Source organism: Chelonia mydas, chromosome 11, assembly GCF_015237465.2.
Source record: "Chelonia mydas isolate rCheMyd1 chromosome 11, rCheMyd1.pri.v2, whole genome shotgun sequence".
NCBI classification, from domain to species: Eukaryota; Metazoa; Chordata; order Testudines; family Cheloniidae; genus Chelonia; species Chelonia mydas.
The window spans coordinates 37,581,519-37,833,265 of NC_051251.2; the positions used below are offsets into that span (position 1 = coordinate 37,581,519).

The 251,747-nt window shown below is 42.9% G+C and overlaps 1 protein-coding gene across 2 annotated transcripts; it reads left to right on the forward strand.

The window, feature by feature from the left end:
* Positions 1-28,263: 28,263 nt before the first annotated feature.
* On the forward strand, positions 28,264-243,055 carry CERS6 (ceramide synthase 6). Of its 2 annotated transcripts, XM_037912354.2 has the most exons (11): positions 28,264-29,109; positions 101,767-101,872; positions 105,125-105,255; positions 138,022-138,079; positions 193,234-193,284; positions 197,812-197,904; positions 207,472-207,600; positions 214,663-214,769; positions 232,182-232,338; positions 233,358-233,381; positions 238,064-243,055. In XM_037912354.2, the coding sequence occupies exons 1-11, from the start codon at positions 28,940-28,942 to the stop codon at positions 238,223-238,225; spliced, it is 1,188 nt and encodes a 395-aa protein (XP_037768282.1). In that variant the 5' UTR covers positions 28,264-28,939; the 3' UTR covers positions 238,226-243,055. The 2 variants fall into 2 exon arrangements, with proteins under 2 accessions (XP_037768282.1, XP_007056665.1); XM_007056603.4 differs by lacking the exon at positions 233,358-233,381 and having other exon boundaries at positions 28,532-29,109.
* The last annotated feature ends 8,692 nt before the right edge of the window (positions 243,056-251,747 follow it).

Genomic DNA, 251,747 nt, shown 5'->3' on the forward strand with positions numbered 1-251,747 from the left:
TTGATGGAAGAATGGGAAAATAAATTCACAAGATGGCCAAGCTGTTTCCATTTTGCATGGTTTCAGATAGTCTCTTTTTTCATGAAAGCTTCTTCTGAGATGTTCCATGTCCCAAAAATAGCGTTTTCAGTAGGAAAAATGAATCTTTGGGGAAGTGAAAAGTCTTAAAATGTTATATCTAAAATGGTGATTAAAACTTACAGCATGTCAACAATCTTTCATGAAAAGCTTCATTTTCGGGAAAAGGACATTTTTGATGAAGAAAACTCCTTGTGCAATAAAATGTCAAGCAGTGCTCATTTGCTTTATTCAGCTACCCTCATTTTCTTGGTTTTAAAGTTCATTTCCTATTTATTTTTGCTCTTTAGGCTTATAGCTTGCCCACCGGGGAAATTTCCAAGCTCTTGCAGCTGTATTTTGTTATAGCTAGCAAGAAGTTGTTTTGGATTTATATAATTCATCCTTGCAAAGTTTCCAAATTATAGCCTTGCCTCTTCACTGTGTGGAAATCAAGCTTTTCTCAGAATTACAACAAAAATCAGTGCAAAGGAGGTAGTAAATGCCGTTCAGCAGCTCAAACAGAAAGTTCCTGTGCAGAGCAATTATCAGCATGTAGTTCGATACTTGAATTCAGTGGCTTCAGAGAGATGGAGACCACCAACCCCAGAAACACTGGTCATTAGCTCAGAAGCAACTGCAATAGCAAATACATTTTGATTCTCTCAGAATAATATTCCTTTCCAAAGAACTCCAATAAAGTTGATTCATTGGAACACCTGATGGGTAGCATCAAGAATATTCGTAGCAGGCCCCTGGCCAGATTGCTCTAACCACTCAACCAGCTCCTCCCAAATATAATTTTTTTCAAAGTGACTTAAATATGAAATGCTTACTATGGTGCATCTTTGGTCTGAGTTTGTGGCTAGAAGGAGCTTCTGTTCAAGATGGTGTATAAAGATGGAATAAAGGCATCACAGCTCCTGTTTGGTGCAGGGAGCTCTGTGCAGCACAGCACCACCCCCATGGCCACGATTCTGGGAGCCGCGATTCTGGGAGCTGCCCCCCTCTCCCGGGCAGACAGGGCCACCCAGAACGCAGGGGCTTTAGGGGCTTCAGGGCCCTGGGCTAAGAGGGCCCCGGGGCCCTGGCCTGCAGCTCTAAAGCCCCTTTCAGAATGCGGCCCTGCGAGCACAGGCCGGAGGACTCAGGAGGAGCAGGGGCAGCTGCGCTTTGAAGGGGAACGTGCCGCTTCTTTCCGGCGGGTGGCTGCGCGCCTGCCCCTGCTCCTCCACTGGCCGGAGGACTCAGGGCCGCCGCCCCCCACCCATACTTCCCCCCCCTCCGGCGGTGCTCCTCCTGATGTGCAGCCCTTTTGCTCCGGCGGCGTTCCTCCTGCTGCGCCCCCCCAACCGATCGTCTTGCGCACCCCACTTTGGAGACCACTGCCCTAAATGATATGAAACTTTCTGTATCTAGTGCTGTTGTTATCTCCGTACTTATATGCTTCTATTTCAAAAGAGATGAAGGTTTTACACGTTTGGGATCCTTTCCAAATAAACTCTCTGTACACTAGTCTAGGATGATTTTTTCTAGCACAACTTGTTTAAAATACCACTTGTTAGGAGCATTTGTAGAGTCCTTGGGTCTCTAGACCAGTGATGCACAACCTATGGCTTTTGAGCCATGTGGCCTTCACAGCCATCTCTTGTGGAATTAACAAGGCTGATCTATCAATATTGCATTCTTTTCATTGTGGTACTTTATGTGACTGTTTGCTTTTGCTCTAGACACCTCTCTCGCTCTCTCTCTGTGAAGCCAGGCAGAGCACGTCTATACTACACTGTACCTGAGTCGTGGCTCACAGTCATGTGCTAGTCAAGTTCCTCTCTGAGCATCTCCACCGTAGAGCTGGACACAACCGTACCCATATCCACGCTGGTGCTGCAGTTATATTGGTTTGGCAGTCAGATTTCTGGAGGAGTGTATCAGAGTTCGTAACACCTCACTAACTTGACACTCTTCACAAATTGTTTCTTGGTGTTTTCTGGGTTAACATGTCTCTCCTTCCCAACACCCCATGTGGAGGTGGTTTTAGCCTGCCAACACATTTAGCTGAGGCACTTCCACCTCTGCAAGTTTCTCGTTTCTGTCTGTTCTAGGTGGGGACAAGCCATGGATCCAGCACTGTTGGATGAGCTGCTCCTGCTTGTGGCTGAACCAGCAGCAGGCCACAGAGGAGTTCAGTCATGGCAGACTGGAGACACCTTTCACAAATGCAAAGAACCCCTCCTGCACATATAGTTCATATTGTGCATCAGGGCAGAGCCTCAGTTTGATACTTTTATCAACCTGTGATGCCTTTATTCCATCTTTATACACCATCTTGAACAGAAGCTCCTTCTAGCCACAAACTCAGACCAAAGATGCACCATAGTAAGCATTTCATATTTAAGCCACTTTGAAAAAAATTATATTTAGGAGGAGCTGGTTGAGCGGTTAGAGCAATCTTGCCAGGGGGCTGCTACGAATATGGGTTTCAACATTATTTCAGGTTGGGAAGTGTTTGGAGGATGTAACTGTTCTGAAGGTCCCACAGTGGAAGAGGGGTCAAACTTTCCAGGACACTGATGGAATTCCACCAATGCAAAGGAGATTTTTTTTTTTCATCTCCTGGTGACTGAACAGTACCTGCAGGAGTGGAGGGTTGGTAAACTACCAGCATGGCTGTTGGAAGAATCTTGCCAAACATCTTGAGTTTCTCCTGCATGAAAACTTTCAAGCATCATCTGCCAGGAGTGGGGAAGAATGTGCGTTAACATTAACAGAACATTGAAGTAGGATGCAGAGGCTTGTCAACAGCAGAGCTGTTTTGTTTTCACTCTTCTCCTCAGCCTGGACAGCCTGCTGCAAACAGACAGGACCAGGAGGCCAAGCGCTAAGCTGCACAGGGTATTTTGCCACTTAATACAGCCACTGAGATTTATAATCCATATTGTCTGGGACAATGCTTTAATGCGAAAACTATCATTATACTGCTGTGACCGCTACAGAAAGAATTGCATAGGCCAAGCGATGCACTCACACTTGCTAAGCCTATCATCCTGAACTTTAAAAAAAATAAGTGGAAAGACAGTAAAAATGAACCACTATTTAAGACTCCATCTTGGATCAAATGTAGTGTGTGAAGGAGGAGCTAAGGAAATGGGGTGACTTCTGCTCTCAATGAATCTAAACCCATTCACTTGCCTGTAATACCCTCCATAATATATTTGTCATAAACTGGAAATTCCTCCCACTTATGCTACAATTTCCCCCAAGATGACATTAATAAAGACAGTGGGTGTCGCTTGCCTGGCTGTGGATACAGTTCCTGGTCCTGCAACGCTCACTTTCCAGGCTCTTCCCAGGGCCTAGTCAACAGCAGTTCCTCAGAGAATGAATCCAGGATACCCGCTAGCCCATCCAGCCACATGGGCTGATCCTGGGCTTATAGCACCATGCTCTGGTCCTGAGACTCCACCCCATCTTCTGCCATGGTCCCCCATCTCCCTACAGCATAAGCATTAAACCTTCCCTGCTCAGAAGCCTGTCGTGCAGGATAGTCATCTCTGCATTTGGGGCAGTGGTAAGCACTTGGTTGAACTCTTAATAGGGGCATGTAGATGGGGATTTGCAGGACCTTCCATTACCATCCTTAAGCCCTGCGGTAGAGGATCTTGATGCACGCCCTCCACAGCACATCAGACTGGTGGTTGCCCACCACCACCAGCCTCTTTGAGATGGTCTCATAAATGCAGATCTCAGGTGCTTCTCCCAAAATCATGCTCCTTGCTGTGCTCACACCAGAGGTTAACCAGAACCCCAGAGTGCTCCTCTGGTCAGCCAGTAGCACGGTGCGTGATGAGCGTTTTGCTGTTAAACAGAGCTGGTCTGAGCTGTGCAGAAAATGGAGTATGCTGTGTGGAACTGAAGGATTAACTGCTGATCATGTGTATGTAATAGGTGGGCATCTTCCAGAGCATACGGGGCAAGTGGGAAGCAAGTAAGTAGAAGAGCTGGAAGATACAGGCATAGGAAATTGGGGGAATAGCATGTGCATAGTGTGACAGGGTCAGGCCAGATGGCTACAGGAGAGTGATCAAAGGTAGATATATTAGCCTGAGATTAAGCAGGTCCCTTTTCCCTGAGTAAGATAATGGGCTGTTCCAGAACAATCAGGAAGTTGCAGGAAACAATTAGGGCAGGATAATTAGGACACCTGGAGCCAATTAAGAAGCTACCAGAATCAATTAGGACAGGCAGGCTAATTAGGGCACCTAGTTTTAAAAAGGACCTCACTTCAGTTAGTGAGGCACGTGTGGGAAGCTGGGAGCAAGAGGCATGCAAGAAGCTGAGAGTGAGTAGGCGTACTGCTGGAGGACTGAAAAGTACAAGCGTTATCAGACATCAGGAAGAAGGGTGGGGAGGACAAAGAAGGTGTTGGAAGGAGGCCACGGGGAAGTAGCCCAGGGAGTTGTAGCTGTCATTCAGCTGTTACAGGAGACACTATAGACAGCTGCAATCCACAGGGCCCTGGGCTGGAACCCGGAGTAGAGGGTAGGCCCGGGTTCCCTCCATCCCCCCAACTCCCTATTTGATATAAGAGGAGTTGATCTGGACTGTGGGTCCCACCAGAGGGGAAGGTCTCTGGCCTGTCCCCTGACCCATTAGGTGGGCCAGCAGAGTCTGCGGGGATTGTTCGCCTTCTTTTTCCCATGCTGGCCAGTGAAGAGGTTAGCCGAGTGAACAGCAGGTTTGTGCTACTAACAAAAGGAGACAAACTGAGGACTGCTGTGAATCTCTGAGGCGAGCAAATCCACCAGAAAGCGTAGAACCCACCAAGGCAGAGGAGGAAATTTATCACAATAGGTGCTCAAGACTTTTACTGCCTCCCACTGCAGAGTAGATGGATAGAAGCATGAGTTGAAGTACGAAATATGCTTTACCCCCTACTTCCAGTGGAGTATGTGAACACAGGTTCAACGCACACAAACACATATTTAAGGGTTTTGAGTATGGATGGAAGGGGAATCTGGGCAACAATATATGCAGCAAGCCTGCAGTGTAGGTATACCCAGACTATGAAGAGTGTTATAACCTGGGCGTTCTCCCATATGCAAGATAGAAGTAAATAAGCAAAATGAAGTTGCCAGCATCAGTCTTCATCCTGGCATGAAACACAGCGACAAATCTATAAAACAATTACTAAAACAGTAGAGCTGTTCTGAAGGTTTTCCACATAAAGTTAGTTTTACTTTGAAGGGGAAAATGGTCTTTTTCAAAACACATAGGTTTTAATTAAAGATTGTTGTTGACTTTTCTGCAACTTTAAAAATGATTATTGAATCGCTTAGCCTATAGGAAAACCCAATTTTTGGTTTGAAAATGAAAATTTTCAATTACTAATTTAAAAATGAGAAAGTGGTCCATTTTGAACCCTGTGTAATGGAAACGGTTTCAATGTTTTTCACAACATTATTGGCCAGTACTGAAACTGGCTCTACTGAGCAATGTCCCAAAATTGCATTATATTGTTTTCATTGTGCTTTTGATACGTGATTAGCGTTGAGTTGTAATGATGCACAAACATTGTAACTTGTTTGTGATTCTTTGCAAGTCCGTGACAAACTGGCTTTCTAGCTCTTCAAGTTTGGGGATCATTGATATAGGCCATTAGTTACCATGTTTCCAGGTTGTTAATTTAATAGTGAAGTAGTAACTGTAGATGGGATTCTCAAGAATGTAGATTTGACAAAACGGTTTTCACTGAAGTCAATGAGAGTTCTACCCATTACTTCCATGGAAACAACATTAGGTCAATGATGAGCACTCTAAAAGTCCCATCTGCATTGTTTGGTTGAACTTGCAGGATTCAGGTTAGTAGTAGAGAAATCACAGCACTTCTACTATTTTATTTAGTACAAGTCCACTCGGATACCAGAAAATGTCTATTTCATAATGACCACACTCATTGGTTTACCATAAGAATTAGGATAGTCATTCCCATATTAATATTACTTTCATTGTACAGTCAGCTAAAAATAGATTTAACTCAAATATCCAGTGTGTGTGCGTATATGAGCAAAGGACAAATTTGGTGTGACACATACCTCTTTCAGTTTGTGCTAGCTCCTCTGTCAAACTCAAATTTATAAATCACTTATTTTTAATCCAAGACAATTGTTACATAAACTGCAGGATGTGGATGGATGCAGCTTCTTATGGGGGAGTGCATGAGAATGTATTAGAGGCATTGATAAATCACTGTGACAGAATTCATGGGTATGTTCATGCTGCTCTGGTGATACACAGGCTGCTTTGCATTCCTGGAATGGGGCAAAGGTGATGGAGATACAAATTAATTTGGTCCCTGATTTGGATTAGATTTGTGTACTAATCAACTGTATTCAGAATTGTTTTGCGGGAGAGGAGGAGCAATGCAGGGGGAGAGATATTGGATCATCGGACAGTAGTTAAGGGTTTCAATTTACATTGCTGATGTCATTGATTTTTTACCTGTTTGTTCCCTGACAGACAAAAGATGTAGATGTTGTTCAAGATCTGAACAGTTTGAGGGGGTGGGGCTTGTAGAAAAATCTCATCCCTTTTATGTACCCTTATCTGTGTTTCTCAGTGCACAGTCGGAAGAAAATCCAGTTATCTTCTGTCGCTTGGAGCCCCCCAGTGTCTATGTGTAGAAATGATTTGAGTTTTCCTGTCACCCTAGGAAGGAAGAATTCTCTTCTCAAAGCTCTAACAGAAACACAACATTATGGCCCCCATTCAGAAAGGTATTTAAGTATGTGCCCAACTTCAGGCATCTACTAAAGTAATTTAGGGCCTGTAATAGCTGTGCTCCAGTTACAGGGAGGTGGGTTGAGACTACACAACAATTCATAGATTCCAAGGCCAGAAGGGACTGCTGTGATCATCTAGTCTGACCTCCTGTGTAACACAGGTCATAGTACTTCCTCAAAATAATTCCTAGAGCTTATCTTTTAGAAAAACATCCAGTCTTGATTTAAAAATTGCTAGTGATGGAGAATCCATACCACAAACCTTGGTAAATTGTTCCAACGGTTAATTACTCTCACTGTTTAAAAATGTATGCCTTATTTCTAGTCTGAATTAGTCTAGCTTCAGCTTCCAGCCACTGGATCAGGTTACACCTTTCTCTGTTAGATTGAAGAGTGAAGAGCCTATTATTAAATATTTATTCTCCATGTAGGTACTTAGAGACTGTAATCGAGTCACCCCTTAACCTTCTATTTGTTAGGATGAATAGATAGACTCAAAGAGCTCAATCACTAGAAGTCAGGTTTTTAGTCCTTTAATCATTCTTGTGGCTCTTTTCTGAACCCTCTCCAATTTATCAATGTCCGTCTTAAATTGTGGGCACCAGAACTGGGCACAGCATTCCAGCAGTGGTCAAACCAGTGCCAAATACAGAGGGAAAATAACCTCTCTCTACTCCTACTCGAGATTCCCTGTTTATGCATCCCAGGACCGCATTAGCACTTTTGACCATAGAGTTGTACTGGGAGCTCGTGTTCAGTTGATTATCTGCCATGACCCCCAAATCTTTTTCAGAGTCACTGCTTTCCAGGATAGTATCCTATCCTGTAAGTGTGGCTGCATTCTTTGTTCCCAGATGTATCCATTTACACTTAGTCATATTCAAATACATATTGTTTGCTTGCACTCAGTTTACCAAATGATTCCCAGATCGCTCTGTATCCGTGACCAATCTTCTTCATTATTTACCATTCCCCCAATTTTTTTGTTATCTGCAAACATTTAAGTGATTATTTTGTTTTTTTCCAGGTCATTGACAAAAATGTTAAATAACATAAGGCCAAGAGTCCATTCATGTGGCACCCAACTAGAAATACACCCACTCAGTGATGATTCCCTGTTTACAATTACATTTTGAGAGTACCAGTTAGCCAGTTTTTAATCAACTTAAAGTGTGGTATGTTAATTTTATATTTCAAAAGTTTTATATTTTCAAAGTTAATTCAGATTAGGTTTTTACATTATTGAACAAGTTGTAAATGCAGCTTATTCAGTGTAAATGCAAACTGTGTTAGAGTTATGCCAGAAGAGAACTTGGGCCACTTCACTTCTGTTCTTGATACCTTTTAACTTAATTTACAAAAATACAAAAATAAAGCTTTCTGTAATCTGAGCTACATAAATACTGACTAAGTATTTATCTTTAAATTATACTGGATTATGCAGCTATTTATGAATTGGCCAATTTTTACCAGCGCTTTCGATTTAAATTCCATTAAACTGATCCAGTTTGCTTTGTTTTAATATATTATTTTGTCACCGAAGCATGAACTGTCAATGGAGTTATGCTGGCATAGAATTTGACCCAGTCTATACTGTACAGAGGGTATCAGAAATTAAGTATCTTGTGTGTTGGTGTCTTACAGTAAACAAAGTTGTTTTGACGCTTGAGAAATGCAGAGCTCTCAGACCTATCCATCCCTTCCCCTTTGCTTCCCTTTGGTGTGAGTGATACTTCTCTTCAGGTAAAAGAAGAGATTAAATTTCTAGTGACCTGTGAAACTGAGGAAGGAGGCAGAATTTCATTTCAGGTAACATTTCACTAAATGGCCTTGTTTCTCCTCTTTCACTGAATTTCATTTGCCTGAATTTCAGAGATCCAACTTGTCTTTAATGGACCTGACACGTATTTAATTAAAAAGAACAGGAGTACTTGTGGCACCTTAGAGACTAACAAATTTATTAGACCATAAGCTTTCATGGGCTACAGCCCACTTCATCAGAGTACTCCTGTTCTTTTTGCAGATACAGACTAACATGGCTGCTACTCTGAAACCTGTCATATTTAATTAAGGCTCAGATGCCCAGTGATAATGATTTAAATGTGACTGTTGTTGACCACATAGGCCAGAAAGGAGTGGAAGGGTCACGGACTTGCACAATTTACAATTCTCATTTTGGTGCTGCAAGCAGGTGGGGTCTTTGGGAAATATTATCACTTATTTCCATCCCACCCATTCTGCATCAAGAAAAAGCTCCAGGAGCCCAGTGGCGCTCAGAGAGGACATATGATCATATTTTGAACATCTGCACAGTACAGTGAGTCATCTCTTGTTGGTGCTACAGATGAGCGGACCTAATTTTGGGAGTGGAGCTTGGAGAAGTTACACCACTTTCCCTACACCCCCAAATGTGACCACAGCAGAAATGAGGGGGGAAGAGAACGTGCTCCAGGATTGGACAGAATCACTTGGAAGTTAAAAAGGGGGAATAAAGAAATAGAGGGCAAAAAAGCAAATAGAGACATCTTTTAGGACTGTCATTGTTTTAAGTGAATCTGTGCTCCTTTGCTTGTCATTTTGCTGCCGGTTGTCTCAGGTTCTGGCATGGCTGGGGAAAGGATGGAATGGCCACTCTGAGCACTTACATTAATTTTGATGGCAACTAGTTAAATAACTTGGGAGGCTGGGGTGGAGGGAATCTAAAATTGGCTACATGCAAAGCAACCCTCTAGAGGTCCCTAGCTCCTCGTTTTTGCAGATTCTACATTGACAACAACTTGCAAATGCTGGCAACGATTCATGGACCGCATCACAAACAGCTGGGCTCCATGCCTCCTGCAGCAGAGGAGGTGGCTGGTGATGGCGGTGTAAATTCTGTCCTTTCTGGGAGGCTTTCTTTGTAATCTAAACCAAGTCAGTTACATCTGGGGGTGGAGGGCTCCCCCAGAAATAATTTCACTAACTCTCCTGAAAATCCTGTGTGGCTATATGTGCTTAGAGGCCAGAAACAGAGGGACGCAGATAGAGTGGGGTAAAAGCAAATGAGTTTGATCTGAGTGGGAGTTGAGGGCAGAGCAAGTGAGTCATATGATCTTTTGGGATGAACAGGGGTAAGTAATTAATGAAGAGTTAAAAACCAAAACAAAATAAAGTTACCTCTGATGAGAATTAAAGGAGCATAAATGCTGAGTTTCACAACAGGTGGCGTTAGTGGAGACCAATGGAGGTATAAGGCCAGCTGCAGTTTAGTCAGGGTAAGAAGTATCTAATTTATAGCTCAGAGTGGAGGAAGGCAAGCAGTATGGTGGAAGCAATTAGAGGCTCTTAGCGCTCTAGTACAGACAAACCTGCACTAGAGATTTGAGTATGAAATAGAAGGCTAGTGCTAGGTAACTTCTTGTCAATCCTATTAAAACAAGGACAATGATTAATATTTACATAGGGTCTTTAATCCAGAAAGATCCCAAAGAACTTAATAAATTCTATGTAGAAATTGGTTCATCAACTCCTAAATGCAAAATGCTAACAGATTAACAGTGCAACTGCAACACAGTACAGTGTAGAAGAGGAAGTAAAGATAGCTACTGTATCTGGTTGGGGGAATTATTTATATGGGCAGAAGTTCTATGGCCTGTGTGATACTGGAGGTCAGGCTAGATGATCATACTGGTTCCTTCTGGAGTCAGAATCTATTAATATAGTGACCCAAGTTAGAATTTGGCCAGGAAACTGGAATTACCATTAAATAAATCCTGGGCCAAGTTACGGCAATACATCCGTAAGGGCAGATCTGCACTTAAAAGGCTGTACTGGCACAGCTGCAGTGCTTCAGTGAAGATGCTATTATGCCAGCAGGAGAGTTTTTCCCGTCGGCTTAGTTAATCCACTTCCACAAGAGGTGGTAGGTATGTCAATGGGAGAAGCCTTCCCTCTATGCAGCACTGTCTACACCAAGAGTTAGGTCGGTATAACTGTGTCACTCAGGGATGCGTATTTTCCACACCCCGAGCGATGCAGTTATACCTATGTAAGTTTGTAAAAAACTGACCTATGTGGACTACAATTCCTAGAAAGTCCATGCTGCAGCAAAGTGCCTCATAATCCACATGGAAATACTCAGAGTTCCCTTCCTGCACATTAGTATCCACAGCAATATAAACTGGCCAATATAAACTCGCCTCTCCCTAGGCCCCAGCTCCAGGGCTGCTGTAGCAGGGAGAGAGCTGGGGGGAGTCCTCTCTCCCTGGCGCAGCCCTGGCGCAGCCTCCACCCCAAACCCCTCATCTCCGGCCCGACCCTAGAGCCTGCACCCCCAGCCGGAGCCCTCACCCCCCCACACCCAACCCTATGCCCCAGCCCTCAGCTCCCTCCCACACTCCGAACTCCTAGGCCCCACCCCCGCCACTCATCACCTCCATACTGATGCACATAACAAAATTCATTCCACACATGGATGTAAAAAATTAGAGGGAACATTGATACTGGGATGTGAGCCATGAACTCTTGGGTTTAGAAGCAGTAGCTCCAGTGCCTGAGCCAGCCTGACTGATCTGAAGGGGAGACTGTAATAGCTGCCAGTCGTGATAGTCTTTCGTCACATGGGAACAAGCCCATCACAAGTCAATGCTGGGTCACAGTCTGAAAGTGTTAAGTTTTCCCCTCTTAAGTAAATCACAACATCATGCCATGACTTTCTTTTTTAATCCTTGTTGGGGATCATAGGTCAGCTAATCTGAATTAAGAACACACCTTTTATTTGCCACATTGTAAGGTCAGACAGGTTTAAAACCCAGTCTAGAGAGCTATTAGGAAGCTGGCATCTCCAGTCTGCCACTCACCAGTAGCTGTAATTAGCTTGTGCTACACTTCCCAGGACCCGCTGTGGACACAGATGAGGAAAGTTCTGTGTCAAGGGTTTGACAGACAGCAGTCTCATGGCTCGTTATTGGTTCCCTGCCCTATATAAACCCAAAGTGTGGTTTAGGATGCTTCTAGGCAACAGTGTGGCTTTCTGGTAGTTGTATGACTGTTCCTGCACGTGAATGCCTGGCTTGGCTTGATTTGGACTTTGCCTCCCGACTCAGACCCTGAAACCTGACTCAGGCTCTGACCCTTGGTGTTGACCTTGACCTGGAACCCAACTATGAGCTCCTCTGCTACTCCCAGTCTCAGGCTTGCCCTTGTTCTGACCCTTGGGGTGGTAAGAGAGGGGGCAAAAGTGGCAGTTTTCCCTTGGCCCCCTCTTTGAGAGGGCCCCCAAACTGAGGTAGTCTGACCTTGTGTGCTGGGTCACAATGCTACTCACTGAAACTTGGCCTGGTGGCCCCTCTGTCAGAATGCAGGGGCTGCTGGGCAAACCTGAGTCACTCCATGCTGAGCTGAAGTGAGAGTTCAGTTATGTATCCATGTGAAAACTTTCTGCCTAAAGCTTATCCTACACTAGAAAGGGCTTGCTGGTATAGCTATACTAGCAAACATCATCAGGAGATGGAGTTTTGTGCTTTTGCTGGTATAGTTTGTAGCCGTTCCCCAAATTAAATAAGCTAAACTGCAAAAAGACTTTACTAGTATTACTGTCTACACTAGGGTTTTTTGTCATTATAAAAATGTCATAAAGAATCATGCCCCTAACTGATCTTATTATACCAGCAAAAGTTTCTAATGTAGACCTGGCCTAAGCTAGTTGTAAGGCCTGGTCTAAACACAGATTTTTGTATTGCTTTAACTATATTGGTTTCTGAACAGATATAGGTAAAGTGACACAACCCCATAGTGTAGACATAGTTATACTGGTATGAAGGAGCTTAAATGCATCCACACTAGGGAGTTGCACCATTTTTAACTAATCTGTATGTAAATAGATGTAGTTGAAGTGGTATAAAAACCAAGTGTAGAGCAGCCCTAACTGAACTTGGCTTTTAGCTCTAGGGGTCCCTTTCTGTGGGTTCTTACCTCATGTACTGTGTTCAGGATTTGAAGTGATCCCAGAAGTGACAAATCTGTCATTGCTCAAGGAGGTATTTTCATTGGTTTATTAAACTTCTGAATTTTAGGGCTCAGGATGCTTATTTGAACACCTTCATAATGTTCCTGGGCCAGGAACTGACCTACCTCCGAAGTCTCTAGGTTTGTTTTGGGAGAGTCTGCGATTCAGTGCACTTTAAGCAGTTCCTGATCAGTCTGTCTCCTGAGGGGGGCCTGCTCGTAAGCAAGATATTCATTGCTGGTACACAAGTATAGCTGCTAAGCCAATTTGTGAGAGTTGTTATGCTTTCTCGTAGGTCAGTAGACACAGATGTGGGTCAGAGAGTGTTTTTACGGTTTCCTGGTGAGACGATGCAGTATGAGGCACGTGCACAGAGAGCCAGTAGTGAAGAAACTTTATTAACAGGCTGGAAGAACGATACACAGGAACTTACTTTCTCTGTATGTGTGTGTTACACACCCATATTTGTTGCCCCTTCTGACACCAGTATCACCCCACGGCTGAGCAGCAGCTGATTTCTGAGGCCTTTCAGGCTTGCTTCCCAGTGCTGTAGAAATCAGTGCCATAGGAGCCTGGTTGTATTCTAAGTGTTACTTGTTTTATTCACACACACACACCAGTCCTGAAATGAGATGGACATTGCAGCATGCAAGGCAATCCCTTTTTCCGGGAATCTCAACACCACCCCAGTTTCCCAGGGAGCAATTCTGCTTCAATCAGAGTTCTCTCTTGCTGCTTGTGCAAGTCCCTTCTCCTGCACAGAATCTTGCATAACCCCAGACTAACAACATAGCACACCTTCCCAACAGTCAAAACTTGGCTTTCATGCTAAGAAAAAAAACATAGCCACCTAGTCACACCTGCTAATATTATTAATTAAATATATTAATTATATATTAAAAGCACTATTAAGCAAAGCTCTAGTACTCATTGAGATACAGTACAAGTCACTTGCGAGTTATGGGAGGTGGCCAGTCTGTTCAGATTTGTGATAGCCCTGTGGAGTGGAGATGTCAGGACTGCTCTGCTGCAGCACCACTGAAGCTCTCAGTGCTGGAAAGGTTTCAGAGTAACAGCCGTGTTAGTCTGTATTCGCAAAAAGAAAAGGAGTACTTGGGGCACCTTAGAGACTAACCAATTTATTTGAGCATAAGCTTTCGTGAGCTACAGCTCACTTCATTGGATGCATACTGTGGAAACTGCAGAAGACATTATATACATAGAGATCATGAAACAATACCTCCTCCCACCCCACTCTCCTGCTGGTAATAGCTTATCTAAAGTGATCACTCTCCTTACAATGAAAAGGAGTACTTGTGGCACCTTAGAAACCTCTCCTTACAATGTGTATGATAATCAAGTTGGGCCATTTCCAGCACAAATCCAGGTTTTCTCACCCTCTGCGCCCCCCCCCCCCCCCACCCCAAACTCACTCTCCTGGTCTCTTTTGCTTGTGGGGGGATTTTTAACGCTAATTTGTTGTTTGTGAAAGGTGCCGAAACTGACAGTACCTGAAGCTTGCAATCCTACTTGTCTACAGCATGAGTACAGTGTAGGCAGCAGCCAGGCGAGCTTCCTTGCAGCTCGCTGCCAAGTGTAAATCGACTGGTGACCTCCTTTGGAGAGGAGTGAGGAAGTCAACAGCATCCATTCAACCCTGGAACTCTCTGCTCTGAAGGTTGTTAATTACTATGAATTGAGATGGTGTTTTGTTTGAACTGATAGCTGTCTTTTCGGAACTGGATTGACACCACCAATTTTACACAGGTCACCAACAGTAATGAGATGGCATCAACTTTCAGTCACTAGCTGCCTGGTTCAGATTCAAATAATCAAAAAAGTAAATCTCACAGTATCCTATTACCAATTCCTATATTATCCAGGACCTTAAATGGACTCACCCAGATTCTGATCACTGTTCCCTCTGTGTAAACGGGAGTGAGTAGCACTAGTCTGGATTTATACCATCACCAGTGAGTTTAGGTTTTGGCCCTTTTGTTTTCAATTTCTTTGTCATCCTATGAAGTCATTTGCAGCAGGGAAGCTGACGTGAGTTGGTTGCTGTCTGTGACTTTCAGGTAGCTGGCAGCATTGTACTTCCAAAATGTCTCCAGCATGCACCTCTCCAAGCTCACTCTAAGCTATTTAAAGACTCAGATATTCCAATTGGCTGTAGATGGACAACTAAACCACCACAGGAAACAAAGAATTAATTTTGTGGTCTTATTAACCACTGTTAATTAGTCTGCTTGCTTCTGAGCCCTGCCACTAGAAAAGATCTTTGTAAACTTGTCACAACAAAACTTCCAAAACATTGTTAGAAGCTTGCAGCTGAAGTCATTGTTGAACGTGAATGAGGTTCCCAGTATTCTGATGTCTTCTAAAATCTATTGGGGTGCCCATGTTCTCATTTAAAAAAATAATTTATGTAGCAACTGTTGGGAACACTGCTTTGGTCACCTAACAGTAAATGTATGCCAGTTCCTAAAGCACCCTCTGTTGGCCTGAACTCATGGCCAAATATTGGCAGCTTTTATTCCTATCTTTGCATGTTTTTTCATTTTTAAAAAACTTTGAGACCTAAGATTATGAACATCTGGGACCTACAGCAACTGGTGTGGCTGGGTGTTTCACCCATAGACTCTGGGTGAATGTCTGCACTGCAGAATTAGACAGGTCTCTAGCCTGTGTGTTGACCATAGTCCTGCCCTTGCCATCCACACAGGAAAAACTTCTAACCCAGGCTGGAGGGTGCTTTAAACTTGGTCTAGCAGGCACTGCTGAGGGTACAACCTTGAGTTCCAGTTCTGCTTCAGCCCAGGCTGGCAACCCACCTACTTTGCTGTGAGGACACAGGCTAATCAAGCACAGGTGCTATTTGGCCTCCAGTGCTAGCCCACAATTCCATCAGAACTGTATTTTTCTGTCTGCATTCTCTCTTCTGCACTGCAAGTCACCTACACTGGTTCAGCATGTTAACGGCACATTTGCCTGCTCTTCAACAGCATTTGTACAGAGATGCTATCCAAGAAATCCTCCTCCCATGCTGCCAGGTAGCCAGAAGCTGACACCAGCTTTCTGGCAACGCTGTAGTGTGATATCAGTAAGGCCCATAATTTGGGCAAATGTACCTGAAATATCTACCTTTTCATTTCTTTCCGCTCCTCTAAATGCAAGAGCAGTCAGTTGGGTGGGTGTGCTACAAATCACTTTGAATTTCTTAATGACATTCTCATTAAAGTTCTAAGTGCCAAAGGCTGTTTGTCACCTTGAGAGCTGTCTGCATCCATAATGAGTAATTCCATTTGTACATTCTTTACATAAAGTATTCTCCTAGCAGGGCTACAGACAGCAGCTCAATGCTAGGAGGGAGAGAGAAAGCACCCTGTGAATGAATTCCTAGAACAGCCCAGTTTATTACCCTGCTGAGAACCAAAGGATATTCCAGCATAGTGTCTAGTAGAGAACCTTTGTGGGCAGTTACCTGGGCCTGACTTGGGTAGGGCTTTTCAGTGGGATGCTCCACCCATGCTAGGCTAACGAGTTCTAATTCTAGGTATGTCTGTGCTGCAATCTAAGCCCAGGGCCAGTAGGACTTGAGCCCACAGGCTCGTGTTAGTAAGCCTGGGCTTGAGCATCCATATTGAATGTTAATCCTAGGTTTTCTGAACCTAGGTCTCACACCTGTGCTCAGGTGTCTGGAGTGTATTATGCAGACCCAAGTCAAATCCACCTATCCCAGGCTTCCTAACACCCTCCCCAGCTGCAGCCACTCTAGCCCTTTGGGGTACACTGAGGGGGTAAAACGTGACTGTCCACCCCACGTGTTACAGGAAGTTGTCACAACCCATCAATACATCCTGCTGAGCTCCCGTCAACCAAGCCAGCAATTTGGTGGAGTCACCATTTGAAGAACTCGTCTTGCTTGGGCTTTCACTACTATTTCAGGAAACAGGCAGAGGATCCAGGAGATGCTGGTTAACATTTCAGTGACATTTTCTGTCCCACTGAAGTGGGCTCTATTGGAAAAGTTGATGATGCCAAAGTTTTCCACTGATCAGGAGCCTACATTCATGGACAGGCTTGGACACTATTCCCACTACATGACATTATTATCAATGGAGTAACTGTCCCACTGTTCTAGGGGACCCCACACTCCCTCTTCTTCCTTGGCTTATGAAACTGTATCCTGATCTTGGGCGGGGGAAGGGTTTAATTGCACACTCAGTAGGTGTAGAATGGTGGTTGAATGTGCGTTTGGCACATTGAAATCCCTCTGGCACTGTTCACAGCCCTGTTTGGATTCCCATGTCCTCAGTGCTGTCTGTGAAGAGCACAGCAAGCCACAGAACATGATCTTTTGAAGCCAAAGACAAGCCACTGGCCCCTGAATGGCCCTGTGATTGCTGAACGGGTGCACGGTCATGAATGCTGAACTGGTACACTCAGCCAGACAGCATACCTGTGACAGCTGGCACAGAATACACACATGCAATAGAAATCAGGGATGCTCTATGCTCCCACATTATGGACTTGCATGAACCAATGGAAGAGGGAAAAGAGTAAGTTTATGAATGTGTTTTTACAGCAATGTTAACAATAGAGTACTGTCACTGTACCCAATGAATGAGGGAATTGCTTGTCATGAATTTTAATTATGAATGAGATGATTTTATGAAATGGGGTGGAGAGGTGCACCGTGTGGGAGGAATTGTGGATTTTCATTATGGATTAATGTAAATAGATGTATTGAAAATTTGTTTGGATACAACTTCTCAACTGTGTCTCATGTGTTTATCTTCATTATTTGAAATATACATTATACAATGTGATGTAGTGATAGAAATAAACTTTCTCAGTAAAATAGAAGCCTTTGTTTGTGAACATGGTTGTATTACAAACAAACAAACATTAAAGCATTGGCAGGCAGGCCAGCTGCCACTACAATACCAAACACCAGTAATTAACCAACACCAAACCCAGGGATGTTCACAAAATGACGTGCACTTAGGACTTACCCTTTTAAACTTATGAACTTAGGAAACAGGTACGCCACAACTTGGAACTTGGAAAGAACCGAAATAATCAATTAGGACAGAAATAACAAATGTGATACCTAATCATTAAAGGGCCATGGTAATGAATTGATGTATAAGATAAGTTGAGATCATTGATATACTAACCTATAGGAAAAAAGACACTCCAACATTAGTAAGGTGAGGAAATACAAATAAGGAAAAGGGGAAAAATCCCCTACTGAATATGCATCAAGCGTAGCGGTGTCAGTGTAACATATTATAAAAATGGCATCCCACCCTAGGAGCAATGGGAGAAAAAGATGTAGTCCATGGGAGATGCCAGAATGCTGGCCACTGGTGATGATGGGGAAGGTGATGAGGAAGATGATGGCTAACATTTCAGGTTGTTTCACAGGAGCTGGTGTGAGTATATGGATGTGCAGATGTACATTTCGTAATATCTCTAGCTACCTTACTGAGTTGGGTATTATGAGTTTGTGACTGTGCTAAATGTATTAATAAGCTATTTGTAAATATAAAAGAGTTCCTATATTGTGAGTGTTGCAACTGTGCACAGCAGGGTTCCCAGCTATATAATAATTTGAATAATACTGGGCCTGACTTTGGGGCAGTCAACCCTCTGGCAACCCTCAAAGTGATAACTGTGGATTCTTAAGTAAGCAATATAATTAATACATAATCTAAAGATCAGGCAACAGTGTCCCTGTGCCCCCTGTTCTCCTTTCCGTTTCTTGTGCATTTTGCACACACTTGCAGGGGCGTGGAAGCCTGGAGGGCTTGTCCTATCTAGCTAGTGTTAAATCCCAGCTGCATGGGCCACCCAACCAAACCCCGAGCTGTATTTCAGACATTGCACTATGTTTCAGCCTCTTTCCAGCACCCATACTGTTTATAGGCAGCTTGATACACTATGGCATGGTCGATTTGTATGGCATGGTGTACTAAACAGAAAGGCAATATACCTTTAACACCCCAGAGTATCTTTGTAAGTATGTGTGAGTAACAAGTAAAAATTAATTTTTAAATGCTTGTTTAACTGCTGTTTGTGCTTCCTGGCTTCTATTTTGAATTCCATGTTGGTGGAGGACGGGAGGTGATGCCAAGGTGCTGGCATGAAATTCCACCATTAGTGGATGCATTCTGCTACCTGGGGTTTGTAATAAATTTTGCATTGGGTCATAAACTGGAAGTTCTTCCCATTCCTATATTCATAACAACATGGAGTCAGAAACTTATCAGGCTCTAAGGCTACTTCTGCCTCTTCTGTTATTGTTGTTCCTCTTGGGTGGAGGTCATCAAACAGCTCCTTCAAGTATGGATCCAGACTGTGCTGTAGTACCAGAGCTTTCTCAGGGACAAGTGTGAGCACCAGAGTCACTTCACTAGCTTGATCTGACATCAGTTGGCTCCTCTCTTCTCCGGTCCCATACTAGATTCGGGGTCAGAGGGTTGCTATCCCAACTGATCAGGCTCTCTTGAATTGTTGTTGGCTCAGTGCTCAGCGTGGTACCCAGCACCCAGTCAAGGCCCCCATAAAAGGGGCAGGATGTCTGGGAGTTCCTGGAACTGTGGTTCTTACCCCTGGCTTTCCAATAGTCACTCTTAAGCTGTTTATTCCAGCTCTCAGCACTGGTTACCAGTCTGGTGAATCCCCAATGCCACAAGCTTGTTCACAATTTCCTGGTATGCATGGTCAATTCTGGCCTTCTTACTGAAATCAAACGTCTTGCTTGCCTCACACCAGACATTTACCAAAATCTGACTGTGGTCTTCTGAGCAGCTAGCAGCGTGTTTGGCAAATGACTTGTCAGCAGCCACAGCTCCCACAAGACCTCATTCAGTTTGCAGCTCAGAGGTTAGAATAAAAAGAAAGGGTTAAATGTTGAGTAGCTGTACTTGAACTGGGAAGCTGGTTCCATTTCCTGGGATTTCATTGGCTAGTCTTGGGAGAGAAAGGACAAGGAATACTGGCCCATCAGAGTGGGAGATAGTGTTGGTGGTCTCTCAGGACACCGGTCTGAGTGGAGCTGACTTGAGCTGTGTCCACACTGCAAAACAATGCACTGTGGACCCACCCCTCATCCTGGGTCGTAGGGCCCAGGCCCAGAGGGCTTACTGGCCCAAATAAGATAGCTTTGTGTGTAGCGGGAAGGGTGAGTTGGGCTTGAGCCTGACTCTGAGTTTGGGCTTACACTGCAGTGTAGACATACCCACAGTAGATCAACACAGATTGAAGTGATGCCTACAGTGTTGGAGGAACAGTAGAGATTGTATCAGTGCTCCTATTGTGGGAATATACCTGACATTTGTTATGGAAGTGTGCAAACTGGATCGTTGGATCCAGGTGCTGCTGGATGGGCAGGGAACGGCTGATGCTAAGAGGGTTTCTGTCACTTCTGGTCATTGTGATAATTTCTTTTGAAAGTAGACTTTGTCCTGATCATCCACGCTTTTCAAATGCTGAGGTAGGATTATCAATGTTAGGTATTTATATGGCCCCTGATTCCAGCACATGTGAGCGCCTCAGAATTTTGAATGTATTCATCTGCACCCCCACCAACCCAGCCCCCGTGAGGTAGAGAAGCGCTATTATCCCCATTTTACAGATGGGGGCACACAGAGACTAAGTGACTTATCATGGCCACACAGGAAGTCTTGGGCAGAGTAGGCAGGTCTCTAGCTAGCACTGTGACCACTGAACCACCCTTATTCTCTAAGTTGGAACTTACTGCAAAGAGCTTATTTGGGTTCAATGGGCCTACTTGAGGGGCAGGACCTAACCCCATCTCTAGGAAGCCAGCCTTTTACATTAATTAATGCTCCTTTCCCATTTGATGACTTACACAATGACAGAGGTGTACAATGCAAGCACTCAATATAACTTTCATAATGTGGGGTACAGATGTGATAAGTGAGATTATTACATGCAGCAGCCTACAAGCATTTCAGAAAGTCTAAACCCATTCTTATAAACTCAACAACATCTATTTTAACAATGCTAACGCACAGCTGAGCCAGACTGGTTTCCAGCTAGGTAGTTGTCATAAACATAAGCTACGGGTAGCATAAATTCCCTCCTCAGCAGCTGTAAGGAATAGGAAAGAAGGAAAGAAGATACTTTCAAATCTGGGGGCCGGGGGGCGGGAGAGTAGGTTTTGTTTGTGCTTTCTTTGGTTGTTTCCTCTCTGGACAGAGAGAGAGACCAGGCAGGAGAAACATCTCCTGAAAACATACCTGAAATGATCCATCCAAGATTACAAAAATTGTAAGTAAGGGTAAGAAAATGCATTAGATTATCTTTTGTTTTAGCTTGTGAATTTTCCCTATGTTAAGAGGTAATTTCATTCCTGTTTTGTAACTGGGAATCAGAATCAGAGGGGAATCCTCTGTTTTTTAAATCTTTTTATTTACCTTGTAAAGTTACCTTCCATCCTGATTTTGCAGGTGTGATTCTTTTACTTTTTCTATAAATAAAATTCTTCTTTTAAGAACCTGATTGATTTTCAGTGTCCTAAAAACCAAGGGGTTTGGTCTGTGCTCACATTGTAACCAGTTGGTTAGTATATTATTCTCAAGCCTCCCCAGGAAAGGGATTGAAGGGGCTTGGGGGAATATTTTGGGGGAATAGGGACTCCAAGTGGCCCTTTTCCTGAATTTTTGTCTAAATCACTTGGTGGTGGCAGCAATAGCGTCCAAGGACAAGGAAAGGATTTGTGCCTTGGGGAAGTTTTTAACCTAAGCTGGTAGAAAGAAGCTTAGGGAGGTCTTTCATGCAGGTCCCCACATCTGTACCCCAGAGTTCAGAGTGGGGAGGGAACCCTGACAGTCGTGGTCAGTGATCAATTGAGGCCTAGGGACCTGGCATGAGCTGGCACCTGGTCTGCCAGCATCATATCACCATTATGTGGTTCCATGGTACTTATCATCAATTAAGGAGTCTGAGCTATGGAAAATAGTATAATCCCTAAAGCTACGCTGTCTTTGCCCTTTTCACTGTATATTCCCCAGACATCTCCTGCCAGGCTTCTTGCTACCATTTTAAAGAAACAGTACACACATCCTCACGCCCTTGACCATGGAACTTGTTTCCCCTCCCGCTATATTGGTTGACCAAAGCCCAGAATTGATGACCTTCAAGTCATGCTGTAATGCTCATTTATTTTTCCTGGGTGGCTGCTGAGTAGGATTTGGGGGTAAAGAGTTAAGCATCTTCTGCTGTCATATGAATGACTGGTATTTTTGTTTAACTATTATTTTTAACTTTTGTATCTCCACAGAGGGTTGACACCAGTGTTTTTGGGAAACAGAGCCACTTTCATTACTCTAATCGTATGTCATCTGCTGTTGGACGTTACTAGTAACGTCCTGGCTATAAATTCCTTTAGGACATGAGATTACTACATTAGAAGACACTGTTTGAAGTGCACTGGGCTGCACTTCATGGGTACAACTAGTTTGGAGGACAAAGGGAAGATGTGGCCCGACCTTTAACTTTCCTGTTGATATCACTCTGTAAACCCTGCAAGACGCAGACATTCTCATTCCTTGTTTTTCCTTCGACTGATTTTTAAATATAGTTGCTCCAATTCAATTAGAAAGATTTAATTTATCTTCCTCCCAAATGTCCTTCCCATCCAAATACACTTATCTGTCTGCTGTCCTAAGGGTAATTTTATTTTGACACAAAAATAAATTATACTGATTTTATAAGAGAAATTAAAAACTCATTTATGATCATTGTTGTTACATAACATTGGAAGGCTCTTCTTTCATTTACATATATCTCCATGCCTCCCAATTATGTAAACTGGGGATAATTCTCAGCATTGATATGAGAGGCGTAATTGCATAGGGCTTGTCATGCATATTTCTGCACTGTGTAGACAGGGTGTAATTTCTAAAGCTCACTTACATGTGTGCTATTTGGTCCAGATAGACCCTACTGGGCACAGTAAAAGTTCCATAGTGCACATTAATGTAGTACTGTTTCACACACTGGGGATTGTTTAGTGTGCACCAGTAGGATCCATGTGGACCAATTAGTGTGCAACGCATTTGTGTGCTTTAGAAATCATACCCTGTTGTGCGCATTGCAGTGCTGTGTAGATAAGCTCTAAGCTTCAGAAGAGCTCTGCACCCACAATTCAGGCCTGATTTTCAAAAGAGCCCAGCTCCCATTTAGGCACCTCCATAAGACTGTTTTTGAGATGTTTGAGTGCAATGTTTTACAGTAGTATTATGAATTATTATTAATATGGCCACTGCAGTGACAGTTATTCCAGCTGTTTATGTGATAGCTTATAAAAAGTCAAGATGTGTTTCTTTCATCTCCTTCATTAAATCTAGTGGCATATTTTCCAACTACCAGTGGGAGTGAGATACTTCAGTACTAGCCCATCTTGAAGCAGATGTGCAGTGTGAGGCGGCCACTGGCATTTCCAGTCTCTTCCCTCACGTGGGCTAATTGTGGGAGGAAATGCTGGAGCCTAGAATGGGCAAAACCTGTTCAGTGTAGCAGGTAACTTCAGAAAGGTGTCTTTATATTGCTATGAGCTGGGTTAAACCTTGTTATGGGTTGAATTAAAGCATGGCTGCTGTTGTGATACAGGGGCCTGCAGATGTACCGTAATTGTGAGCTCAACTGTAAAAAGTAAGTAAATGGTCATAAAATGTCACAATAACCTAAAACAACAAATGCTGATGGGAAAATCAAAACAAACCAACTCAATTTCTTCCAACAGAAAGGCCTACTGTTGTAACTCAAGGACTGTGCTAAAATCATGCCAGGCAAACGAGAATAGTGTAAAATTGGAAATCAGTGAAACAAAACTGGGATGTCAAAAATTAGCCCTAATTGGTAAACAAAGTAATGAGGGGATGAGCTAATCCACCCATCCCTCTCTTTGTGGGGTCTTTAAAGAAAGAGACTTGGGAGAGAGAATGGCTACTGGAGTGAGATTCACCAGCACGGTGGCTGTGATGCTTCTCGGGGTACCCAGGCCTGTCAGTCACCTGGAGTACCACCCGCCTCCAGCAGTCTATGCCAGCTGGATGTCAGCTCCATGACACCACCAGCCTATCAGCCACTTGAGCACTCTCCTTCTCCTGCCAGCCCTGCCTTTCCCCGCATATTGACCATAGGTGCACCCTAGCCCTCCAGTCCCTTCAAAGTGTCCCCCTGCAATGGCTAGCCGCTGATCACTCGATCAGAAATCCCAGGTCCTCCATTCCCAAAGGAACAGTGCACCACAGTTTACCAGTTTTGTCTTATACTACCATTCCTGGATAACACACAGCCCTCGAGTTCAATTACAGTAAAAAAACGGGTAATTTATTTACAAAAGACTAGAGATTCCAATAGAAACAAGTGTGAGTGATGGAAACAAATGGTTAGGCTTTGTCTTCCCGTGCAGCGCGACAGCAGCACAGCTGCACTGGTGCTGCTGTAGCGCTTTAGTGAAGATGCTACTATGCATGACGGGAGAACTTCTCCCAGTGGTGTATTTAATCCACCTCCCTGAGAGACAGTAGCTAGTTTGACCGGACAAGTTCTCCAGTCAACATAGTGCTGCTTACATGGGGGGTTAAGTCAATATAACTACGTCGCTCAGGGGTGTGGATTTTTCACACCCCTGAGTGATGTAGTTATACAGATATAGGTCTGTAGTGTAGAGCTGGCCTTCCATACAAAACAAAATCATAAAATGTGAACTACAGCCTACACATATTAATAGTTACCTGAGTCAGTCTTTCATCGTTATTCACAGACAGGGTGATCCTTTCACTGTCTCATTGTTCCTTTTCACTTCCAAGTGGTTTTGATGTTTCTGTTGATATGTTGATCAATTTCCATTAACTTTTTTGGGTTGGTGCAAGGGTAGACAATTGAGCAATACCTTACATAATTAGCTAGCCATGGAGTGGAAAGTTACAAGCTTTCAGTAGAGACGTGACATGCTACCTTTGTGGATAAATACCATGAAAGAGGTGTATCAGGTGTAGTGTAGATACATCTCTCTGTCACAGGTGCCGCCTTCACTGTCCCCTTCATCCTAATCCTGAAAGATGTCCTGACCAGATCAAGCCAAAGAGAGGAAGACAAATGACATTGTTACCTCCTCCAGCTCCAGCTTCATCCCAAATATCAGTTGGAAAGCAAGACTTTGTCAGATTCCCACCCGCCCCCCCCGAACACACACACACCTGTTGTGTATTCTTTTCCTTCCCCATCTTATTTCTTCTCTTTCCTATCCCTCTCCTTTTTCTTTCTGTTTAATAAAAGTCTGGCTTAGCCAGCCACAACTGTAGATTTTGCAATACTGCTGTAAGTCTGTCACAAACACAAGGCAGCTAAATGCAATGCCCTAAACAGCCTAAACCTGATACAAGTTTGCCAGGTCATCAAAGTGGTGACTATCCCTGTATGCTGTGCTTGTGTTTCTCCAGTAATAGGGTTGCAAGTATCAGTATCTGTTAGTCTTGTTTTGTCTTCTAGGTCTAGGAAACAAAATCGGACTTTAGCAACAACAGCTTCAGCCCATTTCAACTTCCTTCCTGTCGTTCCCCCCAAAAGAACAGGTATTACTATCTTTAATAACATCTAAAAAACTGTCTGATGAGGGATTTCCTTCAAAAAGTTCTCTACAGCTAAAGGGAAAGGGAACAAGGGATGTTGTTACAATCAAAGCCTTACTTAATAGTTTACATTTCAAATGTTTTAACTGTTTTTCTTTCTCCTCTGTATCTTTAATAAAAGATTAAAATGGTGTTTAATAGTATGTTTGCCATGGTACTAAGCAAGCTAAGGTCTCTGTTTACCTTGTTTCGCATTGTTGACCGGTGACTGGGTCATGGTAACATGTTTAACTTGCTGGGCCACTTTATTCCATCTAAATTAATACAGTGTGAACTTGCCCTTCATTTAAGATTGATGTAAGAGGCAGCTAAGGGCCTCACCTAAAGCAAGGTATAATGGAGTCTGCCCAAAATAGGACCATGGGGGTGGAGGGTTCCAGCGGGTAAGGTTTTGGGGTGTGTATCTGTATGGGTATGTTTACACAACAGCAGGGAGGGTACTTCTGATGTTGGGTTTGTCTATTACTGAGACCACCAAGTGCTCATCAATGCTGAAAAACAGGCCCAGGGTCTGTATCCACAAAGTGACTTAGACATTGCAACGTGGAGCATCGTGGCATCTAAATTTAGGCACTTAGAAAATCACAGAAACAACTGCAGTCCACAAAGCCTGAGTTGGGTGCCTAGGTTCCCTCTACAATGAATGGGGAGAGATAGGCACCTTTGAATGAGATCCACAAAAGATAGCACAGTAGGTTGGGAGCCACCTAAGATAGTCAATGCGAAATGCTGAGGACAGGGGTGTGTCCTCCCCTTTCACAGAGAGCGGCACTGCCTCTCTCTGCTTTGTGATAAAGTTTGCAGATGACACAAAAATTGGGGTAGTGATAAATAATGAAGAGGACTGGTCACTGATTCAGAGTGATTTGGATTGCTTGGTAAAGTGGGTGCAAGCAAACAATATGCATTTTAAAATGGGTAAATGTATACATCTGGGAATAAAGAACAGTGACCGTATTTACAGGATGGGGGTCTCTATGTTGGGAAGCAGTGACTTTGAAAAAGTTTTGGGAATCATGGTGAATAATCAGCTGAACATGAGCTGCCAGTGCGACGTTGTGACCAAAAGAGCGAATGTGGTCTTCGGATGCATAAACAGGGGCATCTCGAGTAGGAGTACAGAGATTATTTTACCTCTGTATTTGGCACTGGTGCGACTGCTGCTGGAATACTGTGTCCAGTCCTGGTGCCCACAATTCAAGAAGGATGTTGATAAATTGAAGAGGGTTCAGAGAAGAGTCACAAGAATGGTGAAACATGCCTTCTAGTGAAAGAGTCAAGGAGCTCAATCTATTTAGTTTAACAAAGAGAAGGTTAAGGGGTGACTTGATTGCAGTCTATATGTGTCTATATGGGGAACAAACATTTAATAATGGGCTCATCAATCTAGCAGAGAAAGGTATAACACCATCAAAAGTCTGGAAGATGAAGCTAGACAAATTCAGACTGGAAATAAGACATAAATTCTTAAGGGTGAGAGTAATTAAGTACAGGAACAATTTGCCAAGCGTTGTGGCGAATTCTCCATCACTGACAATTTTTAAATCAAGATTGGATGTTTTTCTAAAAGAAATTCTCTAGGAATTATTTTGGGGAAGTTTTATGGCCTGTGTTATAGAGGAGTTCAAAATAGATGATCACAATGGTCCCTTGGGGCCTTGGAATTTATGACTCTATGATCCACAAACAAAAACCTGTCTCCTGGAGCCAGGCCGCTTAGGCACCTAAGATGTTTCTTGTGGGAATGAGTTAGGCACCTGCCTTATTACACCCAAAATGGCCCGAGAAGGTGCTGCCACTGCTGCCCACCTTGTAACTTTTAGCTCACTACAGCACTCACCTGGGAGGTGGGAGACACAAGTTCAATTCCCCCTCTCCCAGAACAAGGTATCCTAGATCTCCCAGGTGAGTGCTCTAACCAGGGAACTATGACCTGTTCTAATGTGGGGTTTCCTCAGTCTCTCCTGTTGAAGCTGTTCCACTGTGGCTAAATAATGAAAAAGATGATTGGAACAGGGGGACTGGACGTATGGTCCCCCATGTTCCAGCTGGGTGCCATTCTCACTCCCTCTCTTCCTGACTCAATCAGTGGGCCAGAGAGAGAGAGAGAGAGAGATTTTGATTGGGACAGACTTTGAAGGGGACCCAATCCTGCCAGTGGCCGCTGGGCATGCCCAGCGATGCCCCTGAAGTCATAGAATATCAGGGTTGAAAGGGACCTCAGGAGGTCATCTAGTCCAACCCCCTGCTGAAAATAGGGGCAATTCCCAATTTTTGCCCCAGATCCCTAGATGGCCCCCTCAAGGATTGAGCTCACAACCCTAGGTTTAGCAGGACAATGCTCAAACCACTGAGCTATCCCTCCTTTCCTGTCCTGCTCCTGTTTGCAAATCTCTCTGTGGCTTAAGCAGGAACTAGACACACAGACACCTAGAGGGAGGCAGCAGTGGGTATGTCCAGAGGCCTAAACTTAGTTGCTGAGGGAACTTTTATCCTGAAAACTTAGGCACCAAGCAAGTTTAGAGGCCTACAAGGTTTGGCGGGAGTTTTGTGGATTTCAGCAGAGCTAAAATTGGGACTTAACTGCCTACATGCAAGGCTCAGGTGTCTAAGTATTAGGCCAAGGGGCTCAAGTGGGGTACCTCAACTCAACGCTGACCCTGCTAGCTTTAACACTGTTGGCGTTGGGCAAGCACTAGCTAAGCGCCCCCGATGGACGCTGCTGAGGCCAGGATGTGCTGAGTCAGCATAATGTGGGGCTGAAAGGCAGCCTGGGCTCCCTCCAACCTGGATGGGGATTTGCTGGGAGGTTCGTGGCCCCTTCAGTGGACTCAGCTCGTGTATCCAGCCTGCACCCAAACCTACCACCGGAACGCCCCCGGTTTGGGTGCCGTGAGGAAAGTTTCGGCCGGCTCCAGCCGCGCCGTGGAAGGAAAGAGCCACGTTGCCTCTGCAATTTGCAGCCTGGAAACGAGTGAGCGGGAGGAGCAGCTGCATGGCTGCGGCGGCTGGACCCGGGCCAGCCTGTGCGCACTGGGGACGAGCCGAGGCGGGGAGATGCTGCCGAGCCCCCGCCACGCAGGAGCCCCGGCAGGGCGGAGCGGGAAGGGGGCTGCTCTGTCTCTCCCGCCGTGGGAGCAGCAGCACCACCTTGGCTGCCTCCAGCCGCTGGCTGACGTGGGCGGGAGCCAATCAGGGCGCGAGGCCCGAGCAGCCTTGTGACAGACGAGGCGGCCCAAGCCAGCGCCGCGCAGCCCGGGCTGGGGAGCTGGGCGTCGGGGCGCAGCTGCTGCGAGTAAGGCGAGGGGAGGCTCACGGCGGCTGCTCCGCAGCGGGACTCGCACACAGACGCGCATCCTCTTCCTGAGCAGCCGCGCCCCCTCCCCTCCCCGCCCCCCCGGCAGCAGCAGAGCGAGGGGGGCTCGGAGCGAGACAAAGCAAAGATGGCAGGGGTCCTAGCCTGGTTCTGGAACGAGCGGTTCTGGCTGCCGCACAATGTCACCTGGGCGGATCTGAAGAACACGGAGGAAGCCTCCTTCCCCCAGGCTGAGGATCTGTACCTCGCCTTCCCTCTGGCCTTCTGCATCTTCATGATCCGCCTGGTCTTCGAAAGGTAACGCTGGGCAAGCGGGGCCACCCCACCGCAGCCTGCTCCCCGCGCCGGGCAGCCGCCGGCTCTCGCCCCGCGCAGGGGGCTGCTGCTGGAGCGCGCGTGGGGCAGGAGGGGCTGCCGCTGGCCAGCCACGCAGCCTGGCGGGCATGGGGAGGGAAGAGAGGGGGTCCCGTCCAGCTTGCCGCGGGGAGATGCTTGGGCTCCTGCTGCTCTCTCCAGGCTCGCCCGGCCGGGGGAGACACCAGAGGTGGAGGCGCTTTGGAGTTGATTTCCTCTCCTTCCCTGCTCGTCTCACTGGCCCTCAAGCTCATGCCATCGATGCAGACTGTCTAGCTGGTGGGCAGCCCAGCAACATGCCTCCACGTTGGCACTAGGAGGCGAAATTTCATCGGGCATGTTCTTCAGCAGCCCTCCACTCGCTTGTGCGGGGCTCGCTGTGGGCATCGTTTGAGACTGAAGTGTGTTGAAAATGTAAACCACCCCTTACCCCCCTTTGCTGCCTAGTCCTGGCCGTAACCTGCTTCTAAACTGTCACGCGGACCGATCGCAGGTCTGATGGGAGACCGTCAGCTCTTCGGTGCATGTTGTGAAATGTGTCAAGTCCTGGAATTTGCTTGTAGAAAAGAATACATTAGGCAGGGATTAATGTAATAGATCTTGAGCAAGTTTAGTAAAAACTCAGTTTTAGCCTTTAACTTCTGAGCCCAAATGACAAGTTTTGTATATTCTCAATAAGCTCTTTGTAATTGCCTGTCTGTTAATTTGTGACATACTCTGAACCTCTGCCATTCTGGCATCTTAAGCCTTTGATATTAAATCTTTAAAAGTTCTTAGTATTATTGGGGGAAAAACTGAGGTTACATAGAGGTTTTCCCCCACGTGCCAGGAAACAAACTGCTCTAATGAGGAGTTTGTCAATCTTGAACTAAAATTCTGTGTAAACGTCACAGGGTTTTCTTAGTAGAAGAATTTGATTTTAAAAAAAAAGGCTAATGTAAATTACTCTATCTATGCTAACTATATAATTGTATATAGATTACACTGGGTGGCAGGATTGGTTCTTGTAATCAATTGCTGGGGACCTTGACTGTGCTGAAGCTTTGTATTTCATTGTACAATGCACCTTATGATAGCTGCATGTTATGGTTTTAAATGTGTATATTACATCTGAACACTAGTCAATATCAATTAGTACATGTTTGTAAAGGGGCTTAAAAATAAGGGGCTATAATTGCCACATTTTATTTTACTAATTTCTATTCTAATTTCATACACTCCTATTGATGTAGCAATGTATTCAATCATAAATATAAGCAATAATATTCAAAGTGTAATCTAAAATTAGGACTCAGGTGAAGAAAGTAATAAGAATAAAATTGAAACTCACTGTTTTCATCTAAGGCTGTGTCATGGATTGCATCAGTCCAAACAGATTTCTTTTAAAAAAGTTAATATGAAACATATATATCAAAGGGTCATGTTCTTCCAAAGTAAATATTTACTTGCTATGGACATTCAGTTACTTCTGTTTAACATAGCTGTCCTTGAGTGGATAAAGAGATCATTGAATAAAGCAGGTTGCTCATGTGTGCTCATTTCTGGGTAGATTAGTATGCCATGTCAAGAAAGATGATATTCACTTTATCTGTGAAGAACAAAAGAATGGTTCCATTTGCAAACACCTACATATTCTTGGCAGAATCTTCCTCTGTAATGATTACAAGATGTTCAAAAGGACACATGAAGAGTAGCAATTATTACATTCCACACAGGGAATATCTGTATGCTAAAGGTTAATAAAACATTTGGTCACCCTGGAAAGCTGGGACCTACAAAACTCATATCACCTCTCACAAGCATTTCATTTTCCCAGTCTGAGCTAAGGTGTTAGCATTTGCTGTCTGGATTTGTGGTTTGTGAAATGTTCAGCTGTTTTCATTACCTGGGAAGAAATGTTCATTTTGAAAAATGGCCACAGCCTTTGTTGAATTGTTGTCTTTAGAATCATTCTTTTGTGCTGCTTTATTGACTTGCGTGACAAGTGAAGGTGTATTTGGAAATCAAAGCCTTCCCAGTTTTGATTTAGATGTTGAACAAGAATATAATAAATTAAGTAAAACAAAGTACTCTTTACTCTCTCAGTAATGTACAAGAACTGGCCTCTGGTCTTGCCTCTCCATCCTTACAGTTACCCCGTTGTACTGAAGGGACTTGAGGTAAGAGCATGATGTTGTGTATGGTGCCATATGAGCTGCAATATGTAAGCACAGCAGGGCTAGTTCAGGCTGGAAGAAAAGTTAACTACGCAGAGAATTTAAGCCTGAGCTTTGAATTGCCTTATTTTTTTGTCGCTTATAATGCAACCTTGAATTAGCTTTTCATAGTTATTTTCCTTTCTCAAGTAGTTTAAAAATAATTTCAAAAAATCTATTTTATAAATACATAGTTACTCATCAAAAAAGCAACTAATTTTCATAATCCTTCATTGTAGGTAGGGCCAATAATCCACCTTCTGAAAGAAATGTATGCTGTTAGCCAGATGTAACATAACAGCTTCCTGCAGAGCTGTTAGCTAGCATTGGAAAATATATTTGTGTTTCAGTGCTTCTCTCTTTGAAGCCAATTGCAAAGCTCCCAGTGATATTCATGAGTGCAGGTTTAGGCCCTTAGTGTGGCATTAATCAATGTAGTATGGAGCACTTGTAATATTAAAATGGAGATACTCATTAAAACAAGCCAACACTCATCTTGGTCCTACTGTCATTGAACTAAGTGGGAAGTCTGTCATTTACTTCAGTGGGAGCAGGATCAAGACCTAATAATAATTAATAAATTATTATGTAGTAATTTATTTTTGTGAAAGGTATTATTTGGGAACGGCTACTTCTGAGGCGTGGCTTCTGTAAGAAACCAGGAAGTGGAGCCCCGAGGGTGAAGAAGTTGACCCCCAGAGGGTCATGGAGAAACCTAGAGAGGGGGTGCCCGTAAGACTCCTGGAATAAAAGTTTGTTCTTGTTTGCATTTAAACTTGAGCGATCTTCAAGATTTTGGAATATCACAGTAGTAATGAGGATGTTCGACCCAAGTGTGCCTCCAGCTACTGTGCAATTCCCTGTTTCTGTGACTGCACCAGCCCTGTACCTGATGCTACAAGGGGATTCACCCTTGCCATGTACCAAATGAATCGCAGCAGTCAATGTGTGCTTCATGGCAGCTGGTCTGGAAATGGCACCCGAATCTTGCTGGCGCACACTCCTACTCCACGTATTAGGTACCGGAGAGACTTTCAGATCTTTTGCACTCTGGAGATCAGCACTTCATATCAGGAAGTGGTACACTGTCACCCTGCACCCAGCGCTATGCTTGAATGCATTCAGTTTCATCAGAGAGCACAGCTCCCCAGGGCATCAGTCTAGAACTGGCAGTTATATGCAAGTTTGCGTCCCTAACTGATGAGATGATTCAGGATCAGTTTAAGGGCTGGATTTTATCCCTATGTTATGGAAGTGCCTCCTGATGGGACCAGATTCCCTGGCTCTCCACAGGGTGGTGGAGATTCGCTGTCAATTTTAACTTGCAGCCCAGACCCCAACCCCTCCAGGTTCTTCTTCTGGGGCATTATTCACACCATCCAGTGCTGCAGCCACCATGGTACAGTGAATTGATAGAGGTTCAGGTAACCATGTGGGAGTTATAGGGCAGTGCCCCGATCGTTGGTGGGACTCAGGAGCAGAGTGCCGGCATAGGTCCTTGCTGCAGCAACTCCTGGCACTGTTGGAGCTGTGGGAGTGTCCAGCCTCAGGGACAAATATGCCGCTGATGTGGAAAACGTAACCGTTTTGCCAGAAGGTGTTGCTCTTTCCCAGCCATCACCTATATGGATGACCAGGAGATGGAGGAAGATTTCATGCCTGAGGGGATCAACTTGGTGACACGGGACTGGGAGTATCTTAAAATCTGCCCCTGCCATTTAGCGACTGTGGACCTGCTGCTGCTGCTGGACACTGGAACTTGAGTCTTACTAATAAATGATACCACACACCATAGATATTTTGTCTATTTTACCTTGCGGCCAGTGTATTCCATGCTATCTGAATATGGCAATGCAAAAATCGCTTTGCTAGGGATGGTGAATCTCCCTGTGATGTAATATCAATGAGAAGTGGGAGTGTTCCCATTTTACATGGCCCATTCTGGGGCCAACCTTCTCAGGCTGGATTTTTTACAGGCACTGTGCTTTAAGGTGTTAGACTCACAGAACATAGACATCGATTTTGGGGGAATGATTGGAGGTCTCCTCTGGTCTTGGCTGTGGATCATCTATGAGTGGATCCACTGGCCAGCCCAATTATACAACCATTCTGCAGACCTCACCTGGTGTTAAAGGATGCTGAAGCCACAGGGATTTCTTGCTTGCTTAAGGAGGGCACTTCTCCATGGCTGTCAACATTTTTGGTTGTTTTTTTTTTTCTTCAACAAGAAGTGGGACTATGCTTATGTGTGGATTGGCACCAAGTGAACAAGGCAGTCAAACCTGACTGCTGTCCTCGACCAACTATGGAGGAATTGGCGGTGCAATGTCAGGGTTCAGCTATGTTCATTAAATTGGATCTATGCCAGAGATATCTCCAGATACCATTTTCTCCTTAGTCGTGGAACCTCAAAGCTTTTCTCACCCATATGGCCCACTTGCAGTTTAAAAGGATTCCTTTTGGTCTATCTTTAGGCCCCAGCTGTTTCCGAAGAGGCAGGCCTTCTTGGAGTGGTCGTGACGTCCTGGTTCATGGATCACCTTATTCTGACCGTGATGCTTCCCTTCATACAGTATTAACCCAGTTTAAGGACCATCATCTGACCCTGATTGGGGAGAAGTGTATTTTTCATAGAAATCCACTGGATTTTGTGAGCCATGATCTGTTGGTGAGTGGAATCACCCCGTTGTGGTCCAGTGTGGATGCTATTGTTTGACTGCCAGACCCCACGGACAAGTTGGAACGCCTAGCGTTTCTTGGGTTAGCTAACTGTTACCTTTGTTTTGTGCAAAATTATGCTCAGATGCACTGCATCCTTATGGGTCCTGTTACACAGTAATGCAGTCTGGAACTGGACTCCAGAGTGTTCACAGGCAGTGGGCCAGCTCAAACAGCGTATTACTCCAGTTCCAACACTGACAAACTTTGCCTTATGAGGCCCTACTTTTGTCATGTGTGTTGCCTCTGCTGTAGCTCTCGGTGCTGTGCTCTACCAGGTCTACGAAGGGGTGGAATACGCAGATGCAGTCACCTCCTGAGCACTTTCCTTAGCCGGGCAGAAATACTCAGCAGGGGAGCGGGAGGCCCTAGCTTGCATGTGGTCATGTGAAAGGTGGTATCGTTATTTGCATGGCTGAACTTTCACACTGCGCACTGACCACCGGGCGTTAACCACACTGTTAACATAGTCGAGGTCAGAGCCACGGATCCCTTCATGTTCATAGATGGGCTGATTTGCCTACGTCAGTACAACTTCTCAGTAAAGTACCATCTGGATAAACTCAATCAGTTGGCTGATTGCCTGTCCTGGGCTTTACCTGACAAATCTACAGTAAGGGGAGTTATGAGCCAGGAAGAGCATAATAACGCCCTGACTGACCCCTCTCTTGTCAGTCGCAAATCACTGTTGGAGGCACTGCCCCAGCATGTAGTGTTACAGGAAGTTCTCAGATGTGTTCGTCAGGGTTGGCCAAAAATTGTTCCAGATTATCTGGTGTCTTGTGATATATGAATTGTCACCATAGGTGATCATGTTCTACTCTGGGGCTCCCAGAGTACCAGAGGCCATGCTGGAGTGGTATGTATGAAGGTGTCACACAGCTTATGGTGGCCAGGATAGTCACATTAAAGAGTTGGTCCGAAATTGTGAACCATGTTTACTTAGTGGTGAATCCCATAAGCTAACCAGTGTACCTTTGATCTCAACCCAGCTGCTGCCTGGACCATGGCAGTCCATACAACTAGACATATGTGGAGAAATAATCCCTGCCAAACAGCATCAGTGGTTTCTGACAGTAGCCTACAATTTTTTCCAAATGGTCGGAGGAGGTAGCCGTTCGCAGCAGCAGCAGCACAAGTCGTCTGTGATTGGCTGGAGGAGTGATTCTCTAGATGGGGTTATCTCCGCACAGTAATTACTAATAATGGACCACACTTTGTTTCTGCTTGTTTCACCCAGTTCCTGGCAGATTAAGGGCTCTGGCATGTCTGTACTCCCAGATACCACCCTCAGGCTAACACAGGTGTAGAGAGATTTAATCTCACATTGAAGAACGGGCTTCGGTCTCATGATTTGCCCTTTCCACAAGCTTTTCATTCAGTATTACAGCACTACCGGGCTGTTCCCTAGGGAGCTACAGATCAGTCCCTGGCTTTGCTGGTATTGGGGTGAGAGTTGTCTTTATCGTTAGACTTATCATGCCCCTTTCTTAAGGATGCCAGGAATATAGGTCAGTGGGAGGTTCACAACTGTGTATAGACGTATCGGGCACACGATGACAAATGGAGGGCTGGGGTGACGACCCTGGCAGTGGGTCAATCGGTACATGTACGCAGACCATGCAGGGTTAAGTCATAGCTTTCAATTCCAGTGCAGGTTACACGGCCTCCAGGAGTGGTAACATGCAAATTGCGCGATGGGTCCCATTGGCATGTCAGTACTTGAATCCAAATATAGGAGCCCATCGCAGGTGAAGTGGGTCTGGAAATCCCCACTGCACCGTCAGCAGCTGAAGTGGTACTGCCTGCCTCAGTGGAGGTTTTGCCCTTTCTGGTAGAGGCTCTGATTTTGTTTCCCCCCCCCCGCCGCTGCTGGCGTCCCAAGGGTGATGCATAGACCTTTATGGTTGTGTGGGCCCCCACGCTGGCTGAAGGACTTTACAGTGTAACATCCAAAGGAATTACTGGAATTCTGAAGGTTTAAATTGTATAACTTATTATTGTATGGTTGTACCAAAAAAAGTGTTTGGAGGGGGAAAATATAGTATTTGGGAGTGGTTGCTTATGAGGTGTGGCTCCTTTAAGAAACCAGGAAGTGGAACCCAGAAGGGGAAGGGGAGGAGCCGTGGTGGGTTGTGGAGAAACCTAAAGAGGGGGTACTCGTAAGACCCCTGGTATAAAAGTTCATTTGCCTTTAAACCTGAGTGGTCTTGTGCCTCATTTGTTTTGAGCAACACAACTGCCTAATCCACGTTACAGATTAAGGGTTGCATAATTTAATTTCCGTTAGCAAAGTGATCTGAGAGCTGGAAGGGACAAGGAAAAAGGGCTGCCAAACGGATGATGATTTTCTTCTTTAACTTAAAATGGCTACATCTGCCGCTTAAAAATATATTAATTAGTTTATGGATGGCTGACAGTAGCCAAATTGCATTTCAGAGCAAATCTTTACAGATATATTATAGCCCCCTGGAAGGGAGGAGTTTATAATGGGAACACCGGGGGGGGGGGGGAGTTGCTGTTGTAATACGTAAGAAGTTATCGTCTTTTAAATGCATTGCTGTACTGTTACCTTGGGGCTAGGAACATATGAGCCGTACTGTCTTTCAAAATACTTGTGATGATGCTATCGTACTTCTTAATATTGGTAAATCAGCAAACCTGGAGTGCTGAACTTTAATTGATACAAACCATTTAATTAAATTTTCTATTTTATTAACAGTACAACAGGTTGATTGCTAGGCTGCTAAAACTGTATGGTCTTACCTTTAATAGAAAGTGTAACCAACTATGAGCATTCACAGTAGCAAGAAATATAGTTAAGGTTGATTTCCATTCTAACTAATTTTTTCATTTGCTTATAACTTCCTCAAAGCTCATTTGGGGTGAAACTTGCCATGCTTGGGTGTAAGGCCAAGAGTTGATTTTGTTTATACTTTTTGCTATAAAAAAGAATGGCCCAGCCATTTTAAGCTATGTGGGTAAACGGGTTGTAGTAATTAGGGATACTTTTATTTTTTCTTCCCACACCCCCTCACTGAACTTGAAATTGTTGGCCTACATGGATAAAATGGGGCTAATGCTAAGTGTGTCAGACTTAAATGTTTTACAGTTTCTAATGGAAATGACTAAACACACAAGTATCTCTGAGCTTGGAATGTTTAAAAATTACATATTTGCCCATACACGTTAAAACTCTTCAGGGTAAGCTAAAACAAAAGTAGTTTAGGACTAGATATGCAGTGAATCTCTTCAACACTTGGATGCTATGGTGGGGGTGCTAGAGGAAAAATGCAATGCAGTGACCCTAGGAGCTGTGGTCCTAGGCATGGGCCTGTTGTACCTATGCCTTCATCTGGCCCTGAGTGTAGAGACCATTCCCTGAAGGAAAAGGGAGCTTGGCTTCTTGTATTCATGGACAGTTTGGGTATAAGTGAGGCAGCCTTCAAGATGCTCTGACTGAAGCCCAGGGGCCAGCCGAGTTTAAGCTGAGCCTGACCTGAGTATCACCTGTTTAATTTACAGAATTTCATGAATTTTGTAAGCCTGACTTTTTTCTAACAATGCAATTGTAAGGTTGACGTTGTGTTTAATGTAATACACGGTCATGCCTAGTGGAACATGGATGGGGTTTATATTACAGTAGATATCTGATTTTTTACTAAATGTATATGTACATTCAGGGTGAAACTGGCTTAATGTGTATCTGTCTGTGTGTAGTCTCTGCATGTACCCATGCTCTTCCCTGTCCCCATGCACCATCCAGTGCAGCTCTATGCTGACACTATGTAGGCCACTGAAGAAGGAAAACTTGGGGGCAGGGGGAAAGTCTCTATCAGTGTGGATCTAGTGACCCAAAACTTCTGTAGAGGAAGGAGGTGAGATGAGGCAGCAGCCATTATGCCAGTCTGTGGTGAAATAGCAACTATATAGGGGCTTTTTTGTAGTCCTGTGGGCAGCTCATAGGTTGCAGTGTGTCCAAATTTCATTCCCTCTTTCCCTGCTTAATTCCATGCAAAATGCCTGATCACTTGGGCTTTTGTGGGGATAGCTGAATTGCCTCTAAATAGACATGAATATGGATTTAAAGATAACTTTCCAACTGTAAATAACTTTTCACTTTTATAAAACCTATTTGATCTCTTAACCACTTGAACAGGATTTCAAGCACACGTACCTAGTCCTACTGAAATTTAATCTGACATTTGTTTTCTTTTATATAGCATTCTTTCAAAGGGACACTATCAATGTAAAACTCCTATGTTGTAAAGAAACTTGTTTACAATTTTATAGGGTTGACATCCCTCCAGGATTGTCCTGGAGTCTCCAGGAATTAAAGATTAATCTTTAATTAAAGATTGTCATGTGATGAAACCTCCAGGAATAAGTCCAGCCAAAACTGGCAACTCTTCACAAACTGAACTAACAAAAAAAACAACCAAACAACCCCATCCCCCGCCCCCGAGTATTGATAGTGAATAGATGTAAAGACAAATCTAATTCATTTTTCATTGATTATACTGTTTATCTTTTCCATTTCTTTTGGACAGTGAAATAAATTGTTCATTTCCCTTTTGTTTATAATCAGTTTGGCTATAATGCTGCAGTATCGGAGCATCAGCCACTACAGTCTAATGTCTTGTTTAAAAACTACTGTTTTAACAGGAAAGGTTTGTGTGTTTGTTTGCTTTGAAGTGTGGAAGTATCTCTATTTGTCTTACATTTTATGCAATCTTATTTTTATTAAATTTAAATGCTTGGCCAAATTTAAGCCAGCAGTATCCCTTTGTCACATTCCAAGGTGCAGTCCAGACTGGTGAGGGGTTGTGTTACCACGTGCCCTGCAACTTTGGGTGCCACACAATGCTTTGCTATTGTAGCTCGCAATCTGGGCCTCTCACAAACATCCAGACTGCATGCAGGTCACACCCTGAGCGTCTGTTTATAGCTACAGCCTTGGCCCAGCAGCCAGTCAACACACTAGCCATGCTCTGGCTTCCAGCAGACTTGGTCACCATTTGCAGGGTGACTCCCACACTCCCAGTCCCAGATTTCCCCCAGAAATGTGCGTTGTGCACTTCCCAGCCCTTTCCTGGACAGTTCAGATATTAAAGGTCCGTTGCCCCGTAAGGGGTCAATGTACAACAGTTTGCTTTAATTGGCATTACCAAACAATTCAGTTGAAATACACAACACTAGATTAGCTTTGATTAAAGTATAAAACAAATTTATTTAACTACAAAGAGAGAGGTCTTAGGTGAATACAAGTATAAGGCATTAAAGTCAGAAATGGTTACAAGAGAAAAAAAGATAAGTTTTAAAATTACTAGAAAGCATTAACAAACTAGGCTTGGATCAAGAGAAAATTCTTACCACATGTTCCAAGCAACAGGGCTGACCCTGAGTTGAGAATTTGATCTGCCCTCAAATTCCAGAGGGCTGGTTGCTTAGTCATCTTAGGTGAATGAGTGAGAACTAGAAAGAGAGAGATAGAAAAAGAGAATACCTTGGGTGGTTTTGCCCTTCGTTTTCATAGTCCACCCTTTGAAATGCATGTTCCCGAGGGTTACCCCTAGGCTATGTCTACCCTTCAGCCTATGTCAGCAGAACTTATGTCGCTCAGGGATGTGAATATTCCACCCCCCGAGCAACATAAGTGACACTGATATAAGCGTTCGTGTGCACAGCGCTATGTCAGTGGGAGAGCTTCTCCCGCTGACATAGCTTCTGCTGCTTGTGGAGGGGCCCTCCCTTTTTTTGCTGATGGGAGAGTGCTCTCCTGTCAGCATAGAGTGTCTTCACCAGACGCGCTGCAGCGGCACAGCTGCATTGGTACAGCTGCAGCGCTATACCTATAGACGTACCCCTAGAAGAACTTCCTTCTAGCTGTGAGGATGGAGGCATGAAGTCTTGTGGTGAAAGAGGTTCCATGTTTGTTAAAATGCAAATCAATCTGTTCCTGCCCCCCTTTGCTGCTCTGCCAAAGAATGGCCACTTGACAAAGTTACCAATTAACTTTGACACCTGGATAGAGGTGTCAGCTTGTCCTTTGTCTTTGAGAAACTGGTTTACTCATTCCCCAGACTTGTCTGGTAAAAACATTTCAATCATAGTTTCAGCTTATGTTCATAATTTTAGATAGAATGTTGCTACACACATTTCATCATGATATTATTGACCAGCAAGTTATTAGTTTTCAAATGATACCACATGAGGCATATTTTATACAAAGATTATTACAGTGGTGTGAGGGTGTGATTACAGGGGTGCACTCAGTCACACCTTGTAAATAGGCTAAAAGAAAAGGAGTACTTGTGGCACCTTAGAGACTAACAAATTTATTTGAGCATAAGCTTTCATGAGCTACAGCTCACTTCATCGGCCAATGCTGGAAATGGCCCAACTTGATTATCATACACATTGTAAGGAGAGTGATCACTTTAGATAAGCTATTACCAGCAGGAGAGTGGGGTGGGGGGAGAGAAAACCTTTTGTAGTGGTAAACACCCATTTTTTCATGCTTTGTGTGTATAAAAAGATCTTCTATACTTTCCACAGTATGCATCCGATGAAGTGAGCTGTAGCTCACGAAAGCTTATGCTCAAATAAATTGGTTAGTCTCTAAGGTGCCACAAGTACTCTCATTCTCTGTGTTGGCCATTAATTAGGAAATGACCTCTACAGGAGCACAATGTGTCATTAAGGCTTGCCTTTAGACTGTTAAGGAATTGAAGTATGACAGTCAAGCCCACAGCTCAGATAAGGAAAAGGATTTCTGTGATCAGTTTCTACTAGTCACTGGAACCTTTATGGAGGTAGAACTCCCAATAAAGGAGTTTTGCCTGAGTAAACGCTCCAGTTACTAGTAGAAACTTCTCATTCACTTCTTTCACTGGTTTCTATAAGTGTAGGATTTGCCCCAAATTGCCTATGGCTATGTATACTGCTCCTACTTGTGCTGAATCTATCAGTGATGATACACTTGTATAGGAATATATTGGCTTCCATCCCTTCATTGTCTTGATTAATATTCCGTGGGGTTTCAGTGCTAAGGAGACATTTTCATGTTGTCTTCCTTAAGTATACCACAGATGAAGAGCTATCAAGTATTAGCTTTGCTCTAGAATGATGGTGCATAAAAGATGTGAAGATGATACAGCTGTTATCTATCAATGTCCAGTGTGTGAGCAAAAGCAGAAACAAACAGGCAAATATTTTTCTCTTTGATGGGGGAGGATGCACCTCACCTTACACTGCGGGGTTTCCTCCATCTCCTACAATGACAGTCTGGCTTCCCTTTGTGCCTTGTCCTCCACGAGTGTCTTTCTAGCTGCTTTGAAGTGGATTCAGACTTCCATTGTCTCTGGTTTTTGTCATGAAAAAGCAACTCTAACACAAAACTGTGACTTTTTGTGCTTCAGAAAGAAAATGTGTAAATATGATTCATATTGGAAAAAATTAGCACATTTCCACACCTAGGACATTTGCCCTTTGCACGGCCATAGAAATGTCAATTATATTACATCATTAAATTACACCTCTTCAGATAATTGCTATCTACACAGCAACTAATAATGTGGAAGATCTGAACAGAAGCAGATCATCCTCTAAATTTACTTTCAGATAGGAAGGAACAGAATGTTAAGAGATCTTCCAGACAACATCAAATCAGTTTAATTTCTTTCAGTTCGCTAGCCTAACCCCCATTTCTAATGTGACAAACGATACCTTTTAATATTCATTTTTAGGTGACTCTAAAGTCTTGTCTAGGCATAAAAGTTGTAACACTTTATTAATAGTAGTATAGTTAAAGCAGTACAACATCTCTTCGTGGGGATGTAGTTGTACCAGTATAAAAGTGCTTTTTGCTGATGTAGTTTTATTGACAGGAATGAGAATAATCTAATCTATAGTGATATAAAGCATCTCTATACTGGTATCCACGCTCGGCGTTAGACTGGTATAACTATTTTGGTGAAAAATCGCACTCCTTGCTAAAATAGTTCTACAGTCAACTTTTCAACTAGTATAGCCAAGAAATTGACCTTGTGCTTGACCTTGTGCTCCTCCTTGTCTATCCTCAGTAGCAAACTACTTGTGCATCCCTTCCAGTAGAAAGCAAGCTGCTAGTGAAGAAGTGGCTGCTTCAACGTGTTGCATATGGTTTGCTCTCCCTTGTGTGGCTTCAACATACTGTGGGATCTGTACTGCAGGCAGAAATGATGGAGGCCTGATTGAAATGGGGGTGAAAATCTCACCTTTGGACTCAGGATCTTTTCACCCCCTCTTTCATTCTGTTGATGACTCACTTTAATTTGTAAATAGCTGAGAAACTGTGTACACTTCACCTTGTATCCCAGGAAGGCTGTCCTGTAGCTGCAGTGTAAGAAGGTTGGGGAAAGTGATAGCAGAATCAGCTTCTGCCTGGCTGAACCTGCAGCAGTGCTCTAAACAGACGTGTGAAAAGGGGCTTTAAACTTGGATGCAAGCTAGACAGGAAGCTGTATTCAGGTTGACATCTTCAGCCAGGACAATTAACATGGCAAAGCCTTGGTTGTTAGGATAGGACAAAGAGTAGACAGCTTTAGGGATGTGCAGAGAGTGTATGTGTGTGTGTGGGGGGAGGGGGAGTGGGAGTGTGAGTGAGAGAGAGAATGAATGATCGTTTGGAAATAGCTGTAAAAGGAGTACAGGGGAAAAAAAACCTTACTCAAGAGCAGAGATTATGGTAGGCAATAAGTATGGAAAGAGTACAATGTCTAAGGCATGAGTGACGGACTGCAGTATCCCAAGTGGGAGACATCTGGATACCCACCTTTTTGTGTATCTGGTATGATGATGTAGCAGGCACATTAAAGTGATCTGAAGAGTGCTGAGAGGATAGGGGAAGGACACAGCCTGAATACAAAAGGCTCTGACATAGCTGCCGTGGAACTCTGACATGTTGCCTTGAAAGGGTGAGGGAGAAAAGGACAAGCTGAACTACCAGATGTGCTCTCAAGAAGTGTAAAATTTTTGCCTGTGACACTGTAACTGCAGGAGCTTCTCTAGACAGGAACCATCTGTGTGGTGTGCTAGGGTAGATTCCTTATTCAGACCACTTCTATTTTACATGGACTTTTCTCTCTGGGTTTTATCTACACTGGCAAGTGAAGGACAAAACTTTTGTCATTCAGAAGTGTTAAAAACACTCCTCCGCCCTCCCCAGAAGACACAAGTTTTGTCAAGGAAAAGCCCCGGCGTGAGGAGTGTTCTCCTTTCAACAAAGCTACCGCTGCTTGTTGGTAGACGTTTTTTGTCGGCGGGAGAGCTCTCTCCTGCCAACAAACAGCGGCTATACTGTGCGCCTTTTAGTGTAGCAGCACAGCCATGTCGCTAAAAGCTGCATAGTGTAGACAAAACCCTGGTCTTAGTTTACTACAATCCCTGTGGTTTTAGTTTGGGAATTTCATGCAAGCCAGCCCCCTTCCATTTCCACAGTTGTGGAATTGGCATCACTTACAATAGCCTTACTCAAAGTAACAGCAGCAGTACTATGGCTTATAGGTTCGTTCCAGGAACTGTGAACTGATAAAGTTCAAGGTCTGGCTATGTCCCCTTCCATTTCCAGCATGTGCTCTGTGTCCAGGGGCCTGGGAGCAGGTGGCATAGAACTGGTATTACCTCTACACCACAGGACTCCTCATCTGCCTTGTTAAGGCAGCTTTTATGGCTGTTTTTGCTCTCCAAAGGATTCAGCCCCTAATATGATGTTACCCCCACACTTTTGTATGTGTAGTCAGCCCTGCAACAATATCAGTATTTGCATTTTTGCAAACTTTGAGGTATTTGGGGGGGCGTGAAAATTCAGTATGCTTGGAACATAAGAAGTCACAAATGAATTTATCAAATATTGGAAATAGTAATTTTAAAAGAATCAGTTCTGTACTATTGCAAGTGGTGATGATTATGATGATGATGATGCTAGTCACCTCAGTTTGGAGGACAGCACTGACAATCATAGTTTGTACTAATGGGTATTCTCCCAACTCTGTAGACCAGTTCAGGAAGAACAACGATTACCATGCTGGCCACAGAAGCATTTGCCTACTTGTGTTGATTGAGTTGCACTGGTGCTACGCTTCCAGCTGCTCAACTTGATTCTTAAAGATATAGGACAGCTGGCAGCACACTCCAGTGCAAATTCCGCCAAATGTAAAATATATGGTTTGATCATAAAGCAGGTGAACTCCAGGCCATTGCTGATCAACATGATTCCAAAGGCTTCTGAGATGCAGTCAGAGCTGTTTATGGCCCCACCTGATTTGCTTTGATACTGCTAACAAGTGCTGATGGTGAATCTCTCACCACAGATCTCACTATCATCCACCATTGATAGCATGAACATTTCAGTGAACTATTGTTGGAATTATTAATAATATTTGAAATTATTGATACAGGAAACCGCCAAACACTAATTTAACCATAAATTCCTTTATTAAATCCAAAGGCCAAATTATATTTATATAATTGCTCTAAACGTGCCTAAAAAGCTTAAATAATAAGCAATTTACTACCTCCAATACAGTAACAAAACATTTATAAGCATTTGATCAAGATACTTACAAATGGGCTATACCCAGGGGTGCTTAGACTCATGTTGGTTGGCTCCATGTGATCAGATAGGTATTAGCAATGAACCCTTTAAGAGTTTACTTTTTATACCCTTGAGAAAACAAGTGATGTCATTGCCAATTACTGACTTCAGATAAAAACCAATCTGAGATAATTCACCCTTATTTCTAGTTTTAATCCAGATAACATTTATAACTTCGTTTCTTCCCAAGGCCTTTCCTCTCTGTCTCTTCCCATGCTTCTTGCTTACCAGCAGAACAGTGGGAAGGTTTGGGCTTGTTTCTTTTAGGACAATTTTTCTTTGTCTTGTTACTGCAGCTCTTTATTTTATTTGTTACTTTTTGGAACCAGTCATCTTTCCCGCACTAGTTACTATTCTCATGACCTTCTTTTATTTGCTGATTAGGGCCTTCTCTCTACTACCCACAAACTATAAAGCAAATATGTTATTTTCTTAACCAAACTTAAGCTAACTCTAATTCTTTATTTTTTTTTTATCCTACAACTATGTAATCATTTATCTACCTTTTCTGATGAGTCACTGGGTAAAGTCTGCAAATTGCCCACATCTAATGCACTTGCCGATCCACCTACAGGAGCCGAGGTACAGAAGGCTGTTAAAGTAATGAAAATAACAATTACAAATTTCCTGGGCCAGATGCCATTCCAGCGGAAGTTTTCAAACATGGAGGCAATCTCATTGACAGGCTTCTTCAATTTTTCTTACATGTCTGGCTTCAAGAAATCCTACCACAACAACTGAAAGATGTCAATATCATCACTATCTATAAGCATAAAGGCTCAAAGAGTGACTGTGGTAATTACTGTAGCATGTCTTTGCTCTCTCTGGCTTGAAGATTCTTGCACGGATCCTCCTGAACTGACTTCTTACTCAAAATCATTGACAGGGTTCTATTTGAATCATATACGGCTTTTGTGATCAGAGGAACACTGTTGACATGATTTTCATCATTCAGTAATTATAGGAAAATATATTGTGAACAGCGTCAACATTTGTATATCCTCTTTCTCAATCTAGCCAGGGCATTTGACAGTCAACTGCAGTTCTGTGGAAATTGCTTGCGAAATTTGGATGTCCAGGCAGATTTATTAACACTGTAGCAAATATACAAGGAATGTCCTAGAGATTCCTACGCTATCAAAAGGACTTTTATTTTAAAACTGTGGTTAGTCTTAGTCAGTGAACTGTTTGTACTGAAGGTACTTTATGTGTGCAAGTGTTTTCTGACACGGATCCTATATTAAAGTCTTCAGAGGTGGGATTTGTATCTGAATAAGGACTGCAGGATGCAGCAACAAGTGATTTCTTAATAACAGAGTTTTGTTTGAAAAGGAATTTTAGCCAGCGCTACAGAAAATAAGACAAAGCTATCTCTGCAAATGCAGTGGTGTGATGACAGTTGCAGTGAATGGTTTATCTCAAGTACAGCTCTTGAAACAGTTCACTCTTATTGTCTGTTTGCTTTCTATCATCAGAGGGTACTGTAATGTCCTTCTGGTTAAAGAGCACTTGTGTCTTCTCCTGCTCATTTTATTCCCCTGTAAATTGTTCTTCAACCTTTTCCCCCCACTTTGGATTATGTAGTTGTCTTTACTGCTTCACATTTTGTATAAAAAAATACACATATGCCCCTAGAGTGACACTTTCGGAATTCATTGTTTTGAAGTTATTGATTGTCCCCTCCCTTGGTTCAGGGGGAGGAGGAACCACAATGGAAGGAAGACAAATAATGGAAACCTCTCAAGATTCATCATGAGTTTCTTATGCATCCTCCTGTCTAGGGGGAAGGGCTCCTGGACTGGACTAGTGCAGAAAGAGGACGTGTAGTCTGGAAACTCCAGGCTTTGTGTGGAAACCAGGCTCTGTCCTCATGGATCCTGAGGCAGGAGCACAGGAAGCTGGCCCTTCCTACCAGGATTTGCAGGACTGTTCTCTTGGGAGCTGCATAGCTAAAAGTTGTAGTTTTCTTCCCCACGCCACTTCAAACCCCATCTTCTGTATCCTGTCCGCTCTCCAATGGAGATGGGAGAAAGAGTATGTTAATACTACAGTGTCATAGGATGGTTGGCTCTTTAAAGGGAGATGGATCTCAGACCCACCTGTGACACAGCTAACTTCTCCAGGTGGGAGAAATGAAGGTCATGGCACCCTATCAGGCCTCTGGGCTATTTAAGGAAGAGGGCTGGCCAGAGACTTAAGGCAGGCAGGCTTGGGAGTAGAAATGAGAGGACTGCAAGGTGCAAGAAGGCTCCTGCAGGGAGCTGTGAGACAGCAGGACAGAAAAGACTCCTGCTAGATGATCATAATGGTCCCTTCTGACCTTAATATCTATGAATCTAGATAGGGCTAGGAATGGCCTGCCAAGTCAGGAAGGACTCCAGGTAGGAAGGCCTGGGAGTGGCTTGATTAAGAGTGGGGAAAGATGAATATATCAAACTGTTGACTTGGATTTTGAGGAGATTATTTTGGAAGTGTTTATGATAATGAGCCATAGCAGTGTTGGCTATGAGAAAGCCTCTGCAAAATTACTGAGGAGCTCTGAGGGGAGAGAGACTGAAGCAGAGATGCTGCAATGCAATACCAGGTTATGAGGGGTCACTCGGGAGGTGGCTGCCCCATTACATACAGTATTTACTACTGTGCAGAATTCCTGTAGGACATCTCTGTTTTAGGAGGGGACAGTGTCACATGAGTGGCTTCTCCCAGCCCCTGACATCCCCTCCTGATATGCAGGGCCCTACCCATTAGGTATGCTTGTAGAGGGCATTCCTGAGGGAAGGGTAAGGGGCATATCCCATGGAGCCGCTGCTTCTGCTCTTCCACATGCCCTGATCTCCTAGGTATTTGATTTTATAATTTTTACCCCATTCAGAACCATGTTCTGTGTTGAGGGGACAGTAAAAGACTCCAGTTACAGTACATTGGTTATACATATAATATGTTTAAAAAATAGGGACTGAGGGAAAACTGTCAACCCCCTGCAGGCTTTTTAAGTCTCTCTAAGCCGTTTGATAGTGGAAGTGATTTCTGGCTGTTTTGATCTAAACAATCTGTCCACTCTAAAAAAAATTTTCAACAGAAAAAACAGCTGCTTTGTTGGTATAATCACAGTCTCTTAGGAGTCTTACGTGTGGAACTTCACTGTCTGCAGCATGGGCTCCCTTTTTGCCCAGCGAATAGGAAAAAAACACCATCCACAGCAGGTGTTGCTCCTCTGCATTTCCCACACAGAAGATGCTCCCAAAGGAGCTCTCTTGGATCTTTGGATTGTGTTATGTGCTAGGCTTTCTTGTCATTCACTGGTTTTCACGATGAGCAATTGACTGTCAGGAATGAAATCAACAGAAGTCCAGTATATTCTCTGATGGCTTGGGGAATCCTCCTCTGGGTAGGTAAACATATTTCTACCCATTCGATGTTGGTTGGTGTTTCTGCAGTGCACAAAAGTGTGTTCTACACAATACACAGAAAGTCGTGTCTCTGGTGCTGATGAGGGTACAGTCCAGATGTTGATGACTCAGGATGAATGTGGTATCAAAGATTAGAGAGCGGATGGAGTGACGAACAGCAAGAATAGAGCAATGGGATCATATGGTTGCTGAGTCTGGGCTTATGCATGTTTTTACGAGCTATAAGTGGTTTTTGTTTATTTAAGTCACTTCTTGTGGGCACCACATAGGAATCTTGCTGAGGGTTTTAAATGAATGAGTAGTAGGTTATTGGACCGTTTTTGGGAAGGCAGTCCATACATAGGGAAGCACCATGGAAAAAGGCATGGAGATGGGTGTGGGAAAAGCAGACAAATCGGGTATCTAAGCTGGCATCACTTGCAGAGGGAAGGGGTGAGGAAATGATGTGATAAGAGAATAGGTTTAGAATATTGACAGTCCCCAACTCCGAGCCAAATTCTGCCCTTGACTACAACACCTTTATCACCGCATTGACTTCACCAAGGACTGCGTGGATATAACAGAGGGCAGAAACTGGATCAGCCTGCTCCGGTGAGAAACTGCATTGCAAACACTGGGAATTCCATACAGCTTGTTTCGATGAGGCGGGGAATACAAACTCCTGGGCATTCTGCATTGATGTGAAGCTGGGAAATCTGAGTGGAATGCTATATGGCTGAAATCCCCCAGGCTGCTGATATTCCATGCAAATTGCTTACTTAAGTCCCTCCATGGGGCTGCATTTGTTGTCTGTTGGCACAATGGACTCATAGGCTCCCTTTGTGCCACAGAAAGGGTTTTCTAACTGCCCCTTTTATAGTCTGGCATGAGCGTAGAATGGATGTGAGCCCAGGGATAGATCTTAATAGTACATCCTCTTCCTCCTCCTCCTCTTCAATATTTTGTATAACATGAGCATTATGACTTGGTGGTCTCCAGAATGCAAGTGGCATGTAGCTTTAAATACTCACTGCTGCATTCTAAGCCAGGTCTCTTGTTTATTAATAAAAAGGAGTACTTGTGGCACCTTAGAGACTAACCAATTTATTTGAGCATAAGCTTTCGTGAGCTACAGCTCACTTCATCGGATGCATACTGTGGAAAATACAGAAGATGTTTTTATACACACAAACCATGAAAAAATGGGTGTTTATCACTACAAAAGGTTTTCTCTCCCCCCACCCTACTCTCCTGCTGGTAATAGCTTATCTAAAGTCATCACTCTCCTTACAATGTGTATGATAATCAAGGTGGGCCATTTCCAGCACAAATCCAGGTTTTCTCCCCACCCCCCTCACCCCCCCCCCAACAAACTCACTCTCCTGTTGGTAACAGCCCATCTAAAGAGATCACTCTCCCCACAACGTGCACGATAATCAAGGTGGGCCACTTCCAGCACAAATCCAGGGTTTAAGAAGAACGTCTGAGGGACGGGGGGGAGAAAGGTTACTTTTTATAATGACTCAACCATTCCCAGTCTCTATTCAAGCCTAAGTTAATTGTATCCAATTTGCAAATTAATTCCAATTCAGCAGTCTCTCGTTGGAGTCTGTTTTCGAAGTTTTTTTGTTGAAGGATAGTCACTTTGAGATCAGAAATCGAGTGACCAGAGAGACTGAAGTGTTCTCCGACTGGTTTTTGAATGTTATAATTCTTGACATCTGATTTGTGTCCATTTATTCTTTTACGTAAAGACTGTCTAGTTTGACCAATGTACATGGCAGAGGGGCATTGCTGGCACATGAGGGCATATATCACATTGGTGGATGTGAAGGTGAATGAGCCTCTGATAGTGTGGCTGATGTTATTAGGCCCTGTGATGGTGTCCCCTGAATAGATATGTGGGCAAAGTTGGCAACGGGCTTTGTTGCAAGGATTGGTTCCTGGGTTAGTGGTTCTGTTGTGTGGTATGTGGTTGCTGGTAAGTATTTGCTTCAGGTTGGGGGGCTGTCTGTAGGCAAGGACTGGCCTGTCTCCCAAGATTTGTGAGAGTGTTGGGTCATCCTTCAGGATAGGTTGTAGATCCTTGATAATGCGCTGGAGGGGTTTTAGTTGGGGGCTGAAGGTGACGGCTAGTGGCGTTCTGTTATTTTCTTTGTTAGGCCTGTCCTGTAGTAAGTGACTTCTGGGAACTCTTCTGACTCTGTCAATCTGTTTCTTCACTTCCGCAGATGGGTATTGCAAGTTGTAAGAATACTCGATAGAGATCTTGTAGGTGTTTGTCTCTGTCTGAGAGGTTGGAGCAAATGCGGTTGTATCGCAGAGCTTGGCTGTAGACAATGGATCGTGTGGTGTGGTCAGGGTGAAAGCTGGAGGCATGTAGGTAGGAATAGCGGTCAGTAGGTTTCTGGTATAGGGTGGTGTTTATGTGACCATCGTTTATTAGCACTATAGTGTCCAGGAAGTGGATCTCTTGTGTGGACTGGACCAGGCTGAGGTTGATGGTGGGATGGAAATTGTTGAAATCATGGTGGAATTCCTCAAGGGCTTCTTTTCCATGGGTCCAGATGATGAAGATGTCATCAATATAGCGCAAGTAGAGTAGGGGCGTTAGGGGACGAGAGCTGAGGAAGCGTTTCTGATCTCAAAGTGACTATCCTTCAACAAAAAAACTTCGAAAACAGACTCCAACGAGAGACTGCTGAATTGGAATTAATTTGCAAATTGGATACAATTATCTTAGGCTTGAATAGAGACTGGGAATGGTTGAGTCATTATAAAAAGTAACCTATTTCCCCATGTTTATTCCTTCCCCTCTTCCCCGCCCCCACTGTCCCTCAGACGTTCTTGTTAAACCCTGGATTTGTGCTGGAAGTGGCCCACCTTGATTATTGTGCACGTTGTAGGGAGAGTGATCTCTTTAGATGGGCTGTTACCAACAGGAGAGTAAAAAGAAAAGGAGTACTTGTGGCACCTTAGAGACTAACCAATTTATTTGAGCATAAGCTTTCGTGAGCTACAGTTCACTTCATCGGATGCATACTGTGGAAAATACAGAAGATGTTTTTATACACACAAACCATGAAAAAATGGGTGTTTATCACTACAAAAGGTTTTCTCTCCCCCCACCCTAAACACCCATTTTTTCATGGTTTGTGTGTATAAAAACATCTTCTGTATTTTCCACAGTATGCATCCGATGAAGTGAACTGTAGCTCACGAAAGCTTATGCTCAAATAAATTGGTTAGTCTCTAAGGTGCCACAAGTACTCCTTTTCTTTTTGCGAATACAGACTAACACGGCTGTTACTCTGAAACTTGTTTATTAATAGTATTTTGAGCTGACTGTCATGTGTCTCCCCAAATACAAGATGTAACTATAACATGTGATTTCTGGAGAGTTTTTTTTTTCTTATTATACAATGCCACCAACACTCACTTCTGTTTATCTCCTCAGAGGCTGAGTGCGGCTCCCTGAACTCCATCACATGCCCTTTTTTCCTCCTTTTTTTTTTTTTTTTTTAATGTCTCATTGATGAACCAAATTAAGCTATGTGAGCCCTTATCCCTTTACTCTCAAAGCTGTTAATGGTTAACATACTATGAGATTTATTTACAAATAGTAAGGACAGAAACAATATGTTAGAAATCCAAACCAATATCAGATACACGGAATGTAGACACTTTTATCATGGTCTGCACTCATGAAGATGTGGAGTTTTCTCCAGTATGTCAGGTGCCATTAGATTCTTGTTTCTATGTTCTTGCACCTTCTTCTTCCAGCAATCCACTTTTAGCCCCAAAAGCCACAAACTCTGCCTTCTCCAAAGTATGTTCATCCCACTGATGCTCTAGGGCTGCTATGGGAAATGCAAATTTCTAGCTTTGTTTTGTTAGAGCTGAAGAGCCAAGTCAGCCTTCCAAGTCCCATTAATTTTTCCCCTTTACTCTTGGTGGGGGTGTTGTGGAATGGACTAAATGGAAATGTAATCAGTCTTGGAAATTACATTCCAGAGGTGACAGCGGATTGCATATGGTATCAGGGTGAAAGACACCAGCTCCTATAACTGGAATAATGATAAAGTATATGTAATGCATTTGTCTTTAACAAAGTTAAAGATACAATGTTAGCATTCTTGCTGTTTGGTAGATGTTTCAATGTCAGTTTTATCCAAATGACTTTTGTTGTTGTTGTTGCCCATTTAGCACCTTCAAGAGGTGCCTTGAGACTAAAGGCCACTTTTCTGAAACAAAATAGTTTTACCATAGATAGCTACAAATACAATCAACTGAAGGATTAGCTCTGAGACTGTAACTCGGACTCCTTGCCCAGTCCATCGTTTGTCTCTCTGAGACTTTCAGCAAGAATGCCAGTTATGGTGACAGCATATGTTGCTTGGATATATGCTCATGAGGAACTGAGCTGAGATTACCAGTTCCTTCTGTCTAAGCCATCAGACAGCTTTCTGATGGTAATGACTTCTGTCCATCATTGGACAGGCCTGGTTACAAGATAATGCTGTAGAGATAGAAAGCTCTGTATTGCATTACCAATTCACCTGAGACATCTACTTATGCAACAGGTCCTCGATTTAGAGTGGTTCACTCTATTTCTGTATAGAGTCTTTAGTGCATAGAAAGTGTATTCTTTTAACAGGTCAATTCGTACAACACAAACTGATGTGTTATTGGAATCTGTGGCAAGAGCTCAAATCTCTAGTCGGGCATTTATGTTCTACAAGTGCACTTTTCAGCTGTGTCAGTGGAAGTGTAATAACACTAGTTCCCCTGCCCTAACCTTTCATTTACAGCTGGCTTCAGAAGCCAGGTGATTTAAAGAGAAACTAACACTTCAAATCCACCACTGTCAGGGTACCTCTTCTGCTTGGGACTACTCAGGAATAACATCAGCTTTTTGCCTCATAACTTCTAACAACAAATTCCTCACTCTAATAACAGGTGTTAAAAATATGAAAAGCTGAGAATCTTAGCTGAAAAGCTAAGAGTGATGGCATCTGCACTTGTATTTATCTTTTATTTCATCTCCTACTGTAGACAAATCTTTTGTTCTCTCTCTCTCTCTCCCCCCCCTTCTTGTAGGGAAGATTCAGTATTCTCACTCCTTTCAGTTATGCCATGAAATATGATGTCCAGTGCAGTGTTAAGACACAATTGGGTTCATTTAATTGATTTATAAATATACAACTGAGGGGCATTAGAAGCCCTGAATAGAGCTCGTTGAGAATTTTTCCACAATTTTTGGGGCGGGGGGGCAGGCAGGGTCAGAAAATGCTGATTCATCAAAACAAACTTCAGGGGCGCGTACAAGTTTTTATGAAACTTTAATCTGGAGAGGTTTCGTCCAGGATGAAATTTTGGGAAGGGAGAGAGAAATGTGGCACAGGAGCCTATACCCTGGTGGTTGGGGCACAAAATCAGGTCTCTTACATCCCAGATGAGTGCCCTTACCACCAGGCTATAGTCTGTTCTCATCTGGGTGTCTCAGTATTTTTGGATTTTTTTTTTCTTTGAAAATTTCTGAAGGTCTCTTTCATCCCGATACAGAATGGAAAAATTTGTTGAAACTCAATTTTTGTGGAATGGGAAAACCATTTCCTGCCCAGCTGTAGTCCAGAAACCAAGTCACTTCTTTGTGGAAGCCATGTATTAATGGACGAATAAAACCTGCAATAGGGTGTTATAATTATCTAACATTTTTTATTCTCTTCTCATTTGTTTAATCTCTCCATTCACAAGAGCAAAAACGTTTATAACTTTGATATTTTAAAATTCTGTTTTACTCCCATTTTTAATTTTGCAATTGTCTACTCTTTTTCTCTCCTTTTTTCCCCACCCCCATTCTTCTTTCCCCCTTCTCCATTTCCTTTAGAGCAACAGCAGCCAGCCATGCGGACAGCTGAACTTCAAAGGGAAAAAGAGGCTACTGTCCTAGCTTGTGTTGTGCTGTAGTGGCTAGCAGCCCTTCTTCATCTGGATTGCTTTCATATTGCACTTTTACTTAAGAAGCGGTGCTGGGAGCCTTACAAATCCCAATTTAGCTTCTTAAGTGACATTTAAATGTAAAAGCAGCCCAGCCCCATCTGAGGAGACTTGCTGAGTGCAGCAGACGTGAGAAGAGGGATTTGTGGCAGGGGACATACTACAGGCTTTGAGGCTTATCCTGCTTTCACTGAAATCTTCTTCAGTTCAGTGGAAGCAAGATCAGGTGCTTTTAGCTAGCTGTGCAGCAGAAGCCCTGAAGTATTGATTAAAAAAAAACAACAAAAAACTGGAGGAGATTTTCCTGCTTACCCCTCCCCCACATTTTGCACGCAGTGTCAATAAATTTCCCTTGAAAGAAAAGTTCAACAGAAACAAGGACACTTACTAGGAGAATGGCTCTGAGAGCTGGAAGAGGAGAGTGAATTTTAGAGCAGATAGACTGGAGCTCCGCAAGATGAGGAAGAAGGTCAGATGTGGTCAAAGCAAAGATATCCAAGGCTAAGTGACCTTGCTAGTGATTCACATAGCAAGGGAAAACTCAGCCCAGTTTCAGTTGTCAATGTTTAATACTTTGTATAGAATGTAAAAGAGAAACTTTTTCTCTCCAAGGACACCAGCTTCTCCTATTGAACTGGTCTTGCTGCTGGCAAAATTTAGCTATTAGAGCGACTCTACTTCCTCCATCACAGACTCTCTCTCCCTTCTAACCTTGCAGGCTTTAACATAACCCACAAACCGTATTGCCAATCTCAAGTGTGCAAAACCAAGCATGAAAACCCACTGCGGATGTCATGAGCAGGAGATCAAATGACAGCTCAGTAGGTCTGAAGAGACCATTGGCTCCCTGCATACCCTGTTTCCTCTCTGCCTCAGCACAGCTTTGATGGGAAAGAGAATCAAACCAATAGTCTCCAACAGCTTCCTCAATTTTCATTGTTCAGCCTGCTTTGGTTACTTCTAAAGACTAGCTCCAACCATGGCCCTGGACCTGATCACCCTTACATAGGAGGGAGAGCTTGGATTTGAATCCAAAGGTTGTAGCTTGGGTCTGTTCCCTTCTTTCAGATTCCTAATGACTTCCTCTGAGGCTCCTGATGAGCTTGTTCAGGTCAGATCCCCCCTCTCCCTTTTTTGGTCCAAGGGCCATACAGTAAAAAATTACAGACTATAGCGGCAGCCATGCCCTCCCTTGCTCCTCACCCAGTGATTTTCTGCAGGAAGGTTCTGGAAAACTTGTGAGGCACCCCCAGAGTTAATTAATCAGATTATCTGGTTCCCTTGGTAACTGGCATACTCATGATTGCAGCATTTCTGGATTTCTTTCCATTTAAAGAACATATTACTTCTGAGAAACCATGTAGTTACATGTACAAGGAGTACTTTATCACCTGGTCTTACTTCTCCTATTTACATACTGGACCAGATGATCCTCAGCTGGTATAAATCACAGCTCCATTGGAGTCATTGAGCGCTGCTGATTTACAGCAGCTGAGGATCTGTCATGCTGGATTTCTTCTGAGCATGGCTTGGTCATACATACAGGACATGAATCTGATTTCACATCAATATAAATCAAGAGTTACTCCCTGGAAGCTAATGGAGTTGTGTAAGAGAGAAGAATCAGACGCATCATATGTTCCCTGTATTGGTACATATAATCATCCTGTATATATATTATGCTATCTTTTTAAAAATTATTCTCAATGGCTTAACAGAAACAAGGAGATTCCTACCCTCTGCCTCCCTTAGTCAACCCTTTCCCCTCTTGTTTTTTTTTAAACATTACTAAATTGTGGCTCTTCATTGTACATGTGCACATTCATACAGAGAAGCACAGCCCTGTCAGGAGATCCCAGAAACACTGCACCTGATATCTGCCGGGGGTGGGAGGGAGAGCACCATGACAGCATAAGTCAGTCACCCTTCTATACTTTTTGAAGTGGTGAGATTGTCCTAGGTCATCAAGTGGCTGTCGGGAGTGAGGACTCTGGCTTCACCTTTCCCTCTCCTAGTTTTACTAGGTGCTAGCAAAGGGAAGTTCTTAGGCCTAGGTCTCTGCTTGTGACTTGCCACTGGGCAGTGGTACAAGGGTCTGGTGGGATGTGTGTGTGTGTCTGTGTGTGTGAAGCTTCTTTTACTTTATATTCAGGAGAACATTACTCATAATAGGCCTGTAAACAAGCCAAGAGGAAGAGAACAGTTAATGCTATGCTGTGTTAGTTCACGTGGGGCAATTATCTTGTTTGGAGAATATAATTGTCTGTGAGTATGTGTAAACTATGCTGGAATGATAACCTCTACCTAAGATAAGCTTAGTAGGACTCCCACTATGTCACAGCAAGGTGCTCTTTTGGCTTGCTTGATAGAGCTCTGAGCTATTTATATGTACTGAAAGACACAAAACATCCTCTGGGAATGATTATATAATGAAAACCCCAGACATATCAAAAGTCATCTACTGTCTACAACAGGAAGTGTCTGCCCCAAATCCTCTCTCAAAATTTCCTTCATATCCAAACCATCTTCAAAGAATGTTTGGGCAAACAAGTCAACAAACTCAGTCAACAGATGAGCAGCCATTGATTCTAATGAACTGCTAGGTGGACTGAGTTCCAGAGCTGAGTACATTCCCCAGAGAACCCCCAGAATTCAAAGCTAGAGATTGTCAGTAGAAATGTGTCAGCTGTCAGCACAGAAAAAAATGGAGGCTCTTAGGCTAGGAAGATCTAATTTGAGCGCTATTGCAATGCAGTGGTTAAAGCAGTGGACTGGAATCAGGAGGCTTAGGTTCTCTGATAATGAGTTGCTGGGCGAATTTAGGGAAGTCACTTAACCTCTGTACCTGAGTTTCTCATATATAAAATGGGTATAAGAAGAACAGGTGCCCATCTTTTGTAAAGTGCTTTGGGGTTCTTGGATTGAACCTATGAGTACAATGTGCTGGACTGGCTACAGGTTGAGCCACTCCAACTAAATCTTCTCTCAGCATTCCACAAGGTAGGGGTGTGTGTGTGTGTGTGTGTGTGTTCTGGTAGAACCTGTCCCTCCACGCGAGGTGCGTTGTGAGAGACACAAATAAAAAGTCATCTTCACACTTAAATTGCTTTTTCAACTTCAAAAATGGACTGATACTGATTACGTATTGTACAAAGAAAAATACTACTAATGAAACTACAACTCCTTTCCTTCTGCACCATCTGTCCTCTGAACACAGAATATCTGCATGAATAAAATAACCTAAAATGTACTGGAAGTGAAGGGTCCCCAGCAGGGCTCAATGTCAGAGAATCCAGACTTTGAGAAGTAGCACCATATCCACTCTGAGCAGAGAGATCTAGTTGGAAGCATGGCTTTTTACTACTGAAATAATTTTCAGCACCTTCTTAAATTCCAGCTCACCTTATGAGTTTTCATGATACTACTTAGAAGCAGTAAAGGGGAGGTTGCCCTTAAAGCACCAGCCTGGGACCTGGAATATCCCGAGTTCTAGAAATCGTCCTTTGTCACTAACTTTCTTTGTCCCTTGGTGAAGTCACACATGCTTTTTGTCTGCTTTCCCCATCTGTAAAATAGGGTTGGTAATGAATGCCTGCCTCAAAATCAAGGTGTGAGGATTAGTTAATTAATGTTTGTAGATTGCATTGAGTCACATAAATTACTATGAAGTGTTCTACATAGGGTTATTTTGTTGCTGCACCCATGCGTGGGAGAGAGGGCAGAGAGAACCTCCTGCCACTTTCCGCACTTCTGTGCAGAAGGCAGCTACAACTCAAATGCTTGTGCTCCTGATAATACAAAGAGGAGCGTCAATTAGAGTTGCCAGAGACATGCAGCTTACCAAAGGGGATGGGATCAGCTCAATCAGCACAAGCAGTTTGGCTATTTTCAGTAGTGCCACCTATTAAAAAGTGGTATCAAAATGATGGCGATTTAAATGCTCAGATGCTCTTTAGAATAGGGTTATACATAACAAAACTTTGGACAGTCTTGTGCAATATTTTGCAAATAATTAATCATGGGTTCAGTTATCTTCCTTTAGGCTTTCTGTGGTGTGATCAGGCCTAGTTAAAATGTAATGTAACTTGTTGCTCACTCATTCAGATCTAGGCCCTGAGTCTGCAAACAGATTCACAAGCATGCGGTGAAAGATGAGTTACAATAAACTTTAAGGTTTCAGAGTAGCAACTGTGTTAGTCTGTATTCGCAAAAAGAAAAGGAGTACTTGTGGCACCTTAGAGACTAAACATTTATTTGAGCATAAGCTTTCATGAGCTATAGCTCACTTCATCGGATGCTGAAGTGAGTGTAGCTCACGAAAGCTCATGCTCAAATAAATTGGTTAGTCTCTAAGGTGCCACAAGTACTCCTTTTCTTTTTGCGAATAAACTTTAACTAGTCCCAATCATATCGCAGGTCAGGCAGTGGGAAGATGGTTAATTAACACCTCTTCAGACAAATGGATGAGAGACAAAGAAAATGTAGAGTAAAAACAACTTGCACAAGTTCCTACAGATCTGTGGAATGTAGAACAACTGGGTATACAGACTTGTGTGAACGATTTATCTCTAGAACATATTACCAGTTCTCACTAAATCTACACCTTAAATTCAAGGGTAAATGATAAAACAGCACCTTTCACTATATGTGGGTTTGTTTAACTATGTGTTTTAGGAGATTTCTGTGGATAGAAGATTTTCTTGCATGTACAATGGCTGTTAGCATGCTTGCTGGACAGCTGAGACAATGCATATAAATCTGTTATGAAGGCAGGAGGGAAGTGTGTGTGTGTGAGAGAGAGAGAGAGAGAGTGTGAGTATGTTTACACTTTTGAGTCTGAGCCCAGGTCAGCTGACTGGTGCTCCTGGGGGCTTGGGCTACAAGACTAAAAATGGTAGGGTAGACATACAGGCTTGGGCTGGATTCCAGGCTCTGAGACCCTCCTCCCCTCAGGAGCCTGGATTCCAGTCTGAGCCCAAACGTCTACACTGCTATTTTTAGCCCCGCAGCTTGAGCCAGCTGACCCAGACCAGTTATGGCCATGCCACAGGTCTTTCATTGCAGTGTAGACACACCCAGGATGTACACAGAGTATCCACTTTTTGTGATTGTGCTCATCAAAACAGACTACTGGTAAGAAAGAAACAAATGCTGGCTGGACAGTTTTTTAATCCCCACTACTCCTTCCAAATCAATTAATTGGTGACCTCCAAAAGAATTAGGAAGGCAGACTTGGAGGAGAAATAAAGGTAAAATTACTAATTTTTACCTCCATTCACTACGTTGCCTCAATGCAGAATCAGCCACCAGGCAGAGGGCAGGGAGGAAATATTGCAAGGTGTATATAAATCTTCTTACAGAGTAGATTACTTCTATGTATAATGCTAGAAATGTTATGAAAACTGGCATGGAGATCTTCCAGGAAAGATTTTCTGAGGCTGATAGCTGGAATGGCGGCACAGAGGACAGAGAAATTGCAGCCCAAGATCACTTTTGAAGAAATCAATCTGCCATTGTAAAGAGCCAAGAAAAACGGGAAGACCTAGAAGATGGATTAAGTAGACAAAATGTGTGGCTTGTAGGCCCTCCTGACTGGGAAGGAGGAGGAGATAGCTTGTCATTTATATATAGCTTTCTAAAGGAAATCATTGCAATAGTGGACTCTGTGCCTGTGTTTGAACTAAAAAGAGCACATCGCAGCCCTTTACCACAAACCCCCGCTGACAAACCACCAAGAGCGGTGATAATAAAATGGTTGAAATTCCAAGATAAGGAGAGTATTTTAAAATTAGCCAGGGAAGTGGAATCTACAGCTAGTAAGAGGAAAGTGGAGGGGGTTGAGAGGGAAGAAATAATGGTCTTCCCTCTTAACTTTGCTTTTACCAACAGAAGAAGGAAGTGGTTTATTGTGCTCAGTGATGTGTCCTATTCAGATTGGTGCTAGGAGATGGCACAGAATGGTCCTGGGATGAGTTGTAAAAGAAAAGCTTTTGGAGAGTTCAAAAATAGTTGTCACTGAAGCATCTATGCAGAGAGATTTGGAGATTAACAAAGACTAAGTGTTCAGTTAAAGAAAACAAATGGTCAAGGGCTGTCCTTCTACCCAGTGACCATGGCTGGGAAACATTTTGTAAGGACCTAGAAGTCTGTTTCTCTCCCTGATGGGTTAAACAGCGTGTTGCATGTGGTGGAAATGGAATCATAGACACATTTATTTACATACATGAACATGAAGGGCTTTAAAGTCATCTATCCTCTTTTCTTAATTTAGGAAACTGAATATCCTCAAGCTTTTCTGAGCAGGATACATGAACAACTGAAACTGGGCTGACTAGAGCCCTGCCTTTGGGACGGAGCAGAGGCCTGGGGAGTGCCTTCATATGCAGATACGTGTGTCTGTGTTTAAAAGCACAGAGTCAGTGTTGGAGACCTAGGTGTGTGGCCGAATGTTTCAGTTATTTGCTTTTTGAAAGACCTATGAATGCTCAGGTCTTTCTAAAAGCATTCACTGAGGCTATGTCTACATTACCACTTATGTCGCTCAGGGGTGTAAAGAAACGCCCACTTAAGTGACATAAGTTACACCAACCTAAGCGTCGGTATGGACAGTGCTATGTCGGCGGGAGAGCTTCTCCCAGTGACATAGCTACTGCCACTCATTGGGGGTGGTCAGCATAGAGCAGACAAGAGATCTTACAGCAGCACAGCTGCATCTGTACAGTATGCCGCTGTAAGTCTCTAGTGTAGACATAGTCTGAGTTTTGTGTATGCAAGTCTTCACTAGAAGATATGTTTTTTTTTAAAAAACGATAGCAGATGCTACAATGTTGTGTCACTGCAAGAACAGCAAAGCAAAAAGCACAGCAATTACTGTATTTCTGCGCACTCCCTATCCCCATGAATGTTATTGCTTGTCTGCTAATGGATCTTTATGGCAGTGAGAGTGCATATGCTCTTAGATTACTGAACTGGAAACATCCTATCCATTTAGTTTTTCGCCTCTACTGTAGATGTGCAGGTGACCTATGTGACATGTAGCAGGCATAATTCAAGATATGACCTGAATGACTACTACTCTTGCACTGCTACAGAAGAAATAAATGAATAATTATTAAAAAGCTGAAGGGAGAATGAGGAATGATGAGATTGGCTACCAAAAGATATGACCTAATTCTGTCAATCTGTGCAGTTTTGCACACCGATTCAGTTGTAAATCTGTGTTTAACTGAAAATCATGCTTGTATTTCCTGCATAAGTAGCTGTTTTGATTCGAGTGTGCATGCTTGATGGGTCAAAATTTTAATTTTGTTATTGTGCCAGAGTATATAAAAACTTACGTGTACTGCAGAGGAAGTTACACAAATACTGTATCAGCTCATTTTGGCTATATCCTTGCTGGCTTGTTCTCCCTCCTCTGTGCGTGGTAGCAGTGTGAAATGCTTGATACCATGACACACTTGTTTCCTCACCCATCTGTGTCATTAGGAGGTGGCTCAAGCACCAATTTTCTCTCCCTTGCACAAGAGTCAGAGTGACTGGGCTTTGTGCAGAGAGCTAAACAAGGATGGGGAGGGATGTATTTTATGTTCTGCTTTTTGTGTGTGTATGTGTGTGTGTGTGAAAGCTCTCCCTGAGCTAGCGAGAAAAAAAAGTGAATTATTGGTTATTGCTAGTTAAGGGAGAGCTCTTCTAGCCATCTCAAGTGGCAGAGGCCTGTGAGGCGTGGGGTTTTTTTGGTTGTTATTTTTTTGGTGGGGTAGGGTGGGGAGATTTTTTGCTCTAGAGGACACGGCTCCTATGCATGTGCAAACATATCTAGTAACTGTCTCTTGTCTGCAGCATGAGAATTAAATACAGATTGGTGTCCAGTTATGTTGGATTTGACTCCAGGTGCTCAGGATAAGCTCTGTGTACAACATGGGGGGAGTATCCTGTGTGTATGTGTGCGTAATGTTTGCCTTTTTGTGCTTGCTCACAGAAGGATAAGAAACTTTCTACAACTATTTCCTACTGTCTCCTTTGACTCAGATGCCAGAGGCCTGTGTAGCAGCTGATTGAGGGGACTAGTCTCTCTGATGTGTCTAGTAACTGTTTGTTTGCACTGCATGGATTTGCTACAGGGAAATTCAACACAAAGTCAAGTTATGTGGCCGCTATTTATAGATTGAGATAATCTAATCTGACCTCCTCCATAACACAGCCATAGAATTTCCTGCAATAATTCCTGTTTGAACTAGACCAGTGGTCTCAACCGGGGTAGTGTACCCCGGGGGGTACGCAGAGGTCTTCCACAGGGTACATCAACTCATCTAGATATTTGCTTAGTTTTACAACAGGCTACCTAAAAAGCACTAGCGAAGTCAGTACAAACTAAAATTTCATACAATGACTTGTTTATACTGCTCTATATGCTATACACTGAAATGTAAGAACACTATATTCTAATTGATTTATTTTATAATTATATGGTAAAAATGAGAAAGTCAGCAGTTTTTTCAGTAATAGTGTGCTGGGACGCTTCTTGTATTTTTAGGTCTGATTTTGTAAACAAGTAGTTTTTAAGTGAGGTGAAACCTGGGAGTACGCAAGACAAATCAGACTCTTGAAAGGGGCCCAGTAGTCTGGAAATGTTGAGAGCCACTGAACTAGAGCACAGCTTTTAGAAAAACAGCCAGTGTTGTTTAAAAAAATTGCCACTGATGGAGAATCCACCAGAGCCCTTGATAAATTGTTCCAACGGTTAATTATCCTTACTGAGAAAAATGTGCACCTTTATTTCTAGTCTGAATTTGTCTAGCTTTGACTTCCAGACCCTGGGACGCTAGAGGGGCCATGTGTCCAATCGTCCACATAATTGTATGCTCAGTGTACACACCCTTGGCTTTCTCCTAGGCTGCCCCAAAATCTCCTCCACAGTGGCGTATGCAGTTCTGAGCTGGAGCCTAGCACTACACCAAGTTTAAGGAGTTTCCCTCTGTTTGCTCCAAGGGAGCTGTGGAATGTCATCTGTTCTGCTCCTTCTGGGATCTGTCTCTCTCACTCATGAGCAGTGCATGGACCACCGGCTGGGGGAGGCTAGCCCCCAGCCCCGCCCCTTCCAGCCAAGGCTCCCCTCCCCTCTCCCCCCCGCCAGCTACAGCCCAGAGTCCCCCACCATGGCTGCCGGTCCCTACCCCAGGCTAGGGCCCCCAGCCCCTGAGCGCCACGAGGGCGGGCGGCATAGCCCCAGCCTCCCCAGCCCCGGAGCACCAGGAGGGTAGGCGGCACGGCTCCAGCCCCAGAGAGTCGGTGGCATGGTTCCAACCCTCTCCCTGCAGCTCGGGAGGGCAGGCGGCACAGCCCCAGCCCCGGAGCGCTGGAAGGGCAGGTGGCGCGGCCTCCAGCCCCGGAGCGCCAGATGGGTGGGTGGGCAGCACGGCCCCAGCCCCGGAGCAATGGGCAGGCAGGTGGGCAGTGTGGCCGCAGCCCCAGCCCGAGCCGAGGCCACTGCACAGGGGAACTGGGAAGAACGGGCCAGAGCGGGAAGCAGGAGGGGTCTGGGGGTGGAGCATGGGTGGGGCCACGTCTGGTTGTTTGGGAAGGCACAGCCTTCCCCAGCCTGTGATACCCACCACCCATGCTCTTACTGATTAATTTGGTGCCATCAGAGAGGTTATTGCAGTGGATGTCAACTTTACCCATTCAAAACCTGTGGATTTGAGTGTGTGTGTGTGTGGAGGGGAGGGAGAGGGTCTCTGAGAGAATGGCCATGGCCTTCACTAGCCTGAACCACGTGGGGTCCAAGGGCTTGAGGGAAGCAGGCAGTGATGTAAACCTTTCAGAATTTGGTCCATCACTTCACCTGTCTATTACAAAAGTCTTGGTCAGCAATGTTTATCTGCTGTGGTGCTAAGTAGGGATAATTTCCACTTGTAGCCACATTGTCAATTCATTGAAGGGTGACAAGACTGTTTGTCTCTCTTCTGTTGCCATAAAAGGCTTGAAGTAAGCCTAACTTTTGCTCTTGTTTGTGCATTTTTGTTAGCTGATAGTTCTACATGTAAGTGTGAACGTAATAAATAATAAAGGAGCCTCTCATGAGTATTGTGAACTCGTTCCTTAGTTAAGGTAGGACTCGCAACATCACTGTCTACTTTGTATTTTCCTTGAGAGTCTTTCAGTGTCCTTCATGTTCTTGGCTCTCTAATAGAGACTTTGTTCGCACTGTTCGGAGATCAGGGATGTGTCAGTACAGCTAGTCTAAAGGATGTTGAGTGAAATGTGTGTTAAGGCAGTAATTGACATCTGTTATGGAATTCGAAGGAAATACGTGGTCATGTGTATTGATTGGACAGTACTTGACATCAATCCGTGTGTGCTTGTGAATAGTCTATTGATCTGTCACTTCCTCCCCAGTACCATGATATCCTAAAGAGCTACAGCCAATTGAAATCAGTCTTGGGCTTATGATGCTATTTTTTATATTCTGGAAATAGCAACAATTTATCTCTGTACCAATGAAAAAGGAAAAACAGAGTCTTGTGTGTAAATCTATGTTGACTCTAATAATTATAGCACAACCTCTCAACACTTACAAGACTTCATATGATCAAAGCACTGTACAATTATTAATTGATGAATACACAGAACACTCTTGTGAGATAGTGTGCTTGGGATGCTGCAGTCATTCTTTCCAGTCTGGGTAGTGGCCCGTATGGGGGTGTGTTCTCTGCAGAGATAGCCTGGGCTCTTACACAGGTGGTGTAAGAGCCCAGGCTATCTCTGCAGAGAAGGTGGTGGGATCGGTGTCCTCCCAGCTTTGCAGTGAGGACATAGGCTAAGAGTCAATTGAGTGTTGATAGTCCTGCAAGGCCTTCCCACAATCCCCCTGTGTGCCCAGAGGGACAGACAAGTTCTCCCACAACTCACTGGGAAAAGGTCAGAGTGGGTCTGCTTCCTGCAGCACAAAAAATCTTGGGATGTGCCTCCAGAAGCCCTAGAGACATACATGGAGGAGCACAGTACCAGTGAGGATGCAGTAGCTTGGCTTGGCAGTGTTGCTCCTTGCATATGGGCTAGACTAACGTAGGTGCAGGGCTAATGCTGCAGTGAAGATGCTTAACTTGCCTGGATTGAAGGGCCATTATTTTTAAGGACAGATTTTTTTCTTTGATATTTTTGAGTTATGACAATCTTAGGTGTTGAGGGTAACAAGAATTGGTGATGGACTGTAGAGGTGTGGCCGCATATTGAGTGCATTCTTGTGGCCAGGGGTTGCTTTAAAAGCATCCTGCCCATATCGGCTCACTCTTACCAATCCCCTTAAGCACTTTGTTGTGCCTACATAACCCTTTTTGGGGGGCTGATTTAATATCAAATTAAGTTCATGCAGACCTCAGAGCCATTACACACAAAATAATCTTCAATGAGCCCTGAAAATGGAGTCCCAAATCATAATTCATCTGTTCAAACTTAGCTTTAGTTCTTCAGCCACTTCCACATCTCTTTCTCTGGCAGTCTGCTCCACCCAAAACTGCCACTCCCCAGCCCTTTCTGGCAGGAACTCAGCTGACTGCTCTCTCTCTCAACCAGACACGCCCTGTAACTTCCCCCTGTCTTGTATATTAGATCACTTGATTCCCCTCAGATGAGGCCCATCTCGAAATCAGGACTGGCATACCCATGCAGGTCACCCTGTTATATGGACTATCACACAGAAGCATGGTGTTTCTCTCTTTAGTCAGTGGCATTACAGTAGCATTGTTTTGTTAAATAAATAAAAAAAAAGTTCTCATGAGTTTTACATAATGACAAAGTTATTGAAACAAATACCTGAATTAGGTGGGCACCTTGATTCTTGTAGGTTTTTTCCATATTTATATTGAAGTAGGGCCTGTTGGGATGAGGCTGTTGGATCATATTAAAGAAGTTCTGTATTAAAATCAAAAATGAGTTTGATTCCCCATAGTTTAAATTCCAGGGTATTACTAATTAAGAGGTCTCTTGGTTTTTGGTACTGTTTCTCTCCCTCTATGTGTGAAACTTGCAAGCTGCTAATTGTGTTAGTACATTCTAAGACAGAGTCTGTTCTCAAAGCAATTCACAGAGAGAGAGAGACTCAAAGCAATACTCTAACAACAGAAACAGCACCCAGAAACTCCCCGCCCTTTTGTTGTATTAACAATTGTGATTAAAATAGAGAGAGAGGATGTATGTGGATGGATGCTTGGTGTGGATAATAACTGAATGATCAGGGAGGTGCCAGCCTAAGAATCCAGTGTCCATCGGCTGAAGAAGGCGTCAAGTGGAAATAACCAGAGGACCCCCGGAGGGCAGACTGGAATCCACCCAACAGCCTCAAGAATGGGAGAACCAAAGAACAAGATAACATCTTGGAGCCGTCAGGAATGTGCTATCTGCTGATTGATTCAGCAACAGCATGATGAAGCAATTCCCATAGACTGGCATAAGGAGAAATTCCTATAAAAATAGACTCTAAAAAGTGAGAACTTTGGGGTCTGATTCTGCAAACCAACTTCCAGGAGCATCAGATGAGCATCTGACAAGGCCCTGCTCCCTCCTCATGTCCAGGCCACCTGGCCAGTGGCTTGGCATGAGCAACTCTAAGGCTGGTAACTATGATAACAACCTTGCAGAACCTGTGTGTGTGTGTGTGTGTGTGAATAAATGTGTGAATAAATATGAGATTGAATGGAATGTTATAGCTATAACTAACTGCTTACTATGATAACAACCTTGCAGAACCTGTGTGTGTGTGTGTGTATGAATGAATGTGTGAATAAAGATGAGATTGAATGGAATGTTACAGCTGTAACTAACTGCTTACTATGATTCTTTCTGTATTCACAATAAATGTGGTATTTTGCCTTTTTTCCCTTTAATAAGATCCTGCTGGTTTTTATTTTATTGGTACAACAAGGCCCCATTGTTCTAGGATTCTGATGTTCAAATACAGGTGAAAACGGTCCTTATCCCAAAGAAGACAAGTGATGTAGAAAGGGGAGAGGGATTCCACTAAGCAGATTTACAATTTGTACATACACTTGCATTTAAGACAGTTTATATGTGTTTTCATTACTTGACAGGGCAGTTAACTGCCCTGACTAGCTTTCTGGACCAATACATTGGTCCCCTGTGCTCAGCCACTCCATTGTCACACTCTATTTCTGAAGTAATAAGAAGAGAAAAATTGTCAGTCCTTGCGTCCCGTCAGCCTCACCTATTCACTTGCATCCAACCATCCCTGGTACTGCACCCACCACTGTTCCATTCAGAAAACCTACTGGCACATAGCACCGCCTCCTTAAGGGTGGAGGAGGGTGGTGGTTTGCTTGTGCTCTGTAGAAGACGTGTCCACGTATTGTGATGCAGCTATGCTGCTTTTGCGGGGTAACTTAAGTTGGAGAGTGCCTTGACCATGCAAGCCAGTGACTGAGCCATATCTTCTCTGTTCAGTCTGTAGGCAGTGTTACCTGTCTAACAGCATTAGAGGCATAACAAGATTTTTTTTTTCTCTTCCATATACTTATGGTAATCTCAGGGAGGGGACAAAAGTGCACTCACTTAGCAGTGAGTATAAGATGGCTTTGGTAGCACTTCCATCCGCTTGATGGTTGGCTGTCGGAAGTAATGGGTTAACTATGATACGGTTTGGGCTGTGAATATCCAGAAACCATAACATCCTTCTTTTCCCCTTCAGTCCAAGTTCTACACTCAGGGGCTAACGTTTCCCATCAAAATCTGTGATTTATCCTTGTTTTTTGTTGGGAGTTGCCTGCCTTGCCTAAGTCTTGACTATAGCTAATGCATGTAGTGCTCCCTGACCCATGTTATTGACTACAGCAATCAACAAAGCAATTTCCAAAGTAGCGTTTGGGAAATCCACACACACATCCTATTCGTTAATGGGATTTGTTCTTGCATAGCTTTGTTTAATCACTAGTTGTTTATCGCATATTAGGAGTATAATGTGGTGCCTGACAGCTGAGTATGTGCATTTTGTGTGGAAGAATTATTCCATGTCAGTGGATTGTGCCCTGGGAGAGACTCCAACTACTGGAGGACAGAAAATTAAGGCCAGATTTTCAGAAGTGGCCACAGATTTTTGAGAAGTCTTAACTCTGGCTTGATTATTCAGCGATGCTGAGCTTCTGCAGCTCCTGTTGCATTTAGTTGGGATTTTGGGTGCTCAGCGCTAGTGAAAATCAAGTTATAAATGGTTTTCTTGACTTCCTTTCCCCCTCTCCCTCAGCCCTGCTCTCACTTACCCTCCCTAACCCCAGCCTTAGGTTAGTTATCAGGCAGTAATGGCATACTTGTTTCTCCTCAGAAAACAAATGAAACAGGAAAGGAAGGTGAAGAACTAAAGCAAGATTTGGAAACTGATAACTGATTTTAAATCGTATTTTTCTCAGCGTGGCTAGCATTTAATAATCACATGGTGTAACTGGAAGAGACTCTGTGAAGTGGGTTTCTTAGGGCTTGTCTATTCCCAAATAACACCATTTGTGGACACTTTTATTCCAGGATAAGAAGTTGTCTGCACTTGGAAAATTCACCGTATTCTGGAATAACTTTCAGTATAAACCCCTGTGTGTGTATTTATTCTGGAACAAGAGTGCCTCTTTCGGTTTAACTTAATTCACTTTGGCACACAGTGAAATTGAAATGAAACATGTTGCAACACTTAGACCTCAAACAATTTTTTTTCCCCCAGAATTTTTCTTGGTGGTGAATTTTCAGACTTCTGAAATTTGGCTTCATTCCAAATCAGCGAAAACCAAAATGTTGCATCCTTAACGAAATGGAACTTCCACCCTCCGAACAGCTCTGCTGCTGAGCACAATAAACAACATAGGCCACAAAAGTCATCTGATGCTAATAACAGGTGTTTGGGAATGGTGCAACGGAACAGGTGCTGAACATGGTTTAGCTGCAAACATACACTGTGTGCAGCAGCAACTGGTTTGCAGAAGCAAAGGTTAAAACCTGGTGAGAGTTAAATACGGCTTTAAACAAAGGATTTTACCCAATTTAACTGAAACTCTCTCCTCTGGCATACACATAGCACCACCCTTTTCTATGGCTTTGCTACCACAATCTTGTGTTTTTTTATAATGTCAATAATGCTTCAGGGAGTCTTGCAAAGGAGACGAGTCCTGAATGAAAATGTGGAGAGGGAAAAACCCAAAACCTAAAAGCAAGAGCCCTCTCTTCTCTGCCCCATCCCCTACTGAGAACGACAGTGTTTCTTGTCAAAGGTGAGAGCCACATTACTTGTTTTGAAACAAGTTGTGTGAGATAGTACTGAGCCTGCATGCAGTCACTTTCAGAGAAATGATACAGTATACCTCATCTTCCACAAACAATACAGGCATCAGCAAACCCTTGAAAATAAGAACCTTCTCACTGGAGCCCCATAAAGCAGGTATTTTAGCAATACACCACACACAAATGGCAGCAATAATCAGTGTTCAAACTAAATTTGTGCAATAAAAATGGAAATAATCTGTTTTCACGGTGTCCATTTGAAGCTGTAGTTACAGGTTGACCACACGGGCACTTGGATAAAATACCAGTATAGAAAACTCAGTTCCAGCCAAGCAATTTTCGTGATTTATTGAAAGCAACCACTCATGATAATGCTTGACCCAGATAATTCACATTTAAAATAAATGAATAAATAAAGCTACACAGCAGAGAGCAGTTCATCCAAATATGTTCTATCTACAAAAAAGCCAAGTTAATAAATGTTTAGCTGCTTCAAAGTGTTTTAAAGATGGCGCATATAGAGCTAACTTGCAGCCCTATGACTCTGTAGTTGTTAAATTATCCATCAGAGGGTCGCCTGTATTGTCCCTGAATACAATAGAAACTTATCTCCTTTAAAATCTACCATTTAAAACAATCACTCTTCTTTTGTTATAATTAGGAAAAGAAGGGTTGAGGGGATTTTACTGAAGTGTTGTGCTCTCTTTCTCTTGTCTTATTTAGCCTGTGAGCCATCTGTTTAAGGATAGGTGCCTTTCTTTGTAAAGTATAAATGTATGGTCCTGTGTAAATGTTTTGTAATAGCAATATTGAAAATTACTAGGAAAAATAGAAAAACTACAGCGACAAAAGCTCAATTTATATGAAGACGTAACTGCATGTGATATTTCAAACAAAAGACTTAAATTTATTGTGGATTTTTTTGTAGTGGTAAAAATTAGAGAAGAGGTTCAGACAACCATGGATTTTGGAAGAATCCCATTCTCCTCAGCCCATGTCCATTTACGAAAAAATAAGCAAAAGAGTTTATCCTGTATTTTGAGTATATGTGTTTGTAAGTTTCTTTGAACGGGCACTTTGAGTATCTGACTGTAGCTGAAATAAAATGGGAGGTAGGATTGTGTCCCAGTTTTGTGAAAAACACTGAAAAGAATAAATTTCTAATGCCTGCTATTCACTAGTCAGGGCAATACTCTACTTTAGATTCCCCATCAAGTTTGGTCCTATACAGACAGAAGGTCAAGTATTTTTCTCTAATTTGGCTGAAATGACTAAAATTGCTCAGGTTTAGCTGCTTTTGGTTTGAGTCCTTTTAAAAAAAGTTTATTTAGGAAATATTTACAGGTTCACAGATCCTTGATATGTAAATAACAGAAACAAAACAATATTCATTACAACAGCGAGGTTTTGTTACGGAATATACCATCAGATCTCTCTATTCAGCACATGTTTCCATATTCCAATACCAGTGATGTTATTTCTGACTGAGTGAAATCACTGATTACACATTTAACAGATCAGGCATGTCTATCAAATGTTAATATTCAACAGAACTGGACCATTGTGCTGTATTTTTAAGCAGGTAAATGTACTTAGTCTGCATGTTGACTAACCAAATATCTAAAGTGTCTATCCTCTGTCTCTTTTGCTGGGTACATAATTGCTAATTTTCCCATAACAACCTCAGGTTTTTTTTTTTTTTTTTTTTGGAACCATTCCTCTATAGTTGGACTTTTTTTCTTTTCTCAGTGAGAGGTCTCAATAGCCAAGCAGCAACTAGCAGATTAATTCTTTATTTCCTCTTGGGTGAGCTAAGCATTTTCGCTAGGAAACCATTTAAGTCCTTTTCAGTGCCTCTGAGATAATAGCTCTCCCTTTGATAACAGACACTGCAACCTTTTTCTAAACTGTGTGTTTCTGGGTAAAAATAGCTTTGTGATCACCTTGCATGCCTGAGTGCTATCCACTACTGTGACAGGGTGCACTCAAATCCTGTGAGCGCCTCCTGTCGGCTGGGTGCAAACCTGCGCACACTCTCTCTGCTCGCAGTGCCCCCGTCGGCTGTTGCCCTCATCAGCTGGGTCTTCAGTGGCTCAGCCCTCCAGTTAAGTCACCCAGTTAATAGGTGAATGGATGGATGAACTCCTTCCGGGATAAAAGATCCAACTGAGCCTTTCCCTGTGCCCTTGTCAATGTTTTTAGCCCTGTCTCTTGGCTCAGTTCTCAGCCTCTTCTGGGTTAGCTTTAAGTCTGTTCTTGCCCTAGTATAGAGCAGTGCCCTCAGGGCTTTCTCCCTGGAGACTCTTTGCCTTTACCGGTTCTTATTGCCCCAGCTCTCCAGCCAGGTCACTCCTTCACGTTCAGTCCCCTTCCAGAGTAACAAAGTCTAACAAATGGCGGGGCCTCTGCAGGGTCTTCAGCCCCATCCCTGAACCCTTTACATTCCAGTCCTGTGCTTGGGCTTCTAAACTAAACTTGTCCGCTTCTCAGGGCTTTGGCCAGTTTGCCAGTGGCTGGTGGGAGGGGGACCTGGGCCTGCTCACTACTCCGGGTCCCACCCACGGATCCTATGGACAGCAGTCACATACTGCTTCCTTTACTTGGTTGCTGCTGTTCTTCCCTGTGCTGCTTCCCACTCAGTCCCATTGCCTTCACCCATACCCTAGGTTACAGTCCTTGGGTTCTATTTGTCTTGTTCCCTTGTTTGCACAGGGTCTCTCCCAGCCCTCCTTGTCCAGAGAGTTTCTCCATCTTCCAGGACTTCCTCGCCCTTCTTGTCCCAGCCAAGAACTGACCTGCTCAGGCCCAGCAGCTTTTTATTTGAGCCTGCTAGACTCTGAATGAATGCTTTCCTGCAGCCTTTTTAGGCAGGCCTGGAGGACCCGCCTTCACTGCTTCTTTTCTGGGGTGTGGTGTCATAGGACCTCGAGGCCTCTAGTAGGGGGCTTCAAAGGGCTTGGTATACCCTGCCACAACCACAGAGTTACTTCTGAAAGTTGGCTGGCTTTGCATTCCTTCTCTTAGAATGAAAGTGAAATCTCTCTCCAAAGCACACGAACTGGGGCTCCTGGGGGAATACAGACCCCACCAATGTGAGGTAGCTGTGACCTGCTCTTTCCTCTTCAAGGGGAACAGTCTGCACCCAAAAGATGGTCTAATGTGAACGCTCCTCTCTGAACTGAGGCACAGCAGCTCAAATGATGTGGGACAGCACTGCCATCAGCACAGGCGTGAATGTGTAACTTTACATCATCTGGCCCAAACACTCCATTTGTCTTAGGTGGAAATTTGACTGGCCTTTCCTTGAATCATATGACTGAGAGGTTTCCAGTGTGCTGTATCCCTCCCTAGAACATAGAGAAACTTGTCTGTTCAGCCTTCAAAGAACTTGGACCACCCTTTCATTGCTTAATGAGTTTCTTTTCCAGTTGAATAATTTCATTTCTCAGCGCTTCACGCTTCTTAATATTCTCTGTGAGTATACTGCTGAGCAGACACAATTGTTCTCACTTGTGACTTGCTGCAATCTTTCAGAATAATATTGTACCATCTGATTGGTATTAGAGTGGCCTACAATCAATCTTTAGGGCTTTTAGCTATAGCCTTCCAAACTTCATTTTCACTCTGTTCTCGGATTTATTTTTATAAATAAAAAATAAATAACTCATTAGGACTTTGAAGTGATGAAACGTGATTTACTGTGGCCAGTTCAGGGAACTACAGTGAATGAGTCTGGCTGGGTTCCATTGGTTTTTTAATCAACAATTTTTGTTCTTGCATCACATTATTTATCAAAATGATTACAAGGGTCTAGTCTACACTAGAAAATTAGGTTGGTTTAACTACATCGGTCATGAGTGTGAAAAATCCACACCCCTGAACAGCATTTGTTAACCTGACCTAAGTCACTCTTCTTCAATCAACCTATCTACTGCCTCTCAAGGAGGTGGGTTACTTGCGCTGATGGGAGAACCCCTTCTGTTAGCATAGTGTCTACACTGAAGCGCTACAGTGGCTATAGCGTTTTAAGTGTAGACATACCCTAAAACTTTTACTTTCCTGCACGCTTGCTTTGAATGGCTCAGCTGCTTTTCATTCCCCCCAGTGTTTTAAAAGAGTAGATTGCAATAGCTTCTTTTGTACTTGGAGCCTGTCCCACTAGGCCACTGTGCAGTGATGCGTGTGAGGAGTATGCAACGTGCATGGTAAGGGCCCTGAAGATGGTGCAAATTGGTTACTAACTTTAATAAAGGTAACTGTTGATAGTACAAGTTATTTTCTGACATCAGTATTAAGAGAGAGTGACAGTTACAAAAGATAAAGGAATTCAGTAGACTTGTGGTGGTACAGATTGAGTTATAACTCTTCATCTCACTAGGCTGTCCTGTTGTATCAGTTTTTCCCCATTTCATTCCATGAGATCCATCTTTTCTCAAATAAATCAGTTGGATGGCTACTTCAGTTTACACCTTCACTTATCCACGTTACATACCTTCTCTCTTCTGGCTCCTTGGCCTGTAAGTTATTCACCTAGCCTGCCTTCAGCTCCCTGAGATGTACCTTCTACTACTGTACATATCAGTTCTGCATTTTACCTTAAGTCTTAAGGTAAAACATCTTAAATCAACATCTCCTGATTACAGCTCCCTCATCCTGAGAACCAGTCGCAGCCTTGGCAGCAGCTCCAGCTTGCAGCACTGTTGTAGCAAGGACTATGTGGAGGACAGAAATAGCGGAGCCGTGCCACACACTCTCCAATCCTTTTCTGCAACATGTTCCCTGTGATATGGGGGAGAGGGGACTGGTGCAGGGCCCAAATCCAGTACACTTGTACCAGCAGGGAATTCTCCTCTGACAGGGGACCTTTCTGCTGACCAATTTTTGCCAGTTTCCAGACTCTTTACACCACTGAGACAGTGCAAGGGGCTAGATCTCAAAAGAGAATCCTGCCAATTATCTTACCTTAACTTCATGTGATACTAAATGTGATATTCAGTGGCACTACTTTTATTGACCTCTGGACTGGGACTTGGGAGACCTGGAGTCTATTCTTGGCTCTGCCACTGACCTACTGGGTGACCTTGCCCAAGTTGCTTCACCTATCTGTACCTCAGTTTCCCTATCTGTAAAATGGGGTTAATGATGCTGACTTCTTTGGTAAAACACTTTGAGATCTACTTGACAAAAAGCACAATAAAAGAGTTAAGTATTATTACTTTTTTAAATTTTATTTATTATTCGCCTCTTCTTCATTTTCTCTATTCTCTGCCCTTCCTCTTTTCCAAGTAAAGGCTGGAGAAAGAGGAAAGTTTGCAGAATAAATAAGCTATTTATTTTTAGATATTACAAAAGATGCCAGACAGCTGGCTGCAAAGATATTTATTTTTGACGTTTCTGTACATCTGTACGTTTTTGTGCTACACTGGAGACGATTCTGTTATAATTATTGAGTGTGATTCCTCTCCAAAAATGTGTTCTTCAGTTACACAAAGATACAGAATATAATAAGCATTTATAGATCTATTTTTAAAAGCTTATAGATACATTTTTAAATAGCTATGTAAAACTTGGGGCCCAGGCAACTGTAGTTTATTTTCTATTTAATAGTATAGAGAAGGTTTATGTTCCCATTTACTAGGGAAACTCCTTGAATTAGACACAGAAGCAAGGCATGCAAACTCTGAGCTTCACTGGTAATGTCTGCAATGCATGAGTATTCATAAACTTAGAGCTGGACCCCCAAATTCCTGTGCCAAGATGAACTAGGCACAGGGTGAAACTTGAGATGGATTTGCTGGAAGGTTGTTTTTTCTGGTCTAAATCTGGAGTAAAATCACCATGAGGTTACAAAATTCTAATGATGAAATGACACCTGTCTGGGGCAGAAAAAAGCCCATCCGTGCTAAAAGGTTTGTTGTTTAAAACATATTTTTACCCGTGTTTGACTTTACCAGCTCTAATTCGATAGACTCCAAATCACACACTTTAGTTTCTCACCTTTGTGATTTGCTTTCTCTTGGCTCTGTTAAAGGGTGTAACTTTATAGATAAATCAGTTCCTATGCATAGCAGTAAATACAGTAGCCAAAAAGATACTGGATAGAAAAGAGGAGGCTAAACACTCAAAGAGAAGGAAGCATTTGTTGTGATTATGCATCAAATAGGGACAGGGATGGCAGTAGTACAAAGGAGGACTCCCTTAGCTGAGTATCGGGCAATATAGTGGAGCTGTTGGGTCTAGCCCCTAGAGAAAGATGTGATTGCATGTACTGGGCCAGCATATGGCTGTTAACGGCAAAGATGGGCGTCTTGCCCCATATCAGCTCTATCTTCTTAATACAGAACACGCTTTTCTTACACATTTAATAAAGCAATAAACAACACACTCTTTTATCGTGCCTCCCTTAGTAATCTCTGTGGGAAAATAATTCTCTCTCAGCTCCATTTGTGCCCAGCCAGTTGTTGGTTTAAGTTCGTGACCTCTATTTCTAGGTCTGTCTCAGTTCTTCATTTGCCTCAAACGCTTTAATGAGCTCCCTGTATCTACTTTTCCCACCTCCTAAAGAATACAGATACAGCTTTCCTAATATTTCTGGTGAGTGGCTGTCCCATGGATTTGCTCAGTTACCCTTTTGAGAGATGGGATGAGTGGCTGTCCTATGGATTCACTCAATTACCCTTCTGAGAGATGGAGATGGGGGGTGGGAGGGAGTCAGCGCACACAGGGCAATCTTGCCAGAGTTCTCTATATTGTGGGAGTAGTTGTCAGAGGCAAATAGGCTTTTTTGTGCGTCTGACTTCTTTGTTGTTGTTGTGCTCCCCTCTGCAGTGCGTGGAGGATAGGGTGGGGCGAGGGTATAGGGGTCTAAAGGTTTTCTGGTTCATTACCAAATAGTATGAAAAGTTTAGGTAAATTTTTTTAGGAGTCCCCATCCAGCTTGAACACTCCAGCATAGTTTTGAGCCTGCATTACTACACTGTGACCATTAATATTTACGAGTAAATCAGACTGACTCCTGCTTTTCCCAACACCTGCAAACAGTGCCCTTCCTCCTGTACTAGGAAAGAGAAAGATGTGCAAAAAAATAACAGCAGACATGACAAAAACGGGCACTCTTGAAGTAGATATAGGCCTACACTGCCTTCTTGTTTTTTCTTATATCTCTTTGCAAAGTTCCTGCAGTGATTTGCATTGATTTCTGTTGTGTCTTCTGCTCTTTACACAAGAAGCATAATATGAAGGAACTACATGGGCACAGTAGGGTCCAAATAGTTGTGTTAGCTAACTATATGACATATAAATACTGATGCGCAACTGGTGGCTTCTGAAACCTAGAAGACAGAGAAGCCCACTGCAGGACACACAGTATTTAAAGGGGTACCACCCAATTTCCTATACACTAACATTCCTCAAAACTGATGGTGACAGGAATCTGAAGCAACTCCATCTCGTAAACAGGTGTTTGATTCTGCAGGGAAAAGGTTACGTGGGCTCTGTTGACTCACTGAGGCAGTGGGCTTCCTATCACACATGGATATAAGGGAGGTGGGACTCAGTTCGTGGCTCTTTGAATAGAGAGGATCTTGGTTGGGGGTTGAGAAAAAAATCCTAGGAGCATCTCCGATGCCTGAGGAGAAAGTTGGAGCTAAACTTTTGTTACTGTTAATGTTTTTGCTTACAGAGAGAAATCTCAGGAAGGGAGTGAGATTTTTGACTCTACATGGTGTGGGACTTGGTTTTAGATAGTTGTGGGAGAATTTGATTTTTCTGTTTTTATTTTGGTGGATAATATTGATGTTTATTTTTAAGCATTTTTTTATTTTTATCAGTTTAAATTTTCTCAATTATGGGAAATTTATGGAGAGGTCAGACAGTAGGAGCATAAAGAAAACAGTTATTTAATGACAGATGTTAAGATTCAAAAAGTTAAAGCTTTATAATAATTAAAAACATAAATTGTCAACATCATGTCAGAATATAAAAAGTAAATACTATATCCTTAAATCAAACTCTGCTAGATTCTCAAGCACCATTTTTCTTTCTTTCCCCATCTGCACATTTCAGTTATTGTCAATGGAAATATTTTTTCAATGGTTTGAGTGTACCTTGAAAATTAGATTTTTCTCAGAATGTCATCTTTTTCAAACCTACTTTCAGAGGAAGACATGAAAGGCACCTATTCACACACATCTTAAATTTTCTTTTAAAAAATGCCAGCAGCCCAGTACTAACAACCAGACCTACAATAGTAAAGCAGCATAGGTCAGTCTTGTTGTATTAAACTGTTCACTGATCCTGAAAAATCGATGACTTCCCCAAAGCAAGAGCTTTGCAACATTGACAGTTTTTTCAACACCACAGCTGGGTGAGCAGCTCACAGAAAAACCTAATGTGATTGGTTGACTTAAAATTGCTTGCTTGTCTTTGTCACATAAACGGGTGAGGCTGCAAATGCTGTATCTATTGAATCTCCTCTTATTCTACTATCATTCAGACACTTTTAATAAAGGTAAAGACTTTTTTCCCCTCTGAAACTTATACTCCCGGACTGAGGAACTTGTAGGTCACATTTTACCCCTAAGAAAATTCTGTGACCAAGTTTTATTCCCTAAAAATTGATCTCTAATGAAAACATTTTTCACTTACCATATATAGCATCCAAAGTGTGAAAGGCACTTAACAGTGACAGTTTTGTCAGGACAAAACACCACATTTATAAAATGCTTTGCTTTTCATCCTAAAAGATCCCAAAGCCTTTTAAAAGCTGAGGGTTTGATCTTGCAAATGTAAACAGTGAATCTATATAAGTAACTTTATACATGTTAGTAGTCCCCCTCCATAAAGTTACTCAAAGCATAAGTGTTTGTAGGAAAAGGGTCTTGTGCTGTTACACAAGCTACTCAAGGGAATGGTTCATTCACAACTGAAATGCAGGCAGCTCAGGCACGAAACGGGACAACTGTTTCACAGTGCACATGAACACCACAACAGTTTAGGACTAGAAGTGAAGACTGTATCCAATATAAACTGCAGGGAGAAATTAGACAGGCTGAAGTAATTGTCCAGTTTGGAATTTGGCCACAACATGAGGCTGAGACCCATACACTTGGAGGGGAAAAAAATGGTGTCATGGGAATGTTCATGACCACAACTGGTGAGGCATTCTGTTTTAGAGCCAAATCCTGAGCTCTTGTGCAATTAACAGCTTTGTGCAGGGGACATGCACCAGCCTTGGAGAAAACAGAATGCTCCCTTCTCCAGGGTGCAGATCACCTCTGCTATAGGATTCCCCCTCCCCCCACTCCCCAAGATATGTGGTGAGATATTTGACCAGTTGATCTACACAGAAATGGACTCATTGGCCATAATGTGACTGCTCCCCAGCCCATCCTGGAATCCCCCTTTTGTTGTGCAGTCTTTCCGTGCCCTGCACTGTGCAGCAATGCACTGAGAACTTTCAAGTCCATTCTTGCAGAGTGAGGGGAAAGTCACAGAGGCTGCAAGCATGGACTATAAAATTCTCCGATGCAGCAGAGAGCAGGGCACAGGGAGACTGCACAATCCTTGGATGCTACAAAACACTGTTCCTTGGGGGCTCCCTCCAGGGCAGCACAGAGGGAGCATTCTGTTTTCCCTAAGCCTTGAGGATATCACCTACAGCAGGGGTTCTCAAACTTTTCCTTGCTGAGACCCCCCTCAACATGCTATAAAAATGCCAGCACACAGCGGGGGCAGGTAACTCGGGGCTCCGGACTGGGGGGGGACCCTTGGACATAGGTATAGTTTTACTTCTTTTTGGGGGGGGGCAAGAGCTGGTGGGGCTCAAGCCAGCTCCGTACAGAGGGGTCCAGGGAGGGAGCGCCACCTCCACCCCCTTACTCTCTGAGGAGGCCACCCAGCCTGTCTGGGCTAGGGTGACCAGGTGTCCGGGTTTTCAACTGTAACACCCGGTCGAAAAGGGACCCTGGCAGCTCCGGTCAGCACTGCAGTGTTGCAGCACTAAGGCAGGCTAGTCCCTACCTGTCCTGGGGCATTGCGCTACACCCTGGAAGCTGCCAGCAGGTCCTGTTCCTAGGCAGAGGGGCCACAGGGCTCCGTGCGCTGCCTCCACCCTGAGCACCGGCTCCGCACTCCCATTGGTTGGCTTCCGGCCAGTGGAAGCTGGGGGGGGGGGGGGGGCATTGCCTGCGGGCAAGAGCAGCACGTGCGGCGCCTCCTCCATTTCCCCCCTTCCCACCCGGCCTACTAACGCCAGACCTGCTGGCTGCTTTTGGCACGCATGTAACGCCGTGTCAGGACAGGACAGGAAGACAGCCTGGAGCCCTGCCCCAGCCCCAGCCCAGTGAAAGTGAGTGAGGGTGGGGGAGAGCGAGCCACCGAGGGAGGGAGAATGTAGTGAGCGGTGGGTGGGGCCTCAGGGAAGGGGCATGGCAGGGGGCGGGACTAGGGTGTTCGGTTTTATGCAGTTAGAAACTTGGCAACTCTAGTTTGGGCTGTTGGGGGGATGCAACCAAAAAATATAACTCAGTGGGGGCACTCGGTTCAAAAAGTTTGAAAACCGCTCAGGGTGCAGGCAGGGAGTAGCTAGGGGCTGTGTACAGGTGTATGGGGGTTCCCAGTGCTGCTCCCAGCTTCAGCTCCCCTGCTGCTCCTGGCAAGGGGGGGAGGAGTTTGCCAGCTTCAGCCCCACACCGCTGCCAGCTTTCGGGGTGCTGGTATCAGCCCTGCGCTGCTCTCGCCTGGGGTGTGGGGCCACTGCCTTTAGCCCCACGCCGCTCCCGGCTGGGGTGGGGGGGGCTGCCAGCGTTAGCCCCGCGCCGCTCCTGGCAAGGGGAGGGCGCGGCGCTGGCTTTAACCCTGCGCTGCTCCTGGCTTCGGGGCAAGGGGCCGCTGCCTTCAGCCCCACGCTGCTCCTGGCTTCGTTGAGAGTACTGTATAGCACAGAGGTCTCAAGCTCCCGGCCCACGGGCCATCTGTGGCTCACGAACCTCCCCAATGTGGCCTGCAGGGCTCCAGCAATTTTGGGGCCGGGTCTCTCCCTTGGCTCCACCTCCCACCCCCAGGCGTTCCCCTCCCACAGGCAATTTACAATGGCCCAGGGCCCCGGGAGAGCAGTGGAGCTGAGCGGCGTCTGCCTGCTCACTCCACGTGTCTGCTGACCCCACCCTGCAGCCCGGGGTAGGGCTGTGCCTCCGCACGCTGCCCCTGCCCCGAGCACCCCTGCGGCCAATGGGAAGCTGCAGGGCGGTGCCTGGGGGCAGCAGTGGTTGGAGGCTCCCCGGGCCACCCCACCGTGGAGCCCCAGGTAGGCGCCACACCCCCTGACCATAGGGTGACCAGACAGCAAGTGTGAAAAATTGGGATGGGGTAAGGGGTAATAGGAGCCTTTATAAGAAAAAGACCCAAAAATCAGGACTGTCCCTATAAAATCGGGACATCTGCTCACCCTACCCAACCCCCTCCTAGAGCCTGCACCCCTCTCCCCCTTCCCACACACCCGCTTCTGCCCCGAAACTCCCTCCCAGAACCTGCACCCCTCCTCCCTCCCAGAGCTGCAACCCCACCCGCTCCTCCTGCACCTCTACCCTCTACCCCAGCCCAGAGCCTGCACCCAGTACCCAAACTCCATCCCAGAGCCTGCACCCCAGACCTCCTCCCCCACCCAAACTCCCTCCCAGAGCGTTAGGCAGGTGGGGGGCGGAGTTTGGAGGGGCAGAGTTTTGGGCTGCATGAGTGACATTATTGGCCTGCTGGGAGGATTTGAGGACTGGCACTGGCCCTAAGGTAAATTGAGTTTGAGACCCCTGGTGTAGAATATCCAAGAGGAGGATTTCTGCTTTGAGGCCTGATCCAAGGCCTATTGAAATGGACAGGAGGCCAAATGAGCCACTTAGTGCACTAATCTGGAGATGCTTTCATTTATTTGTGCAGACACTGCACTCTGATAATTCTGCATTTGTTTACTGGGCTTCTGTAGAAAGCCTTTGTGATAGTGAGTCGTTATCTGTTAAAAGTTTGGATACAGATATATTTGATGATAATGCCATTTATTCCAGTAATTAGAACTATTCCAGGGCCTTCAGGCTAAGCCACCTCCAAAGCAAGGAAAATATTCTCCCTTTTAATGTGCTTGTGTAATTTCTTTAGCATTAGTGGGAGTTATTACCTGTGCAGTGAAAAGAAAGTAAATCACACTGCATATAATGAGGATGCAAATCTTCTTCAGTGCAAGTGTAAGGAAGTGATGTACAGGGAGGATGAATCATTGCTGCAGCAAATGCTGGCTTTGCATCTGGCATACCAGCAACTCCAATTCTAGCATGGCAAGCGCTGCAAAACTGGCAGTAGGCAAAAGACCATGATGGAAAGTTTGCTCCTGCAAGAAGATGGCTGATGCACAGATGCCACTATTAAAAAAACAAGCAAAATATTTTCCAGAGCTCTGCATCTGTCCGTGGCGTCTAAGTTCGCCTTTTGGAGGTAAAAGTAACTGGCTCAGTTGTACTGCAAAAGCAGGAAAAACAAAGAATTTTTGAAGCAAAAGTGCATTCCATGTCCTTACCATGAAGGAGTGACACTGGCAGAGAGTGGTGACAACAGATACAGAGATCAGTCCTGCTAAATATCTCCTGCTCCATGGTGAGTGTTCTATTGCTATTTTGGAAAGCTTTAAGTTCTGCCCAGAAAAATTTTCATCAGGACACACTGAACAGAAATGGTGCTTGCATTTTAACTGAAGTTTTCCTTAGAATCATAGAATATCAGGGTTGGTAGGGACCCCAGGAGGTCATCTAGTCCAACCCCCTGCTCAAAGCAAGACCAATCCCCAACTAAATCATCCCAGCCAGTGCTTTGTCAAGCCTGACCTTAAAAACTTCTAAGGAAGGAGATTCCACCACCTCCCTAGGTAACGCATTCCAGTATTTCACCACCCTCCTAGTGAAAAAGTTGTTCCTAATATCCAACCTAAACCTCCCCCACTGCAACTTGAGACCATTACTCCTCGTTCTGTCATCCGCTACCACTGAGAACAGTCTAGATCCATCCTCTTTGGAACCCCCTTTCAGGTAGTTGAAAGCAGCTATCAAATCCCCCCTCATTCTTCTCTTCCGCAGACTAAACAATCCCAGTTCCCTCAGCCGCTCCTCATAAGTCATGTGTTCCAGTCCCCTAATCATTTTTGTTGCCCTCCGCTGGACTCTTTCCAATTTTTCCACATCCTTCTTGTAGTGTGGGGCCCAAAACTGGACAGAGTACTCCAGATGAGGCCTCACCAATGTCGAATAGAGGGGAACGATCACGTCCCTCAGTCTGCTGGCAATGCCCCTACTTATACATCCCAAAATGCCGTTGGCCTTCTTGGCAACAAGGGCATACTGTTGACTCATATCCAGCTTCTCGTCCACTGTAACCCCTAGGTCCTTTTCTGCAGAACTGCTGCCTAGCTATTCGGTCCCTAGTCTGTAGCGGTACATGGGATTCTTCTGTCCTAAGTGCAGGACTCTGCACTTGTCCTTGTTGAACCTCATCAGATTTCTTTTGGCCCAATCCTCCAATTTGTCTAGGTCCCTCTGTATCCTATCCCTACCCTCCAGCGTATCTACCTCTCCTCCCAGTTTACTGTCATCTGCAAACTTTCTGAGGGTGCAATCCATACCATCCTCCAGATCATTAATGAAGATATTGAACAAAACTGGCCCGAGGACCGACTCTTGGCCACCAGTATGAAGTGGAGTGCCCCAACTAGACATGGAGCCATTGTTCACTACCCGTTGAGCCCGACAATCTAGCCAGCTTTCTATCTACCTTATAGTCCATTCATCCAGCCCATACTACTTTACCTTGCTGGCAAGAATACTGTGGGAGACCGTGTCAAAAGCTTTGCTAAAGTCAAGGAACAACACGTCCACTGCTTTCCCCTCATCCACAGAGCCAGTTATCTCGTCATAGAAGGCAATTAGATTAGTCAGGCATGACTTGCCCTTGGTGAAGCCATGCTGACAGTTCCTGATCACTTTCCTCTCCTCTAAGTGCTTCAGAATTGATTCCTTGAGGACCTGCTCCATGATTTTTCCAGGGACTGAGGTGAGGCTGACTGGCCTGTAGTTCCCAGGATCCTCCTCCTTCCCTTTTTTGAAGATGGGCACTACATGAGCCTTTTTCCAGTCATCCGGGACCTCCCCCGATCGCCATGAGTTTTCAAAGATAATGGCCAATGGCTCTGCAATCCCATCTGCCAACTCCTTTAGCACTCTCAGATGCAGCGCATCCTGCCCCATGGACTTGTGCTTGTCCAGCTTTTCTAAATAGTCCCGAACCACTTCTTTCTCCGCAGAGGGCTAGTCACCTCCTCCCCATGCTGTGCTGCCCAGTGCAGTAGTCTGGATGCTGACCTTGTTTGTGAAGGTTTCTATGAGTCTGAGCAGAACTTGTGGGAGAATTGCCAGTCTGTCATGGGATTTTCTCCCTTGTACCACCAAAACTATATCAAAATCAAATAAAGAACTCATCTCACTTGACTGGCTCCTCACCAAATCGAGCCCATCCACTGAAATCCAGCTGACACATCTCTTGATGGCATCTGCATGTGGAATTACAAAAATTACAGTACTGAAAACTTTATTGTGAAATGCAAAAAAGTGCCTGAGAGAAAACCATGACATCACAGATGAAGGTGAGAAACTACTGCAATGAGCTGCTGCTGTGGGTGGAGGTCTGGTGTTCTGAAGGGATTTTCTCTAGAATCTTTTAGAAGGGGGCTGTCTTTCTTATTAGAGTGGAAGTAGAATCAGACCATTATTTGCTAGCAAGTATCAGTGGACTCCATGCTTCTATCAATACAATGATCTGTACCCTGACAAGCTTCTGGGGCAATGTGTCCAATGATCGTTAGTTCCTTGTAAATTTTTGTCTTTAATTAATCATGCCAGTTTTGCATCAGAACTTTAGATGAGCATATTTTCCCTTCCTACAGCTTACAAAATTGAGCTTTTATTAACAACAGAAAAGAAACTAATGTTTGTGCGGCACACTGCCCCGGATCTCCTTGATAGTGCAAACCTTCATGTAGGGAATGAGCCTCTGAAATTCTAACAGTTCAGCTTTTTCGTTGCAGGTGCTAATTACTATGCATGTGGCTTATATTGAGCCTACTTCTACTTTCCTTCTTTTCAGGAGAAACTCCCATTGACTAACAAGGGTTTTTTTTCCTCCCTTGAGGGTCTCACCCTTAGGTGAAACACTTGTGTTTGCTAAATAAAAAGTGAAGTATCCTTTCAGGAATGTGCTGTGCTATCAATATTTTGAGAGGACTCCCACAAAATATATCCTCTCCCTCCTCCCCCCACCAGCCTTTATAAGCAGAGGCATAAGTTAGAGCTGGTCAGAAATTTTCTGATGGAACACTTTTCCACTGGAAAATCGCATTTAGTCAAAATTGAAATGTTCTGTGGAAATGCATCAATTTCAATGAAGTGTTGTCGGGAATGGTTTTGAGGTTCAGGATAGCATTTCTGGTGAGAACGGGAGAGAGAAATGAGTCTTGCTCTCATATTTCACATTTTGAAACACCTAGTTTTTGTTCCTATGTAGATTGAAAACAAATTTCAAAACCTGCAAATATTTTGTAAAATGGAATTGTTGTTTTTCCATCAGCCCTAGTGTAAGTGCTCGTGGAGAAGGACTCCGCTGTTCCCCGTTGAAGCACACATGCTTTATTATAACCGTGACCAAGGAGGGAGGAAACATCACTCCTCAAACAAAGGCACTAAGATGCATTTTGCTCAAGATGCTTATACATTGTCCCTGTACTTTATACAGTATATATGGAATAATAGCACAGTGTTCAGCTTGCATTTGAATGGAAGGATGTGCGGTGAAGACGTTGTTGGGGTGCAGTGGAGTAACTGGCTTGGGAAACTTATGTAAGATACCTGCCATTTGATGCAAGCTTGTCCATTCAAAGTCCAAACAAATTTTGCTCTCCAGAAGTCTTGGTAAGAACCTTAGGGACCTCCTCTGTGATGGAGATGGTTTAGAGACCAGAGAATGGAAAACTCAGTCAGAGGCAGAGGAATGAGCCCAAGCTTGCCTTCAGAGTGCTGGTGGAGAATTGTCCCCAGGGGTTCATGGGTGCCCCCTCCAGCGCACTGCCATGCTCCTCTCTCATTCTGTATGAAAGAGGCAGACTGCAGTCATGCAGCAGTGCACCGAACTGGTGACTAATTTCAGAGAAAAGGATGTACGTTTTCCAAATATTAAAACCTAAAACACAATATCTAAATTGTTAGTTCCAAATCCAAAGCCCAGTGCAGAACCTAAGTAACCAGGCTGTGTGCTGGGTACAACTGTAGATGGAAAGAGGAATCCTTTTCCCTGGCAGGGTGGCAGCTGAGCTTGGCCACTGCCACAGCTACATTCGCAGGATTGCAGTAGCCATTGGAGCTGCTGATTACCCCCACCCCCCAGAGTCCCCATCTCTAACCCCATGTCCTGCCCCTAAATGGGAGAGTGGTTGGCACTCACTGTGGGGAGTACATCTTTGTTCTGTTCATCTCTGGATTTTTCCCCCTCTGCGCAGCAGGACAGCCTTGGGTCTGCCACAGGTAGGGCCCTCAGAATCCATGGCGGTAGAGAAAGGATGTGCCCCTTAACTTCTTCATTCTGAAGGATCTCAAAGCCCTTCCCAAAATGTGTGTATGCAGGAATCACTTCATGCCTCACTGAACTAGTGCCATTCCTGGGGTGGGCAGGACGTCCCGCAAGTCAGCACCAGTCATGTGATGGACATACTGCATTCTGCATAAGAACATGGGGGCAATTGTGAATTGTGCTGTGTGAATTGTGTGCTGGGATCCTTATTGTTTGTTCCGAGTAGACAGACAGACCCATGGTTTCTAAATATCGCATGCAAAAGTTGCATCCTGCTCGCCAATACACATAGTAAACTGCAAGGAACGCAGCGTATCTCTCTGAGTGGTGAAGGTTGAGTTAACCAGGCTAGGGCTCGCACCTGAGCTACAGTGGGGTACAGGTACTACCTGATGTTTATACCAAAGTAGAGAGCATTAAAACATGCACCAGATTTAAAACTGGATAAGCAGGCACAACTCGAATGAAGTCAGTGGGCTTAGGTTACTGCTAAGTTTTTGTCTCATGAAGTGTCCTGATGAATGGGTCTGTTTCATTGTTCACATTTTAAAAAAAACAAACAAAACCACACGTTTTGAAACATTTTCAAGTTGGAACCTATTGAATTAAATGTGTCGGCTACAAAAAAAAAAATCGCTGTGTAGGTCGTAGGTATCTTTCATAGGTTCCAAGGCCAGAAGGGACCATTGTGATCATCTAGTCCAGTGGTCCCCAACCTTTCTTGTGGGAATAGCATATTGCTATTCCCAGAAGACTGTGGCGCGCACCTGACACCCCGCCGCCGAAAAGCGGCAGCGGGAAGAAGTGCCGCTGCCGAAATGCTGCCGAGAAACGGCAACGCTTCTCGGTGGCATTTTGGTGGCGGGGTGTCCTGCAGGTGCACAAAAATGGGCAACGCATTGGGGACCCCTGATCTTGTCTGACCCCCTGTGTAGCACAGGCCATAGAACTTCCTCAAAATAATTCCTAGAGCAGATCTTTCAGAAAAACTTCCAATCTTAAATATCTGTTCAGAAACAAGCCGCCTCTGCTCTTGGCTCATCTGGGAAGCTAGAGTAATTTAGATAGATGTGCCCTTGTTAGTTGCATGGAACAGATTGTTTTATAAAACAAAACATCCTGACAAGTCAGAATATCATCAATTACATATCCCTGAAAGCAGTCTGCCCTTTAAAGAGCTGAATACAAGTGAGGAGAGAAAATCTGTTCGATCCATCTCTGGAAAGGACAATATGTCTTTTCAAAATAGCAGTAGAGAGGGGTGCTGCTTTCCCATATGTACTTTTTTTCTCCTTACTCTTCAGGAAAACAAACCCTGTATAGAAAATAATCAGAGGTTTAACAAAGGGTCCATTTTACACAGGGTTGTTTAGTTGTAATACAGTGGCTTAATTTGTGTTAGGTCTTCCTTTATTGGTTGGCCTTAGCAACTTTTGCAGCCTTTTAACTTGCTAATCACCAGTAGAGTTACTCCCATAGTGCAGGGTGTTAAGGGCTTGTGACTTTGGTGTTTGTTTGGTCCTTGCTGGTCTTTGGTCCTTGTATTAGCCACCGTTCACTACACAGCGGAGGAGGTCGATGCATTTCGGGGAAGACTCAAACAAATTCTCCTAATGCATCTGCAGAATGCAAAATCCACTGGCCTTTTCAAAGGGTGTAAAAGGCCCAACGACCATGGAAATACCATGTTCTCAGTGTGCTTGGGGACTTAATAAGCAGTGCATGCTGCAAACCTGGGCCATGCCCCGTGTATTTATGCATAGCATGGATTCACTGGCCCCAAACTCTGCATTGGGGGAGCAGTAGGCTGGGTTCCTGTTCCTTCCTGAAGCCTGCAGTAGCAGCCTTGGAGTGATTCCATGCTGGCTACTTCACGTTGGGCTCAGGCATTTACCTGGCAGCACAAGCCTGTTTTTCAGGCTGTGGGCTCTGCTGAGAGGATTTGGCCCGTAACGAAGAGCAAGGAGTCCCTTATTAGTAGGAGTTAGTCAAGATGCAGTGGTTCCAACTGTGTTCAAAAAATGCATTGCATAAAAACCTCAGCAATGTACTGGTCTGATTGGTGTAACTGATGGGAGAATCAAGCCCTCTGTGTTTAACACATATGGGGTAAAAGAGGGTGTTACCCAGTATTGATATAGTAGGGCTGTGTTTTATGGGAAGATACTTTTATTAGAGGAATGAAGTGTTAGCCACTGAAATGCAGTATAGCTAGACAAAAAAAAGTGTCATTACTTTAGCAAGACAGGAAGGAGAGATGAAAAAAAGTTCATGTGAGACTAAGAAATCACACGAATAGGTCAGAAACTGAAAATAATTCACATCTCTGAGCTCCTGGGAGATGTCTCAAGGTCACAGAGCAGATAGGTCACTTGTCTCGGTCTAGTTAAATTGAAAGGTTTAAATTAAAAATTGAACAACATTCAGAAACCTTCCTGCCATACGGAGCAACACTCAAAGCATATTGTCTGTAAATGGAATTATGGTTTTATCATTTTTTAGGAGCAGTCTGTTTTAAAAAAAAATCCAAATGTATATGCTGCCAATTGCTGCTGTTTTCCTGGGTCTGTTTATCTCTCTCCGTTGAGACTTCTGCATTATGATTGTGACTCTTATGGTAGACTTACTAATGATAAACACAGGATTAACATTTTATATATTTAAGATGATTTTTCATGTGTTAAGAGTCTAATATGGGGTTAGATTTTTTACATGTATAATCTGGTACCAAACCCATTGTAACATTAATTGAACACTAATTCAGTGGATGGTTTTTGTTGCAGTCTGTGGCTGGAAATACAATAGAGCTAAACAATAGCTACTGTGTTGTCTTTGGGCACTGAAAAATAGTGCGCTAATTAATTTACAGTAGACTTTCCATCTCATATCTCAGGCTGAAAAAGAAGTTGGTTGCTCCTTCATTTTTGGGACTCTTTCTTAATGTCCTGCATGTCTTTGGTTTACTCCATAGTTAAAATGGAGAAAGGATGGTCACAACTTTCCTATGTAAAAATCTTGGGGTTGGTGTCTTGTGCCATAGAATAAAAACAATAGATTTCTGGTTAAATGGATGAGGGTATGAGCAGGACATGTACAGTGAAAAAGGTATAACCTTCCAGATGAGTCGAGTAATTAACAATAATTTTGGGTTGTTTAAAGAAAACCCCTTGCTGTAAACTGGATAACATGTACAGTTGGTCAACTAATATTGTCAAAAAGAAAAGGAGTACTTGTGGCACCTTACAGACTAACAAATTTATTTGAGCAAAAGCTTTTGTGAGCTACAGCTCACTTCATCGGATGCATGCAGTGGAAAATACAGTGGGGAGATTTTATATACACAGAGAACATGAAACAATGGGCGTTACCGTACACACTGTAACGAGAGTGATCAGGTAAGGTGAGCTATTACCAGCAGGAGAGAGAGAGGAAAGAAAAAAACAAAAAAACCAACAACCTTTTGTAGTGATTGATAATCAAGGTGGGCCATTTCCAGCAGTTGACAAGATCGTGTGAGGAACAGTGGGGAGGGGGGGGAATAACCATGGGGAAATAGTTTTACTTTGTGTCATGACACAGCAACTCCCAGTCTGTATTCAAGCCTAATGTAATGGTGTCCAGTTTGCAAATTAATTCCAATTCACCAGTCTCTCGTTGGAGTCTGTTTACTCCATAGTTAAACTGGAGAAAGGATGGTCGCAACTTTCCTATGTAAAAATCTTGGGGTTGGGGTCTTTGTAACAGACTCCAACGAGAGACTGCTGAATTGGAATTAATTTGCAAACTGGACACCATTACATTAGGCTTGAATAAAGACTGGGAGTGGATGTGTCATGACACAAAGTAAAACTATCCCCCCCCCCCCACACTGTTCCTCACACGTTCTTGTCAACTGCTGGAAATGGCCCACCTTGATTATCACTACAAAAGGTTTTGTCCTCCTCCCCCGCTGGTAATAGCTCACCTTACCTGATCACTCTCATTACAGTGTGTACCGTAACACCCATTGTTTCATGTTCTCTGTGTATATAAAATCTTCCCACTGTATTTTCCACTGCATGCATCCGATGAAGTGAGCTGTAGCTCACAAAAGCTTTTGCTCAAATAAATTTGTTAGTCTGTAAGGTGCCACAAGTCCTCCTTTTCTTTTTGCGGATACAGACTAACACGGCTGCTACTCTGAAACCTGTAATATTGTCAGTTTCTTTTAAAGTTGTTTTATTTTTCAAATTACTTCATTCCACATTTATATAAACTATGTGAATTTTTTGAATAAAATGTTTGTATAATGTACATTACATTAACAGAGCTGTGCAATATTGTACCATTGCCTTCTACTGGACAGAATGCAAACAGTATAATTGTCATAGACCCTATACTGCTAAAAAGTCCAAGATCATTTTTTAGTACCTTAGGAGTAGGAGGATCTAACCTCTGTCTTTACTGTTGCTGATAAACTCAAAAAAGGCCATGGTGTACAGAACAGTGACCACAGGTGGCTACGGATTTTTTTTTAATTGTAGAAGCACTATATCAAGCTGCTACAGGAGAGCTTTACAGTGTGCCACTCACATTTAAAGTGCATAAATTTGATAATGAAGGAATTCCTCATTTCCTTATTGTAACTAGAGAAACCCAAGAAATATGCCCAGCTCTTTGTCCTGGTTTTGAGCACTTTTTTTCTTCCTTCTCTTCTGTCGCATCCCTTTTTTTAAAGAAATACTAATCTTATGGAACTTGGATATGTTTTTCAACAAGAACAATATAGAACAATAAGTACAACAATAGGAAGCTTTACATTCAGTTTAATTAAAGAGACGCTTTGGTGTGTGAGTTTTGAATTGAAAGAAGCCAACCTGACGTGCTGTCTAACAATAGAGTTGGGTAGTTAGGCAGTACATTTGCCCTAAATGTGGTCTGGAAGAGTTGTACCTTGTACTATCTGGGAATCCACTAGTTGCAAGTACAGGGAAAAAACCATATATGGAGTCAAATGGAAGATCTGTAGGTGAAAACTGGCCATGTGTCCCGCCTACAGAAAGTTGGAGGAAAGTGTTACAGTACCTGAAAATCCCATTAAAATATATCTTTGTTGAATGAAATTACTGGCATAATTGGACCTCTCCTGGCAGCAGATGAATTGTATGTACTGCAGAGCAATTAACAATACATAGTATTTGTTTTATGCAGGGCTCCGACCGAGGTGAATTGCATAAACAGTCTAATCAATAACCCCATATTTGCTAAATTGTTTAAATATGAGTAGATTGTCAGGTGGTGAAATCATTTATAGCTCTTGGAAGGTCTGAAATGGAGGTTGTACTGCAAGATAGGATCTTAATTTTTGTGATCCCACAATAAAATATCTCTCTGCCACAAGTCACATTTTGTAACGGAAGTTTTATGGGTATTATGTACAGGCATTGGAAGAACAAGTGCTCCATAAAGTCAGATTCATTTTATTTGACAACCTTTAAGCCCCATCAACAGATGAATCTGTACTTTAATACGTTACAGAGAATCATACTGGCAGAGTCAGGATATTTCTTCCCCATGCCTTCCCTCATTTGATTATATAAAATTATTTGCTAAATATAGATTTCGCTACTGCTAATGAACATCAGTATCAAAGGATTATGAAGGTCAATATGAACATTTCTAGTTAACTCTGGGATTCAAATCATGTAATTTGTGGCGATTAGTGGCACTAAGATAAGAGGGGTTAGAGCAACTAATAAGGATCACTGTTACCCATAGAAGGAAATGAGAGAGATTCACATAAACCAATCATATCCTTATGGTGAGGCATACCTGTTTGCTTTTAAAAACAAAACCTTGTTCTTTGTGCAGTGACATTGGGTGAGATTCTCAGTGGTGTAGACAAGTTAGTGCAGCTATACCAGTTTACATCAGCAAAGGAACTGGTCCATTCATATTTCTGCAGAATAACTTTTTAGAGATATCTCTCCAGCTCACCAGGAGGGATGTTTATCATCGTGACATGCACTGTAATCATAAGAGTGTGGAAAAGCAGCTTTCAGAATACAAATGGTGGTTATGGCATCTGTTATTTAAGGGTCCAATTCTCCAATTTTTATTCAGGCAAAGCTTTCAGTGAATTCAGGGGGAGCTTTGCCAGAGTACAGACGGCAGGGTTGCTGTCTGTTGACAAGCATTGTGGCTGTTACAGTCTGTGAAGGGAAAGTGATATTTATTTAGCTCCTTCCAGAGCAGCAATGAACAAGGATAAAGAAGAGAGAGAAATCGCTTCCCTCCTTCCTTCTACTTCTTTCTCCCCTTCTCAAAACCAAAACTTCATTCCTCTAGCTCAGCAATTTTAAAGTGCAAGAAGGAGATCAAAAATGAGAGAGAGTTATTGAAAAATGAAGTTAATCAAATGCAATTCTGTTTATTTTCTTCTGGGGAAATATTTCCCCATGTTCACTATCTAGTGAAGAGCCTAATTTTGCTGCAGGTATTCCGGGTGTGTATAAGAACAGAACTGGGTTCAGTGTACAGTAGATACTAATGTTGCTGTTTCATTAGGAGTATGTGACCTATTCAGAGTCACTTTATGTACCTTCTATTTCCTGCATTCTGTAAAGCTTTTTTGGTACTATGGTAAATAGCTATGAGATGTCACCTACATAGGAGTCAAAGTGCAAGCTGGGGCCGCCTTTAGGCATTATACGGTATCTGTAAAATACTTGACATATTTAAACTGAGTGCAAAATAATTTTGGAATGCAGAGGCTGAGCGCTGCCCATTCAGACACTGTACACTGAGCTCAGGTCTGCATTATCCGAACTGATAGTAAAAACAGTTCGGCTGGCTACTGTGACTGAGCCAGACTGCTTTTTAAAACAAAGTTAGAATTTGTGGTCTGGACTTGGTTTAAACGTGGTTTCACCTCCATTCTCGTCTGAGGCTTAGTTTGGTACATAGTGGGCCAAATTCTTCTTTCATTTACCCTAGTGCAACTTCACTGACATTAATTGAATTGAGAATTTGGCTTGCAATTACCTTGGACTCACAGGATTAAAAGAAGGGAATGAGTGGGCTAGATTCTGATGTCTTATTCGCAATGCATTGTACCTGACTCTGAGTAGTCCCACTGACTTATTGGTATTATAGTAGAACCTCAGAGATACAAACACCTCGGGAATGGAGGTTGTTCGTAACTCTGAACAAAATGTTATGGTGGTTCTTTCAAAAGTTTACAACTTTTGAAATATTGACTTAATATAGCTTTGAAACTTTACTGTGCAGAAGAAAAATGCTGCTTTTAGCCATCTTAATTTAAATGAAAGAAGCATAGAAACCGTTTCCTTACCTTGTCAAATCTTTTTTAAAATTTTCCCATTTTTTTAGTAGTTTACGTTTAACACAGTATTGTACTGGACAGTATTTGGTTTTTTTGGTCTCTGCTGCCTGATTGCATACTTCTGGTTCCCAACGAGGTGTGTGGTTGAACGGTAGTTCATAACTCTGGTGTTCATAACTCTGAGGTTTTACTGTACTTGTGGAGGAAGGTGCCACACAGCAATTGTAAAGTGGCAGAATCGCCTTCACTGAATGGTGACATAGCAGAATACATTCATTTGGGAAAACACTGGCATTTCATACTGGCATTAGAATTTTTAAGCTTGAACTCTGAAGTTTGGTTTAGGCATACAGGTTAAAGTTTTATCACAAAGAACATAGTGATGACATGCAGATCACTGATAAAGTTTTTTTTTTTCTTTTTCCAAAGGTAGCTGACCACACAAATTTAGGACACCACTGATTAAACTTTATAAACATTTTAACCTTGGAAAACAGGGCATAATACTGCAATGGAGGCAAAAGTGAGAGAGGTACAGTGTGAATTCCTTGACTTTTTTTGCGTAGAAAAACACTGCAGTAAAAAAATCTCTTAAATTTCACTAGATGCTCCAAATGCACATGAGTTACATGTGCACACGCAGCTGGGTGAAAATTTTTGGATGAATAGTGTATTTGTTGAAAAACACAGTTTCGGTTGATTCAAAGCTATTCATGAATTTGCCAAATAGATTTCAACCAATTTTTTTTTGTATTGGTTAGAGTCACAACATGCCTGGAGAAGGAGGAGACAATACTGCCTACCTTGTGACATTTAGCCCGATAGTTCTGGCACTCACTTGGATGTATGAGACCTGTGTTCAGTTTCCCACTCCTCTTTGTGTTGTGCAGGGATTCGAACTTGGAGTGCCCCAACCACTAGGTTGTAGGTTATTCTCAGTTAGGGCTTTCTTAACAGCGGTGCTGGACCGCGGGGGAAGGGGGCCATGGCTCCATCATTTTAAAACGTGGGAGGGATATGCCCTCTTACTTTTTACCTGCCTTAAGGGTGAGCAACGAGTGGGGGGGAGAGGAGTGAGCGGGGGTGGGGCCTCAGCGGGAAGAGGCGGAGCGAGGGCAGGACCATGATTTGGGCGCTGGGGGCTCCCCCACTTCTAGGGGCTTATGGCACTCCTGTTTCTTAATCTCTCTATTGAGGCTGTTTTACTTTGTAATAATTTAAATACTCGTTGCTGTAGGAACTTAACCCTAACCACATGACCATAGAATGATTCTTTCTTTCACTCTGTGTCCCAAAGCCTATTCAAGTATTTTTATAAAAAATCAATTATTCACCCAGCTCTTCCTGCACACATGTGGATTGTTGTATGAAATATTTAAAAATGCAATGCAAAACACTACTGTTAGATTTGCACGAATCCCTTCATATTACCATTTTTAATACATGAATTTAGTCCCCAATTTTTGATTAATAATCTATTATTAAATTTCATAAACATGCTTTGACTTTCTCAAGAGCAGGGGAATAAAAACGAGGGCATGCCAGGATAGAGACAATCATGAAATTTTAAGCTTTAACAAACTCACTTTTCACCATACATGCTTTGGTAGCAGCCAAATAGCAAACTATGCCTTGAGTGATTTAGACAGCAACAAACTGTATACACTGTACAACTTCCCAGAATGTCTTGCTGTCCTTTGTGGAAACTTTCTATAGAATTTAAAAGGCATGAAACCAATAGTCTATAGAAATTACGTATTTGCTAAGGAAGTTATGAAAGTTTGTCAGGCACTCAGACGCTGCAGTAATGGGGGCTGAACACATTCCTAATTTAGTTCCTGTTTCTTTTGTGGCTATAATAAGCACAGTAGAAATGTATTTTTCCCCTTTACTTCAGTCCCTTATTTTTTAAAGATTAAAGAAAATTTCCTGATCTAGAGCATATATCTGTCTTGGACAGTGCGCGTAACTGAATTTTAGTCTCCTCTTTTTTTAATTTTAGGCTAATACTCTGTTTGCCCTTTACTATATTTTCCCCCAGCATATTAATTGGCAAGGCTGTCATCTTAAAATAGTATTTGCAAGTGGCTCACAGAGAGTTCAGTGAAGATCGTATCAGCATGACACTTGCTGCAGTTACACCTTGTAAAGTTTTACTCCCTCGGGCTATTTTAGCCAGCTTTTGACTCTTACAGATTGAACACATTTTGGGGTCATATAATCTCTGCAGTAATACTTTGCCATCTGATTTACATTATCTCAGTACAATGTCATTTCTTCACTCACCTGAGAGGTAGGTAGTCAAAAGCCAGCTTTGGCACGTATAATCAACCAAGAGACTTTAGTGAAGGGAAAAAATAACTTTTCAAATGTTTAGAAAATCTGCCTTTGAAATGATCTTATTTTTATTTGTACTTAGTTTCATGTCTCTAGATGCTGCCATCAGCAATTAAGGCTCAGAGTGTGTTCCTTTGTGAGCCTGACAAGTGAAAAAGTTGTCTGTCTTTTTATTTTTATTCCACCCACAGTCCTTCTCTATTTTGTCTCTGTTTATAAATGATGCCTCTTTTGAAGGTTTTATAAAATTAGCTTGGATGCTGATTGACTTTCCCTTTGGTTTTGGGCCTTCTCTTAGGGCAATCAAAAGAATTTCTTTAATTTTAAATGGTTTTTAGAATAATTTCTGAATTCAGATGCTAAGATTCCCAGCCTCTCAGAAAAGTAGCATCTTTAGCAAGAAGTAAGAGGATGTCTACAGAAGCTTTAAAAACATATATTAGAGGTGGGAAATGAAGTTTCTGAAATAAATATCCACATGTGTTTTGTTATATCCTCAACTGCATTTAGCTGATCAGACAAGTGGTAGTCAGCACTGGTGTTATTCCATCTGTGTCTGGCTAGAGAATGAAACCTTTTTTCCCCTTTCCTTTGTCACCTTGAGCTTGAATACTGCAAGACTCTCTACTTGGATTGCACCTTAAAACCATTTGGGAAATTAGGCTCATCCAGAATCTGGGTGCACATCTGCTAAGTGGGGTTTCTCGATGGAGTTTCTCTATTAGACAAGTGCTCTGTATTCTGCATTAGCTGTCTGTTGGTTTTAAGTAGGGCTGTCAAATGATTTAAAAAAATTAATCGTGATTAATTGCACTGTTAATAATAGAATACCATTTATTTAAATATTTTTGTATGTTTTCTACATTTTCAAATATATTCATTTTCAGTTGCAACACAGAATATGACGTTGTACGGTGCTCACTTTTAGGGGCTCTATTCCTTCACCCACTTACTTCCCTGGTCCTTCTCGCCATGAACAGAGAGCAACAATACCTGAAGTCCAAAGGTGCAAACAATTTGATGTTTATTGGGGTGAACTTCCAGCAAGCATGATTCCAGTTTCCTTCCTTAGTGTCCCCCTTCCCAGCTCTGACACCACAGAGCCTTACCTGTGGCCCTGTTCCCATTCCTGCCCTTAGCAGGACATGATTCCAATTTTCCCCACCCTCATTCCCTGTTCCCATTTTCCCCCCACCCCACACACACTTCCTGATTGACTGCAGACTATATAGTAAAACTTGAGTTCAGCTTAGATATACCTTAACCAATCATTTTACTGAAATTTAACTAACCAATCCTAACATATTGTAACATGATTATTTAACCAATTATATCCCACCACCTTAATTAGTTTACACCCAGCAAAATTAATTATACAGCAGACAGAAACAATCACAGAACCAGACAGAGATTATACAGACAAACAATAGGGAAATGGGGACTACAGTGATAGAACAACAAAGAAACGAGGAAAAAGAAAAGGAGTATTTGTGGCACCTTAGAGACTAACAAATTTATGTGAGCATAAGCTTTCATGAGCTATAGCTCACTTGATCGATGAAGTGAGCTGTAGCTCACGAAAGCTTATGCTCACATAAATTTGTTAGTCTCAAAGGTGCCACAAGTACTCCTTTTCTTTTTGCTAATACAGACTAACACGGCTGCTACTCTGAAACCTGCTACAAAAGTGCCATGCAAATGCCTGTTCTCACTTTCTGGTGACATTGTAAATAAGAAGAGGGCAGCGTTATCTCCTGTAAATGTAAACAAACTTGTTTGTCTTAGCGATTGGCTGAACAAGAAGTAGAACTGAGTGGACTGGAAGGCTCTGAAGTTGTACATTGTTTTGTTTTTGAGTGCAGTTATGTAACAAAAAAAAAATCTACATTTGTAAGTTGTATTTTCACCACAAAGAGAATGCACTACAGTACTTGTATGAGGTGAATTGAAAAATACTGTTTTTTGTTTACCATTTTTACAGTGCAAATATTTGTAATAAAAATATACTTTGATTTCAATTACAACACAGAATACAATATCATAGAATAATAGAATATCAGGGTTGGAAGGGACCTCAGGAGGTCATCTAGTCCAACCCCCTGCTCAAAGCAAGACCAATCCCCAACTAAATCATCCCAGCCAGGGCTTTGTCAAGCCTGACCTTAAAGACTTCTAAGGAAGGAGATTCCACCATCTCCCTAGGTAACGCATTCCAGTATTTCACCACCCTCCTAGTGAAAAACTTTTTCCTGATATCCAACCTAAACCTCCCCCACTACAACTTGAGACCATTACTCCTCGTTCTGTCATCTGCTACCATTGAGAACAGTCTAGATCCATCCTCTTTAGAACCCCCTTTCAGGTAGTTGAAAGCAGCTATCAAATCCCCCCTCATTCTTCTCTTCCGCAGACTAAACAATCTCAGTTCCCTCAGCCTCTCCTCATAAGTCATGTGTTCCAGTCCCCTAATCATTTTTGTTGCCCTCCACTGGACTTTTTCCAATTTTTCCACATCCTTCTTGTAGTGTGGGGCCCAAAACATATCTATGAACAGGTAGAAAAACATCCAAAATATTTAATAAATTTCAATTGGTATTCTATTGTTTTATAGTGCAGTTAAAACAGTGATTAATGGTGATTAATTTTTTAATCATGATTCATTTTTTGAGTTAATAGCAAGAGTTAACTGCGATTAATCAACAGCAGTAATTTTAACGTATAAAGCTCTAACTGACCTGATATCTGACCATCTAAATATTTGTCTAGATTAAGGATTTTAGTGCTGTGAGCACCTGCAAAACTTATAAAATGCCTTGGATCCACATACACAGCCTTTGTCCACACTAGGAAAAAAATTAGAACAGTCTACTGTTGGTGCAGCTCCCCTTGTGGTAGCCGTGAAAACTATAGTATAGATGAGGCCCAGGCATTTAAACACTGTCCTTTCTCGGAGCAGGGGCCCTGTCCACACTAAACTGCACTTCCATCACTGTTACACTGGTGAAACTATACTATTGGCAGAGGGTGTGTCCAAAATTTGCCAGTGAAGAGAGAACAAAAAGTGTTTGTAACCGTGCACAAGTATTACCAGCATGGCTGCAGCTGCATTTATTCCAAGCGGTTTACACCGTTGTTGCATTCTGCCCCAGGAATCTACACCATGGCAGTGCCCGTACAGATTGAAAGCCTGATGTTTCAGTGATACCCGTTGCTATTGACCCTCCAAGTGCAATCCAACAAGTCTATTGTTAAGACTTGAATGAGTTCTCTGGCAAAGGCTTTGGAGCCGTTCTAATATATCTCTTGTAAATGATAAATACTTCACTGTAGATATACAACTTATATTTTACAAGTAGAAAATGAGAAAGAGCAGAAAAAGCAGAAGAGCTACAGCTGCACTCTCCTCTCCCATTGAACTCAGTGGTGAAACTCCCATTGACTTTGCTGTTGAAGGATCAGATCCTAAGGCAACGTATTTAAACTACATGTAGCCTTGTTCTCCTGGTTGATGCTACAGTCACTGACAATGTGATTAGAACATGATTCCTACAACTGATGCAGATTTTATCCAAACTAATAAATATAAGAGAAAATGCAAGTCAAATGATAAAATATGGAAATTAAGTAATCACAGTGGGCGTTTCTTTTCAGTCCATGAATACCTACCAAAAATGACTTCAGGCTCTAGCATTTGCTTTCAGACGCAAATGTTGCAGGATGAAATATGAATTTTTTGTGACAGAACTGTTCCTCAGAGCACCATGAAACTGTAAATGTAAACAACCTATTTTGAATGCATATTTTTCTGACTCACTGTCTATTTACTTAAAAAAAAAAAATAAAGGAGGCACATGCTGTAAACTTGTGAACCTGTTAAAGGTTGAACTAGAATCTGAAACCAATCAGTTTTCTTTAACCAACATCATTGCTGTGATCAATGCAATGAGATTTATTTTGCATCATCTATGTTCTCTTTAGGAAAAACACAATTTTTGCTCAAAACAGTCTTAGCATGGTGTTTAAATATTGATAAGAATTCCACATTTGCTCATGAGAGGCTGCAATCATATTCAGGGGCATAAGCACAGAGCTATTTCTTATCTACTTAGTGTGCTGTTTTTTGTTACTCTGTTGAATTTTTAGGATATTATGAAAAGTCTTTAAAGGGAAACTGAGAATCATTCAGTATATTCAAGCACAAAGTACCTAGAAGCTTGGGGAACTGGATGGTTTTGATGAGGGGCCGTGGAATACAACTCTCACCTCAATTATTTATTATTTGTATCACTGTAATGAATAGGCGCCCCAGTCATGGACCAGGCCCCATGCGTGCTAGGTGCAGTACAAACGCAAAACAAACAAATGATCCCAGCTCCAAAAAGTTTACAATCTAAGGGAGAGTTTACAATCTAAGATCTGTGATTTACATTTGAACCATAGTTTTTTGCATGGGGATACATTTTTCATTGCCTGGATTGTAGCCAGATAACTTAAAACAGCCTTGTGTGAGCAATGGAAAAACTATAGGAATATTTTCCTCTTTATTTTCAAGAATGTTATTGGGTGAAATGCAGCACTCATCATGAAGTATATATAATTGTAGTCGTTCTGAGCATGTTAACAGTTGGACTTGAGCTTGTAGGAGGAGATGAACTTTGAGCCATGTAACATCACAAGGTATAGCTGATCTCCATACAATTCATGTATGGGCAAGCGAACAATGAGCTACATTGTATTTAGTGTACAAGGGGAAACTCCATTAATGGAACTCATTAATATGAACAATCTATCGTAAATACAAGGAATGTTCCTATTCCTTAGCTGTGGAGCTACATAGCTAATCTTTATATTATGCAAAATGGGTTTTATGTAAAAGTAACTATTTATAAGCTATGCAGAATTATTGATTGGTTTTACTGGTAGGCACATGATCAGGTGGGTGCCGTACGACTGCCACAAGCTGGTGGTCCTGGGCTGTCAACAGTTACATCAGGGGTGAGTGTGGGCAAGCCGGGACTGGAACACTGGCCAGCCGGGCGGGGTGTGGGGGGAGGGCAATGCCGCCCAGAGCTGCCAGCCTGGCAGGGAGGTCCAGGCAGCAGGGCTTGCCCCTGCGGAGATAGTGGGCCAGCCCCAGGGCCCCCCCATTCCCACGGGCACAGATGGTGGCTGTGCACCTTCTCTCCTGCTGGTAGGTGGTCAGAGGGCTCTATGTCCAGGGGAGCCCCCAGACTTCGAAACTCCTCCCTGTGCAGCCCAGCCAGGCTCCAGGCCAGGAGCTGGTCCTCATGCCCTGTGCCCCACACTGCTTTTCAAAAACTAAAAGAAAGGGTATCCAGGGTGCTGTTTTCCCTAAGGCCAGGCTGGGTTTTACCTTTTGTGGATTTGTGCCTAAGATCCATGCATTGGCAGAAGATTTTTTTAGGTTATACTTTTTCTATTGGAAACTGTCAAGGAAGTGGCCCCAAGCCATTTTGAGTTAGATTAAATCGTTTATGTTTGTAGATTATGTAGGTATTTACTGAGTTGTGTTGGTCAAGCAAGTCTGAGGCTGTCAGACGATAAAAGCTGTATCTGACTATCCAGGGCACAAAAGCAATTCTGTGTTCATAGCTAACCTGGGGTCTAGTTAATTAATGAGGCAATAAGGTGGGGGACAAAATATTATGTTTTGCATGCCTGTTGCACACCGTAGTCTCCTCATGGTGCTCTGCTCTTTCCGTGTGCTCTTCTTTTCCGATGATCCTTCTCCCACTCTTAGTTCTGGTCTTTTTTTTCATGCCTCCCGCTAGTGCTTTGAACAGCTCCCCATTTCACGTACTCGATGGTGTTACCCTTCCTTCTTCAAATCCCCCCCTTAAAACGTTCTTATTCTGTGATGTTTTCTTCTATTGATGCACACCTGTACATACTTGCATTTGAACTATTATTCTGTGTATTGCAGTTATGTGACACTATAGAAATTTCAGGACAGGGACCATGTCTTCTTTTTAATGTTTTAACATTTATGGCATGTCACTGATAACAGATCCAGCAATAAATAATCTCATTTGATTTTCTTTCCTCTTTGTTTTGTTGTAGGTTTATAGCTAAACCCTGTGCCTTAGGTCTTAAAGTCCAGGCCAATGGACCACAGAAAGCCCAACCTAATGCTATTCTGGAAAAAGTTTTCACTGCAATTACAAAGGTACTGTATTTACCTAACATGTTTGTTTTATAAAAGGTGATATGATGCTTTAACATTGATCCGCGTATAGTAAGATAATTTCAAGTCAAGCCAAAGAACTATTAAGATTTCACAGTTAAAAGCAGAAAATGCAAATGTAAAGATTCTATTACCCATGCTAGCTTTGCAACTTGGCCAAGCCCTTCTTGGCATACGTGTTAGAACATGACAGTAACATACCAAGCTGCACATTTAACCTGGGAAACTGTAATAGAAAATACTCCATAGGTATCATGTGGCTGCTTATATTAACATTCATTTTTGTATTTTAATTTTTTTTGTGGCAGGAGGGCAGAGGGGGTTGGACAAAGAGGGGAAAATGTTAGTCTTTATCAGTAATGTTAGCATGTCAATGTTCCAGATTTGGATTTGGGTTTCACACCTCTCAGGTGAATTGGGAAGGATGGGGTGCTATTGGTTGGCTGATGTTTATTTGTATTGTGATGGCTATTCTTCGCATCCGAAAAAACTAGGAAAATAATTTTTAACAATGAATTTTTGGAAGTTGTGGAATTCTGAAGGATACAGCAAAATGATAGGGAAGCCCTAAATTCATTTTTGCTCTTTGTACAGCTATTTTTTCTTGCCCTTCAGATAAGGCCTGTGGGTTTCCATGTTTGTGGATTTTGTTGGTAAAATGTTTACAGATTATCCCAGCAGTTCCTGGCACTGATTAGGCTAGGCAGTGAGAATGCGGTGATGATCAGGTGTCGTTATCCTCATATAAAGATCTTCGCATATGCCCACTTTGGACAGATATCACGAGAGGAAGCTTTCCTATGCTTTTAGTCATTCTTCCCATTTTACATTGACACCAACATGCAGCTGAACACAGCACTACATCTCAGCTGCCCTGTGGCTTTGCAGACGTCTTTCACAAAGAACAAAATCATGATTTCGTACAGGCCATTTTGTCAGGGTTAAAGTTACCAGAGGTGGTGTTGAAGAGGATGAAATATGACAGGAGAGCTCTAGGTGCTGGTCTCCTGCCTACGTGTCTTGCGTCAGGGGAACTGATCTTCTTGGTTTGGTAGTCTACCCTTCTAATAAGTGTAGGTGCCATGCTCACCATTGCATTGGTTCATTTTGGCAGCATACTTGCAGAGGCTAGATCAGATACACCTGCCTGTCTGAAAGGCCCACTACATCTACTGTCTCTTGGATTCAGGGGGGAAGGGAAGGTGTCTTAGAATAATAGACTCAGAGATCCTGTAGAAAAATACAGGACTTCTGTGTTAAGATTTAGTCTAATTCCTGCTGAGTTATGTTAGATGGTGCGTAGAACTAGCTCCAGCGAGAATATTTTGGAGAACGGGAAGCCCTCTTAGAGCTGCAAAGGAATGTAGATACTTACACTGTGGCAAGGAACAGGCTGATGAACCTCTGGCAGGTGCTGGAGCATCATTTTCTTGCTCACTAGTCCAGTGGTTGTGGTGTGAACCACAAGTTGTGTGATGTCTGGCTTAGTGCCATGACTGTACGGAGCAGGGGGCTGATTTCCAGGCCCTCCCCCCATCCTGGTAGTGCTGTTCGGCCAGCCACACTTATAAATCACCGCCAGCAAGTTGGTCATTTTTGCTACATGCCAGATGCTACAGTCGTACCCAGGCAAAACTCTCATTAGCTACAGTGAATGCTGTGCCTGAATAAGCCCTATGAGTCTCGACTCCAAATTACTTTTTAAAAAAGGAAAACAAATATCTGATCTGACTGGTTAAAATTAAGCTTTAGAGAAAAAATACCCTTTTCTCTCTTGTTCCCTTCTCTGGGGACTCAGATAACAAATTTCAACCTGGAGAGGATTTTGTTTCAGGTTTATTAATCCATGGAATTTTAGGAGTTTATATAGTGGAAACTTTCACACAGTCTTAACTATAGCAGCACTTGCATTTCATCCACTGTATCAAATTGGCTTATAGGAGCAAATCTTATCCCCAGGAAAACAGATGCACAGAGTGAATTCTCAGAATAATTTTTTTAAAATGTGATGGGGGATATTGGAATGTTCTTAGAGTGGAATATCGTACATGGAGCATCAACAGACAATTTGAAATGTATCCTCTTCCCTTGTTTCCCATGTAGTGAATTTCAATTTTCCCTTGCCTTATATGTGCTACAGTATGCAGAGTAACTTCTGCTCCAATGTAGTAACAGTCAGTTTGCTGCTGTTGAAAATGACTACTTAAAGCTAATTTTACTGAGCACGTCTGTCTCAGTTGCTAAGGTGACTTCCTTTGAAGTTGCCACTTTAAAAATAGAAAGTGTAGTTTTTGAATATTAACGTACAGGAAAATGTATTTCTCTGTGTCAGTTGAAGAGTCCCCTTGGTCATGTCAACAGTTACATCAGTTGCACATACACAGAGGGATGAAAGAGACAAGGTTCATGCTGTGAGAGGTTTTGCAGGCCCCATTGCTCAAGGAGTGTATAGCATTTGGTAGGCAGGGAGTGCTAGAGAGGAGGTTGCAGAAAAGGTTTCAGTTATAACTAGGCGTGGAAAGATTAGATTCTTCCTGTAAATGTCAGAAAATGTTGATTTCACCAAACACACGCTCTGCTGAAGAAATATATTTCCATTGATACTAATCAAACGTAAGGAAAATGCTGCCTGAGGACCTAATAGAGTTTGATTTAAGGATATTTATTTTGTATATTCTGATGTGGTGTTGACAATTTGTGTTTTTAATGATTATAAAACTTTTCGAATCTCAACATCTACTGTCATTAAATAATTGTCTGATCACTCCCTTGTCTGATTCACCTTTAATTTTGTGCAACTGTGAAAATGTAAAGAGACGAAAAATGAAAAAAAAGATTAAAAATAAATATTAATATTACTCATCAAACTGATATTTAGATATATATATAAAATTGAATTCTGCCAAGTCGATTTGAAACCTCCTCTTTTCCCCAATAACTTTTAAAACTTCTCTATGTAGCTGCATTGCCTTAGCCCCTTTTAGTAGAGTACTATATTTGATTATACATCCACCATCAGGTGTTTGTATGAAGACACTTTTCCTTACTTCCAGTTGTCAATGAGGCTGACAGAGAGCTAGGGTAGAGCCCGTAAGTCCTAGTCGTACAGTAGGATTGAGTTCTTTCTGACCAGACTTGGGGGGGTGTGGGGTCTAAATTTAAAACAATATTATGATATCGGTTATGAAGCTAAAATGCATCTGCAGTCATTTGATCACTTTTTTTGTTGTGTAGCATCCAGATGAGAAGAGACTGGAAGGCCTCTCCAAGCAGCTGGACTGGGATGTACGCAGTATTCAGCGTTGGTTTCGACAAAGACGCAACCAGGAAAAGCCCAGCACTCTTACAAAGTTCTGTGAGAGCATGTAAGGAGCTGTGTTCTTTCTTGCATATTTTACTGTGTGCTTCCTTTAAATGCCCTGGTTGCAATGTTTCTCCCCAAAATGAAGGAATTAATTTATCCTTGAACTGAGAGAATCTTCTTTTCTCAAAGGAAATCAGATAGATAGGCACCTGAAGAGCACAGGAGCAAGAATAGACTGAAAGGATCCTTTAGAACAGAGGTGGGCAAACTACGGCCCGTGGGACCATTCTGCCCGGCCCCGGGAGGCTTGCCCCTGGCCTGGGAGGCTCGCCCCGGCCTCTCTCCTGCTGTTCCCCCTCCCACGCAGCCTCAGCTCACTGCGCTTCTGGCGCAACGCTCTGGGCAGCAGGGCTGCGAGCTCCTGGGGCCACGCAGCTGCAGAGCCCAGCCTGACCCGGAGCTCTGTGCTGCGCGGTGCGTGGCACGGCTGCCCGTCCTGGTGCAGCCGCGCTGCCAGCCACTGGTGCTCCAGGCAGCGCGGGGACTGGGCAGGGAGCAGGGAAGGGGGCATTGGATAGGGGGCAGGAGAGTTCGGGGGTGTGGTAAGGAGCTGGGGGTGTGGATAGGGGTTGGGGCAGTCAGTGGGCGGGGAACAGGGGGATTGAATGTGGGCAGGCGTTCCGGGGGCGGTCAGGGAGAAGGGCTGGTTGGATGGGGCAGGGGTCCTGGGGGAGGGGGGGGCAGTCAGGAAGGAGAGGGGGGTTGGATGGGGCTGCGGGGGGCAGTTAGGGGTGGGAGGTCTGGGGACGGTCAGGGGATAGAGAGCGGGGTGGGTGATGGATAGGGCAGGGGTCCCGGGGGGGCCATCAGGGAACAGGGGGTTTGGATGGGGCAGGAGGCCCGGGGGGGGGCCATCGGGGGCGAGAAGCAGGGGAGGTCAGATAGGGTGCAGGGGCCAGGCCACGCCTGGCTGTTTGGGGAGGCACAGCCCCCCCAACCAGCCCTCCCTACAATTTCTGAAACCCGATGCGGCCCTCAGGCCAAAAAGTTTACCTGCCCCTGCTTTAGAATCTTGTTGAAACAATGCATGTAGATTAAACTGTGGGAAGTTTAGAGATACTAGAACACAGAAAGGGAAACGAGACTGATGATGCAAAGTTATGGGCATGGCAGGCTGGTTCTTTGGGGTGAAATCACTTGAAAAAATTATTTATAGCTATGAGATGAGATATTCATCTTTATATCACAGTTTTGAAGCAATATAATTTTGAAAGAAGCTAGAGATGGGGAGGCGGACATAAAGACCTATTGGGTCATCTAGCCCATCCCTGTTATCGGTGCAGGATGGTTTCCTGTTCTGTCATTTTGTAGCACTTTTTCTGATCCAGATTTAATAACTCTGAGCAATTTAAGCCCCCACCACTTCCTTTGGGAGGTTATTCCGCAATGTACTTGAGTTTACTTTCAGGAAATCTTTCCTGATGCCTGTTCACTTTAAAACCAGATCTTCTGATATTGAACCTTTGCTAGATAGAACCCCATTGTTTTTAGAATCTAAATTACATTTCCATTCTGTATTAAGCATTTTAATGCTTAATCTGTACTGAAAGAGCCTTGAAAATTAAATCTACTTAAAATATTAGAGCAATTTTTTCTTAAAAGGAACTAAGTGATAGATCGTTACCTTATAATGAATGTGAAGGGAGAATATTATTTTGTTGCTTTCTTCTGATTCATTCCAAGAACCAGTCCAGTGGTACCAAGGTAACATTTTGCTCTATAGACATGGAAGATCACACGTTTGAGGCAAGATTTACTCCCTCTGGGTCGGGAGATGTGAGAAGCACTGTGGCAGCAGGAAAGAAATATTGGGCATACAATTTCCAGGACACCTTTTCTGGTCCTCCAGTCAGATTATTGCTGGCTCAAGAATCCACTTGTGCATCCTGTTAGCCGGGGGAAAGCTGTTAGGTAGCAGATGTCAGCAGAAATAGAAAAACCTAGTCTGGAGTTGAGAATAAAATGTTAAAGAGGCTCCTGAGAATCCTTAGGTGATTTTAAAATATTACAGTGTCAGCAGGGTTTTGCTTGTTCAGCAGACCTTATGGTCGCTGCATGTTTCTCTTCTGTATTTTATATTCTTTCTCTATTTAGGGTTTCCTCAACTCTGCTTTATCATTCACTCCTCTGCAGGATGGGTCAGAATCTGGCTCTTAAAAATAATAGTTGATTCATCTGGACATTTATTCTGAAAACAAACACAAATGTGGTACACTAATAGCAGCCTTTTATTTATATTGAGACCAGGACTGAATGAGGGGTGAAAGTCCGGAGGTGTTTCTGTTAAACAGATTGGCCATCTAAGCTCAGAGAGCTGGAATGGTTGGTCATATAAAACATGACAAATTGTGCCAGTGCAATTGCCTGTTAGATAAACAGAGGCCCTTAATCATCAGAGCTCTTAATGCGTTTCCTTCACATTTACAGCTAAAATCCATTGTTTTAATATTTAATAATACCAGGGTAAGATTCTGGATCTTTTTGATGGCAGAAGCTGGTGATCTTAATCATTTTAATTTGCAGAAGAATCACATTTTGTTGTTGATGACTTCAGTTAATTTTCCCCCGGGATTGTAATTCGTATACTGTCCCCTTAGCACCTGGGAAAGGACAGGGATCTTAACAGCTTTCTAGACCTTTGCTACTGTTTGTACATTGTATTTTTGGTACTTTGATGTATGGTTCCATAACTTGGGCCAAATTTTACTCTTTTTTTGCACTGTTGGGCTTGAACCAGTGTAACTAGGAGTGGAATTTGGCTCTTCATTCTGCAAGTGGAAGGGAAGCACTGAAGTGTTTGCAGCTGAATTCAACACAGAAAGATACTTGTAGAGTACTCATTTTGGGGCAGGTTCATCATTGACTTACAGCTTATGCAGTTCCATTGATTTCACTGGGGGTAATTGGTGCTGAATTTGAGCTATGTTGGGCAAAAGGTGTCTGAAGCATGGACAATGCTGCTGGGGAAAAAAGTGCAGTAATGAGATAACTTCTTTTTGGGGGGAGAAGTGACTTAATTTTTTTTTTACAAATTCTCAGTAAAAAGTGCAAAAATGAGACCATGATGTAATGTAACAGCAAGACCGTTAATCTATTCCAACAAAATTAAGTGCCAGTTTCATTCAAGAGTCATTGGGCGAACTCATGCAATATAAATATTTAATAGCAATAATAATAATACATGCAGCTCCAAAAGGAGCAAGATGACATCTGTGGTAAATATTAACAGTTGAATAGAGGCTCAGCAGAGTACTGAGTATGGGTCAGTTTTTGTCTGCATGTGATTCCAAGTGGCTGTTGCCTGTGTTATCCGAGGGCAGACATTGGCCACACATGTACAGGTAGTGTGAGGATATACTCTTCCAGCATTCAGAATGCCCAGGAATCTTTTACCATGCTAGCATTGTCAGTGATATCAGAAATGATGCAATTTATAGCGTCAAATGGTAACCAGGCTGCAAAGTGGCATGTCCAGTTTTTGACCCATCTATTTAATAGGGATAGAGTTGTTGGACTTTCATTTGAATCGTGTGCCAAATCACTGTAGACTCTCCCTTCCCAATATCAGTCATTCATTTGTTGTCTGGTTCAATGCATATCCATCTACATTGGGGCACCTGGAGTATTACCCCAATTAGCAAATTTGGAGTAAAAAGTGGCCAATGATAATTATTTTAGGTATTGACAGGTAGATTTGTTGTGTCATCAATAAGCCGATCATTTACAACTTGTGCGTGAGAGTTAGCATTGAGGTTTTGTGCAGTAAGTGTGAAGGGCATCCAATAGCGTTAACCTCAGTTCTTTTGCAATTCTCCAGCATGCTTAAGCATTTAATAAACCTGATTGTATTAGCTGAAGCCAAGTGAACATGCAAAATTAATGCTGCCTCTTCTTTTGTTGCTTTGTGGGAATTTGTTTTGGAGCGAAAAGCCACGGACATTGGTCCTTTCCTAACGTAATGAGTCCAGTGATTTAAGGGTAGAGAGTTTATGGGGAATTGCTGTACCTGCTAAGTAGGCTTGGGATCTTCTTCCATCCTGACTTTCTGGACTGCTGCTGTTCTCTGTTGTTCCTTTTCCCTCACTTGAAGGTCTGACCCAGCTTCCACTAAGAGCCTTCCAAATTACTTCCCTTGATTTCAACATGAATTGGATTAGACCAGGGGTGGGCAAACTGTGGCCTGCGGGCCGGATCCGGCCCCTCAGGGCTTTGGATCCGGCCCACGGGACTGGCCCCCCTGGTGCCGCAGGCCTCGCACCACTCTCAGAAGTGGCTGGAACCACATTCCTGGGGCCCTGGGCGGGGGGGGCGCAGAGGGCTCTTTGCGTTGCCATTGCCTCCAGGCACTGCCCCCCACAGCTCCCATTGGCCAGGAACGGGGAACCGCGGCCAATGGGCGCTTCAGGGGAGGTACCTGGAGGTGTAGCAAGGGCAGCACTCGGAGCCCTGTGCCCCTGCCCTCCCCTAGGGGCTGCGCAGGGATGTGGTGCCAGCTGCTTCCTGGAGTGGCACTGCATGGGGCCATGGCAGGCAGGCAGGGAGCCTGCCCTGGCCCCGGTGCACGCTGCTGCCACCCTGGAGCCACTTTAGGTAAGCAGCGCCGGTCCGGTCCCCGAACCCCTCCTGCACCCTGCCCCCCAGCTCCCTGCCCTAAGCCCCCTGCCTGCACCTTGTAACCCTCCTGCACCCCAACCCCCTGCCCTGAGCCCCCTGCTGCACCCTGCAACCCCGTGCACCCCAACCCCCTGCCCTGAGCCCCCTGCTGCACCCTGCAACCCCGTGCACTCCAACCCCCTGCCCTGAGCCCCCTGCTGCACCCTGCACCCCGTGCACCCCAACTCCCTACCCTGAGCCCCCTATCATACCCTGCACCCCTTCTGCACCCAACCCCCCCCCTGAGCTCCCTCCTGCACTCCGTACCCCCTCCCACACTCCGCACTCCCTCCCATACCCCAATCCCCTGCCCTGGCCCTGCATACAATTTGCCCACCCCTGGATTAGACCCTCGTGCTCTGTTTTGTGTGTACGTGGTATACAAAGAAACCTGGAAGAGTCTGTGACAGACTAATCATTTCCTGCACTATTCTGAATGAACTTTACTGAATTAGGTTTAATATCTTTGCGGTCCATTGTATTAAAAATGCAATTGTGTATGTGTTGTTAGGGAATTGGGTGTATGTAACTTCTCTAGTTAATGCAATCTCTGGAAGGTCTTATGAACTTCAGAGGGCTTTTGGGACTAATATGTATGAAGTGGATTTACTAGGAAGTACTTGGGGGTAAGGGGAATGCAAATGACTCACTTCCAATCAGCTCTTTTGAAACTATGCCCTGAGGAGGTGTAACCGTGCCTTAGTGGGTCATAACTGAGAATGTGAAATTCAGGACCAACTGCTGAGAAATAGGGCAAACACAACCCAAAACACAACCCAAAACTTTTATAAGATATACCAAACCAGCCACAAAATTAAACTCCTGTTTCACCACACTGGGTAACAAGAAAACATGAAGGCAGTTTCCTCAGGCATTCCAGTTTTTATATCACCACAAACACTGGATTCAGAGATGAGTGGTTCTTTACAACCAGTCTCATCAAATAATAGGTTCTTCTGATCCCAAAGGACCAGCCACACACCCAGGTCAATATATAACTTAGATCTTACCCAAAAATCACACTGATTCCAATCCTTTAGTATTTAAAATCTGAAGATTTATTCATAAAATGAAAGAAAGAAAGAAAGAGAGAGAAAGAAAGAAAGAAAGGTGAGAGTTAAAATTAGTTAAAGGAATCAGTTACATATGGTAATGGCAAGGTTCTTGGTTCAGGCTTGTAGCAGTGACGGAATGAACTGCTGGTTTAAATCAAGTCTCCGCAGTACATCCACAGTTTGGATGGGTCATTCAGTCCATTGTTCAGAGCTTCAGTTTGTAGCAAAGTTCCTACAGAGGTAAGAAGCAGGATTGAAGACAAAATGGAGGTCTTTCCAGGGCCTTTTATAGCTTTTGCCCTGTGGAGGGCATCCCATTGTTCTTACTGTGGAAAATTAACAACAAGATGGAGTTTGGAGTCACATGGGCAAGTCACATGTCCAGGCATTTTGCCTAGTCACAGCAGGAAATTTCATTAAGTGTAGATAGGCATCTCCCATGGTCCATTGTCAGTTAAATGTTCTTTCGATGGGCTACTCAATTGGAATAGTTCCTCCAAGATGTGCTGGCTAATTACTTTGTGGGCATTCCCCCAGGAGCAGACATTTGAAATCCAAGTATAGAACCAATGCTCATAACTTCACATACAAAAATGATACATGCATACAGATAGCATAATCATAACCAGCAAATCAGAACCTTTTCATAAACTCCTCCCTCGACAACCTTTGTACAATATTTGCTTCAAATATAGAACAGTGGTTGCAACAATGATCTATATGGTCATATTTTAATCAGAGAACGTCACAGGAGGAAAACCCATTTTCTATATAAACCAGGGGTATGTCCACACCTTGAATACTGCATGCAGTTCTGGTCACCCCAGCTCAAAAAAGAGATATTAGAACTGGAAAAGGTAAAGAGAAGAGCAACAAAAATGATTAGAGGGATGGAACAGCTTCCATATGAGGGGAGTGTGTTGTTCCCCTGGTGTTATCTGGACCGGTGATCAGCTAGGTCATTCCAATCTTTGATTTGTGCCCATTGAAGTGTGATAGGCAAATGCATTTTTTGTTGGAGAGGTTTGTACTGCCTGGAAGGAGTAGTTGGAATATCCATGGCCAAAGGCATGCGGACAAATGACAGTGTGAGAGTGAAAAAATTGAAATGTAAAAGAATGAAGATCAGTGGGCCTTTTCACCTGTCTCTGAAAGAAGATGGGTACCAATGGGTGCATACGTGTACTGTGGATGCAGGAGAAGGAAAAGGGGCTCTCTCTCTCCTAGGTGGAACATGCATGGCCAGAATTTATCCATCCTCAAGCGCTCTCCTCAAGAAAGCAAATTATGGTTGCTACTCCTTCTTTACTGTTTTGAATTGTATATATTTTTTCCAAGTGAAATATTACAGTAAGAAGAACTTTGTCAGACCCTTCATGTGAATTTTTATGGTAGTTTGTGACCTGATGTTCTCTCCACTTTCCTTGAATAGCAGGATAATTCCACATACAAGAACCTAAATTGGGGAAAAAAGGAGACGGCTGCTTTGGATGTTGAGAACTCTGATATGTGGAGGTGGGAGTCCCGACAAAAGGCATCGGAACTCATGTGTGTGAGATACATTAATGCAGTAGCAGAAAAACAGAAGGCACTAAGCTCCCAGACCTGAATTTTGAATAGCCCTGGCCCACTCAAGGCACCCAAAATATGTGACTCTGTGTTGGGGAGTGGGGGGAATGTTGGGGTGCGTGGAATTTATTCAGCTGAAAAGCCAACTTTTCTAAAATGGCCCAATTCTCCATATATCATAGTAGCTTCATAGACGTCCTCATAAAAAGTGGGTTAAAAGACCCATTTAGGAACGTGGCATAGCTGCAGTTCTTACAGGCCCAAACTTGTTTTGGGTAACACAGCATGAGGACCTAAGAGTACACAACAAGAAATATTCATGGCATGGATCATAATGAGTTGGATTTGTGGTCCTCCAAACTAATCTTGTAGGGGCACTCTGAAGTCCGGCCAACCCTCCAAAGGCTTATACTGCAGGCTTTAAACACTGCAGGAGCCTAAGCATTGTAGCAAGTACAAGAGCTACAAAAGTAAGCTGCCTAAACTTTACTCCCCAGTTTTTCTGAAGTTGCTGAAGGTACTGTTTGAAGTTACTGTTTGAAGTTACTGTGACTTGGGAAGCCGGCGTGCCAACTGACCGATATGCTCTCTCCAGTCAGAGCTGCTTTAAAACTCCCATCTCCTGTTATGCCTGGTTGCTTAGTCTGCTCTGATGTAACAGGAAGCAACTCCATTACAATTCGGTTCGATTCTGTGAGCTTCGATTTGCAAGCAACAGAACCTGGCATTATAGATCTGTATAAGTCTCTGATTCATCAATATAAATTTTGAAACACTTCATCTACCACAGTGGAAGACTAACTAGTGTTTCATAAGCAGAAAGAATAAGGGAAAGTGATTTGTAAAGAAAATGTTGCTAGATGTGGGATAAGTGGCTGTCACTGTGCATTCTGAGTGCATACATAGGGGGAGAAATTGGGCCATTATTGCAAGTGGAGCAGTTTTAGTTTTAGTTTATTTGTGGGGAACTGTACTTTTAAGAGGCTTTGGTAAGAGCTAGTTGGAACCAGTTATACTATGCAAAAGGCCCATGTTAAGCAGTGCTGAGCTGTTAGAACTGGGACATGGAATGAAGTAGACTTGTGTCTGCTTCTTGGCTCTGAGTAATCATGGACACCACCATAATGACTACAAGCTACAGGTGAAGTGATTATGCATCCAGGCTCTGCTGCTCCTTCCCTTTCTGAATCCCTACTGGACTCTGCTTCTATTCCACTTTCCTGATTGGCTCCTGTTGAGACATCTCACTTCATGACCAACCTCACAATGAGCTCTTCCTTCCCCCATCTGCAAGAGATGGGCCTTATTTCAGCATCCAGGAGGCTAATGGCCAAATTCAGAACCAAGAGCAGGTACTCTCTGCCTACCACCCCCGGCTTACATCTCTCCTCTGGATTTAGCTCTGAGGCTAGATCTGAATTCTTTGAAGGTGTACCTGGGAGATGCTAGAGCCTCCCCAAAGGGGATTGCAGTGCATAGTGTCAGGAATGAAGGCCAGCAGCTGAGTCTGGGACTAGCTAGCACGCTCTCTCTCTCTCCAGGCTGTCTAATGAATGCAGGTGAGTTACAGCAGAACTGCCTGTTGGCAGATCCTCCTGATTGGCTGAAGGGAACCAGGAGGTGTGTTCTTAAGGCCAGCAGCAGCAGGAGGAGGTAGCTGGCTGCTCAGTGCATGTGCCCAGATCTGTGATTGCTTCTATACCTGCCTTGTTCCCAGCCTTGCTCCAGCTCCACTCCCTTATCCAGCTTCTGATTCCAGCTCTGACCTTTTAGTTCTGACTCTGGCTCTAACTAGTCAGACGAGCCCACATCTCAGTTTCTGAGACAGAAAAATCATCTCCTAGCTAAAATGCAGCACTGGTTAACACTGGGCAGACTGTAGTCTCTCTGTGTAGTAGCTAGGTACTGGGGAGGGAACTCTGAAAGATCCTCAAGGAGTTTCCTCCTCCTTTCTTTCTGGAGAGGAGGAGGATATTCCCTCCAATCCTTCCCCTATGGAAGAAGATGAGGGTCCAGCCCACAAGTTCTGCAGTTGGTATGAAGCAGTGTGCCTCTACCCCTGTTCTGGCCTCACTCCATTGGAACCACCTGTCAAAAGACTCCTGCAGCCATGGCTGACCCTGGAGCCTCTCTAAAGTGGACAGCTGCCTCTGAAGAGAGGAAGTGACAGACTAAGCCCCTACGTAGGAATGCCGGGCTCCTCTGTTTGATCATCATAGGCTCAGGTGCTAAAATGTTGCGTAAAGAAGTTATTGCTGCCAAGTCAAGCTGGCATGTGGGTCCAGTTATCTGTAACTGGGTTATAAAAGGTGTGAGAGACCTTTTTTTATGAGGCAGAGGAGGTTCTGGACAGAAGTGGTGGTAGTAACTAAATGTAGGGAATAAGTTTGGGCTGAGGTTTGTTGTATTGATAACTCACAAACAATCAAACCCCATGAGGAGGGGCATTTGGACAGGTAAATTGAGGTCTGTTTGCTGTCGGTGAAGGAGGGAACCTGCCTATTCAAAGGGGGTGTACTGTATTAATTTAGATGGAATAAATGGTGCTAATTTTACAGGATTAGGACAAAATAAATAAAGATTATGAATAGGTGCAAGAAAACCAGACAGAAAAATTGAATTAGTTTAAACAAAAATGGCCAATGGCTATAAGTGAAGCACTGTGGTGAGACCATACTTGGTAAACAAGAAAATGTGGGCATAAAGTTACCCATGCCAAGGTTGGCCTTACGAAAATGGATTTAATTGGTGGACAAAATAACGAGGATAAAATATCCAGCTAACTTTTACCCCTTTTGGCGTTCTTAAAAAGAGACTGAAAAAAAGAAGAATCATCTTCCCTGCCCCCCCACATACCCCCCTCGGAGCTCATCCCCCGACCTGCCAGCAGTGCTGCTCATCTTGACTCATCTCAGCTTCCTCGACCTCAATTCAAAAGAAGCAGACTAGGTTAAGGGACTTTCTCCCCAAGAGGAAGGACAGCTGGCCTTGCTGCTATTTAAGAAACTTTGTTTTCACTTGTGAGTGTTGAAAGTTGTCACATTCTCATGACATCCAATCCTCAGTCTGTCAGTGGGGATATTTAATTGCCTGCACCACAAAGGCATGTAAAATGCTGTCCTATTTCTTTTCCCCTCTTTGTGTTGCTTTCTGTCCCCTCTTCTTTCCTCCTGTTCTGTCTCTCATTCTTTTAGCTTTTCACATATCCTGAAATCAATTATATTACATTCATCCAAGCCTGCCTTATCTAAGGAGAAAGGATCAAACCAGAGGACATGGTGATTTAATGGTTTCTTGTGGCCTTGAACTCTATGAATTGTTTGAGATATCAGTTGATTCAGATTTACTAACAAACACCATTAGTGCGAGGGGGGGAAAAACAATAAAATACAAAGGACTAGCCCTTTCATTCCACAACAACAGCGGGACATTCAATGAAACCGAGGTGAAAAATTCAAAATGGATTAAAAGGAAATGCTTTGTCACATAAGCCATAATTAGATTGGGAAAATCATTGTTACTTGCTATTATTGAGGCCGATAACTTAACAAGATGCAAAAAGGGATTGGATGTTGATATGGATAAAAAGAATATTCAGTGTTGGGTTTATGCATAGTTAATATACACAGTTTTTTCAGAACCCAGAAGTGTCCATGTTACTTCTTATATTCTTAATATTGTGTGGAGAGCAAATACTCAAGAACTAGTTAACGATAATGTTGGAAGGGAGATGAAACCTTGGGTTTCATTGCACAAACCAATTTGTAATTTTTAGGGATTAAGATTATGGGGCAGATTACACCACATCTGTCTACTGTGGAGTTTCTTGCATCTTCCTCTGCAACACACTGGACACTGTTAGAAAGAGGGTGCTAGATTAAATCAGCATCTGGCCTGATCCAGTATGGCAGTTTGTATGTTCCTGTGCAAACTTAAGTCAGTATTCTGCACGTGGAGCATTTTGGGTTGTGACCATTTAAGTTGTCATTTTCTGGTTCATTAGCTGCTACGGCTTCTGCTTTAGAAGTGTAGGAGTGACTGGATGTGTGAGTGTCACTACCATGCTCCATCGTGAAAGGTTGTGGCAAACTAATAACTCAACACACCGACTAGGATTTGAAGAAGGGGAACAAGTTACCCTGATGCACTGAAGGAGAGTAGCCTCTTCCAGGAATCTAGGCCTGAGAGTGTGGAGTCATAGGTGTGGAGCCAAGAAAGGAAACAAAGGGAATTTGAGAGTGAACAGTGTTCACAAGGAAAACAAGTTCTGAGATGTTGACAGGAGCAGATTGGGAAAGAGCCTTACATCTGAGGATGAGGCATTCCATTGGGATGTGGAAGGAGCCTCAGGCAGTGAAATGGCTCAAGGGTAGGAGTGACGTGCCCTTAGCAGGAAGTGAAGAAGGGCTGGTGTACACTACATGGTTAGGTCAACATAAGGCAGCTGACATCAACCTAATTATGTCAGTGTCTCCACTACAGCCTTCCTCCCATTGATGTAAGGCCTTACTACACCGACATAATAACTCCACCTCCATGAGAGGCATAAGGCTTATGTCAGTGTGGTTAGGGTGACTCAATGTCTGTGCAGACACTTCATTAAATACATCAGCTGTTGGCCAGGCAGCTAGAGGCCAGCTGCCCCTGGATTGCTGGGTGGCTGGGAGCCAGGGCGAGAAGCCTGGGTGGCTGGACCCCGCTCCCGGCTGGAAGCTGAGGTGGGAAGGCAGGGCGGCACTCCCTGCCTGCTCCCCCCTGAGCCTTGACATTGACAGTGCTTCCCAACTCCTGGCAGGGAACGGGGAGGTGAGAAGCCCCGGGCAGAGAGGGGGGCAGCCAGGCTCCTGGCAGGGAGCTGCTAGCAGAGCTGAGAGACTGGGCTCCCCACACTGCCCCTCTTAGGTTGGCGAAAGCATTCCTGGTGAGGATGTGCACGACCAACCCAAGGAGGGTAGTGTGGACATGCACCACCGTAATAATTACTTACCTTTGAAGTGTGGACATAGCTGAAGAGGAGTTAGCCACTACGCTTTGAATAGATTGTAGGGGAGCTGAAGTGAAAGTCATAGAGGCCAAAGAGAGGGAGACTGCAGTTAAATTATGTGTCACAATGCCGAAGGTGTGGCAGATAGGTTCCTGAGATACGGAACAGGAAAAATGGACCCAATTTGGTATGTTGTCAGCACTGAGTGTAATCAGCATGTCACATACTGTGATGGTTCTTTATTGTTCACATAGCAGAGTTAGATTTACATTTTATTCTATAGCACTAAAATACACATGGAACTACGGCCCAGAAGAGATTATTGCACCCTAATAGCATGCACAGGTGTGGTGCAATGAACACAAGGAACAGATAGTGACATTGTATTTGATGGTGTGTGTGCTTAGACCTCCCAGGTTAGGGGAGGAGGGACTAAGAGTGATTTGAAGAGAGACAGGGAGGGTGCTTGTCAACCATTGATTGGGAGGCCTTTCCAAGCATAGGGAGTAGTGTGTAAGAAGGCCTGGAGGCAGGAATGGCTGAAGCAAACTAAGAGAGGGGACTGGGTGGAGCTAAGGTGACCAGGTGTCCAGTTTTCAACTGGAACACCTGGTCGAAAAGGGATCCTGGCGGTTCTCGTCAGTACCACTGACTGGGCCATTGACTGTCCGGTTGGCGGCGCTGTGCAGTGGGGCTGGCAGGCTCCTGGAAAGCAGCCGGCATGTCCCCCCTCTGGTTTCTACGCATAGGGGCAGCTAGGGTGTTTCAAACGCTGCGCCCACAGCTCTGACTGGCTGGGAACTGCAGCCAATGGGACCTGTGGGGCCAGCGCCTGCGGATGGGGAAGCACGCAGAGCCACCTGGCTGTGCCTCCACGTAGGAGCTGGAGGTGGGACATGCCACTGCTTCTGGGATCTGCTTGAGATAAGCACCGCCGGGAGCCTACACCCCGACCCCCTCCCAGGCCCTAACCCCTTGCCCCCGCCCCAGCCCTGATCTCCCTCCCGTCCTCCGAACCCTCGGTCCCAGCCTGGAGTTATACCCAAGAGGAGTAAGGGAGAAGACCCAGCTTTGCAAGAGACCCATTACTGTAAGTCGACTAGTCGGTCTATCAGGGCTGAATAGTTCATAATGAAGAACAAAACTAAAACTTTTGAGTAAAAGTCCCAGTATTTTAGAAAAAAAATGAGCATTTTAGGGCTTGTCTGGGTCATTAAAGTCAATGGAGAACAGGATCTGACCCTTACTCACACTATAAGATTTTGGTTAAATACCCTCCACCCCAAGTTTCTTACAAATCCACACAATCCTATCTACCTCACTTGTCGGTCTTATTTTTCTTTCCATTTCTACATAACCTCTATGAGGGTCATAGCCAAGTGCTGCACAAAATTAAAGAATGCAAGTGCTCAGGAGGGACAATCGGTAAGACCGAAATAATAAGAACTTAAACCCTGCAGCCCCAGAGTAGTCATCCCTCGTGTAGTAGATCTTTGCAGGTAGATCATTAAAGTGTGAAGTCAATGAGGTTGCACAGGTGTAACAGAGCAGAAGATGGCCCAATGTGCCTTCAGTTCACAGCTCCATAGTGACAATTATATATACTTTAAAAAGTTATGCAATAGTGTGCTTGAGAAATGATGCCTTCACCGCAAACCCCTCATCTCCAGCCCCGTCCCAGAGCCCGCACCCCCAGTTGGACCCCTCACTCCCCGCCCTGCGCCCCAACCCCCTGCGCCAGGCCAGATTCCCCTCCCACCCTCTGAACCCCTCGATTCCAGACCAGAGCACCCTCTTGCAACCCAAACCCCTCTGACCCCACCCCAGAGTCTGCACCCCCCATCCAGAGCCCTCACACCCTCCCGCACCCCAACCCTCTGTCCAAATCTGATGCCCATTCCCACACTCTGACCTCCTCATTTCTGGCCCCACCCCAGAGCCCGCACCCCCAGCTGGAGCCCTCACCCCCTCCCACACTCCAGCCCCCTAAGCCAGCCCAGTGAAAATGAGTGAGTGAGGGTGGGGAGAGTGAGTGACAGAGGGAGGAGGGATGAAGTGAGCAGGGGTGGGGCCTCACAGAAGGGGCGGGGCCTTGGAGGAGGGGTGTGGCGGAGGAAGCGTGTTTGGTTTTGTGCTAGTAGAAAGTTGGCAACCCTAGGTGGAGTACAGGAAGCACTTTTATCACTCCAGTATCTAAAGGCATGTCTACATTAGAGCTGGAGGTGAAATTTCCAGCTTGGGTAGACACACCTGCACTAGCTCTGATTTAGCTAACATTCTAAAAATAGCAGTGTGGTTGCAGCTGTATGGGTAGTAGGACAGGTTAGGTATCCCAAGTATTAACCTGGAATCTCAGACAGGATTGTACTTGGGGAGGCTAACCTATTGCATTGCCCATGCAGCTGCTGCTACACTGGTATTTTTAGCTTGATGGCTTGATCAAAGCTAGCATGGGCATGTCTACCCATGCTAGAAATTACACCTCCAGCTCCAGTGTAGACATGCTGTCAGTGACAGGTTATAGTTCAGATGTGATCTTGGGGATGGTGGGGGAGGACCTATGCTTTCTATTGTACAGACCTGTTATAATTCATACATGAAGTTATGGCTATTCCAATATACTGCATGATCCTTCTCGTGGGATTTTACTGATTCTTGAGGAGGATTCAGGCACTGTTCCTACCGTGCCTTGCATGTATGGACTTGATATAGGATTTGCCTTCTCTACTGCAAAGCTATGTGTGTTTTCACATCATTGTAAACATGTAATGTAATTGAAATTTTTCTGTTTTTTTAATCTCCTAAGGGGAAATGATGCAGATTCTGTTAGGGAACGTGGCATAGAAACAGAACAGTACAGCATCTAAGCACTCTGCACACACGCACCGTCACTGCAAAACCACATTGTCCAATGCTGCATTCCAAAGATGCCTAAGCGCTGAAGGACTCTGCGGATTTAGCAAAGTTGCCAAGTTCACCAATGTCTTTTAAAAGTCTCCAATTTATTTCCACATTTTTTTATAATCAACATATTATATTTGGCAAAGTACCTGTAGAATTGTATCTTAATTCTCAGCATTAAGAAAACAGCAAATTATGCAGGAGCACAAGCACAACAAAACAGAAGGAACTAGGTGCTGACATTGCTTTATTGAAGTTAGAGAGTTTTGTCATTGACTTCAATAGCAGCAGCACGGGGTACTTACTCTGTAAATTTCACTCGCTGTGTAAAGCTATGAGATAAGTGTTGGATCAAACAAATTTTGTAAGGGTTCTTGAGAATATTTGGCAGTGCTTCTGACCGCAGGATTCTTGTGGGCTCTAGTAAATGATCTTTTACCATAAGCACTTTGGGGCAGGAGCTGTCTTTGTCTTTGTACAGTGCCTAGCACAATGGGGTCTTGGTCCTCGACTGGGGCTCCTGTGTTCTACTGCAGTACAAATAATAAATAGTAAAACTTCAGTAATTGTCCTAGAACGTCTGTGTGCCTCTAGTACAGTGGTAAAATGTTATTGTTTCTCTAAGCTGGATTTTATGTTGATTTTTAAATGAGAAAGTTTCCATGCCAGATAAAAAGAACAAAAAACTGAAACACACAGGACACATGAAATAGAAAGGAATGGGTCTTATAAATTAATTGGCAAATACCAAATGCAAGTATGAGGGAGGTGAGTAGCATTCTTTGAAAGGGAGAATTCTTTGTATTACTTTCAGAGGCCCTGCATTGAAAAACCACATTTTGTCATCTTTCTCACACTGAGTGAGAGAATCTGCGTCAGGTTTGAGCGTTTTCCCAGAGGTATCAACAAAAATAGCTCTGCAAGCATCCATTTCTGTTGCCTGATATCAAGGTAGATTGAGTCAGATTTGTTTTCTCTCCTCTTCAGCTATTTCATTGCCAGAACAGAAGAGCATTGATATAAGGTATATTCCCACATCTTGTGCAATTAGTTCTCTTAGCATCTTGTTCATTGCCAAGAGCTGATATGCCTGATAAAGGCTTTCTGTGCAAAGAGAGAGAGATGATGGTGTGATAAGGGATTTCACCTTTGTTGCCTTGTTTGATGATGTGACAGTTTGTAGACTAAGGCTTTCCCGCCCTGAGGGAGAGCATGGTGGAGGAGAAGGAGGGCATGGTGCAGCGGATAAACCAAAGGCCCATGGCACATTCTGGCTGGCAGGACAGAATAACTCACAGAAGCCTGAGCACATTGCACGCTGGGATGCTCCAAATGGGTGTTTCCCAGTTCCTGCTGTCCGCTCTGTGTAGGGTTGAAAAATAATCTCTGGCAATGGCTGGAAATATTGGCATGGGGAAATGTTCGTACCATTTGACCAGCTACCACCTGTGTCTGGTTTGAACAGTAAGAATATTGGACTAGATTCTGTCACTTGCTCTGCTCCTTATTGCACCGCTGTAGCAGTATAGAGGGAGCAGAAAGCCACCGGATCTCTGAAGCAGGGGAGACCCTGGTGCACAGAGAGCTGGAAAAGCTGCTCCTTCACCCCGTTATTACTCCCTAGTATGTCAATGAAGGGTGAGGGAGGTATAGCGTATGGCACTTTGGCTGCTCTAATTGCATGGCAGCTAGCATAAAATTGGCCTGGAAATCAGCAAGCCTCAACTGGCTCCCTTGTGGCCCATTTCCATCCCTCTCAGATGTGCCCAGCTGAGAATCTGGCCCGCTGTTTTATTTCTTAAAGCTCAAACCTTAAGTAACAGCCACTGGCAAAGCACACTGCACATTCAGAACTCCAAATGTTTTCCCTGCATGTCTGGGGAGGAGTGGTTAGGATAGTGGAGATGACGTTTAGATGTGTTACAGAGGGTTTACTTTAGTATATTCAGTGGATATTTATTCGAGTGGGATGAGAACTCCATTATTCTGTCCTCAGCTTTGCTATTGCGAAAGCTAGCTTGTGAAATGGCAGCCTGGACAACAGGGTGGACAACCACTGAGAACTCTTCAACCTGAACTAAACAGATAAAGGCAGGGACAGGAACAAGGATTTTCAGGAGGCTGGGTCTGACCCCCACCCACCATAAAATGTAATAGGAACCATTTTGCTGTAAGGATGGTTTGTAGTGAAGTCAGCAGCCGTTTGCCTTACTGCATAGTCCAGACTTGGACTTCAAGATACCCTGTGTCTAAGCTATATATTGTAATACACTAGGGAGTACATACTGCCTTTAGTTAGTGGGAGAGCTAGAGCTGAAGAGAGAAGTACATAAGGTCTGTTGATGTCCAACAGCCGGTATAAAAGAATCACCTTTATATTCTCTACAGGCGTGTCCTGACTCTCTCTCCTGCAATTATGGATGCTACATGTGCTTTGTTAGTTTAGGGGTTGAATTATGTCTATACTGTACCTTTGGTCATGCTAATATACTGAACTGTATTCAGGTTGTACTGTAACAGTGTTCATATTTCTTATGAATTCCTGCCTTCTCTCCAAATTGGATTATTTAGAATTCCTAATTCATTGAATCTTTCTGCTTAGGTGATGCAATAGTAAATACTGTTAATAAGTTTAATTAACTCCTGTGTAGATCCTGTGAAGACACTATCTCTTAATGTTATCACTGCATATTAAGCAATGTTATAATAAATTAACTAGATGGATTTTTCCCTTGTGGTTTGTGTGCACTCATCATTGCTTTATGATATGGAAATTAAATAATCCTTTCTTAAATTCTAGTTAATGTGAACACTGGTTTAAAATTAGGTTGAGGAAGTCTGCTCAGGCTGAAATGTAACAGTTTATCATGCTACAAGGGGAGAGCTGAACAGACAGTACTAGCTGTATTTCTCAATATCTGTGTGTCTTTGCACTGGCTTGTGATCAATTTTTCAAGAGGTTTATGCATTTTCTGTGGCATGCTGTACACCCTCCGCTCTGACTGAAATCACCCGCCCCCCTTGGTGCTGTGAGTGTAAAGGCCTGTAGATGGGCATGGAATTATCAAAAGGAGCCGTTTGGTATTCTGGGATGGATCTTGTTCTCTTCTGTTGGAGCTGTTCCACTTTGTATAAATCATTAAATATTCATTGGAACAGGCACTGGAATCTGGGCTCCCCACATCCTGGTGAGTGGCCTAACCACAGGGATATGGAGTCACTCCTTTTTTGCGGGCCCAGTGACTCTCTAAGTATTTTATACAAAGTGGAATAGCTTTAACAGGAGGAGTAAGAGAAAGAAACGCCCCAGAATAGCTAACAGCCCACTGGGAGGGAAGTGACCTGAGATCAGATCCTTACTCCAGTGTGAGGATTTGACCTGAGTTCAATCCTTACTCCAGTGTGAAGATGTCTCCTACATCTTAAGGGAGTGCCCTTACCACTGAGTTGTTGGGCATAAGAGGGGCATTACTCCCCCTCTTGTGAATCCAGCCCTTTATTTTCTTTGCTGGTATTAAAAGTGCCTGAAATTGAAACATTACATTGTTTCATTTGACCCAAAAAAACAATTTTCCAACTTTTTTGATTTGCCTAAATCTGTGCAAAGATACAGGGCACAACTTCTATTGGGGACCTGTGTATTACATAGCAGAGTAGTTTCCCACAATGTTTAATATTTGTTTCCTTCTGAGTTTTTGACTATCCCATGTTAATATATCTTACAGTAATATGCTTTCATGCTCTTTAGAGAAAACTAAGATGTGAGTATTTTCTTCTGATGTAACTATTTTATAAGCTGAATTGGGAGTTTACAATAGAGGTATAGATATTTCTGTTTCTGAATTTTCATTTTTTGTTTCATGATTAAGAGCTGAAAGTTGTAAACCAACTGAGCTGAAGATAATGCCTGCTGAAAGCTGCATTTGTACAGCTGTCTATCAAAATACCAGTATAACAAGGATCTCCATTCATACCGCCACAGAGAATAGATTTTTTTGACTGACAGAACAGTTTGTGGTATATGGAGATAACATTGCATGTATATCCAGAATAACAAAGTGACTGACAGTGGAAGATTGTTAAAAGTCTGTTGCTTGCCTATTCTAAACCTGAATCACTGACAAACTCACTGAGCTGACAGACTTGAAGACTGTTGATGGAGAGCCTTCTAATACTGTAATTTATTCTGTAAGGCCACATTCTGTCTTCATTTATACCTATGCGGCTTCTTTAATTCCACTTCACTGACAACATTCGAGTTGTGGACTGAAGACAGAATCTGACCAAGTATCTGAAGAAGAACTCTATGGGGCTCAAAAGCTTGTCTCTGGTCCGATGAAAGATATTACCTCACCCACCTTGTCTCGCCAATATTTGGCAAGTCAGACTAATGTTTTGCACTTTGACTCCTTGAGACCCAAGAAGTCAGGGTCAGTGAATTCTGAAAAAGGTGCAAATACAGAATATTTTGTTAGATTCCAGAATGAATTTGGTGTAGAATCTCTAAGGGATTTAGGGATTGAAAGTAATGGATCAATTTATGTAAACAAAGTTACTCACATGAAAGATCTTCTAGAATCAACCCTTCAAAACATGATGAAAATTTGTGGCTACAGGCTATGAAATATTTTCAATACAAGATACTGCAGAAATGATATTTGGAAGTATTTAATGCCCATTCCTCAAATCAGTTACTTATGCTCAATTACTTGGATACTTTAAAATGAATGAGTAAGGCTTGGCTGTCTGGTGTTTCTTGGTAGATTTCCTGGTGTTCTGGCCTGTTAAGTTTTATTCTCACGCTACCCTGAGGGCACTGCTTTTTCATGAAACCTGCTATAGAAATCTCTTATTACTGTTTCTTTTTTAGTTTGCTTGAAATCTTGAGGGCTAAGGCACATGCTGATTTTCTTAAAAATCAAATCTGAGGCAGCGTGACAGTTATTTGTCTTCATCTGTTCAGGTAAATATACATGTGATTTTTCCCTTGGTAAATCAAAACAAAGGGACAACAGATTGTGGACATAATGCAGGGGAATAGACGGAGTAAATGCAGTCCTCCAGAATAGATGAAGAAAATAAATTGAAGAGCGAACAGAAACAATTAAATTAATTTTTTTTTTTAAGGAACAAAAAACCTATTATGTTACAGATGAACATGAAAAAAGGGTTGTGATTGCTACAGGAATGTTATGCAAACATGAATGGGAGAAGAGATGGTCTGTGTGCTTGCAGATGAGAGGTGTTCCTTTAATCAGTCTCGCCATAAAGACATATGGCCTACAGTAGGAGGAAAAGTTAGAGAACTCCTGGGCCAGGGTACTAGAAAGAGCTCCTTGCTGCACACACAGAGAGTGAGGTCCAGGGAAGGTTGAAAGATTCATGGGCTTGTGTAACATTTGTGCAATGAGCATCACTAAAGGTGAAGCCAGTCCTATCAATCAGAATGTAAAGATGACTGCATGGCAATTAAGTCTCTGTTTTCTAGGCACTCATCCCATGACTTTTCCAGATGCGAGTGCATCTTTGTAGAAAGAAAAGGAGTACTTGTGGCACCTTAGAGACTAACCAGTTTATTTGAGCATGAGCTTTCGTGAGCTACAGCTCACTTCATCGGATGCATAGCATATCGTGGAAACTGCAGAAGACATTATATACACACAGAGACCATGAAACAAAACTTCCTCCCACCCCACTCTCCTGCTGGTAACAGCTTATCTAAAGTGATCATCAAGTAGGGCCATTTCCAGCACAAATCCAGGTTTTCTCACCCTTCCCCCCCCCCCCCCCCCCACACACACATACAAACTCACTCTCCTGCTGGTAATACCCCATCCCTCTTTGAAACCTCTCTTTATAATGCGCATGATAATCAAGGTGGGTCATTTCCAGCACTAATCCAGGTTTTCTCACCCCCCCCCCACACACACACCCCCCTCCAAAAACCACACACACAAACTCACTCTCCTGCTGGCAATAGCTCATCCACACTGACCACTCTCCTTACAATGTGCACAGCAATCAAGGCGGGCCATTTCCAGCATAAATCCAAGTTTAACCAGAAAGTCTTGGGGGGGGTTTGTAGGAAAAAAACAAGGGGAGATAGGCTACCTTGCATAATGACTTAGCCACTCCCAGTCTCTATTCAAGCCCAAATTAATAGTATCCAATTTGCAAATGAATTCCAATTCCTCAGTTTCTCGCTGGAGTCTGGATTTGAAGTTTTTTTGCTTTAAGATAGCGACCCTCATGTCTGTGATTGCGTGACCAGAGAGATTGAAGTGTTCTCCGACTGGTTTATGAATGTTATAATTCTTAACATCTGATTTGTGTCCATTTATTCTTTTACGTAGAGACTGTCCAGTTTGACCAATGTACATGGCAGAGGGGCATTGCTGGCACATGATGGCATATATCACATTGGTGGATGTGCAGGTGAACGAGCCTCTGATAGTGTGGCTGATGTTGTTAGGCCCTGTGATGGTGTCCCCTGAATAGATATGTGGGCACAGTTGGCAACGGGCTTTGTTGCAAGGATAGGTTCCTGGATTAGTGGTTCTGTTGTGTGGTATGTGGTTGTTGGTGAGTATTCGCTTCAGGTTGGGGGGCTGTCTGTAGGCAAGGACTGGCCTTTCTCCCAAGATTTGTGAGAGTGTTGGGTCATCCTTCAGGATAGGTTGTAGATCCTTAATAATGCGTTGGAGGGGTTTTAGTTGGGGGCTGAAGGTGACGGCTAGTGGCGTTCTGTTATTTTCTTTGTTAGGTCTGTCCTGTAGTAGGTGACTTCTGGGAACTCTTCTGGCTCTATCAATCTGTTTCTTCACTTCCGCAGGTGGGTATTGTAGTTGTAAGAATGCTTGATAGAGATCTTGTAGGTGTTTGTCTCTGTCTGAGGGGTTGGAGCAAATGCGGTTGTATCACAGAGCTTGGCTGTAGACGATGGATCGTGTGGTGTGGTCAGGGTGAAAGCTGGAGGCATGTAGGTAGGAATAGCGGTCAGTAGGTTTCCGGTATAGGGTGGTGTTGATGTGACCATCGTTTATTAGCACTGTAGTGTCCAGGAAGTGGATCTCTTGTGTGGACTGGACCAGGCTGAGGTTGATGGTGGGATGGAAATTGTTGAAATCATGGTGGAATTCCTCAAGGGCTTCTTTTCCATGGGTCCAGATGATGAAGATGTCATCAATATAGCGCAAGTAAAGTAGGGGCGTTAGGGGACGAGAGCTGAGGAAGCGTTGTTCTAAATCAGCCATAAAAATGTTGGCATACTGTGGGGCCATGCGGGTACCCTTTTCTTTTTACGAATACAGACTAACACGGCTGTTACTCTGAAACCTGTCATCTTTGTAGAGTTATATTTGGTTAGACTAATGGATCTCTGAGACCTTATCAAAGGTTTACTTCAAGTTAACCTTGAAGTTTATTGCCAGACCAGTTATATAACCATTAAACCATCCAGGGCAACATAACATAGAAAGAACTATGAAAACACCTATTAAACGGTACATCTTTCCTGGTGTAATTGTACAAACATGCTGTATTATTTATAACACTGCATTGCTTTAGATCATTTAGTGCTGGGATTTTTTTTTCTTTTCATTTTTCTGCACTACTAAATTTTGCTCTTAATATTTTCAGAGCTGCATTTGCATGTTGAGAATGAAGATGTAGGACAGTAGTGGTCCTGAGTGGTGCTGTAACATTAAATATTAAATAACTTTAAAACATCAGCCCAGAGGAAAGTCATAAGTCAGCCAAACTTTAAACCATAAAATGTAATAGGAAGGCAAAGACAGTTTCTCAATATATAGTGTCTGCTCCTTTGCATGCTTTAAAAGAAATCAATCTTTCTGCAGTAGGGTTACTTCTTCAAATCACTTCAGCTGTCTAAGAAGCCACCCTAGTGCATGAACCTGTTTACCATTTGCAAGAACATGCCAATCCAAATCAGCAGAGCTACTTTCGCTTTAGTGGCTTGAGAAGTGTGATGGGGAATATTTATCAACTCTCTGTGCATCTAGTAGTAGCTAACCAGGCTCAACAAAATACAGCAATATATCCTAAGAGAAGCTTTGGGATGCCAAAAGAATTGGATGGATGGAGCGCTTGGCATCAGTGATATTGTCACACTTGTAATATCATACCATACAAAGCTAACTTGGTTAGAAAGAACAGAGGTAGGCAAGACTTTAGGAGACAGCACATGATGTCCAGAGAGACAGATGCGCTTCCTTGATGGGTTCTGAACCTGTGGAAGAGAGATGTTATCATTCTCTTCTACAAAATAATTAGGTTTCTAAACACCTCTTTTAAAAGATGTGCTATATAGATTTGTGCTGTGTTCTGAAGGACACCGAGATGCTGCATACTCAGGGGTACAAGAATACATAAATACTTTCCTTTTCCAAGTGGCAATTGCTGTAATTGGCACAGGGATGTGGGACTGTGATTAGGAAGAGAGGTGGCCTATGAGACAAACTCTCTACTAAAATGTTGTCCACACGATGGAAATGGCTTGATATCGCCCTAAATATGCTCCAAAGGGTTAAGGGTATATCCTTTAAACTGGTTTGTTATTTTGATTTCGTGTTTAGATAAGAGTTTGATTTCTTAATCAAATCGGCCAATTGACAAGAAAGCTAGTGCCCCAAACCAAAGTTGCTTAACTCTCCAGCTGGGGATACAAATTGCAAAATACACTATATTGGAACATATACACCACCAGCTTCTAAAGCACTTGTGGAAGAAGCTGCATGTTTCAGCATGTGTCTTTTCTTATTTTTGGTAGAGAGGCAAACAACCTTCCTGTCTCAGAAACCAACCAGTGGAAAGGATTTACTGACAAGAGATCTCCGCTTTGATGTTCTGTTCTCGGTAGCTGGGTGAATAGTCCATTAAAGTTAATAGGAGACCTGCCTATGTACAGCAGGGAGAAAACAGAATGCCAGATGAGTGCTGCCATGTGGATCAGAATGTAGAATTTTGTGCAAAGGTTAAGTTTTGTAATATCAAAAATTCCAAAATTAAAAAGATGCTAATTTTTTATTTGTGTCAGCATTACACTTTGACAATACTCATAAGCTTCTTAATTCTCTTGTTGGTGCATGTTAAAGTTAGCAAATTATTTTTATTACTCATGGTGTGGTAGGTGAAATATTTCCTTATTTATTGATGGAAAAAAATGTGAAGTATAACAGATGGGTTATGAAGCTGGTGGAGGGACAGGGGTTGTTGTGAGAGTTAGAAGGAGTCAAATATAAGGAAGGATTTGAAGGAAGAACAGGGCTGGAAATGGGAAGCAGTTCTGAGCTTTGGGAACAACATGATAGCATGTGAATCTGGGAGTGGGAGGAGTTGGAGGGGAACAATGAGTGGAGAGAAAATTGGGAGGAGAAAAAAGGGAAATAGAGAAAATGAGAACACAAGTGTAAGAAGTGAGAATGTGTAAGTTACTGATGAATGTGTTACAATCGACAGAGGATAGGAGTCTGTTACAGCCCCAGCTAAAGAACCTTGGCTCTTTCACATAGCCTGTAGCAGCTAGCTTTGGAGGTCCTTGGTTCACTCCCCAGTACGTCAGCCAAGATAGCAGTCATCACATAAGTGGGGTCTCATCCAGGATTCAAAGAGCAATGGGCGTCAAAGGCCGGGTATGAGCCTCATTTGAGGAGGGGGAGTATGTAACCCATCAGTGAGTGTGTGTTACAGGCCCCTCTCTGTGCCTGATACACAGAGGATATGAGTTGTTACAGCCCCCAGCTACATAGGCATGTGATGAAGAAGGCAACTGACATTATGTAAAGGCTTGACAGTGAGATGAGAAGTATCTGGTATTAAATCAAGAGGATAAACTCTCAGTATGCAACCTACATGGCAGCCAGTCAAGTAGGCTCATTTCACTTTTTATTGCTGTAAATCAGGACTGCTACCACAATGAAACTGGTGCGTGTGAGAAGAGAATTAGGCTTGGTGGTGAAATCTGGCCCCCTTTGAAGTCAATGGGAATTTTGCCATTGACTTCAGTGAGATCAGGATTTAACCCAGTATCTTCACAGCAGGCAAAGAGCAAACCAGATGATAGGCAAAATGTTTTTTCAAAACAGGGGCACACTTTTATTTATAAATGGAAGTTTATATTATTTATAAAGGGTTTATAAACAGGTGTTATAAACATATTGCAGACATGAGTATTATGTATTTTTGGATGGTTATAAGCACATCAATATAGAGTTTTATAGATGGTTATAAGTAGCCTGTTGACCTGATGGACTCTAGCACCCTATAACAATTAACTATTTATTAAAACACCTAATAATTTAAACCTTTACAAACTCTTTATCAATAGTGTGAGCAAAGCCAGCTTAGGGCTTTGGTTTACAGAGACACTGACAGATGCAGGGCTTGGTATCATCTGTGTACTATCTATGTTTGACACCAACAAACAGTCATAACGACAGAACTTAAACACAAGGCTGCTTTTTTACCCTCTAACAGAACCAAGAAAACCCCTTTCTCCTGTGTCAAATGACTTGCAAAATGTTTTTGATGCATCCATTCACAGTCTGCAGCCCATACAACACCTCAGTTTGCAGAGCCATAAAACATTTGCCTTTGTCCGGCAAAATGTGTAATGAATTGCAAGAATTGAGCCAATTATTTGTTATGAATCAGCTCTAATGACGTAGCTCATTTATAAAAAGTCATTTCCGCCTCCAAACATATCTTTCTTGGAGAAACCCTTCAGGTTCCCTTGTTCTGCTATTGGTCGATAATTTAAGGTATAACACCACTGGCAATCTTTTAGGAGTCCTGTTCCACCCCCGCCCCTCCTCTGCAATACAGACCTTTAGTATATTCCCAGAAATTGTTTAATCCGTCATGGAATTGGTGACCCATTTAGAGGAAACTAACTTTCAAGTTAACTACGAGAGCATCCATAGACCTACTTCAGGCTAGCTTCATTATGGATTGGTAACAATGCTAACACTCCCCGGCATGGGCTACCCTCATCATGGGTCATGGCACAGTGGGAGAGAATGTTACTGCTACTCTCCTTTCCACACCATGGCCCGACAGGGAGGGGGTTATAATCTGCTTGAAGTACAGAGCTGACTCAGATTACTTCCTCTCTTGAGCAAGATAAGAAACCAGGCACAGAAAAAATTCAATCATTGGCCTGCTCCTGGGGCAGCACAGCTACATGCAGCCTCTTGCTCGGGGCTAGTGGTAAATCCACAACTTAGTTACTAATGGGTCTGTCAGCTGACACACTGATCATGTCTTTTCCAGTTTTAAGACTGTTCGTAGGAAAAGTGCTAATATCAGGTTGCTGTCCGTATATTTCTTCAGACTACAATGGTTCATAGACCTCACTTTAAACCGTCTCCGCTATAGATTTAATTGAATGGAGATTTTTAGAGTGCTCAGGATATATTAATTATATTTAACACACATGTAGTATTAATAATTGTATTTATTTAGATTTAATAAGACAGATATCAATTAAATACCAACTGATTAGTAAGGTCATTGATGTTTGCTGACTGTATAGTAGACCATGCAGCAGTTAAGCTTCACTGAATACTGTATGTTAATTGTTAGTCAATTGATTATTTAAGTAGCTAAACCAGTTACATTATTTTTCTTTCAAACCTAAATGAATTCAGGTTATTAACATTGATATTATTAATTATATAACTAATATGAATGTGTCTACCCAGACAGTGGTCTCAAGTGTTTTTACTGTTAATTGAAACAATAAACCAATGTAGGACTATACATAAGTGGTGTGAGAGAGCCTACGGGCTTTATGTAGGGGATCAAGATTTCATCCTTGGTGCTAAACCAGGGAAAATTTCCTTTGAAAGCTGCCTGACATGGAGTAACAGAAAACCTTTTGCAGTTCTGTTTCACGTGTTCAGAGAGCAAGCTTAAGACATTCTTCTACTAAAGCTAACGGAGTAATTTACTGCAAAAGTTGATTGATGCAGATTCTGCCAGGCTTTGAAACAATTTTTCTTTCTAACGACTTGTGCAGCCCTATAGGTTGTTGAATAACTCACTGTGAATAGGTTTCAGAGTAGCAGCCGTGTTAGTCTGTATCCGCAAAAAAAAAAGGAGTACTTGTGGCACGTCTCTAAGGTGCCACAAGTACTTCTTTTCTTTTCACTGTGAATAGAATTTATCATGAATTCTGGTGCCTGGTTTTGTGTAATAAGAATATAGGTGAGGTCCTTGCACCACTAAAGTCAGTGTGAGTTTTGTGCTGTCTTTCATTAGACTTCAGGATGATTCAGTGTTCTGTCTTCAAAATAATGGGCCCCATGAAAAATGTGGTGCACATTCACAACTGGAAGTCAGTGTTTCTGGATTTGCACATCTTAGGGTAAAAAGTTTTCTTTCTCTGCAGTGGCTGCTGCAGCAACATACGGCAGTCACAGGTTTCCTTGGCCTTCTGCAGGGCTAAGCAAAAGAAGCCTCCTTGGAGAACTGTGTGAATGGTGGAGCCCCAGAGGTCAACCATTTAAAACTTCACCTTGAACATATGTCAGAAGTCTATGAATCGCTTGAAGGAGAGGCTTTTTCAGCCTCCGTGGAGTAGCGTGGCTTTCATACACAAGGTGTACAGGAATTTTATGAACTTTGCCTTGGGAAAAAATGCAACAAAGATCATTTTGGGAGGGGTTGTTACAGCAGACAGCTATCACTGAAAGGCAGTTATTGTAACTGCTCAGATTTGGTACGAGAGTGAGAGGGGGCTGGGCAGTGGAGGAAGGGAAAGGGTGTCAGCAGTAATATTTTCCATGGAGTAAAACATGATAGTTATGAATTGTTCCCCTTGATTGATTGATTTGCATTGGCACAGTCTTGCAAACTCCACCACATGAATTGCATGACTTGGCAGTTATGGAGCAGGGTTCACTGTCCCAGGACCTGGCTCACAAGGAAATTTACATTCCTTCATCTTGCTATCCTGGCTATTTTCTGCCCGCACATGATTTGAAGACTTTCCAATACAAGAGGCGACATTCTTTATCTGAATCCTCGGTTTGTGCAATAGTTTCTGGGGAATGTGGCAACATGAAAGATACACACTATGTTGCTGGTAGTACCGAGCTTGTGGGAGGACCAATATTTGTGTAATACCAATTAAGCAATTTCATCTCTGCAGCTCTGTATCTTACAGATGAACAAGAGGCTGCTTCTGTTCAGCTAGACTAGTCACATTTTGAATCTCACTGACATTTTTACAGACACTTTCTGCCCAATTTATCCTTCATTATATTTTTATAAACTAGATCTGATCTTTCCTTTTAGTTGCTTGTATGCTGGTGGCCTGAACTCCCCTTAAACAAAGCAATGTGCCTTCCCTAGAATCGTTTCTCCAAGAATGCACTAAAATGCTTCAGGGGCAATTAACGGCAACCAAACAATTTTACTGAGCAGACAGAAGACAGTAAATAGTACATTTTACTAGAGATGTTTTGTGCTCCAGTATCCGCTAGCTCTTTCCTCCAGTACATGTTTGTATCGCTTGTTAATGACGCTCAGGATTTTTTAAATGTAAATATTTTTTTAAAATTCTATTTAATATTAAAGTGACATCCTAAACTACTTATAAGCAATTCATAATTTAAATTAAATACAAAAATACTTAGCAGTACATATCTGCTGCCATGTTTTAAAGAAAGTCAAATCCCTGAACAGCTGGAAGCAACTGGAGCCTGTTTATTGAAAAACCAGCTTTTGGTGAAAGTAGCCTCTTCTGCAGGTAGAGAGAATATTTTCTTCATTTCAGCTACTTCAATTCAATGTCTAGTTCATTCAAAGTTAAGAAACCAATGGGGAGCTGATAAAGCTTGTTTTCTTTTTCTAAACTATGAATAAAAACTAGGTGTGAGAGAATGAGATCTACAAGGTTCTAAAATCTTGAACGACATGCTTACCAGAAGTAATCAGTTCATTACCTACATAAAATACTTCATTTAATAAACCAGTTTTAAATTCAAACACATTTTGATAAACTTTGTTAAACTTTTTTTATATATCCAGCACTATAAAAATAGATTTAACAAAAATTGTTTTTTATTGAGTTTAAATTCCCATCCAAATAGCACTTGACACAAAACACAAGTAAAAATGTAATCATTTAGTAAATTCATCATGTGCTAACTTAATAAAAAATGTGAAAATTAGGAATCTGAATAAATGTAACTTAAACTATATAATTACTTAAGTAAATGTGAATGGATATATTGTATCTTCCCAGTTAGCAAAAAGAAGCACCAAAATTAATGTAAAGGCTGTATTTAGTCATAAATAACATGCTTTAATGATTACTAACCAATGAGAATCAACCTTTCCTTACGAAAATAACTAAAAAGTACAAATACGAAACAGGATTTAAATCAAGGTTTCCTTCTTGCCGATTTAAATTATGATTAAAATCCAGTGATTTAAATTAGTCCAAGCTGAGCCCAAATTATTTGTCACAAGGGGGTCCCACCTTAAGGGCCCTTCTGCAGCAGGCCGAGGCACAACCAGTGTACCTTCCTCAGTTTTCCTCCTTTAGAGTCCCCAGTAACTCCATGACAGCTCTCCTATCTAATAACACCTTTCTGGGTGTTGGTTTATTATGAAAACAGAATTCAAAATAGTCTATAAAGTCCCCAAACGTACTCCATTTCTAGTACCCAGTGTATATAGTCCTTAAAATTCCACATCCTATAGTCCATCGACACAGCACATACCACCCGCTCGTGTCTTCCACCTTATCTGGGCTCTTATCTGATCCTCTCCTGTACCTTTACCAGAAAAACCACCCTAGCCCTTCCAGCTGGAGTGCAATCCCACTCTTCTCCATGGGACCACCCTGGCTCTCAGCGCTCTGCCACCTACTGGCTCCCTCTCTCTGGCATGGAGGTGTCAGTGAGCAAGCCCCTCCACTGCTCCCCTCCTTTCAGCTCTCTCCAGCCCTTGGCTTTGGCTGTCCGGCTTAGAAGCCAGCAGGCAACTGTCTCTTCTGCTCATTGGCCTTCAGCCCTCTCCAACTCTAGCTTTTTGGCTTGGGGAGGTCACCCAGCAAAACTCTCTGCTGCTCTTCAGCCTTCCCCCAGGAACCATCTACAGCTTCCTTCAAAGATCTCCTGCAGTTTCCTTGTGTCCAGTAGCTCTCACCTGCCCTTTTTCTGATTGAACCATGCAGCTCTCCTCTGCCCTTTTCCTGACTGACTCTGTTGTTGTGCTCTGCCACTTATATGGCCTAGTTGCCTTCTCTTAAAGCTCAGTTAGGAGATAGCTGACAAGTCACAGGTCCAGTGGCCTCTTTCCTCTTAGAGGGCCACTGTCACCCTATGACACTATGCCTGCTGTAAGCATCACTAACTGAAAAGCCACTGGTGTTTACCTCTGTAGCAGGGTGGCTACCCTGCTCCTAAAATAGAAGGGGTTAAAAGCAGCCCTGCAGAAGGCTGTGGCTGGGGATGGCTGATTGGGGAAGCAGCTGCAGCTGGGCCATGCCCCAATCAGGCCCCAGCTGGCCTGTATAAAAAGGCTGTGAGCCCAGAGACCCAAGGGTCTCTCTCCAGGCTGGGAGAGAGGAGGGCCTGGCTGCCTGACTGGCAGGGTACTGAGGGTGGTAGAGTGCTGGGGAAGGAGCAGGCTGAGTGGAGGTGCTCCAGGCTGGCAACTCCCCAGGCTGTAGGGCCTGCTCCAAGGCCCATAGAGGTACTGGGAGGCGGAGAAAGGCAACCGGTCCGAACACCCTTGCCTATGATGAGTGGCCTTTACACTGCAGGGAGTGGGGCTTGGTGATGACTGGCAGTAGCTCAGACTGAGGCAAGGTGGAGACAGTGGGTTGGGGGTTCCCCAGGAAGGGGAGACCCAGAGGCAGAGTGTGGGGGTACTGCCAGGGGCAGAACCCCAGAGAAAGGGGCACCGAGGTTGATGAGGGACACGGGGGCCAGAGCTGTGCGGATCACTGGCCTGTAGAGGGTGGTCCATGCTGGAAAAGAGCTACTTCCTAAAGACCAGCAGGAGGCACTGCAGGGGTGAGTCCACTCCTTTACAACCTCCCATGTATGTAGCCACACCTGCCCCCCCCGGGAATCCAGCAGTTTTCTCCAGAAGTTATGTTGTGTTATGGCTTGCCCAGATCTCCATCCACTTCCCAGTGACTTGTATTTTCTGAGCTAGGCCCTGGGGTCAGCAGGTAATCAATCACAGGTCCATTCTGGCTGGCTTCCTTCCTTCCTAATTTTGTCTCTGGCTGGATTGGATCTGTTTGGCTCTGTCCTCTGTTGGGTCTGGCACCCGCCTCCTAGGCAGATGGTGTCTGGTTCAGGCTGATTTACCTTGACATTGTTAGGTGGGTCAGGCTCCCCCGGTGCAGCTGGGACTTTGGTTGGGCTTTCTGTTGCATCTCAGGCTTGGTCTACACTACCAACTTATGTCGCTGTAACTGCATCGCTCAGGGGTGTGGAAAATCCACCCCTGAGCAACGCAGTTATTCCAACCTAACACCCAGTGTAGACAGCGCTATGTTAATGGGTGGGCTTCTCCTGTCCATATAGCTCCCACCTTTCGGGGAGATGGAATGCCTGTGCCAGTGGGAGAAGTTCTCCCATCGGCGTAGGTGGCATCTTCACTAAGCACTACAGCTGCCCTAGTGCAGCCCTCAACCCCAGGTTCTAATCTGTGCTTTCCCTGCCTTTCCCTAAGAAGCCCCCGAGAGACAGACTTGCTGTGTCAAGGTTATGGGGGACTGGAAAAGTTAGGAACATTCTTTAATTAGGAGCTTCTATATCATCTAAGTAATAATAACAAAACCTTTGGGGAGCCAACTGTATGTGGATTTGCAGATCCACTGTTCACCTGAGACGTTTGGGGGGAAAAGCCATTCCCTACCCCAGGAGCTAGTAGTTAGAGCCCATTACAGAGCTTCAGTCTCACTTGGGTGATGCTGTTCCCTACAGCAGGGCACATTTTTATAATCTAACATACCTCATGTTTTAGTTGCTGAAAACATAAAATACTCTTTTGTTAGTGCTGAGCTATGAGAAGGGCAGGTACTTTTAAAAGCACTGTTGAGAGGTATTTATGTCTTCCTTAGTTGCTTGCACTGGTCTGACAACAGGGAAGGTTTTATCCTATGTATTAAGTTTAAAATGAAAATAAAAGCTCTTTGAACATAAGGAAATCAGCCAGAATTTGGTGCTTTAATAGTTGCTTTGTAGGCAAAGACCCAATCTTGCAATCCTCACTCAGGCAAAACTCTCTGCAGCTTGGGCCAAAGAAAGCAAATATATCCTAAAGAACTTAATTGCATAAAAAGACAGAATACTAGAGCTTTGATTCAGGAAAGCACTTAGGCATGTGCTTAACTTTAGGCAAGTGCTTGATTCCCATTTATTTCAGCAAGACTTAAGCATGTCCTCAAGAACTTTGCTGAATCAAAGCCCTAGTGACTAGAAACAATCTTCTGAATGAAAAGAATTTGTTGATTGGTTGTTGTGCATTAAACTTATGTTGTAATGTGAGATTAGATGTTGTGCTGCAAAATCTGTAAACCTAATATCATAGAGTCAATCTATTTTACCTTTTGCAGGTGGAGATTTACCTTTTACCTTTATATATTTACCTATGGAGTCCGGTTCCTGAAAAAGGTAGGAACTCTCATTATTGTATTGTGCTTTTATAACTGGCTACAAATCTGTTTAAAGTTATATGTATGTACAATATATAGCAATGGTTTAGAAAATCATCAGTCACCACTAAGAAAGATATGCTTTATGTTTGAATTACAAAGTAAGTTGCAATTGGTACTTTGCAGCGAACTCTTGAAGCTACTACTTTTTAAACAAAAAAGAAAAGAGCTTCAGAAAAACCGTTTTAATGCCCAAAAGGTTGCTGTAACAACATCCCTGGTTTCCCAATAGATGTTAGGCTGCTCATGGATGTATTTATGCTTAAAGCATGATTATATTTACATTGTCCTCATGCTGGGCCCTGTGTTCTCCTGTGTGGAAATAACCCATGTAGGAGAGAGGAATCTCCAGGAAGTTTACTATGGATTCTTTGATCAGAAATGAATGGTTGCTCTCAACCGCACTTCACAGGGGAAGCCCAGGGACTTCTGCTCCCTTAACCCCGGCACAGGAGGTAATGAGCGTGGTCATGGAGTCTGTTGCAGTATTGCCAGCTCTGTTTTATTGCAAGTCTTGTGACATTTTGTATGTTTTCTTAAAGCCCCAGATGCTGGATTTGGGAGACTTCATGAAAATCTCAGCTTTCATTTAAAACAAAGTACAGTTCTAACCTTCATGGTTTGGAGAAAAACTTGAAAACATGACCTAAGTGCATCATAAAGTCTTAAAAGCCAGAGGGCAAATGAAAAGATCTTTCTTTCTATTTCTTTCTTTCTGTTTCTTTTCATGCTGCTTAAGCCAACCTCCATGATTTTTTGAGGTCTGCCTCATGAGGTTGGAATGCTTGAGACTGGCAATACAGCAGATATGCACACTCTAAAAGGCGTATGGCCAAGCAGGGTGAGAACATGGCCGTCTCCTCAGCCATTTGTCTGAGGCCAGCACTAATGGGAATACACGCTGCATCTCCAACAAGGAGGAGAAAGAGCTGCTCCTAAGTAAACTTACCTTGTGTTCCTGAACTAGGGCACTGTGCAGGCAAAAAGCTTCCAGTTAATGGTCTGAAATTCCACTTTCCCACCCTCTTCCATGGCTGTGGCATCAAAAGCCAAAACAGGTGATGATGAATGCTGTCATGGTGAATAATGCAAGGGAATGGTCCATGACTGGTTTCTGTTGTCTTAGTAGGATATGGTTGATATAGTGCTTGCTTCAGAGGGCTGAACTTTGCTTGGAGTTGTTCTGTTACTGTAGTAAGAGTGATGTGATGCTGAGGAATGAGAAGGGGACCCTGTTTTTATCCCTGGATCTATTACTTTGAAATTTTTCCAGCTCACAAGATATTGTCTACAAGGAACATAATAGTATGTGAGGCAACCTTTCTGAGCCTATACTATAATATTGTGAAGCAGGGTGGATTAATTTTTAAATCAAAGTGATTTAAAACATTGATTTAAAAAAAATAATTTAAATCAGCAAGCAGGAAATCTTGATTTAAATAACTGATTTTAATCTTGTTTTGAATCTGTCCTTTTTATATGCCTAAAGGAAGGTTTATTCTCATTGGTTGGTAACCATTACAATATGTTGATTTGCAACTAACTAAAGCCTTTACACTAAATTTGGTGGTACTTTTTGCTAACCAGGAAGATTCACTCTATTTATACACATTTATTTAAGTAATGACATAGCTTAATACACATTTATTCCAATTTTTATTAGAAAATGGTGGATGATGCATTTCTTAATTTTTTTACTCCAGATTTGTGTCAAGCTGCATTTGGATGGAAATTGGAATTCAATTAAAAATGCACAAAAACAACTTTTTAAAATTATTATTATTAGTTAAAACTACTTTAAATGTGCTGGGTACTTAAGAAGAAAAAGGTAAATTAATCAAAATATGTTTCGCGTTTAAAACGAACTGGATCGTCGGGCTCAATGGGTAGTGATCAATGGCTCCATGTCTAGTTGGCAGCTGGTATCAAGCAGAGTGCCCCAAGTGTCGGTCATGGGGCCGGTTTTGTTCAGTATCTTCATTAATCATCTGGAGGATGGCGTGGATTGCACCCTCAGAAAGTTTGCAGATGACACTAAACTGGGAGGAGTGGTAGATACTCTGGAGGGTAGGGATAGGATACAGAGGGACCTAGACAAATTGGAGGACTGGGCCAAAAGAAATCTGATGAGGTTCAACAAGGACAAGTGCAGAGTCCTGACCTTAGGACGGAAGAATCCCATGCACCGCTATAGACTAGGGACCGAATGACTCGGCAGCAGTTCTGCAGAAAAGGACCTAGGGGTTACAGTGGACGAGAAGCAGGATATGAGTCAACAGTGTGCCCTTGTTGCCAAGAAGGCTAACGGCATTTTGGGATGCATAAGTAGGGGCGTTGCCAGCAGATCGAGGGATGTGATCGTTCCCCTCTATTCGACATTGGTGAGGCCTCATCTGGAGTGCTGTGTCCAGTTTTGGGCCCCACACTACAATTAGGATGTGGAAAAATTGGAAAGCATCCAGCGGAGGGCAACAAAAATGATTAGGGGACTAGAGGAGAGGCTGAGGGAACTGGGATTGTTTAGTCTGTGGAAGAGAAGAATGAGGGGGGATTTGATAGCTGCTTTCAACTACCTGAAAGGGGGTTCCAAAGAGGATGGATCTAGACTGTTCTCAGTGGTAGCGGATGACAGAACGAGGAGTAATGGTCTCAAGTTGCAGTGGGGGAGGTTTAGGTTGGATATTAGGAAAAACTTTTTCACTAGGAGGGTGGTGAAGCACTGGAATGCGTTACCTAGGGAGGTGGTGGAATATTCTTCCTTTGAGGTTTTTAAGGTCAGGCTTGACAAAGCCCTTGCTGGGATAATTTAGTTGGGGATTGGTCCTGCTTTGTGCAGGGGTTGGACTAGATGACCTCCTGAGGTCCCTTCCAACCCTGGTATTCTATGATTCTATGAACTGATTTATTAAACACAGGAAGGATTAACTGTAGTTCACGAATTGATGGATTGTTTCCGGTTAGCATGAACTAGATTTTCAAATGTATTTAGGTACTTAAAGATGTAGATAGGCACTTAACCTGGTTTGGTGTTAACTCATGTTGAAATCAATGGGAGTTAGGTACTTAACCTACTTAGGTACTTTTGAAAATCCCACGAGCCAGCTATCTGCATCTTTAAGTGCCTAAATGTCTTTGAAAATCTGGCCCCACATCCTTCAGGCTTTTAGAATTACTAGAGTTCATCCCCTCCCATCTGGTTTTTATTCAGAGATTCCAAGAGGAAAACAAGCTTTCCTGTTTTTTTTACTGTCAGTCAGTTTCGCGCCTTTGAGTGAACTAGTCCAAATGAAGAAAATAATCTTTCTCTCTACACCTGATAGTTAAACTGAACCAAAAGTAATTAAGGCAAAAGCTCTTCTGCACCACAGAAAATGAAAGTACTTACATTTGGGAAAATTAAAATACCAGCATTCTCTCCAGGGTAAAGACTGAAACGAATATACTTACTGAAGCATTATGTGACATTGTGATATATTTATAAAGTTTAAGTGGACCTCAACAGTTAAAGATGTTTTCCCCTGATTCTCTAAATAAGCAAAAAGCAGCACCCATTAACTTATTAAAATTTGGGGAAGGTTCATTAATGCAGCATATTTTTATTTATTTACTTAGATGTTTTTAATAGGTTATTATAAGTTTACAACTTAACAGAGATTATCATAATTTCAAATTTAATTTTAAACAGATTTGTTTTTAAAAGGAGAAGTATATTTAAATACAAAAATCTGATTTAAATAAAATCAGATTTATTTTTTATTTTTTATTTTAAATCTATATCAGTCAACCCTGTTGTGAAGACAGCTCTGTGTCAACTTGGCGTACAGCCACTGTATATATTCTAATGATCTGATTGTAGACCCTGTACTCATAATGGTGAACAGTAACTCATGAGAATAGTTCCATTGAGCAATTGGACCCTAAGGGGCTGATCTAAATTTACTGAAATCAATTAAGAGTCCCGTTGACTTCGGTGAGCTTTCGCACGGGCCCTAAGTGAACAGAACTATGATTGTCATTGGATTTAAATGGTGTAACTTATATCAACCCCCTTTAATGTGTATTGTCAACCCCAGGAACTAAAACAAAGTGATGGAATTTATCGATCATTCACACTGATCAAAGCCTGTGTTGTCTCTATGTAGGAATGAGATTTGGGTTTGCAAAGAATGAAATTCAGATATTGGAATCCCAAGCCATAATACTTTTTTCCTTGAACTTCACTTTCAGCCCTTTCAGCTTCATCATAATACTGAGGTAGATAATCTGGTTGTTTTTGTTCTGCTTTTTTCTTAGTGAACGAACTGCAAGATTCACTTAATTCTTCATTTATAAAGTTAAAGAACAAAGTTGGGCTTAATAAAATCTCTTCTGTGTCCCACAGATGGATCCTCCCTTCTGGAAAAGCCATTTCTCCCAGAGAGGGTGTTTTTCTTTGTGCTTACTCAGCATCAGTTTTCCAGTGCCAGAGTAGAGATGTGCAGCCTGTTAAGTAATAAAATCTACTTAGGCTCAAGCCCCATATACGTGGGCCAGCAGGCTGGAGAAGCCGGGAGTGTGTATATACCCAGATACATCAAAACCCCCAAATGACATTGACATGAATGGCTCATGACTGAGAGTGTCAACCTCAGGGCAGACTGTCAAGAAGCAGGGCAGAGACTCCAAACGGTCTATAATTAGATTTCCCCAACCCAATAAAAAGAGTGAACTCCTAAAGCACTATAACAATCTTGCCATGGAGTCACAGACAGTCCCCTTGGGCATTCCAGTCTATCTTGCCACCCAGGCAAGCTGGATTTAGCGATAAACGGTTGCGATACACAAAAGATCACAAAAGATTCAGGTTGCTCTCAGTCCCAGAAGACCAGTCACTTACCCCAAGTCAGTTTATACCTTAGATCTCACACCAATGACAACATTTGTAACCAGTCCTATAGTAAACTTCTCTACTGGTAAGTATTTATTAACTAAGAAAAGAAATGAGAGAGTTATTACAAGCTTAAGGCAGGTAAGCATATATACACAAATAAATTACAACCTATGGTTTCAAAAGGTGACAGTTGTAGTAATCTGTCAACTCTGAATGTCTTTTAAGACTAACCCAGTTTGACCTTGGGGATCTCTGCTTCTGTTTCATAGCACTGGCCCTGTGAGAGTCCGAACAGCAAAAGATGAAAAATTTTCTTGTCAGCCATTTTTATTTCCTTCTTCCAGCATTCAGGCTGATGGAACAAACCCTTTGGCACACAGCCTCTTCGTGGGCATGAGCGGGAAGTTAACAGTCTTTGTTTTGTGATGTCCCACAATGGCTCATTTAGTTTTGATAGATCTTTCTGATAGGCAGGAGACAATCCCTGCTGAGTGGGTTCACAGTTTCAGAGAAAATATTTGTACAGTTACAAAGCAAAAAGTTAAATATTCCCTTATAGCAGGTGATACAGATATAGGTGAGATTAAAGAATGCAGCAATTTACATGTATTTCATAAAGTCTAAACCCTAAACACCTTGTTATAAATTCAATATCCATCTTAACCATACTAACACAGAGGTGAAACAGACTGGTTTCCAGCAATAAATTTCTGTGCTCAGCTGAGGTCTAAAGCCTCAGCAAGAGCTGGCACCTTGTCTGCCAGCATCACAGACATAATTCCAGCAAAGATCTATACAAGCTCATCAGGTTGACAACTACAACATCCTATGGGATGGAACATGCCACCAGTATATCACCAAGTTTTACACGTTCATTTGACTCTTTAAAATCCAAACAAATGCTTAATTTATAAACCATTTGGGATTCATCAGATCTGACTTTTCAATACATGCTGTACTTTTCTTTCAAATATCCACAGTATTATTAAAATAGAGTATAACCTTTGAAACTGCATTCAAGTGCTTCTGACTAAACCTATCCATAGGTGGTTTGTTGATCTTCTGTAAGATAATTAGCTTGGAAAGAGCATCTGTGAACTCTGAGAGGGTTAAAGGATCCAGTCCATGATGTTAGAGGCTTTCTCATAGGTTGGGCAGGGAAGAGTAATATGGTTTGCTAATTGTGCCTATGACTTGTACCGTGCTTGTAAAGTATCTTCTTCTCTTCTTGAACAATCCATTTCTCTTCCCGATTCTCTGCTTTGGGTATTACTTTTTCATGGCAAACTGGTTTGCCACTGTAGCTTCCCACATGTTGCTCTATGCCAGAATGGGAAATTTAATTGTTTTAAGATCTTAGTAATGTTTTCTCTCTATTGATCTTTTGCCCAGTAAGTGTATTATTCAGCATTTGAGAGAATAGTGTCTCTTGTGTGGGGGGGGCAGGTCCAGTCCAATAAAGCTGTTAGGATTACAGTACATCCGGGTTTTCCCAGAAATTGCCTCATTTTTGAGCCCCCATCTTCTGTCCGGGAGAATTTTTCAAATAACAGGCAATGCCTGGGATTTTTTCACAACTGGATACTGCAGCTTAGAAAGAGCCCCTAATGGTCTGCTTCCTGATTGGTCCCTCCCCTGCATCAGCAGCTGATTGGTCCATTGCCCTACAGCCACAGCTGCTGGATCCTGCCCGCCCAGGTTCCCAGCCCCAGAGAGAGGTTCTGGCAGGGAGGCGCTGACTGACGGCTATCGTTGCATCCTGGGCTCACACCAGCCGCCCTGCCACCATGACAGGGAGCGACACTGCCCCCCACCTCCAGTGAGTACCCCTGCCGCAGGTACCCCCTCCAGGACCCCCAACTGTACCCTCCTTCCAACTCCCCCTCTCTCTGCAGTGTCCTCTTTTGCGGAACCTGAAATATGCTAACCTTAAGAGCTGTGTTTGATAAGTGTCTCTTAAGTGCAGCTTGTGCAGCTCTCTTAGAGAACCTCGTTATCTTGCCACTTGATTTGCATAGTAGCTTGAAGGTGTATTGATGAAATTTTTCCATCTGTTTGTGCTGGTGATAACTTGCCTATATATTCCAGGTGTGGGATAAGGTGGCTATCAGTAGAGAATAATACTCATTGCCTTGGGCCTTGTGTAATTGTACCGTGGTTCCAGATTTGATGTTTCAATCTGCACTGTGCAGCACATGCCTTCTTAACCTGGGTAACAACTTCTTGTTTAATGAGGACTGCATTTGACACATTTTCTCAGCCATGCAGTCTACTCAGTTTGACGGACTGGATTGTGATGGTAGACTTTCCAAAGCTGAGTGCTTTCTCAGCTGCTGTGTGGTAAGTTATTGTCTCTACTCTTTTGTCCCCCACAACTGTGTCTGTACTTTTTGCATACCCTTCATTTAGGGTGAAACTCATCCCTGTACACGGTATGAGGCCTGTACACCACTTAAGTACCACTTTAAACCAATTTTGATGGCCTTTGTTTTGGTGTGGCTCTCTGCACAGGGGTGAATTCCATCATGGGCAGTGGGTGAAGCCCCTTCCACCCAAGTTCACCCCCACGTCCCCCGCCGCCAGAGCCCCGGCACGTCAATGGCCGGAAGACCCCCAAGCCTCTGGGCAGCCCGAGCACCGAGCTGCTGGCTGGCCTGAACCACGGGCTGCTGGCTGGCACCAGCCAGGCCCCCACCTTGGCCTGAGCCACCCTGGCCACTGGCTGGAGCTGAGCTGCCATTGGCTTCAAGGAAGAGGGGGAGTGAGGGCAGGGCCTCCCAGTGGAGCATGGGCAGGGCCACAACCAGGATTAGGGGAGCTTTAGCCTTCCCTGGCCTATGGTACCCACCCATGAATTTCACCCTTATATTCCCCCTGAAAACTCTTTTCTCACTACAGTTTAACTTCCACTTTTTAAAGGATGCCTTTTTGCCTCTCACTGCTTCTTTTATTTTGTTTAGCCAGGGTGGCACTTTTCTGGTTCTCTTACTATGTTTTTTAATTTGGGGTATACATTTAAGTCCTTTCTCACATAAGAGTAACAAGTATACTATAAAGCTACAAGGTTTTAATTCCATTAGGGGTGCTGGTGGCACTGTCTTCTTTTGGAGAAGAGGTTGAGTAGTTGGTCATTAGAACCCCAAAACGGAATTTTGTTTTTATAGACTTAAAATGGTGGATACCTTTGTTCTATTTAGAACCCTCTCTATTTTACCTTGCATCTTCTAACTATTTTATATTACAATCAAGTGTAGTGGTGGAACTGTAGAATAACACTTCAGTAGAAGTCGAACTTTTGATACTTTCTGCTTTTTAAATCCAAATCCAAACCAGTGTTCTTACTGTTAGTGCAGATGTACGGTCTCTTCCGCCAGAGTGTAACCTTTTATTTAAAGAAAATGAAGTGTATAACTTTTGGGTTATGATGAATATATAGGACTCTGAGCAGCACAACTCAACTGAAGTCAATGGAGTAACACCTAGTTGTGCCCCATAGAGTGAACTATGTAAAATAATGCCCTGTTGAATATGCACTGACTGTAACAGCAAGAGGGACCATCCATAGTCTGTCCTTTCTCTGAACGTGGAACTCCCACTGATGGCAACGGCATAAGGATTTCATTCATTCATTGTAATTGTCTAAATGCATGGAACATGTACATTATGTGGTTGTAACTAGGCTTCAGAGATCGTCATTTTGTGACATAGGAATAGGGTAGCAGTTAACCTGTATGTCAGACTTCCCTCAAACAGCACTATTTGTGATGGTGGCTTTTGTAATGTAGGTTCCTGCCTGCTAGGAATTGGACTGAGATCACCAACCTGCAAAGCAGCAGAGAAATGTTCGATCATTAGTAGCTGTTCAGGATTTGAACCAGTATTCTTCATATCAGATTTAATTATCTGTATTTAAAGAGAGAGGGACTGAAACTGGAACCTTTTATCCAAAGCATCCTTTCCTCACCTCATATGACATAATTGATCCTGGAGCTGAATCACCTTAACTTTGGTTTTGCAATCCAAATTGCAAACTTGAAACATAGCTTTGCAAAACAACCCAGATTTTCCCATTATGAAATGAGCTAAGAGTAAATCCTTTTATCTGAAATGCCTGAACTCTGGTTCAGGTAGAATGAAACCTACATCAAAACCACCCTTGTTTTGGTTTGAGAAAACCCATCCCAGCTCCCAGCATATCTGTGGGCCTAATGCTGTGCTCTGTTACATTGACATAAATCAGAAGTAAATCCATTGACTTCAACTGACTTTTCAATTTGGCACTATATATAAAGTACTGTGCTGTTGTTAAGTACTTACTAAGAGAAACCTCAGTGAAAAAGCATATAATAAGGGAAAAATTTTGTTTTTTACCTGTTCCCATCTTTTATCTTAATTTTTTTTCTGTAATGAAATAAGGTAAGAAAATGCCATGCGGGGGATGAAAGACAAAATTATCTGCCAAAGTGCAGAACATACGTGCTTACAGTATGTATTTTTACTTGTAGTTGGTAACTGTTCCAAAATAATTCCATAGTAAGGACAACTGTGGAAAATATTTTGTGACTGTATACTAGGGTTATATATTTCCTTCTTGGTAGTACCAGAGCTAAAGTTTTCAACAGCAGACTTCTCTTCCATCAAAGGAATTTTCATCTTCTTAGATGATCCATATAGGGATACTATTAGATCAGGATTTAGAACACCAAAGGCCAAATTAATTCCTGATGTAATTCTTTTGATTTCTGTGCTGTTATGTAGGGATAAATTTGGCTCCAAGTACCAACACCAGTGTGCAGAATAATGATGAAGTAATAATCTGCCACAGGGCTTTGCTAAGAGATGGCATCATGTCCGGCACTCACAGAAAAACGATGTGTGCCTTTGACCCCTCAGAACTAATCTAAGATGATAAATGTGCTGTGATGTTCCTTATGTATTATAAATCACTGAGATCTGGAGCATAAAGCAGAAGATAACTAATTTTTTTCCCACTCTGATCATTGATATGGGTTTTTTCCCTTTTGGCTACAGCTGAGCTTTCAAACTAATAAGAGCTCTGATAAAAAGTCAGCTTGTTCCCTTTACATTAGCTACTGATCATTGACTTACAGAGCAACCCCCTAAGATTGATTACAATAAAACTTGCAGCTCCAATGACAATATTAGAATATTTTGTTCATCACTGACATAGGGCCAAAATTCAAAGTCCTTACTTAAGCAAAAACCACACTGAAATCCGTGGGAGTTTGCTTGATTAAGGGGGAATGGCCTGCTTCTTCTCCCATTGAAGTCAATACTAAAACTCTCACTAACTTCAATAGTGCAGAATCAAGCCCTGTATAAAAGCAGAGTAAGGACTTCAGGAATTGGCCCACAGCATGTAGCCTGGCCTTTGAATTAAGCTGTATCTCTGTATTCTGTAAAGTGTAAGCATTAACAAGATGTGGAACTCAAGCTCTTCCCCTGGATACTTGACAGCCAATAACCACTGCATCCTTTTTCCTTTCCATCTTTGCCCATGAAAATTACAAAGTTGCAAAAGAGCATGGACCAGCTTCAATGAGAATACTTTGTTTGGAGCTCAGAAACCGGAAACTGCATGTTGGAAATTTTGTTGGAAAAGGACCACGGTAGGGCCATTTTGGGGGCTGGTGGTCATTTGCTTTAAAGATCTGATCACCAAGTAAACTGGTGGGGTGGATAAACTGGTCATATTGAAAAATGCCAGAGGCAACTGGATCCCTGTGGCAGCTCTGTATCTTGGTTCTTCAGGAGCCACACTGATCCAGTGGAGTTATTTGGCTGAATCTGTTGATCAGTTACAGGCTTTAACAGATGATGTAACTACATTTGGAAACAATAAGAAAGCAATGGTATAGTGTAAATTTCACATAAAAGAACATATTCATGTCACATATGCTAACTTAAAGCCAGGTTGTGGGGATCTTTCTTCCCCACCTCTCTCCATATGCGGACTGCTAATGGCCAGATAGAACCCCAGTTTCTGTGCTTAGGGTAGTCCTACTTCCTCGGGCTCAGGGTGTCTTAAAGGAGACTGGTTGATGCCCCCTCTTTCTGCCACTACCACCTATGAACTGGCCAATGGAGCTGACCAACTGCATGAACACTAGAGTGGTCTAAGTAGTGGGTCTGCAGCCTCTATATGCTGAGGAGCTCCAAGTGGCAGCCTGTGTTCTTGGTGCTCCTGAGGTGATGCTGCTCCACCGTGCCCTTTACCTGGGCTGGGATGTTGGGAGAAAATGTATTCTCTGCCTTTCTCATGGCAGGCATGTGTACACATGGGAGACGCTCCAGGAGAGCTGTAAAGTTTTTATTGCAATCACTTTGAGTGATGGAGCCATAAATATGGAATCAGATGCCCTGTATCTGACAGACATCACAAACTTTATAGTATTCCACACCGTGCCAGAATATGTTTGACTCCATTTTTAACTTTTTTTTTTTAAGTGTCTCTGCACCTTTTGACCATTTGCTGTGCATGCTGGTCACTAAAGAAGTAAGAGATTAGCAGGATTAGTGACATCCACAGGTGCATAATAAAATCAGTTTACACAATGCAGTAAAATTTGTGTACCTACTGGAAAAATGTAGGCATTTATGTGGTGATGATTATGACCACAGATGTGTGAAAAATATCTGTGCAGTAGAATCTTCCTCTAGGAGAGTCAGTTTTTCAGAGAGCAACTTGATATTAAGAGGAGGTTCGCTATAACTGTCATTTGCATAATTAAATTTATTGGAAAAAATTGAAACTTTCATTCTACATCACCAGTTACAGGGTTTCATGACAGAGTTAGGTCGACTTAAGTTGACTTGTTTTGATTTATTTTTGCATGTGTCCACACATAAATTGTCTCCTGCTGATATAAGTGCCCCATTACATTGATGCAGAAACACCCTCCTCCCCAGAACAATGCAGAGCCAAAGTCAACCTACTTCTGTCAGTGTAGGCATCGCATTACCTGTGTCAACTCTAACAGTCCTCCAGCAGCTGTCCCACAGTGCCTCTTTCCTGTGACAGTGGGTGCTGTGGTCCCAGTTTGAACTTCACTGCCCAGGGGTCACAGGTGCCAGAAGTGAATACCCTGAATTTAAAATGGTGCAAAAGTTTGGAAAGGGAGATTGAGGACATTTTTCACTGCAAAGTCTGTAAAACAGACATCTCTTGTCAGGCAAATCATATTACTGAACATTTGAACAGTAAGTGTCATTTGAAATTAAAAGGACGTCAAGCAAAGATAACCCAAACTTCAATGAAAGCCTGTTTGGGGAAAAACAAGACAAAAGAAAGAAGCTGTGGAATTTTCACATGATCTGGTGCTCATGTTATGCTTTCAGGCAATTCCAATGAATGTTGTCTGTGGCTTGAGCTTTTTATTAGCTCTGCTTCACAAATATGCTCTTGCCCAGAATGTTGTTGGCTGGAAGAAAAATATTTGCCTGACGTTTTTCGCTCACCACCAAGCTGCAATTAAAGATCTTTTGATTGGCGAGAAATTCTCTTTAGTAATTGATGGAAACCCCAGAGCGTGTGAGGCAGCCAGCAATTAACATCCTTGCAGTGTTGTACAGTGACAAAAATAAATCAATAAATGCTATTCTATTAAAATCCTCTGTTGTTCTTCAGTGCAATTCGGGGATCATTTCGATTTGGATTCAAGACACGTAGCAAGAGTACAGCCAAATATGGGAAAACTGTATATCAATCAGCAGTGACTCCATGATGTACATGCAACGCCTGGTAAAGGACATGAAAGAAATGCATCCCCATCTGCTGCACATTCTATGTATTGCTCATCTTTTGCATGTAATCATTGATCATGCAGTAAAAACTGATGAGTTCCATGACATCAACAAATCTGTGGTATGTTCTCCCGTGGTGCATAAGTGTACCAACAGGCAAAGGTGAGCGGTTTTGTTTTGTTTTTTTTAAGTGTTCAAGAAGCACCATCACTCTATTGGGTTTGCTTGTGTCCCCTCACGTTGTTCCATTGCACTAGTTTTCCAGGCTCAGGCAGGCCTGCAAAGTTCATTCACACTTATAGGGACAGCGTGATAGACTTTCTCATTAAAGAAGAGGATGGAGCCGCCTTAAAAAAGGCAATGAAACTATGCTTGATGGTCAAGGATGATGAAAACCAGTGTCAACTGTATTGTAAGTTATCTTTTCTTTGTGTATTTTGAGGAAAAATATACAAGGTTCATTTTCAAATCGAAAAATAATATACCCTGATACATCACATTGATATGCTGCTTAACTGCAGTTTAAAAGTTGCTGCAGATGTAGATAATACTGCAAAAGAAGTGGAACTCAAGTCAGTGGGCTCCAAAAGGCAATTCCTTTCATCTGCAATGCATGATTTCACATCAGAATTTCAAAGCAAACTGAAGGCAACCATATTCTGCAATGTATTCTTCGAGCTGTATATGGCTCAGCATCTTTTTGACAACTGTAATGCATTTGGTCCATTTTTCAAGGGTCAGATGTCGCACAAGATTAGCATCTATAAAAATATGCTGCAAGGCAGAAGAGTTCAAGCATGATTTTGACTTGTACATATTGCGTGAAGTACCCTGTAATGACACATAACACTTGAATACTGGAGAAATGAAACTGTCATTGCCAGTAACTTCAGTGTTTTTTGGAAAGATTGTTCAAGACAAACATCGCATGAGCCTCTCCACAAGACCAGTTTAGGCAGCTCAGGGTTTTGTACTGCAGTAAGGACACAACTTCACATTTGGAGAACTTTAGAAATCTGGAATGGTCTGCTGGCTCTTGCAAATAATTATACATTCCAGTAACAAAAGACCTGAATTTTTTTAAGATCTCCTAGCTGTGGGAGCTGAAAACTTTGTGCGCAAAATCTTTTGAATTAGGCTTCTTACAAATAGACTAGCAATTGAATAGAGAAAAACAGATCATGCTGTGTTGATTTAAGGATATTTACTTTGCATATTTTGACATGTGACATTGACTGTTTGCATTTTAATGGTTTATAAAGCTCTAACTTTTTGAATCTAAATGTTTACTGGTATTAAATAATCATTGGCAAACTCCCTCCCTAATAATTTCACTCAACTGTGAAAATTAAAATTGATCATCTAAAAAAATGCTTAAAAATAAACATGGTTATTATCCGTCAAAGTTAAAAATCAAATTCTGCTGAGCCTATCTATACTTGCACCCAGGACACCCAGCCTCTCATGCAACAGTACCTCTCTGCCCCCGCACCAATGCTGTACTTGCCCTGGCTTGCGCTGCAGAGTGTCACTGTAACAAGGTGTGACAATTACATTATTCCCATAAAGACCTTTTAGTAAAAAACACCAAGGGAGTTTTGAGACTTATCTTTTCCTTTCCATTACAACTGTAAATCCATCAATGTATCTGTGACCCTAAGAGCATCCCAGTGCCAGTGGGCAAGGTGCTCACTGGTATCAGGTAATGAGTTTCAGCTGGCCTGACCAATTCAGTGTAACCTAACTCACTGCATTTATAATCTGTATTGGAGAGTTATAATGTAATATGTCACTGGAAAACTAAGAACCCCCTGATCATTAATATTCTTGGCTGATGTGTGTGCGCTGTGTGTATTAAGAGCTATGGATTTATGCTGGAATGATGACTAAAATGCCTTTAAGCTAGGCATGGCAGAGGGAGTTGGTAAACAGGTTTGCCCTAGACAAAGGAATGTGTATTTGCTTCTCTGACCAGCCTGGTCCTCAGTCAGAGACAATGAAGGTCCATTTACGTATTATGTAAACAAAGCTATCAAATGGTGGAGACAGCATTGGAGACAGAAACTTTATCTAGACTATAAAGTCAGGAGACTCTGAACCTCAAATGATAAATAATTGCATCAACTGATTGTATACAGTATTACTGTATTACAAAAGTGTATTGAGTACGGTCTTTTCTGAAAGCTAATGACACACTGATGATTAATATAATTGTGAAATGATACAATGAAACACGTCTCTCTGACACAAGGGAATTTAATAGCTATTTACCTGTCCCCAGATAAATTAAGCAAGGTGTGACCGAAAACGATAGAAGCCCCATTTACATAAAAATCAGCAGGAGGATGGGAAGACCACAGGAAGGGAAAAAACAGCATGAGATCATCCTGCCTCTTAAAACAAGGTCATTGACCTTTGGAAGACATAAACAAAGATAGAAGCCATCTCTGGCATCCGTCAGTAGACAGACACAAGATGCCAGAGCTCTTGCAAGCTGAGAAAGATGAGCTCTTCAACCAAGGGGAAGTTGAAGTCTCTGGGAACTGAATATAGGTAAGAAACCTGCTTAGACAAAGACCTTTCACCTAGGAGGACCAGGGAAGCCAGCATCTTTTACTTCTGTGGAAGGTCCTGATTAGGGGAAAGTCAACAATGGCTGGGAATATGGAAGATTGGAGAGAGAAACCATCTTGAACAAAGCCTGTACCTGGCTAGGTTAAGTTTTAGATTTTAGATGTGTTTTCACTTGTAACCATCTCTACTTTTATTCATTTTACTTGGAATCACTTAACCTGTGCCCTGTTAATACATTTGTTTTATTTTTCCTATGAACCAACTCACTGCTGTGTTTGAAGGGAAGGGTATATTTACCCCAGTTAAGTTAATAAGCTGTGATGTGCTTAAGTCTCTTTAAAGGAGCAATGAACCTTATGATTTCTCTTAGTGATCCAGGGGAGGGCTGGAAACTTCAGGGCACATGGTTTGGGGGAAATTCGGGACTAGGAGTGTGCTGGGGTCACCTTGCTGGTTGTAACCAAGGCTGGTGAGAGCCAGAGTGGTGCTGCAGACAGGCTGCTGGGGTCAGAGCTGCTGAACCAGAACTGTCTAGCATATAGAGACTCAGGATATGACCTGCATGCTGATAGGCTGGCTGTGAGCATCCCAGGCTGTGGGCCGCAGCAGCAGGGCATTTCAGACACCCAGAGCTACAGGGCAGGCAGTGACACAACTCATCACTGGTCTGGACTGTACCCCAGAGTGTGACAGTATCTGTTTGTTTTTATCAGCCATGGTGGCCTTGAGAGGTGCTCCTTCCACGTCTGCTAAACACCTAACCCACATCAGGCAAATAAAAGAGCAGACCAGGGAGAATGTGTTCTCTGAGATTCTCCAGTCTTCTGCAGGTACTGACCAGGAACTGGTGAAGGACCAGGAATGGAGAGATCAATTGCTGGAGGGAGAGGCAAAGGGACAGAGAGGTATATTGGGAAGCTATAGAGCTTTGCTTATGCAACAATGCATGTTGCAGAAAATTATTGAGCTAAATACCCAAAGACCTTGTACACAGAAACTTTCCAATTCATGAGAAAATTCCATGCTGCCTGGTCCCAATATCCGCTAGCATAACCGGTGGCAGCATGGCATGAACCTTTACTGCTATTTCTCTATGCCAGGGGAAAACCAGGAGAAACGTGATAACCGTGGGGTCAGCCAGAAAACACAGTGCACTATTTATTTTTACCAGGGACGAAACATTACAATATGTTTTTTAATATGTAAACATGTATAGTTATTGTTTTACCTGGTTTTTATAGGTATGGCTCGCCCTCATATGGTGCTGCTAAAATGTTTTTAGCTTGTTTGTTTGCATTTTAACTTAACTTTGTTTCCTGTTCATTTGCACACAACATTTTATTTTTTGAAACTCAGAGTATATTTATTAGTTTGCACTAAGCAGACATGTTGCATTACCAAGTTCATAACAGGCATCAATAATCCCATCCGTATTTCAGGTCTGTACACATGAAGGTACATGAGTTACCAAAAGCATCCCATGACAGTACTATGGCTACTGTTAATATGATCTTTTAAGACCTCCCTCAACTTTATAGCTCCATGGTTTGCTTTTCTAATATTCATTGTCTTAGACTGTTCAAACTGAGCAGATAGCTGGTCCACCTCACCCCTGCATCCTGCGGGTAGCCTTTTCCCCTTTCGGTTCACAACTATTTTACAATACACAACATGAAGCAATAATGATAAGAATGTTTGCCCTGCTGAGATCTAGTTTAGTCACTATATGTCTAGTCACTTGGTAGACTCACCAGTGAGCGGTGAGTCTACCAAGCACACATTCAGCTGTCCTCCTGAACCTGCTCAGTTGGTAGTTGAATCTTTCCTTCAGTCAAGGTGCCTAGTGTTTGGTTTCATGAACAAGAGGTAGCGTGAGTCCTGCAAAGTCACTACTGGCATTTCAACATCACCAGTGTGAATGGGCTTGTCAGGGAAGAATGTCCCTGCTTGCAATTTTTGGAAAAGTCCTTTATTCTTAAAGATGTGAGCCCCATGCACCTTTCCTGATCAGCCCATGTTGATGTCAGTGAAGCATTTCTGGTGATCCACTAGTACTTGTATAACAATAGAAAAGTAACCCTTTCTGTTGATGTACTCACTGGCAAGTGCCAGAACAGGGATATGCCTCCACTCTGTCACCTCACCACAGTTCAGGAAGCCCATTGCTTCAAAGCTATCAATCTACAATTTCCTGCACATTGCTGAGGGTATGTCTACACTACGAAATTAGGTTGATTTTATAGAAGTCGATTTTTAGAAACCGATTTTATACAGTCAATTGCGACTAAGCGCATTAAGTCGGTGGAGTGCGTCCTCACTGCCATGGCTAGCATTGACTTACAGAGTGGTGCACTGTGGGTATCTATCCCACAGTCACCGCTGCCCATTGGAATTCTGGGTTAAGCTCCCAGTGTCTGATGGGGCAAAAACATTGTCACGGGTGGTTTTGGGTACATGTTGTCAGGCCCCCCTCCCTCCATGAAAGCAACGGCAGACAATCGTTTTGCACCTTTTTTCGTGGGTTACTTGTGCAGACGCCATACCACGGCAAGCATGGAGCCCGCTCAGCTCACCATCACCGTATGTCTCCTGGGTGCTGCTGGCAGATGATGTACTGCATTGCTACATGGCAGCAGCTCCTTGCCTTCGCGGCAGCCGGTGCAGTAGGACTGATAGCCGTCGTACGTCTTCTGGGTGCTCCTGGCAGACCTCGGTGAGGTTGATCAGGGGCAACCGAACATACATGGCTATTCTCCTCTTAGAGCACCGAATGGGAGCCAGAGACTCCAGGTCATTCTCTTCTTTAAGTTTCGTCTCATGGACGATTCAGTCCTGCCTGAAATATCATGCGAGCTGGAGGCTTCTGCCTCAGGCTGCTCTCCTAGCCGACAGCACCGTGCGGTCACACCTACCCCTTGCTCCCATGGCTCATGAAGCCTGGACAGTAGTAAGGAGCAGTTCAACTATAGGCCGAGCAAGTGCAGAATGGTGGTAGAATGTGCCTTTGGATGTTTAAAAGCTCACTGGCGCTGTATGCTGACTAGGTCAGACTTCAGCGCAACCAACATTCCTATTGTTATTCCTGTGTGCGCCATAATATCTGTGAGAGTAAGGGGGAGACATTTATGGTGTGGTGGGAGGTTGAGGCAAATCTTCTGGAGTCCGATTTTGAGCAGCCAGGCACCAAGACAATTAAAAGAGCACAGCAGGGCGCGCTGAGCATCAGAGAGGCTTTGAAAACCAGTTTCATGACTGGCAAGGCTTTGGTGTGACAGTTGTGTGTGTTTCTCCTTGATGCAAACCTGCCCCCTTTGTTGATTTTTAATTCCCTGTAAGCCAACCACCCCTCCCCCATTCGAAATAAAGTAACTATTGTTTTGAAACCATGCATTCTTTATTAATTCCTTTTTTTAAAAAAAAAGGAGATAACGGACAAGGTAGCCTGGGTGGGGTGGGGGAGGAGGGAAGGACAAGGCCACATTGCTTATTGTAGCTACACTAAAAAGCAGACTGGTTGAATGACAGCCTTCTGTTGCTTGGGCTCTGGAGTGGAGTGGCTGGGTGCCTGGAGCCTCCCCCTCCACATTCTTGGGCGTCTGGGTGAGGAGGCTGTGGAACATGGAGAGGAGGGTAGGTGGTTATACAGTGGATGCAGCGAGGGTCTGTGCTCTTGTTGGCTTTCCTGCAGCCTCAACAGACACTTCATCATGTCCGTTTGCTCCCCCATTAGCCTCAGCATTGCGTCCTGCCTCCACTCTTTGTGCTCACTTAATTCTTCCTGGCCTCTGCCACTGAATGCCTCCATGCATTAAGCTGTGCCCTATCAGTGCGGGAGGACTGCATGAGCTCAGAAAACATGTCATCACGAGTGCTTTTTTTCACCTTCTAATCTGCGATAACCTCAGGGACGGAGATGATGGGGGAGCATAGAAACATTCTACGCTCTATGATTCTGGGGGGACTGCATGGTCACCTGTGCTGCTGAGTTCGCCATGCTGACCAAACAGGAAATGAAATTCAAAAGTTCCCGGGGCTTTTCCTGTGTACCTGGCTAGTGCATCGGAGTTCAAAGTGCTGTCCAGAGTGGTCACAATGGAGCACTCTGGGATAGCTCCTGGAGGCCAATGCCATCGATTTGCATCCACGCTACCCCAAATTCAACCCAGCAAGGTCGATTTTAGCGCTACTCCCCTCATTGGGGAGGAGTACAGAAGTTGATTTTTAAGAGCCCTTTAGGTCAATGGAGCGGGGTTGGTTGTGTGGACGCAGTCATTTTTAAATCAACCTAACGCGGCTAAATTCGACCTAAAGCCGTAGTGTAGACCAGGCCTGAGATTCACAGTCCTGTGCAGCAGCAGCTTCTTAAAGGCCTTGCACATGTGGGTGACAACAGCCCCCACTGTGAATTTTCCAAATGCAAACTGATTTCCCACTGACTGATAGCAATCCGGCATTGTAAGCTTCCACAATGCAATTGCCACTTGCTTTTGCTGTTCCCATGCTGTATCCCTGCCCTGAAGGGCTGGGGTGAGCTCGGCACACCGATCCAGGAATGGGGCCTTTCATATCTGAAAGTCCTGCAGCCACTGCTCGTCATCTCTAACCTGAATTTCAATGAGCTCCCCCTAGTCTGTGCTCGCTTCTCAGTCTCAAAAGCCCCTATCCACCACGTGGCATTGCTCCGTGAATGCTAGCAACAACCTGACGCTTTTATTCGTTGTGTGCGTTATCCATTCATCAGCCTCCAGCATCTCATCCTCATCGCCACCCCGCTGGTTTTAGTGGCCGCTGAAGTTCTGCAGATAGAGGAGCATCGTGTGTCCTGTATTAGCAACGGTAATGAGAATTCTGCTGAGCTGTGCAGGGTCCGTGCTTCCCGAGACATGTCAGAGACTGGAAAATGGCACACAGAACTGTGGAAATTTTTTTTCAAACTGCTTGGAAAGTTAAGGATGGAAAAAGTGGGCTTGTGGGAACTTGTCTCTTCGTTCCCAGAACTCCTTGTGCAAATTGCTGTTATCCCCCAAAGTAGTGTGAAAATATCCCACGAGGCATTGCACCAAATGACAATGCAGGGCACACTTGCATACCTGCCTAAAGAGCACCACATTTTCTATTGATAGAACCAGTTATAGTGAGGACGCACAGCAATGACGCAAGAAGCCAAGTGTGCATGCAACTGAGGGAGATACCAACTTCAGTGGCTGTAAGCCAACACAACTTACTTCAAGCAAACTTTGTAGTGCAGACACAGCCTGTACCTGACTTCATTTATAAGGGGGTCCACGATGTGTGGGTATTGGATCAAAAAAGCCTGATGTTTCCCTGTGACATCCTGTGAGTTCCCTCTCACCCTGTGTTTATCCCAGTAGAGATTTTTCCCAGATTCCCCTGTAGAATTAAAATAATTCTTCCTTCACCCATCTGTAATGAACCCAATGCAAGTGAGCTTCAGTACCAGATCAGCTCTCCTGGATAATGTGAGGAAACAGTGGTTATGGCTCCAGCCAAACCCTGTGCTCGTTAGGGTCCCAAGCAGTCCTTATTGTCTCTGAGCACAAGGGCTGAGATTGTGGGTAGCTCCTGAACAAAGGGCATGTGTGAGAGAGTGCAGGAGGTGTCTTTTTTGGAGGTGAGACTCCACCTTGCATGCCCACACAGGGATATTCACAATCTAGTCTAATCTGTATGCAGATATTAGTACATCTGTACGTGCTAGTCTACAGGCTTAGATTGCATTTTGTTGTATGCAATCTCCTACCCACCCTGCTATGCAGAATCTCTTCCTGCAGAGGACTGCAGTTATCAAGATGTAAGGCTGTGTAACAGCTTTTTCTAGTATACTACGTTCTTCATATACTTTACATTTACCAGAAGGAATTGCCACTGCTTCAAGTGATGATCTATGTGTCATCAGACTCCATAAAACATATCTGACCATTTTATTAAAAAAACCAAACCAAACCTGATAACGTAAATATCCCCCTAACAGAAATATACCAAGCAAAGCTGAGAGGTTGATGATAGCTCATCAATTTAATCAGCTGCAAGGCCCAATAAAACACAGCCATTGAATGTTGTTTTATAGAATCTGATTAAACCAACAAGATACTTTGAAAGACCTCAGGAAAGCAATGTGATCAGCAACATTGCAAACCGAATGTTTCTCTTTTCAGGCTCACAGATGGCTGACTGCAATTGTTGTACCAAATCCAGGGAAAATTGATCTATTCTTTAAGTGGTGGAGTTACAACCTCCATTTCACATTGAAGTTAAAAACTTAAGTATTATTGGAAAGAATAATAAAGATACTGAACATACAGGAGAACATAAAAAACCTTCATGAATTTGAATGAAATATTGTTTGTTTTCCTGCTCTCTAAATTTCACTAGTATACAGTAAAATCAGTGCAGCTGTTCTGCTTACAAAAAATGGTCATTCATCTTCAACAAAAGGTCTGAAATACTTCCGGTCCGTTCCACAGAACTGCATTGATGGTACTCATTTGTATATAGGAAATACAGTGGTTCAATTAAAAAAGTTCCTGAGGACAGGCTAGGCTGTTAGAAGTCATCTTTGCTAACAGGACTTGGGGGCATTGAGCATCTCCTTATATCTCTTTCTTTTGTACATGAAAATGCAGCACCAAGCTAGAAACTTACTTTGTACACATATGAGAAGTTGTGGTCTTAGAAACAGCATTTTCTTGTTGAGAGAGTTAATTCTGTTCTACATCAGAATTAAAGACCTGATGATTGTATTTGAATTGGAAGGAGCAGCATTTTCTTTTAACTTTGTAGTCTAGATTATTAACAATGGAAAGACGGTAGGATGTACGTGCAGAATTGGTTGCAGGACTGAGATCTAAGTGCAGTTTGTGTGTTTTGAAGAAGCTTGCAGTTTGTGGAGGTGAGGTGTGCTAGATGTATGTATAAGTAGCTTGGAAAATGTCACATCGAAACAGAGCTGGTTGGAAAAAACTTGAGGAAACTTTTGTGTGTGCGTGGTCAGAATTTGGTGATTCATTAAATCTGTTTCATTGGACTGTGTCTATTTGGATGAAAAGCAGGTTTTGATTGCCCACACCCCACCCCCGCAGCAGGATGGTGGGGTGCCTAGGGTTCCAGGTTCCTGGTTGCTGGGCTGACTCATAGCCCAAAAGCTGTGGAAGGATCAGCTCCTGTGCTCCTAGATTTGCAGCTCCTCAGCAGCCTGGGTTCCCAGGGTCCATGGCTCAGGGAAACTCTCTTCAGGTGGGCTGCCTCAGACCTGGAGCCACCAGGTCCCCAGCTGTAGGGCAGCCTGCTGGGTGGACTGTCCTGAAGTGTGGGCTCACAGGGCTTCCAGGCTCCCCGAGTTGCCCAGCTGCCCATGTGGTGGGCTTCTAAGGCTCCAAGCAGCTGTTTTGTGGATAACTTTTGAAATTTTTGGTTTTCATTCCAAATCAGAACAAAACTAAATTTTGAAATCGAAAGTCTTCTGCAGAACAGAACTGACCATTTTCCATCCAGTTCTGGAAACAAATGAAGTTGTATTTACTTCAGTGGCGCTTATCTTCTAAATGTTTCTTTCTGCCTATATATCTAACACTACTTAATATCAGAGTTTTGGCAACAAATTAAAATATTCTTGCACATTTTTGGGCAGCATTATGGGTTCTTTTTAAAGTTGGCTTCCTAAAGAAGTTGCAAAATACCCCCTATAAATGTAAACAAGTTACCTCCAATGTTATGTCCCCAATCCTGGCAGATCTTTCTGCAGAGCTGATGGAACACAGATGGGAACTACTGCACAAAACTAATGATGCATCTAAACCGCCTGAAGTCCTAATATGCCATCCAATGAGGAATCAGTCCACAGCTTTTATTCATGCAGGCCTTCAAATGTCTACTTACCCACAGACATTTCCCAATAGCAATTAAATGTGACATTTGTGAAGGGCCTGAAGTGGGGATATGTGGGTGCCCATATCTCAATGTCTACTCATGTTTAATAGATAAAATACTGTAAATCTGGAACAAATTGGTTAAGAATGGCCTGATTTTCCAGGTTGCCAAGGGCCTGCAAAGCCCTCTGAAAATTAAGCCATTAATTTCTGCTGTGAATTAATTTTTGTCGTCTCAGATTTGAAATATTAGCAAACATTTATTTATACTGGTAATTTTCTTACGTCAGACAAGCAACATTTCTTACTTGCGGAAGCTGGCTGGGAATGTGAAAATAATATAATTCAAATATGAGAGTAGGCCCTCTTGTATGAAAACAGTTCTACTGTATGTGCGTGCATGCAGATGTGTGTGCGTGCACTCATAGCTATATAGTGGATAACAAATGGGGAGTGTATTATGCCTGAGTGTAAAGCTGTATTCTTGTTGCAGGTCTGCAAACCATGATGCATAGGATGAGTGATTTATAAACCACTCTAAGCCTAAAAATAGAAATGCAGCTGTGTAATTATACGTGCCTACATTATTTAGTACAAGATATGGGAAAAGTTTTTTTAATGTAAGTTAATATGGATAATTTAAATGACTAGATTAACACGGGAGACAGTTGTTAATTCTTCCTTTTATTCAATACAATTTACGTAATAAAATTGAAGTGACTGCTATAAATTTTAATGTTGATAATAAGGACTTTGCTATAACTGAAATATAGCGATGAGCCACGCACTGCCTGATTATTAGCAATGAAACCACAGCTTTGATTATTTTCTTTCCACTTGGTTATCTCCCTTTAAATGGTTGAGTGAAGAAGATTAATACATTCTGAACACACAGGGCTGTTATGGGATGGCCTTACTAGCTACTGCTACAGTCTGGGGCTAGAGGGGGAATGTGGGAATGGTAACGGCTAGAGGTATTCTGCCAGTGCACATAACTGTAACAACCTTTTTCAAGAGAGCACTGGATGCTCCTTCAGTCAGTGTGTTAGTGGGGCAGGGCCCTGTGCAGTCGTTCTCCTGTTGAAGTGGGTAGGGCTACCAGTGGTGCTGTCACACACCCTGGCACTCGTGAGGAAAAACTTCCGCCTAGCATGGATGAAGAGGAAGAATCTTCCTGGCCAGGCCATGGAGTGGCTGCAGAGCTACTACAACCCTACGGCAGCACTCCAGCAAATGCTGAGCACCCCCTCATCCTGGGAAAGTACTCTTGCAGCACAGTTATGCCATGCGGGGAGCTCTGTGCTTCACAGAAGTTGTGCGCGCACTGTGTCCAGTCCCCTCCTTGTACAGAGGAACCACACTGCCAAGGGGACCTCTGCACTTGTAGACGTGGGCACTTGATTTGTCCCACTGAGCTCAAGATATGGCTGGCACTGCACAAGGATGGGGATGGTTCTCTGTGCCGTCATCCCACATGCCCCTGTTTGTGCACCCCTGCAGGAATGCACATCGGGATCTGGCCCCAACTGCTAAATTTAGTTATTTACATAGCCCTTTGAGTGTGTAAAAGCATGGAAGTGCCAGACAACAGGCATGTGTACCATGCGGACATTAAGGAGGAACGGAAGGGTTTGGCATGTGTTAAGCATTTTGTAAAAATTATGAAAAAAAAAATGTGTAGATTGAAAATGAGCATTGTGGTTTGTCTCCACAAGAAAAGAGAGTGGGTAGTGGCTGGTTGGCTGATGGTACAGGAGGAAAGTACAGGAACATTTACTTTTCTGCCCTTAACACATCTCCTTATTCTCTGGGGGACTCTTCTAGATGTATATTTCAGGCGCCTGCCACTGAGGTAAAGAATGTCTTTAGTGCTGTTTGGATTTGCTTTTGCAAAAGATTTAAGTCTCCAGACGCCCCTCCTCCCCCCAAAGTATTAAGTAATACTCCCTGGCAATCTGTTCATATTCTATTAGGAACATTTCTCCTGTCACACAATTTCCTGGCAATATCTTCTCCGCAGCCTCACTGGTACACTCATCACTATATTGGAGGCATTTGCTGATACTTTTTAGACTTTTGGCTGAGTGACATTATGATTCATACACTGCCTGTAAAGTAGGAGTTGGTGATTATGTGAAATCACTGTAGTCCTGCTATGTCCCAAATTTGTACTGTAGTTTAATCTTCTTTTCTTTCAATGTAACTCTTTTGATCTATCTCTTCTTGTGGAAATGAAGGTGGTATTGAAGCTTTGTTCTTCTAATTTTGAAAAACAGGGCCTAGGTAATCTCTGTTGAAACAGATGTGCTCTACACTGCTCACTGGTTCTCCTTCCCACCCCCAGCCCCAGCAGGCTTGTGGGCTGATGGGTATCAACTGCAACCACTTCCCCAGTGCTGACTCACTCAGGAAGCACATGCACTCTCACAGATCGCTTCCATAGCTGAATAAGCCCTTGATTTGCTGGGAGCACATGTGGCTTTTCTGCTTTTATGGTATTGTGGGGATTTTTTCTCCTGCTGTCATGAAGGCTAAATTTGTATCTCCGTGGGATAATACAGAGTACATTATAGACACTCTTAATAGTTTTGTTTGTTTTCTGTTCTGCTGTGTTCAGCCTCCTGGAGAGTAACTGACCTTGAAAAATACAGCATGAATGGGAAACATTACTGCACGCACTAATGGGAGATATTAGCGCCCATTGTTAATGGGGCAGTACAAACAATGGGATCAATGTATTCAGTCAAAGTCTGGCTGCAGAAATTACTTTGAATCTTTCAAATCACTGTTGGAAGCTGAATGATTAGAAGATTCCTTTTCCTGTAATAATCCTGGCATGGCTGGCTTGGCCTTTCTGTTCCCTTCCATATGGTCTGTTCTTCTGATATTTTGTTCTATACAGCACTGAGCAAGCCAGCGCTCCATAAGTATTAATAATGGTGATGGTTCCACAGCACAGATTAAGGGAAGGAGAGAATTCTACAAAGAAACTCAATTCCTTTTTCCTCCTTGTGGCACAATCTGCTGCTGCTTATGACCACTTCATGTCAGACCAATCCACTGCCATGCGTGTCTAGAAAATTCAGACTTCCGTAAGAGTGGGAGCCAGTAGAGCTGCCCCTCGGGTAAGAATGCTTTGACTATGAGATCACCTTGTCTGGAGTTTGTATAGGTAATTTTTCTTTTTCTTTGGCATCTTTGATGTAAACTCAAGGCTGAACAGATGACCGTGACAAACGCCTAATGCTTTGATAGTCCTGAAAACCAACAAAGAACAAGGGGGACCTCTGGATTTGTAGTTATTTATTTTTCATTATTATGATGCCAGTTCAGGAGAACAAGAATCTTTCTGTGCTCCTAAAAGAAGGGCCATGCTGCACATTAAATGGGTCTTTCTTGGGATATTAATGATGCCATTCTGAAGAGAGAGAGAGTAAACCGAGTTTGGAAGCAAAGTTCAGTGATTGCTAGATTGCGAGAATGTCAGGCAGATACTGTGCCTGCACGTATATTTTTGTATAGTCCACAATGGAGTCCTGATCCTGGCTGGGTCGGTTGGGTGTGATTTTTGTATACGTATTAAATAATAATATAGCCTCCTCTGTAATGAGAACAGGGGAAATCACAAGGAAAACTAGACAGTAGTTTAAATGATTCGAGCAGTCAATGTCATTGGGGAGCTATCCAACACCAGAACCTCCCAAAGACCATCTTGGTAGCAAAGCTCCCCAAACTAACAATTGGTAAATTAAACTTTTTTAACCTTGATACAGCTATTAGCAATAAAGATCCAAGGCAAGTTTCCAGGCCATTTTGGCAGACGTAGAGGCATTAGAAGGAGCCTTCTGCAAAATGCCAGTAGTTGCTAAGCTGAGAAAGCAAGTTTATATTAGTGTTGAACAACAATAATTGTTTCTGCTTTCTCTGCAGAAAATATGCTAAAAGACAAATATAAAGAGCTCTTGTAGCACTAATTAAAAAAAGAAAGAAGAAGAACTTGCAGCCCAAACAGTCTTCCTCTCTGAGATCCCATTTTTCGAGAATAGTAGAGAGTTTGATAGTGACAAACAGTTGAAGGGGTGGGCAAAGGTTATAGTGGACTCAATTGAGCTTTGGTACAACTTTATCTTCAGTGGAGTTTACACCCAGGCTGAATTGGCCCAGTACTTCTGGTTCTAACATTGATCCTGTTGAGACAGAGGATTTTATTGGAAATCTCTAAATCTCTCTGAACAGCTGTTGATCTTTCTAAGTATTACTGGCTAGAGAATAGTCTCAAACCTGTTGATATCACAGTTGCACAACTATCTGAGCTGCTACTGACTCTAGAATATCACATATTATATGCATTGTTTGTTTTGAAAAACGGCATTATACAGAAAGTTGCATCCGTAAGAGATGACACTTCTTTTACTGTCTTTTATTTCCATACCTACCAACCCACAGGTTTTGCCTTAGCCTTAGTCATGGGAAAAGTTTGTCTACACTACAAGGGAGGGGTGCGAGTCTCCTGCTTGTGTACACATACTCGGGGTAGCTCAATGAGAGCTAGAGCAAATATAAATAGCAGTGCAGCCATGGTAGCCTAGGCAGTGGCAGCAGAGGGATGCCTTAGCCATGCCGAATACAAACCCGCCTGAAAACGGTAGGTACATGCTCGTCGCAGCTCAGCTGTGCCTCTGCTGGTGCTGCCCGTGCTACCGTGACTACACTACTACTTGTGATCGCTCTCATGGCGCTCCCATGAGTATGTGTACACGGGTGGGGGATCACACTGCAAGGTCTTGTAGCAGAGAGACAGCCTAAATTACTTACAATTCATTAGGACTTTATTCTCCGACTTTTTAATTAAGGGCATTTTGGAGAATTTGGGGAACCAAACTAGATACTCAAGCTTGCTCTTAAGGAATATTCACATCTCTAGCTTTAAGTGGATATGGACTGCATAGCTGGTGTTCAGACCCTTTGGGTATGTCCCTACTGCAGTAAAAGAAGCCTGCTTTTGTCATATTGTACTTGATATGAAATTGATAGATTTGGACTCCTGTGTGTTCTTGATTTTAGGTGAAAATTGCATCTCTCAGTACCTGAGGCAGATGCTGAAAATTGTTAAGGTAAAATATAGGACACTAAGGGTACGTCTAGACAGAAGTTAAACCCCTGTGACTGGTCTGAATCAGCTGACTTGTGCTCATGGGGCTTGGGCTGCAGGGCTGTTAAATTGCTGTGTAGACCTTTGGGCTGGGGCTGGAGCCTGAACAAGGGTCCCAGAGCCCAGGCTCCAGCCCAAACCCAAACGTCTACACTACACTTTTTTTAGCCCTGCAGCCAAAGACCTGTGAGCCTGAGCCAAATGTGGCCATGCCTCAGCTGTAGGGTTGCCAACCGTGGTTGGACGTGTTCCTGGAGGTTACATCACATGACATAATCTTTCATTAAAGATTGGGCTTTAATTCCTGGAGACTCCAGGGCAGTCCTGGAGGGTTGGCAACCCTTGCCACGGGTCTTTTATTTCAGTGTAGCTGTACCCTAAGGGTCCAGTCTTGCTCCCATTAAAGTCCATGACAAAACTCCCATTGGTTCCCATGGGAGCAAGACTTGAGCTCTAAGTTTGGGAGCAAATGGAAGCAACAAGAAATCACTACAGGGAAACAATGTCTAGTTGTGCAGGAAAGAAAGGAGAATTTGTGTGCCAAGGATCCCCATGACATCACTGTCAAAGAATGTGGTTATGAAGAAGGGGAACAGTATACTGCATTGTTAAAGGAGTAGTATTTGAATGGATGGGAATAAGTTTCCAGTTACAAGACCCTAATTAGATCTTATCCAACATATGGACTTTGCTAGCTCATATGCCTTTCAAAAGATGTAAATGTTAAGACCATTCAGCAAGAGGAATGACATGATTCTGGACATCCGGGATTGAAATCATGAAAAGTATGCTGTGAGAAAGGAGATCAAAGTCACTGGAGAGGTTTAATTTAAAAAAAAAGCATGGCCCTACAATGTACCTCAACAAGAAAGAGCCAATGCCATTTGGAATATAGGGGAGTTTTTCCCTGAGAAGATTAATCCATATAATGAATAAGTTACTATGTAAGCTGTTTGATGCTAGGATGATCAATTGGATCAGGCGAATTGGGAGAGGACAGTAGCAAGAGACAATACTGGATTTATTTATGGATGAAAAGAAAATAGCAGGATGTGGAGAGACAGAAAAATGATGTAATTACTCACTCAACCAGCAGAGTATTGTTGAGACACAAGACTTACAAATGCAGAAAATATGAATATAATTGGGTTATGTGGGTGAAGAGCAAAACACCCTGAATAAGAAAAAGAAAATCTGGACTTGAATTTTCAGTTTATCTGCCTGGAATCCAACTGGGATATTTAATTTATAATCACTGACAGCACAGTAATACTTTCTGATTAATCAGATTTTTGGAGAGCTAGGCTTGTACTGAGCTATGCATTGTATTGTTAATAGTGCTAACTGTCCAAATAAATTGTACTCATTGCTCAGACCAATAAATCAAAGGCCATCAGGCCTTATATACTTTTGTTGACAGAATGACCTGGTTTTCTACTGCAGTACAATTAGCTAAACTGCTGACAGCAGAAAATCAACTGTCTGAAAGATATGGATTTTTCAGTGTCCGGTATATACAAATAATGGGGCTAAAGGGAGTATTTCCTAGCATGTTTTATTTGGGCAATGTTATGATAAAGATACTTTTAATTAGATTTAATATAGCTGAAAGCTAAGCCAGCTTCATGCAAGAGTGTAGCAAAGTCAAGAATTCAGCAAAATGCCTCTCTGTTGTAAAGTGTCTTTTATAGAAATGTAGGGCTGAAAGGGACCTCAAGAAGTCATCAGGTCCAGCCCCCTGCACTGAGACAGAACCAAGTAAACCTAGACCAACCCTGATAGGTGTCTGTACAACCTGGTCTTGAAAATCTCCAGTGATGAGGATTGCGCAACCTCCCTTGGAAGCCTATTCCAGAGTTTAACAACCCTTATTGTTAGAAAGCTTTTCCTAATATTTAACCTAAATCTCCCTTGCTTCAGATTAAGCTCATTACTTCTTGTCCCACTTTCAGTGGACACGGAGAACAGTTGATCACAGTCCTCTTTATAACAGCCTTTAATACATTTGAAGAATTATCAGGTGCTCCCTCCGTTGTCTTTTCTCAAGACTAAACATGCCCAGATTTTTAACATTTCCTCATAGATCAGGTTGCCTAAACCTTTTATCATTTTAGTGGTTCTCCTCTGGACTGTCTCCAGTTTCTTCACATGTTTCTTAAAATGTGGTGCCCAGAACTGGATACGGTACTCCACCTGAGGCTTCACCAATGCTGAGTACAGCAGGACAGTTACTTCCCACGTTTTATATATGACACTCCTGTTAATATGGTCCAGAATGATGATAACTTTTTTTGCAACTGCATCACATTGCTGACATGTTCAATTTGTGATTCACTAATATAACCCCCAGATCCTTTTCAGCAGTACTATCACCTAGCCATTTATTCCCCATTTTGTGGTGATTCATTTGATTTTTTTTCCCCTTCCTAAATGAAGTACTTTGCATTTTTATTTAATTTCACCTTGTTCAATTCAGACCAATTCTCTACTTTGTCAAGATTGTTTTGAATTCTAACTCAGTCTTCCAAAGTGTTTTACAACCCCTCCCAGCTTGGTGTCATTTACAAATTTTATAAGCACTCTTCACTCCACTATTCAAGTCATTAATAAAAATATTGAATAGTACCAGACCCAGGACTGATCCGTGCAGGACCCACTAGATACACCTAGTGAACCATTGATAGCTACTGTCTGAGTGCAATCTTTCAACCAGTTGTGTACCCACCTTATAGTAACTTCAGCGAGACCACATTTCCCTAGTTTGCTTATGAGAATGTCATGTGTGATAGAGAGACAAGGTGAGTGAGGTAATATCTTTTATTGGACCAACTTTTGTTGGTGAGAGAGACAAGCTTTTGAGCTACACAGAGCTCTTCTTCAGGTAAGCTTGAAACAGAACAGAACACCAACAGAAGTCAGTCCAGGGGCTGGCAAACTTTTTGGCCTGAGGGCCGCATCGGGTTTCGGAAATTGTATGGAGGGCCGGTTAGGGGAGGCTGTGCCTCTCTAAACAGCCAAGCGTGGCCCGGCCCCTGCCTCAACCCCCCCCCTGCTTCTTGCCCCCTGATGCCCCCCCCCAGGACTCCTGCCCCATCCATCCCGCCCCTGCTCACTGTCCCCTGACTGCCCCCCGCCACCCCATCCGACCCCTCCTCTTATTCCTGACTGTCCACCCCGCCCCCGCTCACTGTCCCCTGACGGCCCCCTGCCACCCCATCCAATCCCTTCCTCTCCTTCCTGACTGCCCCCCCAGGACCTCTGCCCCCATTCAACCCCCCTGTTCACTGCCCTCTGACCACCCCGACCCCTATCCACACCCCCACCCCCTGACCACCACCCTGAACTCCCCTGCTCTCTATTCAACCCTCCCTGCCACCCTTACCGCACTGCCTGGAGCACCAGTGGCTGGTGGTGCTACAGCCATGCCGTCCAGAGCACCAGGACAGGCAGCCACAGTGCAGCACAGAGCACCGGGTCAGGCTGGGCTCTGCAGCTGCGCGGCCCCAGGCGCTCGCAGCCCTGCCGCCCGGAGCATTGCGACGGCGGAGCAGTGAGCTGAGTCTGCGGGGGAGGGGGAACAGCGTGGGAGGGCCCGGGGGCTAGCCTCCCGGGCCAGAAGCTCAGGGGCCGGGCAGGAGGGTCCCACGGGCGAGATGTGGCCTGCGTTCCATAGTTTGCCCACCTCTGAGTTAGTCCAATAAAAGATACTATCTCACCCACCTTGTCTCTGTAACATCCGGGGACTGACACGGCTACAACACTGCATACAAAGTGTGTCAAAAACCTTACTAAAATCAAGATAGATCATGTCTACAGCTTCCTCCTTGTACTAGGCCAGTAATCCTGTCACAGAAGGAAATTAGGTTGATTTGGCAAGATTTGCTGGCTATTCCTTATAACTCTATTATCCTCCAGGTGCTTACAAATTGATTGTTTAATAAAAAGTTTCCGTATCTTTCATGGTATTGAAGTTAGGCTGACTAGTCTATAATTCCCTAAGTCCTCTTTGTTCCCCTTTTGAAAGATGGGTACTATGTTTGCCCTTTTCCAGCCCTCTGGAACTTCACCTATCCTCCATGAGTTCTCAAAGATGATTGCTTCTGCTAGTTCTTTAAGTATCCTCAGATGAATTCCATCAGGCACTGCCTACTAAATTCTAAACTGCCATCTAACTTTTCTAAATATCCCTTAACTTATTCCTTCACTATTTTGGCTTGCATGCTTTCCCCCTTGTTAATATTGTGTTGAGTATCTAGTCACTATTAACCTTTTTAGTGGAGACTGAAGCAAAAGAGGCATTAAACATTTCAGCCTTCCTGATGTCATCAGTTATTATCTCTCCTTCATTGCTAAGTAGAGGACCTACACATTCCTTTGCCTTTCTCTCGCTTCTAATGTGCGTAATGAACCTCTTCATTAAGGGCTTTTTATGTCCCCTGCTACGTGTAACTCATTTTGTGCCTTAGCCTTTCTGATTTTGTCCCTAGAGGCTTGTGCTGTTCTTTTGTACTCCTCCTTAGCAATCGTCCAAGTTTCCATTTTTTTGTAGGATTCTTTTTTATTTTCAGGTCATTAAGGAGGTCCTGATGGAGCCTCTTGCCATTTTTCCTATCTTTCCTTTGCATCAGGATAGTTTGCAGTTGTGCATTTAATATTGTCTTCTTGAGAAACTGCCAGTTCTCCTGAGCTCCTTTCCAGATTCCAGCATGGATTTCCCTTTTATTGCTTCTATGTCCCTATTGTAATTTTCCATGTCCCCATGACATCTAGCCACCTAAGTTTGCATTTTTTTATATTTACCTGTGGCCTTTTGTCACCTGCTCCCTTTCAACCTAGTTGAAAATCCTCCTCGCTAGGTTGGCGAGTTGGTGCACGAAGATGCTCCTACCCATCTTGGTCAGGTGGGTCTCATCTCTTCCCAGCAGACCTTCTTCCTGGAACAGCTTCCCATGGTTGACGAAGCCGAAGCCCTGCCATCGACACCATTTGCACAGCCACATATTCATCTCCAGGATGCGCATGTCCCTGCCTGAGCCCTTTTTCTCCAGTTGAGTGTGGACAAGAACAGACCTGCACCCCCAACCTGTGTCCTCTCTAAGGTGCACGCCTGTGTGGCCACACAGGAACCCATCAAGGGCCACGCACTGATGAGGAGAGGTGTGCAGCCAGAGGGGCCTGGAGAGGAGAGAGGTGTAGGGTGGTGCGCCTCTCCCCCAGCCCCAGCCCGGGGATTCTGCGGTGGGGAGAGGGCTATGGGGAGTCCTTTATCCCCACTGCAGCCCTGGGACAGCCTGCACCTCAACCCTCTGCCCCAACCCAGCCAGAGCCCTCACCCCCCACACACACCTCAACCCTCTGCTCCAGCACTGAGCCCCTTCCAGCACCCTGAACTCCTCCATCCCCAGCTCCACCCCAGAGCCCCCAGCCAGAGCCCTCATCCCCCCACACCCCAACCCTCTGCCCCAGGCCTAAGCTGCCTCCCACACGCTGAACCCCTCGGCCCCACCCGTGAGCTCCCTCCACCACTCCAAACCCCTCATCACCTCCGTAGTGGTGCACATCATAAAATTCATTCCGCACATGAATGGAAAAAAATTAGAGGGAACATTGCCCCTAACCCCTTCATCCTCACTCCCAGTGCTCTGTCGTCACTGCTGATCTGCTCAGTCTCGTTCCTGGCAGTCTCATGATTGTCCACATAGATGAGCAGCATCAGGTAATGGTCAGAGGAACAGATGAGCCTTGGTAACCTTTATGTAACGTCTCAGACATGGGCTCCAGGCAGGCGGCACCCTCCCAGGACATTATGTCATGTTGTCAGATGGACACCTCCATCCCCTTCAGAAGGGAGTTCCTAACCACCAGCGCCCTATGTCTCCTTCTCTTGGGTCCAGTGGCCGTGAGCCTTCCAGCTTTGGGGGCAGGTGATCCCCCCTCCTCAGTCATTGGGGCCTTCTCCTCACCTCCTGTTGCTAGTATAGCATTATGTTTAGTGTATAATGGTAGTTTAATAATGGACAGGCTAGACCTTCAGATTATGAAGGATTGGAAATTGCCATTCTATTGAAGCAGTTGTGGGTATAAAGAGGCTGCCATCCTCATTTTAAATTAAAATATCCTGTAAGCCATGTTCTGGCTCTGCTATTACAGAACAACAGAAAAAGTTACAATTAGTAAATATGGGTGTTTGGATTCACTAAAATTGAAGGAGAATAAAAGTTGCATTCAGTCTTTTAAATGCCAAATGAAATGGGCATCTTTTCTATAGATTTGGGCCGCCTTCTTATGTTCAAGACATATTCCCTCTTAGTAGCGTATTTTCTTTTTCTATTGCTTTCACATTCTCCTTAACTGCTGATGGTTTGGGTTATTTAATGTTAATAATAAAACATTGGAAGTTAATATCCTGAAGTATTATTCTCTCAGTAAAACTTGGGGCTTCGAACTAAATTACGTATTCAGTTTTTTAAAAATCAGCCATTACTTTTGGATAGAACTTCAATGAGGAGAGTTAGACGTCAGGTTTCCCCCAAGATTTCTAGGTGTGTGGAAATCTGGTTGTGACCCAGTTGGTGCTTTACTGTACCCTAATCCTACTGATTCTCTTTTAAACCAGTTTTACTCTAGTATAACTCCACAGACTTCAGTCAAATTACTTTCAGTTTATGCTGGTGTTAGTGAGATCTTTTTTATTACCAATTTTAAAAAAAACACGAATCTTAAAAAACACTAGAACATTATGTCCATGAATGAATCAATCAGGAGGAGGCTGAATAGACGCATAAAACTATAACATCTTAAGCATTTCGCCAGTGTAAATGGAAAATGAAATACAAAATAATATACATGGCCCTTTAAGTGGGGTTCAATCCAACTAATACGCAACATTTTTAAGTATGTACACATTATCCTGTAAGTGCTGGCTTTAACATGGCAGAGTTTTTAGTGGCTGTTGAATCAGAGCTAAGCAGTAAGCCATCCCTCATTAAATGTATTATTGTTAAATTAAAATTAATTAAAAAGGAATATATCACAGGGTGGCTGACCCCTGTAAGTGATGCAGGTCAAGCTTTCCTGTGCCAGAACAGGTCCTCCCATCTAGCCACTTAAGAGGGTAGGACTGGGTATCACCTGGGGCTATAAAGGATCAAGGGGAATCTGAGGGAATGGAGACCCAGTGTCACTCAAGAATGCAATAAAGTCCTGCTCTGTTTGGTATTAGGCATTTTTATCATTTTGATACTATTTTCATTTTTGTGTAAACGCCATGTGGTCACCATGCATCCGATGAAGTGAGCTGTAGCTCATGAAAGCTTATGCTCAAATAAATTTGTTAGTCTCTAAGGTGTCACAAGTACTCCTTTTCTTTTTAAAGGAAAGGAAAGACAGCAGGAATTTCCAAAAGCCTGCTTCAGTAGCATGCCCTAGGATGCGAGAACTATTTCCCTTTACCAAATTGGATGGAAATTATCTGCTTGTCAAAATTAGTCAGATATACCCCTCTGGCAAGGCAGCTATATATTCTTGTTAGGGAGAAAGTAAATATATAAAGATGAGTTTGTTTAATTATTAACAACTTCCGTATAGGCCTTTGAAAAACTAGAATTTCAAACATCTTCAAAAACATAGGAACCCCTCTGGCTCTTGTTAAAATAACAAATGGTATTCTTTAAATAGTCCAGGATTACAGTACCATCAAATGCCAGCATTACCACTGTAGTAGAGGAATTGATGTTTTGGGATATTTTTGTTTAGCTCGTAAATGTAGAGTGACTTTAAATAAACCAAAATCATGCTCAAGTATGGTTCTTGAAATCTAAATATGACAACTTTGAAACTTGATCCATTCCTTAGAGAAGTAATTCCAAAGCTATGATTTATACAGTGGCGTGGTCTTTCTTTTAAAAAAAAAAAACCCCTCACAGATGTCCTATTAAATTGAAGGTCCAGATTCACTGGTGTGCTCTGGCTGCTTTCTACTGCTCTAAAGATATAAGGCAGCTATAAACTGCTTAAATTGTATGGGATTATAGCTGCTTTGCTTCACTAGAGTGTTGCCAAGCAGAGAGAGAGAGAGAGAGAGAGTGTGTGTATTTAAATTAAGAGGCTCTGAAATATGTTGAATATTTTATGAACAGGAAACCCACTCTTCATCAGTAGCTGTCCCAAATTCCTCTATGTGCAAAGATATGGGGACTCTGTTAAGCCACAACTTTATAATATATCTTCAGCTGCTGTAAATAGGTGTAACTCCATTGACAGGCCCAGTGTGTTCATGATGGAAAAAATATTATTGCTATTTAGCATGAAGGTCACTTAACAAAATTTAAAAACTGCTCTGTTTAATAAAAATCTGGTAACTGAAAACAAATAGGTAAAGATGCAGAGCAAGAGGGTGCTTGGATGAGAGCAAGCTGACTGAAACTCAGACTAGGTAAGACACAGATGATGCTAGTTGAATGGGAAATGCATCTGGAGGAGATGGTAGAGATATTGTTTCTTCTGAGGGATTCTGTCGTCTGTTAATTTTAACTCGGCTGCTTCTTAGTGTCCAGCTAGGAGCAGTGGTCCAGAGTCGTTTTGCTGTCTGTGATTGCTACAGATCAGGATCTTTCCTTCCAGATGAAGACATCACTAGCATTGTCCATACCTTTGTCATGGCCAGGTTGGGTTACTGCAACGCATCCTGCATGTGTAACGGCGACAGACCCTGGTTGTCAGGGGTTCGGGATCAAACCTGGAACCTCTGGAGCTTAGCGCATGAGCCTCTACTGCATGAGCTAAAAGCCAACTGGCTGTTATCTAGGGCTGTAGAGCAGACTCATTAATTGCTCTCTCAGTGGTCTCAGTGCCACTAGATGGGACAGAACAAACATCACACCCAGAAGTTGTGTGGGTTATACATGGACCTACACTTGCAATTCACTTGGGAAGTTCAGCTAGGATGAAATTCACTCACGTAACTTGCCAACACAAGACCTCCGCACTACTGTAGTCCCACTTATGCCATATTTGCAGGGCTTCTGTTGGATTTGCATGGTGTGTACATCTTATGATGTCCCTCTGCAGAGAACTGAATTTCACTCTTTGAATAATTCCAACTGCCAATTCACAATTTTTCTTCACAACAAATGATTTTTTCCAGGACAGAGACATACATTTACATTTGAAATGTCAAGTGCCTCTTTCAGTGATTGTAACTAATTTTGGCCTCTTATGGTTCCTTCCATATGTGGTTTCCCCTTCCCATTAGCACAAGTATTCTGCTAGTTTTATTTGGGAATTGGGAAAGAGGGGAGAGATAAGAGGATGAGCACTCTGCATTGCAGTAGTTTCTGTAGCACAGTATTGCTGCAGACTTTCTGTGAGCTACTAATGCAAAGTGCTAACCTCCACAGAAATAGCAGTCCTATAGAACTTTCTGATGGCTTACTTAGTCACAATATAAGATCTGAAAAAGAAGGCTTCAGGAGACGCATAAGCAATGTGTCATGTTGTCTTCACTTACATTGTGAACTATGCCAAGAAGTATGAAAGACTACTTGGGTCTGTGAAGAATTTATGCAAATGCTATTCTTGGTGTCTGAAACAATCACATCCTTTTTCAAATAAACCACCAGAAGGAATAGTGAACAGAAGTTGGCACAAAGTGTGAACTGTGGGTTTCTTGAGATCACTAAATTGTCTTTGGTTCCAGAACAGCATTTGTCAGTAGTCAGTGATTTTGTGGGCAGTGGGAACTCTATTTATTTGAGATGTGTACGTGGTCAAATGCTGGCGTTTGTGGAAACATATTTATTCCTATAATGTTTTCTGAGGGCTCCATGAAGCACAGTTCATCCTTACATAAATAATACTCATGCAGTGCTGCCCATGTCATTATCTACAGAGCTTATTTGTTACATAAATGCCTAGGATACAAGCTATTTTGGAGGCTGGAAGCTTTTAGTCCTAACTACAAAGTGGTGCTTCTGCTATTTCGAAAGGAAATATTTAAACAGGTGAGAGGCTTACGTTTGAGAAATAGTTAACAAAAAACAAGCAGCAGTTACCTCTGATGATTTTAACATGTTCTGACTCCCAAATAAACCAGGACCATTACTGGATGAGATGATGAAGGGAAAACATTTCAAGATGATAAGCCCATAGCTTACCCTAGAACAGCGCACTTACTGAAAAATTGCTTACTTTCCTATTTTTACTGTATAATTCTAAAATAAATCAATTGGAATATTAACATTGTACTTACATTTCAGTGTATAGTATACAGAGTAGAATAAACAAGTAATTCTCTGTATGAAAGTTTAAGTGTGTACAGACTTTGCTAGTGCTTTTTATGTAGCCTGTTGTAAAACTAGGCAACCATCTAAATGAGCTGATCTGCCCTCAGGGGTACACGTACCCCTGGTTGAGAACCACTGCCCTAGAGCATGCTGCTACAATGAGTGTTTACTGGGTCCCAAACAAGCTCAGTGCATGTCTATGGAAATACAGTTGTGATGCCAAAACAAAAAACGGTCTGGTTGTTCCAGACAAATGCACTCCATTGCACATTTGTTGTTCTTCTTTTCATGCTATATGGATAATGGAGGGAGCATTTAAACTTCTTTTCAGCAAAGAAATAAAATGGACAAGAAATGTTGATGTTTACGTATGCGGCCCACAATGTGTTACCTGTGCCGCAGGGGCCAGGTGGTAGGGCAGCGGCAGCCTAGACCCCGACCCTGGACCCCGGGCTCCCGCCGTGCAGGTCCTGCTGGCTGCCTGTCTGGGAGAGAGGACGGGTCTCCACCCACAAGAGAAAGTCTATTTAAGCCCGGGGGAGACCCCTCCATTTGGTCTTCAGCTGACTCAAGAGAGAGCCTCTCCACCCCCAAGGGTACCTGAAAGAAACTGGAACAAAGGACAATAACTACAGGGGGTGTGAGTGATTGCTGGACCCAGACTAGAAGGAGACTAGTCTGTAAAAGGAGGCTTACTGGAATTCCTCTATGGGTGAGGTTTTACCTGTATTCAGTTTGATTAGACATAGACTTGCATGTTCTGTTTTATTTTGCTTGGTAATTCACTTTGTTCTGTCTGCTATTACTTGGAACCACTTAAATCCTACTTTCTGTATTTAATAAAATCACTTTTTACTTATTAATTAACCCAGAGTATGTATTAATACCTGGAATGGAGGGCAAACAGCTATGCATCTCTCTCTATAAGTGTTATAGAGGGTGGACAATTTATGAGTTTATCCTGGATAAGCTTTATACAGGGTAAAACGGATGTATTTGGGGTTTGAACCCCACTGGGAGCTGGGCATCTGAGTGTCAAAGACAGGAACATTTCTTAAACTGCTTTCAGTTAAGTCTGCAGCTTTGGGGCACGTGGTTCAAACCCTGGGTCTGTGTTGGAGCAGACTGGAGTGTCTGGCTCAGCAAGACAGGGTGCTAGAGTCCCAAGCTGGCAGGGAAAGCAGGGGCAGAAGTAGTCTTGGCACATCAGGTGGCAGCCTCAAGTGGGTTTCTGAGATCCAACCCATCACAGTGCTTTGTAACTTCCCACCAGTTCTAATTCTGCCATTTTACCTGGCAACAAATCCTTCTCCTGAATCAGGTCTATCCTGACCACAGAAATCTCGGCACCTGTGTCCCCCAATCCAAGAAGCACTTTACCATTGATTTTAACAGCATGCATATGCTCATTGGTTGGTTGTGTGGAAGCAAAATCCTTTACAAATCCTGTGTGGAAAGAGGCCGCAGCCTGGCTCTGAGAGGTAGCAGTTCCATGTGTTACTTGCTGCCTGTTTCCACTCAGCAAGGGACACTTATTCCTCGGGTGCTCAGTGGACTTACAGTGAGAGCCCCTCTTGGGCGCCTCTGCTTGTACAGGAGACTTGGGACGAGTAACAGGGGAATGTGGAGGTGAACACCCAGCCTCCTTTTCCCCAGGGGTAAAACAGTGATTCTGCTTCCCCCCAACCCTGCACCCCTCGGCCAGTGGTTTCTGTTTAATGGCAGCTTGTGCTTGCTCGTAAGAGTTCGCAAGCCCAGCTAATTCACCCACTGCATCCACCTTTTTGTCCCACAAATACTGTTTTACCTCATCCCTGCACATATTCAGGAATTGTTCCTGAGTAACCAAATCACACATTCCTTCAAAGCTTGTAATGCCCTTTCCCCCTCACCCACTTATCTACCAGATCTCTCACTTCATTTACAGAAGCCACATTGCTCCAATCCAAATCCCCTCTTAAAACTCCTGAATTTAACCCTGTAGGTTTCAGGTGTAACTTGAAACTGTTTCAGAACCAGTTCCTTAAATTTACCAAAGTTTGAAGCATCATCAATAGGCATCTTATTGAATGTGTCCAGAGCTCTGCCAGTCAATTTTGCTATCAATCTTTCGATCTTCAGGGATCGCATGGAGGGTGCATAGTCTCTCAAAGGTGATGAAATATTGAGCTGATTATATTATGAGCTAATAATGCTTAAGCAATAGTGATGCTTTCACTAAACAATATGGATCACAACTCAAGAGTCTGATATTTAAAAAAAAAAAAGAAAGAAAGAAAACAACAATCAACATGAAAATTTCCTGCAAGACATTATTGGGGAAAACAGTGGATTATCTTCTTATGGCATCCTTTATCATTTTTAGTGTTTCCTTTTTGAATAATTCATGGCTGTTTAGCTTTGATTTCTTTTCCAAGAAATTAAAATCTATAGTTTTTTCTGTACACAGGGGACAAGACAACCTTGGTTTCACAATGCACAAGAAAGGAAATATTTTGCTAGGTGTTCCTGGTTTGCTTAAAATAAGGGAATCTTACAAGAGTCACTACTGAAATAGACATCCGTTAAGCCACAAAAGAATCCCAGGTTACTGTGGAATCTGGAAAATCTCTTGGTTTCACTATAAATGGGCAGAATAATTTTTTCATCTGAACGTAGTGTTATAGAGGCTCGGGACTACAGAAGGATGTTTTGTGTGCTGCCATGGTATTCTGGTATTTTTTTCCTAATGTCAGCAGCAATTCAGCATTACCATGGTGAGAGGATGCAGGTGCTACACAAGAAAAAAAGAAAGCAATTCAAGTAATTCTAATCAGAGTACTGAATACTTATTAAAACAACTGGCATGCAAGAGGAATGCTTATAAATTTGTTAAATAAAAAAAATTGCCAGCATTCATGGTCTTAATTACAATTTTTTTTGTATGAAGACTGAGATACCATTTACATTAAGCGTGTGAGATTGTATGCCAGAAGATTGGAATGACTGTTAATTATAAATGATTGTCCTTCCACTGCAAATATGAAAGGCACTGTTCACTAAAAGCCTCTAATTTTCAATTCACATAGACTATATAGAAGGTGGAAATAGTTACACGTTTTGTATTTTTAAGTCAACAATGACACTGCAGCTTTTTTCTCAGTCCCAATTTATGCAAACAAAATACAAATTTGTTCTTTTGGATGGAAATTTTATGATAATAAAGACCATACTCTGACCTGGGATGCAGCTAAGAGAGTGAGAATTGCACTTATGTATCTGAGGTCAAGCTTTGGCCCCTAGGTCGTAGGCAGAGACCACACATGACACTCTTAGTGTCCGGTATGCCCTATACCCTGAAACATCTTCTGGCCTCAGGACGTGTATTAGTGCAATGAGGATAAAACTGTGCCCAAAAGTTTTATTATATTGACTTTAGTGAAAATATACTGAAAATGTCTGTGGTACTTAGACTAGAAACTACCAAGACTCTCTCAGAAAAAGGTCAATGCAGTAAACTCCATCCAAATCCTGGTAGTAAACCCAGATAGCAAAAATTCATGCCTTGTCAGACTCCAGACAAATGTGTTGTACATACATCTCTCTATAAATGCTAAGTGTAATTGTTTTTCTTGTTTATAAAGTTGTTTGTTAAAAATGATGGCTGATTGTGATGTCCTGCTCAGAACACCCAGAACTGTGAGACACTATGTTATCGCTCTGCCTCAGCAAGAGAAAGAGCTCGGCTGCTCCAGAAGTGTGTGTTAGCTCCTTGACACACCAGCCTGTCTGCTTTGCCAGCAAACTCTTCAAGACTTTGCCAGTCTAAACCTCGCCCTGCAGTAACAATCCATGAACCCCAGTTCCCGAGTTTCCCAGAGAAGGAGTACCACTGGACACTCACAGAAAGTATTACATTTGCTGTCTTCAAAGATACACAATGCATGCCAGCCTGTTAGGTTCGCTGAAGACTCTCACTTCACTTTAATACATAGTACTGAGATGATGATGTAATAAAACAAGAACAAGCTTATTAATAAAGAACAGAGATTAAGTGATACTAAGCAAGAGAAAAAGAGACAGGTCTGGTTACAAACAAAACAAAATAAAAACACTTTTTAGTGACTAAAACTTGATCCAAGCAAGTTACAATCTTTGCCTAAGCTGTTTTCTTACTCACATCAAGTTACCAGCATCTCCAGCTTTCCAGGTCAGAGGACTCAGCATTCACAGAATCCAAGGATGCTGTTCCCTTTGTTCCCTAAGTGATGGATAACTAGAATGTCTGTCTGTTTGCTACCTTTATATTACCCAAAGTCCATTGTCTCTGCCTCAAGAGCCAGGAAGGATTCCTGGGGTGCAGACTCTGTCTCTTCATGTGCTCTGTAAGCTGCAGCTTATTCACTTTGTTTACAGTATATGTAAATGCACTTTCATTGTCCTCTTCCAGTAATCAAGCCAGTAAATACACATTCCTTTGTCTAGGACAGCCTGGATTTATGCCATATACATTTTAAGAACATATTTCTAACACACATATATAACTCTTTTTGTACTCAAACTGTATGTACATCACACAATGATTTTTGGGACCAGCATGTCACCAGTTTACATATATCTTACATGCCACTTTTTAGGTACATATTCTGACAACTGTGTGTTGCGGGTACTGAGTGTGTCAGGCCTAATATGAGTTACAGTACGGTGGGGCCTCTGCCAGTTGGCATTGAGGGGCTCCCCAGGTCCCACTGATTGTTTCCTGATTTCAGAGGGTAATTTTAACCTTTTCCAGTACTAGGATTTACATGAGGCTTTTGAAGAGAACACTGTATCATTTTGTTTTGAAAATTTATTGGGGGAATAACGAAGGGGTTCTTGTGGCACCTTAGAGACAAACAAATTTATTTGGGCATAAGCTTTCATGGGCTAAATTGAATTCGCTTTCAAGAGATGTGATTTTTCTTATCAATAAGCTTTTGAATATACACTGTACTCTGATAAAACATCTGGCCGAGCTTGAGGATTGCAGTTATCTAACTGAATGTTTAGCAAAGATTTCTTTCAATTCAGATCTTCAAGAGACTCTCATTTGTGGTTCAGCCATTCAGTAGTGATCTGTTTTCACACACTGACAGGAGGCTACTGTCTTTGATAACTTAAAATGTAAATCTGTCTTTGAGATGCTGTTTGTTTCAAGTGTATGGAGCATACAAACTTCAGCCAGTCTCGGGTCTGCATTAATGTTTGCATATCCACGTTGATGTATGTATCTGATTGTGCTTACAGAATAGGGCATGAACCAGTTTGTGCTTACAGGACCCATATGTGTGTGTCCTAGTTGTGCATTTGGTTTCCTAGCTGTGTCTGGTGGTGCACATAAGTAACTATATGAATGAGGTTTGGGAGAGGAAACAGTTGTACAAGTAAAAGTGTGTACACAAAAATGAAAGCTGGGGCAGATAATTTGGTCCATTCTGCAAATAACTGAGGGATGGATTTTCAAAGTTATGCACTTGTTTGCATAAAGTTGCACGGGACCAGTTTATACACTCAAAAGATCTGATGTGCATGGCCAATTAGTTGCTTAGTGGCTGCATGTGAAAGCATATATCTGCATGCACACATCAGTTGTTTGCATGAAAATGTATGTGCACAAGTAAATGTGCATGTCTAGCTTTGAGAATCTGTTTGTTCAATATACTCTGGGTCTTGTAGGTACAGAAGGGCAGGAGAATACTCCTCTCTTGTACTTGGTTCGCTGTAGATTAACTGCAACCTAACTCTCTCTTTATTTATTTACTTTTTAAAAAGCTCCAAAAGTAGCATTCAGCTGTAAGACAGCCACGTAGCCCTACCTCTTAGGCCGCTTACTGCGTAAGGAATAGAATACAAATGTAAGGTGAAGCTTTGTACAGCATAACAGTTTTTTCTCTACTGTCAAAATTTGACCTTTCTTTCACATACTATATGTTAACAACACTTTGAGGGAAACATGCAGATTTCATTGCTTTGGGGCTTTTGGAAGCCTGGGTCCAATTAGAGTCTCCGTTCTAAAGATAATTGGATAGGACAATGTATGCAAAACAGCCAAGGGCTCCTGGCTAACATGCAGACTTCTCACATCATTTCTCCTGCAGAGTTTTGAAATTCTCCACCATTGCCCTGTCTCAGAAGTTCTTGAAAAAATAAAATTCTTTTATCTAATGGATTTAGAGAGAGATTTGACAGAAAGTTTTAGACAGATTTTTATATAAGGAGAGAAAAAGAGAATTGTTCCTTAATACAGGACAGTAAACGCAACAGCTGATTGTCATGCATGCTGCACTGATTAGGTACTGCACTAAAGGTGGGGTAAAGCTTAAGTTTCATTTGAGCTCTCACGCCATTTAAGGCAAAAATCCATAGAAAACTGCTAGCAGAACTGACACTTTATGCCCAGCAAAAACTGATTCCAAACCTTGAGTGTTACACTTACAGCCTTATGCTGTTCTTGTTTCAGCTTTGCCATTTCCTTCCTCTGCCCCCCGCATCCTCCTTCCAGTTTGTTTTGTTGTGCTATTGGTCTGGTTTTGGTTGGATAACTTAGAGCCAGATTCTGCCAGCCCTACTCCGGGTGAGTCACACCTTACTCCACAGCTAGTCCCACTGGGGTCAGTGGCACTGTTCAGGGAGGGATGTATTATTCAGCATGTGTATGGATATCGGAATCTGGTCCACCCCCTTGAACCCTGGGTGATAGAGACAGCAATTCCCTGCAATATCTTTGGGAGGTGTTACTGTATTAAGTTTGTGGGCCAGGGATTATATGTAATTCCCTGCGGAAAGGTGACCACAACCCTCCAGGAACTAAGAATAGTAGGGGGAGATTAGGCAAATTCACTCAGGTTGTAACACATCCAGAGGGGTACCAACACTTGGGAATGCTCACAAAAACTGGTTCAAACTAGATTCTTCACAAACCAACAGACAAAGAAAGGACTGATTCAGGGGCTGCTTTCTGATCCAGCAAACATACAGGATATTCTGTCCTAAGGGGGCCCCAATCCTTCCTGAGAATGGTTGAAAGTACTTGACCTACTGAGGACCTATAAGACTGATGAGTGACTACAGGTAAGCTTTTAGCATGCATATAGGCCCTTTTATTGTTTCTGTATGTTTTCTCGGTAATGCTTTCACCTTAAGAATAAATGTGCTTGCTTATAAAGAGCTGTGTGGTAACTCATAACTGCTGGCAACTATGTTGTTCATAGCCTTCAAAGAGAAATCGAAATGCAGACATTTGCCAGCTTAGGCAGTCTGACCTGCTAGGGATATCACAGTGTAGGCAGGGAACTGCACAGCCTAAATAAACCCCAGTCAACGGGGAGCGAGGCACTGGTCTCTGCCTAAGAGAGTGATGACTGAGGAGCTGGGAGCCTCGTGTGGGTGGCCTTGATGGATCACAAAGAGGGACTCAGTGGACAACTGCACCTGTAAGTCAGTGGCAGTCTGAACAAGGCCCTTACTGCTAGGGCTAGCATATGGAGGGGAAAACAGGTCAGATGTCTTTAAAAGGAGAGGAGATAAAAGGAGCCTAGTCAGAGTAAAGTTTCTGAATTTTTTTCTCACTTTCTCATATCCCTCTCACCCCATTCCAAGCCCACAAAATTAGAGCTGACTGGAGGTTAACAATTTTGTTTTTATTGGGGATCAGACTCACTCAATAGCCTGGTGGTTATGGCACAGGCCTGGGATGTGGGAGACCCAGGTTGAAGTTCCTGCTCCGCTTGGTTTAGCGCAGAGTTTTTCATCCCGGGCCAGATCATTTCAAATCAGGGATTTGAACCTGGGCAACCCACATCATGTCCTAACCACCCAGTATAGAGGTTCTTGCTTTGTCCCTGACCCAGAAACTTCCCTGATGAAAGTTTAGTGGAAACTGACAGATTTTGAGACATGTTTTGGCTCTGACACAACAGCATATTTTGCCAAATCAGCAAAAATGTATCAACCAGCTCTGCACAAATTGTACAACTGTTCTGTGGCAGGGCAGCTGCTTGTATGTGGCACGCAGGGGATTGATTTTCTATTTGCCAACAATTGCACAGAGACTATAGTCCAGAACTACTCATCCTAATGCATGTGTTTTGTCATAGTTTATTAGTGTAAGGCAGGGGTGGGCAAACTACAGCCCACGGACCGGATCCGGCCCATCAGGGCTTTGGATCCAGCCCGTGGGATGGTCACCCCTGTGGCGCCATGGGGCTAAGGTAGGCTCCCTGCCTGCCTTGGCCCCGCGCCGCTCCTGGAAGCGGGTGGCACCATGTCCCTGCGGCCCCTGCAGCTCCCGTTGGCCGGGAACTGTGGCCAATGGGAGCTCAAGGGGAGTTACCCACAGGCAAGGGCAGCGCGCAGAGCTCTCTGCCCTCCCTCTCCCAGGGGCCGCAGGGACATGGTGCCGGCTGCTTCTGGGAGCGGTGGGGTAGGGCAGGCAGGGTGCCTGCCTTAGCCCCGCTGTGCGCCGCTGCCACCCTGGAGCTGCTCAAGGTAAGCTGCACCGGGCCAGAGCCTGCACCCCTCCTGCACCCCACACCCCAACTCCCTGCCCTGAGCCCCTGGCGCACCCCGTACCTCTTCTGCATCCCAACCCCATTCCCTGAGCCTCCTGCTGCACCCCGCACCCCTATTGCATCCAACCCCCTGTCCTGAGCCCCCTGACGCATCCCTCCGATACCCCAACCCCCTGCCGCACCCCTTCTGCACCTCAACCCCCCGCCCTGAGCCCCCTGCTGCACCCCACATCACTCCCTGCACCCCAACCCCCTGCCCTGAGCCCCCTCCCACACTCTGCACCCCCTCCTGCACCCCAACCCCTTGCCCTGAGCCCCTTCCTGCACACCACACCCCTCCCACACCCCGCACTCCTGCCCCAACCTTACATTCATGGCCCTGCATGCAATTTTCCCACCCAGATGTGGCCCTCGGGCCAAAAAGTTTTCCCACCCCTGGGGTAAGGCACCCATCTTCCAGTGATATGAACTGTAGAAAGAGCCCTCTGAAGTCAGCATCTTTTATCAGTATATCAGCCTAGGAAATTACAGCATAGTTAAAGGTGGATGGGTCAATTGCACAGCACAGTGTGTGTTTTGCTATAGTATATTGGCTTTTTATTTACATGGTAAAAGAGGATTGCTCATTAATGGGGCTCAGTTCAGCTAAATTTCACCTCTGGTTGGCCCATGGAAACCCCAGAAGCTTCAACAACTAAGCAGGCATGAAGGATAATCACTTGAGTGGCTAATCTCCTTTCTACAGCTTCTGTAGAATTCTTGATTCAGCATTCTACAGTATCCCTTTCCCCATGACTCCTCCCCAGTGTATTACCTTATATGGTGGTTGGATTGTCCTGGGAGAACTCCTTTGAGTCTGCTAAACAGGATCACTTAGTGGGTTCATCTTTGGCACAGTGCTGTGTAATTCAGTGAGGGTAATTATTCTGCCATCCAGTGATTTTTACCTCTCCTTAATGGGGTGGTTGGCATAATAGCTCTCCGAGTTTCAAAGGACTGGGCCTCTAACCCAAGGAAAACAAAGGGCCAATTTATCCCACCACTTCCTTAACAGTGATTTGAGGTAGAGATATTCTCCAAGCCAGTCCAGGGAGCTGGGTAGCAAAGGCTGCAAGAGGGCATTTGTTTCTATTTAGGACTCTGGCTGCCTGCAACCATGGCCTTTGAGGGTCTGTGTGGCTCAGAAGGGTGCAAGTGTTCTGTGCTGGGTCATTCACTGAGATGCAGAAACCATACGTATTTTACACTGTCAACTAGTGACAAGTTTTCGGGCTTCGTGATCAGGCCTTGAGTGTTCTCTAATGTAACTTATTTTATTTAGTACTCAAAGTTTAATCAAATGCAAACCTCTGCATTGGCAAATACCGTAACAAGGTTTCTTTGGAGAAATGCTAAAGATGTGTCAAAATATTTGAAAAAAAATAAATGTGAATATTTTGCCAGCACCTATAATTTAGGTAGTGGGAAAATGGGTGAAGTATCTCTTACATCTAGTTGAGTTTGATGTGAAAGGCAGTCATTGCTTTCAGACTTGGCTAAAAGTAGGAATTATCCTAAATGAATGGGTTGACGATATTTGAATGGCTTTAATTTAGGCAGCTATAAGATAGACATGCTTTAATTCTATGTATCAATAACAAATGTTCTGCATTTCCAAAGAACTTCTCTCATTTAACTGTGTTCTGTACACTTGCCCAGCCCAGTAGACAGTTTATCTTATTAAAGGCTTCATTGTGGTTGCATCTAACATGGCCAAACAAGGGGGCCCTCTGGGCAGCCTCCTTACACCTTGGATTGTGACTCTAGGCACATAGGGGAGAGCAGGGGCTATGTGCCTGATGTTCCCACTCCCTGTGAGGAGCAGGTGAGTAAAGCCCTGGCTCCACCCTCACCTCAGCCCCTCATGCCCAATAAGTTTTGCTGGCTAGTGAGTAGGAGGAATGAGAAAGGGCAAGTACTAAAGGCTTCAAAACATTGGAGATTAAAACTCTTATGTCCACAAGAACTCAAACTCCCATCTGAACATCTTCTATTGGCAAAAAAAACCTCTCAGGGTTCCATTCCAATAGGCCGGCAAATTGGACATGCGTTAGTTCCTCACCATGAAGGATTTCTGTGTAGGTCAGCTGGAAGAGATAGAGGTACAATAAGATTGAGTCATTTGAACCTTGTAAACTGCTTGTGTGAAATGATTCTTGTTAACAGAGAGAAGAGGAAGTTTGAACTTTACTCTTAAAGCTTCAAGATGTACTGTATTTTAGGAACTCCATGCAGTTATCACTTAGAGACTTCCAGGTATAACTCTTTAGCTGTGCTAAGGATTCCTCATATCAGCTTCTGGAATGCTTGTTCCTTCTGTATATATTTGTTACTTTTCTTTTAATTTCAACATAAAGTAAAAAAAAATAAAGTTAAAAATTGTCTTCAATAGCCAAGTAATATCACCATCAACATATAGGTACTACATATATACTCTTATATGACAGATTCGAGTTAGAAGCTAATTAGAACTCTTCACATAGCTTGGAAATGGGAATATATTATTAATAGCATTTATACTGTCCATCCATGTAGTGCAAATCCTTTCTGTGATGAGAATCATTAAAGATAATGGGAGCCTGGTTCTCAACTGCTTTAAACCCCAGAATAATGTTCTAGTTAGTGTCCACTTTATTTGGCTTGATGCCCACTCACTGCATTGCACAGCTCTGCTTTTGTCGGAACTGGAGTGCTCTGACTAACGGTGAAATTAAGAGAACATGTGTCATGACTCAGTGTTGCCTAAAGGATTCATCTGCACAAATCTCATTTTAGTGGATACACCTATTGCTCTAAGGGTGCATGTGTCCTAATCCAAGAGGCCTATTAACTAAAATGTTTGTGCCCTCATTACATTTGGATGTAAAGCAGCTCAGCTTCTATAAAGGAACTGAATACAGCGCATTGACCCACGGCTCGTCCACATGCTTTTGTAAAGCCCTGTGGATGGGTACTTCAGCTTTAGAAATGTGCTTCACGCTGTACAAGAGCTACCGAAACCCAGGTTGAAGTTGTGCTTCATGAAGTACAAGTGCCTCCAAAAAACCCTTCCTGTTTATGTACAAAGGAAATCTTGGCAAATCAATTTAGATTGGCAGTGCAGTCGAGTTTCTTAGATCGTGTCTTAATCCTTCCTTGTGTAAACACTGAGTGTTCAACGGGAGAGGATGTGTGATGGATTGAGTGGGATGTGTGCTTGCCCTCTTTGGTATTTTTGATTTACAATAAAATTCAATGTAGTAACACAACAGTGGAAAGAAGGGAAAGATTTTTGTATTTGTTTGTTTTTATTTTGTCTTGTTTTTTAAATACCTGGATGAATACCAAACAATACAACTAGCTGGTACAGTAACTTTTGCAACTTTTGTGTGGAAGCACCATTGTAAATTGACATCCCAGTCTAATGCATTGTAGGTTTTTGCAGGAGGCCTGAATTCTGTTTCCTTTCCTGAGCTGAAATCCTGGCCCATTGAAGTCAAATAGCAAGACTCTGACTTCAATGAAACCAACCAGGATTTCACCCATAATCTCTTGTCACAGCTGTCCAATGGAATGCAATTCACTCAGCTACCGGGGAGGGAATGAAAACCTCATTTTACTCAACATAAACCTCTGCAGTTGACTAAGAAACTGTGCTGATTACTTTTTAAGGGAATCCCTTTATCTGTTTGCGTGACTACAATGCAAGGCCTTCAGCATGAGAAGTGTAGAAAAATGGAGAGCTCCCTAAGGCTGGAGAGAACACCTGAGGGGCTGAGAACGGGGGTGGGGTTGGAGAGAAATGCACATTTACTCTATATTAGAAAAAAATATTTCCCAAATCAAACCATTGTCAAAACCTAATAGCTGAATCTCTTCACTGGCAACAGTGTTTCTTTAACCTTGAAAAATCTTCTCTTCCACTCGGTTGGGGGAAGCCGATTTTTGTAGGCAAATAAAGTAGAAATAGTTTTTCAATTATTATCAGACATCATTATTATTTATGTTACCGTAGTGCCTCGAGTCCCAACAGAGATCAGGACCCCATTGTGCTAGGCACTATACACACACTTAGAGACAGTCCCTGTCCTGAAGAGCTCATGGTCTAAAGACAATAGAACAAAAGGTAGGAGTGGAAAGAGGTGAAGTAACTTGCCCAAGGTCACACAGCAAGTCAGTGTGACAGCAGGCAGAGCCAGAAACAGAATCTAGGTCGGTCTCCCAATTCCTACAGCAGTGTCCTATCTACAATAGGACATGCTGCCTTTCATGGTAAAGGCTAAGAAGGTAGGTTTTGTACATAGGCTTGTAAGTTTTAGAAATTGCTACTGTTAAGACTTAGTTGAAATGTCCACACAATGAGCTAGCATGAAAAAGGAATCCACTGACACTAAGGGATTAAAACTCAGCTGTTTGTTTTAAAGCAGCCTAATACATTGTATATTGCTCACTGGGTGGAATAAGGATAGTTGAAACAAATACAGTGTCTGGTAAATAAACTCACTTCTGCATCAGGAGACTCTGTAGTAATAAATGACTCAGCCCTCAAACTCCTACACTGCTTTGACTGTTGGACAGAGTAAAAAATGATACTGTTCTGCTAACTAAGCTGACAGTTTTACATTTCTAGCTCTTCTATAATTAGTATTGATTCTTAGCTCTCTCTGGTCCTATGACCCTTGTTAGTGTCCTTTTTCTCTTACAAAAGCAAGTCAACACCTGCTGCCCATTTCAAAGTGTATTTAATATATTTTCACTAGAGCTTGGAAACTTTGCTCTGAGTGATTCTAAGATTGCAGCTTCAGGCTCCTCAATTAGGACCATGATACTTGAGAAGAAGCTATCTGAAATCAGCATCAATGTTCAAGTAGGATTTATAAAATAAATACCTGTTCCTAATGTCTCTGCTAAGGGGTGCAGATACCTTGTCCCTGGCAAACAATAGGTTACTGGCAACTTATGCTCATAGGTGCTCCATTTATGGCCCAAAAAGCAGGAATTCCAGAAAGGGAGGGACCACAGGGGAGAAGTCTGGTCTCTGAACTCCAGGCTGTATATGTGGGTAAGAAATCTAGAGCTGAGTATTTGGTGCTTATCTCTGGGTTACAGAAAACCCGATAAAGTTCTTGCTGGAAAAGGGGCTCTGACTGACTCACCTGTCATTTTGTTGTATAGAATTGCTTCACCAGCTTAGTTTTCCTTTACAGGCACTGTTGGCTGCCATCTTGAAATTTCTTCTGTAGGGAAGCAGTGCCAGTGACTCTTAATTTTGAGTTACAGTAGCATGTTGGAACACTAGGCATTCTTGCGCCCATACTATCTGCAAAATTCTACTCTAGCCCCCCAAAAGTTGCTGTTTTGGGAGGGCACTGGTTCCGGGACAACTGATAGCACATTTTTCTTCCTGGTGTGTGGTGTGAAAAAATTGAAAGTTGATGTTTTGCCATGTATTTTGCAAATCATAGGTATACCATACTAAACATTAAGGAAGCAGAAAGGCAGGGTGCAACTCTTTGGGATACCAGTTTAAACAACCTCTTCAAGAGAGGAAAAATTCTTCCACTAGCTGGTAATAAATTTAAGATGATCAGGCCTTTGCTGCTATTTTTGTCTGTGCTGCAACACACTGAAATCCCTTCTGAACTGAACAAAGGAATAAACCTGCTGAAAGAATAGATTTACTGACATTTAAGGAAACTTCCCTGTTCTATTCCTTCATGAAAAATTGGGGGATAAATAGTCACATAAATCTTGTGCAAATAGCCGGAAAGCAAATTAAGGACAGCAGTGATGCATCTCCACAAGAACCTTCTTGTCACATCTTTCTGACTTCTTTGGATTGGCCTTTTTGAATGGAAAATTCAGCTGATATTTTACACACTACAGTGAGTTTCTCTCCCTCAGCATTCATTTTGCTTTAGGAGATCACTGCAAGCAGAATATATGGTATGATGGCAACCTCTATCCTTTAGGACAGTGATAACCAAAACTAGGCATGTAGGGACTTGATTTGATCTGCATGGGGAGGCAGGACTGTCAGGGTGCAGGTGGAGGAAATAATCCCCTTTCCTGGGGTTAACTGGGATTGGACTGAACAGCAACCTGTGCAGAAGCAATTCTGACTAAACATTTTGATAGTCTGAGGCCAACAGGGCCATTAGACAGTGTGTCCTTGTGAATAGAGTACTGGAGTGAGATTCAGGAGACTTGGCTTCTATTCCTGGCTCCGTCGCTGACCTGTTGGGTGACTCTGGGGAACTCACTGCACCTCCCCATGCCTCAGTTTTCCCGTCTGTAAAATGAGGGTAATTATATTGATCTCCTTTGTAAAGCACTTTGAGAGCTACTGATGAAAAATGCTGTATAAGAGTGAGGTATTATTTATTAGCTATGATGCTGAGAGTGTGACACAAGATTTTGCCACTTGTGCACAAGCTGTAAGAATGACTGAAGTACAGTGTGTTGTTTTGTAGAACGTACTGCCCCAAAATCCTACATGACAAGTCAAACTCTTTATGAATGAGTGGGTGTGATGTTCCCCCCTGGTGTTATCTGGACCGGTGATCTGCTAGGTCACTCCAATCCTTGACTCTGGGAGCCAGCCTTACCCTACTCTGCTGTGAGAACCCCCACTCCTGGGCTGTTCACGCACAGCCTCTGGCATGTAAGCTGCTCCTTGGATTGTCCAACCAAATGACACTAGCCAATATCTCCGCCGCAGATACAACCCTAGGATCCTCCATCTTGCAGTGCCCAGTTATGCTGTAAGATGCTGCAAGCTTATATGAGTTTGTCAGTTTAACAAAGAAATTGATATGTACCAGGCCTATTATCTCAAGGGGAGTCTCTGACATGCTTCAAACCAAACACACTGCTTCAGATTGAATAATCAAACAGATTTATTAACTGCAAAGATAAATTTTAAGTGATTGTAAGTCAAAGCATAACAAGTCAGATTTGGTCAAATGAAATAAAAGCAAAATGCATTCTAAGCTGATCTTAACACTTTCAATGCCCTTAGAAACTTAGATGCTTCTCACCACAGGCTGGTTGGTTGCCCTTCAGCCAGGCTCTCCCCTTTGATCAGTGCTTCAGTCGCTTGGTGTGGTGTCTGTAGATATAGGTGGAAGAGAGAGGAAGAGCATGGCAAACATCTCTCCCTTTTAACATGTCCTTTCTTCCCTCTTGGCTTTGCACCCCCCCGCCCCTTTCAGAGTCAGGTGAGCATTACCTCATCGCAGTCCAAAACTGACCAAAGGAAGGGGTGTGGCTCACTGCGAGTCCAACACAGTGATTCTCAAACTTTTGTAGTGGTGACCCCTTTCACACAGCAAGCCTCTGAGTGCGACTCCCCTTATAAATTAAAAACACTTTAAAAAGATTTAACACTATTATAAATGCTGGAGGTGAAGCGGGGTTTGGGGTGGAGGTTGACAGATCCCAACCCCCAGTTTGAGAACCCCTGGTCCAACAGATCCTTTGCTGTTGCCTACGCCAGTGTCCTTTGTTCCTGTGAGGCTGTCCCATACATGCCTGATGTGGTGTGAACTGCCCCTCTGCTTTTGGAGCGTTTTTGCCTGGGCTTGCTTTAAGCCATGAGGATACATTTTCAGCCTCATAACTATATACATGGAATTATAACTTATAACATTACTATAACATTTCTGTAACAACAGTTACTATAACATCACTATAACAACAATGCTCAGTGCATCATGAGCCTTCCGAAGACATCCGACATGACAAACTTTGCACTGGATACCAAACAATCATTTTATAAGGATGAACTTGTCGGCGTAGGGTGTTCCCACGAGGTACAGAATGTCACAGTGGGTTGTTCTAATATGGGACACACAACTTTGAGGGGTCTAGCGCTCACTCTCAGTGCTGATTGACTCCAGTGGGAGGACATACAAATGCTCAGCAGCTCTCAGGATTTAGTCCCTGAAAAATATTAACCATTTACATCTTAACTGCCAGGGACTGCATTGTTTCATTTCACAACTACTAACATGCCCCTTTGTTTTGTTTCTTTAAGACTCCCTGGCTCTGGAACACAAGGCAGTGCTGGAATGGATACCCATATCAGGTAAGTCATCCTGTTACATAGAAATAAATATACAACCTCAATGAGAAGTTGTTTTTACTATGCAAACCCCCGTTTTATGCAAATGTTGATTAGCTTTATTAGACTACCCAACAAACACCATTTCGCACCCCCTGTTCTCTGAGTCATGAAGGAGCAACATGAGCGACATCCTCAGAGAAGGAAATATACCCGTCCCTCCTGGTGAGGACAAAAGTGCATCAGCAATAACTGGCAAAAAGATAGTTGTCTGGGGACAAAAATCTCCCCGAATCCTGCATGAAATGCACGCATGGTGGGAGGAGATACCTCCTCGTATTCAAAGTGTGGGAAACCCAGCCTTGAAACCACTCCCCACTCGTGAGGTCCTAGAGTTCAGGTTCCAGCCTGAGGCTGAACATTTACATAGCAATTTTACAACCTCGTAGCCCAAGCCCCATGAGCCCAAGTCAGCTGACCTGGGCCAGGCTCAGGTATTTAATTGTTGTGTAGATGTACTCAGAGAGCTAATAATACTTACCTACCACTCAGAGGTATTGGTTAATCCATATCTATTAAATTTTAAATAATATTGTTAATTAGAGAGCTCATTAGAGAAAAATGTCACCGTGCATATGTGGTTAGGAGTTGGCACTGGCAACCATTTGGGAAAGTTCAGCTTCGTGGAGATGTATTTTTTTATGCAATACTAGTTTGCATTTATGTCATCACAAGAGTATCATACTTGCAAGATTACAGAAGAATGTAAGGTTTCAGAGTAGCAGCCATGTTAGTCTGTATCCGCAAAAAGAAAAGTGGCACTTCAGAGACTAACAAATTTATTTGAGCATAAGCTTTCATGAGCTACAGCTCGCTTCATCGGACGCATGCAGTGGAAAATACAGTGGGGAGAGTTATATACACAGAGAACATGAAACAATGGGTTTACCATACACACTGTAACAAGAGTGATCAGGTAAGGTGAGCTATTACCAGTGGGGGGGGGCGGGGGGGGGGGCGAGCGGCGGCAGAAGGGAGAAACCTTTTGTAGTGATAATCAAGGTGGGTCATTTCCAGCAGTTGACAAGAACGTGTGAGGAACAGTGCCGGGGGGGGGGAATAAACATGGGGAAATAGTTTTACTTTGTGTAATGACACATCCACTCCAGTCTTTATTCAAGCCTAAGTTATTAACTAAGTTATTAGTTCCAGTGTTCCTCACAAGTTCTTGTCAACTGCTGGAAATGGCCCACCTTGAGTATCACTAGAAAAGGTGTCGTTCCCCCCCCCCCTCCCCGCACTCTCCTGCTGGTAATAGCTCACCTTACCTAATCACTCTTGTTACAGTGTGTATGGTAACACCCATTGTTTCATGTTCTCTGTGTATATAAATCTCCCCACTGTATTTTCCACTGTATGCGTCCGATGAAGTGAGCTGTAGCTCACGAAAGCTTATGCTCAAATAAATTTTAGTCTCTAAGGTGCCACAAGTACACTTTTTTTTTCTTTTTTAGAAGAATGTAAATAAGCATCATGCTTCAATAAGAGAGCCCTGGGGATTTCACAGCTGTTTGAGTGAGAGCAATATTTTGTTTGGAGCTAATTGCCAATTTCAGAGCAATCATTTTCTTATGCCTCATCTGTCTTCTTAATACTTTTAAACATAAATCCATTGTCATGATAGATAGTATTTTTTTAAATCGGGTATCAAAAGTCACAAATATCACCTAACGATGTAGGTTTCAAGACTTGCGGTAACTTGTGGTTGTGTTTTTGGTTTGCAGCATTTCTACCCATCTAAATTCTAAATTTTCAGAAAGACTCCAAACACTCACCTGTTTAGCCCCAATGTTGTTCTTCATTTTTGCTTGGTAACAGCAGTACTCAAAACCCCCAGCAAGAATCAGGGGCCCGTTGTTCTAGACATTGTACAAACCCATAAGTGGGGTTGCCAACATTGTATTTCAAAAATAAGGGACTGTTTTCTTAGCACTCCCGCCCTACCCCTCCTCCCGAAAGTAGTAGTAGTAGTAGTATTCTCATAAGCAGTATTCACATACTTCGCCAGGGTATTTCTTGCTGCTCTTTGCAGCACTCAGCAACTCCTAGTCTTGTTGTACAGAGATGAAAAAATAAGGAATGTCCCTTATAATGAGGGACCCTACCCATAAGTGATCATTAGTGCCCAAAAGACTAAGAGAAACCAGTTTAAGAGTTTGCAATCTGAGAAGTCTAAAATGTCGAGATGTGTTTTTCTTATGTATGTAATATGCAGTTTACAATCTGCTTCTGAAGAAAGAATCAGTGTGATTGGCTAAAGAGCGTGAATATTTGCTAAGCTTATGGTCAGGAAAGAGAGGTCGCCCTTTGTTACTGAGAAAATTAGTTGTACCTTTTGAATACTAGTAGAGATCTATGAGATCTATAGAGACAAGCAGCAGACAAAGAGAAGGTCCAGTGCCAGAGAATGAGTTTTGATAGACAGCAAATCACAAAATAAAAACAGTCAGTCATTGTCCCAGAGAAAAAATGTGTTGGGCTCAAATCAAGGTTGTGTTTGCGGGGGTTTTGTTTGTTTGCTTTGTTTTCTAAATGAATAAAAGTTCTAATCATGCTATGACTCACATGAATTATTCAACATGGCATTCCAGAAATCCAACACAACTCTATATAGATATAGACAAGTGGGTGATTCTGCATTCACTTGATTGGCTAAGGCCCAAATCCTCACTTTACGCACTATTGAAGTTAAGGATCAGGAACTAACATTGGAACTGATCAAGTTCTCTACTTTTGTTATGCATTTGTTATGAGATGAAAACTGGGACATCCTTACAGTGTGGAGGTTCCCGCCGCCCGAATTATCTTGATTCTTGGGTTTAGAAAAACTTATCAATAGAGAACAACCAACAATCCTAAAAATTCTTCTAATACAAATTTTCCTTGTAAATTCTTTGGGGATTTTGGCTGTAATTCCAGCTTCCTTTTTAGTTCATATATCAGAATTAAGTTTAAAAAACTGCCGCTAATCAACCCCCTTCCTGGCAATGTCAGCAGAGCAGACAAAGACTGAATGGGCCAGAGAAAATGAACTACCCTTTATCACATATGAATTGTTCCTTCATTGGTGGGGAAACTGGGGAGAGCATACCATCCAACTCCCCATGCCTTTGGATTCTAGGATTATCAGCCAGGTACCTTTTACCTGCATTACATTAAAAACTAAGCAAATTAATACAAAGCTAGAAAAGATTGTCTAAAAATGGGCAAGCAGACCTGCTGATGGCAACAACTGAGTTTTTGCATTATCTGTATGATTGACATAATTGAAACTTAAAAAAAACCCAACCAGTAAATTTAAGCACTTTTAAAAAAAAGTTATTGTGTTTTACAAAGCAGGAAAAACAATTATCCCAGAGCATTGGCTAGGCACCTAAAGAGAGTTTTTTCTAAATATGAAGAAATACATGAAAATAAAGATTTATTGACATGAAAAGATTTTAAAAGAAGAAATCTGTTTGTGTCATAGAATAGAAATGATGATCAAAACTACATATGTAGGACAGATTTTGCCCTGCTCTGCAACAACTTTGGGTGGTCCTCCAGTGCAAAACTGGTCTAAACCTGGTGACTCTGGCCCCTCAAGGATTCTCTCTGCCCAGGGGAGTCCTCCAGTGGCATAAAAATGCAGTAACATCTCCTATCCCAGAACCCCTCCCTGTCATTGATGTAGGGGACATGATGAGCAGGAAATGGGCATGGCTGAGTGTAAATTAGAGTCGCCCCCAGTCTGCTCTAATTTATGTCTGGGACCAGATTTAAAGCCTCTTTACACTTCTGCCCTTCTCAGCTGTGTCAAGCACTCCTTGGCTGCTGGTAAGGGTATGGGGCCCTGCTTTTTTCTGTGTTGTAGGCCAAAGGGATCTGAATGGATTTAATCTATACAATTGCTTCATGTCCTCCAAAAGATAGTATGTTCATAGGTCATTTTTAGACCCCGTAAGAATAGATTACATTAGAAAGACTGGTATAACTTTCATCATGGTGATGTTGACAGCACTACTTTAATCCCACCATGGTGTCAACACACAGAGGTAAGACTGTTTTACTGGAGCCATTTCTTCCCAATTCACTGAGCATCTGCAGTTTTTGGTATACTCTAAATTGGATGCAGCTGATTTGGAAACCAACAGGAGACAATTGTATAATCAAACATTCCTTTGCTGCATATGAGAAAAGTGCGGTGTTCAAAATTGGCCAGAAACATTTCTGCTCTAGGTACCTAAAAATCTAGGGCCTGTCTTACTGGCATTGAAGGGAAAGGGTATAGCTCAGTTATCAGGATCTAAACATAAAAAAGGAGAAGCGTAAGTAACAGATGAGGAGGGGCTTCTTCTCACAGAGCTATAGTGCTTGGAACAGGCACCCGTCAGAACTGTCCCAGATAGGAAGATTAGCCTGTAGTCAGTCTGCAATTTCCCCTCTCCTTGTGGAGTTTAGTGTTTACAAAACAAATTACTTTCTCAATCTTTTTAAACCTTCCTCTTTCAGCCGCTGATGCCTGACCTTCATTACTACTACATAGTCGAGTTGTCATTCTATTGGTCCTTAATGTTTTCTCAGTTCACAGACATCAAAAGAAAGGTAAGAACAATCAGTGTAAAAACTTGATGGGGCTGTAAACGCACACTTTCATTGACTCTTGGGTAGCATGCAACCCTGTCGCTATGTACTGTGCTAGACACATGTTATTTCCATTTGCAAGCTACTGTAGATGTTCACCGTTGTGATACTGATGTTAAAGTGGGCACGTCATTCAGTTCCTGGGCAGTGGGATGTGCCATTTCCTGCACCTTGCTGAAGCAGCCCACAGTAATCTAATATTCAGTGGCAAAGGGCCACAATGTCAATTGATAATCTGCTACTCTCACATCAGGGATTGTGTTGTCTCTTGATGATCAGTAAACTGTGGTGTACTCACTTGACATGATGTGATAAGAGCATCAGTGTCAGAGCTAGATGCTGCTGTGAATTTACTAGACCATCTGGGGTAAGATTCATGAGAACTTTGAGTTCATCTCCCTGTGTAAAGACAAAATGAAGCATATAAATGTATCTGATATTAAATTGATACTACAGTATCAATCTTTCCTTTACAGATGAAAACCTCAAGAAGCTTCATATCTTTTGTATATAGCTATAACTAACTATATGTGCGAAACAAAACCCAGTGTCTTTTATTTTCTGTGTAATGGGGAAAAAATGAAATTTTGAAGTTGGAAAACTGTATAGACTGTGAAATAAATCCATTCCCAATGTGTCCATCTTTAAGTCATCGTTTGGGAACTTGCCTGTTATACAAAGCAGATGGGCTTTTAACCAGAACCTTTAACCCTGCAGAACCACATTGTCGGTGCTGGCTGTCCATATGAGAACGCTATTGAACAGTACCAATGGCAGCCTGTTCCATTTTGTTTTCCCTTCCTTCTCCTTCAACAGGCAGCAAGAATTGCACAATGATCATCCATAACAAAACCAAAAAGAACAACAACAATAAAAACCCTGTGCTGTATTCTACAGTAATGGTCTAAAACACAATGTTAATGTTGTGCTTCGGATTATTGTAACGTGTTAAAGTTGCATAGGATAGAATTTATTTTTGTTTCTTTTCTTTAAAAGAATAAGGAAATTACATTTTAAAAAAACTGTTAAAAGAACTTTATTTAGGTTGCAAAGTCAATCACTGAAAAGAAAGAAAATGTCTGTATTAAGGTTGTCCATCCCCCTTTTGACACAGTTTTTAATTAAATGATCACAGCCTAACCCATAATTTTAAAAGAAAAATCCCTGTTTAATGGGGCAGTTAATTCTAACAAGACCATATTTCTGGGAAACGAAGCAGAGAATAAAGAGTGTCCTCAAGAAAATGAATCCTCCCCCTGGAACCACAGTGTACAGCTGGGAATCCTCGTCTGTGTTTGTTTCAGCAAGGAAAATACTCCATTTCCAGCATCTGCAAAGTTTCTCTCCAGAATCAGGAAGCCCAAGGAAATGTCCAAGAATCTCAAATCTTTGTTAGATGATACAGTATAAACAGAACAGTTGACACAGACATATATGCCATTTGCTCCGAGTGCCCAATCTACTTACAGTCACTACATGTGCAGTCAGTCAGTGGCTTGAAATCAATACAACTTTACTCATCCTGAAACAGAGGTGTAGAGAAACATGGCTCAGCAGAAGAGTCTGACAGCGGAGAAGAATTCAATCCAAATACGATACGTGTAAGCACCAGTAGTAGGCAGGACATAACCATTTGCAAATATGAAAACCAATACCAAATCTCTGCAGCAAAGTTACAATATCATTCAGGTTATTCCTGCAGAAATGTGTCATTATATCTAAGCAGTCCCACTGCATGTATTTAGCCTAATGTGCTGCTCAGTTATATCTTTATTCTGCCTTCTCTGTGCACCTCTGGGGGGGAGGAATGTCATAATTGCAAAACTATGGAATGCTGACCTGGATGCATTTTTTAAAAATGCCTGCTAACATCTTAGATTATATAAAGAGTGGGAAAGTACTGAACAGTATATAACAGTGTTAAAATGCAGCTTTCAAAAGGTCCATTGTGATGTTCAAAAACTTTCCTAATTTGAAACCTCTTGGGGGCAAGTAATGTGACCATTTCTCCCATCACTTAGAGAGTTGTCACATTTGATCAGACAGGTAGATATTTGCATACCCAGATAGACTAGCTGAGCATCTAACCACTCAATTACTGCTCGCTGTTTTGGATTCTGTGCATGCAAACAGGGCCCATTCTTGAAGTTCTTACTCTAGGCCAAAATCTGCCCATAGCACAAAGGCCAGGTCTCTCCTGAGGGGTCAGGTTGAGATCTAGCCTCTCATGCTCCAGGATACAGAGAACTAGCAGAGCTGCTCCCCTCTGGGCACATCCATTCTCTGGCCCCACACTGTTGCATGGATTGAGTCTCAGAGGGAGGCAGAATTTTCCCCCATGCAGCCTTCTTGCACCTGGAACTGCCTTATGGAGTGGAATTCTGTGAGTGGTTCTGCTGTCTATTGGTTGTACAATTTACCTCTATGGGTCCAATTCATTTGAAGCCAATAAAAAAAGTTCTATTGACTTCAGTGGGCTTTGCATCAGGCCCTGTATACTTACTTGGGCAAAACTTCCATTGATGTCTGGAATGCAGGCTTTGGCACACAATTTACATGGGTAAAATTGACTATTCTATTTATTTAAGTTTGTGTGCTTGTGGATATCTAACCTTTCTGTCTGGCAATGTAGGTGTGAATGGACTTTACGGGCACTGAACTTGCAATATACAGCAAAGGTCAGCCACAATGAAGGACTGCAGCTCAATGCTTTCTCTCCCTCCCCTCCACTCTTCTCTGTTTGTCCTTTTGGGGTAGGACATTTAAACCTTGCCTATTTTCTATGTGTCTGACTGAGTTTTGGTCACCATGGCCTGTGCCCAGACCTTTAGCTTCTATTTTTGTCCTGTGTACATCGCTTTCATTACCAGTGACCTGTGAGTGACATGTATGAACTTTGAAGGTCCTCTCTGGTCTTAGGATGCTGAAGAGCCTTGTGGCTTCTAATTGTACAGATTCAGGTCCAATTTTGCTCTTAAGTTACACTTCCACTGGAGTCAATGAACTGGCATGAGCGTAACTGAGAGCAAGATAACTTTATGAAAAAAGACAAATGAACAAACAGGTCTTAAACAGATGCTGAAAACCAAAAATGAAGTTAATAGCATTTAAACCCTGAGATCTACAAGGGAAATATCTTTCATCAGTTACAGTCTATACACTAACATCATGTCGATTTTCTGTTCCCAAATAATTACACGCTGAGCCTCGGACTCCACTAACTTGGTGCAAATCAGGTGTTAATCTGCTGAAGCCAATGGGAATCACACTGGAGTAAAAGTGGTGAGGGAGGGGTCAGGCCCATAGTGTGAGTTGTGATATTTACACTGTTGACCCTCACATACAGAAGAAATATCATCGAGTGAGTGTTGGTTCGTTGTGAGGTCACTACAATTTGAATATTCAATTATCATAGATTACAGTATCTAAAACCTTCTGAGATAGTTCGACCACTAAATCAAAAAGTCTCACTAAGAAACAAGCCAATGGGAAACATCCTGCACATTGCAAATTTGGTATTGCATTTTCTAAAGCTTTGTTCTGGGATTCTGTAACATATAGTTGCTGTTCATACTGTCACTTTTTGTGACTGCAACTTTTATAAGGGGTAGCTAATGAATATTAGAAGACAGAATCTACAAACAGCTCTCCTGTGTCTCAGCCTAGTACCCATTTAACTAAGCTGCTGCGTGGCTAGAAGGAATGTGAAGTTTGCCACCCGATACAGGACATTATTGGAGTACTTCATGGACATTTATAGGTGGCAGATTTCCAGTTCTCAGCCTGAGAAATCTGTTGCTATTTTTTTTTAACAGTGGGAAAATTAATTCCTTATGTAAGTTTGGATCTCTTTCTAAGAAGTTTTGAATGCCACAGCAATGGTGTCATAGTACAGAGTGATTAGAAATGCCATGGCAGTTATTTCTGCCATCTGAGTCCCTGCTGGAATTCCGCTGCCCATTTTCATTTTGTCTGACCTCTTTCAATGATTGGTGCTAGAGCTCCAGTGCTGGTGCTCAGTGCTGGCATCATTCCAACACTGGTCTTTCACTTCGTGTGTCGTGAGGGAAATGCACTCACTATTGCCATCTCTGCTTTATTCCTCCCATATAGCAAATTCATGACTTGAAAATGACTTCCCGTGGGATTGCTGATTTTCAAATACCTGTTTTGTCTTTATTTGTTTGTTACCCAATTCCATCAGATTATCTCTGTGTGACTGAAAAGAGATGGACAAAAATCTAACTATTTTGCTCACTACATAGCATCAGCATTCAGTTAAGGCAATGAAACAGGGTAGATTAACTTTTATAATTTCATAATGGCATGTTTGATCATAATTTTCTACTGTATCGCTGTAATAATTTTCTAACCTTAAGGTGTTTTCAGTTTACAAAGACTGCAGCAGAGTTATGATTTTTACACCTCTGTGCTGCTTCCCAGATTCCACTTCTAAAGGGCACAAACAGTAAGAGGAAAACCAGATCGGTTAAGAATCTTATGGCTGTCAGAGAGCATCAGTTAGTTTGAATCAGTGAAATTTATGTATGTGTGTGTTGGTAGCATGGCAGAAGTGTATTCTGAGATAAATATATTTTATTAAGGTCAGCCTAAGGGATTTTGTAAAATTGCTACCTCAATCCATGCTTTCCTGGATCAACGAAAGATTGTGAAAATTGTACTTTAGTGATTACAAATGTTATATGTTTTCAGGTGGCTTAGCAGTGCCCAGATCTTCTCCATTCATTTAAAAAAAACTGTAGCTGCTAATTACCCTGCATGGTGTGTTATGTTTATGGAAAGTTTATAACTATATTTCATGAGCAATCTGCTCCACAATGTCTATAGTTAGTCCTTGGAACTCTTTCTGCATACCCTGGTGAAAGGAGGAAGAATCACAGTGATGTGTTTAGTCTCAGAGAGAAAAAATGCACGTTGCGCTGATCTTGTGGAGCTTGGGTGACTAGGATGGAACTGTTATGGTTGAAGACTTGAAATTAAGTGAGATCCCCCCCCCATCCTTAATATATTATATTAATGGAACAAGCTCAATAGAGGGTGGAATTTTTCCAGAACACCCTGATGACAAAGGAGCAGAAGTCCTATTGACTTTCAGTGGTATGTGAGCTCCCCAGTCACTTTGGAAAATTCCATCCATAATCCAGTGGGAAATATCCTCTGGCTCCATTAATATATTTTGTTTGCTTGTTTTAATTCACCACACTGTTGCTGTTCTATGTCTGAGACACTTCAAACATAACTGAAGAGGGCCTCTTTGGAAACCTCATGGCCTTTTAAAGGAAAGAAACAGTCTGACATGATGAAATACAAAGTATTTGAGTAAACTTTTGGGCAATTCATGTGAAAAGACTGCTCAATTTCACTAATGAATGACCCTCTCACTCAATATGCCACAGTTTCACACAGTACAATTCACTTCCAGAGTGCCTCGTTGAATATAAACTATTTCTGTACATACACAATTTAAAAACTATCTTTTGGTGTTAAAATATTATTTTATTTACTTATTTATAAATATGTTTCCATCAGAAAGGTTCTGTGTGTGTGGATGGTACAAGCTATGCAACAATAAATTCCAAATAAAATGAACTCCTCCAGTCACAATCTCCTCTCAGCCCCCACTCACCAATCAGGGAAGGGCTGGAATTCACAAGTGAGCTTTGCATGGGAATCCTAAAAATCCCTGGGCTTGCATTCTGTCTGACCAACAGGGAAGCAAATTCCAGAGAGGAAGGTTTCTCCCTTTTCAACCTCCTGCAAAAATATATTCTCTGTGATGTGTTGGATCAGTTCTACAAAGGACACAAACTATTTTGTTAGTTAAAATTTTTGAAGAAGTTTAAAATCACAAACATAGAAGGAAATAGAGGGCCAAATCCTGACCTTACAAATGTCTGCATCCCCAGTGATCTGGTTTTGTTTGCGTGTAAATGATGTTAGAATTTGACCTATAGAATAAGGGATTCAAAAAGCCCTATAGAATATGTATAATATAATCATTATCATCTCCTTTTTGCAATGTCAGGATGGGGTAGGGCTGAGGTTATGAGCATCTTCCATCCATGTCTGTTTTGAGTTGCCATTTGAGTCTGTTGGGGGATTGTGGGTGGTTTTATATACAGTGTTATACCACTTTGTCCTTAGATGTCCATGGCCTCTCTCGACATGCACGCTTCCATAGAGAAGAATTTTAGGCCATCGATTACAGGTGTTAACTTTGATAGTAATCTAACTCTCTGAAACAGCCATCTTGCATTACTTTTTTGAAACTGTTTTTCAAGCTCTTCACCTCTCGAGTCAGTTTTTCTTAGCCTTTTTGACCATTCATTCTAGTTTCTTGTATTTGTTGTTCTGCTCAGTGCTGTGTTCAGATTTAAGATATGCTTCCTTTTTTCTTGTTAGATTGTCAATCTCTGATGCCACCCAGATTTTGCTTTTTGGATATGGGCTCATCCCTAAAATCTCCCCACACATGGCCTAGAGTTCTACTCTTGTGTCCTATAGATCTAAAAGAGGGGCAAAGTGGCCACTGATGGTATTCTGAATGTTCCCCATAGTATCTGTATTTTGCATAGGGTGAGTGGATTTCCTGCTACCAGATTCTGCTGGCAGATCAAACACTGGCTTGGCCAACACTGTGGTACCTTAATTGGGAATGGGGAATCCGACCCTGCCACAAACCCAAGGTCCTATTCCATCCGTCTTGTGGTACTTCTTATATACTATGAAAAGAGAATAAGACAGATAAAACTTTTTTAAAAGAGAGAGTGAATTACGTGAAGGAAACAGTCCACTGGACAGCTGATCCATAAGTAGATAATAAATAAAGATGCTATTGCTCAAGAATCTTAAGGTCTCTGACACACAATACAAATGGTCAAGAACTCCTTAAAGAGTTCCAAAAAGAGACTGAAAAGTCTAGTATTTATACAAGCATGGATGTGGCAGCTACAAAAGCAGAGATGATTTTCTGCTTGACTTATCCCTGCATTTGGATTGAGTCTGTACTAACTTAATTGCCATTGGCAGTGAAATCAAAAGGCAGTTCCGTACTACACGTAACGGAAACGTGTAAGGAAACAAGGCATGATATGTCAATGTGGAAACCTCAGAGACCACATTATTTTCCTAGCCATGCTTTTTCTAATATTTGGGGGAAAGGTAAAAGCTTCACTAATTTGATTATAGAAGGCTTAAATTTTCAACTGGATGGCCATAAATATCTGGACTGGTATTGAATGTGAGAAAGACAGACCATTTTTCTCTATTTTGATCATTAAGACCCTTGGAATGTGAAGCAATATTTAATCCTGCTTTCCTTACTTTGTGTTCTATTTGTCTTAAGAAATTGAAATTAAGGCAGTATTTTGAGATGACTGCAGAATATCTTTCACTGTGCTCCAGTCAGCAGCCTTAATGTCAGGGACCATAATGTTGTTTGAAAAAAATCCATAAATAATTCAAGCTTGTATTTCTTCCTCCCAAAACAATTATCAAACTACAACACAAATGTCTGGTTTTAGCATTATTTTTCAGCCTCGTGGTGGACTTACTAGTAATATCCAGTTCTAGATTGTGGGACACCCAGAGTACTTGTTAATGTTTTCCAATAAAGTGGAGAGTGGGGAGTGGTATCCTCTCATTGTTAATACTAGGAAGACTTCTCAGGCAAGAATGTGCTGCAGATTTTTTAGATCATTCTGTACATGCTACTTGTACTGTAAGGTACAAACAGAATTCACATGCCCAAAGGGAAAATATTTTGTCATATTTTACTCTTTGCTTTCCTTGCAATTAATAGTGGAATGAGGTCATAGTAATTCCTGGAATCTACAAGAAGCAAATGCTAGCACTGATGTCACTGCTTCCATATGGGCCAACATCATGATGTTTTTTCAGAGCAGGTGACGAGAATCAGGCTCCTTGTGTTCTGTTTTCTGCTCTGCTATCTCGGCCAGATTCTCCCCTCTGCTCCTTCTCTGGTCATTTATATCTGTGCAGAGTGAGTTTAAGATCACTTTGCGCACCTATAAACGACAGCACAAGGTGCAAGGCAATGGAGAATTAGGGCTTGTTGTTTGGAAAAGGAAATAAAATATTTATAATTTTATAAAGAGAAAGGGAGAACTTTTGAAGCAGAGGAGGTGAGGTGAGGTGCTTTATCCCACTATATTAACCTGTGGACTCCTTTGCAACTCATGTTCTCTTCCTTTTTCTCAATCTAGAGGTTGAATTGAGAATGGGAGGGGCACTGACAGAACCTATCCATTTCACAACTGAGGATATACTATTGACCTGAACTGGAAGCTGCTGTATTTGTTGAGGAGGCAAAATTCAGGCCTCCTGGCACAGAGGATTTATCAAATCCAGGTCCCTGAGAGATCCATGGAGACTTGAGGGATGACAGGATCAGAAAAGTGCCTGCATTTTCACTGACGCTGGTGTTAGCATGTGTAAGCCTGTGGGCTGTCTCACCCGTCCATGCTCCAAAGAACACTCTCCCATTGCACAGTTCCAAACCTCTTCTTTATTTCCTCAAAATAAAACTCATTTAACACAAGTTCAATATCTCTGTCAAGTCCTTTTGCCCTGATCTGGGGTCTTCTGCAGGAGCCTATCTACTCCCCGCAGCTTTTGCATGCCTTAGGCCATCTGCCTAGGACTCAAGTGAGCCTTTGCTCCTTGCTAGATTACACTCCACCAGCCAGCTACCTGGGAGTCACAGAACTGAGTTCTGTCCCCTAATCCCAGGCCTCCTGAAAGAGCCTTCCTTCTTCCTGCAGTTCTCACCAGCAGCTGGCTCTTAAGAAGACGAGGTGATCTTCAAGCTGTCACCTGATCCATAGCATTGCAGCATCAGCTGATTCCTTTAAAGGGCTACCTCACCCTGTGACAGCATGTAGAATGGAATGGGAGAGAAGAAGCAGTTTCTTAAAAATATTAGAAATGGGATCCTCGGTGCTAAGAGACCTGAGGGGCTGTATCAGGGAGCAGTCTAGGAGAGGCCTTTAATACAATATAAACATGTGTTTGTGTTTCTGTATCTACTGAAAGTGCACTCAGAGCAAAGCTTGTAAACCGTGTCTAAGCTCTTGTACATGAGTGATTTGGGGCTGCATTGTTTTGCATGTTATAAGCTGCTAGGGCATAAGAGAAATGGTGTAATTTGAGTGGTATGCACATATGCCTTTTATAAATAATTTTGGCTGTAAAAGCTTTACTTCGTTAGATTTATTCACTGAACTGTGAAATAGAAATGCTACATAATTCTTAATAATCTGTTTTTGTTTTTGCTCTACATACAATAACTGTTTTGTTTAATTTAAATTAAATGCATAATTATGTGTATTTTAATGTGCACTCAGTTAAGAGAATTATTCAAGGTTTTTGAGTATTGTAACCTCTAATCCTGAGTTTAAACTTTAAAATCACCCATCCATTTGTGTAAAGATGCTGAATCTGCTGCACAATGTCTCACTGTTTTTCTTCTTCTTCTTGACATTCTAGGATTTCAGCATTATGTTTACGCATCACATTGTAACAGTCATTTTGATATCCTTTTCATATGTAACCAATTTGACACGAGTGGGAGCCCTGACCTTGTGTCTTCATGATTCAGCTGACGTTTTGCTGGAGGTGAGATTGTTCATGTGCCATCAGGATCTATCCTGTACAAAAAGTCAGTCAACCCTACTAATTGTACTGGGTATGCTATGTTCTGTTAGCTAGCAGACAGAAGGGTACAATCCTACCTGTGTTGCCTGCACAAAAAAGTATTTTCCTACGACAGAGGCTATTCTAAATAAAAACAATGATTATCATTAGCATACTTCTTTCATAAAATAGTATCATTTTTTTCTTGCCAAAAGTGTAATGTACCTTTTAAAAAAAATCACACACTGTATGTTTTTGTGCCTTAAAGCTGGTTTATCTATCCACTGGGAGATTGCCCCAGTGTAGAGGAATCCTGACGTGTTGTAGAGCCGTTGTAGCCGATCCTATGCCTCCCCTTCCATCCAGCCATCAGTATTAAGGGTGCGGTCAGGGAAAACAATGCATGGTGAGAGTTCCTTCATGCCCAGATAATCTCCAGCTGCTGTAATGGACCCTTAGGCTATGTCTACACAGCAATATAAGCCTAGGGTTGGTGGGACTTGAGTCAGCTGGCCTGTGTCAGGAAACCCTGGGCTTGAGCATCTACATTGCTTTTTAACCATAGGTTAAGGATTTTCTGACCCGTGCTCGAACTTAGGATTCTGGGGTCCACACTGCAGTGCACAAACCCAAGCCAAAGTAAACTTATCCCAGAGTGCCTAGCACCTCTCCCTCCTCCCCATTGTTAACACTCAGGCCCTGGAATATGCTGCACTGTGAAAACTCTAGTACCCACCCTGTTTCCTAACAGTGGCAGTGGTATTGGTGGGACTCAGGAGCCCATAAGGAGCACACGAGAACATACAGCATAATTAGTGGCTATCTCAGTAGAATGGCTGCAGTTTGAGAAGGCTTTATACTGAAATGCCATCTAATCTGAGAATTGGGCTCTCAAGCTCTAGGCTGAGTCACAGTGGCAGGAAAATGCCATGTGCACCTGTTCTGAGGGTAATAAGGACATCAGTCTCCAGGGCTGTCAAACTATTAAAATGGTACTTTGCGATTCTTAATTTTTAAACTGGGGTGTTCAATGCTGGTGGTTTTGGTTGGTTGGTTTTTTATTTATTTTGGTCTGTTTTGTTTTGGAGTTTGACATAAAACAGGTTTCAGAGGAAAAAGACACAAACACACCCCAGCCTGGCTGCTCCCCCCTGCGGCAGAGTGAACTGTATTCCCAGGGCTTGGGGTGCAGTGTGCTCTAGCACCCCCTAGGGATCCCTTATCCCTGCCCCCACTGCACCCTAGGAGGCAGGGATAAGGGATCCCTGGGAGGCTGTGGGGAAGTTTTGGGGCTGGCTTCCATTCACCATCTTCATAGTGCACACTGCCCGGGCACCCCTGCACACACAGCCCCAGGGAGGGTCCAGGAGCAAGCGCCACCCTGCAGGGAGGGAAAGTGGCAGAGCCCACGACTCAGCACGGCTGGAGGAGGGATGACTCCCAACATCCTGGGAGCTGCTTCCCGCCTGTCAGCTTTGCTTCCTGTTCCGGGCTGGCTCTGCACAGCAGTGAGGAGGAGCCAGAGCAGGAAGTGGGAGTGTGCTCAGCCAGGCAGTAATGGAGCTTCTGGCTGCCTGCAGCACTGCTCCTCTACCGCCAGGAACTCTGAGATGCATCCAGAGGACTTCCGGAGCCTTAGTCAAGCCAGGGCCACATGTACACAGGAAAGGAATAGGGCTCAGACCTTAGGTCCCAGCTTAACGTGGGCTCGAACCCTCTAGCCCTGCACGGTCCTGGCGCTTTGCGTCTGAGCCCTACGTTAGCACATCTGCAGTGTGGATGAAAGGGGGGTTGACTTGAGCCTGGCCTCAGACCTGGACTTAAATTGCTGTGTAGACATACCCTTATAGCTGTGAGCAACCACTGTAAATGTCAGCTGTCAGGTTGCTCTAATTTATGCCAGGATTTGGACCTACATCAGTATGCATCTTGGATGAGAAGATCACAGAAGAGGTTTAAAGCCACCTTTGAACCCACCCCCATGAGCTGCCTTAGTTGCAGGTCAGGATCAAAGCCTTAGCATTTATTTATCTAAAATGATACTTTGTAACAGGATAATTGCAACTGCTTTTATAAAACAAGACTGTCTTGACCGCCACACTGTGAGCCAGATTCTCCACTGCCTTATACCTTGTGAAGTTATGTACATCTGTGTAAGGTGAATACAAAATGGGTCTAAACTGCTGGTTCTGGTCTGGTAGTGTTGTAAATTTATTTTGTATCAGTGTACTTGACTACAAAGGTGAAAGGCAGTGGAGAATCCAGCCTTGTAAGTTAGAAACGTTTATGGGTCTACATCCATTTAGCCATGAATTCACCAGCACTGACTCCACTTCTCTTACCCTTACCACAAAAAGCCACTTTTGAAAGGGCTTGTTTGTTTCAGAGCCACCAAGGGCCTGGGCACCATACAATCTATTGGCGATCACCCAAATACTTGAAAGGTAGATTTTAAAAATATCTATATGCTACACTGTTTAACTGATGAAAACTATAACCTGAAGGGAAACAGATTTTTTTTTTTTGCTCGATTGTACAGTCCAGTCACTAGTAATCTTTCTAAGACAATTAAATAGAAATTGCTGATATCCTGGCATGACAGACACAAGAAGTTCAGCAAAAATGCTGGGGTTTGTTTGTTTTTTTATTTGAACTGCTATTATTTAATAAAAATAATAAATAAAAGACAACCTAAAATATGAGGGAAGAGAACCATGCTTAACACCAGAAAAGCATTTGTCGCAAGTATCAGTATGACTGAGTTGGTAGCATTCTTTCTTCTAGACTTGAAGGTCATTATTCCAGTTCCTTACCAATGAACTTGAACTGATAATGGCTGCTGACTACAAAGCAGTACTAGGGGAAGGGCTGTTCAGGGGAAAACAAATCTCACCAGAGGAAAAGTTGGTATACGGTCTTGCCTTGTTGGGTCAGCAAAGCATTTGCTATTGTCACCTCTGATATTATGTAGAAATGAAAAGCAGTTTTGCCACAAAATTATGTTTTGGCTGCAGAAAATGCTGGCTGCCTGTAGGGGCAAATTCATAATGGTGTATGCCCAAAAGAAAAATTTGTCTGAAGGTGGAAGAGTTTTTGACACTGCAAAATACTGTTCACATTGGTGGAAATGTGGACATTTCAGGCCAGATTTTCAAAGGTACTTAGACATCTAGTGGGATTTTCAGAAGTGCCTGAACACATTAGGTGCCTAACCTGATTTCATTAGGAGTTAGGCATCTAACTTGCCAATGGAAGCTAGGTTGCCTAACCAGCTTAAGTGCTTTTGAAAATCCCACTAGCCATCTATCTGCATTTTTAAGTACCTAAATACCTTTGAAAATATGCCCTTGCTTTGCTCAAATTCATTAATATCGTGAAACTTTCAGTCCTGGTACACATTTGTGAAAACAAATAGTTTTATACTGCTCTAGCATAGATGTGTCATTCTTTAGGTGACATGTTAAACTGTACCCTTTTCTGTCAAATTCTGGTTGCCCTGTAAGCGGAGGTACAGTTCCCATGACACCTTTCAAAGAGAATAGGGAATACACTCTGTGTCCAGGCCAAACAATTCCTTCTGTCATTATGATATACAAGGGCTGGGTGAGAATTACTGCTGAGTGAAGTGTCTAATGTGTCTCATGCCTATATAGCAACTACACTGATGGTATATAATTTTGGATTGTAAAATGCTCTGTGGTAACCTCATAATTATATTTTGAACTTCTAAAACAAGGGTCCCAGAAGTTCTATGACTTGGAGAGGCCACAGAACTGTGCTGTGGAATTGTCACCCTGGCCACTGAATTTGCTGCAGAATCCAAGTCTAAAACAATAGCTCTGAGAAGTGTGAACTGCCCCATTCATCTCAGTGGGTTGTTAGGTCTGAAGTCTAAAGATGACAGTTTAAATGTCAGAATATTAACTGCTAATCACTTTCGCAGAAACATCTAGCTAATGTCTTTATCTCATGATCCCAAATTGTCTCTCACCTCACCACAGGGCCAAAATGCCCAACTAACATGTACTCACCTACCAGAACCTCCAGCTTGTCCCCTGACACCCTCAACAGTTATATGTTGTCAATGCAAATCCTTTGGCATATGAAAGCCCAGAGCGATTGGGTAGTATAAAATAAATTGTATTAAGTATCAGAATAAATCAGGAAAGGGCCACTGCACAGATTCTATTATTTATTTTCAAATTTAATTCATTTGAAAACTGTTTTTGTTTTGTTTTTTAATTGAAATGAAGCTTCCACAGAATTTCTGGGCTGCCGCACCAGAATGCACAGAAAGCAGGATTTAGGTCCCGCTTGCCAAATAGTTCATGGGGCCCTGTCTGTAAGAACTTATTAAGAACAACCCTTTACACTTCTTTCATCTGAGAATCATTAAGTGCTTTACTAACATGAATGACTGATTTTAAAAATCTGGCCTCCTGTATGGCATGTTCACTGGCATAGGTGAAGGTAGATAGAGAGCTTGCTACCTGATTGATAAGAACTCTAAGTTAGGTAGATGTCTGTAACCTCTCATTTACACTCACGAAATTGTACCTCTAAAAAAGAGCCAGGGTTTTTAAAAATCTTGCAACAGGCTTGGGAGAGAGGTTATATATGAAACTCAATCATCACTAGGGTAGAAACCAGCAGCTGTTTTACAATTTTAGGACAGCAAGTGAAGAAGGATCTTTATACACTCTATTGAAGCTGCAGGGGGAATTTAGGAGAGTATAATTACCTGAATTGTGCCTACTCTTATTGAAAGTGTCATGGAATTGTTAATGACCACAAGTGCCCAGGGCCTTAGTTTTAAGTGACTGACTTCCAAAAGCAAGTGCCTCCAGCAGCATACATCATTTCCACACTTTGTTTTGCTCATTATTGACTCAGATGGACAAATTCCATCTAACAAATCACCCTCACCACTTTCTGCAGTCTTTTCATCCAAGCACTGACTCAGCTCATCCCTGCTTAGTTTGAAATCTGGCATGATCTCAGCACAAGGGGGTAAATACAAAAGCACATGAAACCAAATTCTATTCTATTCTGCCTGGGAGATATGTCCCTCCTTCCTAGTTGGACTCTCAGTCTAAAAGTCACTGAATTGTAAATATAACTTTACTTTATATGCTGATATCTAAAGTGTTAACATTCCTTTATTTGAAGATCAGCCATGAAATATTACTTTGAATAGCAGATGAGAATGAATTTGTAGGTATCTTTAGGTAGCATCGAAGCCTTATTTTAGTCTACACTGGTAGACTATCACTATCCCTTCAGTTTCCTAGTTTGTTTGCTGCAAACCAGCAAATCACCTTTAAATTATAAATACAAATGGAAAAACCACTGAAGTCATGCAAATGCCAGATTATTCAGGGTCGCCTCAGAATTTGAACTCCGGTGTTTGTTTAGCGTGACTGTTTCACACTTTTCAGGTTCAGCGTCATTATGCTAACAAGGTCATATGTAATGCAGCAGTGCTGCCTTTCTCACCCTTCTGAGAAATTATCTGAATTTATTTCTGCATTCTGTGCAGGGTTTTAAGTCAGTACATGTGGTAGTTTTTCTCACTATTATTGCTATGTTAATGAGCCTAAGCCTTATGCATCTTTAGAAGTATAGGAGTCTGAGGCAATGCCCATAGAAGCCAATGAGAAGTCTCCTACTGATTAAAGTGGGCATTGAATCAGGCTCTTGATGCACTATTATTTATCATTTATTGGGGGGGCATCAGTATGGGTAGTGCAAAGGGTAGACGAAGAGATTTTCCCTTCCTCAAGAAGCATGTATTCTAAAATAGGCCATTTTGTTCAGCTACATGAACAATCTCAAAACAATGCGGATATCTTTATATATATTTATACACACATTTCTTTCTCTTTGCGGGATCAGTGTTGATGAGCTTCAGGGAAGAAAAGTATTTTAAAGAGGGGTCTGAATGAAGAAGTGGTTGCTTGGTACACAGGGAAAAGGAGGGAGTTCCAGGCTTAAGAGCCAGCGTAAAAGAATGCACAGAGATGAGTGGGAGAAGCATGCCAAAGGGATGTGTAGAACAGCAAGTTGCAAGAAGCAAAAGCAGCAGGAGAGAAGTAGGAGGAAATGAGAGCTGGGATTAAGGCAGAGGTGGTGGCATACAGGGCCTTGATATGGAGAACCAGAAGCTTGTCTCTGATGCAGAGGGCAAAAGGAAGCCAGTGAGGGGATTTGAGGTGGGGAGGGACATGGTCTGAGTATTCGACAAGGATGATTGCTTTTAGAAGCAGTGCTTTGTATGGATTGGAGGGGAGTGCAGATTGGTGCAGGAGACCCCAGGAAAGGGGAAGAAGAGCAGCAATCAAGTGTTGGTGCAGGAGCAATCAGAAGTGACGAGATATCTAAAAGAATAGAGTCATGAAAGCTGAGTGTGAGGAACGGATGGAACAGGAAGAAGTGATAGGCCAAGTCAAAAACAGCAGAGAGTTCAATGTGGAGGTCCTTATGCATGGCCAGGAGAGGGTTCTGAGTACCTTCAGAGCAGTCTCTGGGTAGTGGAGAGGGCTAGGGATTCAAGAGAGAGAGTTAGAAATGAAGACATTGAGGCAATGTTTATAGACAGTAGGCCCAAGGAGGTTGGAGACCACAGGGGAGGAGGGAGATGGGCAGCAGCTGAAGAAAAAAGTGCAGTCAGGGGGCAGTGGGGTGGGCTGGGAAAACAGTAATGTACTTAAAAGCTGAGAGAGAGGAGCAGAGGGAGATGCCTGAGGACATTTCTAATCCCTTGATTACAAATGATACCTGAGAGTCTGAAACTGGAATGATGTGGGAGATACAGTTGGGTGGGAAAGAGCAGAGGTGAGAGGCAACACTTGCTGGATTTTCTTATTGAAGAAATTGACCAACTCCAGGGCAGAGAGGAAGCAAGGTCACTGTATCGCAGAACAATGTATTTGATCAAAATTTGTCTCCTTTGCATTTAATTGCTCATCACAGCTCATCCACAGTGTAAGACTTTTGCAGTTGTTGTTATAACTGGAGTAAACACTCTTTGTCCCTCTTTTGCAGGCTGCCAAAATGGCAAACTATTGCAAGTGTCAAAAACTGAGTGACCTCCTGTTCCTTATGTTTGCCGTTGTCTTCATCGTCAGTAGGCTTGGCATATATCCTTTGTGGTGAGTAAGCATGCCCCCTTCCTCAGATACTTGGCCCTAGACTAGTTTGGAAATCCATGCATTACGGTAGAGTGCCAGCTGTGTGTACTGGACTGTATCTCACAAGCATTAAAGAGAAGTTTCAGAGATAACTAGATGCCCTTATTAGAGAAGATCCTAGCTGGTTACTGCTATAGAGTAAAATGGCGGTCAACATTCACTAGATAGTAAAGGTTAGGGGGCAGGGCCTGACCTGGTTTAAAAGCAGGAATGGGCTGGAGACAAGACAGCCACAGGTAAGTGTGCAGCTGCCTTTGTAGGGTAGGGGGCCAAGAATTAGGTGCTGAAAGCAGGGACCAATAGGTGAGGTTGGAGCTAGTTGGCTTTCAGCACGTGCTTTACCACTTTCATTGTCTTAGGAAAAACACAGAAAACAAATGAAGTAGGAGTCTGGCCTGATGGCGGTGCTGCTGCCATGCAGGATTGTAATGCCCCATGCCTCTCTTTTTTCCTAAAGCCACTGGGAAGTAGTATATATGCTGTGGAAGCAATGTATGTGCTCTGGGGGAGCGGAATCTTTTCACTTCTCAGTAGCAAACCCTCTGTCTAATTAGGAAGTAGCACTGCTGTGTGCCAAGGGAGAGTCCTTTCCAGATTTCTTTAAAGCTGCAGTATGAAATACAGTCTCACACTCTTGCACATGAAAGGAGCAGCCCCATTATAAAGTGAGCATCCTGCCCTTGAGAAGCGTTGGTGAGAAAGTTCCAACACCACCTCACTGCGTTCATGACCCCAGACTCTTAATTGGTATTCCAGAAAAAAAACTAATCTTGTCAGGCAGGATAGTTTGGGGATGTGGTGGAATAACAGTTTTGTCCATTGTGTTTGGAGAGCACAATTAATGCCAGGATGCTATGGTAAGCAGAAATTCTTAGTGATCCTGCAGAGGGAAACAGCCACAAAAAGCTCATTACTTAATCACACATGTGGTTGACTTACACAAATACCAACCCCTGCCCTCACCCCAGATCCGTTCCCAATCCAGTAAAATGAGATCTCTTGGGGGGCTTGTTAATATGAAGGCAGGATAAAGTCATTACCTTTTGGGAGTCATCTCATCAGCTGTGAAATGCAAAAGACTCCCCTAGTGCTCAGGGAGTCCAGAGGTGCTTTGCTGACCACTGCACTCTGAGCCAGAGAAGCCCCATGAATTCAATAACCCCGGAGATTTAAAAAACAAACCCGACAGAAACCCAAACTCTGTGTTAAAGCCTTCAGTACATTTTTGAGGATGGGATGGACTTATTTTTTGAAATTATCTTTTCCCCCTTCTGCCACCAAAGGTTTCTTAGTCACACATTAGACTTCAGTAGCTGGAGTACACAGATTTCTCCCGCCTGTGTGCTACGAGATGTACAGCAGAACCAGCATTTTCTATATGGTTTCATCCTCCCATATTTCTGTTTAAATTGCGGAAACAGTGAGTGCCAAATTCCACCAAAAGAGATACACCTCAGACGACTGTTGCTCTGGGGGTTTGTCCATAATAAGGTTCAGTTTGAACACAGGATAGGTCTCTGTACTGCTCCAAATGGAAATCGAGTGCATTTTCCTCTGTGTGATTTCCTGCTTTGTCTGTAATGTTCTGAATCCAGGTCTGTAGAAGCAAAGACATAAGGAATAACAGATTTACACTCCTTGAGTAGATAGCTGCCTAGTTTGTTTAGCCATCACTTTAGGTCTTCAATAACACTTTAAAGGCTGCTCTATGGTATTTGAAAAGCCAAGGGGAGAATGCCAGCTTTAGATGTCTGACTGTTATGCTTTTCAAACAACAACATTTACCAGAGCACTGCAGAGTGCTTGCTTTGTATGAGATCAAGATTGATCTCACCCAAAGCTCTTTTCCAAGTATTCACTGAAGTGCACAAATGCAGGGGAGTTCATTAGTTTTCTCTTAACTGACAGTAGCTACTCAGAGTGTGTTTTTCTCAAGGCATGTGAAAATAAGAAGGGTGCAGTTCTGCCTCGCCTTTACCTCCACACAATCCCACTCAGGTCAAGAGTTTGGTAGTGCAGGAGTTAGCCTGAAGTGTTTACAATCTGGGTTGAAGATCAGGAAATGAAACCTCTCACAATTTTGACAAATTTCTCAGGAGCACTCCAGCCAAATGTCACACTATACAGCAAAGTCTAAGGAAAAAACTGAAATTATTGATGGGCTTCTCACGTTAATCATAAGGCGAACTTTTATAGTTCACAATTAAATTAAAGACTTGACATAACTGGTGAGAGCCAGGCATAATACAAACAGAAGTTTTTTGTATGTTTCCCTACCCAACTCCCTCTGTCTGACCACACCAGCCCTGCTATTAGACACAGAATTCTAGAGTTAGAGATTACATTATCTGGCAAATGTCAAAAACAGTCTGAGCACAGATTTACATTCTTACCATTTTGTGCAGTGGTTTTGCACCAATATCCTTTTATGCCTAAAATGAGAACAACATTTCATGTTTGATCAAAGCCTTATTTGAATCCAGGTCTGTAGAAGCAAAGACATAAGCCCCAGCTCAGTAGGGAGAAAAAGTGTGACAGTGGGGAGGGGTGGGGGGAGGAAGGTCACTATATGGTAGCATCCTCTTTCACTGCAAAGCCACAAGCAACTCCTGTGTGCTACTTAACAGGCTAAAGAGGGCAGCAGACTACAGTAGAGGGCGTGGCCAGAGGCAAGGAGGGAGGAGCCAGCAAAACATGCTGCTTTAACAATAGTGTAATCAGCTTACCCCCTGTGATCATATTTATTCCTAGTGTGAAGCCCATGGTAGAAATAGATGTCACTGCAATATTGTTACTGTGTAGTAGTGTTCTTACTTAGAATTTGTGTAAGGCTTTTATGTTCTAAAATGCTTTGCAGACATCAATTAAGAACAGCAATATTTTAACTCAGAATAATCATTGTTATTGTCATTTTATTTAAAAGCCATTTTAAAAATATGCCGGGAGTTGCTCTCGTCTGGGAAGGCACAGTATTATTGATGATGGCTAGAACTGGAACTATTAATTAAGTCATATTCTCTCTGCTGACTAGCCAGTGGGGTGGAAGTAGATGATAAAGCAATATAATGTAGGTCCTGTCTAATCAGTAAACTATTGTTTGGGTTCATTCTAATTTACCACTACCAGAGAGATAGTATTAATAAATGTATTTAAAATCTGGAAACTATTTCCATGTCAATTATAACCATTGTAGGATAGGTCCAAATTTAGATACCGGTTCTGATGCATTACAGGCTTTGCATGCCCATGGAAAGTGATTCAGCATGAAACAATGGTTGTTACCATACACACTGTAACAAGAGTGATCACTTAAGGTGAGCTATTACCAGCAGGAGAGCGGGGTGGAAAAAAGTAAACTTTTTCCCCCATGTTTATCCCCCCACCCCTCACTGTTCCTCAGACGTTCTTGTCAACTGCTGGAAATGGCCCACCTTGATTATCACTGCAAAAAGTGTCCCCCCCCGCCTCCCCCAGCTCTCCTGCTGGTAATAGCTCACCTTAAGTGATCACTCTGGTTACAGTGTGTATGGTAACACCCATTGTTTCATGTTCTCTGTGTATATAAATCTCCCCACTGTATTTTCCACTGAATGCATCCGATGAAGTGAGCTGTAGCTCACGAAAGCTTATGCTCAAATAAATTTGTTAGTCTCTAAGGTGCCACAAGTACTCCTTTTCTTGTTGCGAATACAGACTAACATGGCTGCTACTCTGAAACCTGTCATTAAGTAGGTTGAAGCTCTTCTTTTTTCTACTCTCAAATTATATTGTAATGTTAGCTTTCCCAGGAGAAATATAGCCGACCAAGGTTAAATGATTCAGATGAAGTTTGGCACATCCTCTTAATCCAAAATCAACTAACTTGTGCCAAAGCTAATCATTGCATGAGCAGAATGGAGGCATTCTGTTGAAGATTAATTGCTCTGTGGTGTGAGTTTCCCCATCAGTAAAATGAGCTATTTGCATACCTTATAGGAGTGTTTTGTGGATTAGTTAATTCATACCTGACAGGAGTGTATGCCATAGAAAATCTTTTAATGTTAGGCCAATGGTACGCAAACTTTTTCACAGCATGGGCAACATTTTAATAGAGAGAGTGTCTCCAGGATCCATTCGTAATCACATAACATTCCAGAGGTAACTAGCAATTGTTTACATGGCATAGTAATGTTACAGATCTGATCTGTTTATTTTGGGTGTATTTAATGTGATAAGTGTTTGTCTTGTTTGAAAAAGTTAATCCCACTGTCAGTTTTACTCTTAATTTCATCTTCCCCTCCCATCTGTTATTTTCCTCCCTTCCTTCTTTGTGCATGCACCCCCTTCCTGTCTTCCTTTGCCTGGTCCCCTTCTCCCCTGCACATGCTGCCCAGGCATCGATCTCTTTGTCTTCCTCCACTCCTGGATATACTGCATGGCCCGTGTCTCCAAGCGTTCTACTCCTGCAGGCAACTTCCGTTTCACTAGTCCCTGGGGACTGCTTTGATTTCCTCTCATAGAGTAGTTACTACTAGCTGCATCAAAGCTGCCTCCTTCTTCTTGATTACAGCTGCTTCTACAGGCCTCCTGATAGGAGGAGAGCCAGCACCATGTGCCCAGCCACTTCTCTGCAGACCACCAGTGGTCCAGGGGCCACAGGCTGAAAACAGCTGAACTAGGTGACTGAAAATCTTTACTTTTTTACCCTTTCCTCTCCCCCGCCCCCACCGAAAAAAAGTCAAAACAAAATCCATGCAAATGCTGTGTAACCACCAAGACTTGTCTAACATCACCACTCAATCGCACTGTGTTCCTAGCTTCTCAATGTCCTCTCTCCTTGAGTGTTCCTACCTTCTCATTCTACCTCCTCATCTATGTTGCCAGTCTAAACTGCAAGCTTTTTAGGGCAGCGACCTCTGTCTTCATATCTGAATGTAAAGCTCCTAGTTCACTGGTGGCAGGATATAACTAATTAAATAATAGCATAGCATTTTGGAAATGTTACATGGTATGTAATATAATTTGTCAAGAACAACTAGTGTCAAACCAACCTAATAGTAGCTTTCTTTGACAGGGTCACAAGCCTTGCGGATAGGAGGGAAGTGGTAGATGTGCTATAATTTGACTTTAATAAGGCTTTTGATGCTGTCTCACATGACCTTCTCATAAACAGATGAGGGAAATACAACCTGATGGAGCTAGTATAAGATGGGTGCATAACTGGTTGGAAAACCATTCCCAGAGAGTAGTTATCCATGGTTCACTGTCAAACTGGAAGCACATATCAAGTGGGGTCCTACAGGGATCAGTTCTGGGTTCGGTTCTTTTCAATATCTTCATCAATGTTTTAAATAATGGCATACAAAGTACACTTATAAAGTTTGTGGATGATACAAAGGTGGGAGGGGTTGCAAGTGCTTTGGAGGATAGAATTAAAATTCAAAATGATTTGGACAAACTGGAGAAATTGTCTGAAGTAACTAGGATGAAATTCAATAAGGACAAATGCAAAGTACTCCACTTAGGAAAGAACAATCAGCTGCACACAGATGAAATGGGAAATGACTGCCTAGAAAGGAGTACTGCAGTTCTGGGGGTCATAGTGGAGCACAAGCTAAATCTGAGTCAACAGATATTGCATAAAAAGCAAACATCATTCTGGGATGTATTAGCAGGAGTGTTGTAAGCAAGACTGGATTATTGTATCCAGTTCTAGGTGCCACATTTCAGGAAAGATGTGGAGAAATTGGAGAAATTAGTGGCCGTGTTGGTGCTATTAGAGAGAGAAGGTAACTGAGATAAAATCTTTCATTGGACCAACTTCTATTGCTGATAGAGACAAGCTTTCAAGCCTGGTTCAGTAGAACATATTACTTCACCCACCTTGTCTCTCTAATATCCTGGGTCCAACACAGCTACAACAACTCTGCAAACTATTCTGTATTTTCAGGCAGCAGATATGAATGACTAATTAACAATTTTCATACCAGGAACTTGATTTACAGAGTTACTCATTCTCTCAAGGAGCAGAAACAATAGCACTAGACCTTGGACTTACAACTAATAATCAAAACTAAGGAATGCTGCTTGAATTTCAGATATTTTATAGTCACAACAAACAGTTAATGAACCAGCTATTGGCCAAGAATTATTTGAAGGAAACTTTTGGCAAACAATTTTGAATAATGAATAAATTTGAGGAAGTAATAAACTATTCATGGATAAACGAAGATAAAAAAGGGGCTCGGTGAATTAAATAAATAACTCACCTTGAATCTTCTCCCTTGAATAAACTCTTGTTTATATTCTTTAGCAGAGGATTTGTAACGTTGTCATCCCGTCTGCTTTGGATGAAGTATTAGCTGACGCTGCCCTTAACAGAGGCTGGTTATTTTATCCCTTTGACTTGTTTAGGGTTCTTGAGAGTTCAAAGCTTCAGATACTGTCTGAAGCAGAACATGAGCCTCTGCAGTTTTAGATTAGCCCTAAGCCAGCTTTTCCTAGAGGGAAATTAACCAATGCAAAAGTTAAAAATGTCATTCACCAGTGAAAGGTTGTAATGTAAATAACAACCAGTGGCATTTTCTCAGTGTTTCTGGGTTTGGATTTTCATGTTAGCATACAAGCAAAATTTAAAAAAAAAGAGTATCATCAGACTTATCAAAGTCAATCCTTATTAGCCTCAATTTTGGTTCGTACAGATTGTTCTCTGTGGCTCCAATAACACATTCTATTGGCAGGGACAGATTGTTCAGTCAGTGTTCTTGGGGCTTTGGGATGGTTGTAATTATTTTGAATAGTGTCTTTTCTAAAATGCAAATAGGACAGAAAGAATTACCGCAGCACTCTGGGCTGAGAATTATTGTGATGGGTGTAAATATCTCAAGAAAAAGTAAGGGGCATTCACCTTCTTGCTGCTGCCAGACGTATTTGCGGTGCTGTTTTTAAATCACTGTGATCAGTGAGGTATGAAGGCTGGAGAATAAATAGAATACTGATGACCAACGGCTACCAGGGTTGCTCTCACACATCCACTGCGATGGATTCCACTATACACTCCTAATCTGGAGTTGAGGGGAGCTCTGTGAGAGACAACTTTGCCACCTAGAGAGAGAGACCAAGACTAAAGGAATTTACGTTTTCTGGTTTTGCGAAAAGGAGAGAAAAAAATCCAAAGTTGACTCAGAATTTACTTTTAAATGAAACTGTTACTTGACTGTTTCTAGAAGATGGCTACTTTACTATACCTCTTGGAGTAGCACCATAGACTTGCATTAGAGTGTTGATGCTTTGAATTTCTCAGCTAACATTTGTATTATTTAGTTAAGCTTTGCTTATTCTCTAATGACCATGTGCTGAATTCTGTGTGGTGTTCTGTCCTCTCATTTCCTATCCCCATGCCTTTAAATTATAAATCTTCAGGACATAGACCTGTTACTAGTCCAGCACAGTTTGCCCATTATACATTCACAGTACTGTAGAAGCAATATAAAATATGAACAGTGCTGCTATTTGACTGTGAGCAGCCTTAGAGTGCAATTGGGGTCTAGGTAGATCCTTGCAGGAATCAACATTGGCAAGACTGTGGCCATGTGAGCACATTTTGCAAGAGTCGGGTTACCCAAGCAGGGGTCGAAATGTATACCAGAGTAACGTTAGTGATAGGAAATCCCATATATGATCACTTAAGAATCAATAAAATATATGTTACAACATTTATGTTGAGGTATGTCAACTGCAAGGAACTAATCTCCTAACCCAGAGTAACAGAAAAGTGCCCATGTGGGTTATACAATTCATAGTTTTAGTATCAGAAATGTCACCACACGATACGTCACTTACCAGCATGAACTGGTAAATGTTTTTCAAACACCACAATCAATAACCATGTAGCCACAGCTCCTCTATTAGCTGGCTAAGAATAGGCCATTAGAGCCAAAACACTTATCATGGCTAAATTCAGCACCAAATTCAGTAGTGTTGCACCAGAGCTGAATTTGACCCATGCTATCTGTAAAGCTGGAGATAATCTTTTAATTGGTCAAGTTAAACAAGACGCTGTTAGGACTAATTTGCGTAGTTTGATTTGGACGCAAAGCTTGTGGCCAGCTCAGGGGGCAAAGATTGTGGCAGAGGTCAGCTGTGAGGATGCTTTTTTTGTTTGCTTGTCTAAGTCCTTTAGCAAGTAGATAAAATTACTCTCCAACAAGAATGTAACCTTTGGATCATATGTTTGACAGCTTTTCTCTTAATTTATGCATTGAACCGCTCCTGTTTAATATGATCAGTCTTTAAGGGTCTTGCAGGTGATTCAATTATTCTAGTTTAAACAACTCTAGAAGCAAAATACCATGGGCTAGATCGTGGTCTTGAATTACTGCATTGGTTTGAGGCAGCGCAGAGTTACACTGGAGAAGATTATTGGGAGAAAGTGGTACAGTCATCTTGCTGGGGTGTCTAACTTGCTCTATAGATGGGTCCTTAACCCTGCCTCCTCCCGACTCCCTTGGGGCAATGGAGGGGACATTTCCTAAGTTTTCTTGCATTCAGGAACTGTCATTGTCCTTAGTGCCAAGAGGAAGCATGGAAGAGGAAATGGGTAAGGCAAAGGCGTTTTTTTAACTCTCTCCCTGCACACGCTTGCAAAGACTAAGGACAATCTGGCCCCATACATCATATACCAACTCTTTCATTTATACAGGGAACAATACGAACCCTGAAACAGATGCCTCTTGACATGAATTCTGTGCTGTCTGTGCAAGCTTTTAATATGTTCTTAAAGATTTTCAGATTTGGAAATATAAATGACGTCTTTTCCTCAGTCTGTGTGCTCTGATCCCAGACACATACACATGCATTTTGGCAGAACACATTACTGATAAAACATTTTGCTGAGTATAATTGCATTCTGCCAGGGAATCTGAAATCCTCCTTTATTCAAATCTCTGTAGAAAAGCTCTCCTGAGATATGCGCTTTGATTGTGAAGGTGCATATGACCCTTCTGTGTTTTCAGTTGTTCTGTCAACAAGAGTGGAGATATTAGTGTTCATACCAGTGACTGCAAATTTGTTAGTAGGCAGGAGCCATTGATGAGAAGAAATTGGGTGAATAGATAAGCACAATTGAACTCGGCACAATAGACAGCTTGATCAGAATGGCTCCTTTTACACTACATCAAACATGAATAATTTCCTGTCTGTTGCATTATGTTAGTTAAATAACTGAAAGCACTACTGATCTGTATTGGGCTTAAAATAACATTGTCTCAGTGGCAATTCTGTGATTTCTGCAAAGATGTTTTGTTGCTGATTAGTATTAAAACAGGATTGCCCAACTCTGCAACAGTCAGACTGTATTGGCATCTCGCCAGAAGCCCAGGTCTGCAGTTAATTAGTGGTTAATTTATCAAAAATAAATGTGCAGCGTATTTGTTTGTACTTTTATCTTCCTCAATAGGTTAACAAAAAAAATAAAAATTGTGCTTTTGATCATCTTTGTTCTCATCCTGCACTTACACATAAGTCACAGTTGTCCCTCAGGATGCCTATTGGACACCCCACCTTGGGGCCAGTGTCACTTCCTTAATGTGTCAGATTTGTTCTTGCACAACATAGGAGTCTGTAGTTTACAGAGTCAAAACCCCTGGTGGTTATGTGACAGCGCTGAAGCACATTGAGCAACTCAGAAGTCACTTGATCATGCTGCAACGTGGCTTCTTTAAGATCCTGAGCCAAATTCTTTTGTTGCTCATGAATGACCACATGCTTTCAAACACAGGTACATGTTGGTCCATTGCTCATTTTGATTTCCCTCTCCATCTGACAAGTGACTCAAAATCAAATGAAGCTATGGGTCAAGTTCTACTTTTAACTATAAGGATGTAAATCTGAGACGCTCTGTGATGGGGTGTGCAAACCCCACACTGGGCACCAAGGGGTTAAGGAATTATTTTGGGCTCAGCCAGCTCTGTCCCACCACACCTGCAGCAAGTGCTCCATCTGCTGGAGTAATTAAGACTGGGAATTAGCTCATTTGGGTGGCAGAGCTGGAGGTGAGCAGACCTGCAGCCCACAGGTCCAGCAGCACAGAGTAGAGGAAAGCCTAAAGGTTCTGACACAGCTGCCCAAAGGGGCCCTCCCTGGGGGAAGGGAGGACCCAAGCCAGAGACAATCAGAGAGGGAAGTATACCCCTCTCCCCTATCTGTGGACCCTGGACATTGGTAACCCACTTTTACTTATTTGGTTTGGACTTCCCCAACAGGGGAAAGCCTTGGACTAAGCTGACTGGGAAGGGGAGGGGAGGAGGAGAAGAAAGTGTCCCAGGGAAGACCGCCTTAAGCAGCCTTGGTTGCCAGACTACTGGTAGCCCAAAAGGCCCTAGGTCAGAGCCCTTTGGAGTGGGAGCGCCCAGGATCCCCTCCCCACAACCCCCTTGGCAGTCAGCGGTTGCCGTCATGACCATGAGGTCACACTCCCCAACCAGACCCTGAGTGAGGACCATTACACGTTCTATTGACTTTAATAGGGTTCTGTTGGATTTACACCTGTGTAAATGAGAGCAGAATTTGGCTGTGTGTGTATGTTTCTAATGCTATTGATAAAGCAGCAATATATTCACTTCATACTGCCCTCTCTGCTCTAGAGGAGGCTGAGCAGATCTCTGTGCTTTAGGCAGTATAACTGATCTAGGGCCCCGGCCTTAATGGCTCTGGGTCATTCACAGAGTCAGCTTTACCTTCACTTTTGTGGGAGCTCTTTGTCACCTACTTTGTCACTGGTAGAATTCTGTACTAATACACAAGGAAGGGTTGGAAAGGGGTAGCAGTGATGAAAGAAGAGAAAGGAAAACTGGAACTGTTCACCTAAATGGCTGATGATACATCTCAGCTACAGATACACACATAGCCCAAACAGGAAGGAGCCTGACAGTGTCTGGATTGACTTGAAAAGGGCCTTGAATAATTGTAAAGCGTGTTTTTTAATGTATTATCTGCACAGATTTCTCTCTCAGCTAGACAGATTAACTGGCTTCTTTGGTAGCATCACCAACATCATTTGGGATGGTGAAAGTTGCAGATGTCCATGGAAATAGCCAGTTGGAGGCAGCTGGCCCTGAGCTGGTAGAATAGGCAGTGCCTGCTTTGTGTTTCAGGGGTCTGTGCAAACCTGAGAGTGAGATGAAAAGAAAAACAAAGAACAGAAGCCAGCTCAGAGAACATCATTATACTGCCTTGGGGCCACCTTCGCAGTTACAGATGTCACCACTGGAGTTGGCACACAAATAGCTGTCTAGGAGATAGAATGTGTCAGACCCGCTCCGGCATTATGTTCCTTGTGTTGGTCCAGGCCTTGGAGCTCATTGACCAGAGAAGTAGAGACCGTGAACAGGACTGACAAGCAAATCGAGGGCCCTGTTGCAATGCCATTGGGTACTCCATCTCTCTCCTTCCCCTCAGGTCTTCACTATTTCACTGATACTCTGTGGGTAACTGGACCATCCAACTACTGTCAGCTTATGCTAGATCTTTGTCACTCTGTTCTCATTTTGCATACTCTGACTACTGGCATAAGATCCACTTCCATGCATAGAAAAGGAGTAGAAAATCTGGGAGATGGAAAGGGAGAGGGAAACCAGCTGGTCCTTCCACTCAGCAAGAGCCAAAGAGTGTCCCTTCAAAGCAGTGATGTGAAAGGAACAGCAGCGGCTGAGCAGCCAGTCAGAAGAGAGAAGAATTGGCAAGACAGGCCTTTAAGTACTGGCTCTGTTAGGCTGAAATATTTAGCAGAGCTGCTGGTTGTGGCCCTTTGGCAGGTCAGTGCTGTAGACCCCGGCTTCTTGTTATAACCAAATAATTACCAAATAAGTGGTTAATCTTGTCCTTGGGAGGAGCCCTTCATTTCATACTGCCTTCAGGAGAAGTTTGGCAACTCATCTTAAATGAGCCTGGTCAGGAATTCTATTCACCCTAACACATGTGTGAAGTTATCTTATAACTGAGGTCTGGATCATTACAAATAGCTAGAGAACCCAATTGAAATTGTGAGAGCTGAGATATAGGTCCCATTCAGTTCTAATCATAGTAAAAAGACAGGGTGATCCCCCACAGAAACTGGTCCCTTACCTGGAAGATAGGTCATAATCATTGTCAACTGAGGGGGACTTATCATCTCTTGTCCCCTCACATACCTACACATCTCATTCTCTCCCCACCTTCCTATGATGGTCCAGCTGAAAATTTCACACCCCTTCAAGCTTCTGACTCAGGAAGGCAATTTCAGGCTCAGAGCACAGCTGGATAATTAAGTTTAACAGATTTAATATATTTTTTTGAAAGTGTAGAACAGAGTCTGCTGGCCAAGAGAAGAGTGTTTAATAGCAGTAATTCTGTCTGGCGTTCAGTGCGTTCTAGTGTGCACGACAGGGGATAGAGGTAGTAATAGTGCTGTGCCCAATGTTCTAACTTAACTGGGACACTGGGGAGTTGGGGTTAAGCAGATATTTCTCTGGCACAAATAACTGATGCAAACATGCTGTTCTGGAGTGCCATGTATTGCGTATATTGTGCATGTGTTGGGAGCAGAGATTGTCAATAATGCTAAAGTGCATTGAATCATTACACTATTGACTAACTACATTTGAATGCTCCATGGAAGCTATAGAGATTAGAAAAGACTGAGAATCTGTCTCTCCACATCCTTCCAGCTGGTAAAGAGAGAGACCACTGCCTTAACTGTGAGTCTAGATTGGACAGGGCTGAGGACTATTTTGCCTCCCACAACATTATTGTTTTCAACCTTACTGTTCTTCCTTTCTTCCAAGTGCTTTACTAATGAATGAATGAAGCCTCACAACAGCCCTGTGAGGCAGGTAAAAGTCCTATTATATCCATTTTAATGAGCAACTTGAGGCAAAGGAGTACTGAGTGTCAGTATTCCCTCTAATTTTTCCCACCCATGTGTGGAATGAATTTTGTTGTGTGCACCAATGTGGAGCTGATGTGTGACACATCACCTTCATATTGGTGCACATAACAAAATACGTGTGGTGGGGGTGGGGCCAAGGGGTTCGGAGTGTGGGGCGGGGGCTCGAGGGTGGGGCAGAGGGTTGGTGTGTGGGCTCTGGGGTGGGGCCGGGGATGAGGGGCAGAGGGTTGGGGTGTGGGGGGTGAAGGCCCCAAGGTGGGACCAGGAATGAGGGGCAGAGGGTTGGGGTTCAGGAGGGTGCTCCAGGGCTACGGCAGGGAGAGAGGACTCCCCCCAGCTCTCTCTCCCCATGCAGCACTTAGGCTTGGGGGGAGAGGCGCCTTTCCCCGCCATGCCAGCTCCGGGGCTGGGACCACGGGATGGGCCCCCTCCCCCAGCCGCAGCACATCCGGGGCTGGGTTGGGGATGGGGTGGGGCGTCCCAGCAGGTCCAGGCCGGAGCTGGGTTTGAGCCACCCCTCCCCCAGCCGCAGCAAGTCCGGAGCTGAGTTGGGGCCGGGGGTGGGTGCCCCTCACCTGGCTGTGGCAGGTCCCAGCTGGGCAGGTTCCCTGAGTGTCTGGGCAACACTAAATAGGCCGTTGCGCAGCCACGCAGTTTACAGGGAACTCAGCTGAGTGTCCTAAGATCACACAGCAAGTTACTTGAATAGCCAAACATAGAACCCAGGAGTCCTGACTTCCAGTTCTCTGCTCATACTGACTAGCCTCAGACATTGGAGCAAGGAAACTCTCCAGCTCTCTTTGTTTGGAAGTGGAGGAGTAAATAGAAATGTTTTTAAGGCAAAAAATCCAGGAAAGGACAAAACAATCATTGCTGAAAAATAACTGACATGATCATTGAACACGCTTGTAAGAAGGTTTAAGTTACAATTACATTTGCTTTTATACCTAGCTATCGATATGCTATGAGGTGGGTGTGGTATTGCAGGATGTCTCACTCCTGTGAAGTGTTAAAGCAAAAGCAGGACAACTATGCTGAAATGGCAGATGGGCCACACACAGGGGTGTGCTGGCTCCACGTTTTGCTCTCCCTATCTCCGCTTAACTACTGGCTGCCCCATTATGGCAACATGTGCCTTTTTTTCGCTAAGTGAATTTGAGGAAAAATGACTGGCCAGGAGGAAGGTAGACATGAGGAGCAGCCCTTCAGTGTAGCAGTCTACCCTAGAAACACGGTATATTATATGCTGGGAAACACTATAGAAGCTAGTGCTACTCACAGTAATGTTCATTTCAGTTCTGCCTCCTTTGGCTCAGAAGCAGGAGCAAGTTGCCTTGGGCCAAATTTTCAGAAGTCGTCTCTGATTTTTTTGTGCCTACGTTTTTATATGGCCAGCTTGAGACATCTTGGGCATAATTTTCACAAGTGCAGAGCTCCAGCAGCTCTAACCAGATCACCTCTGGAAGCCAAGCTCAGGGTGTCAGGTCAGGCAGACAAAAAATGGTGGCTTCCATAATCAGTGGACACTTGTGAAAATTGGAGAGTTAAGCACCTAGGTGCGTTTAAAAATCCCACTAGGTGCCTAGCTGCAGTTTTAGGCACCTAAATACTTCAAAAAATCTGGCCCTTAGGCCCCTTTGTAAATTTTACCGGAACCAACTTAGTTGTGCAATTGCTACCGCAGGCTTTCTGTTTTAGTCTAGAGTTTATTGTATATGATTAATGTTTCAAATGAGTCTTCTGAAGAATGGAAGTTGGAAGGGAGGTTTGGGGAATTTAGTGGCCTTGCCTGTCTCCTGCCCTGAAAATCTAAATATAGAACCAGTTCCCTTCATATTCACTCCTACCTAACCAGCTGATCCCTATTTACATAGCCTTCCAAAATGGGATATTCTTTCTTTTGGGCATAAACCAATTTTTTACCTGTCTGATATTTCTGTGGTCTTCTATGTTCATATTCTATTTCTCTTTCTCATTACGTACTTGAATTGCATAACGATTATCTTTAAAGATCCAGCTGTCCCTCCCGTGCCTACCATATTGTGTCATGTCACTGAATTGCATTTTGAGTAGTCAGTGCAATAATCTTTGTGCAAGCCATATCAGACACTTATTGGAAAGTTCTATTTTGTTCCTCAACCTGTCAGACATGAGCAGATCTGAGAGGGTTCTGATCTTTTGATGGATGCTTATTTCCCATCCCTGATATCCAGCAGGTAACTCATTTGTGCGGTGATATTACTTTAGGCCTCAGACATGCTCTCCATGGCCTCTCTATCTTATTAAGATTTCAGACTTTGTTAGAATGGGCCATATTCATCCCTGGTGCAGCATAACTACTCTTTACAGTTCTGGAATGTGTAGGTTTTTAGACATCAAAAAGGAGATTCAATGTAGTGAGAGTAACTTTACATGCAAGAGCTGCTTATTTTAAAAGTTGAGTTTGATATTGTAATTTAGAACTGAAATAACTACCGATGAAATAAGCAAAGATGACTAAAGCTATGCTTTGAGATGCATAGAGTGCGTCACCTTGGATTACGAAGTGGGACATTACTGTGCCATTTAGCGCTACTGTTGACAGAACAAATTGCACAAAGCTAAGACTATAAATCTTAGCTAGTAACAGCATTCATGTGCCAAATGTCTAGCCTTAACTGCAAACTCTTTCATTTTCTAATGTTTATGCCATAAACAGAAAGAATTGTAAAAGTAAGACTGTATAATGAAGCAATGAAACGACCCTCTCTCACAAAATGTATTGTAAGATTTATGAAGCAGATACAATTTAGTATAAGGGATGGACCAGGAATAAAAAAAGACCAGTGTTAAATAGAATCAAAACAGCATTCTGATGCTCTACAGCTTTAAGACTAATCTGCTTATGCTAGTTTATTAGAAACCATCTACTAATTTTAACGGAAACAGTTTTATCCTAATTAAATCATAAATACTAGAGGGTGTATTTGTTGCATTTGGATATTTCCCATTAATAGTGACGGAGTTATACACACACGTTTTTGGGGAAAATAGTGACCTCGTCAGTCATTAGTTAAAAAGAATTCTTGAAGTATACAAGACATGTCAAAGTTCAAACACAGTCTGGTGGTACAGTCCGAGAGAATGAGATCTGAACTTTTCTAAAGCCCTATAGGACATTAGCTAGATTTCTGTGTTCTAAACACAGCATAACAAGAGCAGATTGAAAGCTGTGCATTTGTTAGCTTGATTAAATATGCCATCTGCTGGCTATGTAGTGATATTTAAAAAATTAACTATTAAATGCAATGAACTTTCCAATACTTTTGATATCAGCAGGGGTATAGAGTAGAAGGGATGTCAGAAACCTTCATGATCTTCTTCATTTTGTAATTGACTCCCGAAAGTATCAAGCATTCCTAGATAGCCACATATTGCCATAAATACTGCTTGTTTCTTCTACCTACATCCTATTATTGCCCAATCTCCTGTTAGTTTAGGTTGTTGCCTCACTCTTCACTATGACCCAGATTGTATCAAGCACTATTTTAGTTTTCAAGTGTTGAATGAGTTAATTCCTATTACACTCTGAGTCCTATCATAGGCATGCTATTGCCTTATATACCACAAGTGCTGAAGTCTCTTATTACTTGAATTGTCTCATAGTACAGGTTCAGATCAACAGACCATCACTGCAGGCTTTGCTCATGTCAAGACTAGGAATTTAAAGTAAAAATATTAACAGAGCTGTAAATAGTATTGACAAATGCTCTAATAATGAATTTACTGCCATATAGTTTAATGTTCTTTGTTGTAAGAAGTGTCTGAGAGCAAGTATTGGTTACTATTTTTTATATATCTTTGTGCTCCAAATCAGACAAATCCCTTTCAGAGAGGGGGAAAACTGTCATTTTATTATACTGGTAAAATGGGTGGAGTGTTGGTGGCATTATGTTGTACTCAAGTATAGTCTGATTTTAAGGTCCCTCCTTCTCAGAGGAATTAGGTTACCTGGAAGTGAGAGGTGTCCCTCCTGTTTAAGTGTTTCATTGTTAGCCTATGATGGACGTGGTGGAAAGGGTATACTCTGTGTGAGGAGGAAAATAATCTGAAGAATGGGAATCTGTCATTCCCCTGAGATTGTCCAGGATAAAGAGGTATTAGGGAGAACCCATGTCTGGTTACTCACCAGCTCTGAAAAGGAGCAGGGGGGAAGTGTAGTACTTTTGCTTTCTACATGTGGTGTTTGCTGGTTGAAATTAAATAGTGAAGGTGATGTTATGCAGTCATTTACCTCTTGAGGCACAGATGACGCTTTATCACGCCTCTTCCAGTGCTATTCAGTCTGTCATTATAAATCTGAGAATTGAATATGTGTGTGGATACCATCTAATCAAATATTTGTCATCTTAATTAGAAAAAGGGCTCCTTTTTAGATTACTGTTGACTTGAACAAAATGTAAGTATTTTTGTCTCCCTCTCTCTTTTAGGATATTAAACACAATGCTGTTTGAATTGTATGAAGCTTTGGGCAATTTTCCTGCCTTGTGGTTCTTTAACATGTTGCTCATAGTACTTCAAGTCCTGCACTGTTTTTGGTCTTATCTAATCGTAAAAGCAGCTTATAAAGCTATCTCCAGAGGCAAGGTAAGGTGACACAAACACTGTCTGATGTTTTACAGTAAACATTTTGTTGTAACGTTTTTAAAATTAGTAAATAGCACTTAGTAATTGTCCAGTGATTTGTTCTTTTTCTGACCCAAAACACAGACTTGAGGACAGACGCTGTATTGTGATATGCTTTTCCTTCCTTTAATGGAACGCTTACTAGCTTTGTTCCTTGATAACAAATGTACTAGATGTGTGAACTCCAAATACATGCATTTTTAAGACTAGGATTATGTTGTGATTAATGCTTCCTTTTTTAAAAATAGGTGTGTCAAATCCCACTACACATATAGGAGCTGTGTAAATAGCACTTGTTCGCATTCTGCCAGTTCTGTTTTATTTCCTTTCATAGAATATTTGGTGAAAAATGTCTGCCTCCCAATTGAGAAGAACAATAAAATTAACTGAAACCTGTCATGCTGCCTCTTTGGTAATTGGCAGAGATGTGGGTCTGAACTCTTTACAGTCTTAAGCATCAGGGGCCTTTTGGCTGAATAAAGGGCCATATTTCCAGGAGCCAAAGGGCCATGCCTCTTTGTACAAAATTAACACATTGTTGCCACCCTTCTATTTAAAAACAGGGGTGTGGTTCACAGTGTCTACAAGCAATACAATATGTCCAGACTACTCAAATCAAGATGCCGAGCCATCCTGTCTGTGGGTGCAGACTAACAAGGGGCAAAGCACTTACGCATGTGCTTAACTTTAAGCATGTGAGTAGTCCCACTGAAATGAATGGGACTGTTCATGTGCTTAACTGCTTTACGAGATTGCGGCCAAAGTGCGCAGCTCCTTTTTGGATTGAGCCCACCTGATATCTGCTGCCCCCTCTGTATTAAAGATGTGTACTGCCATGGTCTGTGATTTTTGTTTGAGGGCCACAGTTGGGACACCTCTGCTTTAGCAATTCTAAGCCTCAGTGATCCTGATTTCACACCAGCAATACTCTGACTTCCTTACTCTACTTGTTTATCCTTTTCCTTGTGCTGTCCTGGAAGGCTGGAAAGTGGAACCCTTTGCATGTAAGTTTCTCTGATTCTGCTGTGCGAAAGACGCATGCATACAAATCTATGTTTTGCTATTCCCTATGTCCTTCCTCCCTGTTTCTTCTGATTGTTACATCTGCTTCTTGCTTAGGCTGTGTTTAGAGGCAGGGACTGTTTCTAACTTTGTGTTTGTGCAGTGTCCAGTGCTTACTGTGTGCCAATGCTTGCCAGGGCTGAGCCCTGGCACCTCTAGGCTTGTCGCATCCGTTATGAAAGTAAAAAAATTGCATGAGCGCCAGCACTTAATTGCTTGAGCCCCGGCACCTCTTTCACTACAAATTAAGCACTGGCAGTGCCTAACCCCAAAGGACTCCAGTCTTGGTGGGGGTGTCCAGCTACTGCAATACAAATAAACATCCTAGACTGTAGAGCAGCCTAACTCTCTGCTCTGGCACCATTCAGGTTGTGCATTTCAGTGCATGTCAGCTATCTAAAGAATTGAATTTAAATTTAAATTAATTCCGTCAAAGAAAACTGTTAAAACATTGTTAAGGCTGCAGAGTTAAGCATTCAGAAATAAGGAAATGACAAGATTAAGGATGTCAAGTATCAGAGGGGTAGCCGTGTTAGTCTGTGTCTACAAAAACAACGAGGAGTCTGGTGGCACTTTAAAGACTAACAGATTTATTTGGGCATAAGCTTTTGTGGGTAAAAAACCCACTTCTTCATAGATGCATGGAGTGAAAATTACAGATTAGTCTTTAAGGTGCCACTGGATTTCTCATTGTTTTTAAGGTTAAGGATGCACCTGCAAGCTTAACTCTGCTCTCAACAATGCAATGTTAACTTACATGATCACATACTGTTCTGTTTCTCAGGTAATACAATACAAGAAAATATACAGTGTGGTATCATAGCATTTTTTTCTCATTCTTGCAATTTGGGTCATTGTTATAATGGTCTAATTTTTTTTTTTATTGAGTTGGACTATTGGGACGCTTATTGGGGTTACCCAAGGTGTCTGGGGTGAATCACTACCACCTGCTTACAGCGGGTGGGAGTTTTGTTCCTGCCCACAAGGAGAAACACTCTCCAGCCACCAGCTAGCTGCTGGCAACACAAGCTGCTCCAGGATATACAAGCGCTGCTCTTTCCCTCTGCAAGCTAGCAATTTACAGACCCCACTCTGTTACTCTGGAGTACCAAGTTCCCTATCTTCTGGACACCCTCAATGCACACCAATCCACTGCCTCCATTCAGTTCACCTCCACTTCACCAGTTTCACCTCAGTTCAACATTGTTCTTAGCACGAGGCACTCAGATGTATCTATAATAAAACCAAATTAAAGTTTATTTGCGAGAGCATGAGATAAAGATTCAAAATACAGGCACATAAAAGGATTTGGAAACATCAGGCTACAGGTAAAAGAAAAATATAAGACACAAACTATAGTTACTATAGTTATTAAGTTACTTTCCTGTCTGATAAGGTATTTCACATCCAAATGAGTGCTAAACAGAACTTGTAGTCTAGAAAGCTGGGACCTACCATTCATGAGATAACCCCTGCTGGCATAGTCACTCCTTTGTAATCTTCCCTGTCCTCTTTTTTCTTCTCTTACACAGTTACAGGCTATTGTCCTTCAACCCACGGCTCCCCTGTTCAGAGACTTTTATTGGGGTTCTTTTGTCTTTGAAAATGCTGAAGACTGCATCTGGCCTAGACTGTAAATACAAACCGGGTCAGTCCACGGATGTCCCTTCTAATGTTGAATGGGTCAGATCTCAGGTGATAGGTTTCACTCTCAACAGAGTAGGAATACAATATTCTACATGTTACATAGCTCTAAAATTGTACAAACATCTCTCAATAACTGTGACAATCAGCTAATTCTTTGCTTTCGGCAGAGACTATCCATGACTCCCCTTTTGGTGAAATATTGAGAAGATGGTTTGGGGTAATATACTTGTCTGGGCATGTCTGTGTCACAACTACTTATACAACAAGCGCTCTTTTTCAGTGACGTCCATATGTTAATAATTTAGTCAGCAGCCATAAAATATTCAATTTATTTTCAACCAGCAATAATCTTCATCAGGTGCATTTGAGCTAATGAGGTAATCAACTATGACTGTAGTTTACCAGCTAATTTTGGTAATCAACATATGCCATCTTATTTTCATTCTACTCTGTTATACCTAATCTGTAGAATCATAGAATCAGAACTGGAAGGGACCTCGAGAGGTCATCTAGTCCAGTCCCCTGCAGTTTGTTTTATAGAAATGGTGTGCCGTGTAGTTGTCATTATAAATGACCACCCGGATTCTGTTTGTTTGACATACACTGAATAGTACACAGTACAACAAGGTGCTACACCTGTATCTAAAGTTATAAAAACAAAAACCCTGCTTATTATACATTTTGCATCTTTTGAATGTATAATATCTGATCACATAATTAATAATTGGGAACACAGTTTAGAGCAGTGTACTGGGCTTCACTATAGTTACGCTGGTTTTACACCAGCTGAGGATCTAGCCCTAAATTTTCATACATTCATAGAATTAAAGGCCAGAAAGGACCATTAGATTATCTAGTCTGACATGTGTAACATGTTAACAGGCCACTCTACCTTGAATGGCCCCTTAAATATGTCCTACCAGGGCCGGTTCTACAGTTTTTGACGCCCCAAGCAGTGAAAAAAACTGCCACCGCGGACGGCAAAAGGGAGAAGCTGCCGCCAAATTGCCGCCGCGGCGGAAAAACAGCCGCCCCTTTCAAACTGCCGCCCCAAGAACCTGTTTGGAACACTGATGCCTGGAGCCGGCCCTGTATGCTACTTACTTACGCTAAACAATCTGTTCCATGTTGCTGTGATTGTTGGAGTACCTTTCCCAGACCTGAGGAAGAGCTCTTAGTGGGTTGAAAGCTTCTCTCTCTCACCAATAGAAGTTGGTCCAATAAAAGATATTACCTCACTCACCTTGTCTCTGTATAACACAGGCTATTAAATTTCACCCATTAACCTCAGTATTGAGCCCATAACTTGTGTTTGACTAAAGTGTAATTCAAAGTGCATCATTTTATTTCAAGACTTTTAACAAAGAAGTCCCATCATGTGGAAGAGTAATATTTAATTGAGGAGTATAAAATGAAAATTCTGATTTGAGCAGAAGTCTAATTTCAAGGGCTTCACAGCTGCAGCATTACAAGATACTGGCATTAGGGACTGTACTTATTAGCAGGTACTTTGGAACTCTCAAGTGTGCCTTGTGCTCTATTCTCTGTTGGCCAATTAACAAACGTGGTCTGAAAGGAGTCATGTCAGTCATTCTTAATTGTGAGGATGGTGGTTGCTGTTGGAGCCTTCAAAGCAGTTGGGCTATTAAGAGGGGGAGGTACTCTGGGCTTCGTCAGGAATGTGGAAGGATCCCTGGAAAAACTAAAACAAGTAGAGTTAAATTTCTTACCCAAGAGCACTAAACATTTCAGAGAAATCACTTTGTCAGCTATTTTTTGCCCCCCACCAATTCACACAAATTTATCACACTGAAGAAAGCTAGTGCCTGTGTTTCTAATCTGGTGTTACAGCGTGGATGGCTTCTTAATACATGTAATATAATAATATCTATATTAATAGAACCAAACATGGAAGGAAAAATTTTAAAGTTGCACATCACTGTTGGCCTGCAGGCCTCTTCCCATCAGTGGCTTATGGCTGTACCTAATGCACCTTCGCTGATTTCCCCTCTCATTGCTTGCTGCCCATGCTGGCACTGCATTTCTCACCACCACAGGAAATACATACGTGCCCTGACACAGGGCAGTGAGGGCAACTGTAGCATTCTTTACTTTCTGCCTCTTTTTGGCTTTGCCGCATTACACCTTACACTATATGACCGAGGTCACACATTTGAGGAATGCAATCGAGTAGAAGAGGAATTACTTGAGGAACTACCAGGGACATAACTAGAATTAATAATAATAATGCCCACCTCTTTACTATAATGATTTTCAACCATCAACTTCAAAGAACTTTGCAAAGAAGAGTAAGTATCATTCTCCCCATTTCACAGATGTGGTATCAGATGCATATAGAGGTGAAGTGACTTGCTGCTGGTCAGTGGCAGAGCCAGGAAAAGAACCCAGACCTCCTGACTCTCAGTCCAGTGCCCTGTCCACTGGCCCAAATGGCCTCTCATTAATTAGTGTGAGGAAATTTAAGAAAGTGATAACTTAGGAAGAATATTCAAAAAAACATTTTTGATACTGTGATCAATTAGGCTGTGGAATAGTCTCCCCAGGGAAGTGGTGGGAATTCTGTCACTTGAGACATTTTACACTACACTGGACCACATACCAGAAAATGCACTGTAAAGAACAATCTTGCATTGGCAAGGAGATGGACTGGATGATCTAAAGGGCCTGAGTTCCAAATGGTCTGTATGCAAACACTTTTGCACACATTTCTGAACACTGTCACTTGTGTGCCCAGGTGATAGTTTTGAACCAATGACTGTTGTGCAGTGATCAGTGCTTGAAGGGTGCCTAGGAAGGTAATTGCACGAAAGCATATCAGGTCTGAGACCCCTTTTAAAATTCAGATTGAAGAGACTCTTCAGGCTCTCATTTCTCTGATTCTGGCATGAACTAGTGCATGCTTCATTATGTTGTCATGCAATAGCCTATAACATGCTCCTTCTCACACGTTCTTCAGGTAGCAAAGGATGACCGAAGTGATGTTGAATCCAGCTCTGATGAGGATGATTCAGTACCTCGTTCAAATAATCCACACAACTCTACGACCACGAATGGGACCAGTGGTGCCAATGGGACAAATGGATATCTTACTGGTAGCACTTGTTCAGAGGACCATTAATCCTTGAGCTAACTCATGAAACATGAACAAAGTGAACTCTTTACTACTAGAAGTAAATAATAAGTTGTGAATGCGGTTTGTTCATAATCTCAGCATCAGAAAAAAAATTAGGAGTATCAAAGCATACTGATAGTGCACTGCCATATTTCCTGTTTGTGAATGAAGAGACACACCATTCTGTATATGTAGGCATGCTGTACATGTATGTAATTGACACAATCGGAGCAGTATTTTTATTTGTACTGTCTTAGAATATTATTTATTTGGAATATGTTTGGGGACTTACGGACAAAAGGGAATGTCCTTACTCTTTTGCTCTTTAGATTCTCAGTAGTGGAGACCGACATGCTAAGATCTCTTCGGTCTATTCCTGTTGCTGTTGCCCAGTCTTCTATAAGTAGTAGTCTGCTTGATTTGTCACTCACAGTAAGCGATAACATGGCTTTACAGATTCTAGCTCCGCTCCAGATAGTTTTGCTATCTTTGTGTTTTAAAGTGCTAGTTTTGAAATCACCTCTAAAATCACAGTGGCCATTTCCCCAATGTAAAGTTTGAAAACGATGGATTAATATTTTAAATGGTGTCTAATGTGGTCAATTAGCAATTCAGACAAATCTGTGGTTATTGTAGGGTATTACTTTAGCATTGTTTTAAACTCAATTGGTGGTGAATTACATTAGAATAGACTTGATTACTTGTTCAAATACACAAGATACCTTTATGTCAACAGCAATGATAAACTTGGTACTTGCAGTTTAGTTCTCCTTTGCAAGTTTTAACTCTACAGACTTCAGTTTCTTGCATAGATTTCATACTAAGAGATGATCCATTGTCAGAAGAGAGATGTTTGCTGAGGTGCACTGTTGTGAATCCAGAATTCATTCTTGAATTTGAGGATTTGTTCCTTTGAGCTGAAAGGATGCGAGCAGTGGCACAATGACAAAACAGCAGCTGAACATTCGGATTGCTTCAACAGACAGGATTCAGTGGAGATCTTGTTCTTATCATTCCAGATTTTTTGTCATACAGAAGTGGGGAGACTGCAGAATGTTTTGCACTACCATACCCAGAGAAGTTTATTCATAGCAAACTTTTAGGGCACATCAGTATTTTTTATTGAACCTAGAAATAAAGCTGGGAATGGCTGTAAAATAATCTTGCTCTACTATTCAATCTGAGATTTATGTGTAGGAGCAAACTGTGCTCCCAAAGGAGTCAGTGTGAATAGAAATAGACTATTCCTTTTTTGATGTGATCATCAGTTTCTAGAAAATCCTCGGGTAAAGTATTGCGAAGAGGACCTCTTTAGTCAACGGCAGTGCCAGCAGTAGGGGTGTTTCTGGGGAACAGTCCCTATGCATCCTGCTTTTCAACAGTGAAAATTAGAAAGAGGAAGGAAGGATTAAACCAGAAACAGAAAATCATCTGTTGCATTACCAGGGGTGAGAGCACCATCTTCAGCAGGAGCACTGTGAGCCAGAAAATACTTTTGTTTCCTCACACTATGCAAGTATCAAAATGCAGATGATTTCTCAGGCCGTAGAGTATTATTAGTGGCTTTATTGCATATGAATGGTACTGAAAAAAGCTACAAGACCATTTATTTCTTTTGAAAGAGTGATATTTATCCCATCCCTTTATCCAGTTAGTGTTTTTGTGCTGGTTCTTGAAAGTCTCTGGAACCATCATTATGCATAAAGGCCCTTTGTACTAGCCAAAAATGTGCAGATAGTAAAGGCAAGGCAACAAGAGTAAAAATGGCCATTCCACTTCAGGGAGGATAAATGCAATAATGGCAGAGAGTAAGAGATGGAAGGAAAGGCAAATGCACTACTAGTCTGTACAGAAAATACCCTGAATATGAGATCTGAAATGGTACGCTGATGTTGGGATTATAGAGAGAGAGCTTTTACGGTGAGACTATATTAATGGGATGTAGTGAATTAAAAATTATAATCTCTGAAAGGCCAACTGCCAAGATTATCATTAAGAATAAAGGCTTAAACATTGCTGTTTAGTGGGGTAGATGGCTGCCTCTGTTGGACTCTGTCCCTTATGCAAAGAAAGGTGTAAGAAGTAGAGTGTCTCAGAAAAGTTTGGGAATTCTTGAAACTCCAAAGTTCTAGAATGCTGGTAAATTTTTCATTTTATCTAAGGATGCAGTCTTGTTTTAAAATAGCAATGTACGTATGACACTAGCACCACGTCAGTATCTGGGACAGAGATTAATTAGAGGTTCCACCTCCCCTCCTGTACAGTCATGCAAGAGTCATCACAATCTGGCCTTTACATCAGGTGTATCCCACTCATTTCATTATCAACCCTCTCCAGCTGTCCTGGACATTCCGAGTCCTATTAGTAGCATGAAATGGGACTCTAATTAAGATGTATCTGCATGAGGAAGATGTGATATTAAAAGTGGGTAGTTGGGAAAAATAGGGATGGGGATCAGAATGTATGAAGAGCTTTGCTAACCATCACTGAACCATTGCTAAACATTCAATTCACAGTATTTGAGGGAATTGGGACATTCAGCAACTTTCTCCCATCCTTATCAGACAGGACCAAAAGGTTTTATTAAACATGCTTTACAGTATTGTTCTCGGTCATTACGTCAATTGACAGGAGTCAAAACAGTTCTGACTCAGCCTTTGCAGAAGAATAGTGTTTCACTCCACGAAGAGAGTGGCATATATTGAAAAATAGTTTGTATTTGAACCTGTGCTTATGCTCTTACATTGAGAGAAATTGTAATGGGGATGGATCACTTTTGATGGCTGTTGTATATTTTTTGGGTAATGATGTATTTCACAAAACTTGTAAAGAGATTTGACCTGTAAATGGTTCACACAGCTCTGTATAATTGCAAAGGATTGGAAGGTTGTGTACATCAGTACATGTCACAGCATCATTATCCAGTTCTGAAAGAAACAAGAATTTGTATTCCAACTATATATTAGTATTTTCAAGCTCTTCGCCTCCTAATGAGCTATTTATCATTTTTGCCTCACTTCAACTTCTATGCTCCCTTTTTTGGTAGTACACTAAGAGACACTGTGGTTGGAATAGGTAAGTAGAAAAATGAAAAAGCAACAGACAGACTTTATTAACAAATAGTAAGAATTTGTCTTCTGTTTCTAATTATCCCTGACACACAGTAAACTAAGATTCAGTTCTCGTTGCATTTACTCTTTTTTAGCATTGACATGCAATATACAAAAAGGAAAGAACATGGTTTTAATCAAAAGTTGAGAGTCCTAGAATATGCTAAAGATCTAGTCAATCAAAGAAATAGGGGTGGAATTTAGATTGATTTGAGTCTTGACCAAGGTTATGTAGTGTCAGTTCTAAAATACCAAAAAGTGACTCATGTTGTTTCCTTGTTGCCATTTTGTAGATATTTCTATGGATTATTCCATTTAATGTTTCCAACAGAGGTAGAATGGGTCGCAGCTTCCCTCTATATGCATCCAGATGTGCGTACTTCAACCTGGCATCAAATCTTTGTGAACATTCAGCATAGTCACTAATGCCAAAACCCCTTTTCAGAGAACCAGCCATGTGCACAAAAAGCTTCACGTACTTTCAAGTGGTTCTTCTGTTAAATCTGAGTCCATTAGGAGTGACAGAAAGTCACTATGTAGCTATGAACGCAACACTATTTCAAAAAAAAATTTGCTCTGCAACCAAATGCCATTGATAATCAACATAAGTGTCTCTGGCTAGATACTACGCATAGGCTACACTGAATTTTCTAGTTAGAAATCCAATGCCTGTATTATTCATCTCACTTAACTGCACATCATTATTCCAGCCTCCTGTAATTCTCAATGAAAGACAGGATGCCATTGGTTTTCTACTGTTGATACTTTGATATTTTTTTAAAAAATCCTGTTTGCTAAAGTTCATTCTTTGTATATTTCCAGTTAGCTACTACTGGTGAGATTTGTGAGAGAGGATCTGTTGAACACTTTGTACCGTTTGTTGTAACATAGACCAGAATAGGCCCAACCTCACAGTGTACTGTAAATTACAGTTGCCTTGAAACCACAAAGCAAAATCAGTTTGTATTATTTATATGCTTTGAGTGCTTTTGGTTTAGAAATGGGACCTAATTGGAATTTTACAAAGACAGCTTTTTTTTAAACAATGGTGGAAGTTTGGAAAAGTTGACATACATATATAGCCTTTACATTGTAAGGGTTTCTGATTGTAGTTGCAATGAAAACACAGTGTTTGAGTGTGTCTGTACTGAGTTCTCCATTTTTGAAATAGCTTCCAGTTCTAATAATGGAGGAAACAGTGTATATATTATGGTGTGACAGTTTGGAATCCCATCAAGCCTAGAGCTTTAATGATCAGACATGTCAAACTGTAAACCACGTGATTTATAATGTTCTGTAGACCTTTACTGCTCTAAAATGATCTATGGAACAAAAACACATACATTCTGGGTCCCACAAGCTTTGAGTCCCTTTAGCTGGGTCCATGAATTCTAAGGCTTTATTTTCCTACACATTAGCGATGTTATATGTGCTTTTTAGCTGAAAAGTCAGGGTGGGACAGATGACACAATTTCACCTGTGTTTTCATGACAGTTCTGTGCTTCAGCAACTCTCTCAGAAATACGTGTTAGAATTCCACTGTCTGAAGTACAGCGCTATATTAAGTAGTTAGAATTGTTTTATGCATAGATATTGTGCAAAACTTTGAGGGTTACTTTGTGTTTTATTGTTTTTTGGTTTCATTTTTAATATGGAACCAATCAATATTGTGAATTATTTTAATTTGGAGACAATTTCATAATAAACATAAGCATTAGAAATGTAATGTCAATTTCCTTCTCTGTTCTATGAAATGAAAACGTAGTATTTTCCAGTGTCCATGACACTATTTCCTAGCTTATGGGCTGTTACCCACAGGACACACTCCAACACTTTTTTCAGCAGTCCCATATATGCTTTTAGTTCTGTAGATCTGTGGGAAGTTGTTTATGGCATTTTATGGAATTCAGTAGATGAAAAAAAAAGTATACGTGGAATCCAACTTGAGGCACTTTGAAGGGGTCTGCTTGGTTCAGAGAATGGGTGCTCAGCACCCATAAGGTGAGCCACCAAAAATCACAGTCACTTTGGGAATCTTGGCCCTTGTTTAAAAAATGTACAAAAGAAAAAGGGACAAGTCATCACTGCCTCACTTGTCTCTCTCACCAACTGAAGTTGTCGCAATAACCTGGTCCCTCAGATACCGTACGGTGGTATCTGTCTACACTAGGCTAAATCTTATTTAAATGTCCCACTGTTGCTAACACTGATATAATTGCAGTTAGCATCATATTATTTAGGCTTGCACAGAGCAGGTTTAATTGACTTGGAGTTTAAAAGGTTGTGATCACAGAAGCAATGTCTCCTCTAGGTTCCCAGTGTTGCTATAACCAACACAGCTGCACCAGTCTTTGCAAAGGTGAGAACTTTTTAGAAAATGTCCGTAGAGTAGACAGGCTGGCTTACCGATTTATGAGAAGAGCTCCACTTTTCACTACTGATCTGATAGAGCAAAAGAGAACAAGCTTTTATTATAATGTGGAGAACTTTGGCTATGTGGGAATGCAGTGAGCTGCAAACACTTCTACATGTTCACCCAAGGAAAACCCACAAAAGACTGGGCATCTGGCAATGTCTGATAAAGTGTCAATGAATGAGGTGGGATCAGGCCAGATGGGACAGGAGGCCCAAAAGCCTGATCTAAGCCTTGCAGAGAATGAGACAACCCCCCCCCCCCCCGCCCCATAATGCAGGCATCAGATGTATAAGACCCTTCACCTATCATCTGATGTTTTGTCTCAGTAAGGAATGCAGGAGGGGGGGTCATTAAATAGCTAATCACCACAATTAATATACCTACAGGATAAAATCTGCATGATCTCGTAGGGTAGGGCTGCGCGAGGGTGTGGTTCCCCAGCTCTCCTACACGTGTTTGCGCTAGTTCCCATGCAGCTAGCGCAAGTGTAAATGGCAGCGTACCGCAGTAGCACAGGTAGCGGCGTGCCCGGGGCCGGATTTCCAGTCAGGCACAGTAGGCACATGCCTGGGGAGGCCGGCCCCCTAGCGGCACCTAAACGTGAAAAGTGGGGTTACGCGTTCACACGTGCGCGGTTAGGGGTCAGCAGGGGGAGCGTCCGAGTCAGCCCGCCTGGGGGCGCTGTGAGCGTGGCTGGGTGGAACAGCTGCTGGAGGCGCTGGGAGCGTCCCAGCCCCGTCCCAGTCTCAGCCGCTCCGCTGCCCCCGCCCTGTGCCGGGGAGGGGGAGGCCCGGCCAGCGCCCCGTTCGCTTGCACTGGCAGAGCCAGCGTGTGGCCGCCGCGCCGGGCTGCGGGAAGGGCAGCAGGGACCGCTGGCCGTGGGGAGAGGTAGGGGCCCCCCCTTGCGCCTCACCAGGGGCAGGCGGGCTGCGCCCCAGCTCGGGCTGGCGGCACCGGGCATGGCGGAGGGTCATGCTTTCCCAGGGAGGCTGTGCCCTGGCCCCGCCGCTGCCCTGGGGCTGCTCCGCCTGTGGGCAGCGCTGCTGCGGGGAGGACCCGGGCCGGGGCCGGGGCTGGGGGGCAGAGGCACGGGAGTTCCGGGCGGCTGGGGGTAGGAGCAGTGAGTGAGCTAGGGGAGAGCTGGGGCAGAGAAGGGGACAAGGGGGACGAGATGGTTTTAGGGTTTGGCCGGTGGGGTCAGCGGCTGTGGAACCAGCCGTGCCGGCCTTGGTCGGGGGCGGGGCTGGTGTTTTCTGCGGAGCACAGGGAGGGCCGCTGAAGGCGCTGTGCCCAATGTGTGAGTCCGGCTGTGGGAATGGCCGAGTGCTGCCGAGTGCCTACCCGCCAGCGTCAGGGGCGTTGTACTCTGCGCAGCTCCGCTCCGGGCGCTGCCGCGGCTGCAGGGCTGTCCCTGTCTGGGCTAGCTCAGTGAGAACTAGCGCAAGTGCATGGCCGCAAGCTGGGGGATCCCTAGCCCAGCTCGTAGTGGAGACGTAGCCTCCAAGTACGCTAGCATAGAATATTTTTTAAAAAAAGAATGCATAATTTAAGTCCTTGCTTGTCTAGGAGTTTCATTAAGAGGTTTAATTATGTGGGAGTTGGGCCAATATAGTGTGTCTAACATCTAGCACTTCCCATGGCCGATATGCCCCCTTCACTTACACAGCACGGTGGGAAGCCAGCAGCGTGTATGGCAAATGGCTAGAGATAATGTGGAGGGGACCTGAGGTTCCCCAGCATACTGCCCCTGAGCCCCCTGAATTCTCTTTGCACACAGAATGCAATGTTGGCGCTCAACTGGATCTTGGTGCAGCTGCTGGGAGAGAACAGAAGATTCCTGCTTCTTTAGGACAGGGACTAAAACCCTGTGGCAAACAACCATGTACATTGCTCCTTCTCAGACCAGTGGTAGCTCCTGACACTATGGCTTGACTTCATGTGGAGGGAATCAAAATGTGCAACCATGTTGGGGATGCCAGTTGCTGTTGTCTCAGTAGCTAGCCATGTCACTATCGGTGGAAGCCCTGGAATCTGCATGGAGGAATCTGCTCTGGTAAGGTAGGTACCCACCATGGTAAGGGCAAGGATTGCCCAGAGAGCGTTATTGTATGCTGAGCGTTCTGGCTTCCTCCCTGCTCCTGCTCTGCAGCAGCCATTCCTGCCCCATTGAGGAGGTTAGGCAATGTATTTATAGCACCAAACCTAGCTGTTTTTGCCGGTGGGTAAGTTGTCCTCATCCATGGTTTCTGTGAGGAAGAAGACCTTCTGGGTCTGTGTGTAAGGAAGGTCCAGAATGGGTTTTGATAATAAAGCCATTGCTTTTTCCCCTCAGTTTTTATTAAACTTAACCACAATGTTTATAGTCTTTCATAAATTGGTGTAATTAGTGACAAGACAAGTAATGTAAACAGGATTATTCTTGCATGCACACATTCATACATGCCAAAACTAATAACCTCACCCTCGCCTTTAACAAATGGTATATTATCCATTTCTATTTTTTCATTTTAACAAGGTGCCTCAAAGGTGAGCACATTAAACCTTGAATGGTGTAAAGGGGGAGGGCACGAATATTTCTGGAAGTGACAAATATGACGCTAGAATGCAATTTGGGCTAATTTAGCGATGCAAAATCTCACCAATTATTATGCTTCCCTCTGGAACTTAAAATCTTAGATCACAGCTGTGTGAAAAATGCATTGTTAATTAGTTGCCCATTAGCCTTCATATTCTAGGGCTTATTCAAATTTAGGATAATTCGCTTTATGCAAATCAAATTATTTGACTTCCATTTATATTCTCAATTAACACCTGGAGCCTTAAGATTGATCCCTGTGAAACTTGGCTGTAAGCACATCGTATATTAAGGGCTAGAATTTGCCTGACAGTTGTACAGATGAGCAGGCTGCCTTCCACTGTGTGCCTCCTTCCTGAGGCTCAGGACCAAGTATTGTCTCTGCTTTGGAAGCACCAGGATTGCTCTCTAGGGTGAAGCCACTGCAAAGTCGGGCAGGGCCATGGATCATAAAACATGGGGCAGCATGTGTAGTCCCTGTACCTCCTGGAGCTGTGGGCAGATTGTGTCTCCTGCACTGCCTCCCTTGCTGACAGCTAATCACAGTCTAGCCCTAAAAGAAGAGCACATTGACACTGAGGCTGGTTTGAAGTGAGAGGTGTACAGATCAAATGCAAGGATATTTTCCCACACCAGAGCTTCCATTTGGTCCACATTAACAAGGAGGAAGTTACATAAACAGCAGAATCCTCCCTGATTTTTAAGGGCTGCGTTTACAATACACACCTGTATATTGATGGTATAGGCTGTGTGCAGCTCTCTACTACCACACATATAAAATGTTCATTGTATGGCCAGAGTTTGTCTTCATAAAGTCCACAATGAGGAGGATCAGGAATAAGTCAGTTATTACCTAATTATATGAAAACTTCTAAATGTTTGGAAGCAGGACTTTATAACAAAGACAACAACTTCATAAAGGCAGAACTTGAAGGTAAGAGTTAGCTGCCATGCCTCCTTGGCTGCACCAGATCTCATAAGCCAGGCAGGGTCTGTACTTGGAGGAGAGTTGCGGAAAGTGATATTAATGATTCAGTAAATGACACCCTTCCTTCTGAGTGTGTGTGTGTGTGTGTGTGTGTATACTTCCTTCAAATCATGACTTGTATCATTTAAAGATCAATTTCAGGCCAACCCTTACTTTGCCTTGCAGGTTAGCAGTAGGTGCACCCCAGTCCTTGAGCCCCTTTGAAGTATTCCTGTGGAGTGTCCAGCCCCTTTATGCAATGAACACTCACAATCATACCATGTCTGCTGTCCCCATGGGAACAGTGTACACTACAGCATGTGTGAGTCCGCTCAGGATCAGCTCCTTCTCCAATAGCACAGCAATGAGATGTATTTATAATGAAAACAACAAGTTGATTATCCAAGATTTAAGATTCAAGAGATAATGAATAAGAATAGTGCAAACAAAAGGATTATAGATAAAAGAAAATCATAGCATGATACCTAGAGACTAAACTTAATAATCTAACCTTCTATCTCAAGAAGTTTATCTCACCACAAATAAGGCAGGAACTACCACTGCAATGCAGTACATATGCATCCTCCTTTGTATGGCAGATTTGCATGCTGGCTGTACATCATTTCTGAACAGTTGGAAGTTGATAGGGAATAACTTAGATTTACTGCAGTTCCAGAAACACAAACATAGATTTTGATACCTCTACAAAATGGCCAGTTTGAACCTGGGTGGGAAATCAAACCACAAGTCTTCTCCAGTTGTCTATCAGTTGAGAGAGAGAGAGAGAGAAATGCTATGCAGGTGATGTTCAGTGGTTCCAAAACTGCTGGTTAAGATAGTCTGATAACTGCTTGGCCATGGGCTGTCTTGCCGTAATTAGGCAAAGTTTTGTCATCTACCTACATAAAAAATCAACCTGAAATTCAACAGCAAAATGCGATTCTTAATTAAATTTGAAAATAAATATTTAATCACCTCTGTCGTGTATTAATCTAGTCAGCTCTCTTTCCAATCTGGGCTCTTTTTAAAGAGCATCTTCCTTTTTAATTACACTTGTCCTCCTGAAGTGGCTTTGAAAGAGCTGCTTCTTGCCAGCAACACAAAAGCTTGTCATTTTACAGACATGTTTGCGGAAGCTGACAAAATAAATTTGCTCTCATTTGGTCTTCATTTAATTTAAGGAGGCAAGCTCTTATGCAGCACTTTTCATCCAGAGATTCCCAACGTGCTCTACAATAGAGGGGAAAAATAGCATTATCATCATTTTACAAATGGGGAAACTGAGGCACACAGTGGCGATGTGACCAGCCCCAAGTTACCCAGCAGGCAGTGCCAAAGCTGGGCATAGACCCCAAGCCTCTTAAGTCCCACATCCACTGGGCCACTGTGTCCCTGCTTTCTCTCTCTCTTCCTTTTTTACTTGGACAGGTGGTACATTAAGTGCCAACCTCACAGAGAAACAATCCGTCGGTAGGCACTTCTCAGCACCCAGGAAATGGATGGCAGTTGCACGATGAAATGCATTCTCTAACTATTGAGCCTGTGCCTGAGGCTGTTCCCCAGGCCACTGGAATTCGAAGAGTAACTGCAGAGCTGAGCCCATTGTCATCTTTCTACCCACGCAATCAGTGTTTCTCTGGATTCCCATTATTGTTACAGACTCTATTCACTATGCCAGGTTGACTAGCCTCCATCAGAGCATAGGGGGCAGGGACATGGCAGCTCCGAAGAGGGTAAGATATTTGTCTTAATGGCAACGAAATTCAAAGTCCCACAAAACGTGCATGGTGTTCTCATGAACACAAATGCAGTCCAGATTCACTAAAATGGCAATGCATTGTCAGCGTGTTGAAAAACATCTCAGCTGCTTTTCTGAACAACAGGTGACTGTATCTTGCACCTGGGGAAAGCCCATTGAGCCAAATTCTGCTCTCACACGGTGTATATCCATGTAGAGCTGGCAGAATTTAGCCCAATGTGTTTATGGGGACCAAGACCAGGCAAACTTCATGCTCCAAGCTTGGTTATGATCTCACTTCCACTAGTGCCAATCGGGAGTATGTCCATGGAAGTCAAAAAAGCTATAATGGTGTAGTAATACCAGTGAAAGGACCAGATCCATCTCCCAGTGTTCAATAGGACTGACTCCCATGGAAGCAGGAGCAGGCCCTAAGTGAGGAGAGACTCAAGCCCTGCATGGGGGTTTGAATTGTCTCAGGTCCCTTTTATTTTATTCCAGGGGATACAGGTTTATCATCTTGCAAATCCCACTGCCTCAGAGCACCAGTAATAATATTTTACTTGTAAATCCTAGCTAGCAAAGACCTACTTGCCTGCCGTTGCAGAAGAGCAACAGAGAAATTGAAGTAACAGCTGTGTTAGTCTGTATTTGCAAAAAGAAAAGGAGTACTTGTGGCACCTTAGAGACTAACCAATTTAATTGAGCATAAGCTTTCGTGAGCTACAGCTCACTTCGCTGTAGCTCACGAAAGCTTATGCTCAAATAAATTGGTTAGTCTCTAAGGTGCCACAAGTACTCCTTTTCTTTTTAGAGAAATTGAACAAGACCATTTTTGTCCTTGTGAAAATATTACCCTGATAATGCTGCCAGCATCAGTGTCATCTTGGATTAGCTGCTGTGTAAATTCTGGCTGCTTGAGGCAGACCTTCAGTATGCAGGACCAGCATTTTTGGTATATTTCAGTAGTGGGCGATGAGGGCTGTTCACAAATCTGGGTTTATTTCCCTCATTTTTGCCAGGCTCCTTCCCTTCCCTTCAGTCTCTCTTATCTCTTTGTCAGGCTCCCTCTCTTCATATTCTGAGTTTCCTGTTCTGTACCAAGAACCCATGTTGATAAATTACATTTTGGTGAAAGCCAGCAGGCATGGCTGAGGGATGTAAACCAATTTTCTCATGTAAATTACATGAACGTTGAATACAAACTGGGCATAACTGATTTATGATGGTGCAAAACACTTAGAAAGGGTGATGTCTGCTTCAGTGCCATCCCATGCAGCCTGGATTACAAGAATTATGGACCAATACGGGTGAGGACTGGAGCCTAAAATGACAGATAATTGCTGCAATACTGCAGATGACTGTTCTTAGGATTTCACATCAGAGGAGGTTTTTTGAAGATCTATTCTTTGGAAATTTAATTTTACCAGCTTGCTTCCCATGGTGACCAGCTGTCTCTATTTTATAGGGTCAGTCCCGATTTTTGGGTCTTTTTCTTATATAGGCTCCTATTACTCCCCATTCCCGATTTTTCACATTTGCTGTCTGATCACCCTATGCTTCCCTGACTTTACAAACTGCTCAGCAAAGTCGTCAGCAGGAAACGGTTTGCAACAGAATATCCAGAATTAATCTAAAAAATACAGTGGACCAAATTCATCCCTGATGTACTCCTTTAATGGTGCTACAGTAGGGTGGATTTAGACTATCAAGTTTGTCTTCTGTTAGGCTGCTGTTATGAGCTTAAGTACAAGCTTCTTAATTATCCACTCACTTTTTACATGAACTAAATATTTGAATTAAATGTATCCAGAGTTAATTCAGACAGCTAATAAATCATGGACAAAGATAACAGGCTTCTTCTCTTCCATTTCTTCTACTTCTCCCTCACCAGTATCTTTCCAGCTTCTAAAATATGGATCAGCTGCTTCCTAGACGTCTTAGCCGAAAGTTAACATATGTGGCATGATTCTCAGCTTCCCTGTGCCTTTTACAATCATTTCCAACTGTGTAAGGTAGATGTCAGATACTGCTAAATCAGACTGGTAACAATTTTTACCCACTCTATATTCAATTGACCAGATTCTCACCTGATATGAATCAGAATAGCACCAATAAAGGGAATGTCAATTTCCACCAGTTGAAGTTCTGGTGTACATTGCACTGGTGTAAATCACTACATAAGGGGAAAGACAATAATGAATTGGGCCCATGATCTGCTGTACCCAGTCCAAAAAAATTCACAAAGGCAAGTCAGTAAAAGAACTGGTCCGGCATGTAGAGATGAATCTGAAAAACAGCCATGATAAAAATGAGAGAGCCAATAAAGGTTAGCATAGGCCCTTGCTCAGTGCAGATTTCCCAATTGTAGATATATTAATTTTTAGATGAGGGGAAATCCACTTAACACTATTTGTATCTTCTTTAACTTCACCATCTAAATGTTTTGCCATTTTATGTGTCTAGATCTGGTCCTGGACCATAGGCGCCAACTTTGTGGGTTCTCCAGCCCTGAAGCACGCATGGAAAAAAATTAGCGGGTGTGTAGCACCCACCAGCAGCCAGCTCCTCTCTTTCCCCCTAGCACCTCCCGCTCGCTGCGACCAGCTGTTCTGCGGCGTGCAGGAGATGCTGGGAGGGAGGGGAAGTAGTGGGGTTGGGACGCGCTCGCGGGAGTGAGCAGGAAAAGGTGGGGCAGGAGCAAAGCCTTGTGGGAAGGAGT

Coding starts and splice junctions, on each gene's coding strand:
- CERS6 (XM_037912354.2), top strand. CDS start 28,940: ATGGCAGGGGTCCTAGCCTGGTTCTGGAACGAGCGGTTCTGGCTGCCG. Junction 214,770..232,181: donor CTTGGCATATATCCTTTGTG/GTGAGTAAGCAT, acceptor TCTCTCTTTTAG/GATATTAAACACAATGCTGT. Junction 232,339..233,357: donor AAGCTATCTCCAGAGGCAAG/GTAAGGTGACAC, acceptor CTGTCCTGGAAG/GCTGGAAAGTGGAACCCTTT.